The 288,358-nt window shown below is 39.8% G+C and overlaps 2 protein-coding genes across 4 annotated transcripts; both read right to left on the bottom strand.

Annotated features, from left to right (window-relative positions):
• Positions 1 to 7,434: 7,434 nt before the first annotated feature.
• LOC126095138 (uncharacterized) lies at positions 7,435 to 9,387 on the bottom strand. The gene is made up of 3 exons (XM_049909858.1): positions 9,213 to 9,387; positions 8,994 to 9,110; positions 7,435 to 8,259 (listed from the first exon to the last, which is right to left on the bottom strand). The coding sequence occupies exons 1-3, from the start codon at positions 9,287 to 9,289 to the stop codon at positions 7,539 to 7,541; spliced, it is 915 nt and encodes a 304-aa protein (XP_049765815.1). The 5' UTR covers positions 9,290 to 9,387; the 3' UTR covers positions 7,435 to 7,538.
• A 42,443-nt stretch (positions 9,388 to 51,830) lies between these two features.
• On the bottom strand, positions 51,831 to 178,361 carry LOC126094776 (glucosamine-6-phosphate isomerase). Of its 3 annotated transcripts, none has more exons than XM_049909330.1 (7): positions 178,122 to 178,361; positions 165,407 to 165,543; positions 158,188 to 158,289; positions 145,596 to 145,963; positions 134,855 to 135,028; positions 101,130 to 101,193; positions 51,831 to 52,088 (listed from the first exon to the last, which is right to left on the bottom strand). In XM_049909330.1, exons 2-7 carry the CDS (start codon positions 165,528 to 165,530, stop codon positions 52,066 to 52,068), a joined length of 855 nt encoding a protein of 284 aa, XP_049765287.1. In that variant the 5' UTR covers positions 165,531 to 165,543; positions 178,122 to 178,361; the 3' UTR covers positions 51,831 to 52,065. The 3 variants fall into 3 exon arrangements, with proteins under 3 accessions (XP_049765287.1, XP_049765288.1, XP_049765289.1); XM_049909331.1 differs by lacking the exon at positions 178,122 to 178,361 and adding an exon at positions 177,714 to 177,732; XM_049909332.1 differs by lacking the exon at positions 101,130 to 101,193 and having other exon boundaries at positions 51,832 to 52,088; positions 178,122 to 178,355.
• Positions 178,362 to 288,358: the final 109,997 nt, after the last annotated feature.

The raw sequence follows: 288,358 nt of genomic DNA, 5'->3' as shown, positions 1-288,358 counted from the left end.
AGTGCTAGGAAAGCAGCAGTTTTAAGCTCGGCTTCCATAGTTAGTTGTTGAGCGTTGTCGCGCCTTTAGACAAAAATTTTTCAAAAGTTGCACATTATTTTGCAGTGATACCACTCAGTTTATTAATATGCTTTTTTTTTTTAATTGCATATGTTTCTTTAAAACAGTTACGGTAGCTACCACACAACCAGTACAGTGTTTGCATTTTTCCTAATAGCCTTTGCTGTTCATGAACAAAATGGTGGATCCTCCTCCATGCTGTGCGATATTGTTAGAGCCCGTGCTGAAGTTTCTCACTTTTTGCCAACTCACCTCTTTGCATCTTCTGTTTCTTTGGCGTAGAAACACCGCACATCTTTTCATCACTACTTGACATTACACCCGCCTAATAAATTGCCCAAATTAACACAAAATGTAAATTTTGTATGTTGCTTGACAAGGCGTGCTACGCACCGAACTAAGGCGCGAAGAACTGAGAATGGCTGTTAAATAGCTCACAGCTCAGCTGCCGATATAGCCATGTGAAATGAGAAATCATACCTACAGGAAGCACATAGCCGAAATACATTATTAGTTAAATATTAAAGTGTTAAGCCGCACATTGCAAAAGTGAATTATACTGCTCAACGAGGTACCAGCAGTTTTTTTTTTTTTTTTTTTTTCCTTTATTGAATTTCAATTCCCCCCCCCCCCCCCCCCCCCAAGCCGCTCTGCAGCCTACAGACTTTGTGAGAAATATGAAGAGAATAAATAATAAAAAACAGGCGATAAAATCGGAGACTTAAAGAGTAACATGGTGAAAAAAAATCGTGGAACTTAAAACAAAGAACAGAGGGATGATGATGCTAATAAAATACATACGAAGCAGACAGGTAAAACAATAGACAGACAATTAAAAAAAAAACACGGCGACAGTCTGGATTCTGTTCGCAAAAGACATAAAATTCACACCTAGCGATAGCATGGTTTCTGTTCGCAACACGAGAAAGACGAACAACACTGAAGAGTCACTGGAACACTGAACTACAAAGTTGGCAAATGTGATATACCACAGCCGAGAGCAGGTGGGGGGACACTGGACAGATGATGGGAAAACAAAAAAGGGGGGAAAGGAGAGTAAAAGCGAAGGGGGGAACCGGGAAAGGAGCTGATGGAGGATGAGGACCCATGGGTGGAGGCGCTGGGCAGACGCGACAGGGAGTGGGGTAGGCAGAGGAGGGGAATACGAAAGGACTTGGGGGGGGGGGGATACCAGCGGGGCGAGTGTATCGAAAGACGCTTACTCTCAACTACATAATCTTAACGAGATTGTTGTGTACGTGTTTCGTAATCGTTTGGAAGCAACCTATTAAGGTATGCAGAGTTGGCTTGTTTGGCAATGGTTTCTTGCTCAGAAAGTAAAAATCCCAAAATTATCGTATCTTCGCGTATCGTATCATTCACTTACGATCATGTCATACAGGACTTGAAATTACAGTATGCAGATGTTCTTTGTCATACACCTAAACGACCCTGAGCGCGCGTTTGCCAGTAAAGGCCTGGCCAGACAGAATCCGGCCTGCCGCTGAGACGGACGGCGCAGCGGGAGGCCGGGCCAGTCAGCGGCCAGGGACGCCACACAGGCAACGGCCGGCCGCAGCGACTCTTGATGCGTCAGCTGTGTTACACTGTGGAAGGGGCCGAACTCCATTATTAAGCTTGCGTGCGTAGCGCAATTGTCTTGGCGTTAGACGATTTGGAAGCTTCACGCGGGACACGTTATCTTTGTGCGAGTTATTATTATTTTTTTTAAAGTGCAGAAATGAGTAGCTCGCACTAGCCATACGAAATTGCACCAAGAAGAGATGTTGGGTGCACGACATTAATAGCAAGAGAGAAAGCTTAGGAGAAAACTATCATCTGTGTATTGATTTAGAGCCTGACGAAGATAGGTTCTTCAAATATTTTCATATGTCGCGAGAATGTTTCGAGGAACTGCATCGCATGATGAAAAAGGTAGCACCGAGAAGTGCACAACGAACTGAAGAAAGCCAGTTGATACAGGGCACAGACTAGCCAATTGTTTGCGGTAAGTTTTACCATTTTTTGCCTTTTTGTGCTTCAAACAGAAGTCTTATAATTTATTCCATTTCAGTTTTGCTGTATCATATGAAAGATTCGGCGGAAGAAAATGCTATCCCACAACGTAGTTATGAGTGGAGTGAAATTTATCTGCAGTGTTTACGAATACAGCAAACGATAGTAACATCTAGTTCTGTATGTCCCGCTAGAGAGAACTTTCTACTTAATAGATTGTTTTGTTTCATTGTATTCATAACACTGTCATTGAATTTAAACAAACATATCTTTGATTGTTAACTCATCTATTCGTTCTATCGGCATAAGATACTTGACTACAGGCAACAGTCACCAGACCATAGCTTTTTCTTTTCGGTTAGGACGTTCAACAGTCTCAGATATTGTGAAATAAGTGTGCCAGGCAATATGGACTGTTCCACAGCCCAAGTATTTACATACTCCTACAACAGAGATGTAGAAGAAATCTGAAGGAGGATTTGTAGAACTTTGGGGGTTTCCGGACTGCCTTGGAAACATAGACGGAAAGCTTATCAGGTTAAAATGCTCGAAGGATACTGGATCCCAGTTCTTCTGTTACAAACAGTTCTTTTAGCTAGTTCTCCTGGCGATCGTTGATCCATACTACGGTGTTTACAGTAGTTGATATTGGAAGTTATGGACATCACAGTGACAACACTATTTCTGAGAATTCAGCTTTCTATCAAGAGTATATCGAGGGCAAAAGCATTCTACCTCCAAATCAGGATCGCGTGTATCAGACAAAAAGTTTTATTATCTCACCTCCTCTGTAAGTCTTTCTGTGTCCATGATGCATGCACTACGAGCTGCAAGACAAAAACCGCCTCAAGCCGCTGCTTCCAGTGTGACAGCAGAGCGGTTGAATGCGCCAACGGAGGCAAGCAGCCGCTCCGGCTTGCGGCGAATCTGTAATCTGTGACAACCCGGCGGCGGCCGGTGCGGCAGGCCGTGTGCCGTTGCGTCAAAGCCGCACTCTGTGTGACCGCCGCCATACAATAACGAGCGATACAACAGTGCGGCCTGCCGGCTGCGGCTCAAGGCCACAGGCCGGACGGCCAGGCCGCATTCTGTCTGGCCAGGCCTTAAAGGCCTGGCCAGACAGAATCCGGCCTGCCGCTGCGACGGACGGCGCAGTGGTGGGCCGGGCCCGTCAGCAGCCAGGGACGCCACACAAGCAACGGCCGGCCGCAGCGACTCTTGATGCGTCAGCTGTTACACTGTGGAAAGGGCCGAAACCCATTATTAAGCTTGCATGCATAGCGCGATTGTCTTGGCGTTAGACGATTTGGAATCCTCACACGGGACGCGTTATCTTTGTGCGAGTTTATTTTTTTTTTATTACAGAAATGAGTAGCTCGCACTAGCGATACGAAATGGCACTAAGAAGAGAAGATGTTGGTTGCACGACATTAATAGCAAGAGAGAAAGCTTAGGAGAATACCATCGTCTGTGTATTGATCTAAGAGTCTGACGAAGATAGGTTCTTCAAATATTTTCGTGTGTCGCGAGAATGTTTCGAGGAAATGCACCGCCTGATAAAAAGGTAGCACCGAGAAGTGCACAACGAACTGGAGAAAGCCAATTGATACAAGGCACAGGCTAACCATTTGTTTGAGGTACGTTTTACCGTTTGCGGCCTCTTTGTGCTTCAAACAGAAGTCATATAAATTATTCCATTTCAGTTTTGCTGTATCATATGAAAGGTTCGGCGGAAGAAAGTTCTATCTCACAACGTAGTTACGAGTGGAGTGATAAATTTATTTGCAGTGTTTACGAATACAGCAAACGATAGTAACATCTAGTTCCGTATGTCCCGCTAGAGAGACCTTTCTACTTAATAGATTGTTTTGTTTCATTGTATTCATACCATTGTCATTGAATTTAAACAAACATATCTTTGGTCGTTAACTTATCCATTCGTTCTATCGGCATAACAGATTTTAATCTTTTCCAGATACTTGACTACAGGCGACAGACACCAGACCATAGCTTTTTCTTTTCGGTTAGGACGTTCAACAGTCTCAGATATTGTGAAATAAGTGTGCCAGGCAATATGGACTGTTCTACAGCCCAAATATTTATTTACATACTCCTACAACAGAGATGTGGAAGAAATCTGAAGAAGGATTTCTAGAACTTTGGGGGTTTCCGGACTGCCTTGAAGCATAGACGGAAAGCATATCATGTTAAAATGCCCGAAGGATAGTGGATCCCAGTTCTTCTGTTACGAACAGTTCTTTTCGCTAGTTCTCCTGGCGATCGTTGATCCATACTACGGAGTTTACAGTAGTTGATATTGGAAGTTATGGACGTCACAGTGACAACACTATTTCTGAGAATTCAGTTTTCTATCAAGAGTATATCGAGGGCAAAAGTATTCTACCTCCAAATCAGGATCGCGTGTATCATACAAAAAGTTTTATTATCCCACCTCCTCTGTAAGTCTTTCTGTGTCCATGATGCATGCACTACGAGCTACAAGACAAAAACTGTCTCACGCCGCTGCTTCCAGTGTGACCGCAGAGCAGTTGAATGCGCTAAAGGCCTGGCCAGACAGAATGCGGCCTGGCCGTCCGGCCAGTGGCCTTGAGCCGCAGCCGGCAGGCCGCACTGTTGAATCGCTCGTTACTGTATGGCGGCGGTCACACAGAGTGCGGCTTTGCCGCACCGGCATACGGCCTGCCGCACCGGCCGCCGCCGGGTTGTCACAGATTACAGATTCGCCGCAAGCCGGAGCGGCTGCTTGCCTCTGTTGGCGCATTCAACCGCTCTGCTGTCACACTGGAAGCAGCGGCGTGAGGCGGTTTTTGTCTTGCAGCTCGTAGTGCATGCATCATGGACACAGAAAGACTTACAGAGGAGATGAGAGAATACAACTTTTTGTCTGATACACGCGATTTGGAGGTAGAATACTTTTGCCCTCGATATACTCATGATAGAAAGCTGAATTCTCAGAAATAGTATTGTCGCTGTGACGTCCATAACTTCCAATATCAACTACTGTAAACTCCGTAGTATGGATCAACGATCGCCAGGAGAACTAGCTAAAAGAACTGTTCGTAACAGAAGAACTGGGATCCACTATCCTTCGGGCATTTTAACCTGATACGCTTTCCGTCTATGCTTCCAAGGCAGTTCGGAAACCCCCAAAGTTCTAGAAATCCTCCTTCAGATTTCTTCCACATCTCTGTTGTAGAAGTATGTAAATACTTGGGCTGTAGAACAGTCCATATTGCCTGGCACACTTATTTCACAATATCTGAGACTGTTGAACGTCCTATCCGAAAAGTAAAAGCTATGGTCTGGTGACTATCGCCTGTAGTCAAGTATCTGGAAAAGATTAAAATCTGTTATGCCGATAGAACGAATGGATAAGTTAACGACCAAAGATATGTTTAAATTCAGTGACAGTGGTATGAATACAATGAAAGAAAACAATCTATTAAGTAGAAAGTTCTCTCTAGTGGGACACACGGAACTAGATGTTACTATCGTTTGCTGTATTCGTAAACACTGCAAATAAATTTATCACTCCACTCGTAACTACGTTGTGGGATAGCACTTTCTTCCGCCGAATCTTTCATAAGATACAGCAAAACTGAAATGGAATAATTTATATGACTTCTATTTTAAGCACAAAGAGGCCACAAACGGTAAAACGTACCTCAAACAAACGTCTGGTCTGTGCCTTGTATCAACTGGCTTTCTCCGGTTCGTTGTGCAGTTCTCGGTGCTACCTTTTTATCAGCCGATGCATTTCCTCGAAACATTTTCGCGGCATACGAAAAGATTTGAAGAACCTGTCTTCGTCAGACTTTAGATCAATACACAGACGATGGTATTCTCCTAAGCTTTCTTTCATGCTATCAATGTCGTGCACCCAACATCTCTTCTTGGTGCCATTTCGTATTGCTAGTGCAAGCTTCTCATTTCTGCAATTCAAAAAAGAGAGAGAGAGAGAGAGAGAGAGAACTCGCACAAAGATAACGTGTCCCGCGTGAATATTCCAAATCGTCTAACGCAAGACAATCGCGCTATGCAAGCAAGCTTAATAATGGAATTCGGCCCCTTCCACAGTGTAACAGCTGACGCATCAAGAGTCGCTGCGGCCGGCCGGCCGTCGCCTGTGTGGCGTCCCTGGCCGCTGACGGGTCCGGCCCACCGCTGCGCCGTCCGTCGCTGCGGCAGGCCGGATTCTGTCTGGCCAGGCCTTAACAGAGGCAAGCAGCCGCTCCGGCTTGCGGCGAATCTGTAATCTGTGACAACCCGGCGGCGGCCGGTGCGGCAGGCCGTGTGCTGTTGCGTCAAAGCCGCACTCTGTGTGACCGCCGCCATTCAGTAACGAGCGATACAACAGTGCAGCCTGCCGGCTGCGGTTCAAGGCCACAGGCCGGACGGCCAGGCCGCGTTCTGTCAGGCCAGGCCTTAGGCTGCGTTCACACTGCCGGCCGGGCCGAGCCGAGCCTGGCCGGGCCGCCGCCTGCTTCGATATCAAACACATGGTTTTGAATTGCGGTGTTCACACTGGCGGCCGGGCCGCGCCGACACGGCGTGAGCCTCCCGGAGCCGAGCCGACGACATTCCGAGTGTTTAATATTGCCGGCGCGAGCCGACCGCAGGCGCGAGCCTGTGGAGCAGCACTACAGCTTCTGCAGTTCACGCATCACACGTCTCCCTTCTGCTTTCATCACAAGTGTGACTGCACACGTCTTTTATTTTAAGATGTTACCTCACATTTCACAATCAGTGAGGAAAAATTACGTTTATTATGATGGTACATGCGAAATTACTTTTATTTCATTTATTTAATCTACCGTATTTACATGCATTTACAACAATAGCTTGCCAGCGATCGCGGATTGCCGCCACTGAATAGTTCGCATTTACTTGTAAACGGAGGCAGATATGAGTGTCACTGAGGGACGGAAATGTGTCCCTACCAGATGACAATGCATTGTAAAGTCATGTTGTGGCACGTTACTATAAGCTGTTGTCTGTGACATCTTTTTGCGATGTTCTTACTTTAATGGATGCAGAATAACATATACATGACATTAACTTGTGTCCATCAATTTGGTATCAGAATTTCGGCTAGTATGACAGTAATGATGCAGTTTCCAGATTATGGAACGAAGTAGCCAAGGAGTGTGTTTCAGATAGTACGCACAAATATAAATTATTTTCCTTTATAATTTTATTTGTTTTATTTACAGTGAAATGAGATACAAAAAAATACAGTAAATAGCAAAGTACTTTCAATTCCAAAATTTATTTGAGAGGTTTTTTAATTATTTTAAGTTGCATTTTTAACGAAATATTCAACAAAAGTGTTCCTGACAGTTTTCGGACGTAATATGGAATTTCTGTTGAATGTGGCACCAGCTGTCTGCATATCAGCATTGTTACAAAACTTTTCAGCTTCAACATTGCATCCTTCTCTGTCAATGACAATTGACAATATTATGAAGTAGACAAATGCACTTGACTATGTGATCAGCTACGTCAACGGATGTTTCAATTTCCTTCCTCAGTAGTCTCCATTTATTGGTCATTATACCAAATGCACATTCAACAACTTTTCTTGCTCTGGAATGCATATCATTGTATAGAATCTTCTCGTTGTCCAAATTTCTCCGAGGAAAAGGTCTCATCAAATTCTCTAATAAGGGGTAAGCTTCATCTCCCAAAATGACGTACGGTAATTCCTGACACATTCCTTCAAGTCTTGTTGGTGGCGGTAATAACAGCTCCCCATTTGTAAGTTTCTTATATAACATACTTTCTTTAAACACACCTGCATCAGACTGTTTACCGTAGGCACCAACATCCACAGCTATAAATTTGTAATTTGCATCAGCAACTGCTTGGAGTACAATCGAATAATACTGTTTGTAATTGTAAAACATGCTGCCAGAAAGTTTAGGACATTGGACACGTATGTGCTTCCCGTCTATACATCCAACACAGTTTGGAAATCCCCATCTCGTATGCATTTCACTGGCAATTTCTTTAAATCGAGAAACAGTTGGCGTTGGTAAATGAATGGGAGCAAGTGACTCCCATATGGCCATACAAACGTCTTTCACCAACACTGATACGGTGGACACTCCTAATCGGAATGACGATGCTAGTGCATGAAAGGAGATGCCAGTGGACAGATACCTGAGAAAAAAAATCGTAAAATGTGTTACTCAAGTGTGGTGTTGGGCGAAGTTTTTACAGTTTTGTTTGCACAGTAGATATTTACTTAGTCCATGTCATTTCATAGTTATACAACAATAAATAATTAAAGAGACATTTTCTTGTATCCTTCTATATTATTTCAATTAAAATAATGAAATCGAAATGCAAAGACCTGAGAGACAGTTACAGAGAATAACTTGTATAACTTGGCAAAATAAGGTCATGTGATCCAGGGAATTATTAAAATGCAATTCCACTCGGGCTTTGTTCTGTCATATGATTTTCCTAAGTTCCAAGAGCTATGCACAGTTCCTTACCAGTGGAAATAGAACCACTGAGTCAAAGGGCATATCAGTCTGTCTATCTTACAAATACAAGGTAATGAAAAGAATTCTGTGAGGTCATCAGTGGCTCCACATGATGAACCATCGCCACTGCCAAGCGCTGCATCATGAAGAAAAACGAAGAAAAAGTTGGAAAATTCTGAAGGAGTGTATCTGCGATTCTTCGTTGAAGGCACAGCAAGACATTACCCAAAATGACGAAGCTAATTACTTACTGATGATTCTCTGGAGTCCCATAAACTCTCTTCCCCTCAGAGGTAAGCGTTTGTGAAATTTAAAATACAAAAGCATGACTACAATTAATTGGAGGTAGTGAATGCTGCACAAAGTTCTACTGCAAACCAAAAAGTGTGTACTAACGAATCTTACCTTATCGTTATACACAATTTTTCTTCTGCTGTTATACTTCTGCGAAAATTTGTGTTCTGTTTCGAAATTTTGTCTTGAATGTTCTGCAGCACATACTGAAATGTATTATGATTCATTCTGTAATATGAATAAAAATTTTCAGATTAGTTTTTAAGTTCTTCATGTAAAGAAAAAAGCTCTCCTAAATGTCTGTCGCTATTTATGGGATGAATCCATAACCTCCTAGTTCTTCTGTACTTCAAAACTCGACGAGTTACTGCAGAGTCAAAACAATACCAATAAAAGAGTGAAGACATTGTTCTACACGACAGCACAGACTAGCCAAAGGCGAGCAACTGTTGACAGCAGCTGCGTTTTCTAGTGACTTGCTTGTCAGCTGTCGAAGGGTGGGGATTTTTTTTAAATTTATTTATTTGGCTTTCGGCAACTAGCAGCCATATAGCCAAAGAGTAGGGATTACCTTGACGGTGCAGCGCAGCCCGCCAAGGAAGGAAAAAAATAATGAAGAACAATGAAACGCACATCTGTGTCGATCTACAGTAGTTTCATTAACTCTCCATATTTTTTTTTTCTGTCAAAGTAGACAACGAGACTACGGAATTGCGCTTCAGTTTCTGCAGTAAACGTATCACAAATCTCCAGTTTGTTTTTGTGATTAGTTTTACACCACTGATCACTAGTAATTAGTTTTTTTTCTGTCCTGCATTATATGACTACATTAAACCAAGCTGTAACCGCTCGAACTCCGTGGCTTGCGGACGCGGCACTGACGCCACTGAATATCTCGCATTACTTGTGACCAGAGACAGATATCAGTGTCATTATCATTTCAAAAACTTTTTGGTACTTTTAGCTACATTTCATTCGCAACAATGTATGGTCTAAAACGGATCTAACAGTAAGCTACCCGCTACATAACTTTTTCACTACAAGATTTGTAAATCAAGTGCACAACGTTGACAAATAGCATCATTTCACAATGACTGTTAAGAAATATGAAAAGATAAATGATTCAATACGAAGCTAAGAAGTTACACTAGCACGTGTACAAAAATCAGATTTTTTAGCCGCATAATTTCTTCAAAATCGGCTGGGAAGCGTTACGAAACTAAGAAATCACGCGAAACGAAAAGTAGACTTTTTCTTTTTTCACGGCGTAAGTTACGCTTTTAAGGAAAAAATGAGTTCATAAAACGATGTGGCGCAGTCTTATATACCTCTAAGAATTTTTAGAACATGAAAATCGGAGAAGTGGATTTTCCCCCATTCCGCCGACCCGGCTCGGCGCGGCGCGCAGTGTGAATGCCCTACACGTCGGCCTGAGCTGGCTAGGCACGAGCCGAGACAGTACGCGTCAGCCCGGCCCGGCCCGGCCGGCAGTGTGAACGCAGCCTTAAGAGGGGCGGTGACAACCCACTTGAGGCCGCTCTCAACTGCCCACAGTGGCACCACTTTGAAGTTCCACCGTTAGATGTCAGCGCTCTTTGAGCTTCTGCTATTTGGTCGTTCAGGAACTATGAGGAATCCTGGTGGCCAGCAGACGTTCAGGATGCTCTGAAAACGAGTGGTCGGAATTTCTCGTGCTCGCTGGCCACTGGGGGCAAAGAATGGAGGAAATGGCCGCCGTGATTGGCCAGAGGGAGCAGCTAAATGGTGAATATGAAATATATCAATAAAACAGTGAACCCATTAAGGTACTGGAAAGCCTGTGCCACAAGTAAAAGAGGAGAAAACTGTGACGAGCGCTATGGTGTAGACGCGCCCTCGTTACGATGTACGGAGCTCGTTTCTAAGTTACTTTGTGAAGACTAAAAACTTTGAAAATTAACAGCTGGTCGATGCCTTTACCGATTGTTATAAATGAAGTGCCGATGTATAAGATTCGTAGCAATCTATCAAATAATCAAAACTGGATTGTTATAAACATTACCAGTTTTGAAATAATGGATGGGATGTGCTTTCCACACAGGAAAATAGTGAATTTTAGCCATAATGTTCATTAATATGTTGTAAGCAGCAGCAGTATTGTAAAACAGCCCTAGTTAGGGAAGTGTGAGTATGTTTATTTTTCATTGTTTATATCTGTTAACGACAATACAACAACAAATAACGTTTTTCATAACAGAATTAGAATTTACAAAAAAACTCGTGGATATAATGAAAAACTGAAGGCAACAATGAAAAGCTGAGAATATTTTCATGGAAACTCATGCATATTATTTGTAGTTATTGTATGTTCTGAAAGAAAAAAGTGTGTGTTAACTCACATTCCAGTGCAAGAATATAAATACCTGACAACCATCTTGGTCCAAAGAGTCTAGTTTTGCTTGCGCTTGGAGGCGAATAGTCGGATTCTGGCAGTATTCAGAAGGATGCAGTCATAGTCGTGAATTTTGTATGCGCAGCAAGACACTCACTTCACAGAAGTGTTGAAATTTGCTTAAGTGTCTAAACGTAGACTTATAAAATTTATATGTGTGTCGCTTGCGCCGGCCGTTGTGGCCGAGCGGTTCTAGGCGCTTCAGTCTGGAACCACACTGCTATTACGGCGCAGGTTCGAATGTTGCCTCGGGCATGGATGTGTCTGATGTCCTTAGGTTGGTTAGGTTTAAGTAGTTCTAAGTCTAGGGGACTGGTGACCTCAGATGTTAAGTCCCATAGTACTCAGAGCCATTTGAACCATTTTGTTTTTGTGTCGCTTGCAAACACTTAGAAATATTTTCGAACTGCGAACTTTGAAAATTTTTCCTCAGGATACGATTACGCTCTTTGAAATTTCACCGCCGATCTTAGCGAGTGGTTTTTGGGAATAGTAAATTTGCACGTTCGCAAATGAGGAACTTTAACTTGAATTTTAAGCGAGTAGGATTCAGAATTGTAGCGAGACTTTAGAGTGCGCACGATACTGCCTGGGTTTATTTAAGTTCTTGGATTCGCATAACATTCAGTACTGGCGTCCGTTCCCGTTAGCTGAGTGGTTAGCCGGCACGGTAGCTCAGCGTGTTCGGTCGGAGGGATAGCTGCCCTCTGTAATAATAAAACTGAGTTCATGGGTCAACAACGAACTGAAACAGGTGTCTTTCGACGTCCGCCCAGAACAGATACAAAGAACAAAATGAGATTTAAAAAAAGTGGTCAGCGTGGCGGAATGCCACGCCAAGGGGCCTGGGTTCGATTCCCGGCTGGGGAAGGAGATTTTCTCCGCTCAGGGACTGGGTGTTGTCCTCATCATCATTTCATCCCCGACTCCGGCGTGCAAGTCGCCCAATGTGGCGTCGAATGCAATAAGTACTTGCCCCCGGCCGCCGAACTTCCCCGAATGGAGTACTTCCGGCCTACAATGCCGTACGCTCATTTCCATTCAGTGCTGGTAATTGATAAACTTGTTACCGTGGAAAAAAAACAGGAACTAAATCAAATTTTTATAAACTTTAATCTGTGAATGCAGTGATCTCTCTTTACACAAATTCCCGCTAGTAATTAACTGGAAGTCTCTTTTTTTTAATTGAGGATTTTAGAGCTAATACGAGGAAAGACTGGTTGGCGCCAGACTTAAATGGATGAGCACAAACTCTTGCCCTGATTATAACAATTTATTACAGAATAACCGTTTGACATAATAAGTTACATTTGATGCCGTTACATAGGTTAGTGTTACTAGCTTTCTTTAAGACCACTTAATGGAACACGTGAGGCAATACTGACCCTACGACTTATCTAAGAAGCTAGATTAAGGAAAGGTAAACCTACGTTTCTTGCATTTGTAGACTTGGAGAAAGCTTTTGACAATGTTGACTGGAATACTCTCTTTCAAATTCTGAAGGTGGCAGGGGTAAAATACAAGGAGCGAAAGGCTATTTACAATTTGTACAGAAACCAGATGACAGTTATAAGGGTCGAGGGGCATGAAAGGAAAGCAGTGGTTGGGTAGGGAGTGAGACAGGGTTATAGCCTCTCCCCGATGTTATTCAATCTGTATACTGATCAAGCAGTGAAGGAAACAAAAGAAAAATTCGGAGTAGGTATTAAAATCCATGGAGAAGAAATAATAACTTTGAGGTTCGCCGATGATATTCTAATTCTGTCAGAGACAGCAAAGGACTTGGAAGAGCAGTTGAACGGAATGGACACTGTCTTGAAAGGAGGGTATGAGATGAACATCAACAAAAGCAAACGAGGATAATGGAATGTAGTCGAATTAAAGCGAGTGATGCTGAGGGAGTTAGATGAGGAAATGAGACACTTAAACTAGTAGTTTTGCTATTTGGGGAGCAAAATAACTGACGATGGTCGAAGTAGAGAAGATATAAAATGTAGACTGGCAATGGCAAGGAAAGCGTTTCTGAAGAAGAGGAATTTATTAACTTCGAGTATAGATTTGAGTGTCAGGAAGTCATTTCTGAAAGTATTTGTATGGAGTGTAGCCACGTATGGAAGTGAAACATGGACAATAAATAGTATGGACAAGAATAGAATAGAAGCTTTCGAAATGTGGTGCTACAGAATAATGCTGAAGATTAGATGGGTAGATCACATAACTAATGAGGAGGTATTGAATAGAATTGGGGAGAAGAGAAGTTTGTGGCACAACTTGACTAGAAGAAGGGATCGGTTGGTAGGACATATTCTGAGGCATCAAGGGATCACCAATTTAGTATTGGAAGGCAGCGTGGAGGGTAAAAATCGTAGAGGAAGACCAAGAGATGAACAGAAGGATGTAGGTTGCAGTAGGTACTGGGAGATGAAGAAGCTTGCACAGGATAGAGTAGCATGGAGAGCTGCATCAAACTAGTCTCAGGACTGAAGACTACAACAACAACAACAACGTTAGTAAATCTCAACGTGTACTCCTTTGGTAGCTCAGAGAATGTAGAGGCACTATTCCAGTTCCCGCCAGGTTTTCGTAACATGTGTTCTGTCACAGTACCCACAGCAGCTTGTATCCTAGCCTTCAGTTCATCAACGCCAGCAACTGGTGTGACGAAGACTCTGTTCTTGATATAGCCCCAGAAAAAAGCCAAGGAGCGTAATGTCTGGAAAGGGAGTAATGTCCGGATCGGTGGATTGGAAGGAACGGTCCAACACCCTGGCCACCCTGCTCTGCAGACATTTCGCCCCATGACTTTTTTTTTCTGGGGCTATGTCAAGGACAGTCTTCGTCACACCAGTTGTTGACGTCGACGAACTGAAGGCTAGGATACAAGCTGCAGTGGGTACTGTGTCAGAACACATGCTATGAAACCTCCTGGCGGGAACTGGAATACCGCCTCGATATTCTTCAAGCTAACAAGGGAGCACACGTTGAGGTTTACTACTGTAAGTCCTCTTTTTTTTTAATAAGAAACTATTAAACTAACCTATGTAACGGCAACAAATGTAACTTCTTATGTCAAACGGTTATTCTGTAATAAATTGTTATAATCAGGGCAAGACTTTGTGCTCACCCTGTGTATGGTAGAATGCTAATAACTGGAACACTGATAATCTCTGCAGTTTTTTCTTTTTCTTCTTCTTTTTTTTATAGGTTAATGTGCACCTGAATTGAACAGTCAAGACACAATCCACGATGGTTTTGTATGACCACTCCATGCGGAAGCTCAACACTAACTTTACTGCACATCCCAAGACGGTGTGCAATGACTATTCCTGGGGCATTATTGTTAATATATAGCAAAAAAATGCTCCCTCAGAGAAAAGATTTTCTCAGCTTTGGAAGTTGCAGAGGCCAGTGATTAGTAAGGAATACAGTATCGATTTGCTACAACTGGAAGACAGCAGTACTCCTTACAATGTTACAAATGAAATATGAAAGTGAGTTTCTATAGAGTCGTATCATACACTACAACAATGATGCCCATGCACACAGATAATGTGTAATGACTTCCAACCTCCTCAGTGATGAGTTCACTGCTTCCTCACACCAACAAGTCATAATTCCGCCATCTACTCGATGTCTACACAGCAGCAACTTGCACTATTTTACTGGTGAATCTGTGCTGGGCATAATCACGCTGTATCCATTCATAACCTCAAACAGGACCCAGTCACCTGAGCCGTACATGAAGGTAATCAGATTGTCATCTGCAATGTACATGGTCCCAGGGGTTTCATCCACTACTGCCCTCAGACCACATGAGCCAGCAGATCAACAGCAATATATTTGAGAAGCACATGAACAAACAAGTTTCTATCCCAAGCTTCAGTTATTCCAAACTGAACATCCAGCAACATGGTTTGTGACCATTGACTTGATGCTACAGAGCCACAGCATCTTCGATGGTGCTTTTAAGTTTGTCGCTCTATTGAGCACCATAGGAGAGCACACCCACAATATCAGTGACATCATACTAGCACCTCCAACTGATCGCAAATTTGATGCCACCAAAGTGGTGCTACTCCATCGGCTCACAAAAATATCGGAACAGTAGTGGGGGCAGATGATTTACAACAATACACTGGACAAGAGAACTCCATCTCAGCTATGGAGACATCTTCATACATCTATCACTTCGGCTCTCATCTGTGACATCGTGCTTTGGACACTATGGCTCATCAAACTAACGCCACAGCTACAGATGTCAATGACCTCACACTAAGGTGAAGTGGTGGAACGCAAGTTAGTCTTGACAGTCAAACTTTTTTCAATCCTGCAGCAACAATACATGAAGGCGCCAGACAATAATGAGCGCTGCCAGTACATTCCTAGTGCGACACACTGCCCGCAGTTGATAGCAGACGGCATGCTTCGAATGGTTCCATACACTCACGACACTGACATCACTATCCTGTGTCGCGAGGCCACTGACCTTCAGCCAGCCATACCAGCCACACCAATGGCAAACAATAACATTATGCACATAGCTGGGCTGTGATGTCCATGACTTCGTTGATTCCAAACTCGCTTCAACAACAAAGCATGCTGCCGCTCCACACTGTGCAACCATTCAAATACAGCATGCAAGCCAAATTGCAGCACATTACGTTGTCCTCTACAGTTGGAAAAGTTAGTTTGGCCCCAGGTCTAAGCAGCAGGGAAAGACTCTTTGTGCTAGATCACTCAACAAATCAGTACTTTCTGATTGACAGGGGCTTGGAAGCGAGATCATTTCCAGGGAGAACCCACCAACAGAGATTACTACACCAGCTGTCCAACTACACACCTCAAACGACTCTCCCATCAAACTTCACGCAATTGTAACATTGATCTTCGACCTCAGCTTGTGTGAAAAATTTTCATGGCCGCTTTTGTTCGCTGATGATTCAGAACTGATCTTAGGTGCGGATTTCCTCAACCACTTTCATCTCTCCCCAGATACGACACAAGGAACCGGTAGTGGAAAATCTGTACCCGGCATTACCGGTAGTTGGCCACCTTACACACAGCTGCCTACAGAGGATCCTGGTGGTATCTCTCTGCATGATCCACATGAAGGAGACTGCAGCCGTGATGGTGTGAGTAGCAGACACACACGTACAGCCGAGACAGAATGCATGTCTGTTCGACCACAGACACAGTGACTCCCTGCCGTTCAAGAGTGACGTGCGACATTTCAAAAAAGAGGTATTTGATGTGAAACTGTGTGTCTAAAGGCTATCCCAGTGACGTCGAAGTGGCAATGATTACATCAAGGTTATCGACCGACAGGTTCCTAACCACCACGCCTCCTAGGATACAACACTTGCCCCTAAGCAAGCAACCAGAGTCTGATGGCACCGCATCCATTACCTCAACATCTCTACAGCCCAGCATTTCACCACCACAATTTTACGATCTCACAGAGCAACAACCCCGCTGCACCCGTCGCTGGCGACCTCCAGCCTACCTCAGACCATATCACCTGCATCAATATGGGGCGAGGATCACATCACGTTCCGTTTCTTCTCTCTTGCTGACAAGGGAACCTTCCCATCGCACCCCCCTCAGATTTAGTTGTAAGTTGGCACAGTGGATAGGCCTTGAAAAACTGAACACAGATCAATCGAGAAAACAGGGAGAAGTTGTGTGGAACTATGAAAAAATAAGGAAAAATATACAAACTGAGTAGTCCATGCGCAGGATAAGTAACATCAAGGATAGTATGAACTCAGGAGTGCCGTGGTCCCGTGGTTAGCGTAAGCAGCTGCGGAACGAGAAGTCCTTGGTCCAAGTCTTCCCTCCAGTAAAAGGTTTTAATTTTTATTTTCAGACAATTATCAGAGTTCAGGCACTCACATATAATCAATTTCGCTCTCCAAAATTCCAGGACGTGTTTAGATTTGCTTGGACATATGCAGGATTTGACGGTCTACACAGGGAAAAATTTGAAAACGTTAAAAACATATGTTTTGACAGAGCACAGAGAAAACTGTGCGACTGTGAAACTGTTGCATTCATTTGTTGCAGTTTATGTGACACACTCTTATGTTTTCATCACTTTTTTGGGAGTGATTATCACATCCACAAGAAAACCTAAATCGGGCAAGGTAGAAGAATCTTTTTACCCATTCGCCAAATGTGCAAGTTAGGTGGGTCGACAATATATTCCTGTCATGTGACGCACATGCCGTCGCCAGTGTTGTATAGAATATATCAGACGTGTTATCCTGGATAAAATGTTTTCGGTTCCCATTGGAGAGGCACGTCCTTTCGTCTACTAATCGAACGGTTTTGCGGTGCGGTCGCAAAACACAGGCCCTAAACTTATTACAGTGAATAGAGACGTCAATGAACGAACGGACAGATCATAACTTGCAAAAACAAAGTAAACTTTTCGCTCAAGGGTAGACTTGAACCAAGGACCTTTCATTCCGCAGCTGCTCACGCTAACCACGGGACCACGGCGCTCCTGTGCCCAGATATGCCTTGATGTTGCATATGTTGCCCATGGACTACAAAGTTTGTATATTTTGCTTATTTTTTCATAGTTCCACACAACTTCTTCCTGTTTTCTCGACTGATCTGTGTACAGTTTTTCAAGGCCTATCCACTGTGCCAAATTATAACTAAATCGGAGGGAGGTGCGATGGGGAGGTTCCCTTGTGAGAAAAAACCTAGCTGTGCCCTACATAGCAGGCAGACAGGACGGTTTGTCACATGCACCAGCGTGTAGAGGACCTTTGGGAGGGGAAAGGAGGAGTCTCTGTGGGAACCCCACCACCGACAACATGAATGTGAGATAATCAGACTCTTCGGTCGGTGGTTGAGCTCCTGTGAAGATACTATCTTTGATGTTACGGTCTCCCGTACACGTGTCTTGTATCTTCACATTAAGCCAAAGCGACGAATTCCATTCATCTGCATTTCACTATGAGTGTTCCAACCAGGAGTCTGTAGATGCTTATAGATCTAAATAACGGAAGTATTCTGACGTGGGTGAATACTTTGCTTGTGAATAACGTTTTAGTAAATTACTTTTCAGAAAAAATAAACTGCTTACTGAAAGAGAGAAAGTGGAGCTTTTAAATGAGCTCTGTTACTTTGGATACAAATAATATTTAGGTAGCTCACAACATTTTTAAGATGACATGGCATGTGAAACTTCGTAAACTACAGATTCCTCTCAAAAGAAAATGTTTCCTGAAAATCTGACTATACCCTTGGAACTTGCGTAGTCAAATAAACTGATAAGTAATAAACCTTAATGAAATACTGCCTAGATACGTATTTTTATGTTTTGGGTAAATATGGTATCGTGATAACCAGTGTCATAGGAAAAAATTGTTGTCTAAGCCGAATGATTGTAGTAAATGGCGGTTTGCACTTTGCTATGTTTCGAAGACTTATCTGTCCTGTCTGATAACTTGGAAAAGAACAGTGAACTGCTGGCTGAGAAATTAGAGGTGAAACTGTCCCAGAACTTTCAGGAATTTCAGGAGTAATTCAGAGAAGAAAACAAAAATCAGGGATGAAATCACCAAACTGTGAAAGAGGATTCACTGACTTGAAGGTTAACGAGATGCAGAAGAACCTATCCACGCAGATTTCCAAGCTCATGAGTAAATATGTTCAGAACTATTACGAGATGGACCAAAAATTTCCAATTTTAACGCCAGGTGAGGAGTAAATAGCATCAGTGACAGATGGTATTCGAAAACTGAGAGGAAGTTGTTAACTTTGGTTCAAAATGGTTCAAATGGCTCTGAACACTATGGGACTTAACATCTATGGTCATCAGTCCCCGAGAACTTAGAACTACTTAAACCTAACAAACGTAAGGACTCACACACATCCATGCCTGAGGCAGTATTTGAACCTGTGACGCGGTTCCAGACTGAAGTTTGGTCCAGGTATTTATAGAGGTAGTTTTATTTATCAACAGGACATCAGAATTATCTTTCGTTCAGATCACAAGTCTAAATATTTTAACACAGATTAAACTTCCGACTGGATGCGCTCTCTTCTTGCAAGAATTTAAGAATTTAATCTTATGGTGCTGGTCATTACATCGCAACAACATCAAATTCTCAGTAAGTTTACTACATACTTCCATATCCAAATGATTACCAGTTCAGCACAACTGCAGAAAGTAGGTTACCAGTGGGAGTAGCACTTTTACATTCTGCGTCTTTATCATTATTTATTTACTGTATGGCACATGTCAGCAGAACATATACAAATATAAATACAATAGTAAACAATAATACAAATGAGCATCATTCTTAAGAGAATATAAAGAACGAAATACATATCACATAGGAAACACACAGAATTAAGACATGTAACATGTGAAACTGGCTACAGGCCACACGTCGGTGTCCAGATACTGTACCTACTTCGTGGAATGAGGTGTGGCTTCTATAAAGTCGTCAGCTGATAGAAGGTATTTCCTTAAAGAGTTTCACTATTACATAGAGAAATATTACAGAAAGAGTTTTAATTCAGAAATTTTTATGAATGTTGACTGTGTGAGAGAAGATCCTACTAAGCATCGTATAAAAAGGAGAAACGCCTAGTAGTAAGCGTTGCCAGAATTCGTGAGAGGTACGATGATGGCCACTGCCACAGTTACAAACTGGTGACGTCTGCAGAGTAGGGGCCCAGCCTACTGGAACAGCGGGACAAAATGGCCGCAAGTATGCCGTGGCCCGAGGCACGCGCATTCTCGCGTACTTGCCATTTCTGCCACGGTGTACCAAGTGTTAATTAAGTAGCTGCTAGTAGATGCAAGAGGTACACTAGTTTTATTAACTCCTTCAATTTTGAATTATTTTAAAAATACGTCCTTGAAAGAGCATGATAAATACAATCCATGGACCATATTGCCCGCATCTCGTGGTCGTGCGGTAGCGTTCTCGCTTCCCACGCCCGGGTTCCCGGGTTCGATTCCCGGCGGGGTCAGGGATTTTCTCTGCCTCGTGATGGCTGGGTGTTGTGTGCTGTCCTTAGGTTAGTTAGGTTTAAGTAGTTCTAAGTTCTAGGGGACTTATGACCACAGCAGTTGAGTCCCATAGTGCTCAGAGCCAAATATAAATATATGCCATGGACCATATTGTTTAAATTTAAGTAAAAAGAAAACTTACGCCATGAAGATATACAGGGTGAGTCACCTAACATTATCGCTGGATATATTTCGTAAACCACATCAAATACTGAGGAATCGATTCCACACACCGAACTTGAGAAGAGGGGCTAGTGTAATTGGTTAATACAAACCATAAAAAAAATGGACGGAAGTATGTTTTTTAACACAAACCTACGTTTTTTTTAAATGGAACCCCGTTAGTTTTGTTAGCACATCTGAAGATATAAACAAATGCGTAATCAGTGCCGTTTGTTGCATTGTAAAATGTTAATTACATCCGGAGATATTGTAACCTAAAGTTGACTAAAGTAGACGCTTGAGTACCACTCCTCCGCTGTTCGATCGTGTGTATCGGAGAGCACCGAATTACGTAGGGATCCAAAGGGAACGTTGATGGACCTTAGGTACAGAAGAGACTGGAACAGCACATTACGTCCACATGCTAACACCTTTTTATTGGTCTTTTTCACTGACACACATGTACATTACCGTGAGGTACACGTACACACGTGGTTTCCGTTTTCAATTACAGAGTGGAATAGAGTGTGTCCCGACATGTCAGGCCAATAGATGTTCAATGTGGTGGCCATCATTTGCTGCACACAATTGAATCTCTAGCGTAATAAATGTCGTACACGCCGCAGTACATCTGGTGTAATGTCGCCGCAGGCTGCCAAAATACGTTGTTTCATATCCTCTGGGGTTGTAGGCACATCACAGTACACATTCTCCTGTAACGTACCCCACAGAAAGAAGTTCACAGGTGTAAGATCAGGAGAACGGGCTGGCCAATTTATGCGTCCTCCACATCCTATGAAACGCCCGTCGAACATCCTGTCAAGGGTCAGCCTAGTGTTAATTGCGGAATGTGCAGGTGCACCATCATGCTGAAACCACATATGTCAACGCGTTTCCAGTGGGACATTTTCGAGCAACGTTGGCAGATCATTCTGTAGAAACGCGATGTATGTTGCAGCTGTTTGGGGCCCTGCAATGATGTGAGGACCAATGAGGTAGTCGCCAATGATTCCGCACCATACATTTACAGTCCACGGTCACTGTCGCTCTACCTGTCTGAGCCAGCGAGGATTGTCCACGGACCAGTAATGCATGTTCCGCAGATTCACTGCCCCGTGGTTTGTGAAACCCGCTTCATCGGTAAACAGGTAGAACTGCAATTCATTCTCTGTTAATGCCCATTGACAGAATTGCACTCGATGATTAAAGTCATCACCATGTAATTGCTGATGTAGCGACACATGAAACGGGTGAAAGCAGTGACGATGCAGTATGCGCATGACACTACTTTGACTCAGTCCACCAGCTCTCGCAATGTCCCGTGTACTCATGTGTGGGTTCAGGGCAACAGGAGCTAACACACCAACTGCACCCGCTTCTCCTGTGATGGGCCTGTTACAGACCCATTTGCGTGCTACGGCCATACCTATTGCATACAGTTGGCGGTAGATGTTTTGCAATGTGCGGCACGTTGGATGCTCTCTGTCCGGGTACCATTCTGCATACACCCTGCAGGCTTCAGCTGCATTTCGTCGACACTCGCCATAGATGAGTATCATCTCCGCCTTTTCAGAGTCCGAATACACCATGGTCACAGTTCCTACAACACTACACTATCACAGACATCTGGTAACACGGTGTACTACAGTTGGTCTGCATGTGGAGACGAATGCAGAATAACAATAGCAGCAAGCGCTACATGCGGACACTGCGACAGCTAGACCAAACCACAACAGTGCACTACAGCCACACTCGTAAACACGGTCGTCATCGTAAACATGTCCCTGCAGATGCTGCTCGCTGACCGTGGCCCGTGTTTGTTACAACACGCAACTGAACGACGGAGGTTTCAAGCGTCAACTTTAGGTTACAATACCTCCGGATGTAATTAACATTTTACAATGCAACAAACGGCACTGATTACGTATTTGTTTATATGTTCAGATGTGCTAACAAAACTAACGTGGTTCCATTTTTAAAAATGTAGGTTTGTGTTAAAAAACATACTTCCATGAATTTTTGTATGGTTTGTATTAAACAATTACACTAGCCCATCTCCTCACGTTCGGTCTGTGGAATCGGTTCGTCAGTATTTGATGTGGTTTACGAAATATATCCAGCGGTAACGTTAGGTGACTCACCCTGTATATGGCTGTCAGCGACTTGCTACTGCTACATCTCCATCTACACCCTACAAGCCACCTTGCAGTGTGGGGCAGAGGGTAATTTGCATACCACTGTCACTTCCTCCCTTTCATGTTCCAGTTGTGAGTAGTGCGTGGGAAGAACTATTGCCAGTAAGACATTCATGGTCTTTTTGCGAGATATAAATAGGAGGAAGCAATAAGTTTGTTGGCTCCTCTAGAAATGCAATCTCTCTGAGCTTTAAAAGTAAACCACATCATAGATGATGACAAGTTTAACTGGTCTGGGCATATTCTAGATCTTCATAAAAGACTAAGTGTAGCAACTTGTGCCCTGCGTGTAATTACCCCTGTTGGTGATAGCAGTGCTAACAAAGCAGCTTACTTTTTCTATTTTCAGTCTGTCATGTCATCTGGTGTAATTTATAGGGTAAACAACCTTAAGCCAAAAAGATCTTTACTGCACAATAGAGAGCAATTAGAATTTTGAGTGATGTTCATCCAATATATTCTTGCAGAAACCTGTTCCGTAAGTTACAAATATTAACCACCACATGTTAGTACTTATTTTCCTTGATGATTTTTGTCTTGCATAACCATTCTCTTTTTACATCCAATAATGCATACTGTTATCACAATACAAGGTCTATAAATGATTTACACAGAGATCTAAAACAGCTAAGTATCATACAAAAAGGTGTTTATTATTCTGCCACAAAACTTTTCAATTCTCTTCCATCTGATATCAAATCCCACATTAATTCCCCACCTACATTTAAATTTACATTAAGAAAATACCTTATGAATAAGTCTTTCTACTTCCTGGATGAGTACCTGCAAAATAAGCCTAATCAGTGACTGTCTTTGTAATTTCTTTTGAATTTCCTATTTATATTCTGGTCTCTGTTTATATTATGTTGGCTGTAATTCATCTTCATTGCCTAAGATGACCAATGAATGAATTTTCTTTTTTCTGTGCCAAAATATTTTCAGCAGTTTACATCATGTTTATCTGAACTGTATCTATTTAATTTTAATTCACCCTTTAAGGGGGTTAGGACGTCAAACGGGCCGACTTGGAGCAGGAGGGGCACCACAGGACATTTTAATTTCCACTGCCTATTCTTTTACAAGTAAATTCATAAAACTTTGTCAGCATGACCAGTAAGGATTCAGGATTCACACTCGTAGCAGCGGAAGTTCAAAAACATAACAAAATAATTTTTTTTACATGTGAAGTTTCATCATTTTTTTCACTTACTATTGGCTGCATTTGTTGCTACGGGTACACTTTTCTTCATAAGTAAGAGAGACTGTTCGATGAATTTTGCACAGCAAATTTATGAAAAAATGAATGGGCTGTTACGTTTTAAACTTTATGTTTAGAAAAAAATCAAATTTTGTAGTTAATTATCTCAATTTTTACCACAGTTTTTAATAGATTCGGAAAATTCTAGAGTTTCATACACCTGTAAGTATGGTTTGTATGCTGTGATGAATCCTTCCTGGTCATGCTGACAAAGTTTTATGAATTTATTTGTAAAAGTATAGACAGTAGAAAATAAAATGTCCTGTGGTGCCTCTCCTGCTCCAAGTCGACCCGTTTGACGTTCTACCCGCCCTTAAGCTTATATAACCAGATTGCTACATTCTTGTCACTGTACTAACATTTGTTGTATATCTATAAAGGATGTAAACCTGACTCGTTCCACATCCTTGTGATTCATCACTGTATGGATACATGGAATTTGAAATAAATAAATAAAATAGAATGCTTCTGGCTTTAAGCACTATGGGACTTAACATCTGAGGTCATCAGTCCCCTAGAACTTGGAACTACTTAAACCTAATTAACCTAAGGACATCACACATGTCCATGCCCGAGGCAGGATTCAAACCTGTGACCGTAGCAGTCGCACGGTTCCAGATTGAAGTGCCTAGAACCGCTCGGCCACGCTGGCCGGCACAGAGTGCTTCTCTTGTATTGTCTGCCACTGGAATTGGTTGATCATCTCTGCATTCCTACTTACTAAATGAACCTGTAATGAAACGTACTGCTCTTCTTTGGATCTTCTCTATTTCCTCTACCAATCTTATACGGTACAGATCCCATACTGATGAGCTGTATTCAAGCATTGGTCGAATGAGTCTTTTGTAAGCTACCTCCTTTGTTGATGGACTACATTACTTGAGGATTCTTCCAAGGTATCTGTCTGGCACCCGCCTTTCCTGCAATTATTTCAACTGGTCGTTCCACTTTAAATCGCTCCATATGCATACTCCTACATATTTTATGGAAGTTAACTGCTTCCACTGACTGTTCTGCAATTGTGTAGTCATACAACAAAGTGTGTTTCTGGCTATGTATTTACAATGTGTTACATTTTTTATCTCAAGTGTCAATTGCCACTGCGTGCGCCAAGTATCGATCCTCTGCTGGTCTTTCAGCGTTTCGTTACAAGCTTTTGGTGTTGGGACTTCTTTGTATACGACAGTGTCATCCAGGAAAGGCCTCACTAAACTTCGATGTTGTCTACTATATCGTTTATAGATAATGTGAAAAATAATGGACCTATAACACTCCCTCGAGGTATGCTCAAAATCACTTTTATGTCTCGACTTATCTTAACTGAGAGTGACATACTGTGTTGTTCTTGTTGGAAATTCTTCAATCCAGTCATACAATTGGTATGATATACCATATTTCATATTTTGTTCATTAAACAGCAATGCAGAATTGTATCGAATGCCTTACGGAAGTCAATGAACATGGCAGCTACCTAGCAGCTGATATCCACCACCTTGTGTGTCTTGTGGATGAACAGAGTGAGCTGGGTTTCACATGATTGTTTTTGGAACCTTTGTTGGTTCCTATAGAGATTTTTGGTCTCCAGAAATATCATAGCATGAGAACAAAAAACATGTTCCAAAATTCTATAACTTACCAACATGAGTGACATAGGCCTACTGTTCTGTGCATTTGTTTGACAAACCTTCTTGAAGCTGGGAACAACCTGTGCTCTTTTCCAATCATCAGGAACACTTTGCTCCTCCAAAGAACTACAGTGTATTGCTGCTAGAAGAGGAGCAAGTTCTTTTTCATATTCTGTGTAGAATCGTGATGGTAGGTCTATCCTGTCAGGTCCAGTGCCCTTCTCTCTGTTGAGCGATTTCAGTTGCTTTTCTATCCAGTGAGTACTTGTTTTGATATCAGCCATTTTGTTGCTCATGCCCAATTTAAAGGAGGCAATACAGTGTGGTCTTTCTCTGTGAAACTGTTTTTGAAAAAGATGTTTAGTATTTCGGCCTTTTCTGTGTCCGTCCTCTTATTCAGTGTCATTATGGTCAGTGTGTCCGGACAGGTCGCTTTGATGCATTTACCAAAACTTCTTACAGTTTGCTGTCAAGTGACAATCATACTTTCGAATTTGTCGAATGCTTCTCACATAGCTCTCCTTAACGTTAGTTTTAGCTTTGTTCAACTCTTGTTTGTCTGTGAGGCTCAGCTAGGTTTAAATTTGCAGTGAAACTAACTTTGCTTTTGTAACAGCTTTCTAACATGGATGTCTAATCAACGCAAGTATTTTCCATCCCTCACAACCTTCCTCGCCACATACCAGTCTAAAACATATTGTACAATGCTCTTGACCTTTGTCCATTGACACTCAACGTTGTTAGTGCTGGAGATGAACATTTAGTGCTGAATGCTCAGGTAATTTCAAATGTGTTTCTTGTCGCTCTTGCTAAGTAGAAAGATCTTCTACCAACCTTTCCTTGTATTACCATTTACAGCCGTATTCAGTGATGTTGTAATGGTCTTATGATCACTGATATATTACTCTACGCTAACTGCATCCAAAAGTTTCGGTCTGTTTGTCACCAGCAGATCTAAAATGTTACCTTCATGAGTCGGTTCTGTGATTAACTCTTCAAGGTAATTAAAATATTTAAAACAGCTTCTGTCACTATTACTCCCTAATCATTTGGGTCTCCCAAACTATAGCTGGTAAGTTGAATCCTCACCTAATACTACAACGAGACCAGGAAATTTACGTAAAATAATCACTAAGTATTTCCTCATATGTTCTTCCACTACTACTCCTGATACAGTAGTCTGTAAAAGAATCCCATGACCGCATCTGATCTAACTTTAACACTTGTTTTCACCCAAATTATTTCGCATTCAGAATCTGTATTAATCTCACTAGATATTATCTTGTTTGTATGGCTATAAAAGTGGCTGTGATCAACCTATCCTTGCAGTATACATTCCAGTTAAAAATTTCATTGGTGCTAATATTCGTTTTCAGCCAGCTTCCTATCCCCAGTACTTTATGAGCATTGCTATCATTTACAAATTTACAATTGAGACTACTTCTGGGACCTTTCCGTAGTCACTCCTGCAGTGAACTAATACAATGTTAGCACTTTCTTTCTCCAAACTGCTGTGACAAAAGCTACCTAGTTTGGAATCAGAACACATCTCACTGGGCCTGTAGAAAGATTTCTCTATCCTAAAATCTCACATGTGCACGCCAAACATACTCTGCTATCATAGCAGCTGCTTCCTGCATGTAGTGACCACCTGACTTATTAAGAAGAACCCAACAATTCTCCACCCGATAGCAGAGGTCAAGAAATTTGAATCCGGTACTGTTGCAGGATAATCTGAGCCTATGGTTTAGACCTTCCACTCTGCTTCAAGCCAGAGGATCTAGATCGGTTCTGGGAATGATGCTGCAAGACGGTAGCTCTGCTTCAACCCCCCCCCCCCCCCCCAGGTGAGGCTAGCTATGTTCATGACATCAGCCACCTGCCTGTAGAAAATGAGGATGGGCCTGAACCCAGGTAGTAGGCATCATTTGTGCCTGCCTACATGAGCCATGATTTGCGGCTGGGTATACCCAGTGTGTTCAGTCACTGCCAACAGAACTTCCCCTGCATCTTGAACAAAACCCTCCAGCACTGTGGTCATGAATCATAGTGGTTGGTTGGCTGAGGGTCTCTGCCAACTTTCCTACACCTGTGCATACAAGCCCTAAAACTGCGATCCTATCCCAAAAGACCAATACGACCTCCAGCAGCTCCTCAAGGCCTTAGGTATGTCCCAAAACCTTACACCTGAATCCACATCTGTCCTCACACCAGAAACTTCCTGCCCTACTACCTTTTCCTTCTACCCAAACTCCAGAAACCTGACCCTACATGTCTACCTATTGGTTGTCCCACTGTGGCTGGTTACAATGCTTTCACAGAACAAACCTCTGCTTATGTTGACCAACACCTAAAAACTATTGCCCATAACTACCTTCCTATATTCAAGATATTGCTTACTTCCTTCACTGTCTTTTCAAAATTTCTGTCCCATTACCACCAGACTCCTTGTTGGTCACTGTGGATGTGACATCCTTATACAATAATATTCACCATGCCCACAGCCTTGCAGCCATTGAACACTATCTTTTCCTCCTTGCCTACCACATCTTGACCCACAATTATTTCACTTTTGAATGCCGAATCTATAAACAAATCCATGGCAATGTCATGGATACTCACATGGGACCATCTAATGACAACTAATTTATAGGCCATTTGAAGGAATCCTTCCCGTCCATTTTCATGATGTGGATATTTTCATGATCTGGGCTCATGGCATAGGTAACCTTTGCTCTTTCATCTCTACCTCTAAAACCTACACCCAAATCCGCTTCACCAGAACCTTCTCAGCTTAATGAATCACCTTTCTGGATGTTGATCTCTACCTCTCAGACAGGCATATAAATATGTCTGTTCATATGAAACACATCAACTACCAATATTACCTCCAATTTCACAGCTGCCACCCATTCCAGGTGAATAAATCACTTCCTTACAGCCTCACTACCATTGGACACCGCATCTGCAGTGGAAAACAGGAGTCATCAAAATATGCTTATAACATTACCACAGCCTTTTCTGACAGACAATATCCTATCCAGCCCATCCACAAACAGATCTCCTACGCCATCTCCTCCTATGAACCAGTAAACCTGTTAACCAGCTACTGAAAGTACTCCTCTGATCACCCAGTATCATCCAGGCCCTGAAAAGCTGAATCATATCCCTCACCAGGGCTTCAACCAGCTCTCATCGTGCCCTGAGATAAGAGGAATCCTACCTGAAATCCTACATTGCTCAAAGTACTGTTCTACTGCCCACTCAACCTACTCCAATCGTAACCCAATACCCTTATGGGTCATTGCCTTATTGATGATCTAGTTTCAGGACCCATCCCATAAACCCAACCACCACTTTCTACAGCAATCCAATCACAGGCATGTCCTACCCAATAAAAGACAGAGCCAAATGTGACAGCAGCTGCATTTTATACTAACAGCAAAAAAATCACAATACCAAGAAGCAATTGCGCACCATAAATGAGAGTTGGTAGGCATGTTTCTACATCTGAAATATGTCTATTTAGATTTTGCACCAGTCACATATGAGGAAGCAAATCAGGTTTCCTTTAAATATGGATGTAATGATTGCGAGTGTCAGTCACATTTCAGACTGGACATGGTGAGTTGATGTTAGTAAAGAATGCTTTCAAGGTGAGAAAGGTGACATTATAAGCACCGCACTGAGTTTGAATGAGGTCACGTAACAGTGTTATGAGAATCTGGATGTTCCTTCAGTGATATTGCACAAAGACTTGGCAGGACTGTAGCCACTGTACATGACAGCTGGTAGTGGAGGTCATGAGAATGTACGGTCACAGGAAGACAGGGCTCTGGACAGTCATTAGGCGCTGCTGAGAGGGAAAACCATTGTGTTCGGCTTATGGCTCTGGTGCATGGTACTGCATCTGCAATAGCAATTTCAGCAGCAGTTGGCACCAGTGACACAGCAAATGGTTACAAATTGGTTACTTTAAGAACAGCTCTGAGACAAATGCCTTGTAGTGCACATGCCACTGACCCCAAACCACTGCAATTTGTGACTCCAGTTGCATCAAGCAAGAGCTCATTGGAGGACAAGGTGGAGATCTGTTGTGTTTTCTAATGAAACTTGGTTCTGTCTAGGTGCCAAAGAACGTCATCTGTTGGTTAGGAGGAGGCCAGTTGAAGGTCTGCAACCAATTTGTCTATGTGCTAGACACACTGGACCTACACTTGAAGTTACGGTCTGGGGTACAATTTTGTATGACAGCAGGAGCACTCTCATGGTTATCCCACACACCCTGACTGCAAATTTATATGTCAGTCTGGTGATCTGACCTGCTGTGCTGCCATTAATGAACAGCATTCCATGGGGTGTTTTCCAACAGGATAACACTCTTCCACATACTGCTGTTGTAATCCAACATACTCTACAGAAAGTTGACATGTTGCCTTGGCCTGCTCTCTCACCAGATCAGTCTCCAATTGAGAATGTATCGAATATCATTGGAAAACAAATCCAGCACCATCAACGAACAGCATTAACCATTCCTGTATTAACCAATCGAGCACAACAGACATGGATCTCCAGCCCACAAACTTGACATAAAGCATGTGTGCAACACAATGCAAGGAAGTTTGCATTCAACATTCTGTTGCTTACACCAGTTATAAATGCACTAGAATTTCATATTTTTAATGCTTTATCTCATACTTACATTAACCTGTGGTCTTGCAATGTTAATCACTTAAATATGTTACCAAGACAAATGTAATCCTGAAATTTCATTACCCTACATTAATTATTTTTTGGTGTTGCAATTTTTTCCCCATCAGTGTACATCAGCTATGCTACAACTACTGTGAATAATTCTGTGTGGCAATGAGAGGTAACCAACTGTGTGTTTGCCTGAATGGCCACTGCCAAACTGTGGCAAACCTCAAACTTCACCACCCAGTTACTGAACATGCTGCGCACCACAACACAAATAACTTTACCATCTGCTTCACTACACATGCCACATGCCACTTGCCACACAACGCCCATATAGTACTAGGGACAGAAAGTTGGCTGAAACCAGACGTAAACAGTAACGAAATCCTAAACTCAGATTGGAATATATACCGCAGAGACAGGCTGAACAGTGAAGGGGGAGGCGTGTTTATAGCGGTAAGAAGTGCAATAGTATCGAAGGAAATTGACGGAGATCCGAAATGTGAAATGATTTGGGTGAAGGTCGCGGTTAAAGCAGGCTCAGACATGGTAATTGGATGTCTCTATAGGCCCCCTGGCTCAGCAGCTGTTGTGGCTGAGCACCTGAAGGATAATTTGGAAAATATTTCGAGTAGATTTCCCCACCATGTTATAGTTCTGGGTGGAGATTTTAATTTGCCGGATATAGACTGGGAGACTCAGACGTTCATAATGGGTGGCAGGGACAAAGAATCCAGTGAAATTTTTTTAAGTGCTTTATCTGAAAACTACCTTGAGCAGTTAAACAGAGAACCGACTCGTGGCGATAACATATTAGACCTTCTGGTGACAAACAGACCCGAACTATTTGAAAAAGTTAACGCAGAACAGGGAATCAGTGATCATAAAGCGGTTACGGCATCGATGATTTCAGCCGTAAATAGGAATATTAAAAAGGGTAGGAAGATTTTTCTGTTTAGAAAAAGTGACAAAAAGCAGATTTCAGAGTACCTGTTGGCTCAACACAAAAGTTTTGTCTCAAGTACTGATAGTGTTGAGGATCAGTGGACAAAGTTCAAAACCATCGTACAATATGCGTTAGATGAGTATGTGCCAAGCAAGATCGTAAGGGATGGAAAAGAGCCACCGTGGTTCAACAACCGAGTTAGAAAACTGCTGCGGAAGCAAAGGGAACTTCACAGCAAACATAAACATAGCCAAAGCCTTGCAAACAAACAAAAATTACGCGAAGCGAAATGTAGTGTGAAGAGAGCTATGCGAGAGGCGTTCAATGAATTCGAAAGTAAAGTTCTATGTACTGACTTGGCAGGAAATCCTAAGAAATTTTGGTCTTATGTCAAAGCGGTAGGTGGATCAAAACAAAATGTCCAGACACTCTGTGACCAAAATGGTACTGAAACAGAGGATGACAGACTAAAGGCCGAAATACTAAATGTCTTTTTCCAAAGTTGTTTCACAGAGGAAGATTGCACTGTAGTTCCTTCTCTAGATTGTCGCACAGATGACAAAATGGTAGATATCGAAATAGACGACAGAGGGATAGAGAAACAATTAAAATCGCTCAAAAGAGGAAAGGCCTCTGGACCTGATGGGATACCAGTTCAATTTTACACAGAGTACGCGAAGGAACTTGCCCCCCTTCTTGCAGCGGTGTACCGTAGGTCTCTAGAAGAGCGTAGCGTTCCAAAGGATTGGAAAAGAGCACAGGTCATCCCCGTTTTCAAGAAGAGACGTCGAACAGATGTGCAGAACTATAGACCTATATCTCTAACGTCGATCAGTTGTGGAATTTTGGAACACGTATTGTGTTCGAGTATAATGACTTTTCTGGAGACTAGAAATCTACTCTGTAGGAATCAGCATGGGTTTCGAAAAAGACGGTCATGTGAAACCCAGCTCGCGCTATTCGTCCACGAGACTCAGAGGGCCATAGACACGGGTTCACAGGTAGATGCCGTGTTTCTTGACTTCCGCAAGGCGTTCGATACAGTTCCCCACAGTCGTTTATTGAACAAAGTAAGAGCATATGGACTATCAGACCAATTGTGTGATTGGATTGAGGAGTTCCTAGATAACAGGACGCAGCATGTTATTCTCAATGGAGAGAAGTCTTCCGAAGTAAGAGTAATTTCAGGTGTGCCGCAGGGGAGTGTCATAGGACCGTTGCTATTCACAATATACATAAATGACCTGGTGGATGACATCGGAAGTTCACTGAGGCTTTTTGCAGATGATGCTGTGGTGTATCGAGAGGTTGTAACAATGGAAAATTGTACTGAAATGCAGGAGGATCTGCAGCGAATTGACGCATGGTGCAGGGAATGGCAACTGAATCTCAATGTAGACAAGTGTAATGTGCTGCGAATACACAGAAAGATAGATCCTTTATCATTTAGCTACAAAATAGCAGGTCAGCAACTGGAAGCAGTTAACACCATAAATTATCTGGGAGTACGCATTAGGAGTGATTTAAAATGGAATGATCATATAATGTTGATTGTCGGTAAAGCAGATGCCAGACTGAGATTCATTGGAAGAATCCTAAGGAAATGCAATCCGAAAACAAAGGAAGTAGGTTACAGTACGCTTGTTCGCCCACTGCTTGAATACTGCTCAGCAGTGTGGGATCCGTACCAGATAGGGTTGATACAAGACATAGAGAAGATCCAACGGAGAGCAGCGCGCTTCGTTACAGGATCATTTAGTAATCGCGAAAGTGTTACGGAGATGATAGATAAACTCCAGTGGAAGACTCTGCAGGAGAGACGCTCAGTAGCTCGGTACGGGCTTTTGTCAAAGTTTCGAGAACATACCTTCACCGAAGAGTCAAGCAGTATATTGCTCCCTCCTACGTATATCTCGCGAAGAGACCATGAGGATAAAATCAGAGAGATTAGAGCCCACACAGAGGCATACCGACAATCCTTCTTTCCACGAACAATACGAGACTGGAATAGAAGGGAGAACCGATAGAGGTACTGAAGGTACCCTCCGCCACACACCGTCAGGTGGCTTGCGGAGTATGGATGTAGATGTAGATGTAGATGTACTCCCTTCCAGCACAACTTTCTCTGAACTATGCAAGTTGGAGCTGTCTCTTCTCTGCATTCTTACAAACCCCCTGGCCTTGTTTGGATACAGAAAGCACACACACATTCACACAAGCAAAATTCACACACACATGGCCATTGTCTCCAGCTGCTGTGGCCAAGCATGCGAGAGCTGTGCTTGTGTAAATGTGTGTTTTCTTTCTACTTCTGAGGAAGGACTTTGGTTGAAAGCTTATATATTTAACAGTCTTTTGTGCCAGTCTGCAAGTCAATGTCTTCTCTAAGTGGCGACTAGCAATCTATCCTTTGCACAATATTGTTGTTTGTATTTTGTCAGAAGAAGAAACACGGCTTGAAAGCTAGTTAACACTCTATTCCATTAAGTGTGTCTATGCACTACACATCAGTCTGCTAAATCAGTCTGCTAAAGCTGAGTCGTTGCCCTTCCTTTAGTTAACATAATTTATTTTTTGATTAAAATTATCTGCTCTTTTACTAAGATGTTCCACAGCAAGATGCCAAAATGAGCATTTGACATATTCTGTGCAAAAAAATAAAGTGTTTTATTAACCTCCAGTGCCTATTTTAACATGAACTGAAGATAAATTAAAAAGACAATGGAATAAATTTTGCTTGTGTGACAGTCCACTACTGTCAAACACTTCTACATTCAGTAAAAGTTGAAGGATACTCCTTAGTTAATCATTAGTTAGCAACTCTTCTACAGGAGCAGTCCAACAACTTCAAGACAAATGCATGTTTTAATCTCCTCTTAACATACAGTGACTGACTTGTACTGAATCTAAGATTTAAGTGATAAAAATGAACATCATTACAAAAACAGTCTCACTGCTGTACCACTTCCCACTAACCCAAAATTCATCATCTTTGTTGATTTATGTACTATTACAGTACAGGAGTTTCTGACCAGTACAGTAACTTTAGTCATAATTGTTATTAATGGGACTATGGAAAAATTCTACCCTCATCTGCTGCTTGTTTTAAATGAACAAGCATCAAAATCATTACTCAAGTATGATAAACTATAAACCAGTATTAAACTAACTTCGGTCCTCCACTCAAAAACTATCAGACTACTGTCAAGCATATTTGCTATAATGGTTGAGGAGAAAGATATATGCAGTAATTATCAGTAAGTCACACCAAAAATTGTCTGCCCAGAAACACGCGCAGGCATAGGTGTGTTCTGAAACATTCATCTAATATTAATGTCTTAGTTTTAGCATGCAGCTTGGTAATTTACCTTTTCTCCCCAGTGATGCATGGCTGTGATGGCTATTCTTTGTAAATAGCTTTGTCTCCAAATCTGTCCATTTAAAAATGCAGGTTCTTGTCGCATCGGGAGAAGAAAATTAGGACGTAGCCTGGTAGTAGAACGAAAACTTGTGACTTCCGCTTATTATAACTTTTCTTCACACAGCACAATAACATATGACTTTATCACACCAGCTCAAAAGACCAGCAGATACTGAGATCAGTGAAAAACGACATATGAGGTACATAAAATAAGTGCTATTTTTGTTCTTCAATTTTCTGTCAGTGTAGATATAATCATACATTCCCAATAATATCTTTGCTGTACAGAGACTGCACGCGCGCCCACACACACACACACACACACACACACACACACACACACACACACATCCATCCGCACATATACAGACACAAGCAGACATATGTAAAGGCAAAGAGTTTGGGCAGAGATGTCAGTCGAGGCGAAAGTACAGAGGCAAAGATGTTGTTGAATCACAGGTGAGGTATAAGCGGCGGCAACTTGAAATTAGCGGACATTGAGGCCTGGTGGGTAACGGGAAGAGAGGATATATTGAAGGGCAAGTTATCTCCGGGAGTTCTGATAGGATGGTGTTAGTGGGAAGTATCCAGATAACCCGGACGGTGTAACACTGTGCCAAGATGTGATGGCCGTGCACCAAGGCATGTTTAGCCACAGGGTGATCCTCATTACTGTCTGCCTGTGTCCATTCATGCGAATGGACAGTTTGTTGCTGGTCATTCCCACATAGAAAGCTTCACAGTGTAGGTAGGTCAGTTGGTAAATAACGCGGGTGCATTCACACGTGGCTCTACCTTTGATCGTGTACACCTTCCGGGTTACAGGACTGGAGTAGGTGGTGGTGGGAGGGTGCATGGGACAGGTTTTACACCGGGGGTGGTTACATAGGTAGGAGTCAGAGGGTAGGGAAGGTGGTTTGGGGATTTGATAGGGATGAACCAAGAGGTTACGAAAGTTAGGTGGACAGCGGAAAGACACTCTTGGTGGAGTGGGGAGGATTTCATGAAGGATGGATCTCATTTCAGGGCAGGATTTGAGGAAGTCATATCCCTGCTGGAGAGCCACATTTGGTATCTGATCCAGTCCCGGAAAGTATCCTGTCACAAGTGGGGCACTTTTGGGGTTCTTCTGTGGGATGTTCTGGGTTTGAGGGGATGAGGAAGTGGCTCTGGTTATTTGCTTCTGTACCAGGTCAGGAGGGTAGTTGCGGGATGCGAAAGTTGTTTTCAGGTTGTTGGTGTAATGGTTCAGGGATTCAGGACTGGAGCAGATTCGTTTGCCACGAAGACCTAGGCTGTAGGGAAGGGACCGTTTGATATGGAACGCGTGGCAGCTGTCATAATGGAGGTACTGTTGCCTGTTGGTGTGTTTGATGTGGACGGATGTGTGAAGCTGGCCATTGGACAGATGGAGGTCAACGTCAAGGAAAGTGGCATGGGATTTGGAGTAGGACTAGGTGAATCTGATGGAACCAAAGGAGTTGAGGTTGGGGAGGAAATTCTGGAGTTCTTCTTCACTGTGAATCCAGATCATGAAAATGTCATCAATAAATCTGTACCAAACTTTGGGTTGGCAGGCCTGGGTAACCAAGAAGGTGACCCATGTCAGATCCCTTTATCGGGTAGGTAGGTTAGAAAATTTAAAAAGCGAAATGGATGGGTTGAAGTTAGATATAGTGGGAATTAGTGAAGTTCGGTGGCAGGTGGAACAAGACTTTTGGTCAGGTGAATACAGGGTTATAAATACAATATCAAATAGGGGTAATGCAGGAGTAGGTTTAATAATGAATAAAAAAAAAATTGGAGTGTGTGTAAGCTACTACAAACAGCATAGTGAACGCATTATTCTGGCCAAGATAGTTTATATGCCAACTAGCTCTGCAGATGATAAAGAAATTGATGAAATGTATGATGAGATAAAAGAAATTATTCAGGTAGTGAAGGGAGACGAAAATTTGTAGTCATGGGTGACTGTAATTCGAGAGTAGGAAAAGGGAGAGAAGGGAACATAGTAGGTGAATATGGATTGGGGGAAAGAAATGAGAGAAAAAGCCGTCTGGTAAAATTTTGCACAGAGCAAACTTAATTATAGCTAACACTTGGTTCAAGAATCTTAAAAGACGGTTGTGCACATGGAAGAATCCCAGAAATACTAGAAGGTATCAGATAGATTATATAATGGTAAGACAGAGATTTAGGAACCAGGTATTAAATTGTAAGACATTTCCAGGGGCAGATTTGGACTCTGACCGCAATCTATTGGTTATGAATTGTAGATTAAAACTGAAGAAACTGCAAAAAGGTGGGAATTTAAGGAGATGGGATCTGGACAAACTGATTAAACCTTGGGTTGTACAGAGTTTCAGGAAGAGCATAAGGATACAATTGACAGGAATGGGGGAAAGAAATACAGTAGAAGAAGAATGGGTAGCTCTGAGGGATGAAGTTTGGAAGGCAGCAGAGGATCAAGTAGGTAAAAAGATGAGGGCTAGTAGAAATGCTTGGGCAACAGAAGAAATATTGAATTTCATTGATGAAAGAAGAAAATATAGAAATGCAGTAAATGTAGCAGGCAAAAAGGAATACAAACGTCTCAAAAATGAGATGGACAGGAAGTGCAAAATGACTAAGCAGGGATGGCTAGAGGACAAATGTAAGGATGTAGAGGCTTATCTCACTAGGGGTAAGATAGATACTGTCTACAGGAAAATTAAAGAGACCTCTGGAGAAAAGGAAGCCACTTTATGAATATCAAGAGCTCAGATGGAAACCCAGTTCTAAGCAAAGAAGGGAAAGCAGAAAGGTGGAAGGAGTATATAGAAGGTCTATACAAGGGCGATGTACTTGAGGACAATATTATGGAAATGAAAGAGGATGTAGATGAAGATGAAATGAGAGATACGATACTGCGTGAAGAGTTTGACACAGCACTGAAAGACCTGAGTAGAAACAAGGCCCCAGGAGTAGACAACATTCCATTGGAACTACTGACGGCCTTGGGAGAGCCAGTCCAGACAAAACTCTGCCATCTGGTGAGCAAGATGTATGAGACAGGTGAAATGCCCTCAGACTTCAAGAAGAATATAATAATTCCAATCCCAAAGAAAGCAGGTGTTGACAGATGTGAAAATTACCAAACAATCAGTTTAATAAGTCACAGCTGCAAAATACTAACGTGAATTCTTTACAGATGAATGGAAAAATTGGTTGAAGCCGACCTCAGGGAAGATCAGTTTGGATTCCGTAGAAATGTTGGAACATGTGAGGCAATACTGACCCTACGACTTATCTTAGAAAATAGATTAAGGAAAGGCAAACCTACGTTTCCAGCATTTGTAGACTTACAGAAAGCTTTTTACAATGTTGACTGGAATACTCTCTTTCAAATTCTAAAGGTGGCAGGGGTAAAAGACAGGGAGCGAAAGGCTATTTACAATTTGTACAGAAAGCAGATGGCAGTTATAAGAGTCGAGGGGCATGAAAGGGAAGTAGTGGTTGGGAAGGGAGTGAGACAGGGTTGTAGCCTCTCCCCGATGTTATTCTATCTGTATATTGAGCAAGCAGTAAAGAAAACAAAAGAAAAATCGGAGTAGGTATTAAAGTCCATGGAGAAGAAATAAAAACATTGAGGTTTGCCGATGACATTGTAATTCTGTCAGAGGCAGCAAAGGACTTGGAAGAGCAGTTGAATGGAATGGACAGTGTCTTGAAAGGAGGATATAAGATGAACGCAGGTAATGGAATGAAGTTGAATTAAGTCGGGTGATGCTGAGGGAATTAGATTAGGAAATGAGACACTTAAAGTAGTAAAGGAGTTTTGCTATTTGGGGACCAAATAGCTGATGATGGTCGAAGTAGAGAGGATATAAAATGTAGACTGCCAATGGCAAGGAAAGCGTTTCTGAAGAAGAGAAATTTGTTAACATCGAGTATAGATTTAAGTGTCAAGAAGTTGTTTCTGAAAGTATTTGTATGGAGTGTAGCCATGTATGGAAGTGAACATGGACGACAAATAGTTTGGACAAGAAGAGAATATAAGCTTTCGAACTGTGGTGCTACAGAAGAATGCTACAGATTAGATGGGTAGATCACATAACTAATGAGGAGGTATTGAATAGAATTGGGGAGAAGAGGAGTTTGTGGCACAACTTGACAAGAAGAAGGGACCAGTTGGTAGGACATGTTCTGAGGCATCAAGGGATCACAAATTTAGCATTGGAGGGCAGCGTGGAGGGTAAAAATCGTAGAGGGAGACCAAGAGATGAATACACTAAGCAGATTCATAAGGAATTAGGTTGCAGTAAGTACTGGGAGATGAAGAAGCTTGCACAGGATATAGTAACATGGAGAGCTGCATCAAACCAGTCGCAGGACTGAAGAAAACAACAACAACAACAACAACAAAGCGACCCATAAATAGAATGGCGTACGAGGGGGCCATCCTGGTACCCATGGCTGTTCCCTTTAATTGTTGGTCTGGCCTTCGAAAGTGAAGAAATTGGGAGTCAGGATGAAGCTGGCTAAGGTAATGAGGAAAGAGGTTTTAGGTGGGGTGGCAGGTGATCGGCATGAATGGAAGTGCTCCATTGCAGCGAGGCCCTGGAAGTGCGGAATATTTGTGTATAAGGAAGTGGCATCAATGGTTACAAGGATGGTTTCCGGGGGTAACAGATTGGGTAAGGATTCCAGGCGTTCGAGAAAGTGGTTGGTGTCTTTGATGAAGGATGGGAGACTGCATGTAATGGGTTGAAGGTGTTGATCTACGTAGGCAGAGATACGTTCTGTGGGGGCTTGGTAACCAGCTACAATGGGGCGCCCGGGATGATTGGGTTTGTGAATTTTAGGAAGAAGGTAGAAGGTTGGGATGTGGGGTGTCGGGGTCAGGAGGTTGATGGAGTCAGGTGAAAGGTTTTGCTGGGGGCCTAAGGTTCTGAGGATTCCTTGAAGCTCCGCCTGGACATCAGGAATGGGATTACCTTGGCAAACTTTGTATGTAGTGTTGTCTGAAAGCTGACGCAGTCCCTCAGCCACATATTCCCGATGATCAAGCACCACGGTCATGGAACCCTTGGCTGCCGGAAGAATGACGATGGATCGGCCAGCCTTCAGATCACGGATAGCCTGGGCTTCAGCAGTGGTGATGTTGGGAGTAGGATTAAGGTTTTTCAAGAAGGATTGAGAGGCAAGGCTGGAAGTGAGAAATTCCTGGAAGGTTGGGAGAGGGTGATTTTGAGGAAGAGGAGGTGGGTCCCGCTGTGATGGGGGACGGAACTGTTCCAGGCAGGGCTCAATTTGGATAGTGTCTTGGGGAGTTGGATCATTAGGAGTAGAATTAGGATTATTTTTCTTCGTGGCAAAGTGATATTTCCAGCACAGAGTACGAGTGTAGGACAGTAGATCTTTGACGAGGACTGTTTGGTTGAATCTGGGATTAGGGCTGAAGGTGAGGCCTTTGGATAGGACAGAGGTTTCGGATTGGGAGAGAAGTTTGGAGGAAAGGTTAACTACTGAATTAGGGTGTTGTGGTTCCAGATTGTGTTGATTAGAAATTTGAGGTTTTGGGGGGAGTGGAGCTGAAAGTGGGAGATTGAGTAGATGGGAGAGACTGGGTCTGTGTGCAATGAGAGGAGGTTGAGGTTTGCTGGAAAGGTTGTGGAGAGTGAGTGAGTTGCCTTTACAGAGGTGGGAAACCAGGAGATTGGAAATTTTTTTGAGGTGGAGGGTGGCATGCTGTTCTAATTTGCAGTTGGCCTGTATGAGGATGCTCTGAACAGCCGGTGTGGAAGTGGGGGAGGAAAGATTGAGGACTTTTATTAAGGATAGGAATTGACGGGTGTGTTCATTGGCTGAGTTGATGTGTAGGTGAAGGATTAGGTGGGTGAGGGCTATGGATTGTTCAGTTTGGAACTGGTATATGGACTGATGGAAAGAAGGGTTACAGCCAGACATGGGAACTTTAAGTGTGAGGCCTTTGGGGGTAATGCCAAATGTCTGACAAGCCAGAGTCAATAAAATATGGGAGCGTAATCTGGCTAGGGCGAAGGCATGATTGCAGAGAGAATGTAAATAAAACTTAATGGGGTCGTTGTGGGGATGTTGTGAGGGTGACATGGTATTAGAAGGTAGAAGTGTAACATGAGACTGAGATGAAAATGAAAATAAAAATGTATGGGGAGAGATAAAGGTGAAGTGAACTTGGGTTGGTAAACAACGATGTGCACAAAGGTTAGGTGGATGTGTTGCCACCAAAACAAGTTAAAGCGTGGAGAAATTTGGGAAAATTTCGAAAAAACTGCTTGTAAATGTATTAAAAGGAGTAGTTTTGTGATGGCAGATTATGAAAATGAGGCTAACAATTGTCTGACAAAGAAATAATGACGTTAAAACCTGTGGGAAGCGGCTAAAAATGATCAGTGATGTGGGACAAACGGAAATGGAAATAAAGCAAAAGTTGTTAGAACTAGTCGAAATGGTTGTTTAATAGGTAAAAGGAACTGTTTGCGAACTGGGCGGTAGTGTTGAAAGCGGAAAAAAGTTCAACTTGTAGCTGGTTACCAAGCTCCCACTGAACGTATCTCTGCCTACGTAGATCAACACCTTCAACCCATTACATGCAGTCTCCCATCCTTCATCAAAGACACCAACCACTTTCTCGAATGCCTGGAATCCTTACCCAATCTGTTACCCCCGGAAACCATCCTTGTAACCATTGATACCACTTCCTTATACACAAATATTTCGCACATCCAGGGCCTCGCTGTGATGGAGCACTTCCTTTCACGCAGATCACCTGCCACCCTACCTAAAACCTCTTTCCTCATTACCTTAGCCAGCTTCATCCTGACTCCCAACTTCTTCACTTTTGAAGGCCAGACCAACAATTAAAGGGAACAGCCATGGGTACCAGGATGGCCCCCTCGTACGCCAACCTATTTATGGGTTGCTTAGAGGAAGGCTTCTTGGTTATCCAGGCCTGCCAACCCAAAGTTTGGTACAGATTTATTGATGACATCTTCATGATCTGGACTCACAGTGAAGAAGAACTCCAGAATTTCCTCTCCAACCTCAACTCCTTTGGTTCCATCAGATTCACCTAGTCCTGCTCCAATTCCCATGCCACTTTCCTTGACGTTGACCTCCATCTGTCCAATGGCCAGCTTCACACATCCGTCCACATCAAACCCACCAACAGGCAACAGTACCTCCATTATGACAGCTGCCACCCATTCCATATCAAACGGTCCCTTCCCTACAGTCAAGTTCTTCGTGGCAAACGAATCTGCCCCAGTCCTGAATCCCTGAACCATTACACCAAAAACCTGAAAACAATTTTCGCATCCCGCAACTACCCTCCCGACGTGGTACAGAAGCAAATAACCAGAGCCACTTCCTCATCCCCTCAAACCCAGAACCTCCTACAGAAGAACCCCAAAAGTGCCCCACTTGTGACAGGATACTTTCCGGGACTGGATCAGACACTGAATGTGGCTCTCCAGCAGGGATATGACTTCCTCAAATCCTGCCCTGAAATGAGATCCATCCTTCATGAAATCCTCCCCACTCCACCAAGAGTGTCTTTCCGCTGTCCACCTAACCTTCGTAACCTCTTGGTTCATCCCTATCAAATCCCCAAACCACCTTCCCTACCCTCTGACTCCTACCCGTGTAACCACCCCCGGTGTAAAACCTGTCCCATACACCCTCCCCCCACCACCTACTCCAGTCCTGTAACCCGGAAAGTGTACACGATCAAAGGTAGAGCCACGTGTGAAAGCACCCACGTGATTTACCAACTGACTTACCTACACTGTGAAGCTTTCTATGTGGGAATGACCAGCAACAGACTGTCCATTCGCATGAATGGACACAGGCAGACAGTGTTTGTTGGTAATGAGGATCACCCTGTGGTTAAACATGCCTTGGTGCACGGCCATCACATCTTGGCACAGTGTTACACCGTCCGGCTTATCTGGATACTTCCCACTAACACCAACCTATCAGAACTCCAGAGATGGGAACTTGCCCTTCAATATATCCTCTCTTCCCGTTACCCACCAGGCCTCAAATGTCCGCTAATTTCAAGTTGCCGCCGCTCATACCTCACCTGTCATCAACAACATCTTTGCCTCTGTACTTTCGCCTCGACTAACATCTCTGCCCAAACTCTTTGCCTTTACAAATGTCTGCTTGTGTCTGTGTATGTGCGGATGGATATGTGTGTGTGTGCGAGTGTATTCCTGTCCTTTTTCCCCCTAAGGTAAGTCTTTCCGCTTTCGGGATTGGAATGACTCCTTACCCTCTCCCTTAAAACCCACATCCTTTCGTCTTTCCCTCTCCTTCCCTGTTTCCTGATGAAGCAACCATGGGTTGCGAAAGCTTGAATTTTGTGTGTATGTTTGTGTGTCTATCGACCTGCCAGCGCTTTTGTTTGGTAAGTCTCATCATTTTTCTTTTTAGATATATTTTTCCCACGTGGAATGTTTCCCTCTATTATATATATATATATATATATATATATATATATATATATAATAGAGGGAAACATTCCACGTGGGAAAAATATATTTAAAAATGTCTGCTTGCGTCTGTGTATGTGTGGATGGATATGTGTGTGTGTGCGCGAGTGTATACCTGTCCTTTTTTCCCCCTAAGGTAAGTCTTTCCGCTCCCGGGATTGGAATGACTCCTTACCCTCTCCCTTAAAACCCATATCCTTTTGTCTTTCCTTCTCCTTCCCTCTTTCCTGACGAGGCAACCGTTGGTTGCGAAAGCTAGAATTTTGTGTGTATGTTTGTGTTTGTTTGTGTGTCTATCGACCTGCCAGCGCTTATATATATATATATATATATATATATATATATATATATATATAAAAAGAAAGATGATGAGACTTACCAAACAAAAGCGCTGGCAGGTCGATAGACACACAAACAAACACAAACATACACACAAAATTCTAGCTTTCGCAACCAACGGTTGCCTCGTCAGGAAAGAGGGAAGGAGAAGGAAAGACAAAAGGATATGGGTTTTAAGGGAGAGGGTAAGGAGTCATTCCAATCCCGGGAGCGGAAAGACTTACCTTAGGGGGAAAAAAGGACAGGTATACACTCGCGCACACACACACATATCCATCCACACATACACAGACGCAAGCAGACATTTTTAAATATATTTTTCCCACGTGGAATGTTTCCCTCTATTATATTCATATATATATATATATATATATATATATATATATATATATATATATATATATATATATATATAAGCGCTGGCAGGTCGATAGACACACAAACAAACACAAACATACACACAAAAATCTAGCTTTCGCAACCAACGGTTGCCTCGTCAGGAAAGAGGGAAGGAGAAGGAAAGACAAAAGGATATGGGTTTTAAGGGAGAGGGTAAGGAGTCATTCCAATCCCGGGAGCGGAAAGACTTACCTTAGGGGGAAAAAAGGACAGGTATACACTCGCACACACACACATATCCATCCCCATATACACAGACACAAGCAGACATGTCCCCTCCCCTCCCCCACTGTGTGCTGATGTGATCTATAACACTGGACGACAGTATACAGTGGTGGTGCATAACACTATTTGCATCTTTTTTGTATCTTAAGCTCTTGGCCTGTCAGGGTACTGAGACCTGTATTTGTGGCCAAATCTTTAGTCTGAGTATTGAATCTAACCATTGCTATTGTGCCATTTTCCAGTACACGCACCTCACGTGACATGATCTGGTACCGCACACCATGGAATTGAATCCCCGCCAGACGTCATGGATGCCAAACACCCCTAGAGGTCTCTGCACCATCGCGGCGTAAGCTGTGGCGGCGCACGCCTCCTGGCCCGCATTTAGTGTGAGGGCGCCACAGTGGAACATGTGGTTCCAGCGGCCAATAGTGGCGCCCCCGATAGAGTATTTAAGCACCTGCCTCTAACTCAGCCAGCCAGTCTAACCTTGCGTATATCTCTGGGAACATCGCCTCGCCTTAGACAGCTTATTTACTTTCTTGTTCTGCGTACAAGTGGACTTGGTTGTTAGGTTTCCTTGTGACTCAGTTGTTTTGATCTTGTTGTTGTTTGTTCTGTCCTTCGTTGGTCGTGTCCGTCCTTTTCTGTTGTGTTGTTGTTCGCGGGCCGCTCCACAGGTCCCAACGCACTTTCCGTCACTTCAACCCTGCGACCATTCAGGTCACCATTACAACACATATGCTGTGTGTGCACTTGATTTTGTCAAAACTGCAGTTAAATTAAGCTGTTCATGAGCGTGCTATAATTTTGCTTGTTTACCAAAAGTCAATAAAAGTGTTCACCCCATTGCTGTAATGTGGTGTGCTGAGGCTTGTGCATAGTGGAACCAATGATGCTGTGGCAAGGTGGTTCATCTTCTATGGCCCAGGCATTTGTTCCTGTCGTAATCCACATGTTTCAGTGGTTCAACCAGGCTCATGCTATCAGCATCATGAAGACACTTGAATGGGTTCAAGTAAGTCTCCAATGCCTTTATCGTTTCCATACCCTCTCTGTGGTAGAATGCCTTGCCGATACTCAAGTCCACCAAGAATATAAATGTTCATTACTGCTCAGGACTGGCACAATTTTTTCACAGGAAGACACAGAATTATGGGTTTCAAACCTTGCAAACATTCACAAAATGTTCATAGCATATTTACAGTTATTAGTTCACATATGCAGTCCTGGAAAACATATTCAGCTTTAAATAGTCTTTACATGTCATCATTGTTATGATAACCTAGGTATTTACATTTTAAAATATATTGACATGCTGGGTTTGCGTATTTCTTACCCTGTGCATATACATTTTCATATTGCATTTACATTTCTTTACATAGACAATATACAAAAATTTACATAATCACTGTACAGAAATTATACATACAAGACAGCTGATATTAAGCACATCTCTCATGATCTGATGTCACGTAACATCTCTCCACTTTTAAATTAAAATTTTTTATCACATTTCACTCCCGGCCATTACCCTTTTGAATGTTCATTTGCGAGCAACCTGTATTCATAGTCTCATCTTGCTTAAACATTTCTCTCAATCTCATTTTCCAGTATTGACAAAATATTTGCATACAACACTATCAGATGATGTGCATAAGTTCTGTATTCACACACCACACCTGACGCAAGTATCCATCGTTACAGATGCAGAGGAAGGAAAGCTTCACAACATGAAATCATGATACGCCTTCATAACTGTTGTGGCATAACCACAAACACTGGAACAAAGATGAAGAACGCAAGAGAAGAGAAGGTGCTGAAATGGCATTGGCCAACAGTGCACTGATAAGGACTGCGCCACAACAGGAGCGGTCTCTACAAGAGGAGAATATAAGTGCCGCTCCTGCCAGCCTCAGCTGCTCTGTATTGGCTCAGTATTCAGACAGTATACGGACAGGCCTAGCAGAGAACGCTATGATAGCAGTTATTAGTGATCCACACACTGTATGTCAAACTTGCATGGATGTTATATATAGCAAACGACACAGATTTACGTTGCATGTAGCCCATCGCTTGAGACACAATCGTTATTTCAAAGTTAAGTATTGTCAATCTGCTTTATTGAAATAAAACTACTAATGTTATTTGCTCGAACTGTTGTATAGCATTCTGAGAATGCAGCATCCCTTAGGCACCATATACAAGATGAGAGGGCAGGACCCCACAATAACCATGCTTAACTATGCATCTGTCAAGTTTATTAGTGCTGCCTACTGGTCTACAGGAAATGTTATGGGCAGAAAGAAGCTTTCAGTTTTTAATCTACTACTGCAATCATTCATTCATCATGAGAAAACTATTAAGTGCATTATTTCATGAGCATCTTCTCGTGTTAATCCATTTATTTTGTGTTTAGTATCTATTGATACATTCTGACAGTACAGAATTGGGCTTTACAAGTGTCATTATCATCTGTAAACAATGTACTTCAGTGTTGGTGACTTACACTTTGTTATACGATATCACTCTTGTGCATTCTGTTGTGCACGAGTACGTTTCTACGAGAATTGTGCCAATGAATAAGTGTACAACAATGTCAAGACACCTTGTCTTCATGTGCAAATGTAATGTAATATTCATCATTTTGATTTGCAGCTCCTTGTGTTGGCCGTGTTGGATGTGAGGTCCGCCAGTTACGCAAAACACCGTTTTTTCTCAGTCCCCAAACATGCTTCAGCACCACTGTGCCATCACCAGTGGGTTTTCGTTTTTATTTATTCTTTACATTTGGTGTGCATGAACTTTCTGGATCACTTGTGTTACTTACTACAGGTAGCTTGTCATGTTTTCATGTGGCAAGCACTTTCATTTTCTGCATCATGGTGAGGTGTTGTGATGCCTATGTAACTATAACAAGTATTTTCCATAAATAACGTAGTGAAACACTTTTCACTTCAGCAAAACACAGTGTGCAAACCACACTCGTAGGTACTGTTGATGGGTTGCAAACAGTGTACAAGGATCTACCTGAATAGGTGCAAGACCTGTCAGTCCAACTAAGTAGCGTAAGTTTAAATACTCATTTCATGAGAATGGAGCAATAAAGGATAGATAGAGACATTAAGGAAACAAAGAATAGAGCCAAGGCTGGTATCCTAGACCAAGGCAGTACTCTGGTGCAGAAGGTAGTCTAGGAACACAAGGGTTATGTAGGTTATGTAGATGTGATCGAGGAAGCAATGAAGGTACAGAAGGCAGAACTAAGAGCTGAAACAGACCAGAGGTTTGAAAGCAGTGGAGGAAAAATCGCACAATAAAATCGTTAGTAACATTGAAAAGGAAAGGGACATTCAACCCCAAGCTATCAAGTGTCAACAGATAGGATAGATAATCGTAACATCTATCCACACTTGAAGCCTAATCCATCAGGTGAAACAGATTGCAACTCCAACATGCAGCAGGCACTGCTGACTTCTGTCCCTGTCACACAGAGGTATTTGGAATAAGACCAGATACATAAAAAAAACGCCACACTGGCAATGGCAGTGCTGCATACCTTTCTGCTTTGCATGCATCTATGCCTGCACGCGTTTCTGGGCAGACAGGTTTTGATGTGACTTACCGATAATCACTGCATAAAATGTTCAAATGTGTGTGAAATCTTACGGGGCTTAACTACTAAGGTCACCAGTCCCTAAGCTCACACACAACTTAAACTAAATTACCCTAAGGACAAACACACATACCCATGCCCGAGGGAGGACTCGAACCTCCGCCGGGACCAGCTGCACAGTCCATGACTGCAGTGCCTTAGACTGCTCGGCTAATCCCACACAGCAATCACTGCATATATCTCTCTCCCTAACCAATATATCTGGCGACTGTGATACGATGTCACCATTGGGAGAGAGTCAGCACATTTGTAATAATTTAAAATAATTATTTAATTTTATAAATTTTCTGTTATGCTAATTGTTGTCTTTCTCTGTTTCATGAATGGGATACTTTATCACAAAAAGGATGGAGATCACATGCTGTGCATAAAATTAAACATAATCATTTAGAGAATTAATTGCAGAAGGGGTGAGAAAGCCAATGAAAAGGTGGGAAAATTCACGATTCATTGCATGCATTACTGGAGCAAGTAGTGTCTCTGCCAATAGTGATTGTGCTACCTTTCCTAATCCAATTCCCAATTTGAAGCATTATCATAAAATACATAGACATTTGGACAGAGAATTAATTTTAGGGAGAGAACTGTGTGCATACAATTGAGTTACACTGGCAGTGTATTTTGATACACGTTAGTCAGGCACCACTGAATAGGTTTCGTAGTGGTATCCTCACTATTTCAAACAGAATTTCATTTCCAAAAGTATTCATTTATCTTGTAATTTTGTAATATAAGCAAAAAAAAAAAAGAGTACACACAATAGTTACATTCTTGCCAGTCCATTGCCGGACAGCCAGGCACAAGATATTGCCAAAATGGACATGGCAACAAATGAAATCAAAATTGAAAACGTCAGTCATAGTGAAGAATACCAGTTACATTTTTTAGTTAACATAGAGACAGATGATAGTAACATTATTGTTCAAAATGATACAATGACGACAGTAGTCACTATTTTTCGCACGGAGTATTTTTTCCCCGAGTGAAAATGTAATGTGTGAAAGTGTGGACTTACTAAATCATCCTTTGCCTGCCACACTTATGCCTAATGCAATCATGATTGGGCAGAGTGCACTGTGCACAGCAGAAACCCCAATCACAATTCAGATGTTACAACAGTTATTTAAACAAAGCTTCAATGATTTTAAGAACAAGTTTAAGGAAGAGCAAAAACACACACTCAAAGGCAAAGCATGATTAAAAATTAAGTGACTTTTCAAAACAACAGATAGATACACAAAAGGAATTACTTGAACAGCAAAAGGGTTTGGAATGCTGTAATCATAAAGTGCCCAACATCACCTCAAATTGTGGTAGATGAAAAACTGAAAGTGTTAAAGAAAAAATACTGTGGATTTCAAACTATCAGATTCTAGCATCGTTTTCTCTAGGTTTGCATAAACAAATTGACCACCAATGGTGACAAGACATTACCCATGATGACCCAGTGAGTCTGCTAAAAAAACTCATCACTAAATTAAAAGTGGAGGTGAAATCGAAAAGCAGGGATGTCTTCCAATCTTTGACACAAAAATGACAGCACCTTGGGACATGCTGTTTACAGAAAACCAATTCATACACACTTGTATTTCATGGCATTACGTATCACTCCTGATGAGTGATGTGTAATCCTATGTTTATCTTTCCAATGAATGATAAAATGATTAAACAAATTATTTAATAGGAGAGTCCAACTACTGTGCTTATTTATTATTTACTTCTGTGATGAAGTAAAGTCGAGGGACAGCACATCTCCAAGATCGTACAGTGAATGCTGCAATTTAGCAAGAGGTGTGGGTGTTTGTGTATGCTCCATGTACTGGTGGACCTGGCTGGAGCAGTGCACTGGCCCAGGTATAAAAGCCAAAGCCAAATAATGGTGCGGTTGATTTTGGAAGTTCAAGGAATATTGTATTGTAGTTAGTATTCACAGCTGTCAGTCAAAACTTTCAAGTTGACATTCACATTCTCAGTTACGATATTATTGTAATGTTCTCATGGAATCAACCATTTCTCATGAGAAGATTAATGTATAAAATATGAATAAGTCCACAATTGATGCATTCATGGTGAACTAAAGGTGAGCAGAATAATACTTAGCATTCACTACTTAAGATGATATCCAAACTTCAACGATAGCGAACGAGAACATTACAGTTTTCAAGTTCATAGCTGCCACAACCCTTTTCAGAAAAAAAGGGTTGTGATAACTTTGGTTCACAGCACATATAATACCATGTACAACACTCTCCAGGATGAGTCTCTACTATTAAAAAGGATTTACAAAGCATACCAGTATTCTCCACAATAGATATGTAAAGTGCTACAGATAATACTGAGGATAGACTTCAGGAATGAGGGCGGTGACAGAGAGATTTAACCCTTAGCTTTCATGTCATATGTGCGAAGATTGTCACAAAAATAGGTCAGATCCTCACTAAACACAAAGTTAGAGAGATTTTGTGCTTGGGTTCTGTCAAAGATGATGAAGCTCCACATGGCTGGAATTCGCCAGATCCCCTAAGAGGGTGACCTTTCATACAACAGGCTGATGACACGCATGACACATGAAAGATGTGCAGAACATACAATTACACCAATTTCTTACAGCTCAGTAAATCAGCTGTGGTGCAGCACTGCATCAACACTGGACACTATGCAGTACAATAATGTAGAAATTTTAATGCTGACTCTACCTTTTTGAGATCAGTGATACTGGAAGCAGTAGAAATTAGTTTGTTAAACAATTTAATGAACAAAGATGTTGGTTTCAGCATGGACAAAGCATGGAATCCAGTGCTTTCTTTAATAAACTCTCAATGACATTGCTACAATACATAATGTAGCCCCAGCCAGTGGCCTGTGATACAACCAACCATACAGGCACGGACCACTGGTTCCTGCAGCTACAATCTGTGGGCAGAGATCGCATACAAGCAGCCAGACAATAACATAAATAGCCTGGGTTATTTTCAACTGATCTTCCCACTGTTGGCATGGTACCAGGTGACACAAGCTTCACTGCTGGCGGCCTTTGTGTCGCAGTACACATTACTGCAATCGCGGGTACCTCTTTCCTTCCACAAGATCACATGCCCGCTGTTTGCGTGTCTATACTCTTCCGTAGTCGGGTATTTAGAGCACCTCCTGGCCGCTCCATGGCAATGTGTATAATGAGTGTTCACCAAGTACGTTGATAAGCTGGTCGAGGATTACTCTCCAACTTGTTCTGGCTCACTGAAGACTGTCCAGGACACTCACTTTGCTGGATGCCACCTAAGACCGTCCAGCGTTTTCACTTCGCTGGACGTCAACCGTGGCTGTCCAGAGCTCTTGCCTCGCTGGACACCATCTCCGACCACTCAGGTCTCCTGCTTTGCTGGACTCTGACTGCTAATCGTCCTCATAAAGTGGTGCTACTGCCACCAGCCGACCACTGCCTCATAGACTGCATCTGTGTTATTCTATTTCGGTTCATTAGTGGCAATAAAAGTAAAGTTGTTCTTGGCTAATTGCGCACCTCATTTGCAGTGCCTCGCTCCTTCCAGTCACAAATACAAAATTACAGCTCCTTATGATGCATCAATATCCCAGCACAGATCTACAAGCTAACTACAGATTATGTTTACACACAGTTCGTCACCAATGAACATCATCTCTCGCACTTGTAATTCTGTAGCCCCACGTGCAGTGGTGTGGTCTGCAGATTTATGAGGACTGACCAAGTAGTGTAGCTTCAGTCCACTGACCCAATTGGAATAGGCCAAAAGATGAGGTGAAGAAATAGGATCTCTGTGGTTGCACACCTGAAACTTAATGGATCGGTTACTATTTTTTAGAAATTTGAAGAAAAACTGAAAGGTAATTAAAAATACTATTCTAGGAGAATAAGCAAGGAAGTACTTCATAGATACCTGGAAGACAAAGAAATGGCTTTTTAAAAGTCAAAAATATGTATCAGTTGTGGGTCAATACAGAAACTTTAGTTTCTAATATGTAACAAATTGTTTTCATGATTGGAATGTATTATTTAATCCATAAAAACATAATTACACCTCAAAACAGCACCATAAACAGTATATATAAAATTTCAATAGAAAACACTATTATTTCTGATAAAATTCTTGGCTTTTGATCCATTGTTGTGATGATATGAAGTAACCCCAACTCAGATTAACACTGGTAAATGTGTAAAGGCACTTCCTTGCATTACTTATCACCATCTGCACCCATCATCATTCCAGCATCTATCAGCTTACTGTGTACATTCCACAGATTCTGTAAAATATAAAATAAAAAGAGTTGTTCTAGTAATTTGACAACAATGAAAAATAGAGATCAAAATGTGACATTAGATTTTGATGAAAACTCAAAATGATTCAATAGTGAAAAAAGTGAGCAGGAATTTGTTTCAGTGCAGATTTATGTAATACTGTAAATATAAATCTACCGCAAGTGAAGAATATTCTAGATTCTGAACAAATTAAATTATACTGTCCAGTGTATTAAATTTTAAAAAATGAAATACACAAGACTTTAGTTTCAGCAACTATTATCAGCATATGTCTCCACATCTAATACTCTATGAAGCTATTAACAACAGCAGCCGCATATACTTCAAGCTAAATTTGGAGATTACAGGGATTAGTCAAAAATGTGGAAACACGAAGAGAAATGCATGTTTGAACATAAATACAGTTGCCAGCCAAACCTGAAGGTTGTGGTGTTGTATGTGACGAAGAACATCTGTGCAATGTCCTCAAGACATTGCAAGTATCAGTCATGATCAGAACACTGTCCTGTGTAGTTGCGAATGCACTGTGTGTGACCTACGCGAAGTTGAACACAGGCACATTGTTGGTGCTCCTATGGTGGGTGCTTCCGTAGCCAAGGTAGCTGAAGTGTTTGGTGTTTTCAAGAGGCACCATACTGAAGATTTATACTGCATACAGGGAAGGTGGTGAAACACCATCTGCTACATGACAACAAAGATGAAAGTGCATGTTGAGTGACTGCAACAGATGGCCATTGAAGAAGATTGCAACAAAAAATATGATGACAACAGCAGCTAAATTCACAGCAGAACTGAATGTTGTACTTGTGAACCTTGTCAGCACCAAAAAAATATGTAGGGAGTTCCATCAGCAGGGAGTTGTAGGGCAAGCCAGAATTTCAAAACCACTCATCAGTCACGCAAACACCTGTAATAGGAAAACGTGGTTTCAAAGCCGTACAACCTCACTATGGAGCAATGGAAGAAAGTAATTTGGTCAGATGAGTCTTGTTTCAGACTGTTTCCAGTTTCTAGTCGAGTGAGCATACCAAGAGTGAAACATGACAAATGTTTGGTGATGATTATGGTGGCCATACCATGGTATTCTATGGTCCCCACAGTTACTCTGCAAGGTCACATTACTGCCGAGGATGACGTGACCATTTTAGCTAATCAGGTGCATCCCATGGTATAAAGTTTGTTCCCCAATGGTGGTGTTGTGTTCCAAGATGACTGGACCCCCATTCACACATCTCACATCATCCAGGGCTTGTTTTGTGAGCACAAGGATGAACTGTCACATTTCTCCTAGACACCACAGTCACCAGATCTCAATTTCAGACAACTGGAAGCTGTTTTGAATGCCACAGGTTTTCCTACACTATATAAGGCTTAGTATCATGCTGGGTTTTTGGTGTTTCCATATTTTTGTCCATCCCCCATAACTTACCAACATCTTTGATGCAAAAATCTCTAAAAAGTAAATACCAGCCACACCTGTAGTGTGGTTATTGATCTGATATGTTTCTCAGTGCAGACAGTACGAAAGAAAAACTGTACAGCATTCGGTATCATTATGATTTGTCATATTATCAGACAAGAGGCAGGAAGCTTCAAGTAAGCATGAGACATAAGCTGGACTATAAAAAAACTATCTGGAAAGTTGTTTCATAAATTCAAATGCCTTTCTCTTGTTGCAGTCCATTGTATTTGAATTTATAAAATGAATATTTATATAATTGCTGTGGAAAATGGAAACAGAGCAAATATGCTATTAGAAATATTTTCAAAAGGATGTGACAAAATACAATAAAAATATATTAACATAAATGACTGAAATAATAAGATAATGGAGAAACAAGAGGAGGGTACAGGAACTAACCCATAGTGAAATACTGTACAAACATTCAAGGTCATCTTTACAAATGTGTTTAATTCAAGAGACGAATCTGGAACATACACAGTTAATAATAGAAATAACATCTTGGAAGTAATGCCAGATGAGGTATAGTGGGCGCTTCAGACCTTCCACACAGGCACATTTTCTCAGAAAAGATTCATCCAATCTTTTTTGAGTAAAATACATTTTATACAAAACTATAAGTTTGTATATAATGGTGAACTTTAAGTTGCCTAGAACCTGCAGAGAATGTAGGAAACAAACTCAACTACAGAATTTCAAATGGGAGCACGAGAAGAAGTTGGTACCATTGAAAAGAACACACAAAAATATTTGACCAGAGAACTCTTCCTCACAGTTCCACACCACATTATGCCACTCTGTGGAAGCAAGTGGGCACTGATGACAGAAAAGCTTTCATTTCTTCATTGCTAGTGCCATTACTTTTTTAGTTTGAATATGCTTTCATTCAGTAATGCCATGTTTTAATGAAGAGGTAGGCCTATTCAGCATAGACATAGTAAATGGAGAATGTAGTCACAAATATTTACAAGGAGAGCAGGTATAAACAAATAAATATGAAGATCGTCCATGCAAGTCACAGCATGTTTCAGGCAACTGAAGGCACAACTCTGCCAGAGTGGCAAGGTGCAACCGACTCACTATCATAACAACGCAGTCGGTGGATGTGATGTGTTATCAACCACTAGGACAGAATCAGTGTACTCTAGAAGCCTGCATCTAGAATAAATTCCATGTGTAAGACTGAGAAATTCTTTTAAATGTTTTTGTAGCAAGTGCCTGAGGCAGGACATGGATACCAGTCTGGTGTTCACCTAAAGGGATGTGGAAAACTGCCTAAAGCCACATAGGCTGGCCAGTAAACCAATCCTTGTCGTCTAACTGCTGGACAGATTCAAACTGGTGCTGGCATGCCTTTCCTTATCTCAGAAACTGGTGCATTGTGGACTGATAGAAGAGGGTCAGTGACTTGATCACCACAGTCATCAAATTTAGCTCCCCAAAATGATTTCTTTTGAGGACGCATCAAAGACACTGTATATCAACAGTGTTGTTCAGCATAGAGAGCATTCTGTCCATCTATTATCGCAAAACCAAAATGAATTAATGCAATCTCTTCTAATAATTTGATGTGTTAAAATAGCAAATAAAGTTTATTCAGAGTTAAGAGAGTAAGGAAAAGTTATTCCCTACTGCAACATTACACAGCAATTCCAATATCCTACAAACTTTCCTTTCCTTAAGCACTGTTTACATCATCATTTTCAGGAAGTTTTCTTTGTTGATGTCACCTATATGGCAGAGTAAGGAGGGAGGGGGGAGAGGAGGAAAGGTATTCAGATTCAAGAGCTCCTTTCAACAGTAAGTTTTTCTTGCATGTTCTCATAAGAAACTCTCAAAATGAGTTTGTTTTCTTCATTTTCCAACATATTACAGGCAATGTAAAGTTCACCATTCTATTTACTCATAGAGATTAGCATAAAAACCATTTCGTCAAAAAAAAAGAGTGAATGTGTCATTTGTGAGAAACACTGGCTGACGCACCTCATATAAAGCCAGGCAGTGACAGTGTTTTGATGGAAATGATTTAAGTTGGAGAAGGGTAATGCAGAAGGCACTTTATTCTTCAGAAGAAGTAATTGTCTCTCACCCATGGGCCTGAATGAGCTGCCTTTCCCTTTAACCTCCCCCAACATATCCCTCTCTCCTCCATGAGGAAGAAACAGTTCAAAGAGCTAGGAAACATATTGCTTATACTTTTATGTGTCTCTCTCTGGAGTGCTACACATTTTCTTTCCATTTCTTGAAGGTAAGTCCTGACCAGCAAATGGAACTGACACAATATGGCGAATGTTATCATAGAAAATCCTTGGTAGTATACAGAAGAACTGAATCAGAAAGTTGTCACAACTGTGCCATTTTGATATAGTGACAAATGGCATTGTATATTAGTCAGTTAACTTCATAATTCCCCTCAATGACAAATGGCATGTGCTATTTTACCATTGCTGAATTGTTAAAATTAAAATTTAGTAAAGAAATATCCAATGCCATGAAAAATTCTTCTTCACAGTTAATCTGAGTGTGGCACAATTGGAAAGAGTTGTGAAGAATTGTTATAGAAGACGCCCGAACCTCGGTCACATTAAGAGTAAGATTATGAAGATCAATAAAGATGTGTAACAGTAACATGTGATACTGACAATTTGGATCTGTATAACATAACCCAGTAGAGGCAGGCCTGAACTTTGAGAGAAGTCTTACATTATATTATTTTGAGATGCAGTGAGTAATATAAGGAAATTAAATAATTTGTTCAGAATCATACTCAGCTGCAGTGATGACAACAGACCATCTAACAATAGAATCAGCAAAATTACAGTGTTCAATCTATTGCAAAGAACATAAGTATATTTCTCAACTTCCTGTGTGTCCAGCATTCTCCTAACACAAAGCAATCTATTACTTAACATTGTATAAAGTGAAGTATGTAATTAATCCTCATGTCTCTTTTTATTCGTGGTGAGTACAGGGAAAAGTCCTGCAATGGAAACTATCAGATGTAGCTCTGGCTTCAAACAAGAACTGAAGTAAGTATATGTTACACAGAGACAGCTTCTTTTTAAAGAAAGTATAATAAGACAACAGGAAATCTTCGGTGCTTTTGATAAATGATTTTTAACAAAGCTGAAGGTAAAGCAGTATGTCATGCAGAGAAGTTGTAGATAGAAGGGAAAAAATTCATGTTGCAATACAAATAATACCATTCTGTAATTAAATTATTTAACTGCAAAGTGAAATGATGTACATTTTGTGCTATAAGCAATGTGATGCATAATCATAATACGGAATACAAGGATAAAAAAAATTCACTTTGGAAACAAAAAAATCTAATATCCCAATTGTTGTACACAGTTTCAAACCCATTTCAGGCACATGCATGTGTGTGCATACAAACACTTCTCTCTCTCTCTCTCTCTCTCTCTCTCTCTCTCTCTCTCTCTCTCTCTCACACACACACACACACACACACACACACACAAAGCACCTATATTCTAAGGATAAATGATATGAACACACATAAGTTATTCAGGTATTAGTGTAGTGTCAACAAGAAAATACAAGATGATAAATCTATGCAAACCTTTAATAATTTTCACATAAAATTCACACATTAAAAAACAAATATGTTAATTACAATCACAGTTATTGATATTATTATTATTATTATTATTATTATTATTATTATTATTATTATGTAAGGAGTAACACACAATCACTGGAAGTATGAACTTAGGAACGGACTTTCACAGTGGTAGAATCTAATAAAAAGTTCACAGAATTTCAGTTGCATCAAATAATGTGTGCACTCCATCAATATTCTCTTAGTCAAGATCTGAAAAGAACACGGGTAAATTTTCATGGACATACAACTGCCTACTGTGATTAAAATGTGAAACATTTCATGAGAATTTTCAACTACAGGAAGCAGTAAAAAAAAAAAGGGTCCTGAGTGTCTATTTCAACAACTATAAAGTGCTACTGTGTAACCTGAGACGGTAAGATAACGTCAAATTGACAACAAAAGTTTTCTAACATGCTATCACAACATCATAACTAATTTTACTGTTTGAATATAAAATGCAAAAACTTCGCCAAATTAATGCTTCAGAAAATAAATACCACTGACACAGTGTGACAGAATGCATCACTTACATTTACAGCTGGTGAAGGTTTGTGTGTGTGTGTGTGTGTGTGTGTGTGTGTGTGTGTGTGTGTTTTTGGTTGTTATTGTTGTTTCACAATATTTCTTATTTTTCACAGCAAAGAAGTGAGACAATAACTGTTTGGAACAGTACCACTACTTTTCTATTCATTCATGTCACTCTGTGATAAAAGAAAGATAAGGATTTAACATTCTGCCAATGACAGGGTTTTTAAAGACATAGGAGAAGTTTGGATAGGACTGAGATTGGAATGGAACCATCCTAACATTTGTCTTGAGCGACTTAGGGAAGTAATGCAAAATCCTAAATCTGAATGGCTGGTCGAGTTTGAAATCCACACCTCCTGTACTCTGTAAGTCATTCTGAATGTTTTCTACTATAAAGGGAATGAACAACAAAACATCATTACATGAAACATTACACAGTGAAAGAGGAACATCAACAGTAAACACAAAACTATTAATTACATGATGGTCATCTTTCAAGCAGCATGAATCAATTGAACAACACGAATAACTGGCTAAATAAATCTGAGGTGAAGAACTGTGAACAAGAAGGCAGTGCATAGGAATAAAAAATGGAAGGTAAGATATATAAAATAGACAACCAGCAGCAGTGTTGTTGTTGTTGTTGTTGTTGGTGGTGGTGGTGGTCTTTAGTCCAAAGGCTGGTCTGATGCAACTGTCCACACTAGCTCTTTCTGCAAATCTTTCCATCTCTGTATAACTACTGTAACCTACATTGACTTGAATCTGGTTACTGTAGTGAAGCCATTGTCTCCCTTTACAACAATTACACCTCACATTTCCTTCCGTTACCATATTAACTATTTCTTGATGGCAAAGGATGTGCTCCACCAGCCCATCTCTTCTTTTAATCTAACTGTGCCAGAAATTCTTTTCGTCCCCAATTTGATTCAATACCTATTCATTAGTTATCCAATCTACACTTCAGCATTTTTTTCTTGTTGTCTGTGCTGATTATTTTCCATGTAAGGCTACACTCCACACAAAAACTTTCAAAAATATATTGAGAGAATTTTTTGGGTCACCAGTCTCCCGACGGGTTTGATGCGGCCTGCCATGAATTCTTGTCCTGCATTGACCTCTTCATCTCAGAATGGCACTTGCTGCATAAGCCCTCAATTATTTATTGGATGCATTCAAATCTCTGTCTCCCTCTGTAGTCTTTACCATCTACAGTTCCCTCTAGTTCAAAGGAAACTATTACTCATATCACACTGTCCCATCTTTATGTCCATTTTCTATGCATTCCTTTATTTGCTGATAACTTCCTCGTTCTTGAGCTTATCAGTCCCCCTACTTTTCTACAACCTCCTATAGCGTTTCGTTCACTGGATTCTAATGTTCTCACAGATGGTGATTCAGTTCCTTATGACGCTGTGCTTCAAAGTTACATTCTCGAAAACTTATTCCTTGAATTAAGACTTTTGTTTGGCACCACTAGACTTCATTTGGCCACGGACACTCTCTTTACCTGAGCTAGTCTGCTTTTTATATCCTCATTGCTTCATCCATTGTATGTTATTTTGCTTCTAAGGTAGCAGGATTCCCTAACTTCATATATTTTGTCATCACCTATTTTGTTCAAAAATGGCTCTGAGCACCATGAGACTTAACATCTATGGTCATCAGTCCTCTAGAACTTAGAACTACTTAAACCTAACTAACCTAAGGACAACACACAACACCCAGTCACCTATTTTGTTGTTATGTTTGTTGTCTATAATTAAATTTCTCCCACTCATTACTTTTGCCTTCACTTGGTTTACTCTCAATCCATATTTCACATGCACTACCCTGTCCCTCACTTTCACAGAGGACAGCAATGTCATTAGTGAATCTTATCACTGATATCTTTTCATCTCGAATTTTAACCCTACACTTGAAAGTTTATTTTATTTTCATTATTGCTTCTTCGATGTGTACATTTAACAGTAACAGCAAAAGACTACATCCTGTCTCACAACCATTGTAGTCCGAACACTTCATTCTTGATCTTCCTTTCTTATTGTTCCCTCTTGGTTCTAGTAGATATTGTGTATCAGTTGTCTCTCTCTATAGCTTACACCAAGATTTCTGAGAATCTTGAAGATCATGCACCATTTTAGATGGCCAGACATTTTGTTTAGATCAAGCCCAATGAATGTACCATGAATTTTCTTAAGTCTTGCTACTCATATCAAGTGCAATGCCAGAATTGCCTCTCTGGTGCCTTTACCTTTCTGAAAGCTAAACTGATTATCATCTAGCAGCCCTTCAATATTCTTTCCCTTTCGTCTGTATATTATTCTTGTCAGTAATTTGGATGCATTAGCTGTTAGGCTGATTGTGCAATTGTTCTTGGACTTGTCTGTTCTTGCTATCTTCAGGATTTGGTAGTTTCCAGCCACAAAGATTGTAAACATCAGCTTGAATGGACATTTAGTTGCCACTCCCCCCTCCCCTCCCCCCCAGTGATTTTAGGAATTCTGATGAAATGTTATCAATCACTTCTGCCACAGTTGATCGTAACAGTTCCTGTTGATGCCTTTCGTTTTACAAAAGGCTGATTTGACTTGTTTATATGGTCCTTTCTTTCTTGGTTTCTTCACATCTTTCCTGAAGTCATTTTGCATTGACTGCCCTGCACTTGCTATCACCATCTGAAATTTATTGTGGAACCTCTCTCATTTCTACAGCCAAGTCTATATTCTCTCATACTTCACCACCTTCCCCTACAACTGCATTCCAATACCCCATGCATATTAGATTTTCATCTGCCTTTACATATATTATTGAATTACCTGTTCAATATCCTCATGTACTGTATCTATTTCTTCATCTTCTACTTGCAGTGTTGCATTTATACCTGAACTAGTGTTGTTGGTGTTGATTTGCTGCCATATCTCATGAGAACAGCCCTATCATTGAACTGTTCACAGTAACTCACTCTTTGCTCTAGCTTCCTATTCATAATAAACCATACTCCCGTTATATCATTTTCTCCTGATACTGATACTATCCTATGTTCATCTGCCCAAACATCCTGATCTTCTTTCCATTTCACTTCACTGGCCTCCAAAGATCCAAACTGAGCCTTCCCATTTCCCTTTTCATGCATAGATGCTAGAATAAAGAAATAAATCTTTATAAAATAGTGATTGCTTGTTTTATGTGTAATTTGGTCCCAGTATATGTTCAAGACAATCCCACAAATTCAAAATTATGCTATAGTGCTTTTAGAAAAAGGCTTCCTAACACTGAAATTTATATTTTAAGTTGATTGATTCCAATTATTCAGAACAGCTTTTCTTTCTATGAGAAGGAATAAGTACGAGACAAACGTTTCTGTGGAAGGGAGTTTAAAAGAAACAGGTGAAACATAACGTAAAAACTAAAGCTTCAGAGCAAAATGAATCAAAATTAAATGGGGTGGTGGAAGAGAATAGTTCTAGAGGGGTGAGATGATTAAGAGGAAGAGATGGAGTGAGGAGACAACAAGAAAAGTGAGAAAAGAAGGCTGCACAGGAGAAGGGGCAGTAGTATTAACTAAAATGAGGGCACCACATATGTGCTGACAATATCAGCATTTCACTTGTTGGTAGATATATCTTATTTGTTTACCCTTACCTTCACTGTAGACATTTCCTGACCAACAGTCAATTACTTAAACTTCAGTATCTACTTATTTGCAAAGCTGCTACTGAGCTAACTGTGTTTCAGATGAAAGTAATGGGCTGCCTACTTGCCAGCTGGCAAAACAGGACCAATTGCAACTGAGTTCATAAATTTGTAAGTGCAAAATCAGAGTATAATATTTTCACTTCTGTTATGTTAAAAGAACAAAGTGCCTCAAAAGGGATTTTACAACTTAGAATGACATAAAGCTGTTCTTATGTCATTCTTTACCAAGATAAATCAAGTTTTTACCTTCTAGTTTTCTTAAGGTTCAGTATGACGTCCATCAGTAATGAGATGCACAACCCAGATGATTCCACTGTATGCCAAATGCACTGCAGCATGCAGGCACAATGGCTTCAACTGTGGAATACAGAGCTGGCTGAGGTAGTGTAAAAGCTCTATCTTTAAAAAGTCCCAAAAGTGGAAACCAGAACTAACATCTGAGGAGACCATACAGTTGGTCCAATATTCACAATGGAACCATCAATGAGGTAACTTCAAACTTTGTTAGGATAAGAGAGGTGGGAAGGCATCTCGACAGACACACATACAGCATTCTTTGTTATCATCATTAATCTGTAGAATAAAAAATATTGCAGCATATCAAAATATGCTAGTCTATTGGCTGTTATGATTTGAGGAATCATCAAGTTTGCTCTTGCTTAAGGTACATAAGATGATAAGTTTTGGACCAATGCAAATATTTTCCAATGATTGCTATGGATTTTCAGTGCCCCAAGCCAAGAGTTGTATCTTCATGTTGCAATATAGCTGAAAACTGGCTCACTATTGAAATTCTTTTTTGAATAAACTCCTAGTTTTCATCCAACCAATTAGCACCTCTCAATAAAATTTATTGTGAACCATGTTATCTGTGCCTTTCACTCCTTACACTGAAGTAATTCTGGATGGTTTCAGATGCAAACATTTCCTCAGTACTTGTCAAAAACTAACATGTAGAATGCCCAGCAAAGGAGCAGAACTATTGACAAATATTTTCTCCAGACTTCTCCAAAGGTTACACTATTCAGCTATACCCATTCAGGCTACTTCTGCATGTTTTCCAGTGGCAACTTTCATTACATCTACATCTACATGGCTACTCTGCAAATCACACTTAAGTGCCTGGAAGACGGTTCATCGAACCACATTCACAATAATTCTCTATTATTCCACTCTCACACAGCGCACGGAAGAAGAAGAAACCTATATCTTTCTGTGTGAGCTCCAATTTCCCTTATTTTATAACGATGATCATTTATTCCTATGTTGATTGGCATCAACAAAATATTTGCGCATCCAGAGGAGAAAGTTGGTCCCAATTCCTGTACCATGTCCATGCCACTCTCTCTCCTATTTCTCGATAATACAAAACATGCTGTCCTTCTTTAAAATTTCTCAGCGTACTCTGTTAATCTTATCTGCCAAGGACCCTGAAATGCATAGCAGTACTCTAAAAGTGGATGACAAGTGTAATGTAGGCAGTTTCTTTAGTAGATCTGTTGCATCTTCTAAGTATTCTACCAAGGGAACACAGTCTTTGGCTCACCTTCCCTACAACACTCTCTATGTGTTCTTCCCAATTTAAGTTGTTTGTAATTGTAATTCCTAGGTATTTAGCTGATTTTTGGCCTATAAATTTGATTGATTTATAACACAACTGAAGTTTAAGGGACCCCTTTGAGCACTTATATGGATGACATCACTCTTTCATTTATTTAAGGTCAATTGCCATTTTTACACCTTAAGGAGGTCCTTCCTAAATCATTTTGTAATTTGTTTTGATAGTTTGATGACTTTACTCAATGATAAATGACAGCATTTTCTGCAAACAACTTATGATGGCTCAGAAATCACTCCTGTTTCACACAATGACTTGCCGTCAACTACTACGAATTGCGACCTCTCTGACAGGAAATCACAAATCCAGTCACATAACTGATACAATGTTCCATAAGCATGTAATTCGATTACACGTCACTTGTGAGGTGTGGTGTCAGAAACCTTCTGAAAATCTAGAAATATGGAATCCCTTGTCGATAATGGCATCAAATGGCTCTGAGCACTATGGGACTTAACATCTATGGTCATCAGTCCCCTCCTTGTCGATAGTGCTCAACATTTTGTATGAGTAAAGAACTAGTTATGTTTCGAAAGAACAAGGTTTTTTTTTACATCTGTGATGACTATGTTTCAACAGATCATACTCTTAGAGGTAATTCATAATGTTCAAACACAATATATGTTACAAAATCTTGCTGAATATCAACGTTAATGATATGAGACTGCAATTTAGTGGATTAACCCTATTGCCTTTCTTGAATATTGGTGCGACCTTGTGACAGAGCAAACTGGGATATTTTTACTTAACCTGCCTCCTTAAATTCATTTTTTCACTTTTAAATAGTTACTATTAACATATGTGAGTATAAGCTGCATTTTCATAAAATAGAAAGGTTGGGCTTCAGTTTTTAAAGAATGTAACACCAGATCTAATTTTGTGCTTAGTTTTATGTATGTAATTGATTTTCTAATTTATTTAAACTATTCCTAGTTAGTATCTTTTGTTATAGGGTGAAATAAGTAATTGTTTCGTAACTTAAATTCTATTGTTGACATACAAACATAAATAAATTCTGCAATAATTGTAAACATTTGGAAGACGAAATATGAGCATTCTTTAAGTATTTATTTGGCTCTATTCGAAAACATGTTAGTAAAGCCAGCCCTTAATTAATTTCAAAGTCATTAACATTTTTGTCAAAAGTATTGTTTGTGTAAGAATATTTGTTAATTTCTGATTTAAACAAATAATTTGGCCTAACTCTTGTAATAGAAGAAACTGTTAAAAAGAAACAATTTTTTTATGTATTCAGTTAATTTAATGAGTTAAGTTTTAATTGTAATTTCTGTAAATTACGTGTAAGTTCAGTACCTATTATTGTGAGGATATATACTGGCCCAATTTTTGGTCACAAGACAGTCAGTCCATACCCGAGTTTCAGATGAGGAACCTGTGTTGGTTAGAATGACAACAATGCATCAACTTAACAGTGAAATAAGTGTTACAACAATAGGCCTTGTGTTAAAGCGATGACAGTGAATGTTCAATTTATTTGAAAGACTGTGAACTGTGTGGTTAGACTTTTACTGCTCGTAGATGTACAACAGTACTCTATAGTAGCAGTATGTGGATGTTCACCTGAAAACTATTAATGAGGCTTATGGAAAGTTAAACAATAGTGCACTAGCCACATTAAATGTGTTTATGGTGGGGGTTATGAAAACTGAAAGTAAAAAAGACTGTGAAACATAACTGTGCATCTGTTGGCTACATCATTTAAAGTAGTCCGTGTTTGACTTGCACACCCCATTTTTCAGCCAGTACATCGACACCGAGGACAATCAAATCAATAAAGAAACAAAGTAGGTGAACCGCTACATGTGGTTCCCTGACATGAGGACTATTGGACGTGGGCACAATAAACTAGAACTCACGAACTGTGACAGTGAAGTGTGAACTCGAGTGGTTTACAGTACAGTTTTAAATGGAAGAGATGATACAGCCAATCAGTGCTGGGGTATCATAACGAAGAAGGTGCAGCAGCTAATCAGTGAGCAGGTTCTATGGAAGCAGTCATTGAGTACTGGAGCAGTCAATCAGCATGCAGGTGGACACAGCTGACTGCAGGTAAACAAGACGCCTTGCTGAGAGAATTACAACTTGCCGCAGCTGTGCTGTTCCAGGTGACAACCACAAGAACCACAGCAGAGCAGCAGCAGATGAGTAATTAAAAACAAGGTAATTCATTACAAAAGCTGTGTTGTATTAAGTGATACATAATGAGTGACCTTAACGAACGAGGGACAACAGGAGACTGGTTCTGTACACAGTTGTTGTTGTTGTGGTCATCAGTCCTGAGACTGGTTTGATGCAGCTCTCCGTGCTACTCTATCCTGTGCAAGCTTCTTCATCTCTCAGTACCTACTGCAACCTACATCCTTCTGACTCTGCTTAGTGTATTCATCTCTTGGTCTCCCTCTACGATTTTTACCCTCCATGCTGCCCTCCAATACTAAATTGGTGATCCCTTGATGCCTCAGAACATGTCCTACCAACTGATCCCTTCTTCTGGTCAAGTTGTGCCACAAACTTCTCTTCTCCCCAATCCTATTCATTACTTCCTCATTAGTTATGTGATCTACCCATCTAATCTTCAGCATTCTTCTGTAGCACCACATTTCAAAAGCTTCTATTCTCATCTTGTCTAAACTATTTATCGTCCATGTTTCACTTCCATACATGGCTACACTCCATACAAATACTTTCAGAAACGACTTCCTGACACTTAAATCTATACTCGATGTTAACAAATTTCTCTTCTTCAGAAACGCTTTCCTTGCCATTGCCAGTCTGCAATTTATATCCTCTCTACTTCGACCACCATCAGTTATTTTGCTCCCCAAATAGCAAAACTCCTTTACTACTTTAAGTGTCTCATTTCCTAATCTAAATCCCTCAGCATCACACGACTTAATTCAACTACATTCCATTATCCTCGTTTTGCTTTTTTTGATGTTCATCTTATATCCTCCTTTCAAGACACTGTCCATTCAATTCAACTGCTCTTCCAATTCCTTTGCTGCCTCTGACAGAATTACAATGTCATCGGCGAAGCTCAAAGTTTTTATTACTTCTCCATGGATTTTAATACCTACTCCGAATTTTTCTTTTGTTTCCTTTACTGCTTGCTCAATATACAGATTGAATAACATTGGGGAGAGGCTACAACCCTGTCTTACTCCCTTCCCAACCACTGCTTCCCTTTCATGTTCCTCGACTCTTATAACTGCCATTTGGTTTCTGTACCAATTGTAAATAGCCTTTCGCTCCCTGTATTTTACCCCTGCACCTTTACAATTTGAAAGAGAGTATTCCAGTCAACATTGTCAAAAGCTTTCTCTAAGTCTACAAATGCTAGAAACGTAGGTTTGCCTTTCCTTAATCTAGCTTCTAAGATAAGTCGTACGGTCAGTATTGCCTAACGTGTTCCAATATTTCTACGGAATCCAAACTGATATTCCCCAAGGTTGGCTTCTACTAGTTTTTCCATTTGTCTGTAAAGAATTGGCGTTAGTATTTTGCAGCTGTGGCTTATTAAACTGATTGTTCGGTAATTTTCACATCTGTCAACAACTGCTTTCTTTGGGATTGGAATTTTTACATTCTTCTTGAAGTCTGAGGGCATTTCGCCTGTCTCATACATCTTGCTCACCAGATGGTAGAGTTTTGTCAGGACTGGCTCTCCCGAGGCTGTCAGTAGTTCTAATGGAATGTTGTCTACTCCCAGGGCCTTGTTTCGACTCAGGTCTTTCAGTGCTGTGTCAAACTCTTCACGCAGTATTGTATCTCCTATTTCGTCTTCAACTACATTCTCTTTCATTTCCAGAATATTGTCCTCAAGTACGTCGCCCTTGTATAGACCCTCTATATCCTCCTTCCACCTTTCTGCTTTCCCTTCTTTGCTTAGAACAGGGCTTCCATCTGAGCTCTTGTATGAATATCGAGTGGTTGTCTTTTCTCCAAACGTCTCTTTAATTTTCCTGTAGGCAGTTCTATCTTACCCCTAGTGAGATAAGCCTCTACATCCTTACATTTGTCCTCTAGCCATCCCTGCTTAGCCATTTTGCACTTCCTGTCGATCTCATTTTTGAGACGTTTGTATTCCTTTTTGCCTGCTTCATTTACTGCATTTTTATATTTTCTCCTTTCATCAATTAAATTCAGTATCTCTTCTGTTACCCAAGGATTTCTACTAGCCTTCGTCTTTTTACCTACTTGATCCTCTGCTGCCTTCACTACTTCATCCCTCAAAGCTACCCATTCTTCTTCTACTGTATTTCTTTCCCCCATTCCTGTCAATTGTTCCCTTATGCTCTCCCTGAAACTATGTACAACCTCTGGTTCTTTCAGTTTATCCAGGTCCCATCTCCTTAAATTCCCACCTTTTTGCAGTTTCTTCTATAACCAATAGATTGTGGTCAGAGTCCACATCTGCCCCTGGAAATGTCTTACAATTTAAAACCTGGTTCCTAAATCTCTGTCTTACCATTATATAATCTATCTGATACCTTTTAGTATCTCCAGGGTTCTTCCATGTATACAACCTTCTATCATGATTCTTAAACCAAGTGTTCGCTATGATTAAGTTATGCTCTGTGCAAAATTCTACGAGGCGGCTTCCTCTTTAATTTCTTAGTCCCAATCCATATTCACCTACTACGTTTCCTTCTCTCCCTTTTCCTACACTCGAATTCCAGTCACCCATGACTATTAAATTTTCGTCTCCCTTCACTATCTGAATAATTTCCTTTATTTCATCATACATTTCTTCAATTTCTTCGTCATCTGCAGAGCTAGTTGGCATATAAACTTGTACTACTGTAGTAGGTGTGGGCTTCGTATCTATCTTGGCCACAATAATGCGTTCACTATGCTGTTTGTAGTAACTTACCCGCATTCCTATTTTCATATTCAGTATTAAACCTACTCCTACATTACCCCTATTTGATTTTGTGTTTATAACCCTGTACTCACCTGACCAGAAGTCTTGTTCCTCCTGCCACCGAACTTCACTAATTCCCACTATATCTAACTTTAACCTATCCATTTCCCTTTTTAAATTTTCTAACCTACCTGCCCGATTAAGGGATCTGACATTCCACACTCCGATCCGTAGAACGCCAGTTTTCTTTGTCCTGATAACAACATCCTCTTGAGTAGTTCCCGCCCAGAGATACGAATGGGGGACTATTTTACCTCAGGAATATTTTACCCAAGAGGACGCGATCATCATTTAATCATACAGTAAAGCTGCATGCCCTCGAGAAAAATTACGGCCGTAGTTTCCCCTTGCTTTCAGCCATTCGCAGTACCAGCACAGCAAGGCTGTTTTGGTTATTGTTACAAGGCCAGATCAGTCAATCACCCAGACAGTTGCCCTTGCAACTACTGAAAAGGCTGCTGCCCCTCTTCAGGAACCACATGTTTGTCTGGCCTCTCAACAGATACCCCTCCGTTGTGGTTGTACCTACGGTACGGCTATCTGTATCGCTGAGGCACGTAAGCCTCCCCACCAACGGCAAGGTCCATGGTTCATGGGGGGGCTGTAGACGGTAGTAATTTTAAATCAGACATGAATGTAACTTGGAAGGATGGGGAAAAAAAGTCCTATTGTAAAGAGCAAAATGGACAAAAACAGTAATGATGTGGGTGATATTATTAAAATTAAGGAGGAGGAATCTAGTAGCGAAAGTCAGCAAGGGCAAAATTTAATGGCAGATGGAAATTTGGAAACAATGTTAAGGCAGATTTTCAGTAATACCAGTAGCATGAAAAAAGACATTAATAGTATGAAAAAAAGCATTAATGCAGTAGGAAAGAAAACTGATAGCATTAGATCTGACATGGTTAACTTAAAAGATGAACTGAAGAAAGAAATTAAAAAGGAAAATAAGATAGTTAACACTGAACTTTCAGAATTAAATAAGTAGTGTGATGAGGTAGTTAAAGATTGTGATAATACTAATGAGAAATCAACAGTGAGTAGTAAATGTGTAGAAGAGAGAGAGAAACTTTGTGATGACAATAGTAGGAAGGTGGAGGCGTCCAAGAAAAAATGTGCTGAAAATATGGTTAACTTGAGAACCAAAGCAATCAGATTAAAAACAATTTTGAAACGGATGTAGAAATCAAGTGTGCAGTAGTGGTAGAGGAAAAACTGGTAAAATTAAATGAAAATGTAGATTCAAAATTGACAGAAATGGAGAGAAACGTGGAAGAAGTACAAAATCTAAAGCATAGAGAAAGTGAAAGTGGGGCTGATTCTGACAGCAGTTGTAATGATGCTAGCAATGACGAATCCAGTAGTGATGAGGATGAGGTATGGGAATTTATAATTGATAATGATGGCAATGTGTTAAGTAAAGAAAGAATAAATGAGGATAATGTTAGGTCTACTGAAGAGTTAGGGTTTGAGAGCAGTACAGAGGACCTTTCTATCTGTTATTTGACTGTGACTGATAATCATCTTGGTAACCAGGATGATAGTTTTTCCAGGGAAAGGATTAATGAGGATTTGTTGTAGGAAGAAGATCATATGGTACATAAAAAGGAAGGGTGGCACCCTGTAATAACAGCAAGGGTACAAGGGATACATATTACATGTTTACTGGCCAGTGGTAGTGACTTGAATGGCATTTCAGAGGCATTTTTTGAATCTATTAAGAACACAGAGGGTATAGTAGTGATGCATGTTGCTGGAATAAAAATTATTGGTGCTACTTGTAAGCTATTAAAGAGTGTGAAACAAGAGATAATATTAACTGTGGAATAGGCAAGACAGCTGTTGGAGTGCAATTTCTTGGTAATTCAAAATCTCAGCTTTGTTGTAATATTTGGGAATAATTCCTTGTGCAGTTAGCAAGTAGGGGGTTCAACAATCTGTGCTGGACTCATTATGTGGTGATAATGCTTACCCCGATGTCTGTCTCTTTTTTCATGTTTCCTGAGGCTGCCAAACTTTTCTGCTATCCTATCTGTAGTTTATAAGTGAATCAGAATTATTCTATCTTCTACTTTCATGCAATTTTGTGCAATAGGATACTTAAGTATACGGATTAGTTAGAAAATTTTTTAGAGTCTTAATAGTTAGGGAGCCTGTCTCTGTAGTAGGGATATTTTTTGAGAATGCACTCCACTAGAAAAATTTTTAGAGTCTTAACGGTTAGGGAGCCTGTCTCTGCAGTAGGGATATTTTTTGAGAATGCACTCCACTAGCTAACGAGATAAGAAATGGAAGTGAAATAATGGAGTGACAGACATGATTAATGCAAACGATAACTGTATACAAACAAATGTGGTGCAACTATATTGAGGATCTAATTGTGAACTAGGCAACATTGGCTACTGTGTATATTGTGCAATTCATGACACTGCTGCTGGGAGAATGAGAGCTTAAGAGAGAGAACAATACTTTTGTGAGGTACAAAACGTATAATGCTGCATCACTGGATCTATAGGTCATCTGGAAACTTATGTTCGTGTTCTGAGGAATTATGAGCTTGAGGAGGTTAATACTGGGATGAAAAACAATACATTTGCTGATTAACTGATAACTGTGGTGCTAGACTGATGTGAATATTCTGATCAGTCAACCATTGGGTAACATCTTGTGATTTTGTGAGGATTTAATTTTCTGTTTGACTGAGAGTAGTGCTCAGAGTGGAATGGAGAAATAGAGCAATGATTTGGTACAACTTCCATCCCTTTTATTTTGATTTGAGAAGTAATTAAGTTTTTTAATAGTGACTCTATTCTTTTTTTTTCATAACGTAATGATTAGTAAATCTATGCTATTGCACATCTTGAGGTTTTGCTATTTTGCAAATGGGAAAGAAAAAAAAATCTTTCAAGTTCAACCAGTTTCAGACAGCTATGACTTAGAGTATTGGAGGGCAGCGTGGAGGGTAAAAATCATAGGGGGAGACCAAGAGATGAATACACTAAGCAGATTCAGAAGAATGTAGGTTGCAGTAGGTGCTGGGAGATGAAGAAGCTTGCACAGGATAGAGTAGCATGGAGAGCTGCATCAAACCAGTCTCAGGACTGAAGACCACAACAACAACAACAATGACTTAGAGTAATGTTTTGGTAATGTAATGTGCAGTTGATTTTAAAATTTTTCCTACTCACCACCTTTCATACTATAGTCAATTTTAGTGCTAATTGTTGTAATGTCATGAGAACTTGTAATGTGTATATTTATGAAATAATGACTATCACTTTTAGTGTTAAACATTTTTGGTTAGACTTAAGTTAGAAGTAAAAGTAGCTGTACTAAAGTAGGATAATTGTCTGATTTTTTCACGTACTGTGGCAGAGGAGAACCACCTCCAAAGGAACTGATCACAGTGCATTTCCTCAGTAACTGCCACTTGGGTCTGTTGAAGACGTGGACAGCTTGGTGAGAAAGTGTGTTAAAGCTCATTGAAAAAGTGAAAGTGCTTGTGAAAATTACTAAACATTGAGCAAGTCAAATTTTTTGTCTAAACATGAACAGCAATTTGCAGTGTAATTTAACTTCTTTACGACTCATGAGGATTAATTTTTTATTAAGCAAGACAGGACTTGCATAAAATGATATGTACCTTTAAATGTAATCTTCGCTTACCCAGAAAAAACATCAGTTATGAAGAAGATGCGTAATTTTTGTTAAAAGTATAACTTGGGGATATTTTGTGATTTTTTACAATAATACACTGTATGTAATTATTTTGTATGGGGATTTTTGTATGGCCAGTTCATATAAGTATAAATTTGAAAAGACATATGTACCGTAGCTTCTGATAAGATTTCTTATGTAATATTTTTTGTGTGTATATTTTAACCCAATGTCTGCGGTCACTGAATTGTCCAGTTAGCTATTTGCAATATCTATCTGGTCAATCCAATGAGGGGGTGATGTGGCAAAGCAAGTTGGGATATTTTTACTTACCCTCTTGTTTTGCCATCTGCCTCCTTACATTCGTTTTTTAACTTTTAAATAGTTACTATTAACATATGTGAGTATAATCTGCATTTTCATAAAATAGAAAGGTTGGGCTTCAGTTTTTAAAGAATATAACACCAGATCTAATTTTGTGCTTAGTTTTATTTATGTAATTGATTTTCTAATTTATTTAAACTATTCCTAGTATCTTTTATTATAGGGTGAAATCCGTAATTGTTTCGTAACTTAAATTCCATTCTTGACATGTAAACATGGATAAATTCTGTAACAACTGTAAACATTTGGAAGACGAAATATGAGCATTCTTTAAGTATTTATTTGGCTCTATTCGAAAACATGTTAGTAAAGCCAGCCCTTAATTAATTTCAAAGTAATTAACAGTTTTGTCAAACTATTGTTTATGTAATGATATTTGTTAATTTCTCAATTTAAACAAATAATTTGGCCTAACTCCTGTAGTAGAAGAAACTGTTAAAAAGAAACAATTTTTCAATGTATTCAGTTGATTTAATGAGTTAAGTTTTAATTGTAATTTCTGTAAATTTAACTTCAAACAATGTGTAAGTTCAATACCTATTATTGTGAGGATATATAACGAGCCAATTTTTGGTCACGAGACATTCAGTCCACGGCCGAGTTTCAGACGAGGAGCCTGTGTTGGTTAGAATGACAACAGTGCATCAACTTAACAGTGAAAGAAGTGTTACAACAATAGGCCATGTGTTAAAGCATTGGCAGTGAATATTCAATTTATTTGAAAGTCTGTGAACTGTGTGGTCAGACTTTTACTGCTCGTAGATGCACAACAGTAAACTATAGTAGCAGTATGTGGATGTTCGTCTGAAAACTATTAATGAGGCTTATGGAAAGTTAAACAATAGTGCACTAGCCACATTAAATGTGTATATGAGGAGTTGTGAAAAGTGAAAGTAAAAGACTGTGAAACATAACTATGCATCTGTTGGCTACATCCTATAAAGTAGTCCACGGCTGACTTCCAAGCCCCGGCCAGTATGTCAACACTGAGGACAATCAAACCAATGAAGAAACAAAGTTAGTGAACCACTACAACCCATGCAACTTTCCACTCTTTGGAAACAGATCTTTCATCAAGGAAGTGGTTGTATGTGACTGTTAGAACCCAACTGGTATACAATCTGGATCAGAAAACTTGATTTTATTAAGAGATTAAGCTGCTCCACTACTCCGAGGATATCTACTTCTAAGTTAGTCATGTTGACAGCTGTTCTTGATTCAAATTCTGAAATATTTACTTTGTTTTCTTTGCTGAAGGAATTTGAGAAGGCTGTGTTCAGTAACTCTTCTTTAGCAGCATTGTCATCGACAGTATTTCCATTGCTACTGTGCACAGAAGGCATTGGTTGTGTCTTGCAGCTATCATATTTTACAAACAACCAGGATCTCTTTGGATTTTCTGCCAGGTTTTGATACTAATAATAGTTTCCACAATAAAATTTTGTATCTCACATTGATGACTGCGCTAAATTTCGAGCTTCTGTAAAAAAAGAGCGTCAATCTTGAGGATTTCATGTTCATTTAAATTTGGCATGCTTTTTTTTTTATTGTGTCTGCAACAGTATTCTGATTCTGTTTTGTGTACCATGGGGGGATCAGCTCCATCATTTGCTAATTTATTTGGTATAAATCTCTCAACTGCTGTTGACACTATTTTTTTTAAATTCAAGCCACATCTGGTCTACAATTGCTTGTTAATTTGGAAGGACTGGAGATTGTCTCTCAGGAAGGTGCCAAGCAAATTTTTATCTTTTTTTTTTAAACAAATATATTTTTCATTTATTTTTAGTGAATTTGGGAGTTACGATATTCAGTTTCGCTACAGCAACTCTGTGCTCACTAATCCCTGTATCTACTTTGGTGCTCATTCAGCTCAGGATTGTTTGTTGCTAAGAGATAATGTGTGTTTTCACAATCATTTACTATTTGTGTGGGCTCATGAACTAACTGCTCAAAATAATTTTCAGAAAATGTATTTAGCACAATTTCAGATGATGTTTTATGCATACCTCCAGAATTAAACATGTGTTTCTGCCAACATATCAAGGGTAAATTAAAGTCCCCACAAACTACAATTGTATGAGTCAGGTACACGTCTGAAATCAACTTAAGTTTTCTTTGGACCTTTCACCAATTGCATCACCTAAATCGGGAAGTCGATAAAAGGATCCAATTATTATTTTATTCCAGTTGCCAAGAACAATCTCTGTCCATACTAACTCACAGGAACTACCTACTTCAATTTCACAACAAGGCAAACTACTTCTAACAGCAACAAATGTGCCAGCTAAACTGTGTTCAGCCTATCCTTTATTTAGGCTATCCTTTTGGAACACTGTTAGGTTCTTCACAAAAAATTCTGCTGAACTGGTCTCCAGCTTTAGCCACTTTTCAGTGCCTATAATGATAGTGCTTGGAGCTCTGGTACTTTCTGAACACAGCTAGGACAATTTACAACTGTTATACCGATGGTTCCTGTATTTACGTTCTTCCTGTGTTTGGTCCATACCCTTTGTGACTGAAGCCCTTTTTGTGTTTTTTCCCCGAGACCCTCTAACCTAAAAAACTGCCCAGTCCATGTTGCACAGCTCCTGCTACCTGTGTAGCCCCCTCCTGTGTGTAGTGGACTCCTGACCTATTCAGTGGAACCCAAAAATCCACCACCCTATGGCACAAGTTGAGGAATCTGCAGCCTACACCATCACAGAACCGTCTGAGCCTCTAATTCAGAACCTCCACTCAGTTCTGTACCAGAGGTCCACAGTTAGTCCTGTCGACTATGCTGCAATGGTGAGTTCTGGTTTCATTTCACAAGCAAGATTGGCAGTCTTAGCACTTCAGATAGCTACTTGACACCAGAGAGAATGTCCTGTGATCCAAAGCGACGAATATCATTGGTACCAACATGGCCACCACCTGCAGTTGGCTGCATTCTGTGCTCTCCATGGCATCCAGAAGGATCTGTTCCATGTCTGAAAAGACTCCATCCAGTAAGCACGCGGAGTGCACAATATCCCTAAGGGGACCCATAACATGCCTAACACTGGAGCTCTCAACTACCAATAATCCAACCCTATGTGACTGCCCGGGCCTTGCTGGTTAAGAGGTTTCCTCTGAAACAGGACAAGTAACTGCATGTGGCTGAGGGATACTGTCCGCCACAGATAGTGCCTGGAACCTGTTTGTCAGACTAACCAATGAGGCCTTACGTTCGGCCCTCAGGGAGTTTTTCACAGCCTGCCACGCCCTAAGGCGACCTTCCATTCAACCACAGGTGAAGGATCAACCTCAATGCAAGCAGCAACTGGCTGGCAACCAGTGTGGGCCAATCGGTGGACTCGTGGATCATGTTGAATGTCCATTGGATCCTCTCATCTGGTCCACAACAGTGATGCACATCAACTGCAGCCTCAAGGCAAAGTGCACTCCGTGTGCATACCGGGGGGAGTCATTCCAGATGTGGAAAGGGTCCTTCCGGATGCCATGAAGGGTACAGGGTGCACCCATCTGCAGGTGGTCGCTCATGTCGGCACCAATGATGTGTGTCGCTATGGATCGGAGGAAATCCTCTCTGGCTTCCGGCGGCTATCTGATTTGGTGAAGACTGCCAGTCTCGCTAGCGGGATGAAAGCAGAGCTCACCATCTGCAGCATCGTCGACAGGACTGACTGCGGACCTTTGGTACAGAGCCGAGTGGAGGGTCTGAATCAGAGGCTGAGACGGTTCTGCGACCTTGTGGGCTGCAGATTCCTCGACTTGCGCCATAGGGTGGTGGGGTTTCGGGTTCCGCTGGATAGGTCAGGAGTCCACTACACGCAACAAGCGGCTACACGGGTAGCAGGGGTTGTGTGGCGTGGGCTGGGCGGTTTTTTAGGTTAGATGGCCTCGGGCAAGTACAGAAAGGGCAACAGCCTCAACGGGTGCGGGGCAAAGTCAGAACATGCGGGGACCAAGCAGCAATCGGTATTGTAGTTGTAAACTGTCGAAGCTGCGTTGGTAAAGTACCGGAACTTCAAGCGCTGATAGAAAGCACTGAAGCTGAAATCGTTATAGGTACAGAAAGCTGGCTGAAGCCAGAGATAAATTCTGCCGAAATTTTTACAAAGGTACAGAAAGTGTTTAGAAAGGATAGATTGCATGCAACCGGTGGTGGAGTGTTCGTCGCTGTTAGTAGTAGTTTATCCTGTAGTGAAGTAGAAGTGGATAGTTCCTGTGAATTATTATGGGTGGAGGTTACACTCAACAACCGAGCTAGGTTAATAATTGGCTCCTTTTACCGACCCCCCCGACTCAGCAGCATTAGTGGCAGAACAACTGAGAGAAAATTTGGAATACATTTCACATAAATTTTCTCAGCATGTTATAGTCTTAGGTGGAGATTTCAATTTACCAGATATAGACTGGGACACTCAGATGTTTAGGACGGGTGGTAGGGACAGAGCATCGAGTGACATTATACTGAGTGCACTATCCGAAAATTACCTCGAGCAATTAAACAGAGAACCGACTCGTGGAGATAACATCTTGGACCTACTGGTAACAAACAGACCCGAACTTTTCGACTCTGTAAGTGCAGAACAGGGAATCAGTGATCATAAGGCCGTTGCAGCATCCCTGAATTTGGAAGTTAATAGGAATATAAAAAAAGGGCGGAAGGTTTATCTGGTTAGCAAGAGTAATAGAAGGCAGATTTCAGACTACCTAACAGATCAGAACGAAAATTTCTGTTCCGACACTGACAATGTTGAGTGTTTATGGAAGAAGTTCAAGGCAATCGTAAAATGCGTTTTAGACAGGTACGTGCCGAGTAAAATTGTGAGGGACGGGAAAAACCCACCGTGGTACAACAACAAAGTTAGGAAACTACTGCGAAAGCAAAGAGAGCTTCACTGCAAGTTTAAACACAGCCAAAACCTCTCAGACAAACAGAAGCTAAACGATGTCAAAGTTAGCGTAAGGAGGGCTATGCGTGAAGCGTTCGGTGAATTCGAAAGTAAAATTCTATGTACCGACTTGACAGAAAATCCTAGGAAGTTCTGGTCTTACGTTAAATCAGTAAGTGGCTCGAAACAGCATATCCAGACACTCCTGGATGATGATGGCATTGAAACAGAGGATGACAAGCGTAAAGCTGAAATACTAAACACCTTTTTCCAAAGCTGTTTCACAGAGGAAGACCGCACTGCAGTTCCTTCTCTAAATCCTCGCACAAACGAAAAAATGGCTGACATCGAAATAAATGTCCAAGGAATAGAAAAGCAACTGGAATCACTCAACAGAGGAAAGTCCACTGGACCTGACGGGATACCAATTCGATTCTACACAGAGTACGCGAAAGAACTTGCCCCCCTTCTAACAGCCGTGTACCGCAAGTCTCTAGAGGAACGGAAGGTACCAAATGATTGGAAAAGAGCACAGGTAGTCCCAGTCTTCAAGAAGGGTCGTCGAGCAGATGCGCAAAACTATAGACCTATATCTCTGACGTCGATCTGTTGTAGAATTTTAGAACATGTTTTTTGCTCGAATATCATGTCGTTTTTGGAAACTCAGAATCTACTATGTAGGAATCAACATGGATTCCGGAAACAGCGATCGTGTGAGACCCAACTCGCTTTATTTGTTCATGAGACCCAGAAAATATTAGATACAGGCTCCCAGGTAGATGCTATTTTTCTTGACTTCCGGAAGGCGTTCGATACAGTTCCGCACTGTCGCCTGATAAACAAAGTAAGAGCCTACGGAATATCAGACCAGCTGTGTGGCTGGATTGAAGAGTTTTTAGCAAACAGAACGCAGCATGTTGTTATCAACGGAGAGACGTCTACAGACGTTAAAGTAACCTCTGGTGTGCCACAGGGGAGTGTTATGGGACCATTGCTTTTCACAATATATATAAATGACCTAGTAGATAGTGTCGGAAGTTCCATGCGGCTTTTCGCGGATGATGCTGTAGTATACAGAGAAGTTGCAGCATTAGAAAATTGTAGCGAAATGCAGGAAGATCTGCAGCGGATAGGCACTTGGTGCAGGGAGTGGCAACTGACCCTTAACATAGACAAATGTAATGTATTGCGAATACATAGAAAGAAGGATCCTTTATTGTATGATTATATGATAGCGGAACAAACACTGGTAGCAGTTACTTCTGTAAAATATCTGGGAGTATGCGTGCGGAACGATTTGAAGTGGAATGATCATATAAAATTAATTGTTGGTAAGGCGGGTACCAGGTTGAGATTCATTGGGAGAGTCCTTAGAAAATGTAGTCCATCAACAAAGGAGGTGGCTTACAAAACACTCGTTCGACCTATACTTGAGTATTGCTCATCAGTGTGGGATCCGTACCAGATCGGGTTGACGGAGGAGATAGAGAAGATTCAAAGAAGAGCGGCGCGTTTCGTCACAGGGTTATTTGGTAACCGTGATAGCGTTACGGAGATGTTTAACAAACTCAAGTGGCGGACTCTGCAAGAGAGGCGCTCTGCTTCGCGGTGTAGCTTGCTCGCCAGGTTTCGAGAGGGTGCGTTTCTGGATGAGGTATCGAATATATTGCTTCCCCCTACTTATACCTCCCGAGGAGATCACGAATGTAAAATTAGAGAGATTAGAGCGCGCACAGAGGCTTTCAGACAGTCGTTCTTCCCGCGAACCATACGCGACTGGAACAGGAAAGGGAGGTAATGACAGTGGCACGTAAAGTGCCCTCCGCCACACACCGTTGGGTGGCTTGCGGAGTATAAATGTAGATGTAGATGAACCAAAGCCACCACAGGCTGGAGCTGAGAGCGATGTGCCACCAACTCAGCTCGCATCCACACACAGCAATCACAGTCCCTGTGCATACTAAAGACCATGGAAAACTACACTACACTACACAGACAGACAAACAAACAACTATTGACATGCACTGCAGAACTCTACTGTATGTGGGACTCTACTGTAGACACAAGAAAATGAAAAATAAAAAAATAAATAAATAAATAAAATAAAATAAAAACAGTGTAAATTAGATTACTACACAGAGATCCAACAACTAAAGTACCAAAGCACACAGGTGAGACTAATAATTCACTCCTGGTTAGGAACTTGTAAAATGTCACAAAATCAGTTATTTTTGGACACAAGTGAAAATGCTGTAACTGTGTCTAGTAACTACAAGGTCAGTATTGTTTTTATCTCACACACCCCAGAAAAGTACAACCATGGTCCATCCACCATCAATTCACCTGGTTATACTGTATGTCCAGCTCACCTTTACCCGATTTTCATTATAATCATATCATCATCCTCCCACCCAATTTCTTCCCTGATTCAGTTACTTGTCTTCTCACCTCTCTTTATAAACCTCAACATGCATCTTCTGTTGCTCACTGAGCAGTTCTTGGTTTTGACTGGTTTTTCAATTAAAATGCCATGCCTCACTGCTACAAGTCAAAGCTTGTAATACACACTGATTGTGACTTTTCATTTAAGACAAAACATAAAATTAGTTTTGAAAATGCAATACATGCCATGTTACCTCTTAATTACTTTTACTGTCCATCTAGTCAACATCTAACATTTTTCTAAATACAAAAGCCTGTCAAGGTTTCCTAAGGCTTTATTGTTAATTAGTGCAGTCTTTGCAAGTTGTTCTATTAGTTGTAGAAATTTACATCTAGCAGAGAGCAAGCTTGAGAATAATGTCACCAATATGCAATTTCCTCATCCACATCACCACAAGAGACTTCTCAACAGCATGCAACAGCCTCATTGTTTTTCTTGTTGTGTTCTTAGATGAAGAATATCATACCCAAAAAAATCAGCCAAGTAATATGCTGTTGCCCATCTACACAGTATTCTATCAATCCCTACATCTACTCTGCTACTAATCTTGTACCATATGGGTCATACACATTTTGCCTATGAATGCCTCTGGTGCAAGACTTGCCTTATACATTCACATACTACCTCCAACTACAGTCCAGTCACTGGCATACACACCCCAGAAAAGGTGGCACAACATGTGAAACCAGCCACGTAAAAAATGAGCTGTACTGCAATTACTGAGCAATGTTCTACACAGGAATGGCAGATAACCATGTGGCTATGCACATGAAAGTGCTACTGCCAAACTGTGGCAAACAGGAACTTGTATCATACAATTACTGAACATGCAGCATAAAACAGCAAAGACTTCAGCAATTACTTCAGTAAGAAAGCAAAGACTTCAAATACTTGTGTCATTCAGAGCACCTCCTCTCCCCTCCCCAGTACCAGATCCTCTGAACTGCTACACAGCTCTAACCCTACCCATACCTTGTAATTACCCCCCCCCCCCCCCCACCCTTATTGCTACTCTTCAGTTTGGTGACAGTAGTTATCTTTTCACTCTCTATTTTCCTACTTCTTATGATGAGGGCCAGCTGTTACCCCCTCCACCATGCTTCCTGTTAACCCTCTATCCCCCCCCCCCTCACTCCTTATCCCATAAATCTTACTGCCTCTCACTTAGCTGTTCAAAAACAATCAGTGATGCTGCAGCCATGGATAGGTGTACTGGGTTTCTACATGGTCATGTGTGCTGAATGACATTTAAATCCACACTCTGCAAACCATTGTGAAGTGCATGGCAGGGGATTTTAAGTTTTGTAACCTTATTGTAAAGACTATATGGGAAGTAAATATTTGTAACATTTAACAATGAATTAGTTGAATTACTTACAGTTACTGTCAAAAATCAGATGAAGAAAAATAAGGAAAGTTAGAGCTTATCGTCTATGAATAGCTACATTTTCAGTAAGGATAATGAGTCAAAAACATGGGACTTGGTAAATGATTCAGAGACAATGCATTAAATGGTAGTTAATACCCATCATGCGGCAAGTCAGTAGCCAAATGTCATAAAATGGAGAGTAGAATAAAATAACGTTTCTGAAGAGGTGTTAATTGGTGCAACTCAAGAACTTACATATTCATAATGGGCACCACCATGTTAAAACAAAACTAACACACTGAAGTCAGTTTCAAGTCTGTTCAAGGCGAATTTCAACTGTGGCACAAGAAAATTCACTGACAAATCAAACATCGTGCTAGGAAAGTGATTATGAAGATTACTGATATAAGACTAGATCTAAAAGAAAATACAATGAAACTTGAAGCAACTGACATAGCCTTGCACATAATTGGGAAAAAAACATATATGAAGAAAAGAACAAAAAAAAAAAAAAAAAAAAAAAAAAGTTTTAACCCATCGCAGATGTTATTGTAAAACAGATGGTGCCACAAATGATGTCACAGAAAAGATAGAACCAGTGTTGCTGAATGTGAAAAGTCTCTCTTCATGTGACTGCCTTAGAATGAAAGATGACGTGAATCAGAAGTTTCTGGCAATGGTGCAGGACATGTATGGCAGTTTGAAGACCATTTTATTGCCTGAAACACTCACATTACAGTTGAAAGCTGCAGTTGAAGGAAATACTGGAAGGTCAAACCTATAAGAACACTTGATTCTGGTAATTTGTTCAACCAAAAACCCAATAAACTGATTCTAGCTTTCTCTGTTGACGAGCAAATGATTGCAAGGGAAAATAAAACAGAGGGATCATCCATAAATTGGATCCTGAATTTATAATTACAATGTGTATTCTGAGCAATATTTTAATGATGGGGACTAATGCCTATATGTGGACATTATATGGAGATGATGTTGAAGTGAAGATCTTGTTGTTGTTGTTGTTGTTGTTGTGGTCTTCAGTCCTGAGACTGGTTTGATGCGGCTCTCCATGCTACCCTATCCTGTGCAAGCTTCTTCATCTCCCAGTACTTACTGCAGCCTACATCCTTCTGAATCTGCTTAGCGTATTCATCTCTTGGTCTCCCTCTACAATTTTTACTCTCCACACTGCCCTCCAATACTAAATTTGTGATCTCTTGATGCCTCAGAACATGTCCTACCAACCGGTCCCTTCTTCTTGTCAAGTTGTGCCACAAACTCCTCTTCTACCCAATTCTATTCAATACCTCCTCATTAGTTATGTGATCACCCATCTAATCTTCAGCATTCTTCTGTAGCACCACATTTCGAAAGCTTCTATTCTCTTCTTGTCCAAACGATTTATCGTCCATGTTTCACTTCCATACATGGCTACACTCCATACAAATACTTTCAGAAACGACTTCCTGACACTTAATTCTATACTCGATGTTAACAAATTTCTCTTCTTCAGAAACGCTTTTCTTGTCGTTGCCACTCTACATTTGATATCCTCTCTACTTCGACCATCATCAGTTATTTTGAACCCAAATAGCAAAACTCCTTTACTACTTTAAGTGTCTGATTTCCTAATCTAATTCCCTCAGCATCACCCAACTTAATTCGACATTCCATTATCCTCGTTTTGCTTTTGTTGATGTTCATCTTATATCCTCCTTTCAAGACATTGTCCATTCCATTCAACTGCTCTTCCAAGTCCTTTGCTGTCTCTGACAGAATTACAATGTCATCGGCAAACCTCAAAGTTTTTATTTCTTCTCCATGGATTTTAATACCTACTCCGAATTTTTCTTTTGTTTCCTTTACTGCTTGTTCAATATACAGATTGAATAATATCGGAGAGAGGCTACAACCCTGTCTCACTCCCTTCCCAACTGCTGCTTCCCTTTCATGCCCCTCGACTCTTATAACTGCCATTTGGTTTCTGTACAAATTGTAAATAGCCTTTCGCTCCCTGTATTTTACCCCTGCACCTTTACAATTTGAAAGAGAGTATTCCAGTCAACATTGTCAAAAGCTTTCTCTAAGTCTACAAATGCTAGAAACGTAGGTTTGCCTTTCCTTAATCTAGCTTCTAAGATAAGTCGTACGGTCAGTATTGCCTAACGTGTTCCAATATTTCTACGGAATCCAAACTGATATTCCCCAAGGTTGGCTTCTACTAGTTTTTCCATTTGTCTGTAAAGAATTGGCGTTAGTGTTTTGCAGCTGTGGCTTATTAAACTGATTGTTCGGTAATTTTCACATCTGTCAACAACTGCTTTCTTTGGGATTGGAATTATTACATTCTTCTTGAAGTCTGAGGGCATTTCGCCTGTCTCATACATCTTGCTCACCAGATGGTAGAGTTTTGTCAGGACTGGCTCTCCCGAGGCCGTCAGTAGTTCTAATGGAATGTTGTCTACTCCCAGGGCCTTGTTTCGACTCAGGTCTTTCAGTGCTGTGTCAAACTCTTCACGCAGTATTGTATCTCCTATTTCGTCTTCAACTACATTCTCTTTCATTTCCAGAATATTGTCCTCAAGTACGTCGCCCTTGTATAGACCCTCTATATACTCCTTCCACCTTTCTGCTTTCCCTTCTTTGCTTAGAACAGGGTTTCCATCTGAGCTCTTGTATGAATATCGAGTGGTTGTCTTTTCTCCAAACGTCTCTTTAATTTTCCTGTAGGCAGTTCTATCTTACCCCTAGTGAGATAAGCCTCTACATCCTTACATTTGTCCTCTAGCCATCCCTGCTTAGCCATTTTGCACTTCCTGTCGATCTCATTTTTGAGACGTTTGTATTCCTTTTTGCCTGCTTCATTTACTGCATTTTTATATTTTCTCCTTTCATCAATTAAATTCAGTATCTCTTCTGTTACCCAAGGATTTCTACTAGCCTTCGTCTTTTTACCTACTTGATCCTCTGCTGCCTTCACTACTTCATCCCTCAGAGCTACCCATTCTTCTTCTACTGTATTTCTTTCCCCCATTTGTGACAATTGTTCCCTTATGCTCTCCCTGAAACTCTGTACAACCCCAGGTTTAATCAGTTTGTCCAGATCCCATCTCCTTAAATTCCCACCTTTTTGCAGTTTCTTCAGTTTTAATCTACAGTTAATAACCAATAGATTGTGGTCAGAGTCCACATCTGCCCCTGGAAATGTCTTACGATTTAATACCTGGTTCCTAAATCTCTGTCTTACCATTATATAATCTATCTGATGCCTTCTAGTATTTCCAGGATTCTTCCATGTATACAACCTTCTATCATGATTCTTGAACCAAGTGTTAGCTACGATTAAGTTATGCTCTGTGCAAAATTCTACCAGACGGCTTCCTCTTTCATTTCTTTCCCCTAATCCAAATTCACCTACTATGTTGCCTTCTCTCCCTTTTCCTACTCTCGAATTAGTCACCCATGACTATTAAATTTTCGTCTCCCTTCAATACCTGAATAATTTCTTTTATCTCATCATACATTTCATCAATTTCTTCATCATCTGCCCAACGGCAGGGTCCATGGTTCATGGGGGGGCGGGGGCGGGGGGGGGGGGGGTTGAAGATCTTGTAGAACATAAATACTTTTCGACTGAAGGAGATGCCCACCAAAATGCAGAAGCATAATGTAGTCTATAGGCACATACAAAAAAAAGGAAACTTGCTACCTTTCGGAGTTATCCTTTGATTAACTAGAGTAAAATTCTCTCTCTCTCTCTCTCTCTCTCTCTCTCTCTCTCTCTCACACACACACACACACACACACACACAACACACACACACACACAGAGAGAGAGAGAGAGAGAGAAGAGAGAGAGAGAGAGAGAGAGAGGGGGGGGAGGGAGAGAGAGAGGGGGGAGGGGGGAAGGGGAGATGTCTATGTACAGACTGGTCTAACACTGTATTTCGGCAGGTGGACTGGTTGCAGTGGGGTTATAGTCTCAGTTGTGGCGGGTAGAGGGAGAGGGAGAGGGACAGGGAGGTGGGAAGCAGGGAGAGGGACTGGGGATGGCCAGCTAGTGCCTTGGAGGGAGGCAACCAGTTTGCTCGCTACAGAGGGGTGGCAGGTATATGGACTCGGCACATAATGCACAAGTGTAGGGGCCATTAGGCAGCAGCACATGTTGAAAGTGACATGGATTGAAAGAGAATGACAGGATAGAGGAAGGGCTACTGTTAGATGGCATGTGTGGGAACAGTGGGTTATCTGAGATTGAGGGGAAGATGATTACGGGAGCAGAAGATGTGTTTTAAGGATAGTCCCCATCTGTGTACTTTAGAGAAGCTGGTGGTGGAGGGAAAGATTCGGGTGGCTTGGATTGTGAAGCAGCCGTTAAAAATCAAGAATGGTGCCGAGCTGCATGTTGTGCCACTGGATGGTCACCTTGTTCTTGGCAACAGTTTGCTGGCTGGCACTCATCCTGGTCGACAGCTAGTTGGTAGTCGTACCCACATAAAAGGCTGTGCAGCGTTTGCAGCAGAGTAGGTATACGACATGGCTGCTTTAGCAGGTGGCCTGCTGTCTGATGGGGTAGGATAAGCCTGTGACAGGACTGGTTGGCATCAGGAGGGTGGGCTGAGAAGGTCCTGCACCTGTTCATTTAACATAAAGTGTAAAATGCTAATGTGTGAACAGAGAAAGGTGCCATACTTTGACTTAATCAGGCATTTGGAATTAAAACCATTATCTTATCAATGGCCTATCTGGCTGTGGATTTTTTAAGAAAGAAGATTCACAGTGAGGGAAGCTTTTCAGTGATGCAATGGAACACGTAATAGTCACTGGCAAAGAGGCAATAAGAAATAAACATTTCACAACAAGAATTTTACACAAGGATAGAAAATCACATAAGCAATCAATATCATAGTTCTGTACCACGAAGTAAGTAGAAGAAGTTATATATCCCAAACAATATACCTATCAATTGTAGAATCTCAGTTTATTGATTCACATTCTGAGCAAATTCCAGTGGAAATCTGTAGTTGTCACTTGGCATCCCCCCCCCCCCCCCCCCCCTTTTCTCTGTAATTAACCACACAGAATCTAAGTCTCAATGACACCCAATAAAACATTGATCTTGCCATGATGAGGTGACTCACTTGCCCCAATATAGATAGCTGTACTGTAAGTGCAACCACATTGGCAAGGGGGCTGGGGAGAGGGGGGGACGGGTATTTATGAGGAGACCAGATTAATACATGGTTCCTGAAGAAGGGTATAAAGCCTTTACAGTAGTTACTGGGGAACATTCTAGATGATTGACTGATCTGTCCACCATGGGCTTGCTGTGTTGGTACTGCAGATAGCTGGAAACAAGAGGTCACTATAGCTAATATATTTACCAAGGACTGTATGGTTTAATGACAACAGCTCATTCTTGAGTAAAATATTCTGGATTAGTCACTCGCTAGGATCTCTGGGCAGTGTCTCTCAGGATGATATATTCAGAAAAACAAATCTGACATTCTACGGCCCAGAGTGAGGAGTATTAGATCTGTTAATCAATATGTTAAAATTTGAAAAGAAAAATATTCTGACTGAAGTTTAAGGTATAATGGGAATAAGTGTAGTGCAGTGGCAGGAAGGAAAAAATTTCTGGTCAAGTGAGTACAAGGTTATCACCACAAAATCAAGTAGGTGTACTGGAGTAGTAGGTATAATAATGACCAAGAAAATAAGAATACAGGTAAACTACCATGAAAAGTATGAAGAACCATATAATGAAATAAAAAATTGTTCATATAGTGAAGGAAGACAAAAGTTTAATTGTGATGGGGGACCAAAATTCAGCAGCACAAAAAGGAAAAGAAAGAAGAAAAATAGTAGGTGTGGTAGCCCACACAGCCGACATCTCCAATGTTGGCCATCGTCGCAGGAGTGGCACTTATGACGCGACAAGTCACTCTGCATCCACTACTGCAAAGTACGGCTGCCAGGGCCGAGAGACTCTGCACAATGGCTGCACAGGCATCTCCCAGTACCACCTGCGGCAAGTCTTCTACATATGCAATTGCTGCCCAGCAATTGCTCTCAGCCGGCTCTCACTCATAATGCTATTTAGTAAGCTAGTTGGACTGTACTGTAATTGTCCTGCAACATGGCTACCCCGTACATTGATCTGTTGTGAACTATTGTCCTAAGAGATTGTTAAATACACTTGACCTGGAGGTGCTGTCTCGTGTCTTGTGATCTACAAAGATATTGGCAACAATTGTGGGCATTTCTCATGTTTATTATGTAACTGTGGCCCCTGCACAATAGGCTACCTTACTAGGTGTGACAATGGAAGTTGTGCAACAGCAAATTCTACAACAGCAGTTAGAAGGACAGAAATGTTAGAAAGCCTTGTTATCCCTGCTGCTCTCCTGAACACTGGCTACAAATCCACCTTATAGTGGGATGGCGGATGAGTGGAAGCATACAAGAACTGCCACTGGCAGTATTTTGCCCCATGCCAGGTAATGGATACAACTGTGGTAAAATCACTTTTTCTGTCGTGGAACTCAGCCAGTACGTATCAACAAAAACACACTGGCCCCTCTTATGGAACCTGCACACCTGACCATCAATGAAATGTGTGCTCTATTACCTAACTACTTTCACCAACACTGCCATACCATTACATCTCATACAGAATTTTATCAGTGTCATAAACAGCCAAATCTGTCATACCATGCATGAGCAGCTGAACTGCAGGGACTCAGCAGGAAATGCTATTTTGCGACTCCAGTAAATAAGGAATTGTATGCAAAGGTAATGATTGGGGCCGCAATCATTTGGGTGGCTCTAGATAAGGAGGTGCATCAGAAAGCTCTACAATTTGAAGACCCCACTTTGGAGGGCATTTTAAAATGGGCCCTGTCCTTTGAAGTTTGCCAGGCTGCGAGCCATCAATTAGAATCCTGGGGCAAGATAGCAGCTATGGCATCAGACATGGGAGGGACAGCCAACTTTGCTGACACAGCAAAGGTGGCAACGGTAGAGCTGCAACACTGGCACACTCAGGCTCTGTCTTGTAAACAAGAGGAGGAGTCTCAGCCTTCTGGCCAGTACTCTTTTTTGCCATCACTTGACTGTTTCCAAACATGTCACAGAAGACTCTTCCGACAGGTGGGCATAGTGTGAGGCAGGCTCAAAGGAAGGACATCTTGTTTCTGTCTGTGAGCTCCACACAAAGAAAACACTCACCACGACAGGACCTGATGGACATTAATTTGATTTCATCATGGTCTCCCATCACAGTGGTGTCACCTAAAAAACTGTTTATCACGTTCACTTTGCGCAATTAACAACTGCAACTAAGGGTTGACACGAGTGCCTCTGCATTCCTGTTAAACACTCCAATATATCTCTAGTTGGGAATGCCACTCCTTCAATCTACAATTCGTTACTTGGTGGCATATAACAAACAACGTATTCCAATCAAAGGCCAACTCATAATTGCAGAAACACACAAAAATGTCGTAGGACATCTCATCATCTTTGTACTGCACAGCGTGGGTAAGTGGAATCTATCTGGCCCTGATGCTTTGTCTGCTTTCTGGTTTGTCATCCATCACTTGGTCTACCTGGTCTAGGAACAAATGAAGTTTTCGGAATTGGAAACTGTCAGTCAGGAGTACCCTGACATCATCTCTGGCAGTCTAGCATGAGCAAAGAACTTTGTGGTGTATGTTGCATTAAATAAATCTGTGCACACTCATTTCTTCTGTGGTCAAACCATGCCCCTCACAATGCGGGATGCCATCAAGAATGAGCTACATAGATTAACAGCCTTGGATGCCATTGAACTCATGTCTGCAAGTGAGTGGATGACTCATTTGGTTGTTGCGAAAAAACCATTGGGGAAACTACACATTTGTGGTGACCTTAAGGTTATGGTTAATCCCCAGTCCCCAGCCTGTCCCATTCTGAAACCAGACAAGTTTTTCACTGAAGCCAATATTTTTTGAAGGTCAGTCTCTTCTAAACTTACTTACAACTACCCCTGGATGAGGAATCACAAAAAAATCCTAGTAGTAAACACACTGACTGTATTATGCAATTTAAAATGCTTAGTTTTCGTGGTGGCCAGTGCCCCAGTGATCTTTTGTAAGTTCCTCGAGCATCTGCTGCAGGATGCTCTGGGTTGCATAAATTATCCAGACGACACTGTGGTCACAGGAGCCACGACAGAAAAACACTTAGGAAACTTTTGGTAGTTGTTCCTAAGCCTCCTGTCCACAGGCCCCAAATGCTATCTTGAAAAATCTCTCCTTTTTCAACTGTCAGTGGAATACTTAGGATACAACATCTCTTAACAAGGTATTAAGCCCACACAGAAGCTGGCCAAAGCCATCATTGTACTTCCTCGCCCCACAAATTTAAAGGAGCCCCAGCCCTGCTTGGGAAAGATAATGTACTATGGAAAATTTATCCCAGGTGTGGTATCGATTGTGCATCCATTCAACAACCTGTAGAAGAAGGGTGTACCCGTTCTATGGTTGGAGGCACGTGAACAGGTGTAGAACCCGAAATGGGACATCATATCGGCACCATGTCTCACTATATTTCAAATGGGCAAACAGCTAGTGGTGGCAGCCTGCACCTATTGAATGGGGCCTGGTGGATGTCATGGCACATGGAGACACAGACAGCTGCTAATATCTGATTGCGTTTTTATTGAAGATGCTCAATGCCATGCTGAATAGGTATTCACAAATCAATGATTATCTTTATGCTGAAGAAATTTCATGTATTCATATATGGACCAAAGTTTCATCTAATTACGGATCATTAAGTTGTCGATCTTGAGTTCTGCAGCAAAGTTATCTAGGGGACTGAGCACCGACTCCAGCACTGGACACTTTTTCCCAGCAGGCACAATTACAAAATTAGCTTCCTAAATACCACTAAAGATGCTAACATGGATGCCCTGTCCCATCTCCTGATGGGGCCAAATCTGGAATTTGATCAAAACAAGATCTTGTGCTTCCAGTTGGATGAAGAGGTTCAATAGGTAGTGAATGATTTTCCTGTCATGAACACCCATGGAGCTGCAGTCACAGCCAAGGACACCATCTTACAAGAGGTACGGCAGTACATACAAAAGGGCACGATGGACCGCTTTCCTGGTCGGGACTCCAATCCACTGCAGCATTATTTCCACCTTTGCCACCAGCTAATCCTGATGGACATAGTTATCCAACTAATCAAGGATCAGTGGTCTCCCCGGATAGTTCTGCTGGAACATTTGTGCATGACAATCTTATGACTTTTGCACTTAGGTCACAGGGTTGTTTCACGAACCAACTGCTTGCCCAGCACACACGTGTACTGGCCAGGCATAAAATGGCAGGTCAAATATATCTAGTCTACAACTGTCATCACTGTGAACCACAGCATGAAGCTCTTTGGCAAACATTCTCACCCTGGCCGGCACCCTCTCTCCCATGGGAGCGGGTTCATGTAGACTATGTGTGCCCCTTCCTGTTTATTATCTGGACGATCGTCCTCAATGCATACTTGAGCTTTCCATACATGGTCAACTGGCTGTCCACTAGCACTGAGGCTACAGTCACAGTGCTCAGCAAAAGTTTTGCTCCTGAAGGAATTTCTCTCACACTCGTCTCAGACAATGGATTACAATTTCGTTCCCATATTCCGATGCAGAAAATGCATTCAACACCTGCTGTCTCCACCCTTCCATCCCTAATCAAATGATGAGTCTGAAAGACTCATGCAGACTTTTAAAATACAGATGAAGGAATATGTGGCCAACACTCCTATGGACCAGGTGCTAACACCTTTTTTGAGTTACTACAGGTTACTACCAATGGGGAGAAAGTCCACCGGAACTTCTCCTTGGTGGTCAGCCCTGCACCCTACTCCACCTCGTGCTGCCAGCACCTGTTGGGCCATCCAAGACTCTGTCTTCATGCTTCCGTCTGGGCGCCCACATGTGGGTGTGGGGCTTTGGACACCGGACAAACAGATTCCAGCAGTCGTCAAGTAGCAGCGACACCATGTCTTCACTATGGCTATGGGGGACTGGATGCTAACAAGACATCAAAATCAGCTTTGCCTGTGACAGGGGACTCACCTTCAACCGCCTCCATGCTCTCCAGTCGACACACATCGCAATGATCACACCTTTCATTTCTCTTCTGCTCACCCTCCGCTATTTCCCCTTCTGCTCCAGAGCTGTTCCTGCCCCCTCATTCTTAGCTCTGTTCACCACTGCCACACACTACCTCATCTCCCTCTGTTTATATGCCACTCGAGATGGACTTGATGTTTGCAGATCAGGCTGCGGAATTGGCCCCACCCCCACCACTGCAGCTCCCTTCCATGTCAGGACTCGACTTAGACATGGAGCCACCAAACCTAGGACTGTGCCCCAGGCGAGAACCTTTGAACCATGCCCTCCAGTCCACTCTGATGGGAGCTGGTAAAATTGGATGGGCCATCTGATGCTTCCGAAGACAACACCCTGGTTCCGAGGGCTGCCTGGGTGCATAGCCAAGCAGGTGTCAACTTGACAAGATACAGCTCACTGCTTCCCCACCAAAGAAGGGATGTGGTAACCCCCTGGGCTACAACTAGACATTGGACATCACCCATTGTCTCTGACAGGCGAAGCATGGGCACCACGGGCAGACACTGCGGCCAAGCAACTGCACATGACAGCTGCACAGATACGTCCCAGCACCGCCTGTGAGACTTTACGTCTACGTTTCAATTGCCGCTAGCAATCACTTTCAGTTTGCTCTTGCTCATTGTGCTATTTACTACACTACCAAGAACTGTTATATACCTATCCTACCACTATACGCTACATCCATTGTGAATTATTTTCCTGTGAGATCGTGAAATATAGTTGTTCTGGAGGTGCTGTCTTGTGGTTTTTTTTGTATGTGTATTGCAAGTTACAACAATAGGAAAACAAGGAGTGAGGGAGAGGAAAGAATGGGAAAGCCATCCAGTAAAATTTTGTACAGTGCATGATTTAACCATTGCAAACAGAAAGAAGACAGTATATATGAAACAGATATGGAAGCACCAGAAGGGTTAAGATAAATTACATAATGATAAGACCAAGATTTTGAAATGAGATTTTAAACTGTAAAACATTTTCAGGAGTAGATGGGAATTGCGACCACAATTTATTAGTTGTGAAATGCAGATTACAGCTGGAGATATTTGAGAAACTTCGGAAATTGAAGATATTGGATGTGGGTCAGCTGAAATAACCACAAGTTGCTGAAATTTTCAGAGAAAGGTTTACACAAACAACTGATTGAAATACACAAAAAAATACAATAAAAAAAGGTGAAGTTCAAGGGGGAAATCTCCGAACCCTTTGATATCAAGACAGACATTTGTCAAGGTAACGGACTCTCGCCACTCCTCTTCAACCTAGTGCTGGATAAGGTCATCAAGGAATGGGAGAAAGAGCTGCAAATACAAGGCCATTGGAAGCCAGTGCGACTTGGACTACCCAAGGACAAGCTGGAGGTCAGCTGTCTAGCCTTCGCAGAAAATCTGGCACACTCACAGATAATGAAACTACAACAATCAGACAGATAGAAGTACTCAAAGAGTACGCAGAAAAAGTAGGGCTACATATTTTGTTTCAGAAAACTGAGTTCTTCTACACGAAATTAAACACTCCAAATTTGAACACAAAGTATGGCAAGATCAACAGGGTCACACACTTTAAGTACCTAGGTAAAGTGCTTGAACTGACAGGAAAGGAGAAAGCTGCCCAGAACATTAGGCTATTGAAAATGAAGAGAGCCTTATACAAAACACAGAGTATTTACAACAAGAAATGTCTGTCCACCTGCACCAAAATTCGTCACTACAACACTGTCATCAAACCTGAGGTGCTATACGCCAGTGAGGCTAATGTTACACACAAAGGCCGGCCTTGAGAACATTCTCACACAGGGGAAAAAAAAAGTCATTATGAAAATTATTGGGCCAAAACTCACAGACAATGGATATAGGCTTCACTCCAGGGATGCCACAGAAAAGTTCTCCAACATCGCAGCAGACATTAGAAAGAGGCGACTAAAATTTTATGGAGACATAAGCAGACTCCCACAGACCAGACTCGCCAACAGAATCCTCAGGTACATCCAGAGACTCAAGATCATTACACCCTGGATGACACAAGTCAAAATCGATCTGGAAAGAGCTCAGATAGATTCAGCAGATGTCATGGACATAGGCATCTGTAGACACAAGGTGTACAAGTGGGAAGTGATTTTGAAGGAAACAGCACCTAAAGCCCAAAGGCCAAAGTGGATGGAAGTAGGAAGAGAGCCTTTAGTGAACGAATGAAGGAGAACAGGAAGAACAAGGAATAATGAATGTTTCACTTGGTCAGATAAAAGGCCTGTAACATGTGTAATAATAATAATAATAATAATAATAATAATAATAATAAATGAATGACCAACTGTGGGAGATGATATAGTGAAAGCAACAAAGTAACAGCTGAGAAGAAACTCAGGGCCTAAGAATCTTAAGATAACACAGAAATGGTAACTTGAATTGATTAAAAGTGAAGGTATGTATGAATATAGGAAACATAGATGCTGCATACAGTACAATTAAATAAATCTTGGAACAAAAGATCGTATTAACAGCAAGAATTCAGATAACATGCCATGCTAAGCAAAGAAAGGAAGGCTGAAGAGTGGAAGGAATGTATAAAAGAGTTTTGTAAAGAAAAGAAACTTGAAGTCAAAGAAAATGTAATGGGAAAAACAATACGGAAAGAAGAATTTGATACAGTACCAAAAGACCTATGCTGAAAGATGATGTAGGGAGTAGATGAGATTCCCTCATTAAGTTTTTTAGCAGAACCAAATATGGCAAAACTGCTGCACAAAGAATGTGAGAAATACAAGACGGGCAAAATACCTTCAGACTACAATACCAATAACAAAAGGAAGCAGATGAGTTTTATCAAACCATCAGTTTAATAAGGTTTGGTTGCAAAATACTATCACTAATAACTAAAAAAGCATGGAAAAACTGACAGAGATTGACCTGGAAGATCAGTTTTGGCTCCAGAGAAATGTAGGAACACACAAAGCAATACTGACACTTTGACGTATCTTAGAAGACAAGTTGAGCACAGGCATACCCAGATATATACTGTTTGTAGATTTAGAAAGACATTTCAACAATGTTGACTGGAACACAATCTTTGAAACTCTAAAAATATCAAGAATAAAACACAGGAGCAAAAAGCTATCTACAAGCTGTGCAGAAACCAGATTGCAGTTACAGGAGCCAAAGAGCATGAAAGCAAAACCCTAACTGAGAAAGGGTACAATAGGTTTGCAGCTATTCCACACGTTATTCAGTCTACGCATAGACCAACCGTCAAAGGAAATCAAGGATACATTTGGAACGTAAATTAAAAATTTGAGCAGAAGAAATAAAGGTAAAATCTTCAGAATTGTTAGGCTGCAAAATGTCCCTCTTCAAACTTTTTCTGTAGCCAATGTTTTGACATCTCTGCTGGACACTTCTAGTGTTTCCAGTTGTCTGAACAATGTTGAAAACTGTAGCAATGTTCATTTGTAAAAGAATGTTCATTTGTAAAAGAATGTTTTTTACACTTATTCAGAAGAAGGGGAGTGGTTTGGCATAAGTTATCCAGTTACAATTGGTGGACATGAAAGAAAGCTGGAATGTTTAAGAAACTATTGTCACACCATGAAAGTGGCTTCGTAATAATTGTTTGTATCCCTCATGCAACGAGGTTGGACTGAGTGAGTTGGTGCAGTGGATAGCATATGGGAGGATGACAGTTTAGGTCACCACACAGCCATCAAGATGGAGGTTTTCTGTGGGTTACTTCAGGTAACAGTCGAATGGTTCCTTTGAAAGGGCACAAGTGATTTCCTTCATCTTCACTAATCCAGCTTCTGCTCTGTCTAATAACCTCACTGTCGGCAGGATGTTAACAACTTCTTCCTTTTTCCATGATGGCTGGGTATTTATTTCCTTTGTGGAGAGGAGCCATGAAGCTGGAAGCCAACAACCATAATCACTACTGAAATTTCTTTCATTTCTAGAGATCTCAATCACTCCTTGGACCTTCCTTCTATGAACATAAAATTATTTGCCAAGCACTATTATGTTGTTGAAATCTATATCCTGGCTACAGTCCTGATGTTCCTCTCCTGAAAATCTCACACTTGGTTTTAAATGCATGATGTGTTCATGCTCTTTAATCGGCTCTGTAATTGTCCTGCCAGTTTTCCCTATCTACACTTTCCCACAGCCACATGTCCCTTCATGGACTCCTACAGTGTTAGCTCAAAAACAGTCTTTATATTTTGTACTGACTCAAAAAACATTGTTTCTGTATCATTTTTTGAAGAATCCTGTATGTATGGTCAGTTACTTGCAAAACAAAGTCTTGGAACATTGTCAGATCTTCTATAGAAAATTTCATTCTCTATCTGCAAAGTGAAAGTTATTTTGGGATAAATTTAAGAAGATGTGGAATTATATAACTCATATTTACTGTGTAACCCTAAAGCAAATGTGTTATCTACAAAGTGGGGTTAGCAAGAAGGATTCTGTGGTACATTATTTAATTATGGTTGTTCAAAACGATCCATAAAAATGTTAGCAGCTACTGGTGACAAAGGTGAACCCATAGCAACACTTCCAGATCATTCACAACATTCTTCTTTATATTTAAAATAGCATAGACAGATTTTGATAAGTCCACAAATAACTGGAGCACTTTTTTTTTTACGTTTGTTGATAATGTAACTCTATCAGATGTTGAGGGACTTGGATGATCAGTTAAATGCAATGGATATGGTGTTGAAAAATAGGTGATAAGATGAACATAAAAGTAAAAAATGTGAGTGGAATGCAGTAAAAAAGAAAGGGGTAAAAACTGCACAGGGAGACAAAACCTTGACTACAGACAGCAGGTTCAAATAGATGTATGTTGCTGTAGTTACATATAAATTATTTAAATGGATAGCTAAAAATTGTACTCGCGAAGTACCAGCAGAATGCACACACATATAAAAGACTGTTGTGACTGGCAAGCTTTCGGGGCCAGTGGCTTTTTCTTCAGGCAGAAGGGTTTAAGGGGAAGGAAGAAGGGTGAAGGAAAATGATTGGAGAGGTCTAGGAAAGTCACCCATAACTGCGGGTCAGGGTAGACTTACTGTAAGGGTAAGTCTCTCCTGACAACCTGTGGTTCTGGGTAACTTTCCCAAAATCTACCCCTTTTTCCTAGACCTCTCCAGTCCTTTTCCTTTACCCTTCTTCTTTCCCCTTCAACCTTTCAGCCTGAAGAAGGAGTGCCACTGGCTCCGAAAGCTTGCCAGCCACAACAGTCTTTTATATATGTGTGTGTGTGTGTGTGTTTTCTGCCACCACCTGGTGAGTAGATTTCTTTTCTATTCAATTAAATAATTTCTTCAATAACTGATTGTTTTCGTAGTTATACAGAGATAGAGAAAACAGACAGGATAGACTAGAATTATTTTCTTTTATACTCAGGATACTGAGCTTAATTGTATATTATTAACACATTAAACATCAGATACACTGTGCTGTGAGAAAGAACTAATTGTCTACAAGTAAGTTTCTCGCATTTCTTTGACTAATAGCTCTCACTATAAGAAGGGGTTAATAAAGCAAAACCTTATTTGAACTGAAAACAGAAAAAAAAGAAACTGACTTAAAATACCTGAAACATCTGTGTGGGTGTTCCTCATATGTGATGCATTGTCACAAGAGCCATACAGAAGAAGGTATTCTGAAGGCCAAGTGGATGAATACAGTGAACAAAATGAAAATTTGACACAGATAAATTGGAATGTCTATGAAAACAGATTCCAAGAAGCTGTCATTTGCATATTACACCACATGTACATAGTGCACTTTACTACTAATAATTCTGTCTGAAAATATGACTGTGTACAGTGATTTTGGATAATAAAATCAGAATATTATAAATACAAATATTTAAGTTTGTGGTCCTTCATTTATGACTGACTCATCATGAGAACCATCTGAATTTGTTTCCTTGTCAGGTTGCATGCAATTAAAGACATAGGTCAAGACTTTTAACAAGCATAACTTTGTGGTTTATCAACCACTACCAATTAAAACCAAAATGAAATAAGGGACACAGACACTACATTATGATGCAAAACTATACAACATGATGATAATTATGAGAAATGTTTTAAGTGTGATTTTGTATATAAAAGTGATTTTTTAAGCAAAATTATCATGTGAATCACCAGTGCCCAGTACTTCCATATTTTTAGTTTGGTTATTGCTGTGACTGCCCTACTCAAAACAATGAATTCTAAATTAATGACTTTTTCCTTCATTAGCTGGGCATAAAAATATGAGCCCATTACCACAATGGAATAAAATAGAAATCAAACATTGCCCAAACTGTTTCCGAAAGTTAGAATTCTAGCTTTGTACTAAGTATTTGGTTTCCTCTTCTTTATTTTGTGTTTTATAAAGAACAGTGTTTTCATTTTCCAGGGGTGTGGTTTGTCTAATGCAAATAAATGAAAATCTGTTTGTATTGTGCCATACACATTTCATTTTTTCTCATTTGTGTTGCATTTTCAGTGGCCTAGATATGTGTTTTTGTTTTTGTATTTGGTAATTGTGTTACAAAATAATTACAGATTTGTTACTACATTCTTCTTCTTTCATTGACACTACATCCTAGGATCGGACTTGGCCTCTTTGATAATTTTCCACTATTCCTCTCTGGGTTTTGCTATAGATCTCCTGTTACAGCACCAACTCGCTCCAACCCCACCACTCCATCTCAACCTCAGTCAGCCTTTTGCTCTTCCTCCAGGTTCACTGCAGTAGGCTTTCCTTGCAGGATCTGTCTCATTGAGTTGTCCAGCCCATTTCAATTTATATTACTTTATGAACTTTACCACGTCATCATCCTTATAGCAGTCATAAAGTTAATCATTTCTTTGTCTTCTCCAATGGCCATTTTCATACATAGGTCCAAAGATTCTCCTCAATACACTTCTTTTATGTGATCTCAGTCTGCTTTCACCTTGCTTTGTAACTGTCCACATTTATGAGCCAAATGTATATATTGGACGTACCAGCATTAGAGTTGGCACTTAGTCTCTCGTGATAAAAACCTGGATTTAAAATGTCACAGCATTCCAAAATACTGTCAATTAGAAGCACTTATGCAGGCCATAATTTCAGTTGAATTGCTGCCATTTGTTTCTATCTTTGAACCCAGATATGTGAAACATTCCACTTGCTCAAGTCATTCCATCAAGGTTTACTGTGGACCGTGATTTGTACCATTATACACATAATTGGTCCTTCCTTCATTAATTTTGAAGCCCATCTTCTCTGCACTCAGTTTTAGAGCTGACAATGCACTTTGTAGATCTCTAAATGTTCTACTCATCAGGTCTAAATCATCTGCGTATCCCAATAGTTGTACTGACTTATACTAGATAGTACCTCTTTTCAGGATACCTGATTCATGCACCACTTTTCTGAACACCAGACTGAAGAGTAGGCATGAAAGCCCATCCCCTTGTCTTAACCCAGTTCGTGAGGGAAACCGGGGTGATAGCCTAGACTGCACTCACGCAATACACAAGGGGTGCCTTAGGGCAACCTCTATGAAACGCACCAACTTTTCACATATCTGAAATTCCCACATTGCCTCATCAAAGTTTAGCCCAATTTACTGTGTCATGTGCAGATCTGAAATCAATGAAAAGATAGTACACACTAACATTAAATTCAATGGTCTTTTCTACTATTTGCCACAGGGTAAATATCTAGTTCATAGTTGATTTTCCTGATCTGAATCCACACCAATAACTTCCAATAATGTTTTCTGCTATGGGGGAGAATCTACTAAACAAAATATTTGACAACACTTTATATGCAATATTTAGGAGTGTTAAGGCTCCAACAGCTGCATTTAAATATATATCCTTTCTTGTGTATCAAACACACTATCCCTAAATTCCATTCTTCTGGCAACTCTTCCTCTTCCCAGAGGAGGCATAAAATCTTGTATACTCTGCTGTTTAACTCAGCTTCTCTGGCTTTCAATACTTCTGATGTTAGATTATCAGTCCCTGATGCTTTATTGTTCTTCAGTTGTACAACTGCTTTGTCTACTTCTCTCTGAGAGAGGGGAGGGACTGAGGCCTCAACCTCTTCTTCTGGCTGGATTATGATTTCTTCAAATAGGGGGCTCTGGAGCATCCAACAGTTCACTAAAATACTCTACCCAACATTCCAAAATCTCCTGGTCATCAGTTAGTAATTCCCCATTTTTTTCTTTTACGTGTATTAATAAATGGCTTAAATGTTCTTCTAAGACCATTAATTTTCTGAAAGAATTTTCTGACATCATTTGTTTCTCCAAAGGTCTCCAATTCTTCAATCTGCTGTCTTCCCCATTCACTTTTCTTCTTCCTATGCAGTTTCTTCTCTTTTTCCCTTTCATCTTGATAATTTCTTATCACTAGGCATTTTCCTATAAGCCAGGCTTTTCTCATAACTTATTCTCTTATAATTTTCAACAAACCAGGAATTCCTTGGTTGTTTTCCTTCTTTCCCTAGCACTTTTTCTGCTGCCTTAATGACTGTGTCCCTGCAAGCACTCCATTCCTGATCCAGAGTATCACTTACACTAGGAGTGTACAGTGCAAGATTCTCAGTAACCTTCTCAGAGTATCTTTTAGCAATCTCCTCATCTTTTAGCTTTGATACCACAGACTTCTGTGAAATGTTTCTTTCACTTTTTTTTGCATTACACATTCGAACTCTTAGTTTCGCAATTGCAAGATGGTGATCTGAATCCACATTAGCCACTCTGTACGTACATACAACTAGTAAGTTTGAGAAATAGCTGCTATCAATAATTATATGATCATTTTGGTTCAAAGTATGCTGATCAGGGCTACACCATGTTACTTTATGGATCCTTCTGTGTGGGAACATAGTGCTACCAACAGCCATGTTATGTGCTAGTGCAGGCTGAACAACTGTTCGTCAATTACCATGTGTGTACTCATGGAGGCTATGCTTTCCTATTGCTGGATGGTAATGATCTTCTTTCCCAATCTGTGCATTGAGGTCTCCAATAATTATTTTAACATTATTGCCCAGGGCATCCGCCATAGGCTCCCTAGTGGTTATCATAGAAGGCATCTTTATCCTGGTCATCTGCTACTTCTGTTGGTGCATGTGATTGATCGATGAATAGTTTGTGAATCAGACCTTCAATCTCGTTTGTGAGATTCTAGATGTTATTCCAGTAAATCCAAGCCACTATGTTTAAAGTTTTGCCTTACTGAAAACCCTGTACCAAATTCATTGTTGCTCTCTGGAACATGGCAGAAGATTATCCAGCTTCCCATTCCATTGCATTTCCTGTATGGCAACGATGCCTGCCTTAGTTTTATTAAGCTATTCTAGCAGTGACCTCATGGCTTCCACCCTGTATAATGATATTACATTTCACATTACAATAGAAGCATCATTTTTCCTTTTTCATTTGCCTCCTCCAACTTCAAGGACCAGGATTTGTATTGGGTTTACTCCTTTAGGGCAGTTGGCTTCACTATGCATCTAGGGCCCTCCCTGCCCTATGTTGTGGGACACAATTTGCCTGACTCCTCCGCCAAGACCACTCCGGCTTAGGTGACCCTCCCAGTAGCTATGCTACTGCTGGCACAGATCTTGACTTCGACGGAGCACACAAGCCCTCTTGCCCGGCACTGAAGGACCCTTGGAAAAGGTAGCATCTCCTGGGAGGGTATTACTACATTGCAGTTCTTCCTTAACAACAAGAGAATAAGAAAAAAACTGTAACACAGTATCAATTCTGTAATTATATAATGAAATTATCACATACAAAAACAAATATTACAAACCACTGAAGATGTTTCACCAATAAATTGAAGCAAAATGCATATGACACAATACAAACAGCCTTTATTTAGTTGAATCAGATGAACTAGCCTCTAAGACAATAAAAGCAACTGCAAAACAACAAAAACCTAAAAAATGATGATTGTTTTTATTATTTATTCAGTGAGAGTATGGTGATTCCTTTGCTTTGCAAGTGTTTCATCCACATTTTTTTCAACTGACATTAAATCAGGAACACTGAATTAGTTTATAGTTTTAAAGGTGAAGTAATAAAGCTTACCAGATAAAGTACTAAGTTAGTGTACAAAACGATCAAATCAGCTGTTAAGAAGCCTGTTATTGACAAGGCAAAACAGAGACACAAATAGCGTGCAAGCAACAGCCCTGATGGCAAACAACATTAAGATTTTTGCCCTTCTCCAATACCATTATGTTTATTCCATCCAGAACCATCTTCTTCAATCAGTTTGTGATGAACTTCACTCAGTGCCTGTACATAAAATAAAGCTTTAGATCTCCAGTCACACCAACAGTATTACTTAGAAAATGGACTTCTAAACAGCATACTTGGAAAAAAGGGTAATGTGCATTCTCATTTACATTCATCCATAATTAAACCAAATCCAAAATAAACTACTTCAACCACAGCGTAAAATTATCATGCACATGAAAAATTAGGCTAAATAAAAACTACACCTGGATGAAATATTCTGTCAGTACCTGGAAGACCATAGACAAATTAAAAACTGAAATACACAATGCTGATGCTCCACAATAATACTTATTTAGGAACTGGTTTTCGTCTTTCTAGGCCATCCTCAGACAAGTTAAGACTATAAACAGCAAGAGTTTATAGCTGTACAATGGTCGTTTTTCCAGATATATGTGACCTTTCATGACTAGACATGTATATGAAAAACTCAATCATATTAAAAGTACTTTAAGAGGCTATTATCAGATAAACCATACCACATTATACTCACAGATTAAAAGTATATGCATGTAAAGACCAAGACAGTATACAAGTTAGTACTGGCACAGACTGCTATGTTATACTGACAAAATAGCTGGCAAATGTGATGAACAGGAAAAAAAGGGAGGAGACAAGAGGAAGGAGTCAGTGGAATGTGGATGGGAACAGATATACTATTTACAACAAGCATATTATCTTAGGCTGAGAATTATATAACTAGCTACTGCTACTTTATAAGTGGGAATAATGACACCATAGTTGGTCATTAAGAATTAAATCAGGGTTCTATGACTGATGTTTATTGAATTCGGGTAATGTTTAATTTCTGCCTTTATTTGCTGTATAGACATCACATTTAATATCATGAGAATGGAATTCAGTCAGAGTGTGTTCAGCATATGTGGAATCTCTCTTTCTCAGTTTATAACTTCTTTCATGTTCAGCAAAGGCAGAACAACTAGATTGTCTAAGTATGAACAGAGTTGGAGATGAAAAAGAAAGATTCCACCTCTGATGAATATGGTGATGTAATCAAGCCTCATACATATTCTGAAACCTTTGTTAGTAATGGGTATCCGTAGTTCAAATAAAACTGTTTCTCTAAAATTCATTATTTCAGGCATAACTATTTATGTTTTATGTAATTATGATGATTTTTGAAGTTTTAAGAAGAAAATCTATAAATTTAATTTTAAAGTTTTGTTAAAACATGTATCAGTTAATTGAAATAATGTCTTTGACAACAATATAAATCATCTAAATCTCTTTGCCTCAGTTGCAGTCTTTGTACTACTTGTTTGCACTTGATAAGAAGTATTTGTGTAGTGGGGTCATCATATTTTGTGATGCTGTAGAAAGGAGACACGTTTAGCTGGAATTAGTGGCTCAGGGGAGCGAATGGGTGTTAAATGTTGTCAATTTGAAATTTGAAGAGCTGAAAACACGAAAGTTATATGTGCAGACATTTTCTTTCATTTTGTTGTCAATGAGTCATTCGAACATTCACAACCCTGGAATCAGTGTATATTCTTCGCACAATCACGACCTGTGGCCAAAGCCATACTCCTAATAAGAAGACAACAAGACCAACTTCAAGACTACCCGCTATGTGAAAAGTTATTTTTAGTACAATGAACAGTGCCCTTCAGTGACAATAATGGCAAAAGTCCATTCAGAGGACAAGTCATTGTATGGATGTTAGTGAAGACGTGTGTTACAATGTGCTACAATTGAATCCTGTTCTTGTGATATTAAATGTGATGTTCTCCATAGAGCAAATAAAGATAGAAAACAAACATCATTTGAAAACCAAAGGCCTGTTGACAATGAACTATAAACTATTATTGTGTAACATCATGCTGTGTAATTCATGTTTTATATGACATCTTTAACAAAATTTAACATGCATTCCAAAAATACATCATGCCTTACATTTCCATTATCATTTAATCACCATATATCAGTTTATTGGATTAGATTAAATTATATATTTGTAGATCCACTGTGAGAAGATCTTCACAGAAATCACATAGGTTGTTTGGTTTATAATTCATATACAAAATATAGCAATGGTTTCAAAGTTTTGATTCAAATCTAAAACAACATACGTCTTCACATTTCATGTTAAGTGAGCTAAATCATCCAGTCTCTTTTAGTCAGTAATATTTTACTACGAAATAAATTGTTCTTTCCCTTATTTCTACTTTACTGTCAGTTTTTATAGTTGGTATCATTCATGGCCAAGATATTCCTTCTTGGGATGAAAGTGTATCACACTACTTTTGACAGACACCATACATTAATGTTTGATGTGGGTCATTCACCTCTGGAGTACCCAGGTTGGAAAAAAATGAGATTATGCCATACATTCATTCAAGAAATTAACAAAATGAGTTTAAAAACTGCAGGAAAAGGATTAATGAAAAATGGAAACTGTACTGTAAAATTTTGGTAAGCATATAACAAAGCCAATTCTGAACATGCATATCATCACAAATATGGAACCTAAACACAAATTTAGAGATTTACTGAGGTCAGAAAGTGAAAATATCAAGTTGCTTGAATATGGCATAAAAATTAATCAGCAAATATGTTGAATTATAGACTGCACTCAGGGATTTAGACATTACGATTGGTTTTCTCCATGGAAACCAGGATGGACCCTAAAAGCATTAATCATGCAAAACTCAATATTTACTCCTCAACTCCTGACACTGCATATAAATGTAACCAGGTGAATCCAATGTTCTTATAGTTTCAAAAAGCGTTTGATTCATTCCCCATCGAGGCGTACTAAAGGCAATGCTTAGGTATCGAACATTTAGTCAGTTATGTGACTGGACTGAAAATGGCTTGACAAGCAGAACACAGTACAGCATCCTGGACAGAGAGTTATTCACAGATAAAGAAGTAATTTGTGCCATGGCTCAGCAATTTGTGACAGGATCATCACTGTTTATGACCTTTATCAACGGATCTTTTTATATGTTTACTTAAGCTTCAGGAAAATTCAAACACGCGCACCTATTTTTCTACATGGTCTACTGAATGGGAAACACATTTTTCCCAGAGAGTAGGCAGTGCACTGATCCTGTTTTCATACAATCAATGGGGCTGTGGCAGCAGCCAGTTGAGCACAAATGCTTCAACAGCACCATCATCATCAAATCCGTGTCCTCCGACTGCTTCATTTAGTGGCCCAAGCAAATGAAAATCGTAGGTCGATAAATCCAGAGTGTGGGGAGGACGTGGTCCTGGACAGTTCCTGAATTTTTTGTCGAGTTCGGGCAGCTGTGTGTGTGCGAGCTCAGTCATGACGCAAAATCACACCCCAGATAGGAAATGTGCACCTTTTGTTTGATTCAAAAATTGCAAACAGTATTTAGCATTTACAGTATGATGTCCATGGAGAAAATCAAGGATAAGAACTCCTTTAAAATAAAAAAAAGACTGTTGCAAAAACCTTGCCCACGGAGAAGTTTTTTTTTGTTTTTTGTTTTTGTTTTGACAGGTGCAGATTCATCCTTTTTGCCCCATTCCATGCTGCCTTTTTTTGTGTGTAATGGTGCATCCATGTTTCATTGTAGGTCAAAGTCCAGTGCGAATATATTCCCCTTCAGTTTGGTAGTGTGTCAGTAGCTGTTTCCACACTTCGAGGTGATGAAATTTGTGCTCCATGCTGGGAAAACAGGGCACCCATCTTTTCCTTATGCCAACCTCAGTAGCTATTTCAGTAACTGTTGTTCGGTGATAGTCTTCACAACGCTGGCTAACAACACCGATCCTCAGGCAATGTCAGTGAGCTGCATTCTCAACCATTTGTTGAGCTTGTACAAACTGTTTGTGCCATATGTACACTTCAGTCTCTATCAGGATCTTGACCCGAACAGTGTCACAAGTCTTTTTTAAAATTTTTGATGGTTTTACACCCACTGTTGTGAGAAACTTTATTATAATGAGTTGTGCAGCAGATGACTGAATCTCTTCCTCTGATATGGCGATTCAGACTATAGAAATGGTAAGAAAACATTCTAGCTTGAAGAACAATCACTGGAAATGAAAGCAACAATGAGCAGAAATTACAACACTCTCCATTTACAAAAAGGCACACAAAACAAAAATTCCAGTTTATATTTGATTCACCCTCATAAAATTAACTGGAATCTTACATAGTTTTATTTAATGACAAAGTTGTATCAACTTAGTGCCGAGACTAGCAACTGGCTCTTAATACACAGAAACAAAGTTTTGTGATTCATAAAATCAAAATTATAGCAGTCTTGACAACAGGTCACTGAGCCACAACTGGAGTTTGCCAAGTCATAGCAATACTTGCAGTAACAACGTGTTAGGATATAAAGTCAAACAGCTATACAGCGTGTTACAAAAAGGTACGGCCAAACTTTCAGGAAACATTCTTCACACACAAAGAAAGAAAATATGTTATGTGGACATGTGTCCGGAAATGCTTACTTTCATTGTTAGAACGCATTTTATTACTTCTCTTCAAATCACATTAATCATGGAATGGAAACACACTGCAGCAGAACATACCAGCATGACTTCAAACACTTTGTTACAGGAAATGTTCAAAATGTCCTCCATTAGCGAGGATGCAGATGGATGTAGATGGATACATGTATCCACCCTCCGTCGCATGGAATCCCTGATGCGCTGATACAGCCCTGGAGAATGGCGTATTGTATCACAGCCGTCCACAATACGAGCACGAAGAGTATCTACATTTGGTACCAGGGTTGCGTAGACAAGAGCTTTCAAATGCCCCCATAAATGAAAGTCAAGAAGGTTGAGGTCAGGAGAGCATGGAGGCCATGGAATTGGTCCGCCTCTACCAATCCATCGGTCACCGAATCTGTTGTTGAGAAGCGTACGAACACTTCAACTGAAATGTGCAGGAGCTCCATCGTGCATGAACCACATGTTGTGTTGTACTTGTAAAGGCACATGTTCTAGCAGCACAGGTAGAGCATCCCGTATGAAATCACGATAACGTGCCCCATTGAGCGTAGGTGGAAGAAACTAAAATGAGCTCTAACATGGAAATTAAGCATTTCTGGACACGTGTCCACATAACATCTTTTCTTTATTTGTGTGTGAGGAATGTTTCCTGAAAGTTTGGCCGTACCAATTTGTAACACCCTGTATAAACTCAGTTGGAGTTAACGCAAGTGACAAGCACTAATTTGCTGTTAGTTTACTTGGAAACTGCTTGCTGCTTATCATGAGCAGTTGCCTTAACCATCTGGATATCTGAGCATGTCTACAGGCCTAACTCACTGATGTTCCCACCTACAATTTCTAAATGCTACTAATGCTATTGCATCTTAGTTAATTAATTTGATTTTAGAGTGCATATAATTCATTTCAAATATATCCATGTGACAGGGTAAGCTACTGTCCTCCACTGACTCCATTCACCCATTCGTGTTATTCCTGCAAACCTTGTAGGAGAACCCCCTTTCTCTTTCATATTACTGGTTTAAACTTGTATTAAGGGTCTGTATAAATATACTGCAGCTGTACACAAGTTTACACTCACTGTTGAAAATGTCAAATACCATGAAGAAATAATCCAAAGTCAGCAAAAATACACACACACACACACACACACACACACACACACACCATAGTGTATGTGGAGATTTATTACACTCAACCGTAACAGCTAGAACAGCCACTACAATGCATTAGCACAATCATGGCATGACCATGTTATCAGATCTGACAGGGAATATAATGAATGTATAATGCATCAGAATGTTAGGGAGATTAGTGAAGTACTGTGGAGAATGCTGCATGTTTACACAAGACAACATTACCAGTAGATGACAAAGTTTGAAAGGAGCATCAAGTGGGGCTATCTGAGGTAGGTAGGCTGACTTGAGCAAGCATGCAGGCATCTGCACCTGGCAACAAGTAATGCGTACACAACCACACGCCACACCATTTCACCACTTCTGGTTGAAGACAAGCAAACGTCGTGCTAATGAATAATCATCCAGTGAGTAGTTTGCCATTAACATCACAACACAAGTGGCTATTTTTGGAGTGGTCCTCTACTTGGAAGACCGGGATTATTGATTACCTGTGTCAATATCATTTTCAGTTATGAATTTCAGTTCTGTACCACTTTCAATGACTACCATCTGTGAATGTAACAGTGCTGATGTGAGAGAAGACAGTCTACTAATGTTTTAGAAAGATACACTCATGTTATTCCTACAATCAAGGTGCAGAGCCATTGTGCATGACTATATGTCAATTAAGGTAGTGAGTGAGGAACCTCGGATATCACAGACATACTGCATCCTCATGCATTAAGCACTCATGAGACAGTATCTACATACCATCTTTCAATCAGATAATGTTTATCCTCACACAGCATGTCTCTACAAACTGCCTGCATGATGATAAGGTACTTTTATGACCAGTAGGGTCCACTGACTTGTTGCCAATAGAACTTGTGTAGATCAGCTTGGACATCAACCCCATCCCAGAGTGAATTTTCTGGATATCAAGGGCCAGTTACAACAGTTATGCACTAATTAACCTCAGGAGATGATACAGTGAACGTGTGACATCCTAGTCAATTAAATCAGTGAATGCCTCAAGGTCCAAGGAGGTTCAGCATCCTACTGACAAGGGACCAGCAGTGTGCTCATAAGTTGTTTTTGTGATCTTTGAAATAAAGCCACATAACATCTCAACATGTGAAGTTTCTATCATTTTCAATGCCATAGGGTCTGAAGCTGCGATGAAATTTTTGAATGATTTCTTGAAGCCTTTAGCAGCCATTTTCTTTATTTCCTGTACGATTGTACAGTTTCGGCCTTAGGATATTTTCAAGTATTTTACAGATGATTTCATTTCACTTTTTCTTCTTCTTCTTCTTCTTCTTCTTCTTCTTCTGCTTCTCCTCCTCCCCCTCCTATGCATGGATCTACATATGTATCATATAAAAACAAATCACATAAGAATGCCGATAATGCAAATAATCACTTCTAATTGTTTGGTTCTTCATGATCTGCCAAGTTGTTGTTTCCATTTTATATACAATATTTTGACGATCGACCCACCTCTCTTCTTCAGGTGCTGTGAATTTTACTGCTATGAATAGTCACTGTCTGGGCTCCAAGCAGACAATTAACCATTGTTGGTATCGTGCCACTATTTATAACTGAGTTCCATTTCCAGAATTCCATTCCAACTGCCCACTACACCCTTTCAAGCTCTTTTCTTTTTCAGAGCCCATACTGATATTCCGTGAAACACAAATTCTCTCATTGTTTTCCAACCTGGTGGATGTGACAGCTGGTGAGATCTTACTAAATTGAGTGCCAAATCTCAAGCCTTCTTTAAACTGAAACCTTCTGTCATTGTTTATTAGGTTTTCTAACATCTTTATTTCAATAGACCCTTTAATTATGCTGCCCCAGAAACTTGGCTTACCATTAATCAGTCAGGCTGAGAAAACTTGAGGAATCAAATTACTACAAACTCTCCCAGTACATTTCCAAATACTGTGTACAGTTGAGCCAGATAGTAGGGGATTCTATCAATAATTTATTTCAAAAGGTTAATTTCATTCTCTCATTATGGTCAAGCACTAGCAGGCAGCTTTGGCTGCCTATAATTTTCTCGTCCCACGGTCTGGCAACAGCAAGTCAGGACTGGGGTGGGCAATCTCCCCTTGTGTGCTGATGAGGTAACGCCGCCTAGGCGACACTGACCAGGCCACGCTTTGGAACTTTCCATGCCACCCCCACAGGTTTCTTGGCTTCTGACCAATTAGTGCGGGGGAAGCTGCATGGCCGTGCTGGATGTACCCCGCCGCCCATTGGTGAGGGGCCCTCTCTGCCGCGTGCCCTATAGCTGTCAACACCACCTGCCTCTCCTGGTGCTGCAGCACCGTGGACTTTGTCTCTGTAGTGGCCACGCCATTCGGACTTGTGTGAATGGCAGACGCCACTATTTATTAACTTCGCCCAGGTTTGATGCAAACTATGCATCGCCTACCACTACATTCTGGCTCACCCTCGCCTCCCTAGGCCTGTCTCATGTTGCCCATTTGAATGCATTTTCTGCCAATAAATGGCCTTTTCACAAAAATTGTCTAAATGATTTATTTCTGCCCACTGCCTTAGCCGCTCCGGCGATACTGAACAACTGTAAGCGTCTGACTGGAATAAGAAAAACAGGATATGAAATGCCATAGGCATGACAGATTCAATTCAGTACCTAGGGGACACTTACTGGTGCAACAATGCAACACTTGAAGATTTGCTGCAAATTTCACTTGCCATAGCTGAAAAGTTAACAGTATTTTACTCCTGCTAGTGATACAGAAACACTGGCACTGTTTTCATTACATTAAAACATTATTTCTGCCACACAGAAAAGGGATATGTTGCTCAAGCACAGCAAGTCTATTATTACCTTAATTACTGCCTGGAAATACAGCTCACAGCTGCCATACCTGATGTGAACACATATGAAACAGCACATTTCTCCATATTATGTAATTATATGACAACTCTTCAAAATTTCATCAACGTTACTTTTACAAAACAATTTCAAATTTCAGTGAAGGTAAGAGTTATATCAAATTTCTGGCATAGCTGAAAAGGCAACACACAAATTTCAGACTGCAGTAAATGGAGTTTATTTGTAACAAATCATTTCAATATTACATAATTACATGACTACTAAACAGCTATATGAGGATTCAGTGTACTAAAGCTGTTTCATGAATAAATTAACAATTACAGAGTGCAGAAAGGCATTACATGAACAGAAGCAGTTATTGTGTAAGATGAAGTTCAGTTAAATTTTCATCTTCATATTACTGTTTGCATCAGTAGTTATAAAATGAACAGTTACTCTGAACACTAAACTTAATAATTACAGCATTCTGAATTATCTGGAACAGTGGAAATTATCTGGAACAGTGGAAATTGCTCCTTATCTGTCTCCTACTGCCCATTTCTACACAAAATGTATAATTACAGCCATCACTTGAGGCTTTGTTAGGAAGTTAGCTTGCAGCAAGTCCACAAACAAATAACAAAAATAATTTGAGGAGTATACTAATTCAGAAGATGTGTGTGTGTGTGTGTGTGTGTGTAGGAGCAGGAATGGCTCAGAAAAATTATTTGTTCAAAGGCGTGTAAGTAGATGATAATTAAGTGCTGATTATGTTGATTATGTATTAGTAGAACCTTGTAGTCTTACTTTCTTACTACTGCTGCAATGAATACTACTTGCCCATTACAACATAAAATAAGCTCAATAATCTCAAACCACGACAAATTGACAGAATAAGAATATATTGTTTTGATAGTAAGTTAATAGCCTTTATGCTGTGATCCTTCAGCTTCTCCTAGCATACATCATGATGAAGTAGTTCATGGGTGATCAAATGGATATCAGTGTCTACCCGAACTGCTGCTCTATCCGAAACCTGTAACCAGCATCTCATCCCCCTCTCTTTTCGTCGAGGCATCGCTCCCACCTATGTTCGCAAACAGGTATGTGTGCTGGCAACAACACTGCTGTTCCTCTGCTTGCTCCAAATTCCGTACATTGTAGGGTATCTTCTTCCTCTTCTTAATCAAACTAACTGCTGATTGTCAGTCCTTACAAAGGATGCAGCCACTATCACAGTTGATCAGCAGTTCCCTTACTCAAATCTTGATAGATTCTTTAATAATACAGTCCCTAAAGTTAGACACCTATGCCACAACTTTAGAATGATTTTCAGGTTCTGACACAGATGTCTAACTTCTGGGACTGTGACCTGGGTCAGTATTCCATACTTGGTTCAGAAACACAGATAAAAGCTACACCATGCCATATACAAAAAAATGGTTCAAAATGTTGACCTCCAAGATGAATTCAGAGAGTACATCAGCAGTTTACCAACTGATAACAGTGAAGTAATTGTGTCTGTTGTTCAGATTTGTGCAATAAGATGATACAGGAGTAGTACACACTGTAGTCTTCATAGTCTTTGCAGAAAATACACAATAGGTATGAGATCTACATTTGCATCAAAATGAGCTGGAGCTCTGTCGTTTTGCAGCCACATTATCTGACTATCTGACAAAATGAAATGGAACAGATCGATACTCATCACACAGAGGAGGCACTGTGTAGCAGGGCATTTAAAAGTGAAATAAGCTATTGGGCAAAATCCTCCTTCAATAGTACAAAAAAATAAACACACACAACTTATATTCATACACTACCAACTCACACACACGTATGGCCATTGTTGTCTCTGGGAACTAAGTGCAAGGGAGAAGTCTAGTGCTGTTAGATGTGCCATAAAGTGCACGTTAAAGAGCAAACTATCATGGCACTGAGTGCTAAAAGGAAATCAGCAATTCTTGCTTTCTCTGTGGCCACTTGACCATATGCCTTGGCAGCAAACAACATGAAAAGAAAGCAAACATCATGGTGTGAAAGAAATGATGAGCTACCAGGAGAAAAGAAGAAACTTTACATTTCTTTATGTAAGTTTTATTTTAAATAATTTCTTTTAGAAGAGAGCACAAGATTAACAATTGATTTCTGCTGGATCTTGTGCAACAAAAATTAATGAAGCAGACTACTCTGATGAGAAAATCAATTACATCTTTAGAGGAGTTAATGGCTACATTAAGATCCCATGCCAGTGGTGGACTGATGCCTATCAAAATGCTATATTTTTGATATGTAAACACCCTCACTGGCAGCAACACTTCTCCTCAACATGTTGTAATGTATACAGAATTATGCTATTAAATATTTTAGACCAAAATAATTGTATCAGTTTATTATAAATCTTGATTAAACATTGGCTTTCCTAATTAGTTGTTGGTTTTGTGCAATATTAGCCTATCTTTCTTTCACCACAGCAGTTAGATTTATTACCAAAATCTGAACATCATTCAGGTGACCATCACAAACAAGAAACACACTGAAGCCAATTGTCTTTTTTATTAGTTTCATAAAAGATTTCACCACACCCAACCCATTCATCTTCATCCCATTAATCAAAGTTCTTTTGCAATCCTCTATGATGTTTTCAATGTAAAAGCTTTCTGCATCTGATGAACATGGTGAGTAATTTTGAATATTTTTCTTTTTTAATTTCTTTGGTCCGTTTTCTCTTCACTAGTATTTTCCTTTTATGATCTTTTTGTGCCTTTTTTCTTTTCCTTTCTATTCATATACCTCTTTTTCTTTACAGTTTCAATATTTTCAGCTGAGGTTAGCACTTTGGATATAGTTGCTGCCTTCCTCTTAAATTCCTGGATGTATCAACAGAAGAAACAGGTGATACTTCCTCAAAAGCATTGTCTGTGTTGGCTCAGGAATAGCCTGTTTTAAAATGGTAATCTTGGAAGTTTTTAGGTTGAGTCAGAATGGAATCTGAAGTCATGTCAATGAAGTAATTTGACTTGGGCATATAATTCTGCTCTTTTGCTGTGCTTGGGATCACTAGATCTTTTGATGACCTTTGAAGTGGTTGGTTGGCCTGTGTGTGAAATTCTGCTCTTCTGACAAATAAGCATAGTCTGTGACTGTGGTTATTTTCGGTGGGATTATTCCACATGCCTTGAAGCTAAGTTTAATTGTGGCCAATCTCTCCCACATTAAAACACGTGGTCCACCTCTCCCAAATAACACTGGTCCATTTATCCTGACTGTCTAGGAAACATGAACCACGCCGACTTCTATCTGCAAGCAGCGAACTCTGTGGTCATTATAGTTTAGTGTCATGCCTACACATCTGTCAAGATCATAGTAAAAAACAGCATCAATATTATGCAAACTAAGTCTTAATAGTAAAGTTAGGTAACTACACCATAAAACTTTTCGCCTTACCAAAACAGAGAATGCGATTTTTCTCCAGAAAAACATGAAAATAACAGCAATACTTTTGCACCACATATGTTCACAAAACAGCTTCCTCAAAAGTAGCAGGCGCTGCTGTCTAGGGGCACATTTGTAAAATACGCCACTGGTCTGCCTCTCTCAGTGGTCAACTCTCCCAGACTTAACCTACTCTTTTCATACGGAGCATATTTTACTTAATGCTGCATCACGTTTGTTCCTGATAAAAGAAGACAGAGTTCCAGTTCATATTGTTCAGTTAAAATATTCACTTTTTCTTTGCACCAAGTTACCATATTCCTACTCAAAATTGCTTTCAGAATGAGATTTTCACTCTGCAGTGGAGTGTGCGCTGATATGAAACTTCCTGGCAGATTAAAACTGTGTGCCGGGCCGAAACTCGAACTTGGGACCTTTGCCTTTCGCGGGCAAGTGCTCTATCAACTGAGCTACCCAAGCATGACTCACGCCCGTCCTCACAGCTTTACTTCCGCCAGTACCTCGCCTCCTACCTTCCAAACTTTACAGAAGCTCTCCCGCGAAGGAGGCGAGGTACTGGCGGAAGTAAAGCTGTGAGGACGGGCGTGAGTCGTGCTTGGGTAGCTCAGTTGATAGAGCATTTGCCTGCGAAAGGCAAAGGTCCCGAGTTCAAGACTCGGTCTGGCACACAGTTTTAATCTGCCAGGAAGTTTCAAAATTAATTTGTCAGCACGTCATGGGAAGCTGTGAAATGCACGGCAGCAAATGACTTCACTGCTTGCAAGCACACACATGCTTCAGGTCCTATCAGCAACATTCATGTAACACTGTAAGTGCTTTCACACACAGATATAGACTAGCCTCTGGTTCTATTGAACATGTGGCAGCAAGGTAATGGTTCCTTATGTGCTGAAAGAAATGTGTAAATACATCTTCAGGCTTTCCTGAGTCCCGTATACATGCCTACATGGGGCTAGGCTCTCTGTCATCAGTCTGCAATGTACCAGGTGCTCCATCCTTGGTACACACCAGTCAGTAACCGCAACCATAGTATTTTCTAGCTGTAGCTGTTTTGACTGCTGTGTGCAAACTTTTTGGCTGTTATCAGTTAATAATTTTGTCATTTTACACTGTGTTCCACTTCAAAGCTGTACTGGGTGTTCAGTCTTGTGATTGCCATCATTTAAGATTTCATGTGGACTATGTTGTTCTGTTACCACAGCTGGCCACATCAGGTGCTCCGTGTGAGGTACACACCTGCTAGGGGTCGCTGTCGGATTATTTTCTGGCTGCTGGTGTTCAAATTGTCATTTGTTCTCAAAATGACTGTTCTCAGGCACTTCATTTGCTGTCAAATTACCACCATACGTGCACCCTGTGTTTTGTGTGCTGGATGATTTGCTCTGCCACCATATTCAAAGTTATTTTCCCTGCAGTTTGGCTGTTGCCTTTGTTGGGTCTTTAGGAGATCGAGTGTTGGATTTCAGATGGAACTAATCTGATATCCCAGTTCATGGCTGTTAAGTTTCTACATGACTTTTATTTCAACAGATTCTTTAATAATGCTATCTCCGTATCTGGGTGTCTGTGTCAGAATATATAGATCATCATAATTCATTGAATGATTTAGTTCCAAACAATGTTCCGCTATAAGTGACTTGGAAGCCTGTTTGAGTCTGATGTGCTGTTGGTGTTCCTTACACCTAATGCAATGGTCCTAGTGGTCTGGCCAATATATGACATACCACAGAGGCATGGTATGTGGTAGATGCCGAGTTTCTGTATGCCCAGATCATTCTTTACACTTTCTAACAGAGCCCTGTCTTGGTTGGTGGGCAAAAATATGCTCTTGATCCTATATCTTAGAAGAATTCTGCTAATTTTGGCAAATAATGGTGTGGCATATGGGAAAAAAATACCTTTGGCTCTTCTTGTACTTATACTGACCCCCTTTGGCAGAGAAGAATGGCACAGTGCCTTCTGAATTTCTCTAGAAGACTATCCATTTTTGTAGAACATAGACTGCAGGTGTTCTGTCTCTGTTGTCTGGATCTGAAAGAGTTCATGTGCGATGAACCAGAGTTCTGAGTGCACCATTCTTCTGTGCTGGATGGTGGCAGCTACAGGCTTGCTGGTACACTCCGATGTGAAAAGGTTTTTGGTAAATACTATGATGAAAAATGCCATCTGCCTATCCCTGAACAAGAACATATAAGAATGGGATTGTCCATCCTTCTCCACTTTCACTGTCAATTTTATGTTGGGCAGCGTGAGTTATCTGTTTCGGGAAAACAAGGTGCCTCTCCCTGCCGTGGGTTCAAATGACAAAGGTGTCATCCATGCATCTGAAGAAACACTTCAGTTGATCTGGGGCCGATACAAGTGCTTCATCTTCAAATCTCTCCATAAAGAGGTTCGCCACCACTGGTGAGGGTGGTCTGCCTATTGCCACCCCTTCTGTTGTAGGAAGTATGTTGAAGTTAAAATGTGCTTGAACAAGTCCAGGAGAGCACTGTCAAACTTGCCCTCTATCGACTCTAGTTATTGATTCAGTGGCACCCACATGAACAAGGAAGCCACATCAAAGCTAACCATAATGTCAGAATCAGTGATGAATAGCTGCTTCGGACAATGTAGGAAATCCTCCAAATTGTGAAGGTAGTGTGCACATTTGTCCACATAAGGCAAAAGCATCTTCTTCAGGTGCTGAGTGGTGGGGTTGGTGGCCATGCTAATGTTGCTAACTATAGGATGCAGAGATTCCCATCTTTGTGCATCTTGGGCAGTCAATAAAGCCAGTGTGGTACTGGAGCTTTTGGCCTCAGCTGCTTCAAGAGTTTTTCCAGTATGCTGATTTCCTTTAGAAGGCCATGATCTGTCTTTCCACCTTGTCGGTGGAGCCCTTTTCTATTGGTCTACTCTGGGTCACCCAGAAGTTGTCAAACTCTCCTGTCATAGTCTGCTTTCTGTACGGTAACAGTAGCATTCCCCTTATCTGCTGGTAACACCACAATGCTGTCATCCTTTCAGAATTGTCCGAGAGCCATCTTCTTCTCTTCTATGAGCAAATACAAGAGGTAGCACTGGGCAACCCGCTTTCACTGGTGTTGGCATACCTCTTTATCAACAGATTTCATGATGAGGCACTTCCATCAGCCCCGGATCAACCGAATTGTTTCTTCAGATACACGGTTACACCTTTGTTATTTGACGCCACAGCATGGGAAAGCTCCTTGTTTTCCTGGAACACCTGACTCATGCCACCCTAACATTAAATTCACAATGGAAATGGAGAAGAATGGACATCACGCATTCTTAGCTGTTCTTATCCACAGGAAGGCAGATGGCACTTTCCGTCATAGTATTTATCAAAAACACACTCACATCAAGGTTGGTTGATCGATTTGGGGGAGGTGATAAACAGCGAGTCATCAGTCCCATCGTATGAGGGAAGGAAATTGGCACTGCCCTTTCAAAGGAACCATCCCGGCATTTGCCTGAAGTTATTTAGGGAAATTGCGGAAATCCTAAACAGGATAGCTGGATGTGGGTTTGAACCATCGTCCTACGAAATGCGAGTCCAGAGTGCTAACCATTGTGCCACCTCACTCGGTCCACTCACACCAATCTGCACCTGCAAGCCAGTAGCTGTCACCATCCCATCAGATGAATGGGGTACTCAGAACTCTCATTCATCAGGCACAAACTCTTTTGGATTCGGACAACTTGACAACAGAGTTAGAACCTCTGTGGTCTATGTTCTACAGAAACGGATATTCTTCCAGAGAAATTTGGAAGGTACTGTGCCGCAGGTTCTCTGCCAGAGGGGTCAGTTGGGTTGGGTTGATTTGGCGGAGGAGACCAAACTGCGAGGTCATTGGTCTCATCGGATTAGGGTGGTATAGGGAAGGAAGTCGGCCATGTCCTTTCAAAGGAACCATCCCGGCATTTGCCTGAAGTGATTTAGGGAAATCACGGAAAACCTGAATCAGGGTGGCCGGATGCGGAATTGAACCGTCGTCCTCCTGAATGCGAGTCCAGTGGTCAGTAAAAGTACAAGAAGAACTGAAAAAGGTTGTTTTTTGCCATATGCCAGACCCATATCTGCCAAAATTAGCAAAAGTTTTCTTACACATAATGTCAAGAGAGGTTACTGCCCACCAACCAAGATAAAGGCTCCGTTAGGAAGTATAAAGGATGACCTGGACATACATAAACTGGGCATTTACCACATACCATGTCACTGTGGTATGTCATATATTGACCAGACCATGAGGACCATTAAAACAGGTGTAAGGAGCACCAACAGCACACTAGACTCAAACATGCTACCATGTCAGTTACCATATTTACTCGAATCTAAGCCGCACTTTTTTTCTGGTTTTTGTAATCCAAAAAACCGCCTGCGGCTTAGAATCGTGCGCAAAGTAAGCGGAAGTTCTGAAAAATGTTGGTAGGTGCCGCCACAAGTAACTTCTGCCGTCAAATATATGCGGAAGAATATACATATCATGTCCTGTTTATATTCGTATTATTCTTATGCCTAATAGTTATACAGTCAGAAATGAAGCACGGCAATTGACTAGATTTTTAAATGTAAGATGACTCTAAGTTCTGTGCAGAATTTAATGTACTAAAGAGGCGTCTGCAAAGATTTTCAAATGGAGAAAAATTTCCGCTAAACTAGAGAACGGCACTTTTCAGATCAAAGAAAAATAAGCAATCAATTCAAACCAGACAAAGCACGCGAAAAAGGAAGGGTACCCGTATAAATACAGACGGAGCGCCTGACGCATAGCAATGGCTACCTGGTAAAGCTAACTACTAAGCTTACGCCTCGAACCAAACAACTGCAGCTGTATCGTCATTCATTCGACCTAAATTGTGTTTCATATTACAATGGACCAACTTTGTTTCGATTTGCAGGTGCTGCCTAAAACTTTTCTCTCCCCTTGAATTTCGAGTCTCAAATTTCAGGCGCGGCTTAGATTTGGGAAAATTTTTTTCCTTGATTTCGAATTTCGTTTCTGAGGTGCGGCTTAGATTCGACTGCGGCTTAAGATTTGAGTAAATATGGTATAGTGGAACATTATTTGGAACTAAATCATTTGATTAATTACAACAATGTCAAGATTCTGACACACACACACACACACACACACTCAGATACTGCAATAGCATTATTAAAGAATCCATTTAAATAAAGGTAACACAGAAACTTATCAACTGTGGCATGGGATATCTGAGTAGTTACACCTGGAATCATCTCCTAAAGACCTAACAAAGTCAACATCCAAACTCTGGGGGAAATAGCTTTGGAAATGATGGTAGAGCAAATAACCCAGTACAACCAACACAGGATGCATATTAACTACCTGAGGACAGTCATTTGGAGAATGAACAACAGTTTGAACATTAGCAGCCAGAAAATAATCCAACAGTCACCACTAGCATTCACATACCTCAGACGGAGCAACTGATGCGGCCAGCTTTGGTAATAGAACAAAATAGTCCACAGGAAAGCTTAAATGACAACAGCCAAGAAGTACACCTACAGCATTAGGGACAACTACAGCTAGAAAATACTACAGTTTCTGCTACTGACTGGTGCTTGCCTCAGATGGAGCACCTGACACAACGTGTACCAATGACAGAGCACCTAGCCCCACACAATCATAAATATTGGACTGGATTCAGCTGCAGCAAGTACATGCCCCGTTTATTCTGAATCTGGGGAACTACAATCACAACCATAGATGGAAACATAAAAGACCAAAAGACATACTTGCAAGGACATAACATCTATGGCTAAGCATACGCAAACATAACGGCACAGGCGAGCCCCTGTTAATCAGACGCATTTACTGGATATCCAGCTGAAATACACTGCCGAATAACTGGCACCACACAGGGAAGCCGTACCGTACACTGCATGCAAACAAGCTCCACACATCCCCCACACAGTGAGATGATCTATGGCCGATCTCCCACTACTGTATAACGATCTCGATTGTTCCAGGAAAGTAGCAGCCGCAGCAACTGGGACACATCGCCATCGCCTGTCACGGTAATGATGCATGATACCTATACTAACAAATCCAACCTTGCATGAGCTATCGCAGCTAGTAAGCCACTACTATACATCCCACTGTCGCAGAGGTTTTTCTTCCCACGGCACAAGCCATGGCACTTTTTTCCCTCTGCTCTTCAAATCGCTACCCTCACTCGCGTTTCGTCCACTATCTATCACCTGATGGACCGTGTTAATGCGTAGCCTTACCCAGACGCACGGACAACATCACAGCCCAGCATCCTGTGACCCACCTACTAGATAACTAACATGTTTACGGAGGTGACAGTAGAACTTTTGGTTTGGTCACCACGTTGGTGCAGGCGTGGAGGGGCCCCATCTCTATTTTTTATTGGACTGGATTCAGCTGCAGCAAGCACATGAGGAAGACTGATTTATGCAACCAAAATATTGCACAAGTACAATGCCAATTACTGGCAAAAAAGGTGACAGAGAGTGAGTGTGTGTGTTTTTTTCTACATCTAAAGAAAGACTTTGTCTGATAGCTTAGTCTACTTTTAAATATCACTTAAATGAGTCTGTCTGCTACTCAGCACTTCCTCTATGTCACAAGTACTAACTTATACTGTTTTCTACTGTTGTTATTCCATCTCAGATTTTCCACTGTTTGAGGAAAACACAGTAGATTGTTTCTATTAGTCTGATGGCATTATATACAACCCAGTGATCTGGTTAGAAGTTATCATACCTCATATGTCCACAACCAACTTATGTTGGTTACTTTTAATTACTTCTGAATATGGATTTTCATTTTACCGAATGTGCTGTTATCAGCAAATATGCATTCATTACAAAATTGTAGCACGAGCACGCAGTACTGTAAACACCACTGCACATTCTGTACTCACTGTAGGCAGTTCCCCTCTAATATTGACTGCATTTCACGCAGATGGTTTGGATGTACAATTCTCTACCCATTAGTACATGTACCCAATGCATTCACCACTTGGAGGATGCTGGTAACAATTCCTCACTGAAGTGTTCCAAAGCATCCTCTTCAAAGGAAAACATCTGATCCGAGCATGTATGGCTGACACCCATTTTTTATGGCAAATACCCGAGAGGAATGCAGAACAACAGATAAAACACCTACCATACAAAGAGTAAATCTCCCAATACTACATAGTATTATTGTATGTAAAGGAAGTTGTAGCTGCTCAGAAAACACAATCTGCTGTTCACACATACTCGCAATTTTGGGAAAAATCTCACATGGAATATACTGCACTTATTTGTAATTTCTCTGTCTCTTATAGCCTTCTCTCAATGCTATGAACGCATAAGTGTGCAGAGTGTTTCTGTTGGGAAACCTATCATGAAGCAGCTCTGATATCAATTTTGTGATATGCTAGCAGCAAATCGATCATTTTGTTTCTAGTGTACTGGCATATGTTGTAAAGTTGTCAACAAAATTACTGTGTGGAAAAGAATACAAATACCTTGTAATGGAGAGAACAATGGACTGTGTGAAGATGCAACACATGTGCAGTAAAGCTATTATGTGCAGATCACTTTTATCAAAAATACAACTCAGTGCAACAATTTGTTACTGTGAGTGAGACATGGACTCCACCATTTCGTACTACAAATGAAGCAGAAAGCAAAGTAGTGTTTGGCAGCTAGAGCCTCAAATCCAAAGACAGTGGAACCTGTTTGATCTGCTGAAAAAGTTAAACAGTGTTCTATGGGGTGCAAAAGAGATTCTATGTCCTCATTACCTTGTAAAGACCAATGATAGTAAAATACTATGCAAGTCTTTTGGATTACATTAAAAACAAAATAAATGATGATAAGCCTGGACTGGAGGAGGAAAATGTCTTTCATCTGGATAAGCATCTGCTCACAAAAGAACTTCAGCAATGGGAAAATTGGGAGATTTTAAGTATATGTTGTTGGAACACTCTCCCTACTACTAGACTTGCCAACTTGTAACTTTGAATTATTCCTGCATTTAAAGAAATTTGTGGAAAATATTTTGAGACATATTAAGATGTTTGACAACAGTAGATGGGTAATTTGTAAACCTTCTATAACAGCAGGTCCTGGATGGGATGTACTCCCCAAAAACATTGGTCAAAGGGCATGGCTTATAAAGTTCATGTTGTTGTTGTTGTTGTTGTTGTCATTGTGTTTGTTGTTGTCATTGTGTTTGTTGTTGTCACTGCTGCTGTCATTAGTCCAAAGACTAAGTTGCTGTAATTCTTCACACTAGTCTTTACCAGATTAAAAAAAAAAAATGATTTCAGAATTTCAAAGAGATTATTCCAGTCAACATTGTGAAAAGTCATCTCTAAGTCTGCAAATGCTATTAACACAGGTTTGCTTTCCCTAACCTATGTTCTAAGATAAGTCGTAGGGGCAGTATTGCCTCACATGTCCCTATATTTCTCCAGAATCCAAACTGATCTCCCTGAGGTCAGTTTTTACAAGTTTTTGCATTCTATTATAAAGAACTCTTGTTAATGTTTTGCGACCATGGCTTGCTAAATGATAGTTTAGTAATATTCACATTTATCAACACATATTCTCTTTGGAATTTGAATTGTTGCCTTCTCATTGAAGTATGAGGGCATTTCATCTGCCCCATACATCTTGCACACCAAATAGAAGAGTTTCGTCAAGGTTGGCTCTCCCAAGACGGTCAGTGGTTCTGACAGAATGTCATCTACTCCTGGAGCCTCTATCCCTTACAACTCCAGAATTCCAAACAGTGTATACCAGTGGACTATATCTAAGAAATGAATCAATGTTTGTTCTGAAAAACACTGCCTTTTACTACATCAGACAAAGAACTTTTCAACCTGCCACATACATCATGGTAAAGGAGGCAAAAAACTCACTGGCACGTGAACTGTTCAAATATGTGAATCTTACCCATGCAATTCAATAATATTGCTATTTAGGCAGTGGCAGAGAAGGCTACACATCAAAACAAATTTATTTTGTTAACAGTGACAAAAGATGCCAGACTATGTATAGGACATAAATCAATACATGTATTATCCAACAACCACATACTACAGGTTCCAGCTGCTGGTCTTGCAGACGTAATCAATTCACATGCATTTTCCTTCTTGCTACACCATATTCAAACATTAACTAGCAAATAATTACTTGGAGGTACCCATTATTCTACATATGACTACGATGACTGAAAATAGTGTATTAACACTAAACCATCACAACTAAATGACATGCAAAACTAACCAACCCAAGGGCATAAGAGTGCTACAACACTGCAGACATGTTAGATGTATTCTGTTAGTATGGCTAACTTATGTAACAAACCATGCTCTCTGCAAGCTCCAACAGTTATATAAAAATAAAACTGAAACTTCTGCAAATAATATCCACAAAATGACATTGCTGTTCGCAAAAAGTCTGGCACCAGAAGCCTCTGTTGCTGGTGATAGGTCATTAAAAGTATCAATGACACTGACTGGCTCAGTAACTTGTGTAACTTTTCAATTCATATTTGACTACAACACTACATTTCTCCCAACCTGGTATGATGTTGGCACAATGTAAATTCACATGACTAAGTAGAAATATTTGGAAAAAAGATATTGTGAGACTTGCTCATTGATACAACTGGAGAGTAATGAAACAACTTTTTTTTATCTTCTTAGAGGACAATGTGTCAGCTTATGATGCCTCAGAGACTTACAGAGCTAAGATTCCTCTTGTATTCCCCCATAACTCCATTACTGCACAACCCCAAGGATGATATTTTTGTTTATGTGACATTTCCAAACATATTACAACTGTGTATTAAAAAAGGATACAAAACCAGTATTTCCCAGACAATGTTCTATGAAAAGAATTTTTATTTGCCATCAGCAGTATGAATCATATTTTTCTTGACCTATTTTGGTTGCTTCAATCAACATCACTGGAAGACTGAACACACAAAAGAAACCATAAGTAATATACACAGACAAAAATAAAAAAATTAGAGTTTTACCTCTGCAGATCAGCATCATGCACAGTACTTACAAAATTATAACATCTGTTGGTTTAAAAGTGTACATTTCTCATAGAAGACACTTAGGTATACCAAATGTAATAATGACAAAATGGACAATATCTTGAAAAGCTTAGGTAAGTTACACGTACACTCCTGACAATTAACAAGTGACTGCCATCTCAGACCTATGTACCCTCGGATGACCAAAGAGTATATCATCACAGAGTAAAAAATAAGACGATCTATAACACTATCATTGGCATAGTCACAGGCAGTACTAGTCAACAAGATTAACTTCAATGTTGTCACCATGTGGTACTGTCAACAAACAATATCCTATGAATGTAGCATAAGGAAAACAAAGACTAAACAATGTTAATTTGCAAATTCCAAATATATTGTACATACAAAAATAACGTCTTGTACAGCCATGTAATGGTATAATAACAATGTTGATAAAATACATTTTTAAAAAGTAATAATGATAATTGAGACTAATTTTCAATGATGAAATATCTGGGTTACAAATTTTCATTACAATATCATGTGTTTTCTTTATCAGCAATAATTACAAGTCAACAGCCATAATAGATAATGACAGTGAATTTTTTTGCGAACTACATATTATATGGGAAAAATGAGCTTTTCTGTAAGACATATTTGTTCGCACCTTAGACATCAAGTACTCAACAATAGCAAGGTCAAATTGTTGTATATGTAATATAAAGAGTTAATATACAACTGTAGAAATGAGGAATGTCACAAAATTATGTTAGATTAACACACCTATATTACAAATCTATGTGTCAGATATGTGGCACAGCGTAGACCTTGGGTTACAACTGACAAAAAACAGAGACCTCAGGCTACCAACAACACAACACCCAGACCTTGCACTACAGCCATAATATACACTAGAAGTATCCGACTATAAATCACAACAGCAATATTTGCTTAACATTAGCAGAAGCATGTAAGAGATAATACATACAGATATATTATTTCTACATCATTGTGTCAATTACAAATAACATATCAAGAATAAAATTGTGTACATATAAAAACTGGTCAAAACAATTTACACATATCATAAAACTATCGCTGTAATGTAGATGTACTGTCTAACATTATTTCCTGATCTTCCCTGTTTCTACAATTGTATATTAACTTTGTATTACATATACAACAGTTTGACATAACTACTGTTGAGCACTCAATGTCTAAGGTGCGAACAAATATGTTATACTTTCATAATTTTACATAAGAGCTCTTTTCCCAAATAATATGTGAGTTGGCAAAAAAATTCAGTATCATTATGTTTTATGGCTGTTGACCTGTCATTTTATCGGTGATAAACATGACATTTGATATTTTAATGAAAATTTGTAACCCTGATATTTCCCCATTGAAGGTTAGTCTCAATTAATGTGATTACTTTTTACAAGTGTAGTTTATCAACACCATTATTATACCATCATGTCTCTTACAAGTGATTATTTCTGTATGTACATTTTATGTGTCATATTTGCAAACTAATGTCATTTAGCCTTTATTTCCTTACACTACACTCGTAGAATGTTGTTTGTTGACAGTATCATGGTGCCAACATTGAAATTAATATTGCTAACTAGTGTTGCCTTTAATTTCACCAATGGTTGTATTACTGATATTCTATGTTTTTACTCTGTGATGTTAGACACTTCGATCATGCAAGGGTACATAAGCATGAGATGGCAATCACCTGTTAACTGCCAGGAACATATGTGTAACTCATCTAAGCTTTTCAAGATATTGTCAAAATATGGTTATGTTGCATTCTACATTTTGTCAGTTGTTACATTTGGTACATGAAAGTGTTTTCTACAAGAAATAGTAATTTTTAAACCAACTGATGTCATAATTTTGTAAGTACGGTGTATGATGTTGATGTGCAGAGGTATAACTCAAATTTTTCAATTTTTGTCTGAGTACATTAAATATGGTTTCTTTTGTTTGTTCAGTCTTCCAACAATGCTGGTTGAAACAACAGAAACAGATCAAGAAAAAATATAATTTATACTGTTGATGGCAAATAAAAATGCTTTTGTATAAATACCTGAGAGCTGTAGCCAGTTACCTACACAAATTTTTAATGTTCTATGAACTTCACAAATAATAAGTAATCCATCTCAATTTGCCATGTAAGTCACTAATCGAGTGTAAAAGCCAATTCAGGATTAAAGACAATGCTGTGTTATGTACACTTCAGTCATATAGTTAATAATATTGTTTCAAATCTTGTGCTCATCAGGGCCTGATTGTGGAGTTCATTTTTTAATTCAATTGTGTCTGATAACTCTGTATCCTACACATAATTTTGCATGTTCAAATTATGTATACTGACAGCTAATGTGAAATTCCAGACCTATCAAAGATATAGCTTCCCATACAAGAGGCAGAGCCACATATAAAAGTCTGACCAAGGTTTTGTAGTGGTAAGACACTGGACAAACATTTGGGAAGACACTGGTTCCAATTTCTGCCTGGCCATCCAGATTTAGGTTCTCTGTAGGTTCTGAAACCATTTAAGGCAAATGCTGGGAAGCTCCCTTTGACATGGCCAATTTCCTCCCCATCCTTCCCCAATCTAAGCTTTTACTGATTAGATTAAATTAGATTAGATTAATACTAGTTCCATGGATCATGAATATGATATTTCGTAATGATGTGGAACGAGTCAAATTTTCCAATACATGACATAATTAAGTTAATTTAACAACATACTTAAGTTAATATAACAACTTTTTCATTTTTTTGTGTTTTTTTTATTTTTTTAATATTTTTTTTTTTTTTTTTTTTTTTTAATTTATATCTAAAAATTCCTCTATGGAGTAGAAGGAGTTGTCATTCAGAAATTCTTTTAATTTCTTCTTAAATACTTGTTGGTTATCTGTCAGACTTTTGATACTATTTGGTAAGTGACCAAAGACTTTAGTGCCAGTATAATTTACCCCTTTCTGGGCCAAAGTTAGATTTAATCTTGAATAGTGAAGTTCATCCTTTCTCCTAGTATTGTAGTTATGCACACTGCTATTACTTTTGAATTGGGTTTGGTTGTTAATAACAAATTTCATAAGAGAGTATATATACTGAGAAGCTACTGTGAATATCCCTAGATCCTTAAATAAATGTCTGCAGGATGATCTTGGGTGGACTCCAGCTATTATTCTGATTACACGCTTTTGTGCAATAAATACTTTATTCCTCAGTGATGAATTACCCCAAAATATGATGCCATATGAAAGCAACGAGTGAAAATAGGCGTAGTAAGCTAATTTACTAAGATGTTTATCACCAAAATTTGCAATGACCCTTATTGCATAAGTAGCTGAACTCAAACGTTTCAGCAGATCATCAATGTGTTTCTTCCAATTTAATCTCTCATCAATGGACACACCTAAAAATTTGGAATATTCTACCTTAGCTATATGCTTCTGATTAAGGTCTATATTTATTAATGGCGTCATACCATTCACTGTACGGAACTGTATGTACTGTGTCTTATCAAAATTCAGTGAGAGTCCATTTACAAGGAACCACTTAGTAATTTTCTGAAAGACAGTATTGACAATTTCATTAGTTAATTCTTGTTTGTCAGGTGTGATTACTATACTTGTATCGTCAGCAAAGAGAACTAACTTTGCCTCTTCATGAATATAGAATGGCAAGTCATTAATATATATTAAGAACAACAAAGGACCCAAGACTGACCCTTGTGGAACCCCATTCTTGATAGTTCCCCAGTTTGAGGAATGTGCTGATCTTTGCATATTATGAGAACTACTTATTTCAACTTTCTGCACTCTTCCAGTTAGGTACGAATTAAACCATTTGTGCACTGTCCCACTCATGCCACAATACTTGAGCTTGTCTAGCACAATTTCATGATTTACACAATCAAAAGCCTTTGAGAGATCACAAAAAATCCCAATGGGTGGTGTTCGGTTATTCAGATCATTCAAAATTTGATTGGTGAAAGCATATATGGCATTTTCTGTTGAAAAACCTTTCTGGAAACCAAATTGACATTTTGTTAGTACTTCATTGTTACAGATATGTGAAGCTACTCTTGAATACATTACTTTCTCAAAAATTTTGGATAAAGCTGTTAGAAGGGAGATTGGACGGTAATTGTTGACATCAGATCTATCCCCCTTTTTATGCAAAGGTATAACAATAACATATTTCAGTCTATCAGGGAAAATGCCCTGTTCCAGAGAGCTATTACACAGGTGGCTGAGAATCTTACTTATCTGTTGAGAACAAGCTTTTAGTATTTTGCTGGAAATGCCATCAATTCCATGTGAGTTTTTGTTTTTAAGCAAGTTTATTATTTTCCTAATTTCAGAGGGAGAAGTGGGTGAGATTTCAATTGTATCAAATTGCATAGGCATGGCCTCTTCCATTAACAGCCTAGCATCTTCTAATGGACACCTGGATCCTACTATATCCACAACATTTAGAAAATGATTATTAAAAATATTTTCAACTTCTGACTTTTTGTTCGTAAAGTTTTCATTCAATTTGATGGTAATACTGTCTTCCTGTGCTCTTGGTTGACCTGTTTCTCTTTTAATAATATTCCAAATTGTTTTAATTTTATTATCAGAGTTGCTGATTTCAGATATGATACACATACTTCTGGATTTTTTAATAACTTTTCTTAATATAACACAGTAGTTTTCATAATGTTTGATAGTTTCTGGGTCACTACTCTTTCTTGCTGTCAGATACAGTTCCCTTTTCCGGTTACAAGATATTTTTATACCCTTAGTAAGCCATGGTTTGTTACAAGCTTTCTTACGAGTATATTTAACTATTTTCTTGGGGAAGCAGTTTTCAAATGCATTTACAAAAATGTCATGAAATAAATTATATTTTAAATTGGCATCAGGTTCACGGTACACCTCATCCCAGTCTAACTGCTCTAGGCTTTCCCTGAAATTTGCAATTGTTAAATCGTTGACTGAACGTACTACTTTGGAGGACTGTTTTGCTGAATGGAGCTATGTCATATACTGTAACTAGCTGTGCACCATGATCAGAGAGACCATTCTCAACAGGCTGAGCATTTATCTGGTTAAACTTATCTTGGTCTATAAAGAAGTTATCTATCAGTGAGCTGCTATCCTTTACCACCCGAGTAGGAAAATCAATAACGGGTGTCAAATTGAAAGAACCGAGTAATACTTCAAGGTCATTTTTCCTATTACCCTCTTTCAGAGAATCTACATTGAAGTCCCCACAAATAATAATTTGCTTCCCCCTGTCTGACAGATAGCACAACAAGGAGTCCAAATTTTTCAGAAACAGATGAAAATTTCCTGATGGGGACCTATATACAGTTACAATTATAAATGTGCCTTTATTTAATTTAAGCTCACAGGCACATGTTTCTATATGTTTCTCTACACAAAACTTTTTTGTTTCTATACTTTTTGCACAATGATAACTTTTGACATATATGGCAACTCCTCCTTTCTCCATATTTTCTCTCATTACATGTGCAGAGAGCTTATATCCACTTACAATTACCTTATCCATATCAGTAACAATGTGATGCTCAGACAGGCATAGTATATCTATTTCATCCTCAGCTTCTAAATCTTCTAAACAAACCAGAAGCTCATCTATTTTATTCTTTAAACTCCCAATATTTTGATGAAATATACTTACATTATTTTTAATTATACTTTTATGAGAACCTTTCCTTATTCTAACATTTGCAGTACTCTCCTGTCTGAGTTTCTCATTGTGCTTAGGCCTAGTTGCTATACCAGTGGTCACATGGTGTTCAGAGAGGCAGATTATGTCAACTGGGTTGGGTGACTTTAATTCATCAATGCAATTACCTAGGACTGAGATACAACTTGGTGGAGACAAAATTTCTGGTGATTGGTGAAAATTTATTATTGACAGCTGTGATTGGTGATCCAATGTGCTAGAATTGTGCTGTTTAATTTCTTTCCTAAACTGAAGATTTGTTTCAATCCTGACCTCTCGTAGAACTTGACATCTTTCTGTCTTACCTATCCTAAAAAAGGTGCTGCTCCAACACCTGTTAACCACTGGTATTTTACCATTCATGGCAGTGCCTCCCCCCCTTAAATTTCCTGCTATTACCCCAGCCAGTTTCCCCTTCCCTTTCCTGTTGAGATGTAGGCCGTGCCTGGTATAGTCCCACCTACTGAGAGAATCAACAGGAACCACACCAATATGAGCCCCCGCACCCGAACCAAGCAGCCGTTCCAACTCCAAATTAACTCTCTCAACAGAAGAGTTCAAATGAGGCCGGTCATGGCATCTCAGGACAGATACAAATTCAACATTGGTGTGTCTCGATGCCGACGCAATCTTTACCAGGTCACACTCTATACTGTACCCAGGATCTCTGTCGATGCTGTTCCCTGGCCCTCCCACAATAACCACAGTGTCTTCCCTGGTAAATCCTTTACAGAGTGAACCTAAATCCTCTGTCACCTGATCCAGACTAGCACTTGGTTTGAAAAAATTTGTGACCTGGTATTCTGGTCCTAATTCCTCCTGCAGAAGTTGGCCTACACCTCTGACATGAGAACTGCCTAACAACAAAACTTTCTTCCTTTTCGATGGCTTTCCTACATTCTTTTTCAATTTCCTATTGAAAGTTTGTTGTGTCCTGTCTACACCTAGCTCTGCTTGAGGCTCATCAGTTTCTAACTGAAGCAACAGGTCAAACTTATTTTTGACATTCACCACAAAACTGTCAGACTTAGTTGTAGGCCTGTTCCTTCTGCTACCTGTTGCCACTTCCCACCTCTCTTTGCCCTTCTCCCTCCTTAACCTGTCCAGATCTTCCCTAGCCTGATCTAGCTCAGCCTGAAGGGCAGCAATTTTCCCCTCCTGTTCCACTATCTTCCTATCTCTGCTGCAAATCCTACATAACCACTGATGAGCCTGATCCACTTTCCCGACACCCACGCCACTGCAGTCCCCCCAGTGAAAAAAACTACTGCATCCATCACACCAAACCCCGGAACTAACAATTCTACGGCAAGTCAGGCACTTCTCACTCATGGCAAAAATAATACTTTAGCTAGAATAAATCAATTAAATTACCAAAAATCAAAAAAGACGTTACAAGAATTAAGCCTATTCACAAATGTATATAAGCAAGTTTCTGATTTAAAATTCCACTGTTTATCTGAGATCTGTATTAAAACAATGAAGGTATACATTATTTATTTTATATTTCGCTCGATGGAATGAAAAAAAGGACAATGAAACGAGCTACTTTAACTTTGATTCGCTAAAAACGTTACGAGAATTAGGCCTATAAGCAAATGTATATAAGCAAGTTTCTGATATAAAGTTACGCTGTTTTTCTGAAATCTGTATTAAAACAATGAAGTTATACGCTATTTACGGTAGTTTACTTATTTGTTACCGAGAAATTAGTTAAATTACCGTGAAACAAGAAACAAACACGTTTACAAAATTTAAGCCTAAGCGCGACTTCGCGAAGTTACGATCTTTTCGTGTTTTCTGAAAAAATACGCAAAGAAAAGTCAAACCTTTAACGGCAAGACTAAATGATACACTAATGCATGTATTTAATTTGTTGTCGGCATTAAACTAAATTATATTCCTGTCTAAATCACTTAACTTTCTGGAAATGATTTCTGGCATCACTTACTCGGCGGCTTACTCGGCGGCCATACTGTGTCCCTAGTTACCTTGTTGTCAATGTGATATTAAACACAGATTTTCCTTCCTCCATTTCCATTATACACAAACCCCAAAGGAACTATTGCACAACTAGCCTGCTTGATCACTAGTGAACTACACACCAATATTAATGATTGCAGCCAAGCTCTTGCTGGAGAAAGTTTGTGACACACATTCTGCTAAACACAGATTGCTAAACTTCAGTTGTTGCTTCACAATCGGAGCTGTCTGGATCTGCCCCCAAACACCCGCTTCTCTTATCTGCTTAGGACCAGGAATCCATCAGACCTCAGCTCTATATATCCTTGTCCAACACCCAAATCTGTCTCTGTTCCAGGGACCTGCACAGTGCCAGACTATGCCATGTTGGCAGTACCTCGAGCAATGTTTCTGCTTCAGCTGCAAGGCACTGCACAGCTTTGACTTGTGCCTATGTATCCCTTTATTAGCCAGCTAGTGTCAAACCACACAAGCAATACTGTTAAGCCCTTTCTGCCATAGAAGTGGGATAGCAGCAGGTGCTGCCACCTGCCTGGTAGGTAGCAGCAATCTCTTTAAAATTTATACACGGAAAAAGAGTTTCTTTAAGCCGACATGAAATATAATTCTGATAATAGCTTCCACAAAGTAAATAGGATCTTCAAACAAAAAAAAAAAAAAAAAAAATAATAATGGTTCATTGAGGAAAATTGGTCTGAGAAATTAAATGGAGTATTTCAAGTTTAACTTCACAGATTAAGTGAATCTGTTATCAATTGAATTCACACACAATGTCTTATTAGGAAACTAATTATAAGAATGAAGATCAAAGAAAATATTCATCCTATTTAGTGCTTTAAGTTAAGGAAGGACCTGCTAGCTTCTCTCTTCTGATAATCAGTAACATCATAAACCATCAGAGATTTCCATTAACTATCCTTGACTTGTTTATTAACCTTGACTTATTTACTTGTATTTTTCCTCAGTTTTTATCTTCTCTACAATGTCCTTTCCACTTTCTTTAACTGTCTCCAACTCAGAAATCACCACTGTATTTCTGAGTTCTTCATTTGTGCTGTTTTTGTCAAGAATTCAGAACTACCACCTACAAATACATACTGTGAATCAAGTAGAAATGACAGAAATGCAAAGGGAGCCCACCAGCCTATTCGCATATGAACAAGAGAGTCTACTTTTCGCAGTGTTCATGCAAGCACTATTTACAAATGTGTAGCGGGCTGCCTACAGGGAGTATGTCTCACAAACATTGCAGGTTATCTTCTGTACCTAAGGTACTAGCCAGCACAGTACTGTGCAGCAGGGCTCTACTCTGTTCTCACCCACCACACAGTGTTCAGCTACTTACCACTCATTACTTCAGTCAGAAGCTTTCACACTAGTTCAGTTAACACTGTAATAAGTCTACAGATACTTATCCAGACCGTTCTCTCAGAGAAAAGTAAAAAGACTGGATGCATTGGTGGAAAGAGAGCTGTGTAGTGCTGGAATGGGAACAAGGAAGGGGCTGAATGGGTGGGAAAAATTACTAACAATGGTTGAAGTCAAGAGGGTTATGCGAACATAGGATATATTGCAGAGAGAGTTCCCACCTGCAAAATTCAGAAAAGCTGGTGTTGGTGGGAAGGATCCATACGGCACAGGCGGTGAAGCAGTCACTGAAATGAAGGATGTCGTGTTGGGCAGTGTGCTTAGCTACAGGTTTGTTTCTTGACCACAGTTTGTCAGTGGCCATTCATGGGGACAGACAGCTTGTTGGTTGTTATGCCCACATAGAATGCAGCACAGTGGTTGCAGCTAAGCTTGTAGATTATTAAATGACTGGTTTTACAGGTAGCCCTACCTTTGATGGGATAGGTGATGTTTGTAGGACTGGTGTAGTTGGTGGTGGTGGTGGTGGTGGTGGTGGTGGTGGGAGGATGTACGGGACAGGTCTTGCATCTATGTCTATTACAGGGATATGAGCCATGAGCTAAGGGGTTGTGTAGGGATGGACAAGTATATTGTGTAGGTTCGGTTGATGGCAGAATACCACTATGGGAGGGATGGGAAGGATAGTGGGTAGGACGTTTCTCATTTCAGGGCTCAACGAGAGGTAGTCGAAACCCTGGTAGAGAACATAATTCAGTTGCTCCAGTCCTAGGTGGTACTAATTTACGAGGAGAATGCTACTCTGTGGCCTGACGGTGAGACATTGGGAGGTTATGGGAGACTGGAAAGATAAGGCACAGGAGATTTGTTTTTGTACATGGTTGGGAGGATAACTATGATCTGTGAAGGCCTCAGTGAGATTGGTTGAGGGAGGTTTGAATGTGGAAAGGGGATACGTCACATAGAACTAAGGTTGAGACTGACCCCACTGTTGTGGCAAATATTGCCCTTTATCCACATATCAGATGGGCCCACTTTACACATAAATACTACACAAGCTGCAGTACAGCCATAGTAAAGAGTACTTTGTGCCAGAATTAGTGATTTTCTGCATTTTTCTATTTGCATATTAAGCAAGGGAACAATAACTGTCCATACATTTCTACAATTACCTTAATCTATGTTACATCAATAATATAAGCAAAAGGATAGAGTGCAACTCACAGTACAGATGACACATTCAGTAGCAGATGGGCATAACAAAAAGACTGTTACAAATTTAGCTTTAGGCTAAAGGCTTCTTCAGAAAAGGAAACACACGTACACATGACCACCATCTCCAGCAGCTGCAACCAGAATTGCTGGAGGTGGCGACATGAGGCAAGCTTGCTTGAGTGAATGAATATGTGTGTGTGTGTGTGTGTGTGTGTGTGTGTGTGTGTGTGTGTGTGTGTGTGTGTGTTTTTCCTTTTCTGAAGAAGGCTTTGGCTGAAAGCTAAAAGTGTAACAGTCTTTTTGTTGAGCCTGCTTACCACTCAGTGCGTCATCTATACAGTGAATAGCAATCTATCCCTTTCCTTGTATTGTAGATATTCTAACCTGGAGTTTCCATTGTCTAATCTATGTAATTTTAGTCTCATGATTCCTCTGCAATATGTATGGTCCTGGCAACAGGGCTGTCCTTGAACGCCAGTTCTCAGAATTTACTCAACAGAGTTTTAAGGGAAAAAAATGTTGCCTTTCTTTTAAAGATTCCCATTTAAATTTCCCAAACATCTCTGTTACGCTTCAGTATGGGCTATACTGACCCGTTACAATCCTAACAGTGAATCTTAAATTTGGTTGGTGTATTCTGCCATGCATACTTGATAAGAATTCCTAACACTGCAGTAATACTACAGAATTCATCTTGTATGTCACTTCCTTTACAGATGCACTGCACTTCCCCACAATGCTTCCAACAAATCTGTCTTCCTTTGCTTCCCTACTACTGATTTCGTAAGATTGTTCCATGTGATATCACTTCTTAGAATTACCTCTAAACATTTAAACAAATGTCCTGTGTTCACGCAGTTCACCACTAATCTTGTATTTGGATTCTACCAGCTTATTTTTCTTTGTAATACACTTTAACTCACATTTATTCACATTTAAAGAGAACTACAAGTCAAAATGTTGTCTTAATTTTATGTTCTTCCTTCTGAATATTCAATGATGATATTATCCTATTTCACCTGCAAATGCTCTGATGCTGACACCATATGATAAAATGTTTATGTTTATTGACAGCATTATTCCTATTACTTTCCCTTGGGGCACATTCTAACCTAAGGTAGTCTGGGTGGTCTTCCCACTCAAACTTACCCTCCTGCATGACCATACCTCCTTTCTCCTACGAGAAAAAACATTTTGTTATGGAACATTATTTTCTACCTTAACTGTTTCTGTCAGCAAGACTCTTCTGTGTTATGGCTACTGGCCAGCCCGTCTGCCACTTTGTAGTTTTATTCTGTAACTGTTACTTCTAGTTTTCTGCAAAAGTATCAGTATCTCATATTCCATGCGTCAGCAACAGTGGTAAGACTGTCACCTACTGCATTTTAATTTTCTTTAAGGTGCAATCATACCTTGAAGTATTTGACAGTCTTGACACGGAGTTCCAGTGTTGCATCTTCATCACATATCATAATTGTTTGCCGGTGTTGCTGAAATGCTGACACAGTCCACATGTGATTCACACCTTCTTCTATTGCTTTATATAAAGCAAATGCTTTATGAGCACCAGTGATAAGAATCATTACCTAAAAGCAGTAAATGTAAACAACAAAATATGAAACAAGTGTAGAAAAATTCAAAACTTAAATCTTATTTTGAATTACATACATGTTTAAGAAAAACTGCAGTGATTAATGAGAAACTGAAATAGGAATGTTACATTATTCATGTCATGCTTGGGGTGCCATGCTCTGGTTCACACTGACAACATAAAAGTAAGACAGAAGTCACTATTTTCTTGATGTACAATGTCTTCTATAAGTGTACCATAGTATTAAGCACATATAGGAAGAGGAGAAAAGAAAAACTGTGGGAAATCTTCTACTGAAATTAAGTCTTTATTGAAGTTTGATGATATGTTCTGATTAAAATCAAAATTAATTGACAAAAGGCCAGCATGGAATATACTCATAAATGTGTCATCATCACCACCACCAGAATATCCACATAGCACCCACTACTGACAGTGCAGTGTCTGAACACTATGTTGACTATCAACAGCTGCCTTCAGCTAAGAATTAACTCACAAATTGCGAGTATGGTTCTGCCTCAGCTGCACTGCAACATTTCCTGCAATAGCAAGGCAATGACAAGGAACAACAGTGTCTCACCCTGTGTAGGAATCACAGTAATATAGTGCAAGCACAAGGGAAAGTAGACATCAGGACAAATGGAGTCTTGGGCCTCTCCTGGAAATGTGCTCAGATAGCCGAAATGGTTAAGGTGACCGCTCATGACAAGCAGGAAATCTGGGTTCAAGTACTAGTCTGTCACAAATTTTAATTTGTTCTAAAATATTCTACAGCTGATGTGTGAACCATAATCACAATATTCAAGTTCATTCTCAACCTACGATAAGAAATAAGCCCACCATAAGTAACAGAATCCAGTGTGTTGTCCTTTGCAGTGAGAGTTCATCAGAGACAAGGGTATCGTCAAGAGCCCAGGGAAGTGAGATAGGATCACTCTTATTCTCTAATACACAAGTGATTTGATGGACAGGGTGTGCAGCAAATCTGCAGCTGTTTGCTGATGGTGCTATGGTGTATGGAAAGGTGTCATCATTGAGTGACTGTACGAGGAAACAGGATGACTTACACAAAATTTCTAGTTAGTGTAATGAATGGCAACTAACTCTAAAAGTAAAAATGTAAGTTAATGCTGATGAATAGGAAAGACAACACCACAATTCTCAAATACAGCATTAGTAGTGTGCTGCTTGACACGGTCACTTCAATTAAGTATCTCGGTGTTGCAAAGCAAAATGTAATAAATAAGTATGTAAGGATTGTAATAGGGAAGCTGAATGGAAAAATTTGGTTATAGGGAGAATTTTAGAAAAGTGTTGTTCATCCCTAAAGGAGACCCCACAGAGAACACTAGTGTGACCCATTCTTGAGTACTGTTTGAGTATTTGGGATCCCCACCAGGCCGGGTTAAGGAAGGCATTGAAACAATTCAGTCAGGCTGCTAGATCTGTTACAGTAGATTCAATCAACACACTTATATTATGGAGCTGCTTCAAAAAATAAAAAAATAGAAAAAATTAAAAAACATTAAAAAAATATGTATATGGGAAAACCTGGAGAGAACGTGACATTCTTTTCCAAGGAACACTATCGAGAAAATTTAGAGAACCAGCATGTCAAGCTGACAGCAGAACAATTCTGGTGCCACCAAAATACATTTTACATAAGGATTACAAAGGCAAGATAAGAGAAATTAGTGCTTGTATGGAAGCATATAGACAGTTGTTTTTCCGTTGCTCTATTCGTGAGAGGAATAAGAAATGTTTTGTAGATATAGACACCATAAACTATGAACCTTGCTGAGTTGGGGTAGCTTGCAAGCCTCGGCAATAAAGACAGCCATATCTTAGGTGAGACCACAACAGAGGGGTATATCTGGAGAGACAAAACTAAGGCCTTATAACATCAGTCAATGTGGCTTTGCTGTGTTGGTGCTGTGGACAGCTGAAGGCACGCGGACGCTAGAGCCATAATTTTTCCCAAGGGCACACAGCTCTACTGTATGGTTAAATGATGATAGCATCGTCTTGGGTAAAATATTCTGGAAATAGAGTACTCTTACATTTGGAAGGAAGTACTCAGGGAGATATAGTCAAAAGGAAAAACAAAACTGGCATGCTACGGGTTGTAGAATGGAGTGTTAGATCCCTTAATTAGGTAAGTGGGTAAAAGAATTTAAAAGGGAAATAGGTAGGTTGAAATTACATACAGCAAGAATTAGTGAAGTGTGGTAAAATGAAGAACGTGACTTCTGGTCAGGTCAGTAACGGGTTATCAACACAAAATCAAATATGGTAATGCTGGAGTAGGATTATTATTGAATAAGAGAATAGCTATGTAGGTAAGATTATGAAAAGTGCGGTGAAGACATTATTGTAGCTAAGATAGACACAAAGATAAGACACTCCACTGTAGTAAAAATCCATATGCAGCTAACTCTCCACATGACGAAGAGATCGAAAAAATTTATGAAGATATTGTGGCAACACTAGTATTTTGTCACCAAGTGGCAGACAAAGACATGAGAGTAGTGTGTTGTAGTGTCAAGGTACTTGTATATTTTATTAACAGTTTTTTCGCTTATTCCTTGATTTTGTTGTTCTAATGTGGTTGTTAGTGAGTGTGAAATAATTATTCTGAGTTATCATAATTTGAGAGAAGAATACAATAAAGTGGTGACCCTGAGACGATTTGTTGTAAATGAAGATATTCTTTTCACAAGAATGATCAATGCGATGGTACAAGCAACTGTGATGGAAGCCAAAATGAATCAATCGGTAGCTGCAAAGCACAGACACCAACTTCCTTCATCAAGATGCATATTCGATGAATCATCTGGAGCACGTTGAGCATCCACCCTTTTAGTCCAATCACAAAATGACTTGGTTTACACACAGTGAGTGTACTTTGCACCAGCACAGCATACATAGAAACAAAAATATGTGTATTATCACAGTGGCGCATTTAGAAGGTGCTGTGATAGAGGAAATATAAGATGTACTACTGCAAAGTTACTACTTTGCATTAAGCAAGGCACTTACACAATGGTATACCTTGTTGCTGGAGCTCAGATTATAGAGGGTCTCTAACGATGAACTGATGGGCAACAGATCCTGTCTCAAGTGATATGGGCCTTACGTGCACTGGCAGAATGAGATTTGTTGCTGAAATAGTCATTGAGTGTGCTATAGCTGCACAAGTTGCCTGTAGGCATTCACTCAGCAATTGCTGCATATCAAGGTTTGTCACTGCGGGAGCGTACGGAGAAGGCACGTGCCACAGCGAATAGTCTGGCTGAAGTTTCCCTATGCACCACCATCAGAAACGAGTAATAATGATCAAGGAAGAGACATGGAAGTGGCATATGCTGACAATGAGTCATGTAGATTGTGTACAGAGATCCATATGCTATGGCTGCTCAGAGGGAACTGGGTTCGGTCGCGGCGGCGGCCGATTTAAATACCCTCCGCCCGCGGCACGCTCCCTCCGCTGTTCCACCGCGCGACTGTGGCGCGGACGGCGGAGGGAGCGCGCCACGGGTGGAGGGTATTTAAATCGGCCGCCGCCGCGACCGAACCCAGTTCCCTCTGAGCAGCCATAGCGTACGGATCTCTGTGCCAGCACGTTCACAGGAGCTCAGTCCGTCAGTCACCTGATGATGGCGACATGTATGATCACCGAAATATTGTGCCCGTTGGACACTATAGACCGGCAGCACACCCGTGGATATTTTGATTAATTTTGTTGTTTATTCCTTGGTTTTGATGTTTTAGTATGGTCACTAACAAGCATGAAATAAAGTTTCTCACTAGATTATCTAGCATTTGTGTTACTCAGAGTTATCATAATTTGAGGGAAGAATCCATCAAAAGATAAAAGTAATTATTCAGAAAGTTTAGGGAGACCATAATTGTGATGGGTGATTAGAAACTAGTAGTGAGAAAAGGAAGAGAAGGAAAAATGCTACGAGAAATTGGACTCAGGGAAAGGAATGAAAGTGGAAGCCAGCTGGTAGCATTTTGCACACAGTTGAATTAATTATTGGTAACATTTGGTTTAAGAATCATGAAAGGTGGTTGTATAGACTGAAGAGACCTGGGGACACTGGAAGGTTTCAGATTGATTATATAATGTCAATACAGAGATTTCAAAACCAAGTTTTAAACCATAGACATTTCCTATGGTAAATATTGACTCTGACCACAATTTATTGGTTAAACCTGAAAACTGAAGACATTTAAGAAGGTAGGAAATTAAAGCAATGGGACCTGGATAAACTGAAATTGAACTGGGAATTTCAGAGACAGCAATAGGTAAAGTTGGACTGAAATGGGGGTAAGGACTACAACAGAAAACAGAAGGGTAGCTTTGAGAGGTGAAATAGGGAAGTCAGCAAAAGATAAGAATGTAGGAAGGAGGTGCAATGGGTGAGCAGCATGGGAATGAGGCACCATCACTAGTGAGCTTGTTCTTGCAGCTGGCAGAAGGGATTATGCACAGTACACGATGATGTGGAGCATGAGTTGGGAGTGGAGTAGAGAAGGGGAAGCGGTGACTGCAGGGAAAAGGCAGTGGATGCAGGATGAACGAAGTTACAGTCCTGGGGCGGTGGGGAGGGGGGGGGGTGGGGGGGGTGGGGGAAGGTAGTTGTGTTGCAGGTCCTAGCAGAATTCAGGACCAGGAGGACTATGAGATTGAAATATGCGTTGCAAGTGTGGTGTCACCGCCAGACACCACACTTGCTAGGTGGTAGCTTTTAAATTGGCCGCGGTCCGCTAGTATACGACGGACCCGCGTGTCGCCACTGTCAGTAATTGCAGACCAAGCAACACCACACGGCAGGTCTAGAGAGACGTACTAGCACTCGCCCCAGTTGTACAGCTGACGTTGCTAGCCATGGTTCACTGAGAATTACGCTCTCATTTGCCGAGACGATAGTTAGTATAGCCTTCAGCTACTTTTGATACGACCTAGCAAGGCGCCATTACCAGTATAGATATTGTGATTATAAAGCCTGTGCAGTAACGAGAGATGTTCTACAAATGTGGATTAAAGTTAAGTATTTCAGAAGCTACGTACTTTTCTTTATAGCATTCATTACGTATCCTGTTTCAGACCTCACGCCAGCCTGCGTGAGCATATAGCGTACATTTCGGTCTCCTCACACAAAACAGTGTTGGCACTTCTGCCGACACTTCATATTGGCGACGAGTCTCCACAAGGATCTTGTTCTTTACACTTGCTTTGCCCTAATTTACATGTGTCATGGCTTCGTCACATTCTCCAGATGTACTGTCCAAATTTTATCGCTTGCAGAATCAGCAGACGCGGGCCTTATTGGATGCCCTTGGACAGCTCGTCCAGGGTCAACGTGCACTGCAAACAGATGCGGCCGCCGCCGCTTCATCGCTACCACAGCCACAACACGCAGTTGCACCACCGTTTCGTCCGTTCCAGGAGGAATTGGAAAGCTGGATGGAGTGGTCACGCCAATTTGGATTCCATCTCGCCGCCTACAGAATTCAAGGTAACGAGCGGCAGCCTCATCTCCTTTCTTGTGTAGGTGTGTCCACCTACCGTGTGATAGTGAAATTGTTTCCCCGACGCGACGTAGCCACTCTGTCCTACAAAGAAATTTTGTCTGCTTTAGATGCCTATTTCAAAGAGACAGTCAATGTAGTTGCAAAAAGGTATACGTTCTTTCGTACAAAACATATGGCCGGTCAGACTAATCGGGAGTGGGTTGCAACTTTGCAAGGCCTTACTAGGGATTGTGCTTTTGAGTGTGAATGTGGACTCCCTTATTCAGATACTATGGTGCGTGATGCAATTGCACAGAACATTTCTGATGTTCGCATAAGGGAACAGATTTTGAAACTAGTCAATCCCTCCCTTCAACAAGTGATGGACATATTGGATAGGCAAGACACACTTGACTTTGCTCAGAAATCATCTGAAACTTCGCCAGCCGTGTGTCACATTAACCGGCCCGCCGGGCAAGCTGCACGGAACTGTAAACAGCCCTCGCGCACATCCGCGCAGCCACGTGTGCCGCGCAAGCACGCAAATGCAGTTAAATCATGCCCGCGGTGTGCTACTAGACATTCGCGTGAGAATTGCCCGTCACGCCAAGCAATTTGCTTTTTCTGTAATAAGAAAGGTCATGTTCAAAGTGTTTGCCACAAAAAGCTCCGATCGGACACTCGCAACCATTCCACGCCCTTTGCTTCACGCCGGAATGGGTATCGAACCAAGAATACTCAGGCTCGTGAACCTTCGCCCATGGACATTCATGTAGTTAATGCCACTCCGTCCAGTGCTACTCTCTCTGACAGTGACTGTGTTCGTCCCACAAACAGTGTGCGTCGACATCGACGGAAATCCCGTCAGGTAGCAAGTGATTCTGTACCAGTGTATGTTCACGTTGCACAAAACAGTCGCTCTTGTCGTCAGCAGGACAATAAACTTTTTGTAGACTTGGAAATTAATGGCAACGTGATACCATTCCAGCTCGATACCGGAGCTGCAGTTTCATTGCTCAATAAAGACACGTACACACAACTGGGCACACCTCCGTTGCGTGCCACAAATGTTAAGCTAACTACATATTCAGGACAGCAGATCCCTGTGTTAGGACAGTGCAGCCTTCTTGCAACATACAAGGGACAAACGAAACTTGTGTCTTTTTACGTCCTTCATTCTTCTTCTGCAGTGAACTTGTTTGGTTTAGATTTATTTCAGTTGTTTAACTTGTCTATAGTAAATCAGGTCCTATCAGTGAACCAGACTGTGCCTTCAGCCAGTGTTTCTCGTCTGTGTGAAGAGTTTGCAGACATTTTTGCACCGGGCCGCGGTTGCGCTAAGAACTATGAAGCACATTTGGAACTGAAAGTAAACGCGCAACCGAAATTTTTCAGAGCGCGCAATGTTCCCCACGCATTGCGTGATGAGATGGCAGGCAAACATTTAGCCAATCTCCGAACATTATTTCAGGTCTTGCGACAAAATGGTCTTCGCTTGTGGAAGGACAAATGTGTGTTTATTGCTCACAAGGAGAGACTTTTTGTACGACGTGGTGTTTTGCTGTTGCGTTCTGATAATGATCACTCCAGGGTCGTGGTCCCACGTTCGTTAGTTCTCTGTCTTACAGCTTCTCCACCAAGGACATTGGGGTATAGTGAGAACGAAACAACTTGCTCGTCAGCACTGTACTTGGTTCGGAATCGATGCAGCGATTACGAATGTGCGCTCTTCTTGCATGGCGTGTGCTGAACAACAATCCGCACCTCCGTGGAACTTCTTTGCATGGCCGAAAGCCACTTCCCCTTGGCAACGCTTACACATCGATTCTGCTGGTCCATTCTGGAATGCTCGATGGATGGTTGTGGTCGATTCCTTCAGTAATTTTCCTTTTGTTGTCAAGATGTCTTCCACGACGTCTTCTGCCACCATCCAAGCGTTGTCCGCTATCTTTTGCATTGAAGATCTTCCACAGACTATTGTTTCCGACAATGGCCCACAATTCATGTCCGCAGAATTTCAGTCCTTCTGCAAGGCCAATGGTATTCAACATCTGACGTCCGCGCCGTTTTCACTACACTCAAACGGTCCGGCTGAACGTTTGGTCCGGACTTTCAAGTCACAGCCGTTGAAGTTAAAAGAGTTGCATTCTCGGGAGGACGCGTTATTGCTCTTTTTGTCTTCGTATCGCTCTCAGCCCCGTGATGGTCGCTCGCCAGCTGAGTTGCTCCATGGTCGCCCTCATCGAACCTTGATGTCTTTGCTGCATCCGCCGCGTCAGGTTTCTGTGCAGCGGCAGACACCTGCTTTTACCCCAGGCGATGTTGTCTATTATTGCAACTATCGCAGATCACGGCGTTGGCTCGCAGGGTGCATTCTTCGCTGCCTCGGCCGCGCTATGTATCTGGTTTTGGGGGCCTCTGGTGAGGTGCGTCAGCATCTCAATCAGCTGTGCCTCTGTCGTCGCCCGGGTTCTACCGCTCCCCGTCTGCTTTCAGCGACGGTGCCGTCCGGTCAGCGCCCTGGGGACCTATCTACTGGCTCGCCTCATCCCCAGGTGTTACCGACGCTGCCTTCCATTTTGCCCCATGCCGCCGCGCCGCCGCCGCCGCCGCCTGTTCTCCCGCTGCTGCCGCCACCGCTGGCGCAGCCCGCAGTGGACGCGTCGCTGCTACCGCCGGGCGCCTACCTGGGTCACGCGCCGCCGATCGCTTCCCGTGACCAGCTGTCCTCCGGCATGGAACTCTTGCCCGCTCCGGACCAGATGTCTTCTTCGCCAGTCGGGTGCTCCGACTCGATGGAGGTCGACCCTTCGGCCCCTCCTGACTATCTATGGGCGCATCCACCTCATTTTGGCGTGCACCCTGGACTAGGTTTTCAGGCGTTTCCTAGCTTCCCTCGGACCGAATGGCCGGGTGCGGGTGGCACAGCCTCGCCTGTTGTTAGGCTCCCCACCTCGTCGCATACGTCAACATGGGGTCCTCCCCACGGCGGGCGGAAGCCTTATCACACAACCGTTCGCCGATTTGCGGGGGAGGAATGTGGTGTCACCGCCAGACACCACACTTGCTAGGTGATAGCTTTTAAATCGGCCGCGGTTCGCTAGTATACGACGGACCCACGTGTCGCCACTGTCAGTAATTGCAGACCAAGCGCCACCACACGGCAGGTCTAGAGAGACGTACCAGCACTCGCCCCAGTTGTACAGCCGAAGTTGCTAGCCATGGTTCACTGAGAATTATGTTCTCATTTGCCGAGACGATAGTTAGCATAGCCTTCAGCTACTTTTGATACGACCTAGCAAGGCGCCATTACCAGTATAGATATTGTGATTATAAAGCCTGTACAGTAACGAGAGATGTTCTACAAATGTGGATTAAAGTTAAGTATTTCAGAAGCTACGTACGTTTCTTTATAGCATTCATTACGTATCCTGTTTCAGACCTCACGCCAGCCTGCGTGAGCATATAGCGTGCATTTCGGTCTCCTCACACAAAACAGTGTTGGCACTTCTGCCGACACTTCAGCAAGGACAACTCCCACCTATGTAATTAAGGGAAGCTGGTGTTGAAAATAATGATCCAGATGACTTGGAATATATAGCAACCACTGAAATTCAAAATATGATTTTCAATAGCGTGTTCCGATACTGCATGGTCAACTCTGTTCTTGGTCACAACTGGGGGGGTGGTCAGCTGACTGGTGGTTACAGTCATATGAAATTCTGCACAGATACTGCAGCCAACGTGGTATATGACATGACTGCTTTTACAGGTAGCTCTGCCTCTGATAGGACAGAATACAACTAAGGCTGTGATGAGATTGGAGTAGGATGTACTAGATGGGTGCATCAGACGGATCTTGCACCTAGGTCATACACTGGTCAAGGGATTGGAAGCAGGCATGATACTGCGTAGATTGGGTGAATAGCAAAATACCACCTTTCTCTTTCATGCAGGGCCATTGCTTGTACTACAACTTTTTCCCCTACTAATTTTATTGCATAGATTGAAATATTCATTCTTTTATAATGTGGCATTGCACTCTAAATGGTTACTTAAGTTATTGTAATACTTTAAAATAAATACTGTGATTGTCTCGAGCACACAAAATGTTGGTGTCCTATCAGTGCTGTTGATCATACCTGAATTTGGATATATGTACCTCAATTATAATGCTCGTACTCAAATGAAGTGACTCAGATATGCAAATCTGTCTGGACTCTGGAGTGCTCACACTTGCAAAATGAAACTAGTTCATCTGAATTGTTTCACAGTTACTTGCTCACTTCTGTGTAATAGTCCAAATCAGATACTAACCAGAAACCATTATAAAGTTGTATATTATATGGCAAGGCTGAAAAGAATGCCCTGGTTTCCCAGTTTCTTCAACAGGAGGTCACATATTATGAAACTATATACCACCAATCAGTGATCAATAATCTAGTGTGTATTTGTTTATCAAGATATTTTCTAAGCAAATGGAAAGGAATATACTCGATTGAAATGTGTTCTACACTACCAAGTGAATACACTGATGCCTTTTTTTTAAATGTGTATGTAAAAGAGGAACTTTGTATCTGCTACTTTGTATTTATCTGAAAAAATACTCTATACAGGCAGTTGAAAATGCTATTCAGTATGATGTCTCTCTTTCTATGGATTTAACTTTTTCTGAATGTATGACAAGCACCTATTTTGCCGCAACTCAAGTCTGCTCTATATGGTGAGTAGCAATCTATCCTTTTAATATTAATGTTATTATTCCATGGTTGATTTTACATGACAATTAATTGTTTCATTTTTTTCATTAACTGAAATTTTCAGTTTTTTGGATGTTTACCTAAGATTAATGAGAACACTTCTAGGTTTGCATGTATCTGAATTTGGTGTTTCATGAGAAACGGTGTCTACAATATCGGACATTTTTTATCTAAAATCCACAGTCATAATTAAATCAAATGCTTCAGTTTCTGAAAACAACTTGTCTCTCTCTTCAGTATAAACATACCAGCAATAAATTAATAAATACCGACTCTACAAACCTCTTTAGAATCCATAACAGTACCAACACCAACTGTGAGAGCCTGTTTTGGCACCTTGGATATATCATTGCCAAAGAAGCGGGCATTTGCCTCAAGTGTATCTTGAGCCAGAGTCTTCACTCTTGTTCTTGAAACTAATGATGAGCCTGGCTCATTGAATGCTATGTGTCCATCAGGTCCAATACCACCAATAAACAGTTCCACTCCTCCTGCTTCTGTAATTTTCCTCTCATACTCTTCACACTCCTTCACTAAATCAGGTGCATTTCCATCTAATATATGGACATTCTTTGGATCAATGTCAATGTGTTTAAAGAAATTGTCCCACATGTAAAAATGGTAGCTTTCAGGGTGATCCCTTGGAAGACCTGTAAAATTATAAAAGAAGGAAGTTTCACAAATACAGACTTTTTGTCTAGAAACTGAATATTATTTAAAATACTGATGTAAAGATATGTACTAAATTTGCACTATACTATGTTTGTGTATATGCTCATCAATGTGTGATGAAGAGAAACAAACGGAAGGTAGATTAATGATTGAGTTCTGTTTATAAAGAGTTCTTCTTGACCTGCAATGGAAACTAATGTGAGTTAAACACTGCTAAAATGTCTCAGTCTGCTGCACTCACCAGTTTAGCAAAGCACAAGAGTGGTTTGAAAAGTTCTCGGAATAGAAAAAAAGTACTGACATCACTTAAACTTTTTTTTATTTTTCAATGTAGTCTCCTTGTAGATTAATGAACATGGTCCAATGATGTTCCAGTGCCTTGATCCCATCTCGAAAATAAGTTTCCTCCAGGCCTGCAAAACAGTTGTCAACTCCGACTATCAATTCTTCGTTTGAAGGGAATCTTCGTCTACCAAGAAAAATTTTCAGTTTCGGGAAGAGATGGAAATCTGAAGGAGTCATATCAGGTGAATACGGCAGGTGTGACAACAATTTATACCTTAGTCCATGCAGTTTGGCCATGGCAACAGCACATGTGTGCGAGTGCGCGTTGTCTTGATGGAAGATGCCTTTTGTCCTTGCTAAACCTGGCGTATCTTTTGTTGCAATTTGTCCCGGAGGTTAGCATAGTATTCTCCAGTAATTGTTTGCCCAGTATTGAGATAATCTACAAACAGAATCCCCTTCGCATCCCAGAACACTGATGCCATGACCTTTCCACCAAAGGAAATGTCTTTGCTTTCTTTGGTGGCGGAGAATCAGCACGTTTCCACTGCTTTGACCTTTGACTGTTGTCTGTCTCTGGGGTATAGTAGTGCACCCAAGTTTCATCTGTGGTCACAAACTGGCGCTAAAAATCTTGTTCACTTCTCCTAAAACAGGCCAAACATTGTTCCAATATATCCATCCTCATGCGTTTTTTATCCAGTGTCAAGAGTCGCGGTATCCATCTTGCAGATAATTTTTTCATTTCTAATTCTTCACTTAAGATGTGATATACCCTTTCAGATGACATCTAGCAAGTGTAAGCATTTCATGCACTTTCAATCGGTGATCCTCCGTGACCATTTTGTGCACCTTTGCAATGATTTCTGGATTAGTGACACATCTTGGCCAACCACTGCACAGATCACCATCTAAGCTCTACTGAACAAATTTAAAGTCATTTTTCCACTTGGCAACAGTTAAATATGAAGGAGCAGAGTCCCCTAGTGTATTCTGGAAATCTGCATGAATGTCCTTTGCTTTCATACCTTCCTTTACAAAGTACTTAATCACGGCTCAAATCTCGATTTTTTCCATCTTCACAAATCACTACGTCGGAACAACAATAGAGCAATGTCACCACCACAGATCTCTTCCAAGAGCACTGACTTGGCAAGTGTTTACAGGCAACAGTCCAATGAATATCACGTGAACAACTTGTTGCACTAGTGCTGACCTCTTGTGGTGATTCCGAGAACTTTTTAAACCACCTTCGTACTATTACAAAATAATTGAATAGCTTTCTAGTCTCTCTACAGTACTAGCATTCAAATAAGACTTTCTGATATGCACGGAATACAAGTGTCAACAGTCTTGTCATTCTACCTAATACCTGCATATTCCAACAGAAGACAGTTTTGTTTTCCACTGCAGTAAGTCTTTCAATGACGTGGATCACCAATGACTTACATCATTACCAAAAGATGCATTAAAGAGGCTAAACACATGTGTGAGCATCCTGTGAGACTGTGTAAATGGTGCACTGCAGTTGCCAGAATCAGAATATCTGCAGCACATAGCTTCAGAGTTCCACAATCACAAAGAGAGCACTCTCCATAATGCTCCCTGTACCTGCTCCATTGGCCTTAGATGACTGGGATTGTCACTATCTTCTGAAAATAGCCTGCATGAAAATGTAGTACACGCTTGATTACATTATATTACTTGAAATCCTCTTTCATTGAATTCTTGTTGAGGGGCTCTTCATAGATGTGGTACATGTCAGACTTTATTAATACCACATAGTGCTAAAAATAAAGTCTCTCATATGCACAACCCCTTCATCCAACTTGTAGGAGATGGGTAATAGCACAGAATAAAAGACTGGCTTTAGGGGTGAAGTACAGTGGGGACTCTGTGTGCCCTAAGATTGCTATGGTAGCTGTCAGGGCGTTAAAGGAACCTCGAAAAATGGCAGTTAATGGGTCTCTTGTGCAGACCTTGATGACAGCAACAAAGGAGAAGATTGACTTTGGGTCAGTGGAGCTGACGAAGGATACCTTAACCACTGCCTTATGGAGAAGAAGTATCTTCAAAGGACACGACAGTAAAACTTACCAGAAAATCATGCAAACCAGAAGGCATAGAGGTGGCAGTCCCACCAGAGGGGTTACGATGCAAATTGTATATAATCCTGACAGGGGACAACTTACCTTCTGGCAGTCCTCACAATAAAACCTCAGATCGCTAACAATAACCACCAGAGATGGAAGGAGGACAAGAACTTGGTATACAATATTGTCTTAAATTTGTTACATGAGATGTAAGGAGAATAATAAAAAAGACTGAGGATCTACAAAGAATACTGAGTGAAAGAGAGATAGATATTGCTTTAATAACCAAGACAAAAACATAGAACTGAACGGATCTAAACATCTAGGAGAATATTCCATTACATACACCGACATCCTATTCAGCAAGAGTAGTAAATAAATGAAAAACAGAAAAATAAGATACACTCACACACAAGCATGAACGAAAAGACAGTACATGTAAGATTTAAAGTAGAAAGAGTGTATCTACCTATAGTGTGCACCTACTCCTCAGAAGGAAGAAGAGAAAAGATACACAAAATTATAATGAAACACTGCAAGTAAAAGTAAATACTATTAAAAAAACCAATTACTTATGTAAATTGAAGGGGGAGGTGGGAGAAAGGAAAGGAAAGGGAAGGAAAGGAATTAATGATATCACTTGCATCAGGACTCCATGCAGAATCAGTGGCAATGAGCGAAAATGTGCGTGGGACTTGTACTTGAACCCCAGATCTCCTACTTACTGGGCAGTTGTGTTAACCATTGCATCACCTGGACACAGTGTTTGTTGCAAACGTGTGGACTATCTCGGCATGCTCCCTGGCCAACAACATTCACACCTAGCACCAGCTGCCAGCAATCGCTGTCCATGTCCACTATGTTCAATAATTTTAGATTCCTATTGGAGGTTGAGTTCACTGACACTGAAGATTGTGGCTTCATTGGCCTGCAAGGCAACACCACAGATTCATATAAAACAAACGTCATCATCAATGGTGGTGGCATGAATGGAAGTATGGGAAATAACCCAATAGATAACATCGTGGGAAATAATGGAGAAATATTATAAATAATGGGAAGTTCCTGAGAGATTTTTCATGCTTCAAATAACTTGCGTATTATGAATCAACTTTTTTCTTTTCTTTATTCAGTCTCCTACATCCCTTATTTAATTTGTTTGCTTTCACTTCCGTATCCAATAACCTCTAAGGCAGCTTTTCCTGTTATAGTTTCTGTCTCCTTTCACCATTATATTTATTCAGATGGTCCTTGTATAATTTTTTAATAGAGGTTTCTTTGAGCATGTTAAGTTCTCCATTGCTTTTGGTGATTACTTTTATTAGACTTTATTTTCATCCATCAGGCTTTAATGTTTACTTTTGTCATTAGCATACAGTGATCTGTATTTAGTTCTGCTTCTCTGTATGCTCTTACCTCTGTAAATGTTAAGGCTGGTTTCTGAATGCCAATAAAATAGTCTATTACTGATTACTACCCTCTCTCTCTCTGCCCCGGTTACTGTGCGTATCTTAAATGGCTACAAAAGAAGACAGCAGGAAGTAAAGATGAATACAAGAGCATAACAACAGGAATGAAGTTACTCTGCAGTTCAATTAAACAAGATAAATGGGACAGATTCATTTCACAAATAGTAAACAATATTCACAACAGATAAGAATTTGCATATAAACTTATGAAGTACTGGAATCCAGATGCAAAAGATAATATGAAACTGGCGTGATAAGCAACTTACAACAGCTAGATGACTATAAGAAGCTCTCAGCAGAAGAGTATAAAGCAAATGGAAACTTAGAAGAACACGTTTTAACATCTGAAGAGGAGGAAGAAGGAACTGTCCACAAAATAGAAATGACAGAATTACTCAATGACCCAGGTCAGTTTTTTTTTCTTTATATTGCCTGTTTCAGTTTCTTTATTTTAAATTTGGAATGTAAATTTTAAACTTTAATTTAAAGAATCGGCTGAACACTAAGAGTGTTCTACTGATAGTGCTGTGTGTTGGTGGAAAGTATTTTCCTTACTCATTCTGAGCAAGTACTAATGTGATTGCTTGTGTTACAAATTAAAAAAAAAAAGTTTTTGTGGATACATCCTGCTGCTTCCAATCCAGGAATCTCATTTCCAGCCTTGACTGGCTCTAATTTCAATTTCCTTTCACCTTGCATAAGGGAATTTCAAAACTAATTAACAAGTATTAATTTCATTAATTCAGTAAAATGTGATTCTCAACCACTGTGCACGAAAAATAAAATGTGTCAAGAATAAAGTAAAAACTGCTTGGAACATTATTAAACAACAAGGAAATGAAAATCACCGGCCAAATGAAACCGAGTCATGAGGAAATAGCGGTGACAGAAATGGTGACAAATTCAAGCAGCTGGCCACAAAATTCAATAATTATTTCCTCACAGGGGCAGTACATGTTGTAATCACAATAAAAGTAATGAATACAAACACATTAGATTTACTTCTGCAGACACTGCATGCATAAGAAGCAGGCATTAGTTTAAAAAGTATGATGTCTGGGAAATTACTAGATTTGCAACTGTAAAACATTTCCTGGGGCAGATATGGGCTTTGACCATGATTTATTGCTAGGGAATCACATATTAAAGCTGAATAAATTGCATAATGGAAAGAAATTAATGACCTGAATTAGCTGAAAAGTTGCAGAGGTTATTGAGAGTTTTGAAGGAAACATTGGACAAGTACTTACTGAAGCAATGAAAATGAATACAACAGAGCAGGAACAGCCAAGATGTAAGCTCATGGGCCATGTGCGGGGCATGAGTGCAACAGTGTTCAGCCTCGCTTCACATTCTCCCCCCCCCCCCCCCCCCCTCCTGCCATGCTGTCTGAGTGTGAAGAGGGGGAAGAGGAGAAAATTGGGAACATGTTGCACTTAAATGCGAGTCCAGTTGCACTGCATTCTACTTGGTTTTATGTTCCATATTTCTTAACAACTTCACAACAACATAGGTCACAAAGAAAACAAATTTTCAGTATTATTTAATTTTTGGTGCACTGAAGACATAATATAATTTTTATCTGGTAAAAAGTGTCAAAATAAGGACAGACACAGATAATTTCACAGAGTTTTGCACTCAAGTTGCCACATAATCATGACTTATGTAGTTTCATAACTTACAACAGGTCTTTCACACAAATGTAGCACTTTTGCAACCTCATTGTAGAGACTTGTATACTCTACCTGAGGAAAGCAATGTAGATAGCCTGGACATTTTTAATGTAAAAAGATTTGTCATTAAAACTGGTATTGCCTTGCAGGTTAACCAGTTACATCAGTACATGCACAGGGGCACTTTCAACTGAAACACACGGAAACAGATGTAAGATTGACAGTGTACTCAAAATCTTTATAAGACTATCCTTGTAATTCTTTCAGGGCCACAATGAATTCTTCAAACCTCACATTTTCTTTAATGCCAATGAACTTAGGGAAGTGAACTGTCTTTGTCAGAATGTGTCCCTTCTACAACATGATTTGCAGTGTCTGATTATGGGCAGTGTACAATCAAGTCTACTTAAAATGTGAAGTCTGTGATCCATTCCAGATGTTCTAATTTTTGTTCCTGCACTCCTTTTTCCTTCATAAATTAAATAATAGCAAGTTTTAAATTGAAAAATCATCCCAGGCAGGCCCCAACGTACTTTCCAGTAATATATGAAGTCTCCATACTCTTTGTTCAGTTCCATCGAAACTGCTTGCAACTGACAACTGAATAATGCATGCAACTTCAGAAATTTCACTATTTGTACCACTCATTTCTTCACATACTCCAGTCCTTCAAATTTAGCACTAGGTGCCTTTTTATGTACAGAACAATGAATCCTTTTTTGTCAACCATTTTCAGTTTTTGCTCTTTCATTGACAATTAATCTTTAAATTCTTTCTGCATGATATTGTAATAATGCTTCATAGCAAATATGCAATATCTGTTACATATGCGAACTCATAATTCTCATCCCTCACTTCTGTCATTCCCATCCATTTTAAATGACTGCAACGATAGATCATTAGACTGCCTCTTTATTTTGTGCAAACAACCACTGAATCTGTGACTGTGGTTCATACTACGAATAAACAGCAGAAGTTAAACAGCACAATTCTGCCAAATTCAGAGAGTTGTGCCAGCCGGAAAACGTTTCACCGCAATGCTAAATGAAATGTTGCACTATTCCATGTACTTCTGAGTCGGACCAAGCAAAGCTGAGTGAGAGGTCAGCCCCTGGCCTACCCACAACCAGCACACCCTGCATGCATGAAATCTGGTATGCCATGGCTGGCCCTGCAATAGAGGATAAATGAGTGGTTCTGAAAGATGAAACAGTGACTGAAGCAGAGGATCAACAAGGAAAAATACACAAAATCCAGTAGAAATCCTTCGATAACAGATGAGATACTGTATTTAACTGACAAAAGAAGAAAGTACAAAAAAAGTTCAACAGATGAAACAGACAAAAAGGAATATATACATCTTTAAAAATGTATACAGATAGTGAAAAATGGCAAAGCAGGAACTGCAAGAGGAGAAATACATAACTGTAGCAGCATGCATGGTTATGAGAAATATAGATATCATGTACTGCAAATTTAAGAGAAACAGTTGTATGTATCTTAAGAACTAAGATGGCAAGGAAGTACTAAGGAAAGATTGGATTGGATTGGATTGTTTGGGGGAAGAGACAAAACAGCGAGGTCATCGGTCTCATCGGATTAGGGAAGGACGGGGAAGGAAGTCGGCCGTGCCCTTTCAAAGGGACCATCCCGGCATTTGCCTGGAGCGATTTAGGGAAATCACAGAAAACCTAAATCAGGATGGACGGATGCGGACTAAGGAAAGAATGGAAGGCTGGAAGGTGGAGAGAATATACAGAAAGGCTACAAAAAAGGAAGAAGCTTGAAGACAATATTATAAAAAGGAAGAGGAAGTGGATGAAAATAAGAAGGCAGATGCGAAGCTAAAGAAGTACACAACATACTGAAATTGTTGTATTCCATCCTGGATTTTCCATTGTTTGACAACATACTAAAAGACGGAAGTAAATATAAGACTCCTGGAGCAGATGACAGTCCCACAGAATTGTTAAATATCCAGAAGCACAACCATGTCAAAATTATTCCACCGGATAAAAACGATATGGGAGACAGGCAATATACTCCCAGACTTCAAGAAGAAAATAAATAACCCCAACACCAAAGACAGGTGTGAATATTATTGAACTATCAGTCTGCTAAGTCATGGCTGAAAAATGTTAACTCATATTATTCACAGAAGAAGAATGAAAAAAACTGGTAGAAGTTGACCTAAAGGAAGATTAGTATGGATTCTGGGGAAATGTAGGAATGTGTGAAACAGTACAGACCTGACAGCTTATCCTAAAAGACAAGTTAAGGAAAGGCAAACTTACATTTATATCTGTTGTAGATTTGGTGAAAGCTTTTGACAATAGTGATTGCAACTTGCTCTTTGAAATTCAAAAGTAGTAGGAGTAAAATATAGGGAGCAAAAGGTTATACACAACTTATACAGAAAGCAGATGGCAATTGTAAGAGTCAAGGGGCCTGGAAATGAAGCAGTGGTTGAGAAAGGGATTCAGACAGAGTTGTAGCTCACCCCTGATGTTATTCACTCTGTACATTGAGCAAGCAGTAAAGAAAACCAAAGAAAAATTTGGAGAAGGAATTAAAGGTCAGGGAGCACAAATAAAGACTGGGGGTTGCAGATGATGTTGCAATTCTGTCAAAGATAGCAAATAACCTGGAAGATCAGTTAAACAGAATGGACCATGTCTTGAAAGTAGGGTATAAGATGAATGTCAACATAGGCAAAACAAGGGAAACAGAACATAGCCAAATTAAATCAGGCAATGCTGAAGGAATTCTACTACGAAATGAAACACTGAAAGTAGCAGAGGAGTTTTGTTATGTGGGCTGTAAAATAACTGATGGCCGAAGCAGAGAGGAATGGTAAGAAAAACATTTCTGATGAAAAGAAATTTGTTAACATCAAATACAGATTTAAGGGTTAAGAAGTCTTTTCAAAAGGTACTTGTCTAGAGTGTAGCCTCGTATGGAACTGAAATGTGGATGATAAACCAGTTCAGACAAGAAAAGAATAGAAGCTTTTGAAATGTAGTACTACAAAAGAATGCTGAAGATTAGGTGGGTAGATCATGTAACTAATGAAGATGTACTGACTATAATTGGGGAGAAAATAAATTTGTGACAAAAACTGATTAGAAGAAGGGATCAGTTGATAGGGGACATCCTGTGACATCAAGTGATCATTACTTTAATACTGGAGGGAATTGGTGAGAAGGGGGTGGGGAAGGGGATTAGTAGAGGGAGACCAAGAGATGAGTGCAGTAAATATGTTCAAAAGAATGTAGTTTGCAGCAGTTATTCGGAGATGAAGAGGTTTTCACAGGATACAGCAGTGAGGAGAGCTGCATCAAACCAGTCTTCAGACTGAAGACCATAGCAGCAACAATAATGAGATCTTGCCAAAGCCTTTGCTTGTGTAGTACACAACTTGACCAATTAATAATGGTTTCCATCTTGCACAGATGTAATCTTACATAAAACACAGATAGCTGACGTGCAGACATGAAATTAAACTGTGAATGGCCATCACTACAGGGTCTATTGTTTCTTAACCTCAGTAAATGACCTTCACATGAATTTGAAGGGGAGTTCAAAAACTGTAATATTTCCTGATGACACAGTGATTATAAGGAGCCCAACCCCAACCACATCAGATAAATCCCAGTGGTAACTAAACAGACATACAACTGGCTTACAGCAAGCAATTAAATCTTAATCTCACAACAATGTGTATTATTCATTTTAAATCAAGCAAAAAAAAAAAAAAAAAAATTGCTACTTCCAGAAATAGACACTTATGATCATACATTGGATGAAACACTGTGTGAAATTTCTTGGGGTGTGACTGGATAATAAGTTAAAACCAAGTCAAGACATATATAAAATAAGTAACAATCTCAATTCACCTTATTTTATACTTAGAAGTCTCTCTCATTGTGCTGACCTAAAGAAAAAGAGCATTTAACTTTTTTTTTTTTTTTTTTTTTTTTTGCTGTTGTCTTGTGGAATTACATTCTGGAACACTTCACCTAAAGTAAATAAAGCACTTATACAGCAGAAGTGAGCGGAAAGAATATTGTTATCAGTAGACAACTGCACATCTCAAAGAGGTCTCTTAGGAATTTTGCAATTCTTAGACTCACTTCTTAGTTTTGTTGTGGATAACAAAAATCATTTTCACCTTAGCTGAATTGTGATCTACAAGATCACAACACAAGACACAAGAACAGACTTCATACAGACTTGATCTCCTTGCCTGTGCCTCAGAATGGAGTTACGTACTCTGGTGCAAATGTATTCAACAAGCTGCCATCCGATATAAAAAAAGAAACTGAGAATTCCACACAATTCAAAAAGAAATTGAATCATACCTAACTAGTTACTCTTCCTACAAATTATCTCTACCTCCAGATTCTAGAATTGGAAAGTCCTGTTCGAAACAGGGAAACTAGTAATGCATTGTAAACAGGATTATTATTATTATTATTATTATTATTATTATTATTATTATTATTATTCAAATTTGGGCAACTCAAAACCACATGAAATAGAAGATCATGACATCATATTCTTTCCCTTTTTTTGGCTTTTCAACACACACACACACACACACACACACACACACACACACACACACACACACAAAACAACTTGTACATGATAAGCATGTATACAAAATAATTGTGATGTGACTATAAAAGACTCATTCTGCATCATTATTATTTATAGAGCAAATGATCCATGGAACATGAAACTAACTATCTAGCTAACTCTTTTCTTTTGTTCTCTTCTTTCTTCTGCCCTTGTCCCTCCTCTCTTCTTCTTGTTTTTTCTTCTGGAAACACTTGACTTTCTGTACCTTTTCTCAAAATTCATGTCTGTTTTCTGCATCTTTGTTTGTTATTCCCAAAACCTGTAGGTCTTTCTTAACTTCTATAAACCACAAAATTTATGGATTTTTGTCAAATAAGTTGAATTTTTTTATCTGTTCTTTTTAAGTGGTCATAAAATGTAATCATCTGCTTTCTCATTGCAGCTATTATATTCTCACTTTTTTTTTCCCCCTTGTTGCTTTTCAGTTTCCAAATCCCTTTTCCATACTTTATCCCCAATTTTTTAAAATTATTCTTCTTTCTTTCCTTCTTCTTGAAATTATTTATTTGTTTGGCTGTGTGTATGGTGAGGCATTTTGATCATAAAGACACCTGCTTTTAATCACAGTATGAATACCTCTCTATGAATAGATCAGAATGGTTTATTGCATGTGTTCTTTGTTATGTGGGATGCCATTTACATTTTTATAATCTGTTTATGTTTGCTGCTTTGTCCAGAGAATCTGGTGGATTATTTCTACCAAGTATTCAATTCTGAAACTTCTGATATTGTTCCATTCTTTGGTTCCACATATTTTTGTGCAGCTCCCACATTGGCCATGTGTTGTTTTTCCAAAGAAAATTTGTAATCCAGCTTTTGCTGCTACCTCTTGGAGAGTGTTTACCTGTTTCATTGCATCTTGTAGCTCCCATAATGGGAAGGTTGCCTCAACTTTCATTTGTCCTGAAGAATATATCCAAACTATGTTAAAATTCTACAAACTGTTTCTTGTCTGTAACCAGCCCACCTGTACCAGTACATTCATACATCAAGTTTTGGCGAAACACCAGAAGTATGACAAGAAATTTGACACTGCCATGGTCAAGATAACAGGAACTAAGTGACTTTCAGCGAAAGACAGCCAAGATTTACAGAATTATATGGACTGCACCATCAAATATGGCATACAAAACATAAAATAAAACAGCAATTACAACAAATATTATTCTCATAAAAAAAAGTGAAGCAACTGTCAACCTGATAGTCTCTTTCAACTCCACAATGCTTTAATATTCCTTATGGCAGGATAAGTCGCAGCCGTCCATCAAATCCTTTCACCATGCACGCCATGAGAGAATCCCTAGTCCTGTAGTTCAGATAGCAAAGTTAGAAATATCAGTGACCATGAAAGTTTAAGTTGACTGTGGAGGTGAGATCAGACAGATTGATTACTAAGGTGTTTTCTTGTGAAAAGCAGAACTGGGTACGAGTCCTCATCTACATTTTCGATTGTCAAAACATATTCTTTATAACAAGCAGGAAGTTTTTAAACAACTGGTTGCAGACAATGATGCACCAAAGCCACTTTCATTGGGTGCTTTGGAGCCAGTAACTTTGTGACAACTATAGGATGGTTGAGTTAGTGGATCTTTGAGAAAATGTGGAAGATTGAATAAATGGGATGGGTAGGGTAAGCAGCTCCATGGACTCAGGTAGGAGTCATCTCATCTTAGGCTTGCCTATTACCCTCTCTGCCAGCTTTTCAAACCCTATTCAGTATCAATAAGACCTTTCCTTCCTTTCATCCTGTCTGGGTAAGTCTCCCTTGACTCATGGTTGATTGTAGACAATTTCTGTATACTTATGCTGCAACTGTCTGTTTTCCGCCATCCCTTCTCTCTCTTGAGCAAAAACTGGAGTTCTTGATTCTGAAAGCTATCAATTTTGCAATACAATACCTATTTATACATATACCACAGACGAGAACAGTTATAGTGTCTGAACTAATACTTATCATAAAACCCATGCATGTGAAGATGCAGCCTTCTTGGGATTAATGTGACCAATAATAGCAAATGTCAAACAAATATATACATACCAACATATTCATCCATGTTGAAAGTCTTCACATATTTGAAGGATATTTTTCCAGCTTTGTGATATTCTATAAGCTTTTTGTACATGCCCAGTGGTGTTCCACCTAAAAATTAAAATTCTTTATGAATGGAGTGTTTTTCTCATTAACATATATACAATCTACCATCTAAAATGTGCAACTAGCATGAAAACAATTTCTATATTCTTTTTTTAAATTATTTATTTTAAAAAAACATATCTGAAGAGAGCACAAAAATAGCTCCCTTATCATTGAAGTTCTCTGTTCTGCAGCTGTGGAATATATCAATAGCAGTAACTGCAAATAGAAAACTGCTACTGACAACTACTCATGTGCAGATGGCAGCATAAATAAATTTTCCAAATCAAAATTTGACAAACATATTGTTTCACCTAGCAGCAGTGAGAGCCAGTTTAAATATACCTAAGACAAACTGGTGTAAACTCTAGAATAAGAACAATGTTTGCCATAAAAAATGAAGTTTACTTCAAGAAGAAAATCATTAGAAATCCAATAGTAAAACTAATACAATTATAAAGCATTTAAAATCCTAACAAATATGATCATATAAAGAAAATGCCATGTAACATGACAGACAATTAGCAGATTAAGTGAAACAGAAAATCATAAGGGATGTTATAAAAAAATGAAACAAAGCAAGTATGACATCGCAAAAATTCCACAGTATTGAAAATCACAAAATTATAAACATTAATCATTTCTTCCAGTTACAATTCTTGTAATCTTGATGGACATATTGATGCATCAATCAATAAAATGAGATGTTAGTTGCAACAAGGAAGGCTACATCTGCCAATGTCAAGTCATGTAGAAAAATGCCTGTGGCAGATTTGAGGGCTGCTGCTGTCCCACCACAGCATCATTTGCCACAAACAGATGATGTTTTCAGCAAGGTCTCCAACGTACCTAACAATGCCGACCCTGCACTATGGGGGTTTCTTCTGGACTACGATTTGGACATTGCTACTTACAGTTGTCGTTTAGCTACCACATGTATTTAGCTGTCTGCCTAATTCAACTGACATACGGGTACACTGAGAGTGTGGTTCATATATGATTGCTTCCCCATCAAACCCACAAACTTTGTTCTCCTGCACTAACGTGGGTAGTCTTCAGCGTGCTTCCAGAGTATTGCATTGGCATAGAGGTATCCACCTACAGAAGTTCCCTGTTAAGTATATTTTCAAAAGAACTGTTATCTGCTGTGATTTATTTGTACATAATTTGTTCCTGGTGAACTCTGTGCTGCTGAAAAATTACACTCACAACCATAAGAATGGCTAATATTGTGTGCAGACTTGGTCCACCACATATTGTTGAGAATTGCTCAATGTAACTGAAGATCAAGTCCAATACAAAAGTGTATCCAGGATTTGTGTGTAATAAACGTGGTCGAGTGGTGTAACAGGCAGTGATTGAATTCACAGATTCCAATAACAGCTCTCAGCTTCAAGGACAAAAGTCCACACTTGAGCACAACCACAAAGTCCATCCTGACCATGCTTAATGGGTGCCCACTATGACGAAGTCAACAACTGTCAGAAGTGGTGGTGGGCCAGGAGGTACTGTAAGCAATCAGTGGCACTGTACCACGAGGCTGCAAACTCGTGGCTATAGAGACACAGGCCCAAAGGCAGGGACAGCAGACGGACGTCCAGCAGCTGATGATCCTGGCAAACAGGCGAGATGGCAGGCACTGACCCCATCTGGAGTCTTGAGTATAGCTCCGGAAACTGGCAGTCAGTCCGGAGCCTGGACAGTGACTCACTGTTGAGGGGTGAGCGCCAACCCGAGTACCCATCGGCAAAGGAATACCGGCACAGTGCCACGCCGAAGTGTGACCGTGCAGAAGCAAATATGTGCCCACAACTGCAGTGCCATTTACCGTGACCTGCAGACCATGTATCGGCATGGCTCATTCCCCCAGCACTATACTATGATGGTTTGCAAGAGCAATTTATAAGCAATCTCTTTTGTAGGCTGATAGTTTTTCCCCAGTATTATACCAATAAATCAAAGTTTTCCACCTGATTTACTTACACTTCTGGGTCTCCTAAAGCTGTCATTATATAGACTGAACAGAGTGTCACCTAATATATAAAAAAAACTCTTGTGTGCACCCCACAGTGTGCACAGCTAAATGGGTTGCACTCTCTGATGTGTAGTGCATACCCGGCCCATTTAGGGGGACCCCACAGTTCTCAAAATTACAATGCAACTTTCAGAAGTTGCAGCCCAGCTTTTAGCAAAACTTTCAAAGTCTCTGGTTCAGTCCTTCCACTCAACTCAAAACCAAGGGCCCACAACCAGTTCTGGGGACAATGCTGCATATAGTGAGCCTAGTTGAAACACTCTGCACAAGCCTTGTCTTCTCAACCTTCTCTGCCAGTCACTGGAATGATTCAAGTATGACCTTGGAGCCCAACAACAGGCCTGTTTGTTCCAACCGACACCACAATCTGGTGGAAAAACCTCTTCAATGTGTTGAATGAACTCCTTGGCATACACAGTGAGTGTACTTGGTGTTCCTTTCCATCCCTTGCTGCCATTTCCCTTAGAGGTACCATTATTTTCATACATCTGAACTGCTGATGATTACTAGAACCCTTACCCTCTTGTGTTTGTCTCCTCTTGACACAGAGCAAAGGATGTTTCCGAACAGGTGAAGGGAGTGCCATTGGCTGAATTTTACTATTAAAAGTAGTATTTATATTTTTTGAACTTATAAGTTGTTTCAGCATTAACACAGTGTTTACAAAACTGTTTCAAACTATGAAACTATGAGTAAATATTCATAATGTGCAACAAGCACGAGTTATACCTAGCTTTCAGAAATGTTCATTGTTTTTTCAGGGAGGAAAAAGGGATAGGTTCAAAGGTTAGAAAGGAGAAGCAGGCCACTCGGAGCTAGAGGTAGGGGGTGGGGACTTTCAACATGGGGTCTGTGTAAGCTGCCTCTCACTTCCAGCCTTCCTCAACATATCCCTCTGCCCCCTGAGAAAGGAACTAACAGTTCTGGAAGCTAGGATTTTTTTTTTTTTTGTGCTTTTAAATGCACCTGTCACAGTACTTGGAGTAACAGAAAATAAATAATTTAATATCTTGTGAAAAAATGTACACATTTTTTACAGCTGCTCAAATGTTTTTGTGCATTGTGATATTCTAGATTTGCAAGATGAAATAAATAAATAGAAATGGCAACTAATCTCACTACAAATCTTGAATATAAACATAACATTTTTCCAGTAGTGATTTTAGAAGTTACAGACTAAGTCAAAATGCTGTTTGCATATGATAAAAGTGTGTCAATGATTAGAAACAGAGTTTATTGCAATGATTAAATATATCCATTTAAAAAATTAAAAATGCTGATGGGTGCAAGATAAAAATTGAGATGGATGTGTTAGTTATAGTCTCAAAAATTTCATTAACAACACGCACTTTTGGATAAATGACAGACACCAATTGACAGTACAGCATTATCTGGATGTATGGCTCAGGTTTCTATACCTGAAATGGCTAACAGTTTAAGATAATGTTATAGTAGGTGCCGAGTGTAGAACAATGAAATTACTGACAATGTCCACTGCCCCATCTGACTGAGTGGGATTGTGGATGACAGGGCACTGTGCCACAGAGCAGGAGACAGGGCTATTCTACTTTTTCTTATACCACTCCTGACATCAATCTTTTTTCTTGTCTTATTCTTTTTGTTAATAGTACATATACAATAGTTACTCAAAATACCCAATTTCTTATTTAAATAGGGATTATCAAAACATTCATTCGATAGGTTCTCAAGCACTGGCGATAATATTGTAGTTCACCTGAGGACATCCAAACCATGCAAAGTTGAAACTTTTGATGAGCAAAGAGTTTTTTTGTTTCCATATTGGTATAACTCATTTGAAAGCCCTCATTCTCCTCTTTTCAACAAACATTTTACTTTTTCCAGAAGCTTTATGTGTCTTAAAATGTCACTGCTTCCAAAATTCAGCACCACCATTTTATAGCCCTGAATTTTCTGGTTGGTTACAAAAATGCAAATTTTCACTAAAATAACTTGTCAGTTTAATACCTATTCTAATTAGAAAATTTCACTTTCTCAATACTTTTTGGTGAGCTTTGAGAATTCCTGTGTAAATTAAAATCATCCTCATTACAGTGTTATTAGTTAAACTTATGTCACTACCTGCTTTACTGTATGATTACAGCTTTACTGTTTGATTAAATGATGATGGCGTCCTCTTGGGTAAAATATTCCGGAGGTAAAATAGTCCCCCATTCGGATCTCCGGGCGGGGACTACTCGGGATGTTGTTATCAGAAGAAAGAAAACTGGCGTCCTACGGATCGGAGTGTGGAATGTCAGATCCCTTAATCGGGCAGGTAGATTAGAAAATTTAAAAAGGGAAATGGATAGGTTAAAGTTAGATATAGTGGCAATTAGTGAAGTTCGGTGGCAGGAGGAACAAGACTTCTGGTCAGGTGACTACAGGGTTATAAACACAAAGTCAAATAGAGGTAATGCAGGAGTAGATTTAATAATGAATAGGAAAATAGGAGTGCGGGTAAGCTACTACAAACAGCATAGTGAACGCATTATTGTGGCCAAGATAGACACGAAGCCCACGCCTAATACAGTAGTACAAGTTCATATGCCAACTAGCTCTGCAGATGAAGAAGTTGATGAAATGTATGATGAGATAAAAGAAATTATTCAGATAGTGAAGGGAAACGAAAATTTAATAGTCATGGGTGACTGGAATTCGAGTGTAGGAAAAGGGAAAGAAGGAAACGTAGTAGGTGAATATGGATTGGGGCTAAGAAATGAAAGAGGAAGCCGCCTAGTAGAATTTTGCACAGAGCACAACTTAATTATAGCTAACACTTGGTTTAAGAATCATGATAGAAGGTTGTATACATGGAAGAACCCTGGAGATACTAAAAGGTATCATATAGATTATATAATGGTAAGACAGAGATTTAGGAACCAGGTTTTAAATTGTAAGACATTTCCAGGGGCAGATGTGGACTCTGACCACAATCTATTGGTTATGACCTGTAGATTAAAACTGAAGAAACTGCAAAAAGGTGGGAATTTAAGGAGATGGGACCTGGATAAACTGGAAGAACCAGAGGTTGTACAGAGTTTTAGGGAGAGCATAAGGGAACAATTGACAGCAATGGGGGAAAGAAATACAGTAGAAGAAGAATGGGTAGCTTTGAGGGATGAAGTAGTGAAGGCAGCAGAGGATCAAGTAGGTAAAAAGACCAGGGCTCTTAGAAATCCTTGGGTAACAGAAGAAATATTGAATTTAATTGATGAAAGGAGAAAATATAAAAATGCAGTTAATGAAGCAGGCAAAAAGGAATACAAACGTCTCAAAAATGAGATCGACAGGAAGTGCAAAATGGCTAAGCAGGGATGGCTAGAGGACAAATGTAAGGATGTAGGGGCTTATCTCACTAGGGGTAAGATAGATACTGCCTACAGGAAAATTAAAGAGACCTTTGGAGATAAGAGAACCACTTGTATGAACATCAAGAGCTCAGATGGAAACCCAGTTCTAAGCAAAGAAGGGAAAGCAGAAAGGTGGAAGGAGTATATAGAGGGTCTATACAAGGGCGATGTAATTGAGGACAATATTATGGAAATGGAAGAGGATGTAGATGAAGATGAAATGGGAGATACGATACTGCGTGAAGAGTTTGACAGAGCACTGAAAGACCTGAGTCGAAACAAGGCCCCCGGAGTAGACAACATTCCATTGGAACTACTAACGGCCTTGGGAGAGCCAGTCCTGACAAAACTCTACCATCTGGTGAGCAGGATGTATGAAACAGGCGAAATACCCTCAGACTTCAAGAAGAATATAATAATTCCAATCCCAAAGAAAGCAGGTGTTGACAGATGTGAAAATTACCGAACAATCAGTTTAATAAGCCACAGCTGCAAAATACTAACACGAATTATTTACAGACGAATGGAAAAACTAGTAGAAGCCGACCTCGGGGAAGAACCATTTTCTTGATCCTCCTGAAATAACGTGTTACGACTTGACACTATATATTGTACATATGATGGAGACTTATTGATGTGTATTTGCATAAGGTATGTTGTATATATCCATTTCGTTACAATATGTTCCTCATATTATTAGATGTGACCTGATTGTGCTTGTAATTTGCAATCTCTATGATTTACAGATCTGATGACAAAAACTCAGATTTGCTGGAACCAGTCATCATATTTAAAATTATAATTGGTGACCTTGAATGTTGAACTTTTTACTTCTATATTTCATTCATATAACTCTAGAATGCCCTCGTACTTGAGTGATGTCAAGAATATATAGGGTACTATTACACTTTCTCAGCTGAAAAACAATCAAATGAATGGATTGTAAATTGCAAAACCATGCAGAAAAACTCAATGCTGCAGCACATTGGTAGCTCCAGGACACTGTATTCAACTGCAACAATATACCCATGCATTTTTAGTTAGATCATAAGGAAGGTATTAAGGACATTGTCTGGAAGCTCAGCTACATTTTCCATCTTGTTTATGTGGTTGTTGACACTCAATGCCTCAACTATACAGTGAAAGGTTACCTCAAACTCACAATATCTGTATTACACTCCGGATTTCGATGTATTATACTGATTAGATTTTTAAAAAAATCACAGAAAATTCAGTTACTCAGGAAGACAAATTATGCAAAGTACAATGTACAGTATTGTGGCATAGAGCATCATCAAAAGTAGGCAGAAAAAAGTGCTCAATAAGTATGCTGTGTCTCCAGCAGATAAGGTACACAATGCTATCTTTAGAGAATGCCTCACACCAACAGTGTGGCACCTCAAACATGCACTGGTGCACAAAATTTAAGGATAAAAGTATCTTTTGCATGTTGTGTCACTACCACGTAACATAGCTCAGTGAAACTTGTACCATATATAGAAAGCTCTGCTAGAGCATAGTACAGAAGATAACCACCCAAAGAAATACACAATGAGCCAAACTGAAGTGACATTTTTATTCAACGACAATAATTGTAATACCGTCACCACAATTTAGGATGGGCTCCTGGACATTAGACAATTCAGGACATGGTTTGCCTCCTGCTAACTTTATGTTGGGCGCCTACCTTTGGTGAATACAAAATACGAAAAAGTACCTGTTGGAAGACCCAGAACAAAGTATCTTTCTGGACCCGGTTTGAAGTCATTTATTCTTTTCATCACATATCTGGCTGACCATTCTGCCACCTTATCTGCAGTCTCCAGGATAACAAGCCGCATGGCGTTCTTTCACCTGTTACGAAAATAGAGAAATATCGTTAATAAATGTCTCAACAAGGAAAACATTCCTCTGTTTTACTCAAAGTATACAACTAATTTAAAATTAAAAAGGTGGAAGTCTCAGATGGTTGGTTGGTTGGTTGGTTTCCAAGGGAATAAACAGCAGGCTCATCAGTCCCACATTCATGAGACAACCCATATGAAGTTAGTGCATTCTGACAGAAATTCACTAAAATGTGATAGTATCTACGAGTGGTTAAACTGACGTAATGAAAGCAATATTGACCCCATAGATGAGAAATAGTTGTAGAAGAGGTAAAAGTACATGGGGTGGGGGGGGGGGGGGGAGGGAGGGGAGGGCACGCTGCAGGCCCAAGAGCAGGGTAGGCCTGCAGAGCTCAGATGCAGTGAGAGGCACTTCACACCTGAGCCAATGCTGATCAAACCAGTACGACCAAGAAAAATAAAATAAGGTGAGAGAAGTAATCGGGTCAGTGGGCATAGTCGAGCATCCCCCGTATTTTGCCACACCACAGAAGGTGTCCATTTCACATCTGTCCCATCCCCGATCTGATACAGTCAAGATGGGAACAGAACCTACTCTCTTGGAGGAACCGTAAAAGCCCATTCAACTTTTCTTGTTCACTGGCTGCCGTCCACGAGCCAGAATTCTTAACATCTTACCTTCATCAGAGAGCTATATGAAGGGGCATTCCTAACAAAAGTAAAACAGGATGTGGCAGCAAAGAGGGCTAATCACATCTAATAGTAACTAGAAAAAAAAGAGTACAAGAGGGCACCGCCCCCCCCCCCCCCCCCCCCCCCCCCCCGCCCAGCATGTGGTGAAGGCACTCTAAACCCTACCACCATGACAATGCCCTGAAAGCAGTTTAAAACTTTAAGATCCTCTAGTAAATAACTTCCACAAGTAACTTCTGAATGTGCTTGCTGAGGTGTTTACATTAGAACAAAAACTCGTGCACGTTTACTTCTGCAAGTCATTTCAGCGAGTATTTCAGGAACTTGCAGCAAGTATTTGCAGAAGTGTTTCCAACATATTTGCATCTTGAGATAAGCAAAGGTAAGTTTTCAGTGTTGTGGGTAAAAACAGTGCAGCCACCACAATTGCTGCATTACTATTATTGAAGAAAAATCCTTATGAAAAACAAAGTCAAGGAAAAAGAAATGTTTGGTTGAAGCAATGCATACAGAGGTGTACCTATTTTAAGTTGTTAAAAAGCACTTTTGAATGAAATAAAATCAGAACTTGGATGAAAACTTTCTCATAATGTTGTAAGATAGTTTCAAACATCTATTTTCTACTGAACAAAGAAAATATTCCAGAACAGGAATCAGAAACAAGGCAAGCTATATGACCAAAATATGACCTTTCAAATTACTCTTCAAATTTTGCAATGAGTACTCATTAGTTTTATAACAAATTTAATGCATTTGTGTTTCTGCAGACATTAAAAAAACTGTTAAAATTTAAAAAGATAGCTTTGCTGTAATTCTACTTTCCCTTGGTGAAACAAAAAAAGTCAGTAAATTCATTTCACACTTTCTTGGCTGCAGTGGCCAATTACATACGTTTAGCGATTCCATTAGTGCATCTGTTTCGACTCATCTGTCTGTGTGTCATTCTCCTTTTTGACACTGATATTTTTGCACCAGTAGTGAATGCACAAAAAACTTTTACAAGTTTGAGAAAATCTTCCAGCAATTGGCATGTTTAGTAAGTATTCGCACCAAACTGCAAGAAACTGCTTACATTAACTTACAGAAGCCGCTTCTGGATCATTCCATGGTTACGGACTTAAAATATGTACAATTTACATTGTTATATTAACTTGAAAATAAGAAGCATATGGCTCTGCATACGGTCCTGAAAGTGACACTATATACAAGAAGGTCACTAGGCCTATATACAAGAAGGTTCGATGATGTGAGCCGTGTTCATTTGCTACTAAACAAATGAATAGGAAGTGTTACAGACATAGCAAAACCTTCACTTTTCATGGAATGATCCTTCTGTAAGTTGACAAAACCTGAGGATTTATTGATTTATTTAACTTGCTGGAGGTGTTTCCATGTGAGAGAACTTGCAGAAGTTTACTTGCTAGTGGACACTTGCCTTTAGTTACGAGAATAAAAACCACTTTCTCAAAACATTAGCGGCAGCAATCTGGAAGACCACACTTGGTGTGGAGAGCCAGGAGGAGGCGGAATTCTATCATGATGTGAGCTACTGTCTGTAAGGCTCTATGACCACAATATGGGGATGGCTCATTATACGAGATGAAGACAATGATCTGCCACAACTGCCCTTACAATATAATGATCCTGGGGGGCATCTGTGCTGTGTGAATGTCAGGACCTCATCTAAGGGTGTAAGAATGTTCACGTGAGCACTGATACCAGCACTGTTGCACAACTGATGCAGCACGTCCAACTTGTGAGGCAATTCTCCGAAAGGACTACCCCACCACTCAGACATCCACAATTTGACCACTTTCAAACTCTCTCAGTTGCCTGTAGGAAGCATGAGTGCATCTCTGTGGCATGGTTGCCTGCATGACACTGACCCTTCTTGCTGTGGGTATTTCCTATTAAAGGGAAGACACAGATGGCACTCTGGTAGCTATGTCACCACACTACCTGTTAGCGAATAACACTGAAACCATTATCAGTACACCTAATATCCCCCACATGTTATATGCCATCATTGGACCAAAATCAATGTCATCTTTCCAGGTGTACATTTTTTTTGTGTATAAATTCCCTTATGACATTCTTTCCTGTAAAGGAACTTCTAAGGAAACAGAGACTGCTGCATAATACATGTAAAACAAAACATAGGCCTGTATAGAGAGGTGCTGAATGAAAGGTCTTTGCCTGTCAAGAGAGTAACGCATGATGCCTTCAATAACTACTGTGGCAGAATACTGTCAAATGACCTTTCACCAAATCCAAAAAGATTCTTATCACAAGTAAAGGCTGTTAGTGGCACCAAAGTTAATATCTGGTCACTCATGGATGAAACATGAATTGAAATTGAGGGTAGCAAAGCAAAAGCAGAACTGGCAAACTCTGTTTTCAATTATTTCTTTACAAAGGAAAACTCAGGAATAACGCTGCAGTTTAATTCCCATACCACTGAAAACATGAGTAAATTTTGTATTAGTGGCAGTAGCATTGAGAAACACATGAAACTGTTAAAATTACACAAAGCTCTGGAGCCCAATGGAATCAATATCAGACTCTAAATTGAAGCTGCAGATAAGTTAGCCCCTCTTTTAGCTACAATTTATCACAGACCCTCAACAAAAACTGTACCCAGTACAAGAAGGGTAGCAACTACCAACCAGTATCCTTGGCATTCATTTGTTGTAGAATATTAGCATATACTCTGAGCTTAATGTAATGAGATGTCTCAAACAGGATGACATCCACACCAACCAACATGGATTCTGAAAACATGGATCATGTGAAACCAAACTCGTATATTTTTAACAAGATACAGGTACAAAACCCTTGGAGAAAGACAGCCGGGTAGAGTCAATATTTCTTGATTTCTAAAAAGGGATTTGATTCAGTATCACATCTACACTTATAATCAAAAAGTATGATTGTAAGGGTATCAAATAAATTTGAGGCTGGATTGAGGATTTTTTGGTAGGTAGGACACAAGAAGATATCTTAGATGGAGAGTCATCGGCAGAAGAAGTAACTTCTGATGTACCCCATGGCACTGTGTTCCAACACTTGCAATTCATTTCATATATTAATGATTTTGTGAACAAAACTAATAGTAACTTCAAATTTTTTGCAGATGGTGCAGTTACATATAATTAAGTGCAGTCTCAAAAAACTGCATAAATATTCAGTCGGACTTTGATAAGATTTCAAAGTGGTGCAAAGATTGGCAACTTGCTTTAAATGTTCAGAAAGGTAAAACCTTGTAATTCATAAAATGAAAAAACATGGTAATCTATGACTATAATATCAATGAGTCACAGATGGAATCCGTAAACTCATACAAATACCTGGATATAACACTTTGTAGGTATAGGAACTGGAATGATCACATAGGCTCAGTCATGTGTAAAGCAAATGGCACATCTTGGTTTATTGGTAGAATACTACAGACATGCAATCAGTCTACAAAGGAACTGCTTATAAATAACTCGTGCGGCCCATCCTACAATATTTCTGCATTGTGTAGGACACATACTCAATACAACTAACAGGGGACATTGAACGTATACAGAGACGGGCAACATGAATGATCACAGCCTTTTTTGACCCACAGGAGAGTATCACATAGGTGCTGAAGATAATGAACTGGTAGACTCTTTTGTTTGTTTGTTTATTTACAACATGCTCCATAACACAATTTGGAATACTACATGTATGTATTTTCTGTGTGTGTGTGTGTGTGTGTGTGTGTGTGTGTGTGTGTGTGTGTGTGTGTGTGTGCGTGTGTGTGTGTGTGTGTGTGTGCATGCGTGTGTGGCATAATGTTTGTGATGTCGATGAGAGCAGGGAGAGGCTGAAATCTGGTGCCGGCACATGGTCTACATACTCCTTGTTAATAGCATCACGAGGCCACCAACCTTAACATCCCCGTCTGACGGACGGATCACCATCAATAGTGTCACACACCCTAAATTCATAAGACACTGTGGAGAGGTTTTGTATTTAAACCAGGATGTTGGCACAAAGTCTGGTGATCAGGAACTTTACGCCACCACCTCTCCTCCCCTCGTCAGCCAAATACTGGCAGTGAAAATTTTTTCCACCATCAGTATTTAAACCTGCTTACACCAGGGTCGGGTGCCACCACACAAGTGTGTGTTGGCACATCAGCCTCATAGGTAGGTTCAGTGGCAGACTCTTGAAGGTAGATTCAAACTATCCTGAGAAAGTGTACTTACAAAAGTTTCAGGAACAGGCTTTAAATTATGGCTCTTGGAACATACAGTATAACAACTCTTTACATGTTGCTCCTGTAAGGATTATGAGGATATGATTAGATAAATTAGAGCATGCACAGAGGAATTTGAACAATCATTCTTCCCACACTCCATAAATGAACGGAATGGGAAAACACCTCTGGATACCCTCTGTCATGCGCTTCACAATGATTTGCAGAGTATAAATGTAGAAGTAGAAATAATTCATCAAAATCTCAGAACAATAGTGATGGTCCATGCCTATAACACTAGAGGGAAAAATTACCTTTATGATGCACTATTAAGGCTGTCACTGGCTCCGAGTTCAATATGCACCAACAAAAATTTTTGATCAATTCCCAAACAACGTGAAATATCTGACAAGTACAAAGTAAATTTTAAATCTAAGCTACAACTACTACTTCTGACCAACTCCTTCTATTACAAGGAGGAACATTAATTTAAAAACTGGTAACCTGTAGGATAACATCTAGTTTTTAAGTTTGGTTGCATAAGTAGGACTTAAAAATAATATGTTTATTAATGTTAAAATTAATCAAATATATATATTTTGCAGACTGACTCTTTTCACAGATTTTTTTATAAACAAATCATTCAAATGACCTATGGATTGTGCAACTAATTACATTCGATATTCCCTGTGAAACCTACACTGATGAGCTAAAACATTATGAGCAGCAGCTTATTAGTGTGTTTTTCCACCTCTAGAAAACAACATAGCAGCAATTTTATGGAGCATGTATTTGACACTTCCTTGGTAGGTTTCCAGAGATATGTGGCACCAAACATCTATGCACAGGTCATGCAATTCCTGTAACCTATGGGCCAGTGGTTTAAGTGCATGGAACTGAGGCCTGATAGAGTCACACATGTTTTCCGCCAAGTACAGATAAAGCAAATTTCTGGACAAACCACCAGTGTGAGTTCACTATCAAGCTCCTCAAACTATTGTAGCAGGATCCTGGGCTTACAACATGGTCAGTTGTCCTGCTGGAAGATACCACACCATCACAAAAGACATCACGCATCAGTAGGGTGATTACTGAATTGAGTGGTCCAACATTTATCCCGCAAAGTCAGCTTCTATCAGTTTTACCATTCTTCTGCAAATAATGTGTGTCAATATTTTTCAACCATGACTTATTAAAGAGCTAAACAGCAGTATTGGAACCTGACAGTGTACATCTTCTTTGGAGTAAGAATTATTACATTCTTCTGGAAGCCTGAAGATATTTAGCCTGTTTCATAGATCTTGCACACCAGATGGAATTATGTTGTCATAGGTGCTTCTCCCAAGTATCTCAGTATTTCAGAGGAACTGTTGTCTACACCAAGGGACCTGTTTTCACTCAGAGCTTACCGAGCTCCGCCAATTTCTTCTCGCGGTATCATACTCTCTAAGGAAGGAAAAAGAAAGAAGAAGAAAGAAAGAAAAAAAAAATCCACATACATACACACACACCATGAAGGAAGTATCCAAATGGGACAGAAATCACTGGATGTGATGTATGTGTACAGACAAACAAATGACTACAATTTCAGAAAAATTGGATGGTTTATTAAAGAGAAAGAGCTACACTAATTGAGCAAGTCAATAATGTGTTGGTCCATCTATGGCCCTTATGCAAGCTGTCATTCAACGTGGCATTGATTGCCAGAGTCCTCCTGAGGGATATTATGCCAAATTCTGTCCAACTACCACGTTACATCATCAAAATCCCAAATTGGTTGGAAGACCGTGGCCATAATGCTCCCAATGTACTCAACTGGGTAGAGCAAGACAAGCAGCCGACATAGGGTTTGGCAAGCACAAAGACAAGCAATAGAAACTCTTGCCATGTGTGGGCAGTTGTTATCTTGCTGAAATGTAAGATCAGGATGGCTTGCCATGAAGGGCAATAAAACAGGGTGTAGAATATCGTCAACCTACTGCTGTGCTGTAAAAGTGCTGCAGAAGACAACCAAAGGAGTCCTGCTATGAAAATAAATGGCACCACATGCCATCATTCCTGGATGTCAGGCCATATGCCAGGTGACAGTCAGGTTGGTATCCCACCACTATCTGATGCATCTGCAGATGCGTGTTCAGCCTGGAGTCTCACTGACTAGAGTAGAGTTGTCTTCAGTGATGAGTCCTGCTACAAATTGAGGCCTGATGACTAGTGAAGACGTGTCTCTAGATGCCCCAGACAGCAGAGGGATACCAACCTAATGTTGCCCACCAGAAGTGATCATGCACAATCCCATCTCTTTGTACAACAGAACCCCTTTGGGTGTCATCAATGGCACCCTTACAGCACAACGATACATTGATGACATTCTATGGCCCATTGTTCCCCTTTATGGCATGCCATCCTAGGCTTACATTTCAGCAAGATAATGCCCGCCCACATACTGCTTGTCTTTGCACTTGCCAAACCCTACCTTGACCAGCAAGTTCACTGGATCTCTACCCAATTCAAAAATTTGGAGTATCAAGGACAGACGCCTCCAACCAGCTTGGGATTTAAAAATGTAATGCATCAATTGGATAGAATTTGGTACAATATTCCTCTGGAGGACATCCAACAACTCAATCAATGCCAAGTTAATAACTGATTGCATAAGAGCCAAAGGTGGATCAACACGTTATTGACTTGCTCAATTAGTGTAGCTCTTTCTCTTGAATACATCATCCAATTTTTCTGAAACTGTAATAATTTGTTTGTCTGTACTTGTACATCACACCAATGATTTCCAACCCAATAAAGATAATTCCTTTGTGATGCATTGTTGTTTCTTTTTTTGTCTTAAAGTACTTCCTATCCCAACTTCATCTATTCCCTCCTCTCCTTCTACAATAATGTCCTCAAGTTTATTTCCCTTTTATATAGACCCTCTATATACTCCTTCCACCTCTCAGCTTTACCTTCTTTGCTTAGATGACTACAACAGAATACAGAGGTAGTGTTCTGGTAAATTACTTGTGAAGAACCTCTCCATTTCGTTTCTGATAAACTATCTCTACAGAAATAGTAATGTACCAAACAAAGTTCTGATAGAGTAAAATAAGATAGAATATCATGTTGATATTTTCTGTACTCTTTGCAAAAGCTCTGATTTATTCATTCACACATTATGTTCCTTAAGTTCCAGTAAGACAGAGAGCCTTCAGGAATGAAGAGTGAGTTGAGGTAGCCAATACATTAAGCAAAGAGAAGCAACTATTAGAAACTTATTACATGAGCCTACACTGGCTACATGCACCCTAGTAAATAACAAAAATTATTGCTGCTTCCTCAGTTATATAAAACAGCTGTTGCTCATCTTCTATTGGTGGCTTAATAGTCACTTGATTACATTTGAATTTTTCCAAGAAAGCAGTTATCTACATCTATAATTACAGACATGTTTACCACACATCACTACTCCCCATACAGCTAACAGAGAGTTTCAATCCTTCATTATAGATATTCAGATAATTTGTAGAACTGTTCTATGAGACAAGTACTAATTTTCTTTTGAACTGATAAGAATACTTCTTTTAAGAGAGTTTGTTGAATACATTTGCATCATATGTAACTCCACTCTGAACCCTTGAAAAGGAGATAAAGACTACATCAAAGATACATGTATATCTTGTATAGTGATTATACAAAACAGCAACAAGAAAGGATAAATAAACAAGGACATACTCTAAGAATACATAGATCCTAGACGGCCAACATGGAATCAGGAAATATCATACTTGTGAATCACAACTAGCCCTTTATTCACACAAAGTAAATCAGTGCTATCAACAGGGGACGTCACATTGATTCATATTTTCAGATTTCCAGAAGGTTTTTGACACCGTTCCTCACAAGCAGCTTCTAATTAAATAGCATTCCTGTGGAGTATCATCTCAGCTGTGTGACTGGATACATGATTTTCTATCAGAGAAGTCACACAGTTCATAATAACTGACAGAAAGTCATTGAGTAAAACAAAAGTGATATCTGGTGTTCACCAAGGAAGTGTTACAGCCCCTCTGTTGTTCCTGACCTACATGAACAATTTAGGACAGTTTCTGAGCAGCCCCCTTAGATTGTTTGCAGATGATTCTGTAATTTATCATCTTGTAAAGTCAGCAGATGATCAAACCAAATTGCAAAATGATTTACACGCAGTATCTCTATTGTGCAAAAATTGGTAGACGACGCTAAATAATAAAAAGTGTGAAGACATCAATATAGGTACTAAAAGGAACCTGCTAAATTTCAGGTACACAATAAATCACACAAATCTAAAGGTTGTATACTCATCTAAATACTTAGGGGTTACAGTTAAGAATAACTTAAATTGTAATAATCATATAAATAATGTTGTGGGGGGAGCAAACTAAGACTGTGATTTGACAGAGCGCTTAGAAAATGCTACAGGTCTACTAAAGAGACTGCTTGCCCTATGCTAGTTCGCCCTCTTCTGGAGTACTGTGCATCAGATAGCATTGACAGAGGACATCAAAATGTTCAAAGAAGGGCAGCTCATTCTATATTATCATGAAATAAGGAAGAGAGTGTCATAGATATGATAAACAAATTTGGATGGCAGTCGTTAAAACAAAGGTGTTTTCTGTTGCGGCAGGGCTTCCTCACAAAATCTCGATAACCAACATTCTCCTCAGAGCGTGAAAAATTTTGTTGGCACCAACTTAAAGATGATCTTCATAATAAAAATAAGAGAAATCAGAGCTTACACAGAAAGATTTAAGTGTTCATTTTTCCCATATGCCATTCAACAGCTGAGCAATAGAGAAATAGCTTGTAGGTGGTTCAATGAACCCTCTGCGAGGCACTTAACTGTGAACTGCAGAGTAATCATGTAGATGTAAAGGAATTAATTTACTGTGGTATGAATGACTTATGAGCATACAACTAAGGAAATAATATCATGGCTTAATATCCCACTGGCAATAAAGTCATCGGAGAGGGAGTAAAATCTAACAGGACATAGAGGGAAATGAAATCCACCACACATTTCAAAGGAATTGCTCTGTCACTTGCCTTAACCAATTTGGGGATACAATGGGAAACCTAAATCAGTGTGGCTGGACTAACATTTTAACGACCATCATGATGGAGCGTAATTTCCACTGCAATACTTATTAGGTTAGACCCATTCCACCTGCATATGAAGCACAGAAAAAAATGACTGCTAAAATGCCCCTCTGCATTCTGTAAATACTGTAATCCTGACTTATTATCGCTATGGGAGAGATACATAGTGGGTTGTAGTATATTCCTTGATCCCCTGAGTGTTCAAAAAATTTTAGTGGGTTTTTGTAGGTTACTCACCATCTGTCTTCAAGCATCTACCAGTTCGAGTTTTTCAACATCTTTGTGACAATTTACCATGTGTTAAACAAACCTGTGACCATTCCTGTTGCCCTTCTTTGTACACATTCAATATCCCCTACTTATGCTATTTGGTATGGGTTCCCCACAATTGAGCAAAATTTTAGAAAGGAGCACATTAGTGTTTTGTAAGTAATTTCCTTTCCAGTGACCATTCCCTTTAATAACTCTAAGGACTGCTAAGTCCACATATTTGTGAGAGTTTAGCAATTCCAACTGTGACTCACTGTTGTTGTAATCATAAGACACTGCTTTTTCATTTAACGAAGTGTACTAATGCACATTTCTAAACATTTAAACTGAATTGCCGAACACTGCACCACTCTTGAAATCTTATCAAGAGCCGACTGAATATTTTTGCATGTTCTTTCAGCCAGTACTTCATTTTACTTCACTGTAGAAGTTGCAAAAAGTCTATGGTTACTATTCACATTGTCTGACAGATCATTAATATACAATATGAACAGCAAATATCCCAACATGTGTCTCTGGAGCAAACCCAAAGTTATTTCTACACCTGCCAGTGACCTTCCATCTAGAATTACATGCTGTGCCTTCCCCACCAAGATATCTTCAGTCAACATCATTCATCGTGGTACCCTGTAGCATCATACTTTCAAAAGTGCTGGTACAGTGCTAACACGAAATCTTTTACAAATCAAGAAATATTGCAACTACATGACTGCCTCTATGATGGCTTTCATGGAGTCATTTGAAAAATAAATAAATAAATAAAAATGCAAGTTGGGTTTTGCATGACCATTTTTTTTTTTCTAGATAAATACTGGTTGGCATACAGACCATTCTGTTTGAGATAACTCTCATAGCACTCAATAAGTTAATTGATGTGCTACTGTTTTTGATCCAAATTAATTACCAACAAAAGTCTTGTGACATTTTGCCAAATACTATAATGATCAGTGAATACACAAGCAGCTTGAAGTCAACCATAAAACATTCCCATCACATTAGGTGATATGCCTTGCGATTGGTTCTCCGGAAAACCATTAACTTTGCAGTTACAAAAATCCATTTTTCACAAATCCAAACTATTAACTTGCTAATTGAACCATGAACTCAGTTCAATTATCTTTACACTAAAACCTATTTCTCACCCCTTTCACCTCAGGAATTAATGGGTCAATCATTGTATATTTTTTGACAAGCTGTTTTCACTGACAATACTATTTTTGGTATATGGCAGCTTCACAATAAAGCAGGCCTATTTATTGAACAAGGGCAAACAACAAAAACAATGCATTAACCTCTCTGAAGTGTCTTTTCAGCATGTCTTCAAATTCTAAAACTTCCATGACAATACATTTGAAGGGGTTGGCGGTAGGCTGAGCTATCCTTCAGTTTAGTAACGATTACACTGATCACTTTATCTGTTGTGTTATCTAATGCGTCACTTTATGGAAAGCAAAATTTCCGTATGTATCGCTAGAAGACAATGTCGGCTATATAAATTGTTCCGTCTTATTGTATATGTGTTCCTGTCTTGCCTTAGTGTCTCTACACAATTTTTAATCATCAAATGTACCGCTCAGTTAATAAGATCATGTCCATACTGAATGTGCACAGCACGCAAATAAAATGAATGTTTGACGCTTGTCAAACTCGTTCATTATCAAACTGCCCTAACGCCCTTACAAAACTATACCATGCATTATTTAAACGGCTGTTTAGGCATTATAAAATGTTCCAAAACGTGCTGACGATGTTGTTTTCTTCAGCATTTAATTGCATTCATTTATGGATGCCAAACTTCTTACAAATACATTAAGTTGTATAATTAAATCAACTATCTGCCTACGAATCAATTCACTCACTGTCAGAACTAGAATTATACTAAACTATTTTCTTAGCATGTAGGTATGCTATGATTCTCAATGCCGTCAGTCTATTACTTAATTTTTGTCCTTTGCTGTCGGTGTCATTACTGTGAACGATTACTTTCCTAAAAAAAGAAAACACGCCACTTTCAGTCACAAATCGTGATTTTTATTGGACACTTCAATAAAAATCAGAAATAAACTAATGAGCACTACCCTTTTAAATATGTACGTGCTCTAGTACCGGTATGCGACTGACATTTCGGTCTTTATGTGTTCTTCGACAATTTCACATAAACATTTAGGCTCGTCTGCAGCATGCAAACGACGAAGCTGAATAATGTGGCTATGTGACATCTGTAAGTAATTATTGCTGTTCCCTGGCCAATACAACATTTTACTTACTTTATTACGCACCGTCTACACAGATGGAGCCGGGATTGAGAGTTCACTGAACTCTAATCACAACAAACCACTTATCAACTTACGCATACACTAGTCCCGATAACTAATGATGGGCAAATTCCAGGCAAGGGAAATTAAATAAAGTACAGTAGGATAACTTGAATTATGTAAAGTCTGTATTTGCCTTCTGCTGACATAGTGAATTTACATTTTAATTTTAACTACACTCATTTTGTTTATAAATACATTCAGCTGTTTTTATTTTTTGTTAATCAAAATCTTTGATTTCTGTTTACGTCTTTTTATATCGCTCACGGACATACGCCTGTGATATCACGAAAATTTATATCTTTGGTTAGCGATTGACCAAAAAGTGCGCGTAATACTTAGAAGCTAGAAAAGAGAGAACAACTTATATTTTGATCTTTAACGGACTGCAGTGGATAAACCGCTGTGGCCAGCGGAGATTACGGAGAGGAAAGACAGTGTGGTCTACTGGAAAATCTTAAAGCACTGAGGCGACTGTCGCCAATGATGTACCGGACTTGCAGGAGGAGAACATCATCATGGATATTCAACATACGGTAACACAGAGAAAAAATCAAGCTCAGACCCAAAAGATGCCAGGTAAGGGCACGTTATCGGTGGCTAGTCACAGCTCAGATATGGCATCCGCTTCTGCAATAAATACTGTAGTCGGGATAATCTTTCAAGAGTTGATAAACAGAGAACACACAGAGGCGACGGCCGCCAAATCTGGCTGAACGATGAACACGTTAGAACAAATATAAGAAGACAATATGGAAACATACGTAGAGGACATCGAAAGTCTCGACACAACTGTTGGTAAACTCCACTCAATGGCTGTGGGTAAACAAGTGTTTCCAAAACTATTGATCGTGGAGTTTGATATTGTGAATGTGTCTGCTGTTGGCAATACCCGTGTTAAAATAGCATTTAAAAAAGACAAGGCAACAAACCAGTTAGTACAGGAAAAAGTTTTCAAAGAAAAAAATTGGGATTCGTAATCCCAAGGGCAATTGGGGATGCTGAAATCTTATTAAGCGATGACGAGAGATCAGAGGTACGTGCAAGTGAATATAAAGGTATGAAGGTTATCGAAAAGAGTCATGTAAATGTTAAGGTGACCGTATATTCTAGACATCGAGTTGGATTACATTAAAAAATGTTGATATTGCAAAAAATAAATAAATACATAAATAAACTTAATTAAAGGTAATAACTACAAAATATCACTTTAATTTTTGACAAAAAATACAGTAATTTAATTTTATTAGTACCTTCTAACATGAAAGAGTGCGGGCAGACATACTGTATTTATCGCTGCTGTGTATTTTCCTCATCATGTCTGTATTCATTGAGAGCATATGAAAAACTTCAACACATGTTTCATCATAATTCGTACAATAATCCAATATAACGTAACACTACATAGCACACAATACATTCTGATATAATTTCCTGTGTACAGATAATGTATGGCTGTATGAAGCAGCTTTGTGACTTGTACACAGCCATAAAGCTAAGATATACCTCCATGAACACAACAATGTAAGATGGTGTTCTTTGGTAACAGAAGAATCTCTTTGTCGAACAGTTCCATCAACTTAACCAAAGCTAATAATAAAACATACCAAAACAGGTAAAATAATTATCTAACTCAGAATAAATCGTTTCTCAATTGTTAAATCAGAGACAAATAGGTGTGTAGCGTTCTTTAATAATATATATTATTTGTGTTGGTTATTCAATATACAATGCATAATGTTCATCTTACAGAAATTTACTGCGTATTATGTTGTTGAGCAAAAGGTGTGCTTAATCAGTTTTACTATAATCCAAAGAAACATTAAATCACTTAACCTGGAAAACCAGTATGTAATGCCTATAATGAAATCTGAAGTTTACTCAGTCTCGTGAGTTCTATGGCCCTGCACAATAAACTGATAAATTCCCTATACAAATACACAATGAAATACCTTTTCCTTAGCTCTTGCGTCGCAATGGATGTAATCTTGGTATTCTGTTCACTCCACAGTAGGCATAAATAATATTTAATCTTGGCTCAGTTAAGTGCAATGCCAGCCGTAAAATAGGTTCATACAAGTAACGTCATTAGATTAGTTGATAAATGAATAATCTTGTAAATGTTCAGTGATAAATTTGGATATTTGCTCAGCACTGTGCAATGCTGCCCATATTGCAACTGTTACAAACATCAATTCTTTTCTGATTCTGGCATATTAATATTTTGAGACTCTGATTGAAAAATCATTTCTTTTAAAAAATTCTCATTGGATTTATATGAACATGACATGGAAGAGGATGAGATACTGATAATGGGATATGCTAAGACCGAATGCTCCAGTTTGAAAATTGTATTCAGAATAAAGTTTCTCCTTCACAAAATCTAATATGAAACATTTTACATTAACTTCAAAATCAGTTAACTTCTAAACTGTTCTGCAATTCCCACTTACTGATGTAATTTATCACTGACAAAAAGTCTAACATCTTTTAACAAAATAGATTTCAAAAAATTAACTTATCTATATCAGGGTTACAAAACACACAAAATATTACAAATCGTGAATACCCAATCAACCTACACGTTAAACCTGATGGCAAATATTTGGTTCCTACATTGAAGGGTCAGTACTGTAAAATTAGCAAGATCCACAATGCATTGCTGCATACTTAAAGCTAAATATACAAAATTTCATTATCTTACAAAACTGTATTATGCTGCGTCCATAGGTCAACAGCTAGTCTCACAGCTAGCCACTAGCTTTAAGTCTTACATTCTACCTTTAACCGAGTGCAATGGCAACTGCTACTGCACTCCGCGCAGCCCTACTTACAATCGATTCTGCCGCTCAGGCAACATCTTACGTGCATACATACATGAATACATACATTAATCCTTTTTCCATAGATCATGAATATGGCATTTCATAATGATGCGGAATGCGTCACTTTAACATAAGTTTTCTTTACACAAAATAATTAATTAATTTTTTTTACATTTTCTACTTCATATCTAAGAATTCATCTATTGAGTAGTAGGAGTTGTCATTCAGAAACTCTTTTTATTTGCTTTTAAATGTTGGTTGGCTATCTGCCAATCTGGCAAATGACCAAAGATTTTTGTGGCAGTATAATTCGCCACTTTCTGTGCCAAAGTGAAATTTAATCCAGAATAGTGAATGTCATCCTTTCTTCTAGTGTTGTAGCTATGCACTTTGTTGTTATTTTTTAATTGGGATGGGTTATTAATGACAAATTTCATAAGTGAAATAGGTACTGTGAATGCCCAGAGTTCCTTAAATAAGTGTCTGCCAGGTGATCTTGGGTGGGCTCCTGCTATTATTCTGCTTACACACCTTTGTGCAAAGAATACTTTCTCTCTTAACGACGAATTGCCCCAAAATATGATGCAATATGAAAGCAGTGAATGAAAATAGGCATAGTAGGCTAATTTACTGATACATTTATCACGAAAATTTGCAGTAACCCTAACAGCATAAGTAGCGGAACCCAACCGTTTCAGCAGATCATCAATGTGTTTCTTTTAATTCAATTTCTCATCAATGCACACACCCAGATATTTTGAGTATTCTGCCTTAGCAACAGACTTCCGTTCATAGTCTATATCTATCAATGCTGTTATGCCATTTACCGTACAGAATTGTATAAATTGTGTTTTCTCAAAGTTTAGTGAGAGTCCATTTGCGGAGAACCACTTAATAATTTTCTGAAATACATTATTTGCAATTTCCTCAGCTGATTCTTGCTTCTTGGGTGTGATTACTATACTTGTATCATCAGCAAAAAGAACTAGGTGTGCATCTTCATGCATGTAGAGTGTCAAGTCGTTAATGTATATTAAGAACAACAAGGGACCCAAGACTAAACCCTGTGGGACGCCATTTTTTTATATCTCCCCAGATTGAGGACTCTGCTGGTTTCTGTAGACTATCTGTACTGTTAATTTCAACCTTCTGCATTCTTCCAGTTAAATATGAATTAAACCATTTGTGCAGTGTCCCACTCATACCACAATGCTTAAGCTTATCTAGAAGAATTTCATGGTTCAGTGGCGTCAAAGATAGAATCTCTTCTACAAGTGATAACCATTCCATGTCATTTCATGAAATATATTACAAAAGCGGGCTCCAAGTACAAGTGGACTCCTCACAGGTGTACCGAATTATTTTCGAAAAAATTGGGAGCAGAGCTACAAAAATCGTGACTGTCCTGGCAAAAATGGGGAATGGACAATCACTGTAGCAAAGCGGTGTGTTAATATTTGAACTCAAACTTTGTCAGCGTGTGCATATATCAATTGAACGAGGTATTCTGTAGAACTGTATAAATATGCTGTTAGACAATGTTTCAAATCCCTATGCTACAATCACATTAGTAACCAATGCAAATGACAGATAAGATGCAAAACATGCAATGGACAACTCACACCGCAAACATGCTCGTCTCTGTCCATTGTTGTATATGCTTCCAAGAAAATCATTCACCCATAGATAGAAGATGCTGTGAATTTAAGAAGACAGGAACGAAGTCTGTTCAGAAAATAATGAACATTCGTAATTTTGCGCCAATGGTGTGCTGGAGCGAAATGCGGTAGGCATGCTTGTACATGCCTGTGTTTAATGTGTAACAAACGGGAATTTTATTGTTGTATGTCTGTTAGTTATTGTTCAGTGCTCTGTTGACTAGAACGTTGTGTCGCACAGTTTGCGAATTTCGCGTAACACTAAGGAAAACCTTTATAGAGGCATACCAAATGACGCAGGAAGCCACGGTGACGAGTGCTTAAGTCTTTAAGGTGTTACGAATGGTTCACACGTTTTAAAAATGACCGGATGGAAGTTAAAGATGCCCCCATTCACGACGCCCTTCGACGTCTGCCAACGACGCTCATATCAGGAACGTCAACGAAATTGTACGTGCCAATAGAAGACTGACTGTATGAGAGATTGCAGAATGTAATATTTAAGTTGGATCATATCATCAAATCCTGACACAGCATCTTGGTTCGTTTGTGGGGTTGAAGGGACCAGACTACAAAGGCCATCGGTCCCCAGCATCTTGGAATGCATCGTGTTGCCATCAAATTAGTCAGTCCCATGGCTCATGAGTCAAGACCAGAAAGACCTTCACCTCGCACTCTATGAAGAGCTTCTGGATCGCTCAAATGAGAACGAGATGTCCCTTAAAAGAATCATAACTGGCGATGAGACGTGGGCCTACGGTTATGATGTTCAGACCAACGTTCAGTCTTAACAGTGGTTCCTGAAAGGTTCTCCAAGACCAAAAAATGTTTGTCAGGTCAGGTCAAATGTCAAAGCAACGCTGATAGTATTTTCTTTTAACTCTGAAGGATTTCTTCATCATGAATTCGTACCACAGGGACAAACTGTTAATTGATGGTACTAGCTGGTCGAGTTGCGAAGCCTATGAGAAAGTGTGAGAAGGGAACGGCCTGAAATATGGAGAGACAAAGTATGGCTCTTGCATCACAATAACATACCTGTACACTCATCCATGTTGGTTGGTGACTGTTGCACAAAAAACGAAATCACTGTACTGCCTCATCCTCTGTACTCTCCAGATATGGGCCCTGTGGACTTTTTTATCTCCAAAATTGAAAGGACAAAGATTTGCTACGATAGATGAGGTAAAAGAAAATGCACAGACGGCGCTTAGCGTGGTCCAGCAAGAGGGGTACCACGACTGCTCCTGGAAGTGAAAATGGCGCTGTGAGCGGTGAGTCGCTTGTGGAGGAGAGTATTTCGAAGGAGAACACACACAATAAACAAACGCTAAACGTAAAAAAAAATTATGGACAAAGTTCTGGAATGTTCGGAACAGTCCTCGTACAAGAAATATCTACCTAAAGTAACAGTTTGCACAATGAAGCAGCATGTTAAACTCACACAGCTATGACACTGCTGCATATCATTCAAGGGAACAGAATATTCTAAACAATACAGCTGCAATGCAGTGCAGAATAAACAGCAGAAGAATTTCGTCCACTGAAGACGATGGGTAACATGAACTAGGAAACGAATGTAGGCTTATGACCACAACCGAGAGCAACCTAATGCGATAACACCAGCAACTGGAGAGCGTATTGTTCAGTTCACTTACTTATGAGCGACCAATATGGCTAATAATTTCAAATCCGTATACAGCTTCATTTCATAAGATAAAAGACATTGAGACAAACCATAGATGATCACTGGTTAATGAATTAATGAATGATATCTTTAATTTAATACTTCTACATCTGTACTCTTCAAAAGCACTGTGATGTTCATGCCAGACGATATAGCCCATTGTACCAATTATTATAATTTCTTTCCTTTCCATTCATATACTGATCACACACTGGTGTAACATGGAAGGGCTGGGGGATGATGGCCACATGCATCACAGATATCAGGTACTGTAAGCAGCAGCCAAGCTAGATTGTCCTATCTGCATGATCATTAGATCAGATAACTGTGTTGTCATTGGGATGGCATAGTTACTTATACAAAACTTCAAGTGAATCAGACAACTGGAAGTGGTTCAACATAGAACTGTAAGATATGACCTAAACAAATACACTGTAAACTCGGGCTACTTGAACCCTAAGGGTTATCATCAGTCCAAAATGAAAAGACCTTTTGGTCTGTTGTCAGAGGCAACAGATAGTGATGAGAGTATTAGTACTATGATTTTTCAATGGTGTGGACAGATTTGTTAGTTCACCTACTGGCTACCATAGGCTCTGTTCTAGCTCATTCATCACAATGAGAAATTATTGTTTCGTTTACTCCTCAACTTCTGTCTATACATACACCATCAAAGGATACATATTATACTCTTCGGGGGACACCCACAATTACTACTAGAATATTTCAGGATGAATTAATCCACTTGAGTTGTACTTAACAAATCCTTTATTTGGATGAAATTGTACTCATGGCCTGGGTTTCAGGCAGAAAATCCCATCTTCAGGCGCTACAAAAGCCTAGGGAAAGTAAGAAGGTTGCTATATAGAATTAGATAACGTTAAGAGGATCCATACAGATGTGAATATCAGTCATACCTTGATTGCATATGAGAAAATCGTATCAGTCATTTAAAAATTCCAGCAAATTTTCCAAATATCAAGGATACAGATTGTTGGTAAGTGATTATTTTCCAGTCTCATACCTTTCACAATTTTATCCATTCTAAGTTTAATGTTTTTATAAAATAACCCATATAAACATTGTAACGGAACATATTAAAGGCTTTACTGTACCGAAGTATGCGATACCCTCCAAATTCAACCAGTTTAACGAGTATTTATGATTATAGAAAAGTTATTGTGTATGTTAACAATGATTGCGTAACATGTCTCCAGAAACAGTCAACCCATTAAATTATACTGAATAACTAACCCACACAAAAAGTTAATATCACTTGATCACTGATACAGCAAATGTCATCATGTAAAAACACTGAGTTCATCTTAAATAATTAATATGAAGTACGAAAAATAGTGTACAACTTAGGTATTTTGGATCTCCTTAAATAAAACTCACCCAGTGAAACCTATTTGTTCACTAGGAGCGGTTTCACTTAGTATTCACGAAATCAATCCTGCTTTAGACGAAAACCAATGTATTTCTTAATAATTCATGTTAATTACTTATTTATGCAAATTAGAGAAGTCAATTGACAAAGTTCTAGAAAACGGACTTTTTGTAACAAAGAATTATTCTGTCAAGTCAACAAATCTGTCTGTCATTTTAATAACATGTTAAATTATGTCACTCGATGCAAATTAATAACTTTTCTGCACAAATTATGATAACAGATGTACATGTGACTTGTAAACTATATCTCTTTTTAGTAGTTCTTTGACAATGTTATAAATACGAGCAGCAAGAAGGGTCGAGAAGGCAGTCGGAATGTCACTTTGGTACAGTGTGTTTGTGTGTTATTGTTTGAGGTGGATAAACAAGGCAAAGAACATGTAAAGGAAGTTGTGTTGTGTCATAGTCTTTGGTGGGCAGTGGAATTAAGATGGCCACCAGAGAAATAAATATTTGAAGTTTACATATTTGTTGGTTTCGTTCATTCTTTATCATCAAAAGCACATAAAAAACACGGGACCTCATGTTTTTAACCCTAGACAACCAGATTTAGAGCCAGCATCAACATCGAGACACAGCAGCGATCCAGCAAGCAGCAGTGATTACTACAATGCATTGTAAAGGCGCCAACCTAACATCAAGTGCTAACAAGCTCCGTAAATGGGAGTGAAATAGTGCGATTATAGCAATTAGCAATATCTACGACCAGGCGACCATTACAAAAGTGGAGGCTCGTCCGGGATCTTTAAGTGCATCAATGATAATAGTGCAGCGATAAATTTCGTAAGTGCTTAGCATTCCAAAAAAAAAAGTTATTTGTGCAGTGTGGCAACAGTGAAAATATGTCAAAAATAAATAAATAAATAAAGTGTGTTTGTGCGACTACCAAAAACCATCATCACACCGCTCGGAAGATTAACGTCTGGATTATGTCAACGGAATTCATCAATCAAGACCTCAGCTTCAATAAAACCGAATAGAAGTGAAGAAACCAACAGGAACACCGATCACGACATCATAGCATAAAGCCAGGTATTTTGTTGTTGTTGTCATTTAAAATAATTAATAGTTAACATGTCTCTACCTGAGAGTGATGAGATCGTAGGAAATGTAAAAATTGAACCAGGGGATGGTGAACAATTAAAGTTAACAGAGTGGCTAGCAGGGTTTGCAACTCAAATAAGCTCGCAACTTAAACAATCCAGTGAAGAAATAAGTGTGAAACTGAAAGAAAACACAGATAGACTGGATAAGTTAAGTTTCAATTTTGATGTATTAAGTACTCATCTCAATGAGAAGTGCGAGGAAATTAAAACTACCCTCAGTAAGGACACTAGAGAACAGTTGATACACTTCAGAAAAGAATTTCAAGTTAAAGTTGAAAGTTTAAATGAAAACATACAAGCTAACACAGACAGCATTGCTGTCATCTACAACCGAGTAGATACTGAAGTTGAAAGATTAGATCAGAGAATAGACAAAACTTCAGAAAACCTTAAACAAGAATACAACCTGTATACCACTAATGTAGATACAAAAGTAGAAAATATGCACACTAAATGTACACAATTGGAGGACGCATTGATGACCAAACAAACGATTTACAATCAAAATACAATGTATGGGCACATCCAAGTGAAATGCTTTCCTGGTGAAAATCTGCACCCTATTGACTTTATTCACCAATGTAAGGATATGTTTGTGGTAGGAATGTCAGATAACATAAAAATTAAGTTAGTAAAACGGTTTATAGAAGGGGAGGCCCTATCCTGGGCAAATGAGAATAATGATTCTTGGAATACTTTTGAAGAGTTTGAAGCTAAATTTATTTGCAAATTTTGGTCGCAATCCATACAAGCCAGATTAAAGTCAGAATTTCTAAATGGACCAGTGTATAGAGGGAAAGTAGGGGGAATGCAAAAATTTTGCAGAGATCAATTGAAAAAGCTTGCTCACTTGAATAACTCTTTTGATATTATGACACAAATTGATGTTTTAAAAAGAAGGTTACCAGAGAGACTGCAGTGGGAATTGGTCCATGGACCAGACGATTCAATGGAAGAGTTCCTGAAATTTGTAGATAGATTAGATAGGGCCTTGGAAAGAGAAAATAACCAAAGTTTTGGCTCTGGCAACAACCAGTATGGGGGGTGGAACAGGAATGTAAATAGAGATTATTATGGGAGGAGAGACTTTGAAAATTCTGGAAATAATGCTCCAAATAGGGGAGATAGGAGATATGAAAATGATTTCAGAAACAATACACAGGAGGGAGGATGGAGGAGAGATAACAGGAATGATAGAAGTAGGTATTGGGGAAGAGAACAAGATAGAAGGGGGTTTGCTGAAACTAGTGAACAAAACGACAACTACAAACTGACAGACCGAGGGAACCAGCCGGGAAACGGTGGACAGTCCCACTAGATGTCCGTAGTTTTGGGGCTAGACAATATTATGATAGGACAACACATAACCGAAACTGGAAAAGGAGAGGATACAATGTAAAGAGTAAGTACCATGAAAACTCTGATGTTGTTAGAATGAATAAATTAGAATTTAATAAAAGGTTTTGGGATACTATGAGTAAAAGTGATACAGTTAATAAAAACAGTGTTCAAGCACAGGTAGTTAGTGAAAGTACAGAAGTTGAAGGTATTGCAGAGTTCCATAGTTGGGCTGAAAAAGATACTGGTGTTAATATCAAGTCAGACACACCACAAATAAAATCTATTTTGGGGGGTTTATTTGATAAGAAGGGGGATGACGAAGTGTTCAATGGAGCCAAAGACTCAATTGCTGAGATTCAGATACATAGGGGGGAAACTGAAGATGGGGTTGTTACGGAGGAGGAGGAGGAGGAAGTAATAGAGGGACATTTAAATAATGATCCTAAATCAAGTGAGGTTGTTGATGAGAGTGTGGAGGAAGAAATAAAAGTATTTATAGAATTGAAAAGTGATGATGAGGTAAAGGTAAGTGGTGTGACAAACATGGGTCATAATGAGGTTAATGTAAGTGAAATGCAGACTAGGGAATGTGTATCTGAGGACAAGCTATTGCCTATTGGGAACTATGAAACACTAATCTATGAGAATGGTAATAATAATAATATTAAAGAAAATATAAAGGGATGGAATGTAAATGTGTGTTTTCAAGAGAAAGGGGAAAAGTTTTTAGAAGTTTTGTGGAACAACTATGGAAACTCTATAAACAAAGATGCCTTTTGGAAAGAATTAGCAAAGGTAAGTGCAACCTTGTATCCTACATGGTGGACAAGAATCCGTAGTGGACTTTATAAAAAAGGGGGTGAAAACAGTAGTTTAAGTGACAACACAGTGTTAAAAGGAACAGATGAAAATAAAGGTTTATGTTTAAATGTCAATGCTTTGCAAACAGAGAGGGATGTGTCTAAGTGTAGGAAAGAGACATTAGACTTTAGGAACTAAAGAAATTGAAAATGATCTATTGTTTGAAAATACTGAAATAGACAAAGATGTCGAGCTAGGTTGTCCATATGTAAAAGTAAACATTGACATTTGTCCATTTGAAATAAAAGAAAGCCCACATCCTAATGCATATAGACTATCTTTCCCAGATCAAGAAGGTTATTTGGATTGAGAAACATCACTGAATTGAAACCATATAAACATGATTAAGCACATTTCCCTGTTTGAATACAGTTACTTACCCATTTTCCATAAAGCATGTTATCAGCAAAGTTTTTACTGGGTGTGTCAAATAGCAACTACCACTCATTCTACAGACCCTGGAGAAGTTCCAGATCTCTGAGAGAATGTTTTTATATTTATATTGTCACTATTGAATATTAAATTTTGAGACATCTTCTTTACTTGCAACGGGCAAGAAGGTGACAAACATTTATTACTTTCCTTTTGTATTGTTGAATATGGGACATACTTGCACCAAATAAAAAACAATGAAAAAATTGTTGTGCAAGACCCATCATTTTGTGACTATTGTGTTCTTAGGCATAAGATTTGTGTACAATTTTTACAGTTAATCAGATGTTCACCAAGTTTGATGTTTGTGTTATGTTGTGACCAATTTAAGTGTCCAATTTTAGTATTAATATGTTCTTGTACTGTCTTGACTATGCGTCTCAATGGGAGACAAGTTTTTTAAATATTTCCTTTTTTTGCAAGTGCATATTATATTCATACATGTGACTTCTCTAGTGTTTGTGTTTATATATCATGTCCATACTTATATTTATGTTCTTTGTTTTCATTTCTTTTATGTGGATCAAAAAGAGCAGACAGTTGCAATATTTTCCTATGGACATATGACCTGTCCATCTATGTAATATATTTATGTTCCTTCTATTATCTTGATTAATCTGTGACTCAATGAGAACTGACTTTGAAATAATTTACATATATTTTTGATATATCTTAAAATCGCATGTGATATATTTGTGTCTGTTTGTAATCATTTTCCATGTGGCTCACTGGGAGCAAAGATTAACATTTTTTTTTACTTTCATATATTACTAAATATTTTTATTATGCTGTCATACTGAATGACATAACACAAAGTGCATTTGAAACAACACAACTAAAATATTTGCGGGAAAAAGTCATTTTGTAACAGTGTAATGGTCATTGCATACATTCACATTATGCATAGCAAAACAAAAAAAAATTTATTAAAGTAGTACTTTTCCAAATTTTAACAATTTGACACATTTGTCCTAGTCGGCTAATATCATTAACATTCTGTAAATGATATTACCCAAGGGGGGTATTGTAACGGAACATATTAAAGGCTTTACTGTACCGAAGTATGCGATACCCTCCAAATTCAACCAGTTTAACGAGTATTTATGATTATAGAAAAGTTATTGTGTATGTTAACAATGATTGCGTAACATGTCTCCAGAAACAGTCAACCCATTAAATTATACTGAATAACTAACCCACACAAAAAGTTAATATCACTTGATCACTGATACAGCAAATGTCATCATGTAAAAACACTGAGTTCATCTTAAATAATTAATATGAAGTGCGAAAAATAGTGTACAACTTAGGTATTTTGGATCTCCTTAAATAAAACTCACCCAGTGAAACCTATTTGTTCACTAGGAGCGGTTTCACTTAGTATTCACGAAATCAACCCTGCTTTAGACGAAAACCAATGTATTTCTTAATAATTCATGTTAATTACTTATTTATGCAAATTAGAGAAGTCAATTGACAAAGTTCTAGAAAACGGACTTTTTGTAACAAAGAATTATTCTGTCAAGTCAACAAATCTGTCTGTCATTTTAATAACATGTTAAATTATGTCACTCGATGCAAATTAATAACTTTTCTGCACAAATTATGATAACAGATGTACATGTGACTTGTAAACTATATCTCTTTTTAGTAGATCTTTGACAATGTTATAAATACGAGCAGCAAGAAGGGTCGAGAAGGCAGTCGGAATGTCACTTTGGTACAGTGTGTTTGTGTGTTATTGTTTGAGGTGGATAAACAAGGCAAAGAACATGTAAAAGAAGTTGTGTTGTGTCATAGTCTTTGGTGGGCAGTGGAATTAAGATGGCCACCAGAGAAATAAATATTTGAAGTTTACATATTTGTTGGTTTCGTTCATTCTTTATCATCAAAAGCACATAAAAAACACGGGACCTCATGTTTTTAACCCTAGACAACCAGATTTAGAGCCAGCATCAACATCGAGACACAGCAGCGATCCAGCAAGCAGCAGTGATTACTACAATGCATTGTAATGGCGCCAACCTAACATCAAGTGCTAACAAGCTCCGTAAATGGGAGTGAAATAGTGCGATTATAGCAATTAGCAATATCTACGACCAGGCGACCATTACAACATGCAGATTTAAAAACTTTTTAACATAAAACTCAAAAGCTGAGCGCTGCATCATTATAAGAGGTACTGAGGCATGTAAGTGTGCCGGGGCTTATCCCAGTTCACTACTACTGGCGCAACATCATCATAATGAGCCTGTGCATAGCACACAAAGGATTGCACCATAATCTAAGAGTGAAATTAAAAATTAAAATAACTTTTCCAAACTTAGTTAGTGTATGCTCCAGTATAATAATGTTAACATTGTGAAGTCTCAGAATGATCTAATGGATATGTTTCACTAAATACATTATTTTAAGAAAAAATAAGTGGCGCCAAGTAATAAAGCTAGAATGCTAAAACTGTTCAGAATGTCAAATGTGTGTCACTATTAAAAGTTACACGTCTCCACTTGGTCAGAGCAATATTTTGTTCGAAATTGGCGTTTTTACGAAATATTGAAGGCGCTAAATATTAAACTCAGGAGGATGAAAATTCGTATGTAATCTCAGTTTGACATAAAAACGTTAACTATGTGACTCCCTTATACTACCTCTAATAGTTTCCAAGATACTTACTAAAAAACAAATTTGGGACAGAAATGTTCTTACTCAAAATAGATTAAGTATCATTTGTATTTGTAATAGAAAGTTCTGCTTACAACACATGACTATAATAATGCTATAATACAGCTGTATCAAATTTCAAGAATGTAATATAAGTAATTATGAAAACAAGATATCTGAAAGAGGCAGTGGAGAGGTCATATTCTACTGCCATTTCTGTTCTAAAAATTATAGCTGGCAAAGTATACATGAAGTCGAGTTAAAACTTTTTCAGTAACTAAAATCAACTTAACTCTTCTTATATAAAAATTAAGAAGATTGTAAATTGTTCAATGACAGAGATATTAATTAATAATCGTCTGAGAAATGGGCCATATAGATTCTTTCTACATGTGCCTAAAGTGGTTAATAGCAGGTGTTCTGTTCGGTGGTCCACTGCGCCCAAATTTAAATACAGCATGAGAGGCAGTAAGATGAGACACTTCGCACTAAGATATCAATCTGTGCATGTCAGTCAAACGCCTTCAGGCGCTGTGCCTCAGATGACGTCAGAGCTAGGCAGTTACCAAAAGTTTTTTTGGTAAAAGAAGGAAGTGAACTGGCGAGGACGTAAACTGTCCTGGAGCACTTAGTTTTCACAGAAGGTACTGTTTGCGTGCCACCCATAATGTTGACAAAACCTCGTGGCAAGTGGCGAGACTATTTTCCACTTTTAGGGCGAACAGGTAACTTTCGGTGATTAGAAGTCAGGGAGATAAACTGTTTTACCTGGGACTTCCCATAGAGATCGCCTCTGAACTGCTAATAATTGTGTTTCAGAGAGGGACATTATTATTATTATCAGGTTATTATTGTGTTTTGCGAGTGTGAACTTTAACTTATGATATTAATTAGTTAAAACTCAAAACTTTTAACTATAATCGTAGTGCCCGATCCTACTGAGCAAATCGCAAGAAGGAAATTTTATTTCATTGAATACAATACTTGCAGACTGGAAATTATGCTCAGTATGTCCTCCATCGCCTCTGTCTGATCGCAAAAATATTTTTCAGGCTCTCATAAATGGCGAAGATAATCTACCCACCACCCCATAGCTTCTTTATTCCATTGTTTTTGTCTTGTGATTTTGGCTCAAGTGAACATGAATCACATTTCTAAGCTTCAAATGCCTATAAAATACATTTATTTACAAAACTATATTGCCCCAAAATGTTTTTGAATCAACAGTTTTCGTATGCAGTAGTTCCATTTCTAATGGTGATGTGGTAGAGGATGGAAATCACCAACAAGCGATTCATTATCAAAAACTCTAATGAAACATAGAAGCAGAATGCAACTGCACAACTCTTAATCGTGTGCAGACACAAAGACAAAAAGAGCAGATTCAAAGATCATATCATCAAAAATGAACGATAGTGTTCTAGTAGTCAACTGTCGCCACAGAGCTCCTCCCTGGGAAGTGTGGAGCACGGGGTAGGTGCAGAGCAGGTAATACCATCGACGACAAAATCTCGCATTCACGCAGGTGGACAGACTGGACATCCTGCGATGGTGTAGCAGAGTTCGTAGGCCAGAGCGATGTCGGTAATCAGAGGTTGAATGGCGACAATGATAGAGAGTCAGCCAATAGAGGAAATCTTCAGTGAAATAAAATCCTGAACGGCACTGGGAGGACGCTCGAAAGAGTTCAAGAGCTGGACATGCATGATTGAGGCTGCAGTGGTGAGATGACAAAGATTAAGATTGTGCCGTTCCTGATCTCGACAAAGAAGCCGTCGATGTTGACGTCTGTGGCATAGACAGTGAATGCAGCAGATGTTGGGTGTGCAGAGGCGGAGGTGGGGGTGACACATGGTATTTCACAATTGTTGCACACATCACTCGAAACACTGGGTGGCGAAATTGGAAACTCTAGGGAGAGTGATTCGCTGTAGCCTAAGTATTGTACATCAGGTTACATAAAGATAAAGCTGAGGCCACAGAAGGTGGTGAAGGATCGTCAAGCGGTTACGGATGGATGGTAGGAGCAGCCAGACTGAAGACGGCAGGGAGCGACCAGGCAGGTTTCAATCGATTCACCAAGTCTGTCTGACATTTGCCATAAAGTATGATGTAGAAAGGGTTCTATCTACAAGTGAAGACTTTGTGAGGGTCTGGGTAAGGAAGCTGCAGTATGCACAAATAGAGTCATTGCGGAGCATCATATAATCACTAAAATTTGTGGGCAAAAACGTGGGTGGAGAATGTGATTGTAGTGGTGGCATACAGATTTGTATGATGAGTGCGTGTATGTAATATCAGAAGCTCGTCATCTTATGGGGGAGTAAGAGGGACAAAGAATGTAGCAGGCAGGACAAGATGACTGAGGCCGGCCGAAGTGGCCGTGCGGTTCTAGGCGCTTCAGTCTGGAGCCGGGCGACCGCTACGGTCGCAGGATCGAATCCTGCCTCGGGCATGGATGTGTGTGATGTCCTTAGGTTAGATAGGTTTAATTAGTTCTCAGTTCTAGGTGACTGATGACCTCAGAAGTTAAGTCGCATAGTGAAATAGAAGAAAAAAGATGACTGTGAATCACGTCTGAAGATCCTTCTTATAAGCAGCACCTATTCATAAAAGGGTCCAAAGTAGGACTTCCAACGAGGAACCACCATGGCACATGAATGTCGCTGTAAGTGTGCAGTGCCAACGTTCTATAAGACCATAGCTTTGTGGATGATAAGCACTGATGTGAAATTTGCCGACACCATGCAGCTCACAAAGTTTAGAGAAGAGCAAGAACTCCAATTAGCGGTCCTGGTAAGTTCTAATTGACAAGGGGCAGCCAGAGTGGGCAATCAAGGAGTTAACGAAAGCCATAATGTTGGAGAGTAGAATGGCTTCAGCCCACCTCGTGACTCGGCTGGTGATAGCCAGAATGTAGCGAAAACCATCTGAGGGTGCTAGTGGTCCCACAATGGACATGACATAGGCGACCATTGGGGATGTTGAATTGTTCAAGAGAGGACTGGTTGTGCCGTCCCACCTTACTCGTCTAATTTGGGATACATGTGTGTTTCCGAGCACGATAATCGTTTTTTATTAGTTTTGTAGTAGCTTTGATACCTGGGTGGGCCACTCTGTGTAGGGACCTGGTGTAGAGGAGCAGACTTAACTGGGAAGAGCGTGCCTGTAAAGATGTCGTGCATGATAGTGTGGGGGAATCTGGGGGAAGGCGGAACTTGATTGTTAAAGAGCATTTTGTGTCTGTCAACATTTCAGATAGCTCGGGATCGTCTGTCTGCAGGTGTACCAGCTCGCTCATGACAGTGGGAGTCGAGATAATGCTTACACAGGACAAACAGTCTGCGACATTGTTATCTGACCTGCATATATACCACACATCCATTGAATGCTGGCAGACGAGGTCCATGTGCTAGAAGACGCAAGGAGAAATGTCTCTACCAGCGTTACTGATAGTGTCAGCCAGTGGGCAGTGGTCTATGAAGATGGTGAATAGCATTCCTTGATACCATCGTAGAAGCATTTGATTGCCTTGTAGAGTGCAAGTAGTGCATGGTCCAGCGTTGACCACTTGTGCTGAGAGGGCAAAAATTTCTTAGAAAAGAACTGATGAGCCTTGGTTGTCTCGCTGATATGCAGCTACAATACTGTGCCAGTCAATAAGTCACTTACATCCCAGGTAGCATTGGGCACCGTGTGAGTCAGTGTGACAACGTGTGTGAGGGCAATCTAAAATGACTCGAAAGGTGCCATCATATCGTCTCCAAGGCACCTTCCTAGTGTCTGAGGTGTTGTTACCAATGAAGGCTTCTGTAAGGGGTTGGTCTGGATAGAGGCAGCATATGGATAGTGGCAGCAATACTAATTTATGATACCAAGGAACCTACATGCTTCAGAATAATCTGTAGGTAGAGGCAGGTTGTGAATGAACTCGATGCAGTCAGATATCGGTCGAATGCCAACAGACAAAATGGTATAACCCAGGAAGGTGGCACTGTTGCAGGTCAGTTGTAACTTTTTGTGATCGATTTCAACACCGTTGCAGTGCAGTTACGCCTGGACCTGTTACAGATGCTGTTCATTCTCCTCAATAGTAGATGAAGAAATCAAAATGTCATCAAGATAGATGTTAGCGAATGGCAAGTTGAACAAGAGAGAGTCAATAAATCTCTGTCACATTTGGGTTGCATTTTTGAGGCCATAAAGCATGAAGTAGTAGTACTCATGAAGCTCAAAGGGGCTAATCAGTGCAACTTTTAGAATGTCATCAATGAACATAGGTATTTTATAGTAAGCCTTATGGCAGTCCAGGGCACTAAACACCCGTGAGCTTTAAGCAATTGGGCAAAGTCTTTGATGTGACTAGTTACCTACGATAACACGAAAGGTCACGACCCAGTAATTCCCATATAGACGAAACGAGCCATCTTCCTTCTGGACAAGGTGTGTGGGGGAAGACCAGTTGCTGTCCAGAGGGCAAATGATTCCAGTGTCGAGAAATTCACTGATAATTGACTCGGCACATCGTACCTTTTGGGGTTTAAGGTAGCAAGCCTTATTATGTTCAGGTAGTGACAATGCGTCTGGGCCACAGGATGCTATATGTTTCATCTGCGGCGTTAACTTATTTTCAAGCGGATTGGGAGCATGTGACAGTAACGTAACTACAATTTGTACAGGATTTGACAAGCCACAATGTTGGCACACAATGTGTGGTATGAATTCGGCATCCACTGACGCATGGAGGTGCCGCCTAATTTCCCGACATGTACAGTATTATGTATGATCTCAGAACGGGGACACGATAAACGTTCAATAATTGTAGTTTTAGCCATCGAGTATTTGTGATGGTCCAGTGTGGAAATGACCAAGTCATCAATAAACTCTGTGTGGTCATGCAAATAACTAACCTGGTAAATGAAATGGAAACTATTGGAAAGAGTAACATAGGGCATTTCACAGACTTAACAATCCCTGATCAAAACATGAAATCAAGAAAAAATAAAATACAACTATTAGAAATTGAGCTCCAATCTCTGAACAGCACAGTAGTTTGTACTACTGAGCACTGGTGTAGAGACACAGAAATCCAACATGTAGTATTATCATTGAATGAAAAGGCAAACTCTTACTGTAGAACTACTTCATGGGATGCAGGATCATGCATTTACATCAGAAAAGGAACACAGTTAAAGTCTAGACATGACCTCAGTACCGTAAGTGAAGAGAAACACTTCGAAATATCAGATATCGAATTAACAGGGCTTGATATCACCAAGAAATTAATCATTTTGTGTGTGTGTATAGATCTACCAGTGGTAGTGTGGACACTTTTTTCAATAAGTTAACAGAAGATCTAGATAAAGTCTCAAGTACAAAGGTCAACATAATTCTGTGTGGGGACATTAACATCAGCACTAACATCATAAATGAATCCAGCAGCACCTTCATAAACATCCTTCAATGCTTTTGCATGTCCCTGTTTGTCAATAGTGCAACAAGGGTTACCACAACGACTTCATCAGTAATTGACCATGTGGCCACAAATATGGGCAGGGATAAATGTGTTGTAGCTGTAAAAGATCTCGGGCTATCAGACCATCTCTGCCAAATAACAACAATAAAGTCAGGCATCGAATCCTTCACTAAACTACAAGCCTACAAACGACATCTATCAGAAATCAAAATAAAAGGTTTTCAAAAGAACTAGAAAAACAAAGCTGGGATGAAGTGTATAAGGAAACCAATGTGAATATGAAATTCCATAAATTCTCCACAATGTTTAAATTAAACTTTGAAAAGGCATTTCCAAAAGTATGCATATCTGTATCAACATCTCACAAAAACAGATGGGTAACAGCAGGTATTAGGAAGCCTTCCCAAACACTTAAACACCTCAGTTCCATGAAAAAGATTCGCAATGATCCAGAATTCTTAAATTCCTATCATAGATACAAAAAGATCTATAGGAAGGTGCTGATTGCTGCAAAAAAGTCATTTAATGACAAAATAATATATAATGCAGAGAATAAAAGCAAAGCAGTCTGGGATGTTATAAGAAAGGAAACGGGGAGAGGCAAACAAATGCAGAATAACATACTGCTAAGGGAAGGGGATAAAGTAATAAATGATCCACAGCACTTAGCAAACTAAGTAAATGATCATTTTTCAATTACTGCAGATAAGTTACAGCAAAAATTCCCCCAGACAAATATAACACCTGTAAATAATGTTGCACTAAATACAATGATGCTATTTCCAACCACAGAGAATGAACTCAGTAAAATAATTCAAAAACTGAAAAATAAAAAGTCAGTAGAATGAAATTTTCACTCTGCACCGGAGTGAATATTTCATTCTGGAAACATCCCCTAGGCTGTGGCTAAGCCGTATCTCTGCAATATCCTTTCTTCCAGGAGTGCTAGTTCTGCAAGCTATGCAGGAGAGCTTCTACAAAGTTTGGAAGGTAGGAGACGAGGTACCTGCGGAAGTAAAGCTGTGAGGACAGGGCGTGAGTTGTGCTTGGGTAATTCAGTTGGTAGACCACTTGCCCGTGAAAGGCAAAGGTCTCAGTCTGGCACACACTTTTAATCTGCCAGGAAGTTCCAAAAAGTCAGTAGGTTTATATGAAGTACCAATGTGTCTACTGAAACAATGCATAGGGATTATACAACGCCCCTTAACAAATATAGTAAATGAATCCTTCACATCAGGGACATTTCCAGAGCAATTTAAAAAAGCAAGAGTTGTACCTTTGCTTAAGAAAGGTAATGCAGAAGACATAGAAAATAACCAGCCCATTTCCCTGCTGTCAGCATTCTCAAAAATAATAGAAGCAATTATGAAAGACAGATTTATGAATTATGTGAATAAATACAATCTTTTAAGTGAATCACAGTTTGGTTTCCAAAGTGGCAAAAATACGGAGTCAGCCACAGTAGAATTCACAAAAGTTGTACTTGATGCTCTTGATAAAGATGAGTGTGTCACAGGCATATTTTTGGATCTTTCTAAGGCATTTGATACAGTCGACCACAATATTCTATTACATAAACTAGGAGCATTAGGAATAAGTGGGGTAGCTAATGACTGGTTTCGATCATACCTAACAGATAGGGTACAAATAGATCTAAGCATTTAGTAAAACACTTATCAGAACCAAAATACATTAATATAGGGGTTCCACATGGTAGTATATTTGGACCAATACTGTTGCTGATATGCATCAATGACTTTCCCCGTAGTGTTACTCATGGTTAAAAAATCCTCTTCGCTGGTGACAGCAATATTATAGTCACTGAGAAAATAAGAGAACTCCTTACTCAGAAAGCAAATGAAACTGTCAAGGAAGTCTGATTGGTCAATAAGTAATAAAGCGACATTGAACATAAAGAAAACTAATGCCATGAATTTCAGTTTGAAGATAAAAAATGATAATGTTAAATTAAATGTAGATGGCACCTCTATAGACTGTGTAACAAATGCAACATTTCTAGGAATGAATATTGATTCTCAGTTGAAGTGGTGTGAACACACAAAGATATTTGCAAACAGAATGTAATCAGCGTCTTATGCCCTTAAAATCCTATCATCAGTGTGTAACATGCAGTGTCTTTTAGTTGCATATTATTCATATGTACATTCAATTCTCAGCTATGGCATTCTTTTTTGGGGAACAAATGCACAAAATATGAACACAATTTTCAAACTCCAGAAAAGAGCCATAAGAATAATAACCAAAAATAGTAGTCGAGCTCATTGTAAAGATCTCTTCAGAACACTGGGCATTTTAACTGCTCCATGTTAATACATTTACCTGTAAGTTGTACACATAAAAAATAACACTGGTAATTACTGCACAAACAGCTCTGTCCATGACCATGCAACAAAAGACAGACTCAACTTACATTTACCAAAAAAAAATAAACATAAAACTCAAAACAGCATTTTCTACCAAGGAATGAAACTGTACAATATTATTACCAAAGGAGATTAAAGAAATCGCAAAAATACATTTATTTAAAAATGCAGCTAAAAAGTACCTGTTATGCAATAAATTTTATACATTGGAGGATGACTTAGCTAAAACAGAGTAGGGGTTTGATAAAAAACCTTATACAAATAAATAATAATAATAATAATGATTATAGAATATCCAATATTCCACATAACACCTTCACATTATCTTTTTTTACTTCTTTTTTTCTTTCTAGATATACTTACCCCCCAAGCTGTGCATAGCACAATACTAACACTTCTTCCTCTTTCTGACCTCAACATCTCACTCATTATGGAGGGATGCTGACTCAGTTTTTCAGGATAGCAAATGGGAAGTTACAGTTCAGAAAATGGCCCAGAGATCACCAGTATATATATATATATATATATATATATATATATATATATATATATATATATATATATATATATATGTGTGTGTGTGTGTGTGTGTGTGTGTGTGTCTGTGTGTGTGTGTGTGTGTGTGTAGTTCTATGAAACAATGTGTATATAGTGTGTGCAGTGACTGATAGTGAGATATGAGTGAACAGTGTGGCATTACATTATTTAATAAGTTATTTGTAAAAAAAGTATTGTAAACCAGGAGTAAAGCTAATGATTGTCTCTAACTAGTAGTCTGTAAATATATGTGTATACAAATTAGCTTTTTTTAAATTGATCTAAATTTGTAAATACTTTGACATGTCCTATATCCTTGTAAAAAGAGATCTACAGATGAATAAAGCTACTATTACTACTTCTAGTCTTCATCCATAATGTCATGAAGGTCGAAGATGTTATCTGCTATGGCAAACCACATATGTGGATTGTCCTTCAGTAAAGGAGGTAACTTTGGAAAGCTGCCATATGAAATGGTTCGCATAGTTGTTGGTGTAGGAGGTAGACCTGTGGTAACTGGTGAAGGTGATACACCATTGGCAGTGGCGAAATCTTGACTGAGTAGTTGCATGTGTTCCAGTGAGATGTTGCTCGAGGTCATCATGGGGCGACGATATGATGCAGCACATTAAGTGGAAAGTGCGAGAGCATGGTACGCCAGCGCAGCAGGGACAACAATGGTTGTCGAAGATAGCATTGTGTGAACATGCTGAAGACAGACGTGTTGTCGCTGTTCTGGAGGAACAATGACACAACTGCAAAATTGACCAAATCGAGGTTATTGCACCAGTCATCTCAGAAAAAGGTAGCGCACACAGTGAAAGATCGTCAGAAATGTAGTTATACATAGTACTGCTAGAGGATAGTTGCGTCTTGCTGGAAATATCGATTGTTGTGACTTGGGTTGGGAAGAATATTGTCATAATTGTCAGTTGTGTGTTTCAGTTTGGTGAGTGTAGTAACGTTTTCAGTGAAATAACGACACAATTTACGAATACTGCGGACCAATAATCATTTCAACAAAAATACTTGGTGCAATGACGACATAGGTGTACATCGTGTCATTGTTCTCCCGATCTTTGAATAACTTCTGCATCATAACTGTTCATAGCGTCATTGTTTCGTCAACTTTTAAATAACTTTTTTTGCCATAACTGTCCTTTGCGTCATTGCTGATGTGAACAAAATGGCTTTTAATACATTTAGATCCATTTTATTTCCGTTTTATAAAGGTAAAAATGAGCGACCGAGCTAAGAAGATTATGCGACTTACTCTTCAAGCGCTAACAGAGGACAACAAAGGGACAACGGAAGTAAACTTGATAAGTGAACCACAAGCACAAGTGAGCAGTATACAGCAACAGATATCCAGCCCACACTGTGAAATAACAGACAAGCAAGAGCAAGGTGGAGCCACAGGCATTATCATCAAAACATAAATCCAAGGTAACGCAATTGCCGGAAGCTTCAAATGTATATGTGGTTGAAAGGGCAAGCGCAACAAAATCAGTTTTGAAAAGGGTGCCAGTAACATCCCCTTTACCCAGCAACACTTCCGATAGCATTTCAGATTTGTCCTCTGGCTCAAGTGATAATTATCATCCATCAAGCAGCGATGAATCGTCTAATTCAAGTGAAAAATCAGTCGTCCATAAGGAAAAATCTCCCATTAGAAAGCTTAAAAAATTCGAAATGTTAGCAACTGGGGCAGCGTAAAAGCCAAAACGTTGAGAAACACTGGAAATAGTTATACATCAAATACGGGTAAAATTGTCAAGGCTCGAAAAATTGGTGCTCCATGTTCTGATAAATGTACCCTCTCTTGTACAAAGAAAGTAACAAAAGACTATCTATGTCAGCGGTTCACGAATTACTGTGCACTGGGATCGTTACAAAGACAACATGATTTTCTAAATACATGCATTGAAACGCTCGTTCTCAAATATCGTCGCATTACTGCCCAAGAACTTAGAAAGCCGAATTGTGTTTTCTACTTTGTGACAGATGAGCAGAAGATTCGTGTGTGCAAAACATTTCTGATAAACACTTTGGGAATAAGCGAAAGGCAATTCTGTACTGTTATCGAAGCGAAAAGGACTGGTATGGCACCTGTGGACAATAGCTGACAACATGGGAAACACTGTAACACTGATCCAGGAATCTTGGAGTCAGTTAGGAATCCCATAAACTCAATTCTTCTTATTGAGAGTCACTATGTAAGAAGTGACACTATAAGAGTATTCATCGATCGTGGCTTATCCATCGCAGAAATGCACAGAAATTACTCTTCAGAGCCATCTTCCACTAACCTGCCAGCTGCGAATTATGATGCCTACACACATATATTCAATACCGAATTTAACATCGGATATTTTGTCCCAAAGAAGGACCAGTGCGACCAATGTGAAGCTTACAAAAACGCTGCAGGCAAGGCAAAGCTACAAGAAGTTTTCAAGAAGATCAGGAAGAAAAAGAATTGAGTCACATAGAAAAAAACTTGGATAAGGAGTTGGTCCAAAATAAGAAGATATAACTAGCTGTTTCTGATTTACAAGCTGTCTTACTGGTAGCAACAGGACCAACATCTGCCTGTTTCTGCAAGGCGTGGCTCAACTGTTACAGATTCAGAGTAAGTGCCCATACATACTTCTTTCACTATCTATGAGGGTTATCCCAAAAGTACGGTCTCCTATTTTTATAAGTACATAGACATGTTTATATCCACAATAGTTTATATCAGTTTACAGATTGAGAATTTAGCTATTTTTCGACATAATCACTATTTCTGTCGATGCATTTTTGTAGACGGTGTGGCAGTTTTTGTATGCACATGTCATACCAGCTCGCCGCCATGCTGTTCAGAAAGTTATGAACCTGTTCTTTCACCTCGTCGTCCGAGCTGAATCGCTTTCTGACCAAATGTTCTTTTAACTTAGGAAACAGGTGATAGTCACAGGGCGCCAAGTCAGGACTATAGGGTGAGTGAGTGATTATGCCCCACTGAAACTGTTGCGGGAGAGCAACGGTTGGGAAATGTGTACGCCCTTGCTCAACATTCCTCTTTTCCGGTTATGAATTGCCCGTTTGAGTTTTTTCAGAGTCTCACAGTACCTGTCAGCGTTAATTGTGGTTCCAGCGATTTAGCTCCGATGACGAGGTGAAAGAAGAGGTTCATAACTTTCTGAACAGCATGGCGGAGAGGTGGTGAGACATGGGCATACAAAACCTGCCACAGCGTCTACAAAAATGCATCGACAGAAATGGTGATTATGTCGAAAAATATCAAAATGTTCAAGGTGTAAACAGATGTAAACCACTGTAGAAATAAATAGGTCTATGCACTTATAAAAAAAATAGGAGACCTTACTTTTGGGATTACCCTCGTACTATTACTCTTGAAGTCTGTTCTACTTATTTTTGTTGTTCGTTGCAGGTCGCTGAGATTGCAAACGACAAAGCTACCTTTCTTCTGAGGGCATTGGAAACAGAGGCATGGTAGAAATAGCAACTTGTGTCTTACAATACCTTGAAGAGTTATCCAAGAACCATCCTTGGACAGATGCCATGTTTTATTTGGCAATTGTGGAGGGCAACAGAAGAACAAGTAAGTACCGTAAACTCTGACTGTGATTCGCAGAAATCATGTAACAAAACGTTTCTATTGTAAAAATCACATTGATAAAAATGTTCATTCTCTTCTATTTCAGATACATGATTGCATCGTACTTGTATGCAGTACAAAGGATGGATATTCGGTCCATTTCGCACAAGTATTTAATTCATGGTCACACCCAGAACGAGGGAGATGCAGTTCACAGCATCATTGAGAGAGCAGTTAAGAGTGCTAAGAAGTCAGGACCAATTTATGTACCCGATCAGTACATATCAGTCATCCAAAATGCAAAAAAGAAGGGAAATCCACTACATCTGAGAGATATGGGTTTTTCAGATTTCAATATTACTGCTTTGTATGATGAGAGCGCTCCTTACATGGCCCAGGACGCTGACAGAAGTATTTTCAAAACGTCCAAAACAAATTATTTCGTTGTGAAAACGGAAGTGATGTGTTTCAGTATAAGAACTGCTACCAGCAGTCCGAGTTGGGAAAAGTTCAGTTCAAAGGGAGAAATAGGCGTTTATCAGGGAATGTAGATGGGAGTAATTTGGATCTGAAACCTGATTATACTACAAAAATAACCCTCTCAAGAAACAAAATTCAAGATTTAAACATTCCTAAATGTTACAAGGCCTTCTATGATTCTCTTTCCATATAAATGTATTTGTTGCCTTTATGTCATTTGGGAGTTCATTATTTCACTTACCGTAGTATATTATTTTATACCGGTTATAGGATGCAAATAATAAAAATGATAATAAAACAATGAAACTGTAAGAATGAACAAAAAATTATGGTTTGGAGATATATTTCTTTTTTTCCCCACACACCTTCTTTAGTTGTATTTGTTAATTTCGATAACAATGTCAGAAAACAATGACACATTTACTTAAAGGGTTTGCAAGGGGATGAAAGGGATGCTGTTTCAAGGAAATAGTTTTTGTATTTTGTAGAGAAGAGTTAGTGTCACAATTAGAGCAACTTTCAATTCCATATGTAATTTTACAGTTGTTTCATGAAGTTTTCAGAAAATGTTGTTTGGTTTCCTGCTTCTCCTGTAAACTACTCATTTTGACAGTTACGTCACTGTTCTTCTGGAATGGTGAAGTGATGTGCCACCCAAGGCCCACGTGCTGGTGCTGAAGATGTGGGACACTGCAGGTGGGGCAGCACAGTTAACCATTTCGGGAGGTACAGCCATAGCTGCAAAATGTGAAAATGTAGAAGTCAGAACATATGGAGTTGGAGAGCGGACAATATCTGTAGACGGCAAGTAGTGCACAGATCCCAGGCCACCGAGCGGCAGTGGCGAAGTATTAGTACAGTAGCTGCACATTGTGAGGTAACATCAGGTCCAGAACATACATTAACAACAGGCTGCGCAATATTTGAAATACCGGATTCGATATTACTGTGTGGAAACACTATGACCGACGCACTTTTCCGCGCCATTGGGCATCTTGTGAGGTTAGAGTGTTCGTTTGAGTCTGGCAAGGGCGAATTTTTCATACTTCTGTTTAATGGTAGTATGTGGAGAACGACACATCTGAGATTCACAATCTACTGGTGCTAAGTAATGGGGTAGCACAGAGTTCGACACATTGTATGTTGCAGGATTCATAGTTAGTACACGCAGAAGTAAACAAACACAGACTAACATTCGACAGAATGTAGGCGAGTCTAGGGTTGTACACACTCAGGTTGAGAAAGCACACACTAATACACACTAATCACACTTACGCTGCATCCAGATATGGCGAGCTCTAAAAGTGGTAAATGTAGCAGTCCAGCAAAAGATAGCCGAATTGTTAGTGGAAGACAATGCAAATACACGATGAATGCGTCGAAAACGATTTCATGATCGTCGTCAGGGTCACCAATGTTGTAATTCCAATCTGAACGACGATATAGTAGAGAACGGAAATTACCAACAAGCCATTCGTTATCAAAACTTTAATGAAATGTAAAATAACAACACAACTGGACACCTTGTGATAGCGCACAGACACAAAGAAAAGAGAGGAGAGTCAAGCATCGCAGCATCAAAGATGAACAATAGTGTTCTGGTGGTCAATGGTCACCACACGTGTAATTACTATATAAAAGACGAAGGTGCTCCAATCAGCTGCATGAACGCCACCATCAAGATCTGAAAATGGCCAAAATAATTCATTAAATGTTATTTATTTTATTAAATGCTGTTCAGTGCAAAATGTCATATGTATAATGCGAAAACTGTACTCGACCTCAGGTGTCACGAAATAAATGTAGTTAACAAATTATCTAAATCAAGTTTATCGGTAACATCGCAATAAATATGCTATATAACAATATAACTGAATAGATCTAACAATAGTGTTGATTTTAAATAAGATTTGAATGGACACAAAAAAATTCATTTATTAGAACAGGATGGTCCAAAAATGTAATAAGCAAACAAAGGAGTTACACGTACTCTGGAATTAGTCTTCTTGTCCAATCATAATTTTTAAGAACACAACTTCACTTAAGTTCTTTTCTTGTTCATATCTCTTTCGCTTATCGGCATCTTTCCATCGAAACCATTTTTGTAAAATTTTATCAATGCCTCCAGGACATACAAGTGTAAATTTTTCCGATGATTTAAAATATTTTGCAGTATCAGTACCAAATCTACTCTTGAGTGATCCATTCAGTTAGTTGAAAACGCCAAAATATATGTTTTTGAAAAATTCTTGAGGCGTTTTAAATCTGATATTTTCTTCATTATCATGATCGAGATGTTTTCGAAAATTGTGCTGATACGGAAGGTTAGGCTTGTCAAGATCAAGATCAGCAACAGTTTCATCACTTCTAAGTGATAGTTCCTCAAAATGAAAAGCACAACAAATGCTTAAAACGTCAATAATTGTTTCCATTTGTTCATAAGATTCGATGACACATAGATTAGACTTATGTAATCCTATATTTGCAATTTCTGCTCGATGGAAATGTTCAGCAGGCACTGTTAAATTGAAATAGCACATAAACGTTAGCAAATCGTTCTAGGAAATCGATGCTTTGGCCAATGCCATTCTATCAGTTTGCTTTAAAACAGAACTCAAAAGTCAATAAAATTTGTAATCGAAATACATATAAAACGTAGATAAACGTTTTTTCGTTTCTTTCTCAACTTCAATGTTCAGGTTTTTCAATTGAGTACAGTGCTTCAATAAGTTTGATATAAGATTTATTCAACCATTTATTATTTCAATAAATTTTCTTGCTAGTAAAATGTTTTCCATCCCATACTGCACGATCAGATTAAGATTATAGGTATTACAATGCACGAACAATGTTCCAGGTCCTTCTTTGTGTGTTTGTGACCGCAATACTGAGATTTAGGCCCTTTTGTTACACTGGCCTCTGAGATTTGCGAGTGATATCTTGTGCATGACTGAAATGCATTTGACGCGATCAAACAAAGTTGCTGCCAAAGTACTATCCACAGAAAAGATCCAGTAAAATAATGGAGAAAAGATTGTGAGATAAATAGAGAGTTGCTCACTTTAAGATAATCCAATAAAACTGCAAAATATTCAGCAATTTTTTTATCATCAATAATCCCTGACAAGACTGCAGTGGTCATCAGCTCTGAACCTTCATTTTGATTGTCATTGTGAAGCCATTTGTAATCACCTCTTTGTAACCACATCTGCTGATCATTGCTGAATCCTCATATTGGGAGATCCCGTCTCCCCAATGACTTTAATGGGCTGAATATTTTCAGTAACATGGGGTAATGATACATCCCATTCCTCGAATGAGAGGTATCATGTCCCTAAATATATATGCCTGAGACAAAATATTCGAGCTGAGAGTAGTCGACAAGTGGTGAGTGCTCCACTCTTGAGAAGTGTTTTAAATCGTAGGTGCTGATATCACAGCTAATGACGCAGTGACTGTGCTGAATTGTGTAGCAGTGCAGAAAAAAGACGAATGCGAAATGTCAAATATAATACATATATTATAATTGTTAATTACCAAGCTGAATATCAGGTCTGTTATGTATGTAGTACAGAGAGACAGTGTACGAGTTGGTAGGTGTCCTCATTTACCATGTATTAAGTTGTAATTTTGAAGATAATATAAGAAGGCGAATTGAATCTCCGTTCTTATTTATGTGGTGAAGTGAATGAGAGTGATAAGTTACTTTTCAGCAGCTTTATCTGCAGCCAAGTTGGAGGTAGAAGGCACACAGGTTCAGCACACAGACTAGCTGGACCCTGATTAATAATAATACTTAACGGCGACCGACTATGCAGTAAGCAACATTCACTGTATATACAAGGAGTGTTCAGGTGGCCATCTATTCAAACGTTTGGTGCATGAGGTGAAGTATAACAAACCACCACGCAGCCCAAGCTGACATGAAATACTTCACGAGGTGAACCTAGCTGCTACAAGACAGATAAAGAGTAATGAAAAGGCCAGATCTCGAGAAAATTTCGTAAGAAAGCGCCAAGGAGAAAACGAGTTGCCAAGGGCAATGGGAATAAAACAACAAGACATACTGTAGAGCAAAGGTGTCAGACTGAATCAGAAACGTATAATGAAACTGAGTGAAACAGGAAGAAGAAAAACTGCCTATTAGCAGAAAACGAGATACAGAAATGTACTGAAATTACAAAGCCATTAGTTGTAGTTACAATAAGCAATTGTGAAGTAAATTCGATTTGCGAAGTGAAATTTCCATTATATCAAATTCATTATTTGATTTTTTAAGACAGAAAGAAGTTTAACCAACACTTCCTGTAACTGGTGTATATTAAGGTAACTGGTGTATATGTAGTAGGCATTACAAAAGTTAAAGCTAGACAGATGAAGAAGAAGCATGATTACCAACAGCACTGAATAATTTTATGTTTATGCAAACATATTTCACAGTACCTAATGTAAATCTTCAGTTGCTATTGGGGGTGGATTGGCTGATGACATACAGAGTAATCCTTAATTTCTCCACACAACTTTTAATGTGTAATTGTAGAGACAAAATATACTTATTACCATATAAAGGAAACATAAGTGGTAATAGAGACAGAGATAACATCTGCTTAATAGCAACTAGTACTGTCATGAACTTAGAGAGTACAATTGGGATGTAAGGTGAACTACAAGAACAAGTTAATACTAAAGCTCATGAGTCTGAATTATTGAACTATTTACAAAAAGATGATTTGTGCATAATGTTACTAAAATACATTACAGTATTTTCAGATAACTCTGGAATACTGGATGATTATATATGTAGTTTTAAGATCAAGAATGAAACTCCTTTCTTTTATAAATCATATCCTGTAACCTTAAGTGTACACCCAGCAGTACAAGAAGAAATCAATGAGATGTTGGATGAAGGAATAACAGAATGTAGCTCAAGTGTATGTAACAACCCATTACTGGTCTTGCATAAAGCCAAAGAGGGAATATGTCTGGTACCGGATGCATGGACTCTGAAAAAAACTCTGAATAAATGTATTCTGATTCTGTTTTTCATTTTCTTACTTCTCAACTTTAAGGACCAATTCTAGATTCCATCTTACGATATTCATATGTCTCTGTTGTTGAGACCCTTCCAAGTTTTCTGTAGCAACAGTCGTTGTTGAGTGAACTGACTGAGGATCAATGCCCACACACACACACACACACACATACACACACACACACACACACACACACACACACACGCATGCAAACAGTGTACAATGATGCACATGATCTCAAACAGAAGTCGGAAACATTATAGGAGCAAAAATTTTTTTTTGCTTTAGAAGTTAATATTGCCACTTATTCGAAGGGAGGAATAAAGTGGCCAGATGGATGAATAACCCAAGGATAAGAGTGACAAGCTAACATGTAGAAGGAAAAGAGTTTTGGGGTAGAGTAGTGGTACGAAGAACTGTCAGGCAGGAGAACTGTCTGGAGAAAATTAGGAGTCTGTAGGAGCCTGGTGGGGGATGTAGAGATGAGAAAAAGAAAAAAAAACAGAAGGGAGAAGTACTGTAGTACTTCAAGTAATAGTAAAGAAGCTATGTGATACACTTTACAGGAGTTTATTGGTAAATTACCCCACAGAAGGGAACATGTACCACATTCATATGGACCCAAGGAAGGGAGGATCCTAACCACTTTGTAGGTGTTTGTGGGTAAGTTGCCCCAGAGAAGGGAACTTATACCAGGTTCAGGTAGACCCAAGGGAGCGAGGATCCCAACAAATTTATGTACATTAGCTAGGGTATGAATTTAGAGGAAAGAGTAGTTAATCCCTGGAAAGGCAGTGTTGAGAAATGTTTGTGGCTATTGTTATTTGCACAGGGGTAGAGACCCTGGATAAGAGAGCATTCCTTCAAGAGTGATTAAATAAAACTATTGAAGTTAAGTAATTTACCTATCTCCAAGGACACAACGTAACCTCAGAGTGCTCTGACGTTCAGTCCTAGAATTATAGATAATATTCATCTTCTCCAAGAAAGAAAGAAATTTTCGTGATAAGGTATATTTAAATATATGTTAATGGTAAGACCAAACACAAGGAAATACTTTCTACAATGATAAACTTAAAGAAAAACTGAAACTGACAGCAAAGCTGTCATGTCTATTTATGTAACATGTCTATAATTTGTGGTCATGACATCTCTTCGCTTAGTGGAAGTATATGTAGGGATATATCCCATTCCTTGAATGAAAGTTATCATGTCCTCAGATACATATGACAGAGAGAAGATGTTCCTTACAGAAAGTAGTTGGTAAGTAGTGAGCACTCCAATGTTGGAAGGTATTTTATATCGTAGGTTCTGATACCACCACTAACAACCAGTGACTGTATCGAAGAGGGTAGCAGTCAGATGACCCTATCTGCTGAGGTGGAAATAGAAGTTCTGTGGAGTGGGCGGTGTGGAAGATGGAGGTCCATGAAATCAAAGAATGCGAAATGTCAAAGTTAATACATATATTGTAATTGTTAATTACCAAGTTGAAAATCTGATCTGTTTGTATGTAGTGCAGAGAGGCAGTATATGAGTTGGTAGCTGTCCTCATTTATCATGCATTAAATTGTTATTTTGAAGATAATGTAAGAAGGTGAATTGAATCTCACTTCTTATTTATGTGGTGGAGTGAACAAAAACGACAATTAAACTTCCAGCAGCTTTATCTGCAGCCTATAAGAAGGAGAAGTCTAAGCCAAGTTGGAGGAAGAAGGCACACAGATTCAGGGCACAGAATAGCTAGATCCTGGTTAATAATACTTAATGGTGACCGAATATTCAGTAAGCAACATTCATTGTATATAAAAGGAATGTTCAGGTGGCAACTTATGTAAATGTCTGGTGCATGAGGTGAAGTACAACAAACAACCAATTAGCCTGACTCAACCTGGAACACCTCAACAATTCAGTTACATAGCATTTATTTCAACTGAAAGGATGATATTGACTGAATGATATTAGTAGTTTTGACATTTTCCAGTGCTTTGGTGCAATTAATATTGAAAGAACTTGTTGTGTGAGTCCATTATCCGCTCTGCTCCATGTTTCTAGTTCGAAAATTCATCGGCAATCTAAGCTTTTTTTTCAATTTTATGGCCTGCCTGTGGAAAATATTAACTTTCACTCACACACTTCAGTACAGATATGACTTATTCCTTTATTATGTTTATGTAGTTGAAGCCATGAATTATGTTTCATCTGATAAAAACATCACGAATGACACGGATTTTCTGTATTATTATAAATTTTTCATTTATATTTCAGGAACATAATATTAGTTCAAAGTCGCATTTGTCTAAAATAACAAACTGCTTATTAAAATCACTATAATCGTTTTTATAAAGCAGAAATTTATAATGATAACAATGCATTCTTGGATTTACAGTGTAGTTCTCAGGTTTCTGTAAATAAGACCAATATTTACATCATGCACAATTAGTCAAAATTTTGAAAAAAAAGAAAACTCAGTGATTTGATAGTACACTTACGTTTTTCACTGTTGGATATGTCAACAAGTTAATCACTAAAGGCTCTAAGGCACATAGTTTTCAGAAATGGTGCAGGGTTCTCTTAAGTATTCTGCTACCTAACAGCTTTGTCTATGCTCTGCTGGTTTTTCTTTTGCTTCTCACCATGAATCTCCCCAGGCTGTTTTAAATGTTTCTACAGTGAGACTTTCTACAATGAAAGGTAAAATGTTTTGCCTATTGTAGAAAGTCTCTTATTTTGTTATAGTATTCTTGACTAAGAAGGATAAATTTACTTGCTAATACAACAATATGAGTATTAAACAAAAGACAAGTGTTTACTAGTGTCCTCATTGTTCTGGCATAACCACAGGTGCCAGAACGAAGGTGAGGAACGTAAGAGCAGAGAAGGCAGTGTGGAAACGGTTGCCAATGGTGCGCGGAATTGGACGCCAGCAAAAAGGGAATATAAGCGACACTCCTGCTAGCCTCGGCTGCACAGACCAGCAACAGATCGCAGACGACAGTTATCAGTGGCTTGTGTCAACTTGCCTGAACAGTTCACATATCAAGGACTCTAAATTATGTTGCAAGTCTCCCCTCGTTTGTGACTGCTATTTTTAAATCTCCAAAGTATTGTCAATTGCTTTCTAGAAATATTTGTTTGAAATTATTGTATAGCATTATCAAAATATTGCATCCTGTAGGCACCCTATTAGTGACGAGAAGCTAAGAGTCCACACTTACGTTATACATTCCCCGGATGTAAATTTATTTCACTAATTCCTTCTAAATTGTAAAATTGATGCCTGATGACTTAGCTAATAAGCGTTTAATAGCGTTAAAAACGGATTTTATTGCTTTCTACAGTAAGTGTTCAGAATAAACATCCGAATTTCGCGAAATTAAAAAAAAATACACAAACAAAGTATAGCGCTTTTCTGAGCCATTACCCTTGTTCCTTTTGTTCAGATAAACTACTGGGGTTACACGTTTTCATAAACGCAAGTGTTCATATTCTGAGAGCTTTGGAAGAGCTGTGTCTCAATAAGAATGGCCGCTACACCTCACGATGAATAGCAGCGATCTCTGACATATCATGTGTCAGTACCAACCCACAGGTGTCATAGTGAAAGAAGTGCAAGTTTCCAACTGATGTCAACAGCGGTCGCTTGAGGCCTGGTGGACCCAATGGTACACACCTGCTGAGCCACGCCTCCAGTGGCTCTGTACTTGGAACGCCCCCTGTCGCCACAGTACGGGGACGGCCGGTGGCACGCGCTCACCCCACTCGCACTTGGAGCCTCCGTAGCATGTGAAGCAATGCAGACACCGCCAGTCGCGGCTCGGCCTCCGTCGTTCATGCTTCTGTACAGAGAACATCATCGTTGTTGCTACTGCAGGAGTTAGACTCTGCATTTTGCTTTGTTAATTGTAATGAGTCTTCATACACTTGGAACAATACAAGTTTAGTAAATCTTGTATATATTGTGTTAACTTATACACCAATCATTTCTGCTGATGGCAAGCTTTCCTGTGAAGACAATTGCTGCACCATTCTGTAGCCCACCTGTCATTACCATTGTGTGCAAAGTCATTCACAACAATCTCATTGCTTCTAGAAACTGCTCTTCCATTTGGGATTGTAGCATTCCAAAATAGGCGGCAGTGGCAATACTAACATGTGAGGTTAGTAACGCCACTACATGTATGTTATACTGCTGCCCTAGTTTGGAATGGCTGCTTTTCTATTTAAGAGACTAGGTCTCCCAAAAGATGCATGGTAGAGCAGTGAGGTTTCTATTTGGGAGAGCTAGTCTCCGAAAAGTAGGAGAGAGCTCTCTGTAAGACATATATACAGTGTGTGGGCAAAAGCATGGAAACACCAAAAATGGAACACATTATCATGCCTAATACAGTGCAGGAAAACCGTTGGTATTCGAAACAGTTTCCAGTCATTTCCGAACAGATAAACACAGGTTCAGCATGGTTTGAAATGTAATCTTATAGCGTTGTTCGAGCAAGGTAGTGGCTAGTTCCCGTAACAGTGATGGAGATGGATAGCGATCACCCACCATTGTCTCGAAGGTAAACCACAAAGGCTCAATAATATTGAGATCTGCTGACTGTTTTAGTCAGGGGAGATGCAACTATTCATTCTTGTGCTCACAAAACAAGGTCCTAGACGATGCGAGCTGTGTGAACAGAATCCCCGTCATCTTGGGACACAGCATCACCACTGGGGAACACACATTGCACCATGGTGTGGACCTGATCAATGAAAATGGTCACATAATCCTTAACAATAGTGCGACTTTGCAGAGTAAGCAAGGGGCCCGTGGAATACCACGGTATGGATGCCCAAATCATCACCAAACCCCTGTTATGTTGCATGCTAGGGACATAAACTCGAAGAGAAGTTGGAAACAGTGTGATATATGATTTTCATTGTTGCACTGTGTCCAGGTTTTATGGCATCAGCACCAGGTTTTCCTGTTACGGGTATTTGCATCCTGATAGTGGTTTTGGAATTGCAGCTCATCCTGTAATTCCCATTGTGTTATTTTGGTGCTGACAGGGTTCGCGGGTATGACATTCAGTTCTGTAGCGACTTTTGCAGCTGTTGTCCTCTTATTTTTCTGGTAACTGAAGAAAATTTCGTTAGCCAAGATCGCTAGAAATGAATTTTATTGGATGATCGGTTCTGACTGAGCTACGCTGTCATCATCATTTCGCATACTTCTGAATTTTTCCTTACTATCCACGGCAATAACTCAACACACACTTTCATTGATTGCAGATAATATCGCTGGTGTGTGAGGGGGTCCTAACAGATTGTTTCTATAAAGCACAACGAAAGTTACAAATGACAAAACAATATCATTAGGTACTTAAACGTACAATGTTCTTAATTTAGTGTCAATAGCACGACCTTATTTCACTTAGTTATCCTCTGGCAGGGTACCTAGAACATTAAAGGGGAACGAATATAAAACATGCACAAAATGTAAGTCTTAATTCTAACTAATACCCCTACCAGACACTGCACTATTAACAGTTCAGAGGCGACCTCTACAGGAAGTTCCAAGTAAAATGGTGTATAACCCTGATTTCTAAACAGCAGAAGTTAATATCTTGCATTGAAAGAGGAAAGTAGTCGACCCATGTTGGTTGTGGACCAAACAGCATCCTAGAGTCAAATTAGGGTTGACAAACTCAGAATTCGATTTCGGAGGTACACCCAACCAAAGAATCTCATTTAATTAGCTCAAAAAAATAAAAATCCACTTCTACACAAATACAGTGGAAAAAATGATGAACCAAACCGAGCTGCCAAACCTCATTTGCCTATCTCGATAAAAACCAATTCAATATCAACATATTAAAAATTTTTGAAACTGTTAAATTTTGTTCTCTATAAATCAAAGCTATCAAACTACATTTGCCTACCTCGAAAAAAACCAATTCATTTTTAACATATTAAAATTTTTTCAAATTGTTATATTTTGCTCTCTATAAATCAGAGCAGCCAGACCTCATTTTCCTATCTTGAAAAAAAAATTATTTTTAACATATCAAAAAATTTTGAACTCTTAATTTTTGTTCTCTATAAATGAGCACTAACAAACATCATATCTCAAAACCACATTTTAACAGGAAAAGTTTTGATTACAATAAGTCAAATTTTCTCCTCACAACATACAATGACAGAATGCAATGAATTTTTGTAAAGGAAACCATGGACTGGATTTAAAATATTTAGAAACTTATTGTTAAAGGAAATGGCTACTTAACATATCTAGAAACAATTTTTGGGAGTTTATTGAGTATTTTAATATGAAAGAAATGAAGAAAAATATTAATAAAGGAGAGTTAAAATTAAAAAATTGAAAAGAAATTCGCTCAATCGCTAAAACAGAAAAATTGAGTTATTACAAACTTACAAAACAAAACTGTATTGACCTTCCTGTAAGCCAAGTTGCAATCAAAGAATGGTGACAACTACAATTTGAGAAAAAATCTCTTTAAGATTTCATGAAATCTGTAAAGATAAAAATATAAATAAATATTCTAAGCTTGGAAAATGGCAGATAGTGGAGATGAAGTTAAAATTTATAGTGATGGAGATTTGAGTAAAAAGGACTTCAGCACATCTGTAAATATAAAAATTTAAAAAAATTATTCTAATCTTAAAAAACAATAATTAACCGACCTGAAAGTAAAATTAATAATAATGACAGTGAGAATTATATTCAATAACTTCTAGCAGACAAATATCAAGAAATTAAACAAAAAAATTATCAGAAAAATTTATCAGGTTTCAATTTTCTAAATGATGACAAATGTTTTAGATTGCCTATACGAATTTATTGAAAAGCATTTGCTTTCAAATCAAGAGTATTAACTTATGGATTGGATAATATAGGTAATATTGTAGAGCCAAAAGAACTTTTATCAAATTAAAGAAGAAATAATCACCAAATAAAAGAACATTTTAATTCAAAGAAGATAAATTAAAGTTAATATGAAATTTTATTGAAATTTTAAAAGACAAGACGAAATACAAGAATTCAACTTTAAAACTTCTAATCAAGTTTTATTCAATCAACAGATTTAAAAGATTATCATCAAAATTCACCAAATAAACTAGTAATTGAAATGGAAGAAATACAAAGAAAAAATCTGGTTGGTCTCTATTTTATATAAATAATATAGAGTTAAATGTTAATAGACAGAAACCAATTTGTGGTTCTTCAAATATCGATTTACCACAAGTAATTAAAGTTAAAAACGCAGTAATTATGTAAAAAACACAAATCAAAAATGTTTTCTTCATTCAACAAAATAAACTTTATATCAAGCAAGTGACCATGTCGAAAGTGTAAATATTTATAAAAATATTGAATTAGAATTAGATGAAATTTTTGAAACAGAGAACATTGATTTTCCAGTTCATTAACAGATATTCCAAAATTTGAGAAGAGATCAAAAATTTCAATCAATGTACATTCATATGAGAGAAATGGTTGAAGAAGAAGAATAAATTACTGTGTATCCTCTTTTCCATACACGAAATACACAGGAAAAAAATGTTAATCTTCTTTTAATTCGAGATGAAAAGAATTTGCGTTATTGTTGGATAAGTCGATCTGTATTAATTAGGTCATAACAAATTAACATGAAGGAATAATTTCTTTCTGTGATTGATGTTTAAGATATTTCCATTCACAAGAAAAATTAATTATTCAGATAATCGATTGCAAAGAACACAAAGAAGAAAAATAGAAATTTGCCATATTTGTGAAAAAGAATTTGAATTTGAAGAAAAAAGAATTAGAGGTCATGGAAACTTTTGAACAGCTGCACATGAAGATTGTAATCTTAATTACAAAAATCTAAAATATTTTACAGTTTATATTCACAATTTTACAAATTAGGAAGTTGATTTATTTATTAGATATTGAGTAACAGATAAGAAGTCATTGATGCAATTCCAAATAATGAACAAAAATATATTTTCTTTAGTAAATATGTTGAAGATTTTTCGTCAGCTTTAGATTTATGCCATTAAGCATTGATAAATTATCTACTAACCTCACAAAAGAACAATTTATGGAAACAGAAAAATATTTTGAGGGCGAAGAACTAGATTTAATAATTAAAAAAGCAATTTATCTTCACAAGTACATGGATCCAGAAGAAAAATTGCAAGAAACAAAATAACCCAAAAAAGAATGTTTTTATTAGAGGCTTAATATAACAGATATTTCTGATGAAGATTATAAATGACCAAAAACAATTAGGAAGCAGTTCAGTGTGAAAAATTTAGTTGAATATATAAGATTATATAAGAAATCAGATGTTCTTATTTTAGATGACATATTCAAAAGTTTATTTAGATGAATGTACAAGATTATATAAGAAATCAGATGTCCTTATTTTATCAGACATATCCAAAAACTTCAGAGATACATTCATCAAATCTTATAAACTAGATCTATCTTGGATTTCACAGTTTCAGGATTGTCATGGGATCAAATGACAAAAATCAAATTAGACTTACTACATGATTATGGCATGATTTTATTTCTTGAGAGAGGTGGAATTTCGCAAACTATTAAAAGATATGCAAAAGCAACTATCAAATACATAAAAAATTTTGTACCAAAAAAAACAATGAAACTATATTGCATACTTATATGCAAATAATTTGTGTAGTTGGATGATGTCTCAGTTTTTGCTATTTAAGAATTTCAGTTGGATGGAATCAAAGTGCTTTTGTTGTTGTTGTGGTCTTCAGTCCTGAGACTGGTTTGATGCAGCTCTCCATGCTACTCTATCCTGTGCAAGCTTCTTCATCTCCCAGTACCTACTGCAACCTACATCCTTCTGAATCTGCTTAGTGTATTGATCTCTTGGTCTCCCTCTACGATTTTTACCCTCCACGCTGCCCTCCAATGCTAAATTTGTGATCCCTCGATGCCTCAGAACATGTCCTACCAACCGATCCCTTCTTCTAGTCAAGTTGTGCCACAAACTTCTCTTCTCCCCAATCCTATTCAATACCTCCTCATTAGTTACGTGATCTACCCACCTTATCTTCAGAATTCTTCTGTAGCACCACATTTCGAAAGCTTCTATTCTCTTCTTGTCCAAACTAGTTATCGTCCATGTCTCACTTCCATACATGGCTACACTCCATACAAATACTTTCAGAAACGACTTCCTGACACCTAAATCTATATTCGATGTTAACAAATTTCTCTTCTTCAGAAACGCTTTCCTTGCCATTGCCAGTCTACATTTTATATCCTCTCTACTTCGACCATCATCGGTTATTTTACTCCCTAAATAGCAAAACTCCTTTACTACTTTAAGTGTCTCATTTCCTAATCTAATTCCCTCAGCATCACCCGACTTAATTTGACTACATTCCATTATCCTCGTTTTGCTTTTGTTGATGTTCATCTTATATCCTCCTTTCAAGACACTGTCCATTCCGTTCAACTGTTCTTCCAAGTCCTTTGCTGTCTCTGACAGAATTACAATGTCATCGGCGAACCTCAAAGTTTTTACTTCTTCTCCATGAATTTTAATACCTACTCCGAATTTTTCTTTTGTTTCCTTTACTGCTTGCTCAATATACAGATTGAATAACATCGGGGAGAGGCTACAACCCTGTCTCACTCCTTTCCCAACCACTGCTTCCCTTTCATGCCCCTCGACTCTTATAACTGCCATCTGGTTTCTGTACAAATTGTAAATAGCCTTTCGCTCCCTGTATTTTACCCCTGCCACCTTCAGAATTTGAAAGAGAGTATTCCAGTCAACATTGTCAAAAGCTTTCTCTAAGTCTACAAATGCTAGAAATGTAGGTTTGCCTTTTCTTAATCTTTCTTCCAAGATAAGTCGTAAGGTCAGTATTGCCTCACGTGTTCCAACATTTCTACGGAATTCAAACTGATCTTCCCCGAGGTCGGCTTCTACCAGTTTTTCCATTCGTCTGTAAAGAATTCGCGTTAGTATTTTGCAGCTGTGACTTATTAAACTTATAGTTCGGTAACTTTCACATCTGTCAACACCTGCTTTCTTTGGGATTGGAATTATTATATTCTTCTTAAAGTCTGAGGGTATTTCGCCTGTCTCATACATCGTGCTCACCAGATGGTAGAGTTTTGTCATGACTGGCTCTCCCGAGGCCATCAGTAGTTCTAATGGTATGTTGTCTACTCCCGGGGCCTTGTTTTGACTCAGGTCTTTCAGTGCTCTGTCAAACTCTTCACGCAGTATCTTATCTCCCATTTCATCTTCATCTACATCCTCTTCCATTTCCATAATATTGTCCTCAAGTACATCGCCCTTGTATAAACCCTCTATATACTCCTTCCACCTTTCTGCCTTCCCTTCTTTGCTTAGAACTGGGTTGCCATCTGAGCTCTTGATATTCATACATGTGGTTCTCTTCTCTCCAAAGGTCTCTTTAATTTTCCTGTAGGCAGTATCTATCTTACCCCTAGTGAGACAAGCCTCCACATCCTTACATTTGTCCTCTAGCCATCCCTGCTTAGCCATTTTGCACTTCCTGTCGATTTCATTTTTGAGACGTTTGTATTCCTTTCTGCCTGTTTCATTTACTGCATTTTTATATTTTCTCCTTTCATCAATTAAATTCAATATTTCTTCTGTTACCCAAGGATTTCTATTAGCCCGCGTCTTTTTACCTACTTGATCCTCTGCTGCCTTCACCACTTCATCCCTCAGAGCTACCCATTCTTCTTCTACTGTATTTCTTTCCCCCATTCCAGTCAATTGTTCCCTAATACTCTCCCTGAAACTCTCTACAACCTCTGGTTCTTTCAGTTTATCCAGGTCCCATCTCCTTAAATTCCCACCTTTTTGCAGTTTCTTCAGTTTCAATCTGCAGTTCATAACCAATAGATTGTGGTCAGAATCTACATCTGCCCCAGGAAATGTCTTACAATTTAAAACCTGGTTCCTAAATCTCTGTCTTACCATTATATAATCTATCTGAAACCTGTCAGTATCTCCAGGCTTCTTCCATGTATACAGCCTCCTTTCATGATTCTTGAACCAAGTGTTAGCTATGATTAAGTTATGCTCTGTGCAAAATTCTACAAGGCGGCTTCCTCTTTCATTCCTTCCCCCCAATCCATATTCACCTACTATGTTTCCTTCTCTCCCTTTTCCTACTGACGAATTCCAGTCACCCATGACTATTAAATTTTCGTCCCCCTTCACTACCTGAATAATTTCTTTTATCTCGTCATACATTTCATCTATTTCTTCATCATCTGCAGAGGTAGTTGGCATATAAACTTGTACTACTGTAGTAGGCATGGGCTTTGTGTCTATCTTGGCCACAATAATGCGTTCACTATGCTGTTTGTAGTAGCTAACCCGCACTCCTATTTTTTTATTCATTATTAAACCTACTCCTGCATTACCCCTATTTGATTTTGTATTGCAGGAAAAATACTTGAAATTCCAGACAGTTACAAATATGGCTATATTCTTGAAGTAATTCTGAAATATCTAATAAAATTGTTGGATTTACATAAAGATATGTTTTTGGAGCCAGAAGGAGGAAATAAATTGTTGACAACGCTGAATGCCAAACAATAATATGTGCTTACTATATAAATTTTAAACAATAGTTAAATCTTGGATTAAAATTAATTTCATAGAGTCAAACCATTCGAGCAATCAGGTAGGTTGAAGAAATACATTGATCTTAATACAGAAATGAGAAAACAGGCTGCAAACGCTTTTGAAAAAGATTTCTACAAGTTGATGAACAATTCAGTCTTTGGAGAGACAATGGAAAACATTAGAAATAGGCAAAAGATCAACAAATCCAGAAAAACATACAAAATATATTTCAATACCAAAGTAGGAGAATACTGCAATATTTCTTGGATAATTTAGTAGCAGTTCACATGAAAAAATAAAAATAATGTTCAATAAACGAATTTATGTTGGAATACACATTCCAGATATTTCTAACTTAAAAACGTATGATTTCCATTATAATGTTTTGAAGCCAAAATATGGTGAAAATGTCGGTCTATTCTATATAGATACTGATTCTTTCATTTACAATATAAGATCTGAAGATTTCTACAAGTTATGAAATCAATGTTAGATGTATTTGATACAAGCGATTACGGAATAGACAATATTTATGGAATTCCAGAAGTAAAAACGGAATTTTTAGGATAATTGGAAGATGAAAATAGTGGAAAAATCATGCTAGAGAATGTGAGTTTAAAATCTAAAATGTGTGCTTACAGAGTCTTTCATAAAGAAGAGAAAAAGTCTACAGGAGTCAAAAATCAGCTGTCAAAAATGAATTAACTTTGGCGATTATAAAAAATGTTTAGATAACAAAATAAAAGATTAAAAAATTAAATAATTTGATCATTTAGACATGAATTGTATACTGTTGACTGCAATAAATTTGTTTTAAGTTCAGATGATGATAAACGAGTTGTATTTCAAGATGGAATTAATACAGTGCCATATGGCCATTATAAATTAATTAAAGATGATGAAAATTATTTCTTAAAAGAATTGGACATATTTACAGAATAATAAAATAAAAAAATGAATTAGCTTTTAATTTTTTTCATGGTATGGTAATTTTTGATGTGTGCCCAAATATTATTTACAGACAAATTTTCCACAAAACATATAACTTTTCGATATTCTCTTTGTTTATGTTTTTGATAAATTAAAGCTAATTTCTCATCTTTTCAATAATCACAGTTATGATCATACTTAGTGCCATTTTTAAATTCTTTTCCACATTTTTTACAAACAAAAGTTTTATTATACCATATATCAACACATCCTTTTTGCATCTTTCTTATACAATGTTTACAACCCAATTATGTAGGCAAATTCAGTTATGTTATTTTAATTACTTTATGAATTTCTATTTCTTGGTTGAAAAGTAGACAAATCATATTATTTTTGCTCTCCATTTACAAAGAAAAAATAATACAATAAAAAATAAAAAATATTAAAAGATTTAAAACACCTCAAAATGGAAAGGTTATAATGTAATGAATAATCTTCAGTTTTTTCAATGAAAGGGCAATTTATTCCGCTCATGAAGTTTTACCATCAATTCGAAAATATGGAGAATATCTCATAAGAAAGAAATAGTGTATTCCTATAAATATAAAATAAATTATTTAAGAGAAATAACTAAATAGGATGAAAAGCGAATAGAAAATTAGTAACGAACTATTAACATGTCTGTAGATTAATAAACAGAAGAAATGAGGAGATAAATTCATTAGTACCCAAATAATGATATTCAATTAAAGAATGATAATTTAAGATTATATAATTCTCGTTGTGAATATTATGTTATTCAAACACAATTTAATTATGTGCCAAATTCAATAAATTTATATCAATGACTGAAAGAAAATTATTTGCTATCGAAATAATTTCAACACTTTGGATAACTATACACACGAACTACTGATTAATGAGATAATGATTCTTCAATAAATTGAATTAATATAAGAACCGAAAAATTCTACAAGAAATAGTGTCAGCCACTCACCAACATCACAAAAATTCAACTCTTATAAGTGAAGTATTTTAGAAGTGAAGAATATGATGTTAAATTTCCAAGTACTTTTTTCATAATTAAAGTTAAAATAACATTCGAAAGTATTTTTATATTCATTTAATTTCATAATTGATGATATAGTAGAGAAAGTTTATGAAAACCATCATTTGATTCAATCAACTCAAATATAAAATTTTCAAATGACTTTGACATTATTTCGTTTTTGTTGACCTTCATATGAACATCAAAATCTGTTTTTCTTAACAAAACAATTAGAAGAATGAATTTTATAGTCCATACCAAACATGTTTAATGTTTCAATAACACTCTCCATTTATATGCAGAAAATTTTTATCAATATTTTAAAAATGTGAAGATGTAAGTCAATCACTTACATCTTAAAATATGACATTTTTATTTATTTACACAACTGTTGTGTGAAATATCAAACTCCAACTGTTTTGCATCAACTTTATGTCCTTTCTTTCTAAAAACTTTTTCAATAAGATAAATAACTGGAAAATTAAATTTCATTAATACTTCATTCTTTCAATATCTCTCAACTTATACATGATTGGATTGGACGGCTAAACAGCTACAATTTTGAAAATTTCTGTCGACTGATTGGCAGTATATCCTTCCTTAAAAATTTCTTTCAATTTACTTATTCTCACTTTGCCACCAATTTTAAATTTGTGTTCAGCATCTGGCAAATTTGCTACATAAACAGATTTAACAAGATTTTTCAGTTGATTTATTACGTCTTTTGGGGCCATTTCTATAGTTGAGTGCCTCGTATTGTTGTATTCATCAACTACTTTAGCGACTAGGTCAACCCACTTACAATTTCCTTGCAGATGAAATTTTTTTCCACATTTTTTTCTTTCAATGTTCTGTTAAATCGTTCAACACTACATGCTTTTAATTCACTAAAAGATGAATAGTGATTAATGTTAAAGTTTTTCATTAAATCTTGAAACTCTTTAGTGTAAAATTGTTTTATATTATCTGTTTTCAAAGTATTTAGTTTTCTGGTGGTGAATATTTTATCGAAAGATTCAACTACATTCTTACCTGTTATATCTTAAATTGTAACGGCCCAAGGAAGTTTAGAAAAGATGTCGATAACAGTCAATAAATAAATATATCCTCTATTAGTTTTAGAAATTCCTTACAACTTTCCACAGTCTATTTCAACTAAATCAGCTTGCCACAGATCATCTTGTAACAACAACAACGCTGTGCTATTGTACATATAAATAATTTTTTTTTCTTCTGAGTTTCGATAAATTAGTGTCATCGATGTTCTGATTTCATTTCCTTTTTGTTTCATGTCATTGTGTTAAGAAAACTGTAAACAAATTTCGATGTGAATATTAATGTTTATGTTAAATGTCAAACAATATTGTAATAGAATTGAAAGGTAACAAATGTTGAGACTGTTGTAAGATGTTAAAATTGTAATTGTGTGTCTGGTCCATACATAGGCAATGTATTAGGATATGTAGAATGCAAAACCTCAGGTGAATACCCTGTCTGTAGGGGAGCGGTAAAAGGTGGATGGCAGGCGAGTGCGGGAAAATGCGCACGGGCGCTGCAAGGCTTAACGGGCTCAGCAGTAGTAGTCGGAGTTGGGCATTGGTCTGAGCAACACATTCTGGATCGAGGAGGCTCTCCTGGAAGACGTGGTTTCATTGAGCCTTGGATATGCCGTTTCAACGCCTATACAGCATGGCAAAATTCCATAGGCACTAAATGGAAAACTATTGCGACGCTAAGAAGAAGTGCCGATACATCAAGAGAAATAGCTGTGATTAATGTGTGCTCTGTGCCTCGCCATCTCGCCGCTCGCCAACTGCCGCATCGATACGAACAGGTTAAAACTTTTAGTGCTGTATTCGTATGGACCAGTGTTACTTTTGTCCCATACTGTTCAACAACAACTTAAATTTTACCAGAACTGTCCTATCATTTAATTATCCTCACAACTAACCTAGACAGGGTCCTTTCCACATGTTGTGCAATCCGAGTGTCCCGAGAGGAATAATTAAAGTTTGTGTTAATAAAAATTACCTGCAGACCTAGCTATGTTAGAATGATGTTTAAAGAACTACACTCCTGGAAATTGAAATAAGAACACCGTCAATTCATTGTCCCAGGAAGGTGAAACTTTATTGACACATTCCTGGGGTCAGATACATCACATGATCACACTGACAGAACCACAGGCACATAGACACAGGCAACAGAGCATGCACAATGTCGGCACTAGTACAGTGTATATCCACCTTTCGCAGCAATGCAGGCTGCTATTCTCCCATGGAGACGATCGTAGAGATGCTGGATGTAGTCCTGTGGAACAGCTTGCCATGCCATTTCCACCTGGCGCCTCAGTTGGACCAGCGTTCGTGCTGGACGTGCAGACCGCGTGAGACGACGCTTCATCCAGTCCCAAACATGCTCAATGGGGGACAGATCCGGAGATCTTGCTGGCCAGGATAGTTGACTTACACCTTCTAGAGCACGTTGGGTGGCACGGGATACATGCGGACGTGCATTGTCCTGTTGGAACAGCAAGTTCCCTTGCCGGTCTAGGAATGGTAGAACGATGGGTTCGATGACGGTTTGGATGTACCGTGCACTATTCAGTGTCCCCTCGACGATCACCAGTGGTGTACGGCCAGTGTAGGAGATCGCTCCCCACACCATGATGCCGGGTGTTGGCCCTGTGTGCCTCGGTCGTATGCAGTCCTGATTGTGGCGCTCACCTGCACGGCGCCAAACACGCATACGACCATCATTGGCACCAAGGCAGAAGCGACTCTCATCGCTGAAGTCGACACATCTCCATTCGTCCCTCCATTCACGCCTGTCGCGACACCACTGGAGGTGGGCTGCACGATGTTGGGGCGTGAGTGGAAGACGGCCTAACGGTGTGCGGGACCGTAGCCCAGCTTCATGGAGACGGTTGCGAATGGTCCTCGCCGATACCCCAGGAGCAACAGTGTCCCTAATTTGCTGGGAAGTGGTGGTGCGGTCCCCTACGGCACTGCGTAGGATCCTACGGTCTTGGCGTGCATCCGTGCGTCGCTGCGGTCCGGTCCCAGGTCGACGGGCACGTGCACCTTCCACCGACCACTGGCGACAACATCGATGTACTGTGGAGACCTCACGCCCCACGTGTTGAGCAATTCGGCGGTACGTCCACCCGGCCTCCCGCATGCCCACTATATGCCCTCGCTCAAAGTCCGTCAACTGCACATACGGTTCACGTCCACGCTGTCGCGGCATGCTACCAGTGTTAAAGACTGCGATGGAGCTACGTGTGCCATGGCAAACTGGCTGACACTGACGGCGGCGGTGCACAAATGCTGTGCAGCTAGCGCCATTCGACGGCCAACACCGCGGTTCCTGGTGTGTCCGCTGTGCCGTGCGTGTGATCATTGCTTGTACAGCCCTCTCGCAGTGTCCGGAGCAAGTATGGTGGGTCTGACACACCGGTGTCAATGTGTTCTTTTTTCCATTTCCAGGAGTGTATTTTGTTAATGAACCAATAGACGAATAACAAAGGTCTGACAAAGTTGGAAAACAATTTTGATATTGATTTAGTAATGAAGTTTAATTATTTCGAGACAGATATAATGGTATTTAAATGAGCAGGAAATGAGATAAAAAGAGTAGTAACCCATATATTGGAAATCTTGAGAACATAATGATTTCAGTAATCAAATTTTTAATACAGTGACCATAACAGTTTCAAGGTCCCCCCTTTTTTTTTATTCATTTGAATTCTGAAGTGTTCTAAACTGATTTGAACAGCAAAGTTAAAGTCAATATAAAAGCCACAATTTAGCAGTGTTTTATCTTTATTAAAATTGACATTTTGTTTGTGGCTCGAAACTACTATTTCTAGGGTAACCTATGCCCGATTTTAATCAGATCAATAGACAGTATGAAGTTTTGTAGTAAACATTATAGTGTGGTGTTGTGTATTTATGGTTTATCCATATCAGTACAGAAAGTAGAATTTCAGGTTCTAAAATTTACCATATTATGCAGTGTTACTACGTGTTGTTTTGCAAGAACGTACATCAACATGTTCAGGGAAGAAACTCAGTTAATGCCTAATTAGGCTGGCGACCGTATTATTAACAAATTGGTTGCATCTTCTGTGTTGTTTCTTGTCCGTCCTGATGTGTAGTTGCATTTCGGACTTGCTTGACGTGTCATTGTTATTACAGAGTGGGTATAAGTCTGATTTGCCACCATTCAGGTACACGCAGTCAATATCTATACAAAAATCCTTTCTCATAAGGTGAAGCCCGTCAACTTACCATAGTACAGGCTTTAATGAGTATCGTGTGCCCCGCGCACAGCGTTACAATCTATTTGAAATGAAATGACATTTTCCATCTAAAAGTTTTCCCAATGGCTTATGTAACTCATTTTTAATTTGTTCACAAATGTTTAAACCTTCATCTACAAAATTTTGTTAACGAATTTGCTCTTTTTCGTTTTACAGTTCGAACAAACACCTTTCACTCTTTGTTTTCCATTTGTGGTTGGTAAACCATGAGGATTATGTGTGTCAATAAACTTCGCACTTCAAAATATAAATATGCTTATGATTCTCCATTTATAAAGAATTAAAAAATAATTATTTTACTTTTTCATTCGATTGATTCTAAAGATTTTAGTATTTCTAGATCCTTACCAACTTTTATATTCAAACTTTTAAGTGCACTTTCTAAAGAATTAATCTTCGTTTTCATACTTTCGATTTCTTTGTTATTATGTGTCATGACGCCACTGTAAATAAAATTTCTTTGACTAAATTGTACTTGAAGGTTTTTAATTAATTCATCACAATTACTTTAATCATTAAAATATGGAGTTAAATTAGCCTTTGAGAAATTATCTGGAAAACCTTTTTCTAATTCGTTTTTCATATAGTATTTACTTTGTTCTTCTTTATTAATTTTGGATACTAATTGTTTATATAATCTACTGAACCAATCTAAAACATTATTTAGGGATGTATTTATGTTGTGTAATATTTTGTGCTGATCCTCAATAGTGTCATCGTAGATCTCAATTCTTCCTAAAATATTTTATAGATTGTGCTTGATAGGATAATTTTTAATCTGTGTTAGAATGCTTATATATTCATGTTTCATAGATCAATTTGCTAATTCATTCTGTAAAAAATGTGTGTTCACTAGATCCAAATCAACAACTTTATCATTTATATTTACAATTCTTCGCCCTTTAAAATCCATACATGCTTTAGTCGCTATAAAACGCTTTTGAATTCCTTAGTAAACTGTTTAACAAAACTTTCCATTTTGGGGAATATTGACTTTCTGAGAAACTTTGATTTTTGATTTCAATGACTTTAATTTAGGCTTTATATTTTCATTAATTTTTGGGGCCACTTCTGCTAGGAAATCTTTGATTTTTGATTGAAAATTTTTCCAAAAATGTCAATTAATTGGATTGAATATATCATTAAATTTATAATTTTCTGTTTACAGTTTTTAAAAAAATTGACACAAATGACCACAAATAAATTTATCACACTTTAACATTCATTCACTATTGTTGTACAGATCATTTTTCCCAAATAGTTAAAAATTGTTTAGATATAATTCTGCTAAACGAATGAAAAACAGTTGTGTTCCAATATGTTCAGAAGTATCTAAGTTTATTATTCCACATTCTAAATTTCTCGCTTCATCTCACAATTCATCAACCATGAAGACACCACGAAAGTGATTGATTTTTAATTTTTAGCTAATTCTTCTATGTCAAAATTAGATAAAGGTCTATCATATTTTTCGATTATTTTTTCGAAATGTTTTTACTCCTTTTCCTTTCTTTACAATTCTTTACAATTCTTTACAATTCATTGGAAGAATCCTTGTTCGCCCACTGCTTGAATACTGCTCAGCAGTGTGGGATCCGTACCAGATTGGGTTGATACAAGACATAGAGAAGATCCCATTGAGAGCAGTGCGATTCGTTACAGCATCATATAGTAATCGCGAAAGCGTTACGGAGATGATAGATAAACTCCAGTGGAAGACTCTGCAGGAGAGACGCTCAGTAGCTCGGTACGGGCTTTTGTTAAAGTTTCGAGAACATACCTTCACCGAAGAGTCAAGCAGTATATTGCTCCCTCCTACGTATATCTCGCGAAGAAACCATGAGGATAAAATCAGAGAGATTAGAGCCCACACAGAAGCATACCAACAATCCTTCTTTCCACGAACAATACGAGACTGGAATAGAAGGGAGAACCGATAGAAGTACTGAGGGTACCCTCCGCCACACACCGTCAGGTGGCTTGCGGAGTATGGATGTAGATGTAGATTTCCAAATTATGTCTTTTTTTCTTGTTATGACTACATTTGTGGTTGCTGGAGGTCTGCCAGCCAATGATACAATTCTTGCAAGATGTGGCAAAGCTGCCAACAATAAAGGAAGAAATCCACATTCCTGTTCTATTAGTCCAGAACTTTTTTTGTCAAATATTTAATAATTTTTTCTCAACTGGAATGGTTAATGTAACAAGCAAATTTCCACAAATTTTCTTGTCTTTCTTTCTTTTTTGAACATCAGGCAAGAATGGTTCAAACACAAATCATTGTTCATTATTCAACCTTAATTTAATTGATTTTACTTTAGTTTTGCCACTTGGAAGCAAATTATAATTGATCGAAAAGTTATTCACTTATACGGATTAAAAAAGTAATAAAAATTTTTTGTAGTCTGCATCCATTTTGGTCAACTTATAATCCCATTCCTAATTTTTGGTTTGCAAATATTAGTCCTCTAACTGCAGCAGATGCAATTTTTTCTCCTAATGAAGCATCATTTGCATGCATTCTTTCCTTTGCACCAAATTGAAGTTTTTTATCTGCTTCCTATCTTTTTTGTAAATCTTTGTTATCTCTAGACACAATGTCATGTGCTTTGCATGCTTCATCTAATGTATTAGTTCCTTGATCTCCTCTAGCTAATCTTCGTCCACTTTGGTTCCCATACCAAAAATCTATAGCCTGGAAGATTCATTTCAAATGGCAATTTGTTAAATAAAGTGTTCAATAAACCTTTTCCATGTTTTTCACTTTTACAAAATGTATGTCGAAGATTATTCAAAATATGTTCAGTTATGGAAATCCTTTAGGATTATTGATAATGAAATCGCTAAATTTGTTTGATAACATTTGCATTATTGTCGAACATCATCTATCCAAATATATTCGATTGTTTATTCTGTACATTTACTAAACCTTTGCCAACTTTTTCATATAAATCATCAAGATTTCTCCCTGAAAAACTGGGAAAATATTCTTCAACAATTGTTTTAATAAAATTATTGTATTTGTTTCCTTCACTTGCCTTTATTTTATTTGGATTCCTTTCATTATAATGTTACATAATTTTGTAAATAACGAGAATCAAATTCTGTTCCTAAACGTCCCTTAGTTATTTGTTTTCTAGTTAAAAGTTTCATGAATCCATCAGTTCCTTAATGTACTTTACCACCAATTATTAATTAATCACCAATTATCAATTTATCACCAATGAATTTTAATGGAAATTTTCCAGTATATTTAAAAGTGCCAACTGGCCTAAATCCAGAAACATTATCTTCACTGAGACTGATAAATTCTAGCATCCTTTGACTTATATGTTTTTAACATCTTTGTTGTTTATTTTTCCTTTCTTGTTCATAATCTTGCAACAAATTATTTATTTCTGATTCACTTACTGTGTAATCTCCTTTACAGCTTTCATAATGATTAGTTGTTGGATTATCGTTAAATTCTTCAAAATGATGTCGATTATAAGAAATCATTTATTTTTCTACTTCTCTGTTTTCTTCAATTGCTTTCAATACTTTATCACCTAAACCTTGGATTCCTTCTTTAAATTTTTCAATATCGTCGATAACTGGTTGATCTTCTTTTTTAAATTTTTCATCTTCTGATCTTGGTTGTTTTGCCTTTCTTAAACTGTTCTTCTAATTGCTCTTTTACTCTTTTGTTTTTCTGGCTTCTTCAACGATTTTTGGATCGTATTTTGTGAACATTTATTAAGAATAAAATTATTATAATCGTTTTATATTTTACACACATCGTTTATGCTAAATGTTGAACGTTTATGTTCAATGTACATGTTCAACATTCGTCATTTATAATTCAACATTCATGTTCACACTCAACATTAATGCTCACTTTCTGCATTAATGCTCACATTCAATGTTCATGTTCACATTCATTGTTCATGTTCAATTTTTATGTTCAGCTTTCAAAAGGTTCTTAACTTTTTCTCTATATTTAGCTATATTACTGTTTCTTCACACATCTATTGTGAAAAAACCAAATTTATATTTATTCCAGTATTTACTACATAAGTCTTTAAAACCATTAAACTTTAAAATTTCCACCAGCAAATTCATAATAAAAATGATTTAAATTTGTGTCATCCTGCCTGAAAATATTTAGAAAACTGATATTTGTTTTGGACTTTTTGAGTAAGTTTGACTCAAATAAAAACAATCTCTTCCTTTATGTCTTCCTCTTGTAATATATTCTCTAACTATATCTTGATTTATGGAAACGTAGCCATTAAAAATAACAACTGAATTGTCTTTACACACATCCAATGGTATAACGTCATCATTATGTTCAATAGGACTAACAATTAATTTTATCCTAAATTTTTGCACATCTTTTTATAAATTCTTGATATTTTGGTTGGTCCACACTTTTTGAATCAGTGTACAAATGATTCATTTTTCCAGTTTAACTATGTTGGTGTTAAAACAAAAATATCAATCATTCATGTTGTTTTTCCACATCTGCTTGGTCCTATTATTTCACATCTGATTAAATTTGGTAAAAGTTTACCATGTTTGTTTTTTGATTTTTTTTGGCATTATTTAAATGTATGTCGAAAGGATAGGCAAAGGGGAAATTGGAGGATGTATTTGTTGCAGCAGACCATAAACTCAAATGCCCCAAGATAGAAATTGAAGCTGCATGTGAGATAGTTTGGGCAAGAGTCAGTATCAGGGTTGGGCATAAAATGATAATTGAAAATTTTAAATTTGTGATCCTACAGGACCAAACTGTTGAGGTCATCGATCCCTAGGCTTACGCACTACTTAATCTAACATAGACTAAGTATAACACACACACCCATGCCTGAGGGAGAACTTGAACCTCCGATGGGGTGGGGGGGGGGGAGCCATGCAAACCATGGCAAGGCGCCACAGAACTTGCCAGTACCCCGCACATCAGTGAAAAGTGGATCCTTCTATCGCCCACCAGACTCATCTCCCAGTGTAACTAAGGACTAAAGAGAAAACCTCACTTCATTTGTATGTAAGTTCCCCAATCATACTGTAATCATTGGTGGGACTTTAACCATCCTACAATTAATTGGGAAAATTACAGTTTTGTTTCTGGTGGGCATGATAAGACATCCTGTGAAACTTTCCTAAATGCCTTCTCTGAAAACTATCTAGAACACATAGAAACATATCCCACTAATGATGGAAATATATTGGATGTAATGGCAACAAATAGACCTGACCTCTTTCAGGATGACTGCATCAGGAGTGGTATCAGTGACCATGATGTAGTTGTGGCAACAATCATTACCAAAGTGCAAAGGACAACTAAAACAAGCAGAAAAATATATATGTTCAGTAAACTAGATAAAAAATCAGATTCATATTTCAGTGAGGAACTTAAAACTTTCAGCACAGGAAAGGAGAATGTAGAGGAACTATGGCTTAAGTTTAAAACAATAGTCGACAACACACTGAATAGATTCCAGTCCAGATTGTATACCAGTCAGGTTCCTCTCAGAGTATGCTGCTACAATAGCTCCATATTTAGCAATTATATACAACTGCTCGGTCACAGAAAGATCCATACCTAAAGACTGGAAAATTGCTCAAGTGACACCAATACCCAAAAAGGGAAGTAGGAGTAATCCATTGAATTACAGGCCCATATCACTAACATCGATTTGCAGTAGGGTTCTGGAACATATACTGTATTCGAATATTATGAATTGCCTCTAAGAAAACGATTTATTGACATAGCATGGATTCAGAAAATATCGATCTCACAAAACACAACTAACTCTTTATACTCAGCAAGTAATGAGTGCTATCGACAGGGATGTCAAACTGATTCCATATTTTTACATTTCCAGAAAGCTTCAGACACCGTTCCTCACAAGCATCTTCTAACCAAACTGCTTGCTTATGGAATATCGCCTCAGTTGTGCGATTGGATTCGTGATTTCCTGTCAGAAAGGTCACAGTTCGTAGTAACAGACGGAAAGTCATCGAGTAAAACAGAAATAATATCCAGCGTTCCCAAAGGAAGTGTTATAGGCCCTCTATTGTTCCTGGTATATATTAACGACATAGGAGACAATCTCAGTAGCCGTCTTAGATTGTTTGCAGATGATGCTGTCATTTACAGTTTTGTAAAGTCATCAGTTGACCAAAACGAATTGCAAAATGATTTAGATAAGATATCTGTATGGTGCGAAAAGTGGCAATTGACATGAATAAAGAAAAGTGTGAAGGTATTCACATGATTACTAAAATAAATCCGCTAAATTCGATTCCGCGATAAGTCACACAAATCTGAAGGCTGTAAATTCAGTTAAATACTTAGGGATTACAATTACAAATACCCTAAATTGTAAGGATCACATAGATAATCTTTTGGGGAGAGCCAATCAAAGGCTGCGATTCATTGGCAGAACACTTAGAAGGTGCAACAGATCTTCTAAAGAGAGTGCTTACACCACATTTGTCCGCCCTGTTTTGGAGTATTGCTGTGCAGTGTGGGATCCGCATTAGATGGGACTGACAGAAGACACCGAAAAAGTACAAAGAAGGCAGCTTGTTTTGTATTATCGCGAAGTAGGCGAGATAGTGCTGCAGACATGATACATGAATTGGAGTGGCAAGCATTAAAACAAAGGCGTTTTTCGTTGCGGCGAGATCTTCTCATGAAATTTCAATCACCAGTTTTCTCCTCCGATTGCGAAAACATTCTGTTGGCACCCACCTACTTAGGGAGAAATGACCATCACGACAAAATAAGAGAAATAAGGGCTCGCACAGAAAAATTTAAGTGCTCGTTTTTCCCGCGCGCCATTCGAGAGTGGAACGGTAGAGAGACAGCTTGAAGGTGGTTCGCTGAAGCGTCTGTCAGGCACTTTATTGCGAATAGCAGAGTAATCACGTAGATGTAGATGTAGATGCACCCAATAGAACAGTTCATAATGTGATGGAAAATCCATGGTATACAGTCACCGTTAAGAAACTTCTAAAGAAACAGAGATTACTTTATAATAGGTGTAAAACAAAGCATACGGCTACAGATAGAGAGATGCTAAATGAAACGTGTTTGGCTGTCAGGAGAGCAACATGTGAGACCTTGAATGACTATGATAGCAGAATACTGCAAAATGTGCAGACTAGGGCCTTCCGTTGGGTAGACTGTCCACTGGGTGCAGGTCTTTCAATCTGACGCCACTTCGGCGATTTGCGCGTCGATGGGGATGAAATGATGATGATTAGGACAACACAAGCGGAGGATCGCAAAATGATATTTCACAAAACCTAATGAAATTGAGATCTTATGTAAAAGTTGTTAGTGGCACCAAAGTAAGTGTCCAGTCCCTAGTGAATGAGACAGGAACTGAAACTGAGGGTAGCAAAGCAAAAGCTGAATGCTTAACTCCATTTTCAAACTTCCTTTACAAAGGAAAACCCAGGAGAATTGCCCCAATTAAATACCACTGAAAACATGAGTCAATTAAGTGTTAGTGTCAGTGGAGTTGAGAAACAGTTGAAATTGGTAAAATTGAACAAAGCTCCTGGCCCCAATGGAATCCCCTTCAGATTCTGTACTGAACTTGTGGCTGGCTTAGCCCCTCTTCTAGCTACAATTTATCGTAGATTCCTCTTAAAAAACATGTGCCTGATACTTGGAGGAAAGCACAGGTCACATCAGCTTACAAGAATGGTAGTAGAATTGATCCACGAAACTACCATCCAACATACCTGACACCAATTTGTTGCAAAATCTTAGAACATATTCTGAGCTTAAACATAAAAATGTATCTCGAACAGAATGACTTACTCATTGCTAACCAGCATGGATTCCACAAACAACATTATGTGAAACTCAACTCGCACATTTCTCAAATGACACACTGAAAGCTTTGGTTGAAGGCAAAAAGGTAAATACAGTATGTCCTGATTTCTGAAAAGCATTTGAGTCACTTACCCTTGTTGTCAGAAGTACGATCATTCGGAATATCAAGTGAAATTTTCCACTGGATTGAGGAATTTTTGGTAGGTAGGGCACAGCATGTTATCAAGGATGGAGAGTCATCGTCAGATGTAGCAGTAACGCAGGGTGTGTCCTAAGAATGAATGCTGGGACTCTTGCTTTCATGTTGCATGTTAATGACCTTGCAGGCAATATTAATAGAAAATCAGGCTTTTTGCAGGTGATGCAATTGTCTATAATGAAGTAATATCTGAATGAAGTGGTATAAATATTTAGTCAGATCTTGAAAAGATTTCAACATGTTGTAGCTACTGGCAACTTGCTCTAAATGTCCAGAAATGTAAAATTGTGCACTTTACAAAATGAGAAAACGTAATATCGATGACTATAATATCAATGAGTCGCTGTTGGAAGCAGCCAACTGATACAAATACCTGGATATGACACTTTGTTGGGATATGAAATGAAATGATCATATGTCATGGGTAAAGCAGGTGGTAGACTTCGGTTCGCTGATAGCATACTGATAGAGTATATTCAATCTACACAGGAGATTGCTTACAAATCACTTGTGTGACCAGTTCTAGAATATTGCTCAAGTATTTAGGACCTGTACTGGGTAGGACTAACAGGGGATTTTGAACTTATACAGAGAAGAGCAGCACAAATGGTCACAGGTATGTTTGATTTGTGGGAGAATGTCACAGAGATATTGAAGAAACTGAATTGGAAGACTTGTGAAGATATACGCAAAATATCCTGAAGAATTCTATTAACAAAGTTTCAAAAACTGGCTTTAAATGATTATTCTTGGAATATATTACAATGCCCTACATATCACTCACATAAGGATTGTGAGGATAAGATAAGAATAATTACTGCACACACAGAGTCTTTCAAACAAACATTCTTCCCACGCTATATATGTGAATCGAACAGGAAGAAACCCTAATAACTGATACAATGGGTCATCCCTCTGCCATGCATCTCACGGTGGTTTGCAGAGCATATAGATGTAAATGTAGCAGTGTTTTTACTAAGCGAACATCGTGTCATCTGTAATGGCAACAGAAAAAAATCGCACAGAAAATATGTGTCAAACAGCGACAATAATTGCTTAAAACATGCTGTAACATGCAATAGATAGCGTAGTACGAAAATATCCATAGAAAACTATATTTCAAAATAGGAATAGTAAAAATGTAATATTATGCTATTGTGTTTGTATAACCACGCTATTTTCTGCATGTTCTAGATTAAAAAAAAAACGACTGATGATGGTGATATTTGTCGCCGAAACTAGTTTGGGAGAATAAATAAATAAATCAATAACAAGGTGTTTTGCATCAAGGCGGACTCAATTTCTGATATTACTATTTCTCTATGCAAAAAAGGATCAAATGGAAGAGTTCCAAGATAAAAAAAACATATTCTGAGCTCAAACATAATGAAGTATTTTGAAGAGAATGATCTCCTCCTTGCCAACCAGCATGGATTCTGAAAACATTGACTGTGCGAAACCTAACTCACACTTTTCTTACATAACATACTGAAAGCTTTGGATCAAGGCAGTCAACTAGATTCAGTATTTCTTGATTTCTGAAAAGTGTTTGACTCAATACCATGTCTACGATTGTTGCCAGAAGAATAATCGTATGGGATTCAAGCAAAATTAGTAGCTGTGAGGCGAAACAAGCACTGTATCATTGTAAGAGGTACAGAGGCGAGCGAGTATGCCAGGGCTTACCCCAGTTCACTGCTACATTTACATCTATATGCTCTGCAAACTGCTCTGCAACTGTCTGTTACAATGACACTGTACAGTGTACATCTCAACAATACCTGCATTAACTCCCGTTACCAGACTACGTTAAAACTGAGTTCACATCGAATGCAATGGCTTTGGATAGTCACTTCATGGCAAGTCTGCCCTTGTCAAATGTGTTTTGTGGTGACGGTCTTGCACCCACGAATTTGAGAACATCCATATCTTCCACACCATGTCGAGATCCATTCTCACATGGCAGAATGTCAGGTCAGCCATAATGCTTCCTGCAGGGAGCACAGCTTTGGCTGATGGCTATCGTCCCAGCACGACTTCCACTGAATACAGGCCGGCCACTCCTTCCATGACAGCCACCACACACCACACACGGTTCTGTCAAATGGGTTCCACTGCTTACGTATCTCTCCACAGCTGTCAACACAGAATACAACGAACAGTTTCAAAAGTCACACCTACAACCTAACACAGCCTGCTGTCTGATGAAGGAGACACTGCTATGGTTTGCGTCCATGAAACTATTTCTATGCCACTACAAGGGCAACACTTGTAACGTGCGTGCGGGGCACACGATACTCATTAAAGCCTGTACTATGGTAAGTTGACGGGCTTCACCTTATGAGAAAGGATTTTCGTATAGATATTGACCGCGTGTACCTGAATGGAGGCAAATCAGACTTACACCCACTCTGTAATACCAATGATACGTCAAGCAAGTCCGAAATGCAACTACACGTCAGGACGGACGAGAAACAACACAGAAGATGCTACCAATTTGTCAATAATACGGTCGCCAGCCTAATTAGGCATTAACTGAGTTTCTTCCCTTAACAAGTTGATGTACGTTCATGCAAAACAACACGTAGTAACACTGGATAATATGGTAAATTTTAGAACCAGGAAATCTACTGAACTGATAATTTTACTTTCTGTACTGATATGGATAAACCATAAATACACAACACTACACTATAATGTTTACTACAAAACTTCGTACTGTCTATTGATCTGATTAAAATTGGGCATAGGTTACCCTAGAAATAGTAATTTCGAGCCACAAACAAAATGTCAGTTTTAATAAAGATAAAGCACTGATAAATTTTGGCTTTTATATTGACTTTAACTTTGCTGGTCAAATTAGTTTAGAACACTTCAGAATTCAAATGAATAAAAAAGAGGGGGGGACCCTGAAACTGTTATGGTCACTGTATTAAAAAAATTGATTACTGAAATCATTACGTTCTCAAGATTTCCAATAAATGAGTTACTACTCTTTTTATCTTATTTCCTGCTCATTTAAATACCATTATATCTGTCTCGAAATAATTAAACTTAATTACTAAATCAATATCAAAATTATCTTCCAACTTTGTCAGACCTTCATTATTTACCTATGGATTCATTAACAAAACAGTTGTTTAAAAACCATTCTAACATAGTTAGGTCTGCAGGTAATTATTATTAACACAAACTTTAATTATTCATCTCGGGACACTCGGATTGCACAACATGTGGAAAGGACCCTGTCTAGGTTAGTTGTGAGGATAATTAAATGATAGGACAGTTCTGGTAAAATTTAAGTTGTTATTGAACAGTATGGAACAAAAGTAACACTGGTCCATACGAATACAGTACTAAAAGTTTCAACCTGTTTGTATCGATGTGGTGGTTGGCAGGCGGCGAGATGGCGAGGCACAGAGCACACATACTATCACAGCAATGGCTCTTGATGTATCGGCACTTTACTTCTTCTTAGCATCGCAATACTTTTCCATTTAGTGCCTATGGAATTTTGCCATGCTATATAGGCGTTGGAACAACATATCCGAGGCTCAATGAAACCACGTCTTCCAGGAGAGCCTCCTCGATCCAGAACGTGTTGCTCAGACCAATGCCCAACTCCGACTACTACTGCTGAGCCCGTTATGCCGTGCAGCGCCCGTGTGCATTTTCCCGTGCTCGCCTGCCATCCACCTTTTACCGCTCCCTTACAGACAGGGTTTTCACCCGAGGCTTTACTTTCTACATATTCTAACACATTGCCTACGTATGGACCAGACGCACAATTACAATTTGAACATCTTACAACAGTGTCAACATTTGTTACACTTCAATTCTGTTACAATATTGCTTGAAATTTGACATAAACATTAATATTCACATTGAAATTTGTTTACAGTTTTCTTAACACAATGACATGAAACAAAAACGAAATGAAATCAGCACATCGATTACACTAATTTATCGAAAAATCAGATGAAAAAAAAATTACTTATATGTACAATAGTACAGCGTTGTTGTTGTTACACACTCCGGTCTAGGGTTGGACTACTAGACATTAACACCATATATGTCAACTCTGCAATAAGGATCCTACGATACAGCTAATCATCTCCACAGAATTAAGCTACCAGCGTTTGACTCCCTACATGTTGAGGTATAGTTTGCTACAGTGGAGTTAATAATGCAGCATAACAGTGCCTCGACGATCGGGTGAAGTTTGTAATGCTGGTTATACACATAAGCAGCAATGGCGATTAATCAGCGATGTCATTCTTCATCCTCCAGCTTGTGACAAGCATGCAACAGTGAAAAGCACCATATTAGAGCACCTATCTCTTTCACCAGAACAACAGCTAATCTATTACGAAGAACATGGATCATGGATGCCAGGACAATTGTGGCACAGCCTCCACACAATCACAAACCACACTATACTGTCTGACATTATGCTGTCCACTATCTGGCTACTTAAGCTCAGACAACACACACCACACACCTCACTCCAGATCAGTGAGGATTGCCCCATGCCTGAACACTTACCCTCACTAACAATCTTTACAAGACTGTCATCAGTGTAGGTCATTGAGGATCACCCCATGACTGAACATATCACCCTCACTGATAAACTCATAGGATCAGGAGGCACAACATCAATATAAACAAGCCACTTTTATTCAAAGGCGCCACAGTGCACAGCCAATGCACTCTCACACAGTGTTGCACATGGTACCAGACACACGCTGGCTACCCCTACCAGCATCTTCGCCAACCTCAGCCAACCAAGGTCGATTATCTCTAATGATCACTCAGCCTGTATCCAACTAGCAGACTGTCTTTCATGGCAGCAATGTGCAAAGCAGACCAACTGACAGCTCAACAAGCTCCCTATCACTTGCACACCACTTTTAATGTCATACTCGTTTTGGTATGCAAGCTCAGAACTGCAAGCAGTCATGTCAATTTCTCAACTGATATACTAGTCTGATGAAAGCATACCAGGCTGCTGCGATGCATCAAAACGCCAAATCTCTACATCACACTCCAGTACCTGTAATGTGGCTAACTTGTCTGCCTCAAACACGTTATATCTTAAAGACTGCATAACAGGAAGACTTTATCCCATGGACACAGGTTCTGACATAAGTATACTCCCTCCTCCATTTTCTGGCACACTGCCGACTGCTTTATGACCTGCTAATAATTCTGTAGTCGAGGTTCCCGGATCTACTGCTTTCATTATCGACCTAGCATCCAATCTACAACTGCACTATGACTTCCTATGCACCACAGTCGCTGAACTGGCCATTGTGGCTGACATCATAGCTCGCCCTGAGTTGGTAGCACACCGCGTCTTGTACTTGTCCACCAAAGTGCTTGGTGTCACAGTACCAAGTTACAGCACCTGAAGATATAAGAGCCCAAAACCAGTCGTGTGTTAAATAAAATAACCTTACAACTGTAGCGGTATTTTCAATCTCTGGTTGGTTCCTGACCTTGCATGTTGCAAGGTCACACATGTCTCCATTGGATTAATTATCCATGGATTTCTGCCTGCTACAGACATTGAAACACCATCTGCTGTAATGCCATGCATGGACGTTACAGTGGGCGCACTCTCTTCACATCTACATATGCTGATGAAATCTGTGGATTTGTTATTCCAGTTGTGATGTTTGGAACAATTATGTATGGACAACCTGGATGAGGCCGTTCAATTGAAACAAGAGAATGACACCCTGCATAACAATGCAGCTGCGTTGGAAGACTCACTTGCCACTGCATACGACATCACTGCAAGCAACAACTCTACAGGTACTGCTACAGTTGCACCCACGCTCTTCCAGACAGAGGTTAGTACAGTGATTAGTGCAGCTGCATGTGACATTCCACCTCCTTGAAACCCAAGCCACTTCACTAATAATAATGGCACACTCTACCACATTTTAACCTCTCATGGACTCGCCTTATGGCAAAAAGCGCGTCACTTGGCTTCTGATTGCATTAGGGCTGCCAAAGAGATAGTGAACGAAATGCTAGCTGCTCAAAAAGTCTGCCCATCTGACAGCCCCTGCATGTCTTTGATCTGCCTCATATCTAAAAGAGACGGTACTTTTCGGCTGTGCAGGGACATAGACACCTTAACGTATGGACCATTCCCACTCTTACCCTGTTCCAAATATCCAGGACTTTATGCATCTCCTGGTAGTTGCATCTTTAGTGTAATGGATTGCTGGGGCATACTTAAGATAGCGATATGGCCTGAGGGTGTCACCAAGATTACTATAATTACACCGTTTGGGCTCTTTGAATTTTTACAAATTGGTTTAAAAAATGCTGCTCTGATCTGGCAGAGATTCATCTACGGCATACTTCACACACCGATCAGTGTTACGCCTACTAGTATTTTCATCTTCTCAAGATGAACATGAATTACACCTCAAACGAGTTTTCAAGGTCTTGGAATGGGTGGAAGTAATTGTTCATGAAGAGAAATGCCAACTTGCTTGGACACTCCCTCAGTGCCGATGGTGAAAAGCCAACTGGTGATCTCACTGTTTTATCGGCTCACTGCTTCCTCCTCAAACGTACCAAGAACTCCATAGGCTCTTAAGGATGGCAAATTTCTATTGCGGACACCTGCCCACCAAAGACAGACGTGGGAAAAGGATGGTCCCATGGACATTCCATATGCTGTGTACTTTCGATGACTACCAACAAGCTGTCACTCTCGCACTATCATATCCTCAGGTCCACATTATTGTTATGTCAGACGGAAACAACACCACCATCGGAGCAGTTCTTCAGCAACAAGTTGATAGAGGCATCTGCCCCCTCCATTTCTTCTCAAAAAATCTTTTGGATTCTCAGAAAATGTAATTGGCATATAACCAAGAGCTCCTCGCAGCCTGTGAGGCTGTGAAGTCCTTCCAGGAAGATGTAGAAGGTCGACAATTAACCTTATTCATCTGTCCACTGACAGAGTTGCTTGCCAACCGACCCTTCAGATGCTCGCTGTGGAGGTTCAGACATTTAGACTTTATTTCTCAATTAATCACCAGCACCCGCCACATGACCAGTACTGACAAACTTGGTTGGTAGGTTGGCGGGTGAAACACCCCCATTCAAAATTCTTTTATTTGATTTTGGGTAATTTATCGAAGCCGCCAAACAGTTAATTATTATGATTATATGACTGTGTGCTTAATGGAAGAAAGGCTATCGGTTTTTCTGCTGGTTTCGGGGGGTATTTCAACAGAGTGTGGCTGTTCTGAGATTGAATAGTGGAAACGATAGAAAGTTTTTATTCATTATTAAACCTACTCCTGCATTACCTCTATTTGATTTTGTATTTATAACCCTGTATTCACCTGACCAAAAGTCTTGTTCCTCCTGCCACCGAACTTCAGTAATTCGCACTATATCTAACTTTAACCTATCCATTTCCCTTTTTAAACTTTCTAACCTACCTGCTCGATTAAGGGATCTGACATTCCATGCTCCGATCCGTAGAACGCCAGTCTTCTTTCTCCTTATAACAACGTCCTCTTGAGTAGTCCCCGCCCAGAGATCCGAATGGGGGACTATTTTACCTCCGGAATATTTTACCCAAGAGGATGCCATCATCATTTAACCATACAGTAAAGCTGCATGCCCTTGGGATAAATTACGGCTGTAGTTTCCCCTTGCTTTCAGCCGTTCGCAGTACCAGCACAGCAAGACCGTTTTGGTCATTGTTACAAGGCTAGATCAGTCAATCATCCAGACTGTTGCCCCTGCAACTACTGAAAAGGCTGCTGCCCCTCTTCAGGAACCACACGTTTGTCTGGCCTCTCAACAGATACCCCTCCGTTGTGGTTGTACCTACGGTATGGCCATCTGTATCGCTGAGGCACGCAAGCCTCCCCACCAACAGCAAGGTCCATGGTTCATGGGGGGAAATGCTGAGTAGACTTAGTTTATATCTGCTGCCAGAGTAAAGAATGCTATGGCTCTTATTGCTGATTTTCCTCACTTTCTGAAGCACAATTGTGTCTAAGTACAGACGGGAAAATCGGAACAATTACATTTCTTAAAGTTCATGACATATTTCGAAACCCACCGTCACTTTCTGCAGATGGAAAAAATTACTAGAATCGCAGTGGGCGCACTATTTTGTAGAGATCGAGAAACATACAACAGTCATATTGCACTGACAACTAAACCCTGCAAAAGAGGTCTACAGATAATGCGGTATAGTAGCCACTGTTTGGGGTCTCCCATGCATATCTCTATCGTAGGGGCACCACAACGAAGATCAAAACCACCCAATGTCCTAATTCCATATCACGTTACTAAATGCCCCCAAATGAGGCTTCTGTTGATCACAAAATTCCAGACTTGCTTCTTGTCTCTGCCTTTCTGAAGAGGCCACTCCCTGATTGTCTGTGTGGACCAATGTCCTGAAACATGCAGATAGAGGTTTGCATCTCTTCTCAGAATACAATGTTCCTATTGGCTAATGCTGGAGACAAAGGGAGAGCTGATATAATTTCGATATCAAAAATAGAGTAAAATAAACCATTTGCATTGCCCTTTCAAATTAATTGCTTAACAATTTAGAGCAGTCAAATAGATCACTTTAAACAGTCTCCTCCATCTTAGGAAGAGTCTTCTTAGTAATAAAACATATTTTCAATGTTTGAGTATCACACACAAACATAATGCAAATCAAGTAATTAAATTTTCACCACAAATAGATCATAACGCTAAATATATCTGAGATCTTGTATGCACCAACGCTTGAGAGCACAAACACCATCCTCCATCACAATGTTCCACTAAACATGTGTGTTCAAAAAAAATCCTGCCAATCACTCAAACTAGCGATCATAAGGTGCACTCCGTCTGCCATCTGTAGTGTGGCCCCCACCTGCACCGACCGGGAGAGAGACTCACTCCTGAACGAACAATCGGAAACGCGATGGGGTTTTGAAAAGTACTACATGATTCCTAAATTGGTTCTCTCTGCTACATTTGGAAGGATGATCCTGTGCTGGCGTAAGCTGGCGCCAGCACTTCAGGGGCAAAGAGGTTGCGAGAAGATAGATAACAGACGCCAGAGCAAGTGAGCCTAACAGTAGAGAGGACAAAGACAGACTCGCAAGAAATGCGCCGCCAACGCCCTCTAAACAACCAGTATTTAGATCGCCGCTGCTGACCAGAGGGCCCAGTCAGTCAGTCATACAGCGAGCAAAGGAGTCAAGCCAGCATTCACAGCCCAATGGGAGTCACCAGTCGCAGTTAGCCTCTAGCTCAGAGTCAGTCAGTACCTAGCGGCCAGAGTAGTGTGCATAGCGAGAGTTGTACTTCACCAGCAGTGAGGCTAACATGGAATAGCTTGTATGGCAACACCTGGACTGTCTTCACGTTCTAGTGAATAAAGAACCCTGTTAATACATGTGTGCAGTTTGTGTTATAGAAAGAGGATACTGTCCACCAAACAACATCCTCTCCTTGCTTCCTATGATACAAGCCTACAATGACAACAAGACGACACAAAAACAGGCGACGAGTATAACTCAGTGCAGATTTTTCTTGCCTGTCTTGTGTTTTAGATTGCAGGGGCGCTCATTTCTCATTTCTAAATTTTTATTGTGTTCTTGCACGTATGCCAGGAGGGGAGCCACAGAACTAATCTTTCAGAGGCTTTGCTTGCTTTTTCCTATAACATATTTGTGTAAACCATGGCTACCTCGCCCCCCTCCACCCCTAGCCTCCGCGCCTCAACCGCAGACGGTCAGTGCGATGGATCTAACAAAAATTTTACAGTTTCAGAACCAACAAATTGCTACCTTGCTGATGGCGGTACTACAACGTCTGGCTGCACAAGCTGCGTCGGCCATGCAACATACCACTGTTCTGGCAATTTAACGACACAGAAGACGAATGGCTCGAACACCTGACATAGTTCCAAGTACGTTGTCCCATTCATCATGTTGAAGGTAACGTAAAGCTACAATACTTTCTTTCAACTGCGGCGTCCCCAGTGTTCAGGTTAATACAAAAACTAGTTCCAATCGTGTCTCCCGACGAACTCAGCTACACTATGTGATCAAAAGTATCTGGACACCAGGCTGAAAATGACTTAACAAGTTCGCGGCGACCTCCATCGGTAATGCTGGAATTAATATGGTGTTGGCCCACCCTTAGCCTTGATGACAGCTTCCACTCTCGCAGGCATACGTTCCATCAGCTGCTGGAAGGTTTCTTGAGGAATGGCAGCCCATTCTTCACGGAGTGCTGCATTGTGGAGAAGTATCGATGTCGGTCAGTGAGGCCTGGCAGGAAGTCGGCATTCCTAAACATCCCAAAGGTATTCTATGGGATTCAGGTCAGGACTCTGAGCAGGCCAGTCCATTATTGTCATGTAACCACTCCGCCACAGGCCGTGCATTATGAACAGGTGCTCGATCGTGTTGAAAGATGCAGTCACCATCCCTGAATAGCTCTTCAACAGTGGGAAGCAAGAAGGTTCTTAAAACATCAATGTGGGCATGTGCTGTGATAGTGCCACGCAAAACAACAAGGGGCGCAAGCCCCCTCCGTTAAAAACACGACCACACCATAACACCACCGCCTCCAAATTTTACTGTTGGCACTATGCACGCTGGCAGATGACGTTCACCGAGCATTCGCCATACCCACACCCTGCTATCGGATCGCCACATTGTGTACTGTGATTAGTCACTCCACACAGCGTTTTTCCACTGTTGAATCGTCCATTGTTTACGCTCCTTACACCAAGCGAGGCGTCGTTTGGCATTTACTGGCGTGATGTGCAGCTTATGAGCAGCCCCTCGACCATGAAATCCAAGTTTTCTCACCTCCCGCCAAACTGTCATAGTACTTGCAGTGGCTCATGATGCATTTTGGAATTCCTGTGCGATGGTCTGGATAGGTCTGCCTATTACTCATTACGACCCTCTTCAACTGTTGGTCAACAGACCAGGTCGACCAGTATGCTTTTGTGCTGTACGTGTCCCTTCACGTTTCCAGTTCACTATCACATCGGGAACAGTGGACGTAGGGATCTTTAGGAGTGTGGAAATCTCGCGTACAGACGTATGACACAAGTGACACCCAATCACCTGACCACTTTCGAAGTCCGTGAGTTCCGCGGAGCGCCCCATTTTGCTCTCTCACGATTTATAATGACTACTGAGGTCGCTGATGTGGAGTACTTGGCAGTAGGTGGCTGCGTTTTAGACAGGTACGTGCCGAGCAAAACTGTGAGGGACGGGAAAAACCCACCGTGGTACAAGAACAAAGTTAGGAAACTACTGCGAAAGCAAAGAGAGCTTCACTCCAAGTTTAAACGCAGCCAAAACCTCTCAGACAAACAGAAGCTAAACGATGTCAAAGTTAGCGTAAGGAGGGCTATGCGTGAAGCGTTCAGTGAATTTGAAAGTAAAATACTAGGTACCGACTTGACAGAAAATCCTAGGAAGTTCTGGTCTTACGTTAAATCAGTAAGTGGCTCGAAACATCATGTCCAGACACTCCGGGATGATGATGGCATTGAAACAGAGGATGACAAGCGTAAAACTGAAATACTAAACACCTTTTTCCAAAGCTGTTTCACAGAGGAAGACCGCACTGCAGTTCCTTCTCTAAATCCTCGCACCAACGAAAAAATGGCTGACATTGAAATAAGTGTCCAAGGAATAGAAAAGCAACTGGAATCACTCAACAGAGGAAAGTCCACTGGACCTGACGGGATACCAATTCGATTCTACACAGAGTACGCGAAAGAACTTGCCCCCCTTCTAACAGCCGTGTACCGCAAGTCTCTAGAGGAACAGAAGGTTCCAAATGATTGGAAAAGAGCACAGGTAGTCCCAGTCTTCAAGAAGGGTCGTCGAGCAGATGCGCAAAACTATAGACCTATCTCTCTGACGTCGATCTGTTGTAGAATTTTAGAACATGTCTTTTGCTCGAGTATCATGTCGTTTTTGGAAACTCAGAATCTACTATGTAGGAATCAACATGGATTCCGGAAACAGCGATCGTGTGAAACCCAACTCGCTTTATTTGTTCATGAGACCCAGAAAATATTAGATACAGGCTCCCAGGTAGATGCCATTTTCCTTGACTTCCGGAAGGCGTTCGATACAGTTCCGCACTGTCGCCTGATAAACAAAGTAAGAGCCTACGGAATATCAGACCAGCTGTGTGGCTGGATTGAAGAGTTTTTAGCAAACAGAACACAGCATGTTGTTCTCAATGGAGAGACATCTACAGACGTTAAAGTAACCTCTGGCGTGCCACAGGGGAGTGTTATGGGACCATTGCTTTTCACAATATATATAAATGACCTAGTAGATAGTGTCGGAAGTTCCATGCGGCTTTTCGCGGATGGTGCTGTAGTATACAGAGAAGTTGCAGCATTAGAAAATTGTAGCGAAATGCAGGAAGATCTGCAGCGGATAGGCACTTGGTGCAGGGAGTGGCAACTGACCCTTAACATAGACAAATGTAATGTATTGCGAATACATAGAAAGAAGGATCCTTTATTGTATGATTATATGATAGCGGAACAAACACTGGTAGCAGTTACTTCTGTAAAATATCTGGGAGTATGCGTGCGGAACGATTTGAAGTGGAATGATCATATAAAATTAATTGTTGGTAAGGCGGGTACCAGGTTGAGATTCATTGGGAGAGTCCTTAGAAAATGTAGTCCATCAACAAAGGAGGTGGCTTACAAAACACTCGTTCGACCTATACTTGAGTATTGCTCATCAGTGTGGGATCCGTACCAGATCGGGTTGACGGAGGAGATAGAGAAGATCCAAAGAAGAGCGGCGCGTCACAGGGTTATTTGGTAACCGTGATAGCGTTACGGAGATGTTTAACAAACTCAAGTGGCAGACCCTGCAAGAGAGGCGCTCTGCATCGAGGTGTAGCTTGCTCGCCAGGTTTCGAGAGGGTGCGTTTCTGGATGAGGTATCGAATATATTGCTTCCCCCTACTTATACCTCCCGAGGAGATCACGAATGTAAAATTAGAGAGATTAGAGCGCGCACAGAGGCTTTCAGACAGTCGTTCTTCCCGCGAACCATACGCGACTGGAACAGGAAAGGGAGATAATGACAGTGGCACGTAAAGTGCCCTACGCCACACACCGTTGGGTGGCTTGCGGAGTATAAATGTAGATGTAGATGCACAAAGCACCTAATATGAAAAACATATGTTTTTGCGAGTGTCCGGATACTGTTGATCACGTAGTATATGACCAAGAAATCGCTGCATTAACCAAGTGCTACGATCAGCAAGTCCACGTAGCTGCAGCCAGATATAAGTTTTTTCGTTTGCAGAAAAAGCCGGAACAGACGTACCGTCAGTGGTACACAGAATTAACGGATATGACTAGGAAGTGTAAATTTAAGTGTAGCCGTTGCAACTTTTACAGTGATTAGGGATGCTGTAACATTCAATGTCACAGGTAGTAGAATACGGGAAAAGATATGATCCATCACTTCCTCAAGTATGGCAAATCTTAGAGCAATATGATTTGGGTGCCTTAACGGCCGTTAAGTTTGACTAGGCCCCAATTCGTCGGATCGAATCGCCCCTTGCTCGCCACTCCCCTAAGCAGCAACAACAACGAGCGTGTACACAGCCGCGTGGACAGCCACGAAGACAGGTTAACAGACCTGTGAACTTATTAAAGTCTTACGCTAGATGTTTTGCTCGTCATAAGGGGAGCCGGAGGTGCCTATGCTGCCCATGTTAAAATCACCGAGTTTGAGGAACATTTATGAATAAACTACCAAATAGAAAAATTTGAATTTTTTTAACATATAGAGTGGTTTAGTACTGCAGTTATGACAGAGGGATTTTGGAGTATCTTTTCTAGTTTCCTTCCAATTATTTTTTTTATTAATGACCCAATTTTTTTTTACAAATAATTGCTTTATAATTAAACTGAAATGAAACTACTGAACATATTGCCAAATGGTTATGTTACAATGTAAGTTTGACCACTAGGAGTGCTGTATAAAGATTTCATCTTTCTAGCTTGAGTGGATTTTGAGAAAATATTCCTTATATTCGAAAAATTCTAATTTACAGGAAATGGCTCTCAAAGTTTCTCAATACATTCCTGCATTATAGGATGGAATATCAGGGTCTTCTTCTTCATGCTCCAAAAGCTTCCTCTTCTGTGTTCTTTTCTGGCCTGTTGTTCCATCATACTTCATATACCTTTCTCTTCTTTCTGCTCCTCTTATCCTTTCTCTGTCAATATTTCTTAGTGCTCGTACAGTGTTCACCCCAGCTGTAAATCCTAATGCCTTCAGAACTTCACACTTCACACTGTTCCCTTGGTTGTAGGTTGCTATTGCATCATAAATGCCAAAGTACAGTGTTTTTATGCTTACAAACACCCTTTTAGGAATCACTTTCCAAATCAAATTGTTTACGCTCTCTATAGGATTCTGCGTCTTTCCGTGTAGACATTTGTGTAACAATTCTGGCTGTGCTAAGTCATGAAAAATTGGTTTTATTGCATTTATCACAGCTGCTGGCAAACCATGTTTGTGATCATATTCCTTTCTTGCATTATATTTGCACCAGGAATCTTTTGCGCACAGGCTGTGTTGAGGGTATTCATTGGAAGAGGCAGTATGAAGGAACAATGCCCACACTGCTTTTCGCATGTCACTAACATTACTAGTATTTTGCCTTATAGCATACCCATAGTATCAGTAAGCCTGCCTCTCCCTCCTAGTGTCTTTCCATCACTGAGCTTACTTGAACCCAAAGTTTGTTTGAGCCTTCGAAGACTTGCACCCATACGCTTTTGCACATGCCCAATGCATTCCAACTTTTCAATTACAAATTCATTTCCATATGGTTTCAGTTCCTCTATAGTCTTGAAACCTTTGGAGTCACCATCCCCAAGGTAATATTTGCTAGAAGATGTCACAGGGCTATGGCCGGCCATGTGTTGCTTAGCAGAAGAACGCACTGTTTCAGTAATTGTAGTATCGCAACTTGGTATTAGTGTTAATTTTCTTTTCCCTACGATCTTCCTCTTCTTATATACACGGTTACTAAAACGTGGTATCGTAACCAGAACAACGCTTTACACAAGAAGTATAATACTACCAAAAACAGGCGCAACACTGAACTACTTCGAAACGGTAAACAGCAAAGAGACGATGTTCCGCGCTCTTAGCGCTTCATTTGTCACAGAAAACAATGTAGCCAACCCTTGCACACTCGCTGTATGCGTAACATAAGGCGCTGTATGCGTAATAGGCCGAGAAAATCCCAAGCAGTTCGCCAGGAAGTCACGAGAGGGTGTTACATGCATTCAGCGGCCGCCCATTTCCTCTGCAGGCGTGGGGAAAAATGGTAATAACTCCACTTCTAGGGCGAGTAGAACAATAATTCAAAGTTTACATTAAAGAGGAATGTTCCAATTAATTTTCGGTAGCAAAAAAAAAATCGTAATTTTTTGGATTTGACCACAATAAAACACAGGATTGCCCATCACGTAAAGCAATGTGTTGTACGTGTGGTAAAAAAGGCCATGTCCATGCAGTTTGTTTGCAACGGCACAAAAACGCCAATTTTGCCCGCTTCCAGGAAAAAACAGACTCGTGCACCTGCACGGAACGTTGTGTTCTCCAAACCTACAACAAATTCTGACAAAAGTAAGATTAAGGTTGTGCCTCATTCTCTCCCTAATGCTGTGCAACAAGGTTCTAACAAACTATTTGTCTCATTACGCACTGCTGGCCGTTGTGTGAACTTTCAGTTAGACACAGGCGCCTCAGTAACTTTGCTATTCGTGCCATGTACGAACAGTAAGGCTCACCACGTCTTTCTAAATCTGCTTGCAACGGACAAGAAATTCCAGTGGTAGGACAGTGTAGTCTGCCTGCAACTTACAAATCTCACGCTAGCACAATGAAATTTACTGTGTTGGAATCCAGAGACAGTGAAAACATTTTCGGTTTAGACGCCTTTGATTTGTTTGAACTTAGCGTCCACGAGAACGTACGTTCCATAACATTTACACCAAAAGACAATGTCGCTAGCTTGCTTAAAGAATTTTCTGAACAGTTTTCGGAAGGAATGGGAAAAGCTAATAAATTGTAAGACAATGTAAATAAATACATTGTAAGACAATGCACAGCTTAAGTTTTTCCGGGCCTGCCTGTTCCAATTGCTTTAAGAGACAAAGTAGCCACTGAATTGAAAGAACTGCGAGATAGTGGTGTAATTGCTCCCATTCAAGCTAGTCAATGGGTCAATGGGCAAGTCCTCTTGTTTTGTTGCCTAAGTCTTGGGTCGCATTCGCGTTTGTGTTGACTTCAAATCTACAGTCGACCAGCAGACAGTAGTTCACACTTATGCGTTACCTCGCCCTGAGGAACTTTCCTGAGATGTCTGGTTGCAAATTCCATTGGATGAAGAATTACAGAAAGTGTTTGTTGTATATACACACAGAGGACTGTTCAAGTGTTTGCGTTTGCCCTTCAGCAGTGCTTCCTCACCCGCCACTTTTCAACATTACTTGGAACAGCTGACTGCAAAAGTGCTACTTTGTTCAAACTACGTTGAAGATATTGTCGTCTCAGGTCGTACACCAGAGGAACAAATTGCCAATTTGCGTACTCTTTTTCGACTGTTGTCAGAAGCAGGACTCAAGTGTCGTCTCGAAAAGTGTGATTTTTTTCAAACCGAATTACAGTACTTAGGTGATGTGATAAACAGTCAGGGTGTGCACCCCCTCCAGTCTCATTTGTTTGCAATCCATGACCTGTCTGTTTCTCGCAATATGTCTCAACTGCTGTCAGTACTAGGCAAGATGACCTACTACATTCGATTCATACTGAATCCCACTCAGATAGCGGTTCCATTGCATCCCTTGCGTCGGAAAAATGTACCTTTTGTGTGGTCTAAAGACTGTCAACACGCATTTCAGAAACTCAAAAATGCCTTCTTCAGTGACAGATATTTAATGCATTTTGATCCTGCCAAGCCAGTAGTTTTGTGAAATCGCTTCTTCCTGTGGGATCGGCGCTGTTCTTTCGCACAGAATTGGTGCACAAGACAGACCTATTGCCTTTGCCTCAAAGTTGTTAACTCAAACTTGGTGAATTATTCACAAATGGAAAAAGAAGCTCTCGCTATTGTGTATAGTGTGAAAAACTTCCATCACTGTTTGTATGACCGCAAGTTCTATTTAGTGACAGATCACAAGCCTTTGCAGTCCTTTCACCCATCAAAGCCAGTTTTTACACGTGCTGCTCAAAAATTGCAATTCTGGGCTTTGTTGCTTTCGCAGTATCGGCATCAAATTGTGTATAGACCTACGGCAAAGCATGACAATGCAGATATCCTATTTCGCCTTCCGATTGACCCAGATTCTGATTTTGATGCAGCTGCCACATCTTGTTGTGAAACTGATGCGCAGGACTCTGAATTGCTGGAATCCTTCCCCTTGCGGTACAGCAAAATTGCACAGCCACAGAAGCAGACCCAGATCTCAGATTTTGTTGAACTACATTCGCGCGTCTTGGCCTCGTTCATAGAACAGGTACTCAGAACTGAGTTGTTTGCTGATATTTTGCACGTCGGCATAGCCTTTCAGTTCAACAGGTTGTGATTCTAGTTCAAAATACAGCGACAATCGTGTGTGCTTATTCCCAAAGTGTTGCAAGTGGATGTGTTGCAATTGCTCCGCCAATGACATGGGGAACTGTTCGCACTAAACAGTTAGCGTGACGGCACTGTACTTGGCAGGAAATGGACCCCCACATTGAACAGATGACGGTACAACGTCGCGCAAGCGCGGAGAACCAATCCGCTCCGCCACAGACGTTCGCAGCTTGGCCTAAGACTCAATCGCCATGGCAATGAGTGCACATTGACTTTGCAGGACCATTTTGGAACACGTGTTGATTCATAGTGGTAGACTCTTTCGCGGTGCCTATGAACTCTAGCACATCACATAGTACCATTCAAGTGTGGTCCTCCATATTTTGTATAGTAGAATTGGCAGAAGTACTTGCGTCGGACAATGGGCCACAGTTCACTTCAAGTGATTTTGAACAGTTTTGTGAACGGAACTGCATTCGTCATCTATTAAGTGCTCCGTTTCACCTGCAGTCCAACAGAGAAGCAGAACGCTTCATAGCCGGCCATGGTGACCGAGCGGTTCTAGGCGCTTCAGTCTGGAACCGCACGACCGCTACGGCCGCAGGTTCGAATCTTGCCTTGGGCATGGATGTGTGTGATGTCCTTATGTTAGTTGCCCGCATCTCGTGGTCGTGCGGTAGCGTTCTCGCTTCCCACGCCCGGGTTCCCGGGTTCGATTCCAGGCGGGGTCAGGGATTTTCTCTGCCTCGTCATGGCTGGGTGCTGTGTGCTGTCCTTAGGCTAGTTAGGTTTAAGTAGTTCTAAGTTCTAGGGAACTTATGACCACAGCAGTTGAGTCCCATAGTGCTCAGAGCCATTTGAACCATTTTGAACCTTATGTTAGTTAGGTTTAAGTAGTTCTAAGTTCTAGGGGACTGATGACCTCAGATGTTAAGTCCCATAGTGCTCAGAGCCATTTGAACCATTTTTTTGAACGCTTCATACACACATTCAAACAACAGATGGCCAAGCTTCGTACCATCCACACACGGGAACAGGTGCTGCAACTCTTTCTCACCTCCTATCTCTCCCACCCACGAGACGGACCATTACCAATGGAACTTCTGCGCGTCCACCGCCATCGAACGCTGCTACACTTGCTACACCCTCGCAGCATCCGGCGCCGCCAGTGGTCCGCAAGTATCGCTTTGTGCCGCGCGATCTCGTACTTTCCAGGGTTTATGGCAACTGTAGGTGCCGGGAAAGAGGCGTGATCCAGGAACGCATTGGCTCTTTCACGTATTTTATTTCAGATCCCGATGGTTTGCAGCGGCGCCACCACAACCAAATTCACGCATGTCACTTGCTCCATGATTTTGCCGCTCTTCTTCCCCAGATTCACGACCTCATGGGATCGTGCGGCCTTCACAGCTTCCTGCTGGTGCCACAGGGGTAACCCAGGGGGAGCGGATGGACGATGCGCCCTCGCTCCCACCGTCCCCCGTCGCCGACCCCATGGATCTGGACCCGCAATCTTCTCTAGAAGAGCGTAGCGTTCCAAAGGATTGGAAAAGGGCACAGGTCATCCCCGGTTTCAAGATGGAACGTCGAACAGATGTGCAGAACTATAGACCTATATCTCTAACGTCGATCAGTTGTAGAATTTTGGAACACGTATTATGTCCGAGTATAATGACTTTTATGGAGACTAGAAATCTACCCTGTAGAAATCAGAATGGGTTTCGAAAACTACAATCGTGTTAAACCCAGCTCGCGCTATTCGTCCACGAGACTCAGAGGGCCATAGACACGGGTTCCCAAGTAGATGCCGTGTTTCTTGACTTCCGCAAGGCGTTCGATACAGTTCCCCCCAGTCGTTTAATGAACAAAGTAAGAGCATATGGACTACCAGACCAATTGTGTGATTGGATTGAAGAGTTCCTAGATAACAGAACGCAGCATGTCGTTCTCAATGGAGAGAAGTCTTCCGAAGTAAGAGTGATTTCAGGTGTACCGCAGGGGAGTGTCGTAGGACCGTTGCTATTCACAATATATATATAAATGATCTTGTAGAACATCGAAAGTTCACTGAGGCTTTTTTCGGATGATGCTGTAGTATATCGAGAGGTTGTAACAATGGAAAATTGTACTGAAATGCAGGAGGATCTGCAGCGAATTGACGCATGGTGCAGGGAATGGCAATTGAATCTCAATGTAGACAAGTAATGTGCTGGGAATACATAGAAAGAAAGATCCCATATCATTTAGCTACAATATAGCAGGTCAGCAACTGGAAGCAGTTAATACCATAAATTATCTGGGAGTACGCATTAGAAGTGATTTAAAATGGAATGATCATATAATGTTGATCGTCGGTAAAGCCGATGCCAGACTGAGATTCATTGGAAGAATCCTAAGGAAATGCAATCCGAAAACTGCTTGAATACTGCTCAGCAGTGTGGGATCCGTACCAGATAGGGTTGATAGAAGACATAGAGAAGATCCAACGGAGAGCAGCACGCTATGTTACAGGATCATTTAGTAATCGCGAAAGCGTTACGGACATGATAGATAAATTCCAGTGGAAGACTCTGCAGGAGAGACGCTCAGTAGCTCGGTACGGGCTTTTGTTGAAGTTTCGAGAACATACCTTCACCGAGGAGTCAAGCAGTATATTGCTCCCTCCTACATATATGTCGCGAAGAGACCATGAGGATAAAATCAGAGAGATTAGAGCCCAGACAGAGGCATTCCGACAATCCTTTTTTCCACAAACAATACGAGACTGGAATAGAAGGGAGAACCAATAGAGGTACTCAAGGTACCCACCGCCACACACCGTCAGGTGGCTTGCGGAGAATGGATGTAGATGTAGATGTAGAGATCGCCGTCGCCATCGCAGTAATCGCCCCAGACACGTTTCCAGGCCTGGACGCGTGCCCTGGCAGCAGTTTTCCAGAGGATGTACCTGGTGCCTCGCAAGCCAGATGGCAGGGTAAGGTTGGGAGTACGCCATCCTCCACAGCTACTGCTCCCAGCTCATCTCTATGTCCAGTGTCCTGCCTCCCTCCCCAGTGTCATTTGCAGCCTCACTACACAACAATAGTGCAGCATTTCAGGGGAGGAATGTGCTGGTGTAAGCTGGCGCCAGCACTCCGGGAGGTAAAGAGGTTGTGAGAGTAGACACAACAGCGAGTGAGCCTATCAGGGGAGAGGCCAAAGACAGACTCACAAGAAACGCGCCTCCAACACCTTCTCGAGCACCAGTATTTAGATCGGTGACACTGCTAGCTAGGACATAACCACCTATGGTAAACTAACATACGCAAACAGCGACAAACGTCGGTAAGCCCCTGCATATCAGCAACACTGACTGGCAACTACCAGCTGCTATTAGAGCCGACCAACAGGCCACAGCAGGGACACCGACGAGCTCGCCCACAGACGCACGAACAATCTCCCAACACTCCCTCACACTGTGCCTCCGGTATATGACCTATCGGACACAAGACCGATCACAAACCTAACTGTTGCAGGTTGCAGGACGCTGAACGAGGACTCTGTACCAGCACCCAGCGCCAGCCGCCGAGCAGCACAAACGCACAACGTCAAGGTATCGACATGCATGATACCCACTACTAACAAAGCCTATCCTTGCACAACCTATCGCAGGCAGCAAGGCAACCGCTACTGCTCTTGCCGCCCGACCTAACTTTCGCAGAGGCTTTTTTCCCTTGGCTCTTGCTTTGGCACTTTTTTTCCTCTGCCCTTCAAACCGCTACCCTTCGTCAGATTTCGACCAATCTATCTCCAGATGAGCGCGTATTAATGGTTAATCCTAACCAGACGTACGCAAACATCGCAGTACCCACATCCTGCGACACCTCACTTTAGTGAATACTAACCCTTATGCAGAGATGGCAGTAGACCTTTTGTGTTGGCCAACATGCCGGTGTGGGCGTGGAGGGGCTCCACCTCTATTTAAAAAAAAAGTATTTAGATCGCCACCGCGGGCCGGAGGGCTCAGTCAGTCAGCCACCCAGTGAGTCAATGAGTCGAATTATCAGTCCCAGCTCAGTGTGTAACACCATAGCTCTAACGCTGTAGTGATTTATTTTGCCTGTTGTTTTCTTTAATGTTATATTATTGAGTTTCTGTAAATGTTGTTGGATTGAATCCATACCATGAGAGTGTTTATTCTTTTCTCTGGTAAAAACTTTGATGTCTCACAATATGAGCAAATTATATGTTTTGTCTTTGTCATATAATCTCTTTGGTTATCTTTAAAATTAAATAATTTTATTTAAATAATTTTTTGTAGAAATATCAGTATGTGCAAAAGTTCTGCTTTAATTAATATGTTTGGTTACTGTAATGTAAACTGCTGACCTTCACTTAGGGTTCTTAGTTATGTCATATCTAAATGTTGTTGTGGTTCCCCTCGGGAACGGAAGCATGAGCATGCGCTAATTGTGGTTGCCATGGATAGAGATGTGGAACAAAGAGTCAGTCGGGGACGGGCTACCGAACTGTCAGCTGCTCATGTAAAAGTTATGTATTGTGTTGGTTCTGAAAGACGCTTTTCCGTGCCACTTTCCAATGCCTCGGATGGATGGATAAAGAACTGGAGCTATTCTGGAATTGATGTCTATCATCGCCACTAAGAAATGACAGATTCCGGCAATTCTACCTGCAAATCCACCTACCAACATGCAATTGCCACCACGTTGCGCAATCACTGTAAAGGAACGCTATAGTAATTTACAGTGAAGGATCAGCTCATTGGATGTTTAGTGTACTCAAATACAAGGTAAATTTTAATTGAACTTTTGTATCTACCGTGATTTATCCTCAGTCACATATCCACTTAGGGTCCCTCCCACGCTAAAGTGCTTACCCAGTGTTTTTTATTGAAAGAAAGTTAAAGTTAATATGGCAAGAGAGTGAGCTAAAGTACGTGATGCTTGCTGAAATAAATTTTCTGTTTAAACTGCTTATTAATATATTGTTGCCAATTTCAAAGCCGGCCGGAGTGACTGTGCGGTTCTAGGCGCTACAGTCTGGAACCACGTGACCGCTACGGTCACAGGTTCGAATCCTGCCTCAGGCATGGATGTGTGTGATGTCTTTAGGTTAGTTAGGTTTAAGTAGTTCTAAGTTCTAGGGGACTGATGACCACAGCAGTTGAGTCCCATAGTGCTCAGAGCCATTTGAACCAATTTCAAAATTAAAAGTTCTCGAAACTGAGGATGGTAAAGTTTTGCTTAGTAAATGATCACATTGCTGCCTGTTGAAAATCGCAGAAGGTGAGTCAGTATCTTATAAATATGTTATTTTTGTGTCTCACTGTATTAAAAGTGGAAAACTGCAGTTGTGGAAACTTATATACTCATGCTTGCTAAGCACTTGTTTCTTTTGGGAATTGAAAGTGCATATTAATAGTGTAATAGAATCCACAGGTTATCCTTTATGCTCATGATAAATAACAATTAATAGAAAGATCACTATTTATGAAAACAATAATTTCTTTATAAAAATAAAAAAGAGTGAGAAGTAAGCTGTTAGTGAATTCCGTTTAACTTTCATTCTAAATAGAAAAGTATTTAGCTGAGAGAGAGACTTATGACCAGTTCATAATTTTGCAGTGAACGACATTTACAATTTTTTTTATAAGATAGGAAAATGTTAGAAAAGTAATATTGAACCTGTGCCTATTTTAAGATTCTACAGTGAATATTGACAGTAATATTATTGAGACCATTCAGTTTGAACAAGCCTTGAAGGCAAAAGCATATGTCGTTTTCTGTTGCCATTATGCAAATATCCATGTTATCTTAAAATTGTTAGCATTTTTTTTAACGTGAACATATGCAGGTGCCAGAGTTCATTGCACTCGCGTGTGGCAAAATATAGGTTGTTTGTCCGTTAAAGTTACTCATACTTATTTTCTTAAACAAGAATTTCAATAATTCTCTTGCCTAATTAGGCTGGCGACCGTTTTCCTTACTCTTTGAACAGTGTAGATAGGAAAAATATTGTTTGTTACTGTTTAAATATTTACGTAATTCTGACTTTCACTTCCGATAAGCCACTTCCGTTAGGTACAACACGGTCAAGATAACAAAATTCCTCACAGAGGGTAACACTGCTCTGTTGCTTTATACCATAATTACTTTAACAAGATAGTATTTGTTTCACGGCCTTCCTCCAACTTTAAGGTTATGGTATAGCAGTAGCGGACAGGAGTGTTATAAGTGGAAGTCACCAGTCACAGTTAGCTCACCCTCTAGTGCCGTCAGTACCTAGCGACCAGAGTAGTGTGCATAGCAGGACTTGGGCTTCACCAGCAGTCAGGCTAACGTGGACTGTTATGGAAGAGCTTGTACCATAACAAAAAAATGGTTCAAATGGCTCTGAGCACTATGGGACTTAACATCTGAGGTCATCAGTCCCCTAGAACTTAGAACTACTTAAACCTAACTAACCTATGGACATCAAACACATCCATGTCCAAGGCAGGATTCGAACCTGCGACCGTAGCGGTCGCGCGGTTCCAGACTGAAGCACCTAGAACCGCTCGGCCACATTGGCCAGCTGTACCACAACACCTTAACTATCCTAAGTAACTTCATGTTCTCGCGAATAACGAACGGTGTTAATACATGTATGCAGTCTGTGTTACAGAAAGAGGATACTGGCCACCAAACAACATCCTCCCCTTGCTTCCCATGGTACAAGCCTACAGTAAAACGAGATGATACAAAAGATTCAATGTGTAGCAATAAGCTGTCATGGCTAGATGTCAGAGACAGCTGAAAGCACTTGCACATACCACACACTCCTGTCCCGAGATCCACACACAACATGCCCATCCCCATGTACACCAACAGCGCCGATGTAAAGAGGTTAGTGAAAATTTCCGCCACGGCTGCAGCCGCAGTCGTGGATGTGCATTTATGCCAAAGTGCACCACCCCTGGCCATGGAGGGCATTTGGGAATGATTGGAGTGATAGGAATTCGGATGTTATCAATACGCCCAGTGGAAATGTCCACCATTTTGAATCTTCTCTCACGTAACACACACACATCAGCTACTGTCACACTGACCCAGTACAATGGTCACTTCACAAGCCTTCGCTGCCATAGGCAAGATCAGGCAGGTAGGCTGAGCTAATCCAACACTTCCAGTTGCCGACTCATCGTGACTGCTCTTTCAGGCAGCTGCGGTGCACTCCGAAACAAGCAACCGCCGTTTGCATACATACAGTAGTTCTAAACAATGCCGTTCCCCACTTACACGCGCCAGTTTAAAAGAATCTATGCGATGTTTAAAGCTTTCCCGGCGTACTGATTGTTCCATAAAAACACGGGAGAACTGCCAGGTACCAGTAACGTCCTGCCACGATATTTCGGCGCAGAGTCTTCTGGCCATCTTCAGGTCAGTACCACTTACTACTACAGTGGCACTCACCTGAAGATGGCCAGAAGACTCCGCGCCGAAATATCGAGGCAGGACGTTACTGATATCCGGCGGTTCTCCCGTGTTTTTATGGAACTAAAAGGATCTACTTTACCGATTCCGAGGCAACGACTTTGTTGACCATACACCTCAAATTTCTCACGAGAAATGTAGATTCCTCCCGTTTATACGAGTTATTTTCGAAGATAGAAGAAATCGGACAATACACGCGTTTTCACGTCACTAAAGTATGGTTACTTGTTGTAGAAAACCTGTACAGGACTATGGCGTAGGCTATATTCCTTCTAAGTATTCTCTCATCAGGTAGAAAAATATCTTTCCTTATCTGTCGCGTCATGCAGCACAGGACTAGAATATTAAACTCATTTTTGGCTCATGACGGAGTGCTAAGATATACCTCTGTCACTGGATGCCCGCTCACTTTCCAACTGTCTCTTAAGGTAACCAAAGGTCTCGCCACATACGAAGTCTGTTAAGGTAACATCACAGAGACGTTGTAAATATACGTTTTATACTATGTATCACTTTATAAATTCAGTAACACATCTGATTTTATTACGACGGTTGCCTCTCCCCCCCCGATTCGATTCCCGGTGGGGTCAGGGATTTTCTCTGCCTCGTGATGACTGGGTGTTGTGTGATGTCCTTAGGTTAGTTAGGTTTAAGTAGTTCTACGTTCTAGGGGACTGATGACCATAGCTGTTAAGTCCCATAGTGCTCAGAGCCATTTGAACCATTTTTTTGTCTCTCCCTGTATAGATGGCTGATTGAAATATCGTTAAAAGATATCTTGCAACGAAAGAAACACCCTGCGAAGAATCACAACCATTTTTGGTAAACATTTTTGGAATACAGTGATCAATAGTTTTTTTTGTTTCGGTTATTTTTACATAACCATCATCAGACCTGTGGATTAATTTTAGGAAATACTAGAAACCAATCTTTAAATAAAATGAAAGTGTCTAATGACGTCAAAATTTAACAAGATAAAATAAAATTAATTATACCCATGGCTCCCTTAGGATGGTAGGCGGAGCTCTCCTCAGCTGCTACGAAGTTAACTGATGGTTATGAGTGCTGAGCACGAGCTTAAATATGCAGAGGCTCCGTCTACTTCCTGTCACACTACTTCACAACTGCCAATCAGCGTTCATAATATGACGCCATCGTCAAAGTATAAAAGTAGGAAATACACTAATAACATAAAATTGATTCATTTAAAATGTCTGATTCACAGATAGTTAGTATGTGTACAGCTTATTTATATTTTAGATAAAAACAGTAAACTACGATGTGTAATAGTTGTGCCCTCTATGGGCAACCTTAATACTATTGCAGTGTCAGTTACATCAAACATGTGAAAATCCTTGGAGTTGTGGTATATATCGATTATACCGAGTCGCCTATATCACAATTGCATCTTTGTTGGATGCTGCAGAATCGTCTTACTTTAACTGTAGTTTTCATAGCAATATTCTTTATAGCAGTAGGGTAGCAGCCAAGAGTACTTTCCGCATTATGTATGTCTGAATAACTGATGAGACCGCTGATTAAATTTTTTTAGAACTCATCGATGTAATAGTTTTTATAATAATCAATGTCAATTTAATAAAATTTTTATATTTTGTACAGCATATTTTACATACATAGTTCAGTTAACTTCGTAGCAGCTGAGGAGAGCTCCGCCTACCATCCTAAGGGAGCCATGGGTCTGATAATGGTTATATAAAAATAACCGAAACTGGTTACCTATATAATTGAAACATAAATGGTGTGATCAAGACTGAACTTTAGTCAAAATATAATAATCCCATCCATGGTGCTCTAGCCATCGCCTACGCCCGACAGGCGGCATTCCACTGATATCAAATTGGTATACTAATTAATTAAATTGATCATAAAAGCCACTTTGCATAGCGAGAAATTTTTCATTTTCAGAAGCCGGATTACACTCACCAGGTAGATCAAGTGGGAATCCTGGAGGGAAGACGATGTTCTTTTGGAGGAACACTATTGAGAACCGACCCCAGAAGTATTCTATCGCTGGCAACATACATTGTGCGTAAAGACCGCACTATTAAAAACACGATCACAACGACTATGTTGCCGTCACGCTGCATAAAAGGCGATCTTGGTTCTACAGGCACACACAAGAGTCGCTGATAGTGTTACGCTTTGTGGTAGAAATTCTGTCAGCGATTTGGAATCAAGTCTCTCCATTCAGCCACATACTTGAGCTGGACCCAATGGAGACGTCTTTTAATGATTATAGCCACTGTGAATAATATTCGTGCCAGTCTCATATCTCGAAACGAGTCACCTTTTTCGAACATATTTGCTGCAGCCAAACTCCAACATGGTTTTAGAAAGTCACTATGCATCTTATAACTGCTCCTCAGTCTCGGCCCCGGTCTACCTACAGCTACGTCCTATCAACTGAACGGAATTTGTAGAGCGCTATACCCACCACCTTCGGCAACCCATGTAGAAAGAGGTTGAGCTGAGTTAATGCAACAGGACCATCTTTTGATCATTCGGTGGAAATGAGAACATGCCGTAGCTCCACCAATGTAGCTGACCATGGAAGGATTCTACCGCCGACAACATACGAGGGTGAGTCGAATGAAAACCTTAAATTTGTAATAACAAATCGAAATTTCGCGCCGTTATCCTGTAAGTTGGTAAGCGTGCTACAAACAGCGTGCAGAATGGCCTGTAGGTGGTAGCATAGTGCAGATGCACACATACCGTAGCAGTATCAATGTAAAGATGGCCGCCCCACTTGCAACTTGCACCAAGGAAGAACAGCGTTCGGTTATTCGGTTTTTCGTAGTGAAGGTGTGAAACCTATTGAAATTCATCGACGAATGAAGGTTAAATATGGTGATGCATGTTTGTCACAGCAGCAAGTCTACGAATGAAGTAGGAAGATCGCAAATTGTATGACTTCAGTGGAAGATGCCACAGAACATTGCAGCAGTTGAAACCATAGTGAAGGGAAACCGCCGAGTGACTCTCAATTACATTGCAGCATGTTTACAGATTAGTCATGGATCAGCACACCACATTGTGCATGATGTGTTCCAGTTTCACAAAGTGTCTGCAAGATGGGTGCCATGGCAGCTGACTCCTGAAATGAGAGAACGATTTGTTGATGCTTGTGCAGAACTTCTTCGGCGCTTTCAATGAGAAGGTGATGGCTTCCTTGCAAGAATCGTTACTGGAGACGAAACCTGGGTTCACTTCCACCAACCGGAAACGAAGAGAGCGAGCAAGGAATGGCGCCATTTCTCATCACCAAAACCAAAGAAGTTTCGAACAGAACCATCAGCAGCGAAGGTAATGCTGACTCTCTTTTGGGACGAAAAAGGTGTCATTTTGGAGCATTACATGCCTAGAGAGACCACTGTCACCAGTGCATCATACACAGATCTCCTAGAAAATCATCTGTAGCCTGCAATCAAATCAAAGCGACGTGGAATGCTGTTAGCAGGTGTCCTTTCGCAACATGACAATGCAAGGCCCCACACTGCCCGTACAACAGTTGCAACAATCACAGACCTGCATTTTGAGTGTCTTTCTCATCCATCATACTCACCAGACCTTGCCCCAAGTGATTTCCATATGTTTGGACCACTCAAAGACGCAGTGGGAGGAAAGAAGTTCCGTTCTGATGAAGAGGTACGCCATGCGGTGCATGAGTGGTTGCGCGGACTACCAAAAGAATTTTTTTCTAAAGGAATTTATTCACTTTGTAAGCGCTGGACGACTTGCATTGAGCGTGGGGGAGATTATGTTGAAAAGTGATACAGCTTTGTAGCACAATAAATAATATTTAAAAAAATATTTAAGGTTTTCATTTGACTCACCCTCGTACTTAAATGTAAGGATCACGCTGTTAAGAACATGATCAAACGACTATGTTACTGTCACCCTGCACAAAAAGCAGGCTTGGTTCTACAGGTCTACGCAAGAACCGCTGGTAGTGTTATGCTTTTTGATAGAAATGCTGTATGTGATTTGGAATCAAGTCTTTCCATTCAACCACATACCTGCGTTCTGTCCTATGGAGAGGTCTTTCAAAGATTACAGCCACTAGTGAATCATATCAATGGCACTCTCATATCTCGAAACGAGCCACCTTTTTCGAATCTATCCGCTGCAGCAAAACTCCAACGTGGTTTTAGACAGTCTCTATGCATCTTGTAACTGCTTCTCAGTTTCTCCCCGCCACCCCTGCAGCTTTGCACTTGTAATCGTTTCAGTTTAAGTCGGCATTGAGGAGAAGTAGGAGAGCCCTATACCTACCACATTCTGCAACCCGTGTAGAAACAAGGTAAGCTGAATTAATGCGACAGGACCGTGTTTCGACCACTTGACGGAAATGGGAACATGTTGTCGTAGCTCCACCAATGGTGTACGATGTGTAACACCAGCGCCAAACGAAGCCTGCTCCGGCAACAAGAGGTAGACAGTACAAACAGCTGCGGTGGTGTTTCTTATTGGGAAAATCAGGAAGACTCCACATCATACAGGAACTACAGTCCGAAGGAGATTTGCGTCTCTCAGGGTGCATCCATGTTTGTCAGCCAAACATTCTGTCATCGTTATTTTGTACCATCCAACAGAGAATAAAAAACTACGAACTATAAAAGCTCCGCTAACTTCGTCAGACAGACAACTCGATAAGATTTTCACCGAATCTCTCTCTTCCGATGTATGAAAACCAATACCGCCCGTGTGCGACCATTGAGCATCCATGGATATGCAGGTATCGAGCCACCAGAGCAGGTGCTCAGTGATCAAAGTCGCTTGCACAGAGCAGTGTAAAGTTTCATCACCTGTACGGTAGGAGGATCATATCCCACAGACTACCAGTCGCAAGAGAGGGTCCCTGTTTTTTTTTTCTTTCTTTTTTTTTTTCTTTCTTTTTTTTTTCTTTTTCATGTAACATGCTTTGTACACCGCCATACATTTTCCATCTTTCCGGCACGATTTCGAAGTCTGTGTCAGGCTCTAAACTGACATTAACGTGTTTCAGTCCATTGGCTCTCACAGGAAACTGGACATCACATGGTGCTGTTGCTCCCAGAACACACACAATGAATGGGTGAGTGAAATAAAAGACAGTGACAACATAAGGAAATTGGAAGAGTTTTGCAGCATTGTGGAGCATTTCCAAATTGCTGTCCGAAGGTGAGTGACAATATCCACATTTCAACTTGATTCATCGTATTGCACTCATGTGTACAATCACTGTTACGGTGCCAGCCATCGCCAGAAGGTGTTGCCCCTCCACCAACACTCTTTCTCCATCTCAAACAAGCGATGTCAGTCAGTCAACAGCGTACCAGTGAATGGATGGAACGGGAGAGACACCACCGACGTACTGTGATAATAAGCATCACAGTTGATAGTGCAATTAATTTCAACAATTTTACCAGTTTTTTACAATACCAACCAGTGACAGGGCAGCATGACTCCCAATTTCTGTGTCTTCCTAAACCGCCCCCCACTACTTTGCGAGTACCACCGCGAATGTAGATAAATGACTGTGCAGTACATACATTCACTGTTAATTCTCAAACACATACACCAGAATATACCAGAGAGCGATCTACATATTTCTAGCACCTTGATCATAGTGCATAATTTACGATCTTTCCTTATGCGAATGGAGGTCACACAGCATTCCCACATTCTTAGGATAAAGTTAGCGACTGAAAGATCTCCTCGCATTGTCTTTGACCAACGCTCCCTGCAGCACTGTCACTGATGTAATCTGCAGCTGACCAGAAGTAGACTGCTACATTCCGCGTCTCATGAAGGAAAGAGCGAGAAGAGTTGGTAACTATTGTCCCACACCCATCCAACAGCACAAGATTCCTCCAGTTGCGCGCATGTCGAGGAGGTTAACACCGCTTATCGGTGTACAGTAGGTATGAAAGTGTTGTGATGATATAGCAGACGATTAAGAAAAAGAAGAAACAAGTGGTTTTTATGCATGATGGAGCTCCAGATGGATGGAGCTTGAAACATTTTACTAAAATCAACTGAGCTATTAATTCTAAAGTATTGTTCTAGTGTCTGGGGTCAGTACCAAGAAGGTATTCGTAAGAGAGAACATATCTACGTCTACATATACATCCATACTCCGCAAGTCACCTGACGGTGTGTTGCGGAGGATACCTTCAGTACCTCTATCGGTTCTCCCTTCTATTCCAGTCTCGTATTGTTCGTGGAAAGAAAGATTGTCGGTATGACTCTGTGTGGGCTCTAATCTCTCTGATTTTATCCTCATGGTCTCTTCGAGAGACATACGTAGGAGGGAGCAATATACTGCTTGACTCCTCGGTGAAGGTATGTTCTCGAAACTTCAACAAAAGCCCGTACCGAGCTACTGAGCGTCTCTCCTGCAAAGTCTTCCACTGAAGTTTATCTATCACCTCCGTAACGCTTACGCGATTACTAAATGATCCTGTAACGAAGCGCGCTGCACTCCGTTGGATCTTCTCTATCTCTTCTATCAATCCTATCTGGTACGGATCCCACACTGGTGAGCAATATTCAAGCAGTGGGCGAACAAGTGTACTGTAAACTACTTCCTTTGTTTTCGGATTGCATTTCCTTAGGATTCTTCCAATGAATCTCAGTCTGGCATTTGCTTTACTGGCGATCAACTTTATATGATCATTCCATTTTAAATCACTCCTAATGCGTACTCCCAGATAATTTATGGAATTAACTGCTTCCAGTTGCTTATCTGCTATATTGTAGCTAAATGATAAAGGCTCTTTCTTTCTATGTATTCGCAGCAAATTTCACTTGTCTACATTGAGATTCAGTTGCCATTCCCTGCACCATGCGTCAATTCGCTGCAGATCCTACTGCATTTCAGTATAATTTTCCATTGTTACAACCTCTCTACATACTACAGCTTCATCCGAAAAAAGCCTCAGTGAACTTCCCATGTTCCACAAGATCATTTATATATATTGTGAATAGCAACGGTCCTACGACACTCCCCTGCGGGAGACCTGAAATCACTCTTACATCGGAAGACTTCTCTCCATTCAGAATGACATGCTACGTTCTGTTATCCAGGAACTCATCAATCCAATCACACAATTGGTCTCAGAGTCGATATGCTGTTACTTTGTTCCTTAAACGACTGTGGGGAACTGTATCGAACGCCTTGCGGAAGTCAAGAAACACGGCATCTACCTGGGAACCCGTGTCTATGGCCCTCTGAGTCTCGTGGACGAATAGCGCGAGCTGGGTTTAACACGATCGTCTTTTTCGAAACCCATGCTGATTCCTACAGAGTAGATTTCTAATCTCCAGAAAAGTCATTATACTCGGACATAATACGTGTTCCAAAATTCTACAACTGATCGACGTTAGAGAAATAGGTCTACAGTTCTGCACATCTGTTCGACGTCCGTTCTTGAAAACGGGGATGACCTGTGCCCTTTTCCAATCCTTTGGAACGCTACGCTCTTCTAGAGACCTACGGTACACCGCTGCAAGAAGGGGGCAAGTTCCTTCGCGTACTCTGTGTAAAATCGAACTGGTATCCCATCAGGTCCAGTGGCCTTTCCTCTTTTGAGCGATTTTAATTGTTTCTCTATCCCTTCCTCGTCTACTTCGTTATCTACCATTTTGTCATCTGTGCGACAGTATAGAGAGGGAACTACAGTCTTCGGCTGTGAAACAGCTTTGGAAAAAGACATTCAGTATTTCGGCCTTTAGTCTGTCATCCTCTGTTTCAGTACCATTTTGGTCACAGAGTGACTGGACATTTCGTTTTGATCCACCTACCGCTTTCACATAAGATCAAAATTTCTTAGGATTTTCTGCCAAGTCTGTACATAGAACTTTACTTTCGAATCCATTGAACGCCTCTCGCGTAGCCCTCCTCACACTACATTTCGCTTCGCGTAAATTTTGTTTGTCTGCAAGGCTTTGGCTATGTTTATGTTTGCTGTGAAGTTCCCTTTGCTTCCGCAGCAGTTTTCTAACTCGGTTGTTGTACCACGGTGGCTCTTTTCCATCTCTTACGATCTTGCTTGGCACATACTCATCTAACGCATATTGTACGAAGGTTTTGAACTCTGTACACTGATTCTCAACACTATCTGTACTTGAGACAAAACTTTTGTGTTGAGCCGTCAAGTACTCTGAAATCTGCTTTTTGTCACTTTTGCTAAACAGAAAAATCTTCCTACTTTTTTTAATATTTCTGTTTACGGCTGAAATCATCGATGCAGTAACCACTTTATGATCGCTAATTCCCTGTTCTGCGTTAACTGTTTCAAATAGTTCGGGGCTGTTTGTCACCAGAAGGTTTAAGATGTTATTGCCACGAGTCGGTTCTCTGTTTAACTGCTCAAAGTAGTTTTCAGATAATGCACTTAAAAAAGTTTCACTGGATTCTTTGCCCCTGCCACCCGTTACAAACGTTTGAGTCTCCCATTCTATATCCGGAAAATTAAAATCTCCACCCAGAACTATAACATGATCGGGAAATCTACTCGAAATATTTTCCAAATTTTCCTTCAGGTGCTCTGCCACAACAGCTTCTGTGCCAGGGAGCCTAAAGAGACATCCAATTACCATGTTTGAGCCTGCTTTAACCATGACCTTCACCCAAATTATTTCACATTTCGGATCTCCGTCAATTTCCTTCGATACTATTGTACTTTTTATCGCTATAAACACGCCTCCCCCTTCGCTGTCCAGCCTGTCTCTGCGGTATACATTCCAATCTGAGTTTAGAATTTCATTACTGTTTACATCTGGTTTCAGCCAACTTTCTGTTCCTAGTACTATGAGAGCTAGTAATGAGAGCAATTCTGGGACCTTTCTATAGATGCTCCTGCAGTTTACTATTAGCACATTAATATTGTTATTCCCTGTTGCGTTTTGCCTACTCCTACCTTGTCGCATCTTAGGAGGCGTCTTGTCAGGCCTAGGGAGGGAATTCTCTAACCTAGAAAACCCACATGTGCACTCCACACGTATTCCGCTACCATTGTAGCCGCATCCTGCATATGCCCTCCTAAGGCTACACACTTCTGTGCTTGAAACACGCTATAATGCTATATCGTTGCAGTTTCTGACTTATCAATCATGTGGAATGCAACGCTGCTACTATCCCAATGTAAGAAATACATTTCCAGTGCACGATAAACATTCTCCTTGCAGGTTCCTCTGAAATAAACTATAGTGAGGAACTGTAAAATGAAAAAAACTAATTTCTTAAGACATTTATTCTTTGTGACACGCAAAATATAGCTTTCCAGAGGTGTATAGCGCCCACTGTTCACATCAAATCACTTTTCAGAAATTGTACTATGTTCACATCGGTCCTATATAAAATGATCGTTAGTAATGGAAACTGCCTCTTACAAAGAAAGTGACAAACACATAGCAGTGGTATTTAACATGTGAAATTGCACTATCTCCGTAAACAGGACACTGTCAACCACATTGAAAGCCTTCTACTTACGTTTCAGATCTAGACTTTAATAATAAAATGGGAAGGTACTGTTAATCAGAAAACAGGGATAAGTTGTGATCTAAATGACAATAGATTTATTCATTCTTAACATCACAAGACAAAAAAATGACTAAAGAACCATCACACAAACATTTTCATTTGACAAAAGCTTTCACTAACATGGTGTCTATGCGGATCGACACACGGCGCTAACCAGAACACTAATCGCTTTATCTGACTTCATACATGTGAATCCGGGTTATGGTACAAAAACTACGCCACCATCAAGCAACTATACTCTACTATTCAAAAAAAAAAAATTATGGTTCGAAAGAAACATATATTGGAGTACTACGCCGTAGCAGCGAATACTTTACCCTCCTGCTGGTCAAGGCGGCGCACCACAGTATGTTCGGCGACTGGAGTCATAGACGGCCACAATCTGTTGTTAATGGCACGCGTCCGAACAAATGCAAGTACGCGGTCTTGCGTACGGTTAATTCAGAACGAACGTGCTTTCCTATGAGCCCCTGAAACCCCAGTGGATTCCAATGTGCAGGTGGACCCGTTTGCTGGTCTGCCAAACCAATCTGACTCCGTGCCATGACTATGCGTGATGGAATATGTCAAATGTTTAGACGGCCGACTCAAGACAAATAAGTACACCCATGCATCACTTGTTGTGTGTGTGATGCTAGAAGCAGTAATTCTGATGGTTCAGATGGTGACTGGCACAGGCTCTAAGTGGCACATTAGGAAAGGATACAAGTCTCACCATTTCGGTAGAGACCTGCAGTTCTTTACTAGCGAAGCGCCAGTATAAGAGTGATGATCTCTTTCTGTCCGTTTTCCTTGGTAGCAAAAATCTATTTACATCTTAGACTTCCCCCACTTCAGCACAAGCCAATCACGAGCTGGAGCGTGGCATCTGAAGCTAGCGCTCCTTGCTCTGCATACACCGATTTGACCAATCAGAGACTTCAAAGTTAATTGGGAGAAAAAACAATATTCAGCTTCGCAGCATCTTTCCCGCCCGTTTACGCCTTGTCTTTTGCTAACAACATGACCAGGATGGAACCACACACCTCCATAAAAAGCTTGTTATCTCCCCTGTTGCGTCCATTTCAAAGTTTCCAAAGAACAACCATAAACTCGCTAAAAGCCCCGTCCTTTCACAAATATGTTTCGTAACAGAGTCTGGACGTCTGGGCGCCATTCACCTATGCCACGGAATTTCGAAGAACGCTCACAGTTGTTATGTCAGCTTTCTGCTTAACAAGGGCCCAACCTCTGCTTTATTGCTGGTCTACAATGCGCTGGCCATTGCAGCGGTGACTTCTCGGCGCTAATCAGTCTACCTAGACGCGGCTGCCTCCCGACTGGCGCCAACTAACGTATCTGCACAATGAAACCACGGAATTCGGCCGACCAGAAATGTTTCCACCCAGGTTCTGCAGAAAAAACGCACTTCCCTTGGACCACTGTCGCTGTACTCTTTTACTGCAGTCGTTTAAATCGGTACCCTATTCCTTTGAACACAGGTAAAGCTTGCCGTTATTCCTTCCCTAAAGCACTCAAGGAAGAGCATTAACTACTACCCACCATTTCAGCATGATGTATGAAGTCAAATCGCAATAAAGATCATATTCCCTATGAACATGAGCGGCATAACACCGAATCAGAAGTGAAAGTGCCCTGCAATCTCTCACAACCTCCCTGTTCCACTCAAATTTATTCATGGGGAGTGCCACACCTTAAAAAGTTTGTGTCACACAGAACAGAATAAATTGTAGTAGTTTAGTTGGGTCATTATTAAAGAAACAAACATGAATCAATTTTTGTTCACCATAAATCCCAGCACAATATTATCCCCTGTCTTTACCACGTTCAACCAGGGGTCATCCATACACTCTCTGCTGCATGACTACAAAATTAAAGTGGGAAATAAAAGTGTGATGATTGGGGCCAGAGAAGGTTATTCCCTAACCTGAATATAATATTGTTGTATTGAAGATTCTCTGCCCCAGGGAAAATTCAATTATTCACATGGCTGCATTCATTCCTTGACAGAACATTGATTACAAACGCTCTCACATTCATTCAAAAATAAACTATCACTGGGTTAAATTTTGCAAGTGATCTGTGCATCTTATTTTCCAAAAAGGTGTAAGTCTGTCCATTAAATGTAAAGATATAAGTGTCAACACAACAAACAATATATGATTGTCATAAAACAAATGAATATTTACACTAAACGAAAAAATAATAACTGAGTCCATTAAGAAAATATATAAAACTTGATAATAAAACATAGAGAATACATGTAATCTTGTAAAATGAAAACAGCAAGGCACATGTAAAACATACATAAATCAATAATGAAAACAAAGATTACCAGAGCTCCCTTCTCAAAAGTCTTCAGGGAGGCCAATTTTTTAAAAATTTATAATTGTCACATGAAAACACCGCACTACACATGTCATGTAACATGTTAGATGTGGCAGCTATGTGGGATGAGTCTGCCAAGATGGATCACCGCTTTTTCTCGGCATGTACAGTACAGGCAGCATCCTCAGTGTGGCAGGACGTTGTCTGTGGCAGCAATCACTGGCGTCTCGATTACTGACCGTCTTGGATGATGTGGTGGTTGGCAATGCATAGCCGCTGTTGCATAGCCGCTGTCAAAGACGTTCAGCGGAAGACCTGTGCATCATATGGACACAGGTTTGAGGTGAATCACCTCCAGCCGTCGCCGTCAACTGTGTCTCCAGACAGGTAATACCTCGAGCCTCCAGTCAGCGGTCCCCAAGTGCGCCCTGCTGGCGTCGGCCTCAGACTCCGATTCATGGGTAGGTCCCTCGTGACCTTGATGTGGCAGCGGCAGTGAAAGTACTCCGGTGTAGGCCGCACCAGCCCCCTGTTGACAGTTGGAGGTGTGAAGGGGCTTGTCCAGTCCAACTCAATTCACGCAACTGATGACATCATGTCGACCAGCTGCCCTGCAGTCGCTAAGTCGGCCACCGTCTGCTGCGTCACCCCCTGTTGACAGGGCTGGCGTACGCCCTTTACCATCTTGTCTGCGTGGTGGCCCGTCTGCCCAGCTGCTACAGCTGCTCCCATGTCTGCAACCTCCAGAAACACCTGATACATTGCCATCAACTCAGCCGCTAATGTTGTTGTGGTCTTCAGTCCCGAGACTGGTTTGATGCAGCTCTCCATGCTACTCTATCCTGTGCAAGCTTCTTCATCTCCCAGGACCTACTGCAACATACATCCTTTTGAATCAGCTTAGTGTATTCATCACTTGGTCTCCCTCTACGATTTTTACCCTCCACATGCCCGCATCTCGTGGTCGTGCGGTAGCGTTCTCGCTTCCCACGCCCGAGTTCCCGGGTTCGATTCCCGGCGGGGTCAGGGATTTTCTCTGCCTCGTGATGGCTGGGTGTTGTGTGCCGTCCTTAGGTTAGTTAGGTTTAAGTAGTTCTAAGTTCTAGGAGACTTATGACCACAGCAGTTGAGTCCCATAGTGCTCAGAGCCATTTGAACCATTTTTTTTTTACCCTCCACACTGCCCTCCAATACTAAATTGGTGATCCCTTGATGCCTTAGAACATGTCCTACCAACTGATCTCTTCTTCTAGTCAAGTTGTGCCACAAACTTCTCTTCTCCCCTATCCTATTCAATACTTCCTCATTAGTTATGTGATCTACCCATCTAATCTTCAGCATTCTTGTGTAGCACCACATTTCGAAAGCTTCTATTCTCTTCTTCTCCAGATTATTTATCGCCCATTTTTCACTTCCATATATGGCTACACACCATACAAATATTTTCAGAAATGACTTATGACACCTAAATCTATACTCGATGTTAACAAATTCCTCTTCTTCAGAAACGCTTTCCTTGCCATTGCCAGTCTACATTTTATATCCTCTCTACTTCGACCATCATCAGTTTTTGCTTCCCAAACAGCGAAACTCCTTTACTACTTTAAGTGTCTCATTTCCTAATCTAATTCCCTCAGCATCACCCGACTTAATTCCACTACATTACATTATCCTCGTTTTGCTTTTGTTGATGTTCATCTTATACCCTCCTTTCAAGACACTGTCCATTCCGTTCAACTGCTCTTCCAAGTCCTTTGCTGTCTCTGACAGAATTACAATATCATCGGCGAACCTCAAAGTTTTTATTTCTTCTCCATGGATTTTAATACCTACTCCGAATTTTTCTTTCGTCTCCTTCACTGCTTGCTCAATATACAGATTGAATAACATCAGGGATAGGCTATAACCCTGTCTCACTCTCTTCCCAACCACTGCTTCCCTTTCATTTGCCTCGATCCTTATAACTGCCACCTGGTTACTGTACAAATTGTAAACAGCCTTTCGCTCCCTGTATTTCACCCCTGTCACCTTCACAATTTGAAAATGAGTAATCCACTCAACATTGCCAAAGCTTTCTCTAAGTCTACAAATGCTAGAAATGTAGGTTTGTCTTTCCTTACTCTAGCTTCTAAGATAAGTCGTAGTGTCAGTATTGCCTCATGTGTTCCAATATTTCTGCAGAATCCAAACTGATCTTCCTCGAGGTCGGCTTCTGCTTGTTTTTCCATTCGACTGTAAAGAAATCGCCTTAGTATTTTGCAGCTGTGGCTTATTAAACTGATTGTTCGGTAATTTTCACATCTGTCAACACCTGCTTTCTTTGTGATTGGAATTATTATATTCTTCTTGAAGTCTGAGGGTATTTCGCCTGTCTCATACATCTTGCTCACCAGATGGTAGAGTTTTGCAGGACTGGCTCTCCCAAGGCCATCAGTAGTTCTAATGGAATGTTATCTACTCCCAGGGCCTTGTTTGGACTCAGGTCTTTCAGTACACTGTCAAACTCTTCACGCAGTATTATATCTCCCATTTCATCGTCATCTACATCCTCTTCCATTTGCATAATATTGTCCTCAAGTATATCACCCTTGTATAGACCCTCTATATACTCCTTCCACCTTTCTGCTTTATCTTCTTTCCTTAGAACTGGGTTTCCATTTGAGCTCTTGATATTCATACAAGTGGTTCTCTTTTCTCCAAAGGTCTCTTTAATTTTCTTGTAGACATTATCTATCTTACCCCTCGTGAGATAAGCGTCTACATCCTTACATTTGTCCTCTAGCCATCCCTGCTTAGTCATTTTGCACTTCCTGTCGTTTGTATTCCTTTTTGCCTGCTTCATTTACTGCATTTTTGTATTTTCTCCTTTCATCAATCAAATTCAGTATCTCTTCTGTTACCCAAGGATTTCTACCAGCCCTCGTCTTTTTACCTACTAGATCCTCTGCTGCTTTCACTATTTCATCCCTCAAAGCTACACATTCTTCTTCTACTGTATTTCTTTCCACCATTCCTGTCAATTGTTCCCTTATGCTCTGCCTGAAATTCTTTACAACCTCTGTTTCTTTCAGTTTATCCAAGTCCCATCTCCGTAAATTCCCACCTTTTTGCAGTTTCTTCAGTTTTAATCTACAGTTCATAACCAATAGATTGTGGTCAGAGTCCACATCTGCTCCTGGAAATGTCTTACAGTTTAAAACCTGGTTCCTAAATCTCTGTCTTACCATTATATAATCTATCTGAAACCTGTCAGTATCTCCAGGCTTCTTCCATGTATACAGCCTTCTTTCATGATTCTTGAACCAAGTGTTAGCTATGATTAAGTTATGCTCTGTGCAAAATTCTACCAGGCGGCTTCCTCTTTCATTTCTTAGCCCCAATTCATACTCACCTACTACGTTTCCTTCTCTCCCCTTTCCTACCACCAAATTCCAGTCACCCATGACTATTAAATTTTCGTCTCCCTTCACTATCTGAATAATTTCTTTGATTTCATCATACATTTCTTCAATTTCTTCGTCATCTGCAGAGATAGTTGGCATATAAACTTGTATTACTGTAGTAGGCGTGGGCTTCGTGTCTATCTTGGCCACAATAATGCGTCCACCATGCTGTTTGTAGTAGCTTACCCACACTCCTATCTATTTTATTCATTATTAAATCTACTCCTGCATTACCCCTATTTGATTTTGTATTTATAATCCTGTATTCGCCTGACCAAAATTCTTGTTCCTCTTGCCACCGAACTTTACTAATTTCCACTATATCTAACTTTAACCTATCCATTTCCCTTTTTAAATTTTCTAACCTACCTGTCCGATTAAGGAATCTGACATTCCACGCTCCAATCCGTAGAACGCCAGTTTTCTTTCTCCTGATAACGACGCCCTCTTGAGTAGTCCCCGCCCGGAGATACGAATGGGGGACTATTTTACCTCCGGAATATTTTACCCAAGAGGATGCCATCATCATTTAACCATACAGTAAAGCTGCATGCCCTCGGGAAAATTTACGGCTGTAGTTTCCCCTTGCTTTCAGCCGTTCACAGTACCAGCACAGCACGGCCGTTTTGGTTAGTGTTACAAGGCCGGATCAGTCAATCATCCAGACTGTTGCCCCTGCAACTACTGAAAAGATTGCTGCCCCTCTTCAGGAACCACGCGTTTGTCTGGCCACTCAACGGCAACAGCCGCTAATAGTCTGCACAATCCTTACAAGGAAACTCAGTGCCATGTTTTTACAAATATGTTTACAGCTTAAATACAGTGAATTATAATGAATGATTTCTCCAAGAATAAAAGGGTTTGCATTCTTTGACAAAAATATAATCCAATTCTGTTACATAAATAATTTGACATTATCATAGCAATAATTTTAAATGATTAATTTTCTCTGTCTAAATCTTTATAATCTTAAGTAGTGGTGCAATAATGGCAAAGCTGTAAAATATCTGTCAAAATATAGTCTTGCACATTGAGGTAATGTTTGAGCAAGGAAAACTATTACCAATGGCCCAAGACCACGGTCAACATCTGGCAGAGGAGTTGATTTACCTTGATAAAATTCAAAATCAAGTACTAAACCTTTCGTTGTTGCCAAAACAAAGTTTTTAATTCCCAAGGGGCGCGGTTTGTTTGGAACATACTGAGACAATATGCAGCGTCCAGTAAATGGTACCATTTGCTCATCAATGAAATAATCATTTTCAGAGGGGCATGGAAGTCTCAAACAAGCACTGCATACAACATTAATTGCAGGTTGTACTTTCCACAATCTATTAGTTTCTGATTCATGTGGAATGTTGTTAATGTCCACAACATGCAGTGCTCTTCTGAGAGTGAAGAACCTGTCTCTAGGCATACAATCTGCAATCGTTGGCATACGCAATGACTTCTGCCAGTACATACATGTATGAGGATATCTAATGCATCGCATAAGTACATGCATGCCATACAGCTTTTTTATCTCTTGAGGATTTGTATGAAGCAACTTCCCTTTCTTTAAAAAGTAGTAACTGTTAGTGCAGTGAGATGCTAACTGAAAAAAAATCTTCTGGGTAATACTCGCTGAAACAGCTCATTGGGGTTTTAATTTCCTGTCCTACCTCACTCTCTGAGTGCGCAAAAATTTTGGAGGTGAATGGTCTTTTTCTCCAAGTGGACAAACGACGATGTGTTTCCACTGACGATGTGTTTCCACTGTTTTTTTTTTAGAATTCTTTCTACTCTGTTGACTCGGAAAATTGTCCTGAACTTCTGGAGCAACTGGTAGTTTTGTTGCAGAAGCATTGTTACAATTTTCCTCCTCGTCAGAAGATTCAGGGCTTTCACCAAGTCTAGGTTTGACTGTTGGAAGAGTCCAAGTTGTATCTAACAATTCATCATCACTGCTGAAGACTTCCACTTCAGAGTCATCTAATATGGCTAGAATCTCCTCGTCAGTAAGCCCTAAAACGAAACAAACAAACGAACTGTGAAAATAATGCGTAAATACAATAGTAAAATGACTTATCTATTCCGTAATCTGTTCCGAATCGTAACCACAAACATCGACCGAAAACGACCATATGCCGGTAAAATAGTGAAAGTATTCAAACAATTGTGGAGGACATATTTTTATTTACTTCTGTACACCTTTCGGAATCTGAAGCACATTTTTCCAAATGTCAAAACGCAATAAATAAAGCACAATAAACATTTACTCCACAGACATGCTTCCGACCCGCCATTTTGAAAATTACCAAAGATGAAGACACAATATCTCGCGTCTGTAACGAGATATCGATATAAATCGAAATGTATACGAAACAGCGATTCCTGCACACTCGTGTGACTTGGGACTCAACTCCATAGCGGTATAATATGATGCTGCAACGCGAATAAACCGCACCCACACAATTGTGCGTATCAGGTCTGAAAGGGCTAGTGAAAGCCCACACGAATATCATTGCATAGTAGTGCGGAAAACCACAAGCGAATAACCACAGTGAAAAACAACCGCATTAGATGCGATAGCTCTTCTGTGTAACCACATTCGAATAAAATGTCCCATTCGCGAGAAACATCGCACCAAAGGCGACATGCACAGACAAAAAACACACCACAAATACACCGCGCAACGGCGATAACAATAGTCAACGGGCACTGGGCACTAGTCACAAACTATAGCGAAACACACAAGAAAGTCAACACGCCTCTCGCATGGACAATACACGTCCATTCTGCAAAATACCTCCAAGGATCTCGCAGACTAATATCAACGATGCCCCTCTCACTCACTACGCTGCGAATTATATACCGGATCGTAGAAGGGCTTGTACTGCGATGCACACACAACAAACAGAAGAAATATGATTGTAGCTGATCTCTAAGATATTACGAGAAGAATTCCGTCCCTAATACTCGTGCACTTGTTTCGTGCTCGAAAATATAAAATTCTATCGTTGTTGTGACACTTGATTCTGTCATTCAGTGCAAACTGCAAAACTGCTATGAGAACATATTAACTCGTGCGAAATAGGACTCTAATAAACAACGAAGTTTCTGTCGTGAAATCGGCACATTTCTACTCTCAACAATTGTAATTTATTGAGCTCTGAGATGACCAACTGTATTTCTATAAACTTTCTACATGTTATGAAGAAACACTTGTACAGTGATATTCTAACAATGACAACTCTTATGACGAGCAGTAATGGGAGAAGTTCCTATGCTAATTACCATGGTGAATCACAAGAAGATGTAAAGAAATGATTGTTATCTTTAAAATTATTATAACTAAACAGACTTATGTAGCAATGATTATGTTCGGCTGTCACCAACCCATAAACTATCTGTGGCTTGTTCAGGTATGTGGCGTTGGTTACCATTTCCTCGCGCCCGTCGACCTGGGTTCGGTCCCCGAATCTCGACTTCCTCGACCTGAGCTCCATTTCTGTTTCCTCCGTTTTTCAATCGCGCCCATCTTCTGTTGTCACTGAAACCGGATCCATGGTTTCGCCATCCGTTGTTTAGTGGTCTGTAGCCTTCATTCCTCTATCCATTCCAGCCTCTGTTGCGTGGTACATAATTATTGCGGCCCCCATTCCAGTCTCTTCGTTGTTCAACTTAATTACTCCCGATATTTCGCGACCCTGAATGGTTTCAGTAAGGCGCCTCATTATGCGCATTTTCGGTCGTATTATTGTAATGGTTATATTGTGGACGCGACATAGGGCCTGCAACATATCTATCAGACTTTGCCCTGTGTTCTCTGATATTTTCTGCTCTGAATGCGTGCTCCAATTTGTAAAGTGTATTAGGGAAAGTACTGAGCTCCACATTACACCTGCCAGCTAATACTTGTTGATATGCTGACGGAAGTTTGGTGTACCAATGATGAATGATTTCACCGGTAGAGCATGATACGTCAAGATACTGGTTCTTGTCAATCATTGCATCAAGGAACTTGACTGGGCTTTTGTAGCCTGAACTCCCGAAACCGTTGCCAACAGTCATATCGTATTTTATGCGCTCTTGCGTCTCCTAGGACCAGTAGATATTTAGGAAGCTGTCCTTGAACTCCTGGTACTTCTACACGTTGCTGAAATTCTGCGCATTTTCTCCGCAATTGACACTTGCAAGTGTCCACAAATAAAGTCCAGCTTGTATTTTAAAGGCCAATTTGGAGGTAAAGAGAGGTCAAATTGTGATATCCAAGTGCGTGGGGGAGTAAAATTATCCTCATCTCGGAAAATTTCGAATTTTCGTACTTGTAAGAAGTGTTGGAAATCAAATGGCGTTTCATCAACAACTCCACCCTACGGAAAATATCAGACCTTTGGAGGTCCTCATTCGACGTCCCCACATTTGTGCTCCCTCCTCAGCTTCGAGAAAATGCGATGTTCATCTCACCATGCCCTCTGCTCGCTGCTAACAACGGTATACAGTTATCATCCTGTCTGAATTCGTTTCTGGTTCTGTTGCGTTTGCGCTTGGCCTCATTTGAATTTGTTTCCTTAGCGCCTCCTCCAATTTCTTCTCCACACACGTGTTGATCGTTTCCTGTTGCGATTTGAATGCATATCATTTTTGGTAATTTTATCGATTTTATGTCATGCAATCAAGACAAAACTCCTCATCCTGTATTCTAAAATTGCTTATAAATGTAGTACAACTACCAACACCTACTGCAAATGGTGCTATTTTTCTGGTTGGGTGGCACAGTATAGCTCTGTACTTGAATGCATCCAGTCACCTCCAATCGTGTATTCCACAGTTGCAGTGTGTTTGCTCAGTTTTCTGTATGTATATGCCTATGCTTGTTTAACGGAAGCTCCCATGACCTGGTCTTCCTGCTGGTGGATCCTACTTCAAACATAGACACACCTCTGGATGTAATGCATGGTTGTTTAATGGTGGCCTTTTTTATTATTTAGTTCTGAAATTATTTTTTAATTTTACATTATTCTGGGTTTGGCTAACTGAATCTACAATTAAATCAAGAAAAATTACATACTTGAAAAGTCATGTAAAAATATTTAAATTGGAATTTAAATACCACCATCATGATTCATGATTTTTTTTAGCTAGGCTCCTCTGCTGGGAGTGTCTGTTGGCGAATATAATTTTGAGACGTGATTTATGCCTAAAACCTATTGGACTTTATTTTGTGAAAATTGAAACTTCAGATGCAGGTTCTATTCTGAAAGCAATTCAAAGGTATTGCAATGTTAGGTGCCATTAATATGCAATCATTCACTCACAGACATCCCCACACAAAGTAAGCCACATTATCAAATTCATAAAAAAAGCCAAGGAAAAAAGTATGATTAGTCGTAATAACAAACACAATGAAATTAAATGGTTATTATTATGCAAAATGAGCACAAGTAACAAAATCTCTATGTAACATTGAGCAAGCAATAATTTTTTTTACCGTACCAGACAATGGATAACCAGGCAGAGAAAGAACAAAAGGGTATGAGTCCTTGTTCACTTAAATTACATAGAGAATAAAATTGCAGAGATATTAATTTCATTGTAATCGCAGTGTCTATTAAGCAGCGATAAAATCGTCTCAGTGCTACTGCGCGAAAACACACAGTCACGAAATCCACAAACACTTGGGGGAACGTTACAGTTGGTCATACTTTGAGCTCTATCCCAGATGTGATGTGTTTGTGGATCAACCTCTGAACATTGCTCTGGGTATAATGTGCAACACATCCACCTTCAAACCCTATCCCGCATGTGGTATATTGTGGATCTACATACCGACATCGCTCCAGCTATAACGTGTCGGAGCCTATGGGTGACGGTGGTATCTTGCATTGTGTTCCAGGTCTCTCGAGTTGCAGTATGACCCAGTTGTGGTTGAATTGGTGCTGTTGTGCAAAACGGTATCATAGGACACTCGCAGTGTGTTTGTAAATCCAGAAATTGTGGTTGGGTAGTGAGAGACCTGTAGCAATCCACCATACATTGCAGTTGTATTTGTGAATAACATTTGAGATGCTGTTGGTGTAGGAGTTATGCCACTGTTCATATTTAGTATGACGTGTCCAATTGGGATCACGAACTGAAGCTTTTGCTGTGAACCCTGTCCCAACAGTAGTTCATTCAATGGCAGCCATTGTTGCGGGATGTCTGTGGATGCATAATTTTGAAGAGCAACACCTGTAATTGTATTTGAGCACTGGTTGACGGTTATTACACTGATGGCGTGGGTGATGATGTACATGGTTCGCATTACTCCCTGAGGTGGGTTCTTGAGGGGCAAGTGACATGGTGTAACCAATCCAAGATGGCTGCATTGTTACTGCATATTATCACAGTACAGAATGAAACGTCTGTGTTGTGTGGTTGCTGCAGGTCATCAATGTGGTCGATTCGTCTACTCAGTGCAAGGAACATATCGATAGCAAAGATGACAATAATACTCTATTTGTATCGCACGTCATACAACACGTCTGCACAGTCACAGGTTCTAAACCTAATTGCCTAGTCTCTCCTCCACACAGATATTGCACTGCACCCTGTGAGATCTCTGGTCATAGACGTTACCAGTGCTGGCGACCCCACAAGTGGTTAGAAAAACACAACATTACTGAAGACAAAATCTGGTTTTCAGAAAAGGAGAAATACCACGGAAAACCAAATTGTTGTAACACTGGACATCCAACATCTTTCTAGTACAGTACAAGGATATCTAACACCAACATTCCTTGATGTAAGTGGATTATTTGACAATGTAGATATAACAGTTTTGATGCAAAAACTCCAAATTATACAGCTAGCAAAAATTTGTATCAGCGGCATCTATGCTTTGCTGTTCAAATGAATACTTTATTTATAACACCACGGTAATACACACTCATTGGTCCATGTATTACAACCAAAGGAATAGCTCAAGGAGACATTCTTCGTAGCCCTTTATTGTACATGTTGTACGCAGCTTGCAAACTATGACTTCCTGTTGAGAACAACAATTCTTTTTTGGGAGGGGAACTTACATGTGTGACTGATTTAACTTGAAATCTGGCTTTTCATAATTTGTCTGGGAGACCAGACACATGCTGCTGCAAAACAATTCCCTTCATGGTGATCTCAAGTTTATAGTATTCTAGGAGACTTCCTAGCTGTGTTCTAATTAAATGTAAGTGCCTGGTGTTGGGTTATACCAATGAAAATAGACAACACAGAAAAACTGTTTAAATTGCTCTAATTTATTTAATAGCAACAGTTTATGAATGGCAGTGATAATCTCTGTCACTGCAGCAGCAACCAGTTTACCAGCCACACTAAATATTTCACCCACAATTTCTGAAAATCTGTTGCAATTGTCCCCAAGTCTGACCACACTTCCCAACACAGCCTTACTGCTTCGATCTAATGCCAATGGTGTAAGTATTCTAAGCAGAGATGAACCCAGTGAAAGTTTAAAGTTCTAACATTTCAGCCGCACCAAAATCATTTAAATCGTGACACACTCTCAACAAATCAACAAAAAGTGGTGTTCAGGAACTAATACAGTTCAGGAAACTGTGTCCCTTCAAAAACCAATTCTAAATTCAATTCCTCAAATAAAGGTGACACGGAATAACGGGAACATCTGAAATGAGTAATGGCAGCCATGGGCAGGTGGCAGCACTGCGGGTTCACGACAGTTAGTGAGTGAACAGTCTGCCATTTCAGTAATCACAGATTAGTGGAACGGAGAACATTGTGTTACCCGTAAAAATGTTTTATAAAACATTGATAGTACGGTAACAGCACAGAGGGAGTTTTGACATTCTTATAATTTACGACGTCATGACGCCATTCTGTCAAAACACACGATAAAATGTTGGATCTGCCCTCATGAAGAAACCAACAGGGCGACCAAGAAGTGTGTGTTCTCCAGCAGACATTGATGTTGTACGAGAGTCTGTCTAACAGAGCCCCAAGCAGCAGTGGTAGGAATGTCTCGGGAGAGTGTTCGCAGAGTTCCTCATCTTGATTTAAAATTTCATCCATACAAACTACATAAGTGCAATAATTGACGGTCAATGATTACTGGTTACGATTAGGATTTTGTCAACCAATGATACCAAAAATAAACAATGACGATGAATTTCTAGACAAATTGTGGATGTCAGATGAGGCACATTTTCATCTCACAGGTTATGTGAATAAACACAACTATCGTTATGGGGCAAACACAAATCCTAATTATGTTCATGAGCCCCTTTACAGCTAGTAAAGTGACAATATGGCGTGTTTCATCACGTGGGATTATCGGACCATATTTTTTCGCAAATGAACACAGAATCGCAGTAACTGTCAATGCCGATTGTTACATGGAGATGTTACGAACTTTCGTTACACCTGCATTGAACAACTTTTCAAACTTTCAAGAAGCCTGGTTTCAAAAGGATGGAGCGACATCACACACTGCACAGCAATCAATGGCATATGTGTGAGAATTTTTTTGGCAACTGAGTGATCTTGCAATTCGGTAACATTCCCTGGCCCTAGATCACTAGATTTATCCATTTGTAATTTTTTTCTCGTGGGGCTACCTCAAGAGCACAGTCTACACGATTCTACCAATAACCCTGGATGAGTTAATACAGAGAATTCAGGATGCAATTCGCAGTATACCAACTGAGATGTTGCAGCGGTCAATGAGGAATCTCAACAGCAGATTTCACAAATCTATTCATAAAGGAGGACGCCATCTAAAGGATGTAATTAAAAAAAAATGATAAATGCCATCAATATTTCGTAAATGGCAAAGTCATAAGGTTTCAATTACTATGAATGCAATTTCTTTCCTTCATCACTTCTAGTTTTATTGGATTGTGAAAATGTTCCTGTTTTTCTATGTCACCCTGTACAACTGAAATGGAAGTGTCTGGACCCTCTTGAGGCCCACACCAGTCTGCAGTTCACTCAAACAGAAACAAAACGTATGGACTCCATAATCAGACTGAAGTCTCCCAATTCTCTTAATATCAGTTACCAGCTAAACTTTCAGTATCAAAATGGTACAAATGCGTCTGAGCACTATGGGACTCAACATCTGAGGTCATCAGTCCCATAGAACTTAGAGCTACTTAAACCTAACTAACTTAAGGACATCACACACATCCATGCCCGAGGCAGGGTTCGAACCTGCGACCGTAGCGGTCGCGCGGTTCCAGACTGAAGCACCTAGAACCGCTCGGCAACACCCTTTCAGTATCCATACCATAACCTTCAGTTGAGTTATTCTGTTACCATGTACGAGGTGCATTCAAGTTCTGAGGCCTCCGATTTTTTTCCTAATTAACTACTCACCCGAAATCGATGAAACTGGCGTTACTTTTCAACATAATCGCCCTGCAGACGTACACATTTTTCACAATGCTGATGCCATGATTCCATGCCAGCGGCGAAGGCTTCTTTAGGAGTCTGTTTTGACCACTGGAAAATCGCTGAGGCAATATCAGTACGGCTGGTGAATGTGCGGCCACGGAGAGGGTCTTTCATTGTTGGAAAAAGCCAAAAGTCACTAGAAGCCAGGTCAGGTGAGTAGGGAGCATGAGGAATCACTTCAAAGTTGTTATCATGAAGAAACTGTTGCGTAACGTTAGCTCGATGTGCAGGTCCGTTGTCTTGGTGAAACAGCACACGCGCAGCCCTTCCTGGACGTTTTTGTTGCAGTGCAGGAAGGAATTTGTTCTTCAAAACATTGTCGTAGGATGCACCTGTTACCGTAGTGCCCTTTGGAACGCAATGGGTAAGGATTACGTCCTCGCTGTCCCAGAACATGGACACCATCATTTTTTCAGCACTGGCGGTTACCCGAAATTTTTTTGGTGGCGGTGAATCTGTGTGCTTCCATTGAGGTGACTGGCGCTTTGTTTCTGGATTGAAAAATGGCATCCACGTCTCATCCATTGTCACAACCGACGAAAAGAAAGTCCCATTCATGCTGTCGTTGCGCGTCAACATTGCTTGGCAACATGCCACATGGGCAGCCATGTGGTCGTCCGTCAGCATTCGTGGCACCCACCTGGATGACACTTTTCGCATTTTCGGTCGTCATGCAGGATTGTGCGCACAGAACCCACAGAAATGCCAACTCTGGAGGCGATCTGTTCAACAGTCATTCGGCAATCCCCCAAAACAATTCTCTCCACTTTCTCGATCATGTCGTCAGACCGGCTTTTGCGAGCCCGAGGTTGTTTCAGTTTGTTGTCACACGATGTTCTGCCTTCATTAAACTGTTGCATCCACGAATGCACTTTCGACACATCCATATCTCCATCACCACGTCTCCTTCAACTGTCGATGAATTTCAATTGGTTTCACATCACGCAAATTCAGGAAACGAATGATTGCACGCTGTTCAAGCAAGGAAAATGTCGCCATTTAAGTATTTAAAACAGTTCTCATTCTCGCCGCTGGTGGTAAAATTCCATCTGCCGTGCGGTGCTGCCATCTCTGGGACGTATTGACAATGAACGCGGCCTCATTTTAAAACAATGCGCATGTTTCTATCTCTTTCCAGTCCGGAGAAAAAAAACCGGAGGCCTTAGAACTTGAATGCATCTCGTATTAGTTTTATCATAGAATTCAATACATACATGTTCTGCACATTCCTCCGAGAGACATTTCCATTCGGGTTTTTATTTGATAAGACATTTGATTGAAAACAAAAAGGGGAAAATGCTAGTCAACCGCTGCAAGTGCCAAGATTTCTTAACCTTACGTGGGTAGTCGGTCTCAACCAGAGCCAACAATATGTATAATGGATTCTTTAAAACTCCCATAAGACAGACCAGCTTACAGGGAACTTTACTATTTGTGGTGATTAACAAATACACAAACAACAGCCCCTATAACCAGTACATGTCAAAGATTTTAGCTTGGTGCCACTGGATGTCGTCCTTTGAGACAAACAACTTTTTGTTAGTCTGATTTGTAGTTTACCAGATATTTCCAAAAACAGTTTCAAATGCCTCATCCCATATATGTCCTCTTGGTTCATGAACGTAGTACTCAGTCTGTTTCGCATGAGTCAGTTTTGTGTCACCTTATTTACAGTTCCTCCTAACAAATATACATACTCCATCACACATACATGTTTTTTATGCAGATAAACAACTTTTCACTACAAAATCTGTAATTGTAGCAATGCATGTTTGCTTTTCTGTCAACCAAAGCACATTTATGTAAAGAACAATGTCTAAGAGCACGTCTAATTCGCTCATTTTACTACTTAAACCTCATACATTTTGGTACAGCAATGTTAAATAATTACACACTTTATTTGCCTACTGTTCACCATTGTAATTCCTTGGTTCTGTTTCACATAACAATATCCTCTAGATGTGATGGTAGCACAGCTTTCCATTTATGCAGTTTTATTGGTTGCTGCTACTTCCACTAGTGGTTGTCTTAATGTGTTTTTATGCTGCTACTAAATTAGCCCTTGGTCTCCTACCCGTAGTTAGCTACAGGTAACCAAAGATCCACCCATTATATTATATTTAATGAGCTCAACCAATGTTCCCTTCGCTGACTGTTGTTGTGTGAGCCATGCCTGCTGAAACCACATCTACTGACAGTCCAAACAAGTACGAGAGCAGTGTGCTCAAAAGTCACAGCTGAAACACTCAACAAGTGCACATGTGTCATATTCACAGAAGTTTACAATAAACTTGCCTCTGTTTTTACAGATGTAGGTAACTATTTTCTTTGAAAAGGAAACAATGCAATCATGTAAATACAGGGTGGTTGTAATTAAACTTTTGCTACTTGAGAGGCCGCCCTTTAAAATCAAGTGATTGCAGGACAATGAAACTTACAAGTGGAAATACTTTTCAGGACATCCAGAAGAGAAATAATTAATAAACCATTGAAAGAAACACAAGAGGGTAACAGCTGATAATTGTGTACCATGCTTATGTTCCAGGTTACAAACGCTGCGTAATGTGACGACCATCTGCATCCGTAACAGCCTAGAACTACACTAGACACTGCTCTACTGCTGCCCGAAACATCTCAGGTGGGATGCTGGCTACCTCCTTTGCTATGCTCATCTTCAACCTCAAACTTGTGTTAAAGTGTCCCCCTCAGGTAACCCCACAACCAGAAATCAAAACTGGTGATCTCGGTGGTTTGGAAGAATTGGCCTAGGATTTAGTTTTCTCCAA

Source organism: Schistocerca cancellata, chromosome 8, assembly GCF_023864275.1.
Source record: "Schistocerca cancellata isolate TAMUIC-IGC-003103 chromosome 8, iqSchCanc2.1, whole genome shotgun sequence".
Taxonomy (NCBI): domain Eukaryota; kingdom Metazoa; phylum Arthropoda; class Insecta; order Orthoptera; family Acrididae; genus Schistocerca; species Schistocerca cancellata.
The sequence above is the reverse complement of the archived record's forward strand: the minus strand, read 5'-3'. Positions and strand labels throughout refer to the sequence as shown.

Bases quoted from the DNA above. Each gene is read 5' to 3' on its own strand.
- LOC126095138 (XM_049909858.1), bottom strand. From the start codon at position 9,289: ATGTCTTCACTCTTTTATTGGTATTGTTTTGACTCTGCAGTAACTCGT. The intron at 9,111-9,212 runs GTTATGGATTCA...TTCATATTACAG, and splicing joins AAGTACAGAAGAACTAGGAG to AATGAATCATAATACATTTC. The intron at 8,260-8,993 runs GTAAGATTCGTT...TTTTTTTCTCAG, and splicing joins AAATTGTGTATAACGATAAG to GTATCTGTCCACTGGCATCT.
- LOC126094776 (XM_049909330.1), bottom strand. From the start codon at position 165,530: ATGCGGCTTGTTATCCTGGAGACTGCAGATAAGGTGGCAGAATGGTCA. The intron at 101,194-134,854 runs GTATGATTGCAC...TTTTATGTACAG, and splicing joins AGACTGTCAAATACTTCAAG to GCACTGAGTGAAGTTCATCA. The intron at 52,089-101,129 runs GTATTGGAGAAG...TATATTTTACAG, and splicing joins TGGATGGAATAAACATAATG to AATCTGTGGAATGTACACAG.